Here is a 283,109-nt window from a genome sequence, read left to right on the forward strand (position 1 = left end):
AGATGCCAAAGGGGAGGGATAGCTGGCCGTTTATCCTAACCTGAGCTTGCGGGTCTGAGTAAAGTGACATGATGCGGGTCGCCATTAGTGGACCTAGTCCAATTTGTGATAGAGTTGCCCTTAGAAAACCCCAATCAACACGGTCGAAGGCCTTCTCTGCATCCAATGACAGCAAGAAAAGAGGGGTCTTAGTCTTTTGAGCATGATGGATGACAGAGAAAGTCCTCAGGGTGTTATCCCTGGCCTCTCGGCCGCGGACAAAGCCGACCTGGTCGATATGTATCAGACCGGGCATAAGAGGAGCCAGCCTGTTTGAAATCAACTTGGCAAAAAGTTTTGTGTCCGTGTTGAGGAGGGAGATCGGTCTGTAACTCTGGCACAGCAATGGATCTTTCCCCTCTTTGGGGATCACCGTTATAAAAGCCTGTAAAAAGGAGTGGGGGGGGGTGAGGTCTCAGAGATAGCATTAAAGGCCGAGAGAAGTGGTTCGGTCAATTCTGTAAGGAGGAGCTTGTAGAACTTGGCCGAAAAGCCATCAGGGCCAGGGCTCTTACCTGCAGGCAGAGATTTCACAGCTACGCTAAGCTCCTCCAAAGAGAATTGCTGCTCAAGCATAGAGATACTATCAGGTGAAAGGGTCGGGAGGGCTGTAGCGTTGAGGTAAGAGGCCAGGGATGACGGGGCAGATGAAGGTGAGCGTGTCGAACATGGAGCCGGTAAGTGGTATAGTGCGGAGTAGTATTGTCGGAACGCATCGAGAATTTCTGGCGTGAGATGTGAAAGAGAGTTGTCAGGCTTACGAATAACAGGAACAAACAGGGATGACCTCTTCTCTCGTAGTGCTCTGGCCAGAAGTCTGCCCGATTTGTTCCCCCACTCATAGAAGGTTCTGCCAGTGAGCTGTTTATAGTAGCGATGTTTCTCATTCAACAGGGACAGCAGCTCCTGTCGAATGCGTAGGATATCACGCAGTGTATGCTCATGTTGGGATCTTTTGTGCTGCAATTCTAGGGTGCGGAGATCAGCGTGAAGGGAGGTCAGTTTCGCCGATTTTTCCCTCTTCAACCTCGCCCCATGCCGGATTAGAATGCCTCGGAGGACGCACTTCAGAGCCTCCCATTTAATCAGGGGGGAGGAGTCATCAGAGCAATGGTCAGATTGGAAGTTTGCAACCGCAACCTGGAGGTCCGTAAAGCACAGTGGATCTAGCAGGAGGGTTTCATTCAGCTTCCAGGTGGCATGGGGTTTGGGGAAGGAGGGAAGGGCGAAAGACATAAAGACCGGGGCATGGTCTGACAGGGTGGGGGTGCCGATGGAGGAGTGGGTGAGGGAGGGTAAGAGATGGTGAGGGCAGAAAATGTAATCTATCCTGCTATAGGATTTGCGGGGATGGGAGTAGAAGGTATAATCACGTCCGCCAGGATGTAAGGCGCGCCATGTATCACTTAGCTGCAACCCGTGGAGTTTGGCACGGAGGGCTCGCAGTTTTCGAAAAGATAGAGTGGAGTGACCGGTGGACGTATCGAGCAGCGGAGAGATGGGGAGATTAAAATCTCCACAAAGTATAATTTGTCCAGACGCAAAGGCGGTGAGTCTATTCAGAACACTAATGAGGAAGGGTACTTGGGCGTGGTTAGGTGCATATATGGACGCTACAGTAAAGGCCTGGCCCGAGATTTCACAATTGACAAACACATATCTAGCTGCAGGGTCAGAGATGGAGCTCAATATCTGGACAGGGAGGGACCTATGAAAAGCTAGGGAGACTCCCTTGGTCCTGGCCTCGGGGTTGGTGCTGTGTACCCAGGACGAGTAGTATCTTGTGGGTAAGGCTGGTATATGGCCGTTTTTAAAATGGGTTTCCTGGAGCGCCAGAATGTGGGCTCTGGACTTGTGAAAGGAGTATAGTACTTGGGATCTCTTCTCAGGTGTGTTAAACCCTTTTACATTGAGTGAAACTACGGTAATGTCAGCTGCCATGGGTAGAATAGAAATGCATGAGGAACTCACCAACGGCCCGGGGTCCAATCCGCACACACCACCAAACACAGCATCGAAGGCTACAAGTGCACCACCTACAAAGAAACAAGAGAAGTAGAGAGGGGAAGATTAGAAGTAGAAAACATAAAGGAAACAGCACTCGTAAGGGAACAAGTGCAGAGGGGCTAAGAAGAGGGGCCATAAGGGCCGTAGAAAGCACTAACAGAGCCAGTCTGAGTGCTCGACTAATGGGGTAGCGAGGTAGAAGCACCAGCAATCAACTAGGTCAGAAAATTCGTAGCGCTAGGGCCTAGGGCCAGTTGGTGCAGGAAGGGATTCCCCCCACCATAGGGCGGGGGAGAAGCGGAAAACCAACAAGGGCAAGGATGGACAAAATCGGTCAGGGACCATATGGGTCAATACAGTGTGGGAGGCAGAAAACTAATATCAACAAGTCAAACAATCAAGGAAACGAGGACAGAGGCAGCGGGGTGTGGGGTCTCCAGGGTATAGACAGTGTAGGAGAGGAGAGGGAAAGGGAAGGAAGACTAAGGGGGGAACTCTATGGGGAGGTCAAATCCCAGTCCTAGGGTTCAGCGAGAGCCCCGACCAGGAACAATAAGGCAGACAGAGGCTGTCCACAGGGAAACCGCCTAGCATGGTAAGCAGTAGGACAGCAAATAGAAACAAAATCAGCCAGACACCACAACAGCGGTCTTGGGTGGAGCAGATCAGGTCTTGTGGCCGTGTCTCCGTGGCATGTTGTCAGGGGCATCATCTCTGGGTCTCCTTGTAGAGTGGCGGATGTCCACCGAGCTGTTCCCAATCAGGCAAGTCCACTGGAGGCAGCTTGAAGGTAGCCAAGAATTCCGGAAGGTCTTCGGGTCTCCGCAGAGAGCCCACTGTGGTGCCATGTCTAGCCGTAAGGGAGAAAGGATATCCCCACCTGTATAGAATCTTGGTGTTCTGGAGTATTGTCAGGAGGGGTTTTAGTGTCGCCCTAAGGCGGAGGGTACGTAGAGAGAGGTCCGGGAAAATATGCAGTTCAGTCCCCTGGAACGTTAAGGCCTTTAGGGCACGTGCTTTACGCATGATGTCTTCCTTCAAAAGATAATGGTGGACCCTGCATATTACGTCCCTGGGTTTAGAGGGGTCAGGACTCTTAGCTTTGAGGGCTCTATGTGCCCTATCCAACTCCAGCGGGGTATCAGTGGGCCTGTGCAGAATGTCGTTAAAGATGGTCTGCAGGGTGCGCGCCAGGTCTTGCGGACCCACAGACTCTGGTAAGCCTTTAAGGCGAATATTATTGCGCCTGTTGCGATTGTCCATATCATCGACTTGGTCCACAATTTGGGATTGTTGGCGCAAGAGGGATGTTGTAGCGGTTCTCAGAGTGTGGACTTCTACAGAGATGGAGGCGCGGAAAGTCTCGAGCTCCGATACCCGGGTGGATAGTTGGGTCACCTCATGTTTGACCGGAGCCAAGTCCTGGCGCCACATCTTTTTCATGTCAGCTGCTAAGGATAGCATGTCCATTTTGGTGGGCAGCAGGGCCAGTAAGGCCTGTAGCTCAGGATGATTTTTGAGGGTATCAGCAGCTGCCTCTGGGCTTGGAAGCACTGGTGCAGGCAAGAGGCGCGGTGTAGGCGCCGCAGTCGGTCCATCAGAGAGTCTCTTATCAGGTTTGGGTGGTTGCGGCTGTGGGCCCCTATCCCTAGGGGACCGTCTCGAGTCATCAGAGGAGGAGTTGTCAGCGTGGAGTTTTTGCTGAGAGCGCTGTTTTGATGGTGTTTTAAACAACTTCTTCTTCGCAGGGGGGCTGTCTCCCCAGTAATCAGGCACATCGCCATTAGTGTGTAGGGACTCATTATCAGAGTGGGGTGAGTCAGAGTCCATATGGTGAGAGGGGACAGTCGCAGGAGATGCAGATACAAGGAGTGGAGAGTCACAGGCAGCTGAGGGAACCAGAGACTGGTCCAGTATTTCAGGCAGCACAGAGGGATGAGCAACAGGGTGAGGGCGGTGAGGAGGAGGGAGTGCTCCAGCAGCAGCCGAGGGGTTGACAGTTGGGTGTGGGAGTATTGCAGGCAGAGTAGGGGTTAACTGCAGGAGAGCTTGGGCATTGGTGGCAGCAGTTGGCACAGGTGCTCCATGCAGGGAGGGGACAGGTTCCTGAGAGGGAGAGGATGCCGCCATCTTTAGTAGGGAGAGCTCCGATGCGTGTGCGGGCACCGTGTGGAGATCGAGACCTAGGTCAGGGGGCCGAGCACTTACTTCGCTCCTCTTCTGCTTGGGGCCGGTCAACGGAGCCTCCGATGAGTCACTGGGGAGCAGTGAGGATCCCGCTGCCGTGGCGCAGCGCTCTCTCTCAGGCAGAGGCGCCCGCGGGACTGACAGATGTGAGGCTGTGTGAGGAGACGTAGGCCTCGTTCGGGTCTCCGGCTCCTCCGCTGCAGACCGCGACTTGAAGAAGGAGGAAATGAGAGGAGCAGGGACCGGCACTTGCGGGTGAGGTGTCCTCTTGTGTTTGCGCCTTTGTCTGCCTCCCATTGGCAGTATTATAGCCCTTTTTTTCGTCGGCCCTGGCGGGAGCTCACGCTAGTTGCTGCCGGTCGCCAGCGCGTCAGGCCACGCCCTGTGTTTTTTTTTTTTATTGTAAAAGGGGGGTGATTCAAACTTTTAATAGGGAAGGGGTTAAATTATCTTTATACCCTTTTTTTCACTTTTTTTTTTTGCAGTGTTATAGCTCCCATAAGGACCTATAACACTGCACACGCTGATCTATTACATTGATCACTGGTTTCTCATAGGAATCCAGTGATCGATGATTCTGCCGCTTGACTGCTCATGCCTGGATCTCAGGCACTGAGCAGTCATTCGGCGATCGGACAGCGAGGAGGCAGGTAGGGACCCTCTTGCTGTCCTGTAAGCTGTTCGGGATGCCACGATTTCGCCGCAGCTATCCCGAACAGCTCACTGAGCTAACCGGCATACTTTCACTTTCACTTTAGACGCGGCATTCAACTTTGAACACCGCGTCTAAAGGGTTAAAAGCACGCGGGACCGCGATCAATGCCGCGCGCTATTAGCCACGGGTCCCGGCCGTTGTTAGAGGCCTGGCCCCACCTGCTATGACGCGGGGCCACGACGCGGGGCCATGAGCGGACACATAACGTTCCAGTACGTCATGTGTCCTTAAGGAGTTAAGGACCCTTCTTTGGGTCTTTCTTATTTGGGGGTGAAACTTACTCCTTCCCTTGCTGCCCTGTATAGCCGTAATTACCCTCCTCTCTAGACATCCATTAGGAATGATTTGTCTAAGTGGAATTTTCCTAATCTCTCCTGGTTAGGCCATGTTAATGTAGTCAAATTGTTGATCTTGCCCTGCCTTCTTTATTTATTCTGCTCCCTCCCAATTCCCTTTATTAAGAAGGATATATTAGCCTTCCAAAAGGATGTGTTTGCTTATATTTGGACATATAAATGGCCCCGTATAGCACGATCGCTGATGCATTATTACAGGAAGCTAGGTGGCCTGTCGGTTCCCAGTCCGTAGAAGCACCAGTTGAAGCATGAAACAATTGTAGCAGGTGTTTTTGTTTCCCCCGCTGTATTTCCATCTCAGCACCAGCCCATAGAAGCGCCAGTTGAGGTGTGAAACGATTGTAGCAGTTGTTTTTGTTTCCCCCACTGTATTTCCATCTCAGCCACCCGGCTTTCAAGTCCTTCTTTGTACAGTATTTATGGATTGGATGCTAATAAAGAATAACTACTAGAAGTACTGGTGAGCGCATAGTTTCTTCTCTATTGTATAGCCTCTCATTGCTCTCAATGGTATTCTGTTGCACCATGCGCTCCGGGGACAGTCACAGGTGTGGTGTTGACTGGGGCAATAATACCTGCAAACCATAAAGCAGGGGTCCTAAGGCGAGCTCAAGGAGGACAGAAACCTCATGTTGAGCAGACTGTCCCTGACTTAGCTGAAAGAATTAACATTTTCATTCTTTCGGCAGAATGTGCTCGGAAATGCATTGGTGTTTTCAAGCACATTCCGAGCGCCTACAACAGATGGATTCTCCACCCATAATGTCTCCAGGCAGATATTCCGTAGTGTGAATAAGCCCTTATGCTGCCATTAACCATCAAGCTTGAAAACTGCACTGCACAATTTCGGGGAAAGACCAACTTGTAGCCATGATTGTCAGCCCCATTACATGATTGTTGAGTCTGATGTACTACGGAGACTGCCTGGGACCAAAGGTCTCTAAGACTGTCTTTGTGGTATGCCACTATACTGATGTACTGTAATTAAAGGATAGCTCCCACCGTCCTATTATTTTTTTTTTGCTAGCAGTTTCCCCCCCCCCCCCTGCTACGGCACTAGCCCGTTCACTCCTCAATCCCCAACCCCCCGCCCCCGCATACCCCGTTCCCTCATTACACTTGCAGTTACTGCAGAGTCCGGCAGCGGGCGTGCAGGGACGGCGGCGGCAACGAGGCGGTGGTGGCGATGTGCGGGAGGAGTGGCCTCCCAGCCAGTGGCCGGGGAGCTAATGTACTCACTCCACAGGCAGGGAGCGAGTGCAGCCTAACTGAAAAAGGACTGATTGCCACTCCAAAATCAGTCCTTTTTCAGTGGCCGGTTTTTAAATGTAAATTAAACCTTTTTAATGAAAAAAAAATAATAAAAGTATATAAGAGATATGTTGTAGTACATAAGTACTACAACATATCGAAAAATAAAGTTGGTGACAGTGCCCATTTAAAGAAAAAATGAGTCCCTATAGCATTAAAGGTTTTGCCCCACTGAAAGATCACACAAAACTATTTTTTTTTGTATTGGAATAACTAAATTGCAATGAAATTATATGCATTTTTCAGTAGTTTACTGCAAAAAAAAAAAAAAAAAAGGCTATGTGTGAAAAAGACCTAAACTTTGGGGGATCTCACTAAGCTTCTGACAATAATGACAGAGAATTTCGGGGATAGAACAACAGAGTTGTTTTGTATTTTTTTTTTTTATATATATATATATATATATATATATATATATATGAAGGGTTTATCCAGGAATAGAAAAACAGAGACAATTTCTTTACATGCACAGTGTACTCAGACATCGCGGCTTCATCGCGATGAAGCCCCCTGTGTGGATGCTCCAAGCAGCAGATGGCCGCCGCGAGCAGGCCAGGGGGTGGGGTTTGTTTTTGGCAGCAACAGGAGGCACAAAATGTGTCGGGTCACTGGCGGATCCGCAGCGTAAAATACGTTGCGGATCCCTTACGTGTGACCCTACCCTTAAACAACTGAACTAAAGAGTTGAAGAATTAGAGTCTAGAGTCTTAAGTAGAACTCCAGCATTTCTTTTTGTTGCCTAAGTACTAAAGCATTTTAAACTATTATTAAAGAATAATGTAGTGGATCTTGTGTCTGGTACTTTAGTGTTTAAAAAAAGAGTTTGCAATGCATATTATACATTTCTGTATCCCTGCTGCTGCAAAGCAACACACACACCTGGTATACATTATTAAGAATATTACAAGTTACCTCAGAGTTTAGTGACCACAATAAATGCACTTGGCCTGTGTCTGGTACTTTAGTGGTTAAAAAAAGAGTTTGCAATGCATATTATACATTTCTGTATCCCTGCTGCTGCAAAGCAACACACACACCTGGAATACATTATTAAGAATATTACAAGTTACCTCAGAGTTTAGTGACCACAATAAATGCACTTGGCCTGTGGCCTGATACTTATATGGTTATAGAATTCTTTGGTGACTTTAAGTATAGTTAGTGACTTACAGTAGAGCAAACATTATCTCATATATTATTGTATTTCTTTAGGAGTTTATTTTTCCACTATAGGGCTATAGTTGTTTTCTGCCTTATATTGTAAGTAGCATTAAGTTTATTACAAGCGTTCATGTTGTTCTGATTAAGAGGGAAGGAAGGCAGTAACCATATGCCTTATGTGTATGTGAGCATTTAGGTCTAAACCAGGGAGTCAAGTCTAAGGGATTATGGGTACGTTATTTTTAAGGTGCAACTATCAAAATCCATTGTTAGGGTATAAGAAGATGTAATATACTGTATTTTTACTTAATCTTCCCATGATTTGTTAACTAATATGCTGACCATTTGGTGATTGGTAACAGTCAGAGAGAGCAGCCAAGTCGCAGTGGCACACCTCCACCTCCTATTTTAAAGTAGATTTTCCATTAGGAATCCAATGAAGAGAGCATAGAATAGGTGTAATATGGCAATATGGTTGATTAGTTAATAGTCTGGCTGCTGCTGAGTAGCTCTGAATTCCCAAGTTCTACGCCAGTTTGATTTGCATTTCTTAAGATCAGTGAGGTTATGCTTTGTCCTCTGTTGGCACAGACAGGTAGTGCAGGGGACACTGATGACAACCATAATTACCTGATCCTGTTCCGTCCTCCAGTATTCCTGCTATCTTCTGTTCTGGGGCTGACTTGTAGCATGGGCGGAGCTTCCTGATGTTCCCATCACCGGTGAAACCAGGAAGCTCTGCCCATGCTGCAAGTCAGCTCCAGAACAGAGGAAGGTAACGAAAGAACCGGAGCACAGAAGGGGATCAGGTAAGTATGGTTGTCATCAGTGTCACCTGCTCTACCTGTCTGTACCGACAGGGTAGTGCAAGTGAACCTGATGACAGTTTTCCTGGGGCAGATATGTGCTTCTCTAATGGGTCCCCCACCTATCACTGGCATTCCCTATTTAAGGCCTCTTCAGCCACACACATGTGCCTGAGAAATATTGTAGTTATCCATAGCGAAGGTGTGTGTTTTCCTTATATGATATCCTGCATCCAACCTTTGCCTTTTTTCCTTACATTGGATATGCCTGAACCTTTTGTACCTTGCTGATTCTCCTGTGTATGACCAGGATTGACAAAATTACTATTGTGCCTGTATCCTACCAGCTATTCATCATATTTTTAGTGGAGGCTTCTAAGATGCTACATCAGTGTGATTCAGGTATGTGTTCACATTGGTTTATATGATAGTCTTTGGTGTGGCTGTAAAAATATGTAAGGGAAGGAGATTGCCGAACTGACATCAGGTGTTCTGGCAGACGTTCATCATTCCCCTTCCCTATATAGAGGATCTTTGTGTAATCACAAATCAGTATGAGTAAGGCCACTATAGAGGCTGAAATGCGTCACTTTTGCTAGTCCGCACATCTTCCTGTTGAGATGTGGAAATAAACTTTGAGTTTAATATTGCACGAGATACCTGGCTGGACATCATTCCTTTATCTGCGCTACATTTGGTCAGGTCCACAACAGTCTGGGACGGGTTGTCTGTGAGTCGGGTGAGCTGATCTAATCTATCTTTAACTAGCCTAGGATGGTAACCGGGGGCAGCTTAGGCGTCGGGCCACGGACCGTTACACGCCCCTAGGCGCTTCGTCAGGATGCTGAGAAATCACACAGTCTTGCCTCTATGGATCATACAGTATGTCATTGACTATATCGTCCTTTAATCCCTTAAAGGGGTACTCTGGGGGAAAACTTTTTTTTATTTTAATCAACTGGTGCCAGAAAGTTAAGCAGATTTGTAAATTACTTCTATTAAAACATCTTAATCCTTCTAGTACTTATTAGCTGCTGAATAATACAGAGGAAATAATTTTCTTTTTGAAACACAGAGCTCTCTGCTGACATCATGACTACAGTGCTCTCTACTGACATCCCTGTCCATTTTAGGAACTGTCCAGAGCAGCATATGTTTGCTATAGGGATTTTCTTCTACTCTGGACAGTTCTTAAAATGGACAGAGATGTCAGCAGAGAGCACTGTGGTCATGATGTTGGCAGAGAGCTCTGTGTTCCAAAAAGAAAAAAATTCCTCTGTAGTATTCAGCAGCTAATAAGTACTAGAAGGGTTAAGATTGTTGAATAGAAGTAATTTACAAATCTAAAAAAGACTGTATGTGCAGCTCACAACCTGGGATATTCGAGGTTAAAGTGGATAAAAATCGGTCCCCACCGATCAAATAATAATCTGTCATTAGGGCCCAATGACAGTATACAACTATTAATGCTCTGATCGTTTTAAATATTTTTTATTGTTAATTCTGCCTTTTATGAAATATTTGCATTTTTTCAAAACCATCTGTCTCATTTCTTATTCATTGTGTACCCAGTAGGGTGATATTCTTGAGGTGTGGTTAAATTTGTATACTTAATTTACAAATCTGTTTAACTTTCTGGCACCAGTTGATTTAAAAAAAAAAAGTTTTCCACCGGAGTACCCCTTTAACCCCTTAAGGACCGGGGTTTTTTCCGTTTTTGCATTTTCGTTTTTTGCTCCTTGCCTTTAAAAAATCATAACTCTTTCAATTTTGCACCTAAAAATCCATATGATGGCTTATTTTTTGCGCCACCAATTCTACTTTGTAATGACGTCAGTCATTGTGCCCAAAAATCTACGGTGAAACGGAAAAAAAAATCATTGTGAGACAAAATTGAAAAAAAAAACACCGTTTTGTAACTTTTGGGGGCTTCCGTTTCTCCTTAGTAAATTTTTTGGTAAAAATGACACCTGATATTTATTCTGTAGGTCCATACGGTTAAAATGATACCCTATTTATATAGGTTTGATTTTGTGGTACTTCTGGAAAAAATCATAACTTCATGCAGGAAAATTAATACGTTTAAAATTGTCATTTCTGACCCATATAACTTTTTTATTTTCCCGTATATGGGGCGGTATGAGGGCTGATTTTTTTGCGCCGTGATCTGAAGTTTTTTAACAGTACCATTTTTGGATTGATAGGACTTATTCATCGTTACTCATTATTCATTTTTTCATGATATAAAATGTGACCAAAAATGCACTATTTTGGACTTTGGATTTTTTTTGCGCGCAAGCCATTGACGGTGCGGTTTAATTAATGATATATTTTTATAATTCGGACATTTCCGCACGTGGCGATACCATATATGTTTATTTTTATTTTTATTTACACTGTGTTTTTTTTTATGGGAAAAGGGGGGTGATTCAAACTTTTAATAGGGAAGGGGTTAGATTATCTTTATTCACTTTTTTTTGCAGTGTTATAGCTCCCATAGGGACCTATAACACTGCACACACTGATCTTTCACATTGATCACTGGTTTCCCATAAGAAACCAGTGATCGATGATTCTGCCGCTTAACTGCTCATGCCTGGATCTCAGGCACTGAGCAGTCATTCGGCGATCGGACAGCGAGGAGGCAGGTAGGGACCCCCCTGCTGTCCTGTAAGCTGTTTGGGATGCCGCGATTTCGCCGTGGCTATCCCAAACAGCCCACTGAGCTAACCGGCATGGTTTCAGTTTCACTTTAGACGCGGCGTTCAACTTTGAACGCCGCGTCTAAAGGGTTAATAGCACAAGGCACAGTGATCAATGCCGCGCGCTATTAGCCACGGGTCCCGGCCGTGGCCCCGCGTTATAGATCGGGAGCGGACACATGACGTTCCAGTACGTCATGTGTCCTTAAGGGGTTAAGGACATGTGCCGTAAATGTATGGATAGCGCTGATTGCTATAAATAGTCTCCTATGGGGGGGGGGGGACTAAAAAAGTGTAAATTAAACGTAAAAAAAATAAAGTTTTTAAAAAAGTTAAAAAAAAATTGAAAAAGCCCCTCCCCCAATAAAGTTTTAAATCACCCCTTTTCCCCATTATAATACAAAAAGAGTTAATAAAAGCGATAAATCATAAACATATTTAGTATCGTTGCGTGTGTAAATGTCCGAACTATAAAAATATAATATTAATGATCCTCAACGGTGAACAGCGTAAACGTAAAAAAAAAGTCATAAAAGTCTGCTTTTTTGTCACATCAAACTGCTAAAGAATTTAATAAAAAGCAATTAAAAAGTCCCACATATGCAAACTACAGATCATGGTGTAAAAAATGAGCCCTAACACATCCCTGAATACGGAAAAACAAGAAAGTTAGGGCAATTTTAAACGTACTGATTTGGTAAAAAAAAAAAGTTTGAGATATTTTGAAAGCAGTACAATAATAGAAATGTATGTGAACATGGGTATCATTTTAATTGTATTGACCCAGAGAATAAAGAAAACATGTAATTTTTGCCATAAAGTGTCCAGAGTGAAAACGAAAACCCCAAATTTGCTAAATATTGATTTTTGTTTAAATTTCCCTACACAATTTTTTTTGGGGGGTTTGCCATACATTTTAGGGCAAAATGAGTGATGTTATTACAAAGTACAATTGGTCACGCAAAAAATAAGCCCTCATATGGGTTTGGGAATGGACATATAAAAGAGTTATGGATTTTAGAAGGTGAGGAGAAAAAATTGAAAACGCAAAAATAAAATTGGCTGTGTCCTTAACCCCTTAAGGACCGGAGGTTTTTCCGTTTTTGCATTTTCGTTTTTTGCTCCTTGCCTTTAAAAAATCATAACTCTTTCAAATTTACACCTAAAAATCCATATGATGGCTTATTTTTTGCGCCACCAATTCTACTTTGTAATGACGTCAGTCATTTTGCCCAAAAATCTATGGTGAAGCGGGAAAAAAAATCATTGTGCGACAAAATTGAAAAAAAAAACGCTGTTTTGTAACTTTTGGGGGCTTCCGTTTCTACGTAGTACATTTTTCGGTAAAAATGACACCTGATATGTATTCTGTAGGTCCATACGATTAAAATGATACCCTACTTATATAGGTTTGATTTTGTCGGACTTCTGGAAAAAATCATAACTACATGCAGGAAAATTAATACGTTTAAAATTGTCATCTTCTGACCCCTATAACTTTTTTATTTTTCCGTGTATGGGGCGGTATGAGGGCTCATTTTTTGCGCCGTGATCTGAAGTTTTTAACGGTACCATTTTTGCATTGATAGGACTTATTGATCACTTTTTATTCATTTTTAAATGATATAAAAAGTGACCAAAAATGCACTATTTTGGACTTTGGAATTTTTTTGCGCGCACGCCATTGACCGAGCGGTTTAATTAATGATATATTTTTATAATTCGGACATTTCCGCACGCGGTGATACCACATATGTTTATTTTTATTTTTATTTACACTGTGTTTTTTTTTTTATTGGAAAAGGGGGGTGATTCAAACTTTTAATAGGGGAGGAGTTAAATGATCTTTATTCACTTTTTTTTTTCACTTTTTTTTTGCAGTGTTATAGGTCCCATAGGGACCTATAACACTGCACACACTGATCTTCTATGTTGATCACTGGTTTCTCATAAGAAACCAGTGATCAACGATTCTGCCGGATGACTGCTCATGCCTGGATCTCAGGCACTGAGCAGTCATTCGGCGATCGGACAGCGAGGAGGCAGGAAGGGGCCCTCCCGCTGTCCTGTCAGCTGTTCGGGATGCCGCGATTAGCCGCGGCTATCCCGAACAGCTCGACTGAGCTAGCCGGGAACTTTCACTTTCACTTTTAGCCGCGCGGCTCAGCTTTGAGCGCGCGGCTAAAGGGTTAATAGCGCGCGGCGCCGCGATCGGCGCTGCGCGCTATTAGAGGCGGGTCCCGGCTTCACTATGACGCCGGGCCCGCCATGATATGACGCGGGGTTACTGTGTAACCCCGCGTTATATCGGAAGAGCAGGACCAAGGACGTACCGGTACGTCCTTGGTCCTTAAGGGGTTAAGGTTAAAATGTGCTGTGTCCTTAAGGGGGTTCATAATGATAAATTTTTCTACCAGCTTTCTGCTAACCTGGTTTTGCCACCATTCTTGATCAGCAGTAATTTTGGACCCTTAGTCATGTACCCATGACGACCAATGACCCATGACGACCAATCCAATTTCCAGGAAACTGTTCATCTAGGAATGCTCGGACCTGACACCTGACAAGATGGTGTACCACCACATTATGGGTGTCAGGTCCGAGCATTCCTAGATGAACAGTTTCCTGGAAAGTGGATTGGTCATCATGGGCCAGTTGACTGGCCCCCAAGGTCTCCCGATCTGACCCCCTTAGACTTTTATCTTTGGGGTCATCTGGAGGCAATCGTCTATGCTGTGAAGATACGAGATGTGCAGAAGCTGAAACTACGGATACTGGAAGCCTGTGCTAGCATTTCCCCTGCGGTGTTGCTATCAGTGTGTGAAGAGTGGGAGAAGAGGGTTGCATTGACAACCCAACACAATGGGCAGCACATTGAACACATTTTATAAGTGGTCAGAAACTTGTAAATAACTCATGATAGAATAGAGTTACGTTAAAACCAAGCACATCATTGTTTTTCTTGTGAAATTCCCTATAAGTTTGATGTGTCACATGACCCTCTTCCTATTGAAAAAGCAAAAGAGGGATTCAAAATGTCCGACTTCAAAATGGCCGCCATGATCACCACCCATCTTGAAAAGTGTCCCCCCTCCCATATACTAAAGAGGCACAAACAGGAAATTAATATCACCAACCATTCCCATTTTATTAAGGTGTATCCATATAAATGGCCCACCCTGTATATTAAAAACAGCTATTTCTGGCCTACAGAGAGCCTCAATAGGGGTGTAGAACACTTTGCTTTGTTCTAACACGCATATGGAGTGTGCTGGGGTAGTGAAATAATACTGTTATTCATTTTGACATGCAGATAACAGGCATCGTTATTATAATCACTGCCGCAGAGTGACACAATGACTGAGCCTGGAGGTGGTATCAGTATGAGGAAACCATATAGTGGCTGAATGACACAGCGTGGAGGTGTGGCAGCATGAGGAGACCATATAGTGGCTAAATGACACAGCCTGGAGGTGTTGGCAGCATGAGGAGACCATATAGTGGCTGAATGACACAGCTTGGATGTGGCTGAAGCATGAGGAGACCATATAGTGGCTGAATGACACAGCGTGGAGGTGTTGTCAGCATGAGTGTAACGGAACTGGATTTGGATCCTCTACCTGTGTGGCTGATGACTCGGACCGTATCAGGGAGCGGAGTCTAAGGTGCCGCAAGGCAGGATGGACTTGCTGGAGCAGGCGACACCCAGATCGTTACCCCCGACACGGCTTGACCACACAGGTAACTGTGCAAGGTGAAGTACCAAAGGAGGAGGCTGTAGAGTAGTCAATGTAGCAGAAGGTTAAGGCAGGCGGCAAAGGTTCATAGTCAAAAAATGTAGCATGAAGGTCTGGATACACGGCTTTGGCAAAACAGGCAATAGGGGACGTTTTCTCTCACGCAATAGACACTGAAGATCTGGCATATAATGAGCTGTCAGGTGCTTTTACTAATTATGGGCATACTGGCCTTTTAAATTTCAAAGCTCAGGAGCTGAGAGAGTGAGAGGTGCTTGGGGCCGGAGCGCAGTGTGTAACAATGAGGAGACCATTTGTGGCTGAATGACACAGCGTGGAGGTGGAGGTGTTGGCAGCATGAGGAGACCATATAGTGACTGAATGACACAGCTTGGATGTGGCTGAAGTATGAGGAGACCAGTTACTGGCTGAATGACACAGCGGGGAGCTGTTGGCAGCATGATGAGACCATATAGTTGCTAAATAATACATCGTGGAAGTGTTGGCACCATGAGGAGACCATGTAATTGCTGAATAACACAGCCTGGAGCTGGCAGCAGCAATAGTAGACACTAGGACTTCACAATCCCTGAAATTAAAACATGAATTTTGAAATTTAAATTGAAGTTTTATGGTAGCTAGTGCTACCATAAAATTTTTTAGGCCCAGGCCCAGCTGCATCATTAAACCATATATTGGCTGAATGACACAGCCTGGAGGTGGCTGAATCATGAGGAGACCCTATAGTGGCTAAATGGCACAGCCTAGAGGTGGCTGAAGCATGAGGAGACTATATAGTGGCAGAATGGCACAGCTTGGAGGTGGCTGAAGCATGAGGAGACCATATAGTGGCTGAATGGCACAGCCTGGAGGTGGCTGAAGCATGAATAGACAATATAGTGGCTGAATTGCACAGCCTGGAGGTGGCTGAAGCATGAGGAGACCATATAGTGGCTGAATGACAAAGTCTGGAGGTGGCTGAAGCATGAGGAGACCATATTGATTGTGAATGGTAAAGCCTGGAGTTGGCATGAGGAGACCATTGAAATGTAAGATGTTTACATTTATATTTAAGATTTTGAATTTGAAATTGAGGATTTTGAAATTGAAGTTTTAACTCCCAAGTTTTAGTGTCCCAGGCCCGGTGTGTGGGTACAAAGGACCAAATCTAACAAGGAGTCACATGTCACATGGCAGCACAATGACAGAGCCTGGATGTGGCATCAGTGTGAGGAGACCATATAGTGGCTGAATGACTGCCTGGAGTTTGTGGCAGCACGGGGAGACCAACCAATCCTTAAAATCAGTCCTCTGCATTTGCAGTGCCAAATTCCTATAATACAAACCAGCCTTACTCTGATTTCAATGGACAGATTCAAGCAGATGATCGGATCACTGCGGCAGCGCTGCGGGCGATCCGATCATCTATTTTAACATGCACGTTGCTGCAGATGCCGTGATCTGTACTGATCAGGGCATCTGAGGGGTTAATGGCAGACATCGCGGATGTTGGCCATTACCAGCGGGTCCCCGGCTGTGTATGACGCGAGCACCGCTCCTATGCTCGCGGTCAAACACAGGACATAAATATATGTCCTGGTGCACGGAGTACCGCCAAACCAGGACATACATTTATGTCCATGGTCGTTAAGGGGTTAAAGTGTCTATAACTTTTTTATATTTTTGTTTGTTAGGAGTCACAATATATGATTGTGTTGTTTTGTAATTGTTATTTATATTTGAAAGATTTTGTGATTTAAATAATTATGTGTTTGCTGTCTTGTATTAGAAAACTGAATTGACACTTTTCAGCTCTTAAGTGAAAAATGAAGTCAGCACCCTTATCATCTGTTGAGCAGCGATTAAAAAGTGAAATAGTTAGTTTAAGAAAACATGCCCTTTGAAAAAGTTTGGGGGGGGGGGTTGGTGTTCCCCAATAAAGGGGAAAAAAATATGTATTTTTGCACACCAGCAGTACACAACAGTGCTGCAGCACACAGTCGTGTAATAAGCCCAAAATTGCACAGACTATTAGGAATGGACTGCTGGGTATGTATTATACCGTCTACAGACTAGTATAACCCGCAGACCACTTGTTGTGGAACAAAGAGGGCAGAAAAATGCGCTACAGTACGCTTAAAAAACATATTGGAGTAAAACTCGAGCCGGTGATTACTTTTGCCTGGACTTTCACAGTATCTAGACTCTTGGCAGATTAACAGGAACAAAATAGTACACTACTTAGATGTATGTATGTGGTATGCACTTATGAGGGCAGAAAAATGCGCTACAGTACGCTTAAAAAAACGTATTTTAGTAAAACACCAGCCGGTGATTACTTTTGCCTTGGCTTTCACAGTATCTAGGCCATTGACAGATTAACAAGTACAAAATAGTACACTACTTAGATGTATGTATGGGGTCCAGGTGCAAATTCAGCTACCGATATGGGTGAGTGATTACATACCTTGATATTTAGCTACAGGGACAGGATAGGTGATAGTGACCTTTACATGGAGATAGTAAGTTGCAACTTGGTGCTTCTCATGATGCCTAGTCTCTGAGTCATACTGATTATTTATGTGATCTCTGTATATGGATGATTCTCATTGAGTGGTACACAATATTGTAGCTGTCGTTGCATTTCTGGCATATTTATGTCTGTAATCCTGGCTTACATCATTATTTTATTGAGATACTGTTTTTTAAGTGTAATTCAATAAAAGATACTTTTTAATTATCTAAGTGGTAGTCAACTTGTTTTTTTTCTATAGTGTATAAGAGTTTGGTAATACCGAGTTGTTGATATATCTAATATATGTATATATATATATATATATATATATATATATATATATATATATATAAATATATATAATGAAAGTCCAATATTATTGCCGCATAAGTATGCATAAACATAGAGGCAATGGCAGAGATTGCTGGTTGGAGCTATATAGTATAATTATATGTATGTATGTGGTATGCACTTATGAGGGCAGAAAAATGCGCTACTGTACACTTAAAAAACGTAATTTAGTAAAACAACAGCCGGTGATTACTTTTGCCTGGACTTTCACAGTATCTAGGCCCTTGACAGATTAACAGGTACAAAATAGTACAGTACTTAGATGTATGTATGTGGTATGCACTTATGAGGGCAGAAAAATGCCGTACAGTACGCAAAAAAAAAAAAATTGCCCACAACAGCTAATACTATTAGGAATGGACTGCTGGGTATGGATTATTCCGTCTACAGACTAAAATAACCAGCAGACTAGTTGTTGTGGAACAAAGACACAGATTTGCCCTAAAAAATAATTTCTCCCTCCTCTGAAAACCTTTCTGCAGCTGAAGCAACATACAGCTATCTGCCCCTCTCTGTAATGCAATGCTGTTCACAGTGACTGAGGGGTTAATCGCTGCAGTAAGAATTCATTTCTGTGCAAAAACGCTGTACTCTGTGTCCTACAGAAGGCAACTAGGAGGTGAAATGATGCTATAAAAAGTTTTTCTGTGTAACACACACAGTGATGTCCGTCCTAGCTCAGTAGTGTAATGAATGATATGACGAGCCCGAAAATGGCTGCCGAATATATAGGGCTGTGACATCACAGGGGTGACTGGCTGCTGATAAGCTGCCTCCTGCATGTGATTCAGGGTGATCCCGCCTACCTGCCTTCCCACCTTCCCAGCGTTCCCTGCCCCATGTACTGACATGTGGATCCGCCATTTTAAATGCCCCAGAGCCTGGACCGCAGTAAATTAAGTTTAATGAAGCGATTCGTTGCAAATCGAATTTTTCCTGAAATTCGTAACGATTTCAGGTTCGTCAGCTTTGATTCGCTCATCCCTAATTATCAAAACAGCAGTTTTTTCTTTTCTGGAACAACAAGTCAGGGTGTGGACTGATGGATTCGGGTCCCTGGAGAAATGATTTATTTCAGACTAATCCAGAACTGACCTTACTTTTTAACATTTATAAATAGTTTAATTCAGTTTTTCTACACTGTAAATCTATACACATATCATTTTAGTTGCTACCCTTAATTTATCGCAGGGCAGGCGGAGGAAAAGTTTCACCTTTTGTTTTATTTATTAAAATGATACTAATAACATTGAATACAAATTTATGATTTATAATATCCATCTTGCTGATCGTCCTGACTACCAGAATAAGTCTCTGTTTTGGGAGAGATCTCTGAAAAGGAAACTTACTCACCAGTATTCATTCCAGCTGACTACTTTAGATAATCCAACTTCCCCTTATCTAGGATAGCCCATGCAGTAGGGTAGTCTTTTAGGCCAGGTTCATACTATGGAATTTCTGATCGGAATTCTGCTTCTGAATTTAGGTCAGAAATGCCATTGTTTGTGGATAAAATGCGAGGGAATGGGTTATTCTTTAACCCATTTAAACTGCAGAATTTTCTGGGTTGAAATTCCGTCTGAAAATTCTGATCTAAAAATATCTGTCAAAACATGAACCTGCTCGATGTTCTGGCAGAATCCGCGCCACAGACATTGCCATCTATCACAATGGCAATGTTTGTGCGGTCCTATAGCCGACTGATGGCTGCACCCGAATATTTCAATGTGTGAACCCGGCCTAAATGTTTCCTAGTTAAAAAAACATCCTGGGACTGTGCCTACACAGTGGACAAAGAATGACATCTCCAATTTCCCAATTTATCCCAAGAGACCTGAAAGCACCTAGACCTGGATGAGTGTAAGTAGATAACTTTGGGTATAATTCCTTTCATTTCCAAAGGGAGTATTTAGGTGATTGTCACCTAAATTACAAAAGTAATCACGTGGATTGCTTGGCTTTCTTAGATTCCAGAGCAGCATAGAATTTTATAGTGTTATTTGTGTACCCAAGCTGTATTTGTGGGGCAAAATCTTTTTTAAAATATGCAATTGTGCAATTTTTCCTGAATGCATAGTAAAACTTACATGTTACTTTTATTCCATCGGTCAGTATGATCAATGCACAACAATATCAACTTGTATAGTTGTTTTTTATTTTGTTTTAATACTTTTAAAATATATATTAAAAAAATAGTAAAAAAAAAAAACATAAAGCGTTACTATCATTATACAAAACTTTTGACATGTCACAGGGATGTGTAAAAAGTTTTGACCAGTAAGGGCAGGGATCTAAGCGCAGAGACCCTCTCCAAAAGCTAGATATATCCGGGTGAAGCCCATGGTAGCAACTCCGGGACCTACTGGGGATTTTTTGATTTTGAACATTTCACTCCCTGGCTCGTAACTCAGTCCACCTGACGACAGGTGACGGCTCTGCTTCTGTCGCTTGCCTCACCTGGCTACATCTAGCAATTGGAAGGGGTCTCAGCACTGAGACTCCAACCGATCAGAACTTTTGAAATGTCCTTATGACATGTTGTCAGGATGCCGCCTGTCCCTGTGATGGACAAGGAAAGCTGGTCAATCAAGACCAGCCCTCTCAGAGCCAGTACTAACGTTCCATATTTCCATAGTTCTTAATAGTGTGTTTGCCCACAGATGCCCATGATTGGTCTTTCTCAGCCATCACTAGCATTTCTGTACTCAACTTTCCCTAGATCCAGACCATTTGCTTTGTTTTCTGACTTTGTCTACTGATTTGGACGTGATGTCAATCTCCTAGTTTGAACTCTAGTTGCTTCATGTGTTTTTGTCTGAATTTCTGATACAGTATGGTGCTGCTGATCCTTAGGCTCTTCTACAAGTATAGTACATTATGAGTTGTAAAAGGGGTTGCTTATATTGTTCCTGTCCTTTGCAAAGAAATGTCTTTTCTGGGCCTTCCTCACGCCAACAGTCCAGTTTTTCTATTGTTAGCAGCACATCCCCAGTTTACAGTCTATTGTTAGATACATGAATATAAGATGCTGTCAAGAATTTCTTCCTAATTATTCTCTATCCCTAGAATAAGGGGCAGCAAATTGAGTAGTAAAAGGGATTAGACTCAACAGAAAAATCTATTATTTATTTATTTTTCTGACAGTACACTTCAGTGAGGCTTCTGCATTCTGCAGCACCCTCAAAACATGAATCATTTTTCTATGGATTGTAAAATTTATTATTGGCATATTCATTATTGAAAGTTGTTCTATGTTCATATGGATAATCTCTTCCACAGTTCAGTGAACTGGTAACTTGTAGAGTTAAAAATAATAAATACTATATTTTATATTTCTATATATATTATTTTTAAAGGAAATTTTCACTTTCTTTTTACTGCAGCTTAAAAGACACTTACCATATTTTTCACTCCATAAGACGCACTTTTTCTCCCCCAAAAGTGGGAAGGAAATGTCTGTGCATCTTATGGAGCGAATGTGTGTGTGCCGAAGTGCAGGGCCGAAGTGCAGGGAAGGCTGCAGAGGGGAGGCTGCTAAACTTATCTGCTCCTGGGTCTGTATAGCGAAGTGCTTTGCTGCCCCATTCTCTGATTCACGCCACTGCCGCTGCCCCGTTCTGCCATCCCCTTTACTGCTGCTGACCCATTCTCCTGTCCGCATAATGGAGTCTTATGGAGGAGCATGTGACACACACGTCACTCCACCTCCACCCCTGCGCCCAGCGTAACGCTACGGAGGAAGCAGAGTGACGTGTGTGTCACATGCTCCTCCATAGATTCCATTATGCGGATGGCAGAACAGGGCAGTGGTAGTGATAAGTACCGGTAAGCAACTACAAGGGGGATCCTGCTGGCCACAAGGGGGGTCCTGCTGGCCACAAGGGGGGTCCTGCTGGCTACAAGGGGGGTCCTGCTGTCCACAAGGGGGTTCTGCTGGCTACAAGGGGGGTCCTGCTGGCCACAAGGGGGGTTTGGTTCTGAATTTTTTTTATCTTGTTCTCCTCCTCTTATGGTCAGGTGCGTCTTATGGAGCGAAAAATATGGTATATAGCCAAGGAGAAGTGTCAGCATAACAGGTAACAAATAACAGTGCCTAGAGTTCTAGGCTAACCAAAGTTACTTAACCAATTAAAAAAAATAATGTTCTTTGACCAACCAGATAGATCCATGGTTAGCATGGTTACCTTGAGCTGTAGGCTTGATCAAACCAGGGCAATATCTTCCTGTAGTTTATTGTGCATATTCTTACTGTTATATATTTCCTTCTGGTAATTCAGTTTTTTCCCCAGACCTCAAGCACATTCCAATAGGTCAATTGACTTTTTACAAATTAACCCTGTTGTATGGGATATGTATAGGGAGATAATAGCGTGAGGCCCAGTATACATTGAGCACTGTATTATAGACTGGATCTATCTAAATAATCAGAAAACAATATTTTTGGTCTTATCACAGAAATATCTTAATTGGTCTATTTGAGCATATAGTGGATTGGGTGCATCTGGGCAAGCTTGACATACTGTGGCAAATTGTGCTTCATGTCTCTCATGGTAACAATATAACAATGGCTTGGAGCCACAATTACACATTATTTTCCTCCTTATTGTGTAGTTCTACCCTCGCTGAATAGCAATGTTACAAATTATGCATTTTTGTCCTTTCAAGTAAGAAATGTAAATGATTGTGTTTTTCAGCACACATTTTCATTGTGATTATGTAAATAATTTGGTGATTTTATGTGATATATAGATAGCATGCTGTTTGTATATACCATGTCCCACTGATTTCTTTGACTATAAAATAAATCCCAAACATTATCGCTTGAAAATATTTATAATAAAACTGAATATACTGTAACTATTATTTGCTCTGTTTAGTTCAGATGAATCATGGGCAGCAGTTTCCAGAATTATTATTTTTTTTTTTTTTTTACCTTTTTAGTCAAATAATGCCTACTCTATGAATTCTGGGTCAACTGGGTCAGTGCAGTCTATGGATATGATGCGTACCTTACCACTACAAAGGAAATCATGTATCATTGTGACCCAGAGAGGAACAGCTCCTGTTCCTGTATGTGACATATTCCGGCAATATGCTTGACAATGATAATATGCATAATATACTAAATTATATGTAGTAATAGGCAAATATGCTTTTATTTTTATTGTAACTTACTTTCATAAAGACAATAAAGTTTTTGTTTTTTTTAAATAAGAAAAATTAAGTAATACATAATACATTACAAATATAATGTTCCTAAATATTTTTATATTGTTCGGTTGATTAAAAATAGCTGTTACATTAGTACAGACATAATCCATCCTAGTACGCAGCAGGAAGGGTTGCATCATAACTCACAACACAAGACGTATGTACAGTAAGGGTGCATTCACACCACGTTTTGCAATACAGTTCCCTATGTCTACCGTGTCTATGTACCTGTGGAATATTGTGCAATAATAGCTATGTTTTATGGGAGCCACGCTGGACATCATTCTTTGCTCTTTGATCTACTAATCGGTGCAGTCCACATTGGTCCATGCGCTGCAGGACAGGGAGGCATGCTGAATATTCACACACTGCTCTAAGTTCCCGTCTACGTTTTCAATTTGAAAGCCATATGCAACCGTATTGAAAACCATATGCATTGACTCTCCATTGAAAACCGTATGCCAAAAAATGCATCTGGTTGCATCCATTTTGCGTTTTGTATGGTTTTATCTGTTTTTTCTCGTACCCAAAACCGTAGCCTATCACAGTTTTTTGTCCGGGTGAAAAACCGCATTGAAACCGTATACATTTTTTTTTTTTAACATGAGAGTCAATGGGAACCATAGAGAACTGTATGTGCGTACGGTACCATCTGGTTTGCACCATACATTTTTGATTTTGTACAGTTTTTTTTTTTCTTGGAACTTCTATCAAACAAGTGAAAGTTTATTCATAATGGAGTGAAAAGTTAAAAACGTATACATTTTTTTCTTAAAACACGGATGCAACCGGACATCATTTTTCAAACTGTATATGGTTTTTAACTGTATACGGGTTAAAATTTGTACACACGTTTTGATACAGTTTAGTATGGTTTTGAGGAATCTGTTTTTCATCAAAAACCTGATACGGGAACTGTATTGCCAAAATGTGGTGTGAATGCACCCTAAGCCATCTACCCAACTCTGCCTGTCACTGATCAGCACAATACACTTTATTATATTGGGCTAAATGTAGATTGCTTGAAGCTTCCTACATTTTCCCAGTTTTGTATTCTAAGTTATATTGTTAAAATATCCCCTGAACTGTGTCTGTGTGCCTCATGTATGCAGAAATGGAGCACTGCAAAGACATAAGGTGCCAGATATCATGGGGAATGTAGTTTTCTGACACCACACGTAGAATTGCTGATACTTGTATGCACACTGTGAAAAACTAGAGAAAAAATATGTACAGCATATAGAACAGGTGTATTCTTGGTAAATAAGCCCAGGTTAATGGCGTGGATCCTCTTCAGGAGCAAAACAGACCTGGCTGGGACGATATCAAAGAGATGATAGGAAGACTCAGGGTTTATTCACATGGCAGAATTTCCGCTTGCAGTATTCCACCTCAAATTAAAGCCCATAGACTTCTATGGGATTCCGTACTTCCATTCACACTTCTGAATTTCTGCTTGCAGAATTCCGCTGTCACCCATGTTCCCCACCCAGTCTACCCCTGTCACCCATGTTCACCCTCCCTGACCACCCCCCAGTCTACCCCCTATCACCCATGTCCACCCCCCTATTCACCCCTCTGTGAATTTGTCACCCCTGTCACCCCTCTTTTATCCCCTTTGTCATCCTTGTCCACCCCCCTGTCCCCCTGTTCACCCCCTGTCTCCCATGTCCACCCCCCCTGTCTCCCGTGTCCACCCTCCTGTCATCCATGTCCACCCCTCTGTCACCCCTGTTCATCCCTGTCACCCATGTTCACCCCCCGTCTACCCCTATAACCACCCCCCCAGTCTACCCCTCTGTTACCCATGTCCATCCCCATTCAGCCCTCTGTCCCTTTGTCACCCCTGTCACCCCTCTATTATCCCCTTTGCCATCCATATCCACCCCCTGTCATGCCTGTTCACCCCCCCTGTCTCCCATGTCCACCCCCCCTGCCTCCCGTGTCCACCCTCCTGTCATCCATGTCCACCCCTCTGTCACCCCTGTCCATCCCCGTCACCCATGTTCACCCCCCGTCTACCCCTATAACTACCCCCCAGTCTACCCCTCTGTTACCCATGTCCATCCCCTATTCAGCCCTCTGTCCCTTTGTCACCCCTGTCCACCCATCTCTGTCACTCCTGTCCACCCCTCTTTTACCCCCTGTCAACCCTGTTCACCCCCCTCCCCCCCGTCTACCATGTTCACCCCCCCGTCAACCATGTCCACCTTGGCCTCCCCCAGTCTACCCTCTGTTACCCATGTCCATCCCCATTCAGCCCTCTGTCCCTTTGTCACCCCTGTCACCCCTCTATTATCCCCTTTGTCATTCATGTCCACCCCCTGTCATGCCTGTTCACCACCCTGTCTCCCATGTCCACCCCCCTGTCTCCCGTGTCCATCCTCCTGTCATCCATGTCCACCCCTCTCTCACCCCTGTCCATCTCCTTATTACCCATTTTCACCCCCCTGTCCACCCCTCTGACCATCCCCAATCTACACCTGTCACCCATGTCCACCCCCCTATTCACCCCTCTGTTCCTTTGTCCCCCCCAGTCCACCCCTCTCTTCTGTCCATATGTCATCCAAGTACACCCTCTACATCCCTCTGTCACCCATGTACATGCCTCTGTCACCCATGTACACCCCTCTACACCCCTCTGTTACCAATGTACACTCCTCTACATCCCTCTTCCACCCATGTACACTCCTCTATACTCCTCTGTCAACCATGTACACCCCTCTGTCATCCATGTACACCCCTCTGTCACCCATGTACACTCTTCTACACCCATGTTACCCATGTGCACACCTCTAGACCCCTCTGCCACCCATGGACACTCCTCTACACCCCTCTGTCACCCATGTACACTCCTTTACACCCCTATGCCACCCATGTACACTCTTCTACACCCATCTGTCACCCCTCTACACCCCTCTGTCACCCATGTACACCTCTCTACACCCCTCTGTTACCCATGTACACTCCTCTACACTCCTCTGTCACCCATACACACTCCTCTACACCCCTCTGCCACCCATGTACACTCCTCTACACTCCTCTGTCACCCATGTACACTCCTCTACACCCCAACACCCCTCTGTCACCCATGTATACCCCTCTACACCACAACATCCCTCTGTCACCCATGTACACCCCTCTATCACCCCCTACACCCCTCTGTCACCCATGTACACCCCCTCTACATCCCTCTGTTACCCATGTACACTCCTCTTTCACCCATGTACACTCCTCTACACCCCAACATCCCTCTGTCACCCATGTAAACCCTTCTACACCCCAACACCCCTCTGTCACCCATGTACACCCCTCTATCACCCCCTACACCCCTCTGTCACCCATGTACCCCCCTCTACATCCCTCTGTTACCCATGTACACTCCTCTACACCCGAACACCCCTCTGACACCCATGTACACCCCTCTATCACCCCCTACACCCCTTTGTCACCCATGTACACCCCTCTAAATCCTTCTGTTACTCATGTACACCCCTCTATAAACCCCTACGCTCCCCTGTCACCCATGTACTCTTCTACACCCCTCTATCACCCATGTACACCCATCTATCCCCCATGTACAATCCTCTACACCCCTCTGTCACCCATATACACCCCTCTACATCCCTCTGTTACCCATGTACACCCTTCTATCACCCCCTACGCTCCCCTGTCACCCATGTACTCTTCTACACCCCTCTGTCACCCATGTACACCACTCTGTCACCCATATACACTCCTCTACACACTTGTCATGCATCTATACCCCTCTGTCACCCCCTACGGCCCCCTGTCACCAATGTACACTCTACTACACCCCTCTGTCACCCATGTACACCCCTCTGCCACCCATATTCACTCCTCTACACACCTGTCCCCCCTGTACACCTTTCTACACCCCTCTGTTACTCCTTTACACCTATACACCCCTGTATTCCTCTTCACTTGTAAAAGGGGAATCTGGAGGCTGATTCTGGAAAAGTGTGGAGCCTAATAGGTTTGTTTTGTTGGTTTAATGGTGAAGAATTGTGGCTGGAAGAAATCATCATGATGGCCCAGACCAGATGGAGAAGAAAAGGGAACGATACTGATTAGAGTAGACGTCATTTATGAGTGACCACCCCCGAGTCTACAGCTTTGTCACCCATGTCCACCCCCCTATTCACCCTCTGTCCCTTTATCACCCCACTCTACCCCTCTCTGTCACTCCTGTCCACCCCTCTGATCCCCTGTCTCCCATGTTCACCCTCCTGAAATAAAAAAAGCACAGACGGATGCGCTCCGTAGTGTAACACCAAAGGTGAGTTGGTAACGCTAAGTGTGAATTGCGCTTACCACATGAAGTTGTACTCCAACCAAGTACAACAATGGAACAGGGCGTATCATCAAAGGGTCTCTGCAGCTTCGTCCTGCTGAAATAGAATCACGATAAAAACAAGCAATCTCCAGGTAGCAGAGCGGGATCAATGGAAGCGCTGAGACCAGATTAAAAGGATTTATTTCCCATAATGCAACGCGTTTCACGGTCACCCGCTTCCTCAGGCATGTTGGGTTTAGCAGATTACAAGGTATATATAGGGAAAAGGGGTTAACCCCTTCAAGGAGGAAAATTAAATTAACCCCTTGAGGGGTCAAGACCTTTAAGCCCTTCACAACAAGATAGAAGCACATAATAACATCACAACAAAGTACCCAATAAAACAAATACAATACAATTAAAAACAAATATTAAATTTTAACAAAACAAATTAAAAATATTATAGTACTATATATAAAATTTAAAAAAATTATTATAATTTTTTTTTCTCCTTTCCTCAATTTTTCCCATTTTTTTCTCCTTTATTTATTTCTTTTTTTTCCTCTTTCCTCTTTTTTCTCTTCGATGTTTTAATGGGCATTTTCCAGTGTCTCATTAAGACCATCTGGAAATAAAGTAACCAAAGAAAAAATCCAGAAGGATTCCCTATTATTTAATCGCTGTATACGATTATGACTAAAAACTGGAATAGTTTCTAGTATAGTCAGCTTTAAAACATCAATGCATCTATCATGTTTAAGAAGTAAGTGGCGTGAGACACTATGTAGAACAAAACCATTTTTAATGTTAAATCTATGTTTGTTCATACGTGACCGCACCGTCTGTACGGTGCGGCCAACGTATTGAAGCCCACACGAGCAAGTAAGTAGGTAGATAGCAAACGAACTATCACAGGAATAATGATTTTTTATTTGGAAACTTTTTTTAGATACTGTGGAGTTAAATGAAACAGAGGGAGTGCCAATCATAGCACAACAAAGGCACCTTGGTCGCCCACAAGGAAAAGTGCCCGGGGCTTTGGAGCCAACAGAATGGTTTTGTTGAAGAAATTCAGATTTGAACCTACTAGGAGCCACCAAATTTCTCAGGTTCGGGGACTGACGAAACGTAATACCTGGTTGGGATGGCAAACATTTTTTTAAAATAGAGTCATCCAATAGGATAGACCAATTTTTTCTTAATATTTGGCGAATATCACCTGCTCCACAATTATAATCTGTAATAAAATTATATTTATAGGACTCCTTAGGTGCTGTCTGAATAAATTCTTTTTTTCTTTTTCTCACAAGTGTTTCCTGTGATATATCCTTCACCCTATTGAATGCATCGGTTAGGATGGAGGGGGGATAGCCTTTGGATAGAAAACGTTCACGAAGAATGCCTGACTGTTTTAAAAAATCTTGTTTATTGGTGCAGTTTTTGCGTATACGCAAATACTGCCCATAGGGCACGTTTTTATTCCACTTGGGATAATGAGAACTACTGTATTCCAAAAGACTATTAACGTCTACCTTTTTGAAAAAGGTTTCTGTTATAATCTTATTATTGATATCTTTTTTAATCAACAAATCTAAGAATTCTATCTCATTATTAGAAAAATGTAGGGTAAAAGAAAAACCCCAATCATTAGAATTTAGATGAGAAACAAACTGTTCAGCCAAGATGATAGAACCTGACCAAATAAAGAACAAATCATCTATAAAACGTTTGTAAAAAATAATATGAGAACTGAAATGAGTGGGCTGCTTAATGTACAGGGACTCGAATCGCCCCATAACCAAGTTAGCATAACTTGGGGCGAAACGAGTCCCCATAGCGCAGCCCCGTGTCTGTCTGTAAATCGTGTTATTAAACTGAAATGCGTTGTGATCCAAAATGAAATGCATGGCTTCAATTAAAAAGGAGATCTGTAAAGGATCCAATGTAGGATCATTAGACAAAGTATCATAAATAGCTTTCAAACCAACCGATGTGGAAATATTCGAATATAATGAACAAACATCAAGTGTGATGAATAAAAAATGTGAAGGTAAACTTAAATTGTGAATTTCTCTAATCAGTTGGGTGGAGTCCTTAAGATATGATGGTAACTGTAACACAAAAGGCTGTAAAAAACAGTCAATAAAGTGCGATAGATTACTAGTGAAGGACCCAACCCCCGAAATAATAGGACGACCAGGAGGGTGAGTGAGGGACTTGTGAAGTTTGGGAAGGTCATAAAAAATCGGTAGAGAACAATGTCTAACAGAAAGGAATTCCTTTTCCTTTTTATTCAAAAAAGACGTCCCCTACGGTGGATTTTGCTGTCCCTACTAATTGTCCCGTGAGACATGTTGAGGTTAATCCAGTTACCTCATTTTATCCCCTACAACATAGGGGCTCCCATGTGGAAACTTTTTATTCTCTAGTTTCTAAAGAATTATGCACTTTACATGAAACTGTCAGATTGACTGGATATCATAGGGGGGGATAGCCATCTTAAATAAGGTTGATTATGTTCATGAAGCTTTATCTATACTATCTGATACAAATTATTATGAAATCATGAAGCAGGGTCCTTCATCCAAATATGAGCTACAATATAATACATTGATTAAGAAAGCTATCGATATGTCTTTTTTGAATAAAAAGGAAAAGGAATTCCTTTCTGTTAGACATTGTTCTCTACTGATTTTTTATTACCTTCCCAAACTACACAAGTCCCTCACTCACCCTCCTGGTCGTCCTATTATTTCGGGGGTTGGGTCCCTCACTAGTAATCTATCGCACTTTATTGACTGTTTTTTTTACAGCCTTTTGTGTTACAGTTACCATCATATCTTAAGGACTCCACCCAATTGATTAGAGAAATTCACAATTTAAGTTTACCTTCACATTTTTTATTCATCACACTTGATGTTTGTTCATTATATTCGAATATTTCCACATCGGTTGGTTTGAAAGCTATTTATGATACTTTGTCTAATGATCCTACATTGGATCCTTTACAGATCTCCTATTTTAATTGAAGCCATGCATTTCATTTTGGATCACAACGCATTTCAGTTTAATAACACGATTTACAGACAGACACGGGGCTGCGCTATGGGGACTCGTTTCGCCCCAAGTTATGCTAACTTGGTTATGGGGCGATTCGAGTCCCTGTACATTAAGCAGCCCACTCATTTCAGTTCTCATATTATTTTTTACAGACATTTTATAGATGATTTGTTCTTTATTTGGTCAGGTTCTATCATCTTGGCTGAACAGTTTGTTTCTCATCTAAATTCTAATGATTGGGGTTTTTCTTTTACCCTACATTTTTCTAATAATGAGATAGAATTCTTAGATTTGTTGATTAAAAAAGATATCAATAATAAGATTATAACAGAAACCTTTTTCAAAAAGGTAGACGTTAATAGTCTTTTGGAATACAGTAGCTCTCATTATCCCAAGTGGATTAAAAACGTGCCCTATGGGCAGTATTTGCGTATACGCTAAAACTGCCCCAATAAACAAGATTTTTTAAAACAGTTAGGCATTCTTCGTGAACGCTTTCTATCCAAAGGCTATCCCCCCTCCATCCTAACCGATGCATTCAATAGGGTGAAGGATATATCACAGGAAACACTTGTGAGAAAAAGAAAAAAAGAATTTATTCAGACAGCACCTAAGGAGTCCTATAAATATAATTTTATTACAGATTATAATTGTGGAGCAGGTGATATTCGCCGAATATTAAGAAAAAATTGGTCTATCCTATTGGATGACTCTATTTTAAAAAAATGTTTGCCATCCCAACCAGGTATTACGTTTCGTCGGTCCCCGAACCTGAGAAATTTGGTGGCTCCTAGTAGGTTCAAATCTGAATCTCTTCAACAAAACCATTCTGTTGGCTCCAAAGCCCCGGGCACTTTTCCTTGTGGGCGACCGAGGTGCCTTTGTTGTGCTATGATTGGCACTCCCTCTGTTTCATTTAACTCCACAGTATCTAAAAAAAAGTTTCCAAATAAAAAATCATTATTCCTGTGATAGTTCGTTTGCTATCTATCTACTTACTTGCTCGTGTGGGCTTCAATACGTTGGCCGCACCGTACAGACGGTGCGGTCACGTATGAACAAACATAGATCTAACATTAAAAATGGTTTTGTTCTACATAGTGTCTCACGCCACTTACTTCTTAAACATGATAGATGCATTGATGTTTTAAAGCTGACTATACTAGAAACTATTTCAGTTTTTAGTCATAATCGTATACAGCGATTAAATAATAGGGAATCCTTCTGGATTTTTTCTTTGGTTACTTTATTTCCAGATGGTCTTAATGAGACACTGGAAAATGCCCGTTAAAACATCGAAGAGAAAAAAGAGGAAAGAGGAAAAAAATAAAAAAAATAAAAAATAAAGGAGAAAAAAATGGGAAAAATGGAGGAAAGGAGGAAAAAATAATAATAATAATAATAATTTTTATATATATATATATATATATATATAGTACTATAATATTTTTAATATTTTTTTGTTAAAATTTAATATTTGTTTTTAATTGTATTGTATTTGTTTTATTGGGTACTTTGTTGTGATGTTATTATGTGCTTCTATCTTGTTGTGAAGGGCTTAAAGGGCTTGACCCCTCAAGGGGTTAGTTTAAATTTCCTCCTTGAAGGGGTTAACCCCTTTTCCCTATATATATACCTTGTAATCTGCTAAACCCAACATGCCTGAGGAAGCGAGTGGCCGTGAAACGCGTTGCATTATGGGAAATAAATCCTTTGAACTTCTTATCTGGTCTCAGTGCTTCCATTGATCCCGCTCTGCTACCTGGAGATTGCTTGTTTTTATCATGTTCACCCTCCTGTCATCCATATCCACCATGGCCACCCCCTATCCAGCCCTCTGTCACCCCTGTCCATCCCCCTGTCACCCATGTTCACTAACATCCTTGTCACCCATGTCCACCCTCTATTCACCCCTCTGTCCCTTTTCACCTCTGTCCACCCCTCTGTTACCACCTGGTCACTCCTTTCCACCCCTCTGTCACTCCCTACGCTCCCCTTTCATCCATGTACTTTTTTACACCCCTCTGTCACCCATGTACACCCATCTATCACCCATGTACACTCATCTACACCCCTCTGTCACCCATGTACACCACTCTGTCACCCATGTACACTCCTCTACACACCTGTCATCCATCTACACCCCTCTGTCACCCCTTACGGCCCCCTTTCACCAATGTACACTCTTCTACACCCCTCTGTCACCCATGTACACCCCTCTGTCACCCATATACACTCCTCTACAAACACCTGTAACCCATGTACACCTTTCTACACTCCTCTGTTACTCCTTTACACCTATACACCCCTGTATTCCTCTTCACTTGTAAAAGGGGAATCTGGAGGCTGATGTTGGAAACGTGTGGAGCCCAATAGGTTTGTTTTGCAGGTTTAACGGTGAAAAATTGTGGCTGGAAGAAATCATCATGATGGCCCAAACCAGATGGAGAAGAAAAGGGAAAGATGCTGATTAGAGTAGACGTCATTTGTGAGTGACCACCCCCCAGTCTACAGCTTAGTCACCCCTGTCCACCCCCCTATTCACCCCTCTGTCCCTTTGTCACATCAGTCCACCCCTCTCTGTCACTCCTGTCCACCCCTCTGACCCCCTGTCTCCCATGTTCACCCTGTTGTCATCCATATCCCCCTGTCCATCCCCCTGTCACCCATGTTCACCCACATCTTTGTCACCCATGTCCACCCTCTACTCATCCCTCTGTCCCTTTGTCACCCCTGTCCACCCCTCTGTTACCACCTGGTCACTCCTATCCACTCCTCTGTCACCCCCTACACCCCCTGTCACCCATGTACACTTTTCTACACCCATCTGTCACCCAGGTACACCCCTCTTCACCCATCTGTCACTCCCTACACCCCTCTGTCACCCCCTACACCCCCTGTCAACCATGTACACACTTCTACATCCCTCTGTTACCCATGTACACTCCTCTGTCACCCATGTACACTCTTCTACACCCCAACACCCCTCTGTCATTCATGTACACCCCTCTGCTACCCCCTACGCCTGTGTCACCCATGTACACTCTTCTACACCCCTCTGTCACCCATGTACACACCTGTCACCCATGTACACCTTTCTACACCCCTCTGTTACCCCCTTACACCTATACACCCCTGTATTCCTCTTCACTTGTAAAAGGGGAATCTGATGGCTGATGCTGGAATAGTGCAGAGCCTAATAGGTTTGTTTTGCAGGTTTAACTGTGAAGACTCGTGGCTGGAAGAAATCGTCATGATGGCCCGCACAAGATGGAGAAGAAAAGGGAATTATGCTGATTAGAGAAGACGTCATTTGTGAGTTGGTGTATAAAGCAGCACTGTAATCTACATACACAGATAAATAGATATTGTGCATTGCGATTTTTTTTCTTTTTTTTTGGTAGGGGTGCCCCATGAAAAAAAAAATTTCTGAGGGGTGCCCCGAGCCGAAAAAGGTTGGGAAACACTGCTCTATACAGATACCTTTTCTACTGACTGTGTGAGACCTCAGGAGCTTGTAGTTAAAACAGCTTCCACTCTTCTGGAAAAGCTTTCTACAAGATTTTGGAGGCGTTTGTTGGATCTTTTGCCCATTCATCCAGAAGAAAGTTTTTGAGATCAGATACTGATGTTGGATGAAAGTGTCTGGCTCACAATGTTTGTTCTCCATGTAGTTCACTCCAGAGGCATTTGATAGGGTTAAGGGCAGGGCTTTATGTGGGCTAGTCAAGTTCCTCCACACCAAACTCACCCAACCATGTATTTATGGATTTTGCTTTGTTCCCTGCGGCACAGTCATAGTTGCAAGCATACAATTGTCTACAGTATCTTGATATGTTAAAGTATTAACATTTCCCTTCAATTTAACTAAGGAACCTAGGCCAAGATATAAAAAGCAATCCTATAGCATGTCCCCCCCCCCCCCCCCCCTCCACTTTACAGTTTTTACAGAATGCAGTCAGGTAATAGTCTTCTGCAGCTGATTAACCATGAAAATCCCATGCACATGGTTTTGGTCCTGATTTAAATGCCAGATGAGGTTTGGATCTTTGTAGATCTTTTCATTTTTTATTTTTTTTCTCTGTTCCACCTCTAGGGGGAGGAGGAGTAGATTGGGCACAGGTGTATAAATCTTAGCTTGGGACTCTTATTGAGAGCTTGCTCTTTCTGAGTGTTGCTGTGTAAGAGGGGGCGTGAAAGAGGAGTTTCAAAAACTGGAGTTTGAAAGCAGGAGGTTGAGATCGCTGTGAGTTTAAATTTTTGAACCCACAAGGTCTACAAAAAATTTTAAGTGTAATTTTGACTGTCTGTTTTTTCCTATACATTTGTGAAATCCCCTTAACTAGATGGCATCCATGTTGGAAAATGCAGTCCAATGTACATCCTGTTCAATGTATGCAATCCTTGAACAACAGTTTGAGGGTGCATATTGTTGTGCGAGATGTGTGCTAGTTGTCCGTTTGGAAGCCCAGATCCTGCATCTAGAGGGGCGACTGGCAACAATGAGAAGCATTAACAACATGGAGAGGAGTCTCCTGCTCACTGAGCAGGCACTCTCGGGAATAGAGGTGGGGGAGGACAGTGGGACGGAGTTGCAGGACAGTCAGGCAGTTAGCTGGGTTACAGTTAGAAAGAGGGGTAGGGGAAAAAGTGTCAGGGAAGCTAGTCCTGAACTGGCACACCCCAACAAGTAGTAAATAGTATTTGGTGTAATCTACAGACCCCCTGATATCACTGAAGAGATATAAGTTCGGCTTCATAAACAAATAGAGAGGGCCGCCCGGGCAGGTACAGTGGTAATAATGGGAGATTTTAACTATCCAGATATAGATTGGGGTCCGGGGTTGGCTAAAACTACAAAGGGGCGACAATTCCTAAATTTATTGCAGGATAATTTTATGGGCCAGTTTGTGGAGGACCCAACAAGAAGTGATGCCTTGTTGGATCTGATCATTTCCAACAACGCAGAGCTGGTTGGTAATGTAACTGTGCGGGAAAACCTTGGTAATAGCGACCACAATATAGTTACTTTTGACTTAAAATGTAGAAAACAAAGACAGGCGGGGAAGGCAAAAACATATAACTTTAAAAAGGTAAATTTCCCTGGGCTGAGGGCTGCACTACAGGACATAGACTGGGGGGAGGTGTTGTCAAATACTGATACAGAAGGTAAATGGGACATCTTTAAATCAACTCTAAATAACTATACAGCTAAATATATACCAAAGGGGAACAAATATAAACGATTAAAACTAAATCCTACATGGCTGACACATGATGTTAAAAGAGCAATAAACAACAAAAAAAATAGCCTTCAAAAAATACAAATCTGATGGGTCAGCTATAACATTTAAACAGTACAAGGAGCTTAATAAAATCTGTAAAAATGTAATAAAAACAGCAAAAACTCAAAATGAGAGACAGGTGGCCAAAGAAAGCAAAACTAATCCTAAATATTTTTTTAATGCAAAAAAAACCAAGGACAGAGCATGTAGGACCCCTTAATAATGATAATGGGGAGGTTGTCCCAGGCGATCAAGAGAAGGCAGAGCTACTGAATGGGTTCTTTAGTTCTGTATACACTATGGAAGAAGGAGCTGACATTGGCCAGGTCAGTGCTGGTAACACATCATGTAATTTACTGAACTGGCTTAATGTAGAGATGGTACAAGGTAAGTTAAGTGATATAAATGTAAGCAAATCCCCAGGACCGGATGGACTACACCCAAGAGTTCTTAGAGAGGTAAGTTCAGTAATATCTGTTCATGATATTTAGAGATTCTCTGGTGTCTGGTATTGTGCCAAGGGACTGGCGCAAGGCGAATGTGGTGCCAATCTTCAAAAAGGGCTCTAGGTCTTCACCAGGAAACTATAGACCGGTAAGTTTAACGTGCATTGTGGGTAAATTGTTTGAAGGACTTATAAGGGATTACATACAGGAATACATAGGGGATAATTGTATTATAAGTGATAGCCAGCATGGGTTTACTAAGGATAGAAGTTGTCAAACCAATCTAATTTGCTTTTATGAAGAGGTGAGTAGAAGCCTTGACAGAGGAATGGCTGTGGATATAGTGTTTCTGGATTTTGCTAAAGCATTTGATACTGTCCCTCATAGACGTCTGACAGGTAAGTTAAGGTCTTTGGGTTTGGAAATTTTAGTTTGTAACTGGATTGAACACTGGCTCATGGATCGTACCCAGAGAGTGGTGGTCAATGATTCATACTCTGATTGGTCCCCGGTTATTAGTGGTGTACCCCAAGGTTCAGTACTGGGACCGCTGTTGTTTAATTTATTTATCAATGATATAGAGGATGGTATTAACAGCTCTGTTTCTATCTTTGCAGATGACACCAAGCTTTGTAGCACGGTACAGTCTATAGAGGATGTGCATAAGTTACAAGATGACTTGGATAGACTAAGTGTCTGGGCATCCACTTGGCAAATGAGGTTCAATGTGGATAAATGTAAAGTTATGCATCTGGGTACTAATAACCTGCATGCATCGTATGTCTTAGGGGGGATTAAACTGGTAGAGTCACTGGTAGAGAAGGATCTGGGTGTACTTGTAGATCACAGACTACAGAATAGCATGCAATGTCAGGCTGCTGCTTCCAAAGCCGGCAGGATATTGTCATGTATCAAAAGAGGCATGGACTCAAGGGACAGGGACATAATACTCCCCCTTTATAAAGCATTGGTACGGCCTTACCTGGAATATGCTGTTCAGTTTTGGGCACCTGTCCATAAAAGGGACACTGCGGAGTTGGAAAGGGTGCAGAGACGCGCGACTAAACTAATATGGGGCATGGAACATCTTAGCTATGAGGAGCGATTAAAGGAGTTACAATTGTTTAGTCTTGAGAAGAGACGTTTAAGGGGGGATATGATAAACGTATATAAGTATATTAATGGCCCATACAAAAAATATGGAGAAAAACTGTTCCAGGTTAAACCCCCCCAAAGGACGAGGGGGCACTCCCTCCGTCTGGAGAAGAAAAAGTTTAGTCTCAAGGGGCGACACGCCTTCTTTACCGTGAGGACTGTGAATTTATGGAACGGTCTACCTCAGGAACTGGTCACAGCAGGAACAATTAACAGCTTTAAAACAGGATTAGATACATTCCTGGAACAAAATAAGATTAATGCTTATGAAGAAATATAAAATCTCATCCCTTCCCCAATATCGCGCCACACCCCTACCCCTTAATTCCCTGGTTGAACTTGATGGACATAAGTCTTTTTTCGACCGTACTAACTATAGTTATTTAAAAGAGCACTTTGTCATTTTGTAGCCAAAAAGTACACTCATATCGGTTTACTTAAACTTGCATTTAACTCTACAGTAATTTCAGGGGCTGTATTTTTGGCTACAATCAAGCTTTGACTTTCGATCACAGCTACTTCTGTCTGGAGATGTTTTGCTGGACTTTGCATACTGAGATGTGATCAAGAAAACAGTAGACCTCAGCACACCCATCAACAAGAAGACACTGTCCAGCTTGCACAAACAATCATTCCCCTTAGGAACTCTGTCAGATCTAACATATCATGCCCCTAAAACAAACAGATTTTTAGAACAGCACAAGTTATAAAGTTTAACAATAGCAATATAAGCTACGTGACAGAGAAAAAAGGGACCTTACCAGTTCAACTTGCCTAGGTATCTTGCATCATAGTGCACAACAAATGTACATAGTGATATAACAGCACAGGTAAATCACAACATGATAGCATAGGAGCAATACAACATGTCTGCTAACAAACTGTTCACTGGCTTCCATCAGAATAAGTAGAGCTAGTTATTTACAAATGCAACTTTTTCTATATATTATTACTATATTCCAGCAACAAAATTATGCTTAGAGTTGAATGTACATTTTGTGAAATTACTTTTACACTTTATATTCCCATTTGCTGTTTACACTGTAAATTTTTTCATCATTACCCTTTAGTAGCCTTCCTCACCATATAAACTACACTTTTACATTTATGCAACACCACATAAAATCGTCTTCCAATACTTAAAGATCACAGTTGTGCTTTCAGCACTTAGACCAATTAGTGCACATATCCCACACACTACAAACAGCCTTTAATGGACTCTAGGGCTTATTTTATTTGTACTGATGACTATTTTACTATTTACCACTATGAATTATTTACCATTCAAACAGCTGGAGTACGCTATATTTCCCCCTAGATTGAGCCGCATTGGTGAATTATTATTTTTATGTGTTACAGATTTATTTTTGCTAAATATGGGTTAGCTGATATTGACAAATACAGTACATGATTAAAATAATATTATCAATATTACTTTGAGAAAGAGATTTGTAGTATGCATGTCCTCCCAAATAATTATATTCCACGGCACTTTACAAAACTGAAGGTAAATTTACAAACAAAATCAGACACTGCAGAGTAACAAGTTATTTAACTAAATAAAAACTAAGACCCTGTTTGCCGGCGATTACAATCTAAGCAGAACTAGGGGAGGCACAAAAGGTTTTGGCATTACAAAATATGTGACATTTTTTAATTAAAATTTGGGTAATTTAAGGGTGCGTTCCCACCTGGCATATACGCAGCGCATTTCAAGCTGCGCAAAATTTGCGGCAGCAGCGGGAAATATGCTGCATATACCTTGCTCACTATACACACAGGGCGTTCTGGCAGCAGCCCTATGTGTGCAGTGAGTTTTCGAGGCATGGCCGTGTGCCGGTGTGACTGTGACGTGCGGCTCCGCTTCCAAAACTCACTACACGAATAGGGTTGCCGCCGGAAAGCCCTGTGTGTATAGTGAGCAAGGAATACGCAAGGGATTTCCTGCTGCTGACGCAAATTTAAGGTGCAAAGGTATTCACTTCATATCAAGCAGCAATGTTTCAGATCACACATGTTATCTAAAAAAGCTTAAAGAGATAGTCCATTATTTTTTTTTTTTTTTTGACTGTGCTACAGGGGCTGGAAAGTTATTGTAGTTCATAATATAGTGTCTGTACTTGTGTTTCATGGTGGTTTCACAATTCTTATGTGATCTATGCCACAATGTTTATTTTTAACATCATACAAAATGACTTTTCCCAGGTTGCAGTGCAGCCCGAGACATTAGATCACTAGTCAGGTGATGTCAGGGAGCCTGTCTGTTTCAATGGGTGGAGCGACCGCTGGGTGGGAAGGAGATCATTCTGCAGTGAATTGTAATTTTGCAACAGCTGGAGGCACCCTGGTTAGAAAACACTGGTCTGTTGTTCACAGCAAAACATAGAGGCAGCACACCTGTGCTTTAATGGGTGAGGTGACTGATGTGTGGAATGGAGAAAAGTGACCTCACACTTACAAAAAAGGTATTATGGGACTTGTAGTTTGGGGTAGAGGGTTTTCCAACAGGAAATAGCCATTTCACAAAAAAATTGCCACAGCATTATGGTAATCTCACAACATATCCATTTAGCCCCAAGACAAGAACAGATCCTTATTATGCATGTGTATTATTGTCTGGTAGGTAAATACTAAAATCACCTTATGGTGAATAACCCCTTTAATCCTTCTAATAATTTTGCTTTACTGTCATGGACGGCTATACAGTGGTTCCTCAACATACGATGGTAATTTGTTCCAAACGACCCATCGTTTGTCGAATCCATCGTATGTTGAGGGATCCGTGCAATGTAAAGTATAGGAAGTTATACTCACCTGTCCCCGCCGCTCCGGACCGCATCCTCACCGCTCCCTATGCTGTCCCAGGGGCTCCCGATGTTGTCTCGCTGCTCCAGCCTCTTCTTCGGGATCCTCCGGCTTCTTCCGCATCTTCTGCAGGGTCCGGGCCTTGCTTTCTGGTGACGTTATTACGCTGCTGCACCGGCACAGCGTGCGTAGTGACGTAATAACGACGCCAGAAAGCGAGGCCCGGACCCTGGAGAAGAGGCGCCGGAGGATCCCGAAGTGGACCTGGAGCTGCGGGAATAGGTAAGCGAACCTGTCCGGGATGCTTAAACTGCTATCCTACAGCAGCTTAAGCATTTTGCGCTGTCGGATAGCAGTTAATGCGATGGCCCCGACATATAAAAGCATGGTATGTCGATTTTCATCATATGTTGGGGCCATCGCATGTCGGGGGGGTTACTGTATAGCCAGATCGGGAATTCAAGAGTATGGGTGTGCAATAAGTCAATATAACCCAAACTCCAGCATAAATCTCTCTATGTTCACTGCCAGCACTAAGACTTATATACAGGCATATTAGGTTACCTTTCACAACAGTAAACTAACAATATCTCTACCCCAGATATCTATAGCAATAACAGTAGCAATGTGGTTTCTGTTCTGTCACTACCACAGTGCTCTCTACTGACACCGCTGTCCATGTCAGGAACTGTCTAGAGCAGGAAAAAATCCCCATAGCAAACATATGCTGCTCTGCACAGTTCCTAAAATGGACAGAGGTGTCAGCAGAAAGCACTGTGGTCAGACTGGAAAGAAATCCAAAAAGAAAAGAATTTCCTCTGTAGTATACAGCTGCTAATAAGTACTGGAAGGATTAAGAATTTTTAATAGAATTAATTTACAAATCTGTTTAACTTCCTGGCACCAGTTGATTTAAATAAAAAGTTTTCCACCGGAATACCCCTTTGACAACAAACCAAAACGCAAGTACACAAAATTAGACAGAAATAAAAGGAAAAATCTGGAAATATCATACCCTGGCACATGGTGCTCTCAGCAATGTTATTATGCTGGTTACAAGTAAAAAAAAAAAAAGACCTACCTCACTACCCTCACAATCCCTTATATCTGTCTACAAACCCGCCTATTCCCTGCTACCTGAGTAGGAGGGCAGACTTTGGGGAGAGCTGATAATGACACTTTGTGGGGTGGGTAGAACAGTTGAAATTATGCCTGAGGGCAGAGAATTCTCTTCATAATCTATCAGAAAGACAAAATGGGCCTAGTCCCACCTGGTGTCTAATGGAGCAGCCCATCCTGACACAGGTAAATAGCAGTATGGAACATGTACAATAGTACTGCACTCCACTGGTTTAGGTTTTTTACCCATCTTGATAAGCTGGAAGAGACATGTCTATTACCCTATATGTTGAATGTGGTTCACAGTAATAGTGACCCGAACAATAGTACATATGAACTGCAACTTAAAGGGGTACTCCCGTGGAAAACCCTTTTTATTTTTTAATCAACTGGTGCGAGAAAGTTAAACAGATTTGTAAATTACTTCTATTAAAAAATCTTAATCCTTCCAGTACTTTTTAGGGGCTGTATACTACAGAGGAAATGGTTTTCTTTTTGGATTTTTCTGATGTCACGACCACAGTGCTCTCTGCGGACCTCTGCTGTCCATTTTTGGAACTGTCCAGAGCAGGAGAAAATCCCCATAGCAAACATATTCTGCTCTGGACAGTTCCTAAAATGGACAGCAGAGGTCTGCAGAGAGCACTGTGGTCGTGACATCAGAGAAATCCAAAAAGAAAAGCATTTCCTCTGTAGTATACAGCCCCTAAAATGTATTGGAAGGATTAAGATTTTTTAATAGAAGTAATTTACAAATCTGTTTAACTTTCTGGCACCAGTTGATTTAAAAAAAAGAAAGTTTTCCATGGGAGAACCCCTTTAAGGCCACAAACTTATTAGAACATGTTTTATCTTTGATGTTTAGTATCCTGATGTCTTTTAACAAAAGAGGAGTTCTGCATGTTGTTGGTTATTATTATTGATAAGAAGAGTAAATACACTGAAGGTCAAGCAAATTGTAAAGCAAAAGAAAAGATTCATATTTCATGACAATGTGTTATGGTTTAGCTACTGGCATCAAATACTTTATAGGGTGACAAACTATTTTTGTTACATCACTGGTAAGAAAGGGACTTACCAGAACACCATGATGTGTAATATTTTTAAATGTTTACTTAAAGTTATTTGCTCGACTTTTCTCTTTGGATCCTGTATGTAGTGAGTATGTAGTGAGGGCCCTTGATTTACAGGACCTAAAGAGAAAAAATTCAACACCATCTGAACTTTATATTCAGTGAACAGCACAGAAAGGACATCAAACCAATACTTAGCAATTTTAAAGCAGATCTTCGGGATAGAAAAATGTATCCCCTATCCCGAGTATAGGGCATAAGTGTCAGATCATGGGGGGTCCGACCATTGGGAACCCCTGCGATCTTCCATACAGCTCCCCGGTTTTCCTTCTGCATGGTGCCTGTTGACCACTACATGAAGCTGTGACCAACACACCCTGTCCATGCTTCTCTATGGGAGAGCTGAAGCTCTGCATTCATTATCTCTGGCTCTCCCATAGAGCTGCATGGAGGGGGCATGTCAGCCACAGCTTCATGCAGTAGACGGCATGCTCCATAGAGGAGAAGAGCAGGGGTGTAGTATGGGGGATCGCAGAGGGGCCGACCACTGGGACCTCCGGCGATCTCCCATACTGCGCCCTGCTCTCCTCCTGACTGGAGCATGTCGGCCACTGCATGAAGCTGTAGCCATCGTGCCCCCCCCTCCATGCAGCTCTATGGATATCTTGTGTTTTATATCTATCCTAATCATGGTATAAACAGTGATATTGCAGAAAACATACAAGGCTTGTATTTTGCTAAGGTGGGAAGAATTATTTTTGACAAATTGTTCTAATCCTAAAAAAGTTTATGTTTATAAACCAACCATTCAGATATTCATACTGTTTTCCTGGGTCTGTCAGGGGTCATAATCTATGCATGTAAATCCAACCAATCAAAGAATGTCATACAAGGCTACCACAGCGTCTGGTCAGGATACGTGTCCTTATGTTATTGAGAGATTTATTTCCTTACAACAAAGACCTCACTATGATTTGCAAATGTAAAAGAGAATGTTTGGAAAGTTGTACATGTGAAAAATGAGAGACAGGAGAGAGGGTACAGAAAGAGGACAGACTTCAAGTAAGATAATAGCAGATGACTCCAGCTATTTAGGTCTCAGGCATAAAACATGATGTTTAAAAAGTCCAGACAAACAAAGTAGACATTTGAAATCACACAGAATTCATAATCGCGATAGAACACTTGAGTGGTGATGCCTGAAACCACAGAAAACATATACAATGCTGTGAGAAAGGATTGCTTTCTTCCACATATTTATTATGCAGAGTGGTTTAAGGTCTTTGAACAAAAAGGTTTGCTTTCTTTCTTTAAGTAATGACACTCTTGTCCATAGACTAACAATGTAGAGAAAAGAAGATCTGTACACTCACCCTCCAGATTTAAAAGATGAAAAACTTTATTCCATGTGCTCAGCAGCAAATGTCCAACATCACAGGGAGCAGAGAATGCATGCAGGCAGGAGCGTCTCACCAGGCAGCATTAGTCGTGGATCCTGGCTACCTGTAGCAACCGGGACCCACTGGGTTTAAATCGTTCTCCACTCATGAGAATGGTTTAAAGGTGTACAGGTACGCCCTTGGTCCTTAAGTCCCAGGACGCGAGGGCGTACCTGTATGCCCTTGGTCTTGGTGGGGTTAAAAAGTTGCTTCATATTTCATTCTGGAAATAAACAAAAAAGAACAATAAACATAGTGCAAAGATCTCAATAGTCTTTAAAAAAAAAATAATCAGTCGCACTATAAAAAGTTAGACCTAACCTTAAAGGGAAACTCTGGTGGGAATTTTTTTTTTTTCAAATCAACTGGTGCAATAAAGTTACACAGATTTGTAAATCACTTCTATTTTAAAATCTTAACCCTTCTAGTACTTATCAGCTGCTGTAAACTACAGATATACTACAGAGAAATTTGTGAAGTTCTTTCCAGCCTGACAACAGTGCTCTCTGCTGACACCTCTGTCCGTGTCAGGAACTGTCCAGAGCAGGAGAGGTTTTCTATGGGGATATTATTCTACTCTGGACAGTTCCTGACACAGACATAGGTGTCAGTAGAGCACTGTTGTCAGACAGAAAAGAAATTAACAAATGTCTCTGTTTTATACAGCAGCTAATAAGTACTGAAAGGATCAAGATTTTTTAATAGAAGTAATTTACAAATCTGTTTAACTTTCAGTGATATCTGTAATTCACTTGTATAGTCTGTCAGTCTGTCAGACCATGCCAGTGGATGGCAGCAGAGCAGTGTGGAGCAGGTGAGTAGAGCTCTGGTTGCGATCCTAAATCATTGAACCTGCACAAGTGCTGTGGGTGGTCCAATGAGTATCACAAAGGCTCCTAATGCTTAATTTGCCATTATCCATGAGGTCCCAGCTTGTTTTAATCAACAAAAGGGATACACAGTGATTATGGAACATCATGATGTACGAGTCTGCCGCTGTGTGCTTAGTAACCTACAGTGTCCTAAAGGTTAAAGGGGTGGTTGTTAATAAAGTTGACAATAAAGTTAGCTGTTAAAAAAAAAGTCACACAGAGAAGATAAAAATAAGAATGTAAGATCTTTTTCACCATAGACACTGACAGACACAATGCTGAGATGCAGCTTTAAATAGGAGATAATCCAAAACTGTATAAAACTGTCTTTGTTGCCCATAGCAATACAGCTTTCCATCTGTATTCCACGCTTGGAAAATGAAAGCTGAGCTGCAATTGGTTGCTATGGGCAATGAATACAGTTTTTCTTTTAGGGCTGAGGAAAAGTTAACCAGTGGCCCATAGCAACTAATCAGATCGCTTCTTTTATTTTTCAGAGACCTTTTCAAAAATGAAAGAAGCAATCTGATTGGTTGCTATGGGCAACTGGTCAACTTTGCCTCTGCACAAGTTTTGATAAATCTTTATCAAGATTTATCAAAACCTGTGCAGAGGCAAAGTTGCCCAGTTGCCCATAGCAACCAATCAGATTGCTTCTTTCATTTTTCAGATGCCTTGTTAAGGATGTAAGAAGCGAGCTGATTGGTTGCTATGGGTAACTGGGCAACTGCACAGGTTTTGATAAATCTCTCCCATGATCTATTTATACCCAGGACTGTATCTATAACAAGGGGGCATCCTCTATGTCTAGATGAAAGAAGGTTTCTGCACCAGCACAGACGGGGGTTCTTTACTGTAAGAGCAGTGAGACTGTGGAACTGTCTGCCTGAGGAGGTGGTCATGGTGATCTCTGTAAAATAATTTAAAAGGGGTCTGGATGCATTTTTTGGAGGAAAATAACATTACAGGTTATGGATTCTAGACCTATATAAACTCAGTAGGGACTCATAAGGGTTATAGGTTGAACTTTAAAAACAGCTTCAAAAACTGCCTCTCTTCCTTATGGTTTTTGAGGCCTTTTTGCACTGTTTTTGAAGTGTTTTTGGAGCTGTGTATGCCACAGTTTTTGGTGTTTTTTTTTTTTTGCTGCACAGCCAGGCTGCAAAGGTTTTGATATATCTCCGCATCCCTTAAGGGGTGCGTTAACACTGTGGAATCTCTGCTTGTGGAATTCAGCGAGCGGAGATTCCGTCGGGCGGCCGCCGCCGAAAATACTTTGGCACTAAGGCCACGGGGCACTGAATTGTCACCATTGATGGCTGTGCAGTGCTTGAGGAATCCGCGCAAAGAATTAACATGTTCTTTCTTTGTGCAGAACAATTTTAGCGGCGGAATTGTCAGCTGCTAAAATTATGCAGTGTGAATGGGTCTCGAAGAGACCCATTCACACTAATGTTAAGTTCACACTGCGGAATTATGCTCACGGAATTCAGCCCGCGGAATTCCGCTGTAATTCCGTAGTGTGAACGCACGGTTAGACAGTTTTTTTATTCTGCTCCTCAATTATTTATAGTACTGTTTGTCTGTTATGTACCTGATATTACCTGAATAGCAGGTCACATGACGTGTTGTGGATCACATGACTGATGTCATGTTTAGTCTATTCACCTAGTCTATGGGATCCATAGATAATTTTTTCTGTACAGGGGCCTGCTGCATTGGACTAAGGTATGTGAACAGTATTTTAACTTAACTTTAATGGCTATGGATAACCCTTTTTATATTTGTCATTAAAGGACCTAATTCTAGCTTACCATTTTTTTGTGGAGCTAGAATAAGCATCTCCCTGTATCATGGAGCTAAGATGTCACCTGACCGCTCTAACTACCAGAAATGAAGAAACCATCAATCATAGTGGCTTAGCCCCTTACATGCTGCTATCAAATTGTGATCTTGTAACGAGTTTGTGTGGATCTCTCACCCCATTGGTAACCTGGCAACACATTTTTTGGGTGTTGATGGATTTCCATGGCAGCCAGGGGCCTAATCAAGATCCCCAGGTCTATTATTTGTACCTCCGGCATGGCTGAGTACTTTAATAGAAGTTATGCTGGCAGGCATAATACACCACACTACAGTAGTGGTGCAACGCATAATATCAGCATTCAGGAGAGCACTTGCCAAAGTCCCTTTGTCGGACTAATAAAAAATAAAAAAAGGAAATTACAGAAAATATAATAAAAAAAATAAAAAAATTGTCAGTGCCCATACATTACACCTAGAGATGAGCGAACTTACAGTAAATTCGATTCGTCACGAACTTCTCGGCTCGGCAGTTGATGACTTTTCCTGCATAAATTAGTTCAGCTTTCAGGTGCTCCGGTGGGCTGGAAAAGGTGGATACAGTCCTAGGAGAGAGTCTCCTAGGACTGTATCCACCTTTTCCAGCCCACGGGAGCACCTGAAAGCTGAACTAATTTGTGCAGGAAAAGGCATCAACTGCCGAGCCGAGAAGTTCGTGACAAATCGAATTTACTGTAAGTTCGCTCATCTCTAATTACACCTAATGTGTCGTAATGGTACCCACCCAGTAGACCCTGGGACTCTCCAAGTCTATAGTGCCCAGTATACCTAGTCACCTAGTCATTTCATAATATGTGCATGAAAACATGCAGTTATGTGCTATCTAAGAGCATATCTCAGATAACCAAAGAGAACAAGCTACAAGAGCACCTTTGGCTAGTAGGAGGAAAGCAAATTACAGCAAACTTATAGTATTGAGTCTAGTGTATTCATGAGGAGCGCAGACCTCCAAGTCTCCCAGACCCCCAGTGCAGTAATTGATAAGTACATACACTGCAGTCTGTCAATCATCAACCTCAGGAGTTAGGTGGTCAGGCTATGAGAATGTATTAGATCCCAGCTAGCAATACATGGTGATGCTACATGGCAGAGTGGTCTTGCTAACCTGATGATTCTCTCTGAGCCCAACAATCATTTTTTCAAGTGAGTTGTCCCCATGGTGTCAGGTGCAGGAATAAGAAATCTGGACACTTGTATAACTTGCAAACAACTTGGCTTGGAATTTTGTTGAATGTTCTGTGCAAATCAAAGCAACATACAGTCTCTTTAGCACAGAGTAGTATGGTACAAGTTTAGAGTAGGTGAGTGAACGGTAACTCACGGTAGAGTTGCTTTAATAGCAGATATACCGACTGGGAAGTCTCTAATTTTCTTCTCACACTTTTAAGTGGTGTTTACTAGTGGTACTGCAGTTCCAGACAGGATAAAGGAACAATTAAAGGATCTATCCAGGAAAAAACTTTTTTTTTTATATATCAACTGGCTCCAGAAAGTTAAACAGATTTGTAAATTACTTCTATTAAAAAATATTCATCCTTTCAGTACTTATGAGCTTCTGAAGTTGAGTTGTTCTTTTCTGTCTAAGTGCTCTCTGATGAGACGTGTCTCGGGAACCGCCCAGTTTAGACGCAAATCCCCATAGCAAACCTATTCTACTCTGTGCAGTTCCCGAGACAAGCAGAGATGTCAGCAGAGAGCACTGTTGCCAGACAGAAAACAACAACTCAACTTCAGCAGCTGATGATTATTGAAAGGATTAAGATTTTTTAATAGAAGTAATTTACAAATCTGTTTAACTTTCTCGAGCCAGTTGATATATAAACAAAAGTTTTTCCTGGAATACCCCTTCAAATAAGGCCAGGTAAACATATGTCCGGTGTCCGCCATAGTTTCCCTCCGTCATGCACCGGAGGGAAACTGATGTTAGACCAGTTCACAATAATACAGCATCTCAATTTTGATGCTGGATGGTTGGACACGCCGGATGGCACCGGACAGTGGAACACAGTATGCTGCGTTTCCCTATCCGGCATCCTGAAACAATGGACACTGGATGCCATACAACTGATGCCAACTGATGCATGTTGTCATTAGTTTTGGCATCAGTCGCGTTGAGATCTAGGCTGAATTCACCTATGTCGGACATAGGTGAACACAGCCTTAGATTCCCTCTACTGTAAAGGGCATACAAAGGTTGGCTTTCCGCTTACTAAAACTTTAGTCCCATGCCCAGTGTATGCCCTGCAGAAACTTCTGTCATGTGTTGAGCTACACAGCACTACCTTCAACTGTAGGTCCACAAAAAATTAGTGTACACAAATGGGCTCTTGTTCAGCATTTCTTCTCTGACTAGTAAAAACACTTTCTTGAAACTGAAACTTGAAATGCAATGCCCTCACAGCGTGGACTGTCAGTCCAGCCGTAACTCTGTCCCGCGTCAGGCGAAACAGCGTCCCGCCTCCTCCCACAGACCAATGTCCGTCAGTCACCAGCCACAACTCCCTCCTCCCTCCTCTGTCATCCAAAACTCCTGCTGTATAGAAGAGCCGAATCAGTGTTGGCTCTCTGCTATATGGGTTCTGCTGTACATGCTATTCAGTGTTGGCTCTGCTATACAGACTCTGTAGAACATGTAGTGTCTGTAGTACACGTGCAAGTTTCACAGTTTTGTGAGATTGCCCGTCGTACCAGTGGTCAGACCCTTTGTAATCATACACCTATCCCTTATCCTATGGATACAGGATAAGTATTTAAGTACTGTATTTTCCCTTTAACTGATTTTTGAGCCCAGCCCTTTGTGGAGAGAAGGTTGGACTAGGGATTCCTCCTTTAGCCTTTTTTGGAAGTTTTTGCACAGAAGCTGACTGGAGAACATATCATGTGACTAATTGTGATACCAGTTGTGATACCTCAGTGTATGCTACAATTGCAATGTTATACACAGACAGTTATGAAATTAACTCATGATACCCCGCACACAGATTTAGGCACTTAGAAGAGGATTTTCTCATCCACAAAACAACTTCCTATATTTTTTAACTAAGACAAAGGAATGGGACACTGCATTATTTCAGGCAAGGGAAGTGCTCTGTTCATACAGTCATAGCCGTAAATGTTGGCACCCCTGAAATTTTTCAAGAAAATGAAGTATTTCTTACAGAAAAATATTGCAGTACCACATGTTTTGCTATACACATGTTTATTCCCTTTGTGTGTATTGGAACTAAACCAAAAAAGGGAGGAAAAAAAGCAAACTGGAAAAAATGTCACACCAAACTCCAAAAATGGGCTGGACAAAATTATTGGCACCTTTAACTTAATATTTGGTAACACACCCTTTGGAAAAAATAACTGAAATCAATCGCTTCCTATAACCATCAATAGGCTTCTTACACCTCTTAGCCGGAATGTTGGACCACTCTTCCTTTGCAAACTGCTCCAGGTCTCTATTATTGGAAGGCGCCTTTACCCAACAGCAATTTTAATATCTCTCCACAGGTTTTCAATGGGATTTAGATCTGGACTCATTGCTGGCCACTTCAGAACTCCAGCACTATGTTGCCATCCATTTCTGGGTGCTTTTTGATGTATGTTTATGGTCATTGTCCTGCTGGAAGACCCAAGATCCCGGATGCAAACCCAGCTTTCTGACACTGGGCTGTACAGTGTGACCCAAAATCTGTTGGTAATCCTCAGATTTCATGATGCCTTGCACACATTCACGGCACCCAGTGCCAGAGGCCGCAGAACAACCCCAAAACATCATTGAACCTCCACCATATTTCACTGTAGGTACTGTGTTCTTTTCTTTGTAGGCCTCATTCCATTTTTTGTAAACAGTAGAATGATGTGCTTTACCAAAAACTCTATCTTGGTCTCATCTGTCCACAAGATGTTTTCCCAGAAGGATTTTGGCTTACTCAAGTTCATTTTGGCAAAATGTAGTCTTGCTTCAATATGTCTCTGTGTCAGCAGTGGGGTCCTCCTGGGTCTCCTGCCGTAGTGTTTCATTTCTGTTACGCCGAGCGCTCCGGGTCCCTGCTCCTCCCCGGAGCGCTTGCGGCGTTTTCCTCTCTGCAGCGTTTTCCTCTCTGCAGCTGCACTGACACTGCCGGCGGGGATGCGATTCGCATAGCGGGACGCGCCCGCTCGCGAATCGCATCCCAAGCTACTCACCTGTCCCCGGCTGTCACATCCTGGCGTGCGCGGCTTCGCTCTCTAGGGCGCGCGCACGCCAGCTCTCTAACATTTAAAGGGCCAGTGCACCACTGATTGGTGCCTGGCCCAATCACTGTAATTAGCTTCCACCTGCTCCTTGCTCATATAACCTTACTTCCCCTTCCCAGCATTGCCAGATCTTGTTGCCATTGTGCCTAGAGAAAGCGTTTCCTGTGTTTGCCATACCAGTGTTTCCAGACCTTCTGCTATCACCATTGACTACGAACCTTGCCGCCTGCCCTGACCTTCTGCTACGTCTGACCTCGCCTCTGTCTAGTACTTCTGTCCCACGCCTTCTCAGCAGTAAGTGAGGTTGAGCCGTTGCCGGTGGATACGACCTGGTTGCTACCGCCGCAGCAAGTCCATCCCGCTTTGCGGCAGGCTCTGGTGAATACCAGTAGCAACCTAGAACCGGTCCACCGGTACGGTCCACACCAATCCCTCGCTGACACAGAGGATCCACATCCAGCCTGCCGAATCCTAACAGTAGATCCGGCCATGGATCCCGCTGAGGTCCCGCTGCCAGTTGCCGCTGACCTTACCATGGTGGTCGCCCAGCAGTCTCAACAGATAGCGCAACTAGGACAACAGTTCGCCCAACAAGGACAGCAGCTGTCGCAGTTGACCGCCATGCTACAGCAACTTCTGCCGCAGCTACAGCAGCAACCATCTCCTCCGCCAGCTCCTGCACCTCCTCCGCAGCGAGTGGCCGCTCCTAACTTCCGCTTGTCCCTGCTGGACAAATATGATGGGGACTCTAAACTCTGCCGTGGTTTCCTGTCTCAATGTTCCCTACATTTGGAGATGTTGTCGGACCAATTTCCCACAGAACGGTCAAAGGTGGCTTTCGTGGTTAGTCTCCTGTCTGGGAAGGCCTTATCATGGGCCACACCACTCTGGGACCGCAACAATCCTGTCACTGCCACTGTTCAGTCCTTCTTCGCTGAGGTTCGTAGTGTCTTCGAGGAACCAGCCTGAGCCTCTTCTGCCGAAACAGCCTTGCTGAACCTGGTCCAAGGAAATTCTTCTGTAGGCGAATACGCCATCCGATTTCGTACTCTCGCTTCCGAATTATCTTGGAATAACGAGGCTCTCTGCGCGACCTTTAAAAAAGGCCTATCCAGTAACATCAAGGATGTGCTGGCTGCACGAGAAATTCCTGCCAACCTGCATGAACTTATCCATTTGGCCACCCGCATTGACATGCGTTTTTCTGAAAGACACCAGGAGCTCCGCCAGGAAAAAGACCTTGATCTCTGGGCACCTCTCTCTCAGTATCCTTTGCAATCTACCCCTGTGCCTCCCGCCGAGGAGGCTATGCAAGTGGATCGGTCTCGCCTGACCCATGAAGAGAGGACTCGCCGCAGAGATAAAAATTTATGTCTGTACTGCGCTAGTACCGAACATTTCCTAGTGGATTGCCCTATTCATCCTCCACGTCTGGGAAACGCATGCACGCACCCAGCTCACGTTGGAGTGGCGTCTCTTGGTATGAAGTCTGCTTCTCCACGTCTCACTGTGCCCTTGCGGATTTCTCCTTCTGCCAATTCCTCCTTCTCAGCTGTGGCCTTCTTGGACTCTGGTTCTGCGGGAAATTTTATTTTGGCCTCTTTTGTTAATAGGTTCAGCATCCCAGTGACCCGTCTCGTCAAGCCGCTCTACATTTCTTCGGTCAACGGAGTAAAATTGGACTGCACTGTGCGTTACCGCACAGAACCCCTGCTTATGAAAATTGGACTGCATCACGAAAAAATTAAATTTTTTGTTCTGCCCAACTGCACCTCTGAAGTCCTCCTCGATCTACCATGGCTCCAACGTCATTCTCCTACCCTTGACTGGACCACCGGGGAGATCAAGAATTGGGGTCCTGCTTGTCACAAACGATGCCTCACATCTGCTCCCACTTATCCAACTCCTGAGGTTCCACCCATACCGGTCCCTCCCAAGGCTTACCAGGAGATTCTCGGCAAAAAGCAAGTTGAGATTTTGCCTCCTCATAGCCCCCTTCCTGGTAACACTCTGCCCCGTGACAAGCTTCACCCTCTGCCCCCCCTCCCCATTCCCAATTCTTCTGGATTGCCTGCCGCTGATAAAGCTACCCAGGACTTCTCTTTCTTCCGGAAGGAAACTCAAGAGGCGCTCCCAATGGCCTCGTGTCCCATGAAGGGACAAGCAGACAAAAAGAGGGGGAGACCTAAGGGGGGGTACTGTTACGCCGAGCGCTCCGGGTCCCTGCTCCTCCCCAGAGCGCTCGCGGCGTTTTCCCCTCTGCAGCGCCCCGGTCAGACCCGCTGACCGGGAGCGCTGCACTGACACTGCCGGCGGGGATGCGATTCGCATAGCGGGACGCGCCCGCTCGCGAATCGCATCCCAAGCTACTCACATGTCCCGGTCCCCGGCTGTCACGTCCTGGCGTGCGGCTCCGCTCTCTAGGGCGCGCGCGCACCAGCTCTCTAAGATTTAAAGGGCCAGTGCACCACTGATTGGTGCCTGGCCCAATCACTGTAATCAGCTTCCACCTGCTCCTTGCTCATATAACCTCACTTCCCCTTCCCAGCATTGCCGGATCTTGTTGCCCTTGTGCCTAGAGAAAGCGTTTCCTGTGTTTGCCATACCAGTGTTTCCAGACCTTCTGCTATCACCATTGACTAAGAACCTTGCCGCCTGCCCTGACTTTCTGCTCCATTTGAACTCGCCTCTGTCTAGTCGTTCTGTCCCACGCCTTCTCAGCAGTCAGTGAGGTTGAGCCGTTGCCGGTGGATACGATCTGGTTGCTACCGCCGCAGCAAGACCACCCCGCTTTGCGGCGGGCTCTGGTGAATACCAGTAGCAACCTAGAACCGGTCCACTGGTACGGTCAACGCCAATCCCTCGCTGACACAGAGGATCCACATCCAGCCTGCCGAATCCTAACAATTTCATTTAGATGCTCCCTGAGCCTGCAGGACAGCTTGAATATCTTTGGAACTTGTTCGGGGCTGCTTATCCACCATCCGGACTATCCTACATTGACACCTTTTATCAATTTTTCTCTTCCGTCCATGCCCAGGGAGATTAGCTACAGTGCAATGGGTTGCAAACTTCTTGATAATGTTGCACACTGTGGACAAAGGCAAATCTAGATCTCTGGAGATGGACTTGTAACCTTGAGATTGTTGATATTTTCCCACAATTTTGGTTCTCAAGTCCTCAGACAGTTTTCTTCTCCTCTTTCTGTTGTCCATGCTTAGTGTGGCACACACAGACAAACAATGCGAAGACTTAGTGAACTTCTCTCCTTTTTATCTGCTTTCAGGTGTGGTTTTTATGTTACCCACACCTGTTACTTGCCCCAGGGGAGTTTAAAGGAGCATCACATGCTTGAAACAATCTTATTTTTCCACAATATTGAAAAATAATTTTGTCCAGACCATTTTTGGAGTTTGGTGACATTATGTCCAATTTGCTTTTTTTCCTCCCTTTTTTAGTTTAGTTCCAATACTCACAAAGGGAATAAACATGTGTATAGCAAAACATGTGTTACTGCTATCCTTTTCTGTGAGAAATACTTCATTTTCCTGAAAATTGTAGGGTGCCAACATTTACGGCCATGACTTTCATGTTCAACTTACTGACATACATCAACTGGATATCCAGACATTTTCCTTAAACAGATAGTTCACTTTATATTTTAATAAGTGCAACAGGATTTTCCATTGCTGGGATCACCAATAAAACTGCTGTGAACTATAGGGAAACAGCAAGGGTTCAATTTGGCTACTGCACCTTCACAGGGTAGACGAAGCATTATTGGCCTTTTCAGGTCTGGCTAACAAATGAGGATTCTGAATGAAGAAGATGCTTTTAATAAAATATATGAACATGGACTTTCTAAAACAGAAAACTACTGGGGTCAGATGATCCCTGTTAAATGATTTTCGTCCAACAAAATCTTATTAGAGCTCAACAGAGATATGGTCACGTATTTTCCATAACTCCATAGAGGTGAACTCTGCTCACTAGTTCACTTCTGCCATTTTCTCCGTAGAGTTCATTGGAGGGCTGACAGCATAATTTTAATAACTTCCACAAACTTCTCTAAAGAGGGCCATGTAGAAGAACAACCTAAACTAAATCCAAACCTCACGCCTAGAAGACACTCCAGGTGGGGGTGCCAAACCCTACAAAAAGCACCCTCCCTAAAACTTCACTTTTATTTAGTATACATGTAAAAATGTTAATGGGGTATACAACAAGGTTTAAAAACCCAGTGGATCTTGTCAAACATATATATATATATATATATATATATATATATATATATATATATTGTTCTGTTATATGTTAACAGGTTAATTTTTATCGTGAGCCTGCAGTGCTACAGGACCTGTACTGAAGACACTCCGCTATAATATTAAAACCATAGACAGGGGAGGCAGTGTGTCTATGGTTTTAATATTGCAGCGGAGTGTCTTCAGTACAGGTCCTGTAGCACTGCAGGCTTAGGATAAAAATTAACCTGTTAACAAATAATAGAACAATACACACATATATATATATATATATATATATATATATATATATATATATATATATGTTTGACAAGATCCGCTGGGTTTTTAAACCTTGTTGTATACCCCATTAACATTTTTACATGTATACTAAATAAAAGTGAAGTTTTAGGGAGGGTGCTTTTTGTAGGGTTTTGCACCCCCACCTGGAGTGTCTTCTAGGTGTGGGGTTTAGATTTCGTTTTGGTTGTTATTACCCTAGCACTACTCCTGGGGCAATTTTTTTTATTAAATGTAGAAGAACAGTCACCTCTTCACTGAACGCCATATCAATTTTTGCAACCACAAATGTCGGTTCTCCCAAAAGGTCAAGATGCCAGAGGTTTTAGGAATGTTGCATGTTTTGGGAATGATGATATATCCTGTAAATATCCAAGGCATCATCCAAAGTACATTTCAGTACCATTGGTGTAGATTTTGATGCAGATTTCCTGTGGAAATGCTTAGGGTACGCTCACATATTCATAAACTGCTGCAGAAAACCTGATTAGGGCATGGGTAGGAAAATCAGCAGTAGAAAATCAGCAGCAAAATACGTAGCACAATATGCACATGTGAATGTATGGGAGTATTTTCTACTTTACATGCGCCACATCCTTGTACAGTGATGCCCCACAGCAGATACATTACATTTACTACAGTATTATTCTACACTACTCAGCTAGAGGTATGTAGGTTCTTCCAGCAAATATACTAATAAAAAAAACTGTATTTCTGTTGTGATTTGTAATACAAGTTACACAGAAAATAGAGTTGTACATTACTGTTCATTTGGCATCTGGATAGGGATTTACCAACCAACGTACACCAAGCAGTAAATAACACACAAAAAATACACTATGCACAATGCAGTCAGCATGTTGGACACTGACCAAACAATATCAAATTCCCTCTATGGATCATAGCATCATTCCACCAAGGTTCCACCCCTTTCAAAAGAGACAGTAACAGACAGGGAGCTCAGTTTACAGAATCCATGAAGCGGGACATTATCAAAGAAAAATATACTGCAGTAATTTCTCTTAGCTCAAGTCTGACACATAAAATATGCACATGTATTTTGCTGCCTATTTGCTACCAATGGACTTTTCATTAAGTCAATTGGTAGCAAAATCAGCTGCAGAGACTACGCAGCAAAATACTGCATGTGTGTCCCTACCCTTAGGGTACGTTCACATGTGCGTATTTTCTGCAGCAAATACCCTAATTGCAGATTTGGTGCAGATGTTACCCTCCCCATTGATGCCAATCGGGAAAGGCACCACAAATCTGCAATATAAATGAACATGCTGCAGATTTTAAAATCTGCATCGCAGGTCCATTTTAGTCAGGAAAATGATGGCTGTGTATAGATTATACTGTTAATACAACCAGCTGCAGATGCTCATTTCCACATGGAATATCCCCAGCAAATCCCTCTAGTGGGCATTTAGCCTAAATGTTATGTTTCCAATATTTCAGATTTGACATCACCCTCTTATACAACAGTGCAACTTTAAAGGGGTACTCCTGTGGAAAACATTTTTTTTTTTTTAATCAACTGGTGCCAGAAAGTTAAACAGATTTGTAAATGACTTCTATTAAGAAATCTTTATCCTTCCAGTACTTATTAGCAGCTGTATGCTACAGAGGAAATTATTTTCTTTTTGAATTTCTTTTTTGTCTTGTCCATAGTGTTCTCCGCTCAGAACCTGATGCCCATATCAGGAACTGTCCAGAGCAGGAGAAAATCCTCATAGCAAACCTATGCTGCTCTGGACAGTTCCTGACATGGACAGAGGTGTCAGCAGAGAGCACTGTGGACAAGACACAAAAAAAAGAAATTCAAAAAGCAAAGAATTTCCTCTGTAGCATACAGCTGCTAATAAGTACTGGAAGGATAAAGATTTTTATAGAAGTAATTTACAAATCTGCTTAACTTTCTGGCACCAGTTCATTAAATGGGCACTCTCATTTAAACTAATTTTTGCTATTGCACTCCTTATGGTAAATAAAAAAGATTTCTAATATACTTTGGTTTGAAAAAAATTAAGTTTTCTATGTTTTATTTGTGCTTAAAAAAGCTCAAGAGCACATTTTCCCCCAACTCATACACAGACTTTGGACCGAAGCAGAAAACACAGGAAGTGCAGCCGAGAGTGCTGAGGGGGGGGTCCAACCAACAGCATATGGCAGTTAAGTGTGAGAGGAGCTATGATTGGATGAGGCTGGTCCCCTAACCCCCCCCCCCCCCCCTCAGCACTCAAGTCTGTGTATAATATGGGGGAAATGTGCTCTTGAGCTTTTTTAAGCCCAAATTAAACATAGAAAACTTCATTTTTTTAAAATATAGTGTATTACAAATATTTTTTATTTACCATACGGAGTGCAATAGCAAAATTAATTTTAATGAGAGTTACCCTTTAAAGAAAAAAAATAAAGGTTCCCACCGGAGTACCCCTTTAATTCAAGCAGCAGAAACTTTCATACACAAATTTGAGATTGACTACGGAAATGAAATAACGCATATGCACAAAGAAAACTTATATTCCACCAAAGAAATATCCAGAAAGTTAAAATAAAAATATAGAAAAATAAAGTTTTTTTTAAGATTATGCAAGAAAACAACTGATCCCTTGATAGGTGTCATCTTGTATAAATGAAAGGCGGAGTATAGTTATTGATTGTAGGAGGCTTATTCTTACTATTTTCTCTCCCTATAAAGTGCTGTGAGTACCATTAAGCTCAGGACAAGTTCAGCAGACGCATAAGTTCAGGAAGTCTGGAGGAGGGGCAGTTAAGAGCAGCTATAGGCTTCTTTGTTGTAGAAGAGGAAAAATCATCTGCACAGATACACTTCACATATCCTCCAAGCAACTTTCCCGTTCTCTCTGAAAACTTCACTGGAGAGGGAGAAAAAAGAAGAAGAATCTCATAGGATTTACCAAGGGACGCGCTGTAAAATCATGGAACTCACAGTCTTCCTCAGTGCAGTTGTGCCCAGATTCCTATTCATGCTTCACTCTGTAGTTGGAGTTTGGAGAGTTACAGTGCTAAAGAATGACAAGATATACTGGCTGCTGGCCCTTGTCAACATTTTATTGTGCATTGAGATGGTGCTGACCCTGAAGCTGAAGAAAGGACGAGGGCTGAAATGGTAAGAGATTCTCTATACATTCTATTTACATTATGTATCAACTTTACAAACTCTTTCCTGTCTTTTGTATCATGTTGTCATGACACCTATGTGCATTTGCATCCCTATCAGTGTAAGTTCAGTTATAGAGTTTATTGTATATTACATCTCAACTTCAAGGAAATGAATGAAATAAATAATCATGTCAGTAATGACCTCTTTTGTTAACTTGTAATAACTGTACAAGGTTATTATGTATCAAGGTACAGTATAATGTATGTGCTGGCATAAACATGAAATAGAGTAAGGAGCTACATGCAATTCTACGCTTATCAGCTATAGGATAGCTGAGTTTGTTATTTGACACATCCTTTCATGTCCCTTTATGTGCTGGACTGGAAGTAAACCTATTGCATTATTGTATTATGATGTACAGTAATGTATCCCTTCAACTTGACAAATCCAGATCTGCTGCCTCAGCGGTGTGAAATGTAATATAGTCAGTCATTTCATAGTGTACAACCATATTAATAATGCAAATTCTATACTAGGTAGTGTTTATATATATTTTTTTTCTGGGTTCACATTAGGGCAATAAGTATGCATGTTTACACCTTCATTATGGACGCAAGTCCTTATCTGACACCGGTCATCCCACACAGACAACACAGTTTCTTAGTTGGGACAGGACTTGTGGACATGATATGGAGTCACAAATGTGCCATTATTACTCTAATTTGAACCCAGCTTCAGTTGCGTTTTATCCTCATGGTTTGAATGAAACATTCCGGCCTATGCCCCATTGGTTCTTTGCATTTAGAGGCAGTGGAAACTTTTTCCAAGTTTGATGTGTTTGGACAAGTACATAAACAATTACACTGCAAGCTTACTAATGGGTTAGCAGGTTAAATGCAGTGTAAATAAATAATGTTTAGTTTAAAGGTCTGACACAGTAACAATGAAGCATACAGTAGTTTGTAAGCCTGAAAAAAGACATCCATCCAGTTCAGCCACCTATTATCATCCAGTGTTGATCCAGAAAAAGGCAAAAACCCTATGAGATAGAAGCAAATTTTCGTTACCTTAGGGAAAAAATCCTTCTTGACTCCAAATCTGACATCAGAATAAATCCTCGGATCAACAACCTCTCTCCAGAATTTAGAATCTATAACTTGCAATATTTTTATTACCCTCCAGAAATATATCCTGGTCCATTTTAAACTCTAAAACTCTTGTAGTGAGTTCACCATGACCACATCCTCTGGTACAGTGTTCCATACTCTCACTGCTCTTACAGTAAAGAATCCCTTTTTGTGTAGGTGTAGAAAACGTTTTACCTGTCGGTGTAGAGGATTTCCTCCTGTTATTGTTAGAGTCTTGGGTATAAATTGATTTTAGGAGAATATAACAGACAGCAAAATAGTTTTTAATCAACAGTTTGATATTTTATAATGGATACAATTCTTCCTAGGGTAGTTTTATTCTATATTTAGGACCATACTCCCTGTACTAACTTTCATATGGCTAGTTCACATTTGTGTCAAAGCTCTGTTCAGGAGCTCCATTGCAGAGTCTGATGGCAGACGTTCCGATGGATCCCATTGACTTTTAATGGAGTCTGGTTTACGCCTGGTGTCCGTTTATATGTCGGATCTGAGCTGAGAGAAATTACTGCAGTATATATTTCTTCGATAATGTCCCGCTATTTTCACAGATTCTGTAAACTGAGCTCCCTGTCTGTTATTGTCTCATTTTGAAAGGGGGAAACCTTGGCCGAATGATGCTGTGATCCATATGAGAAATTTGCTATTGTTTGGTGAGTGTACGTTGGTTGGTAAATCCCTATCCACATGCCAAATGAACAGTAATCTACAACTCTTTTTTTTTGTGTGACTTGTATAACAAATCACAACAGAAATACAGTTTCTTATTAGTATATTTGCTGGGAAACCCTACATACCTCTAGCCGAGTAATGTAGAATAACAGTAAATGAGATGTAGCTGCTGTGTAACAAACTGTGAGGCATCACTGTAAAAGGATGTGGCATATGTAAAGTAGGAAGTACTCCCAGCCCCCCCCCCTCCCCCATAGTGCAGATTTATCATCGGTGACCCTTTCTGATGTCTTTAGTTTCATTCAGTTGGGATTGTAGGTCCCCTGGCCATGGCTAGTGGTTTGTTGGCATCACCATCATACAGCACCTAGCACTGAACAGTGCCATTCTAGCAGCCCCTACCTTTGCCCCTGTCCTTATTCAACAGATTTGATGTTATTTATTAGATTTACAGTATGATCAACAATTGTCAGCTTAATGTTTTAGTTTTTATTTAAAAATTTCAGAGACATATTTTATATACTTCTTAAACTGTGAGTACCTGTTCTAAGGCCTTACTGGAGCTTATTCAACACAAGTGGCTCAAAGGGACGTCTGTCTAATAGAATATCATCCCCTCGGTGAAGTCAGACTCTGGAGTAGATAAATAGGTGGAGCTAGCTTGGCTCACTACAGTGCATTCATATTCTTTGGAAAGAACTGAATGTCATTGCTTGCGACAAATCGCAGCTCGAGTCATAGATTTATAAAACAGCATATTCAGCATTTGCACAAACCACATGTAAATTGTCATCATCTTAGCAATGAGTAATTTACTTTATGCTCAGCTCCAGAACTGTGCTTTTTACAACTATTAAAAATAACAATGCTTCTATTCATGCAATAGGCCTTTCTGACAATATATTATATTGGCTGTATAAAAAACAGCTGCACTGGCACATCGCCACCATATTAAATTTTTAGATAATAACTTACTTTACATTTTTGGACAATGGAACCAGTATGTATAAATAAATAAAATGAAAAATTATAAGAAGTTGTCTAATGTGAAGGGCAGCATGCTATATTAAGGATTATACAATGGCATAGCTATACAGGGTCCATGGATCACAATTGTAGTACATGTATACTCATCTCTGCATGTACATATATACTCATCTATGTTGCCATCACCCCCTCCTGCACTTGTTTCCTGTGTGAGCTGTGGGAGGGGCTTCCTTGAAAGAGCGAAGCAGGTCCCATGGTTAGAGAAGCAGAGAATATAGATGAGGGAGGTGTGTGTGTGCCTCAGCCAATCACACACTGCACACTGAAGCATTCTCTGAGCAGAAGGGAATGTGACATTGCAGAGTGACATGTTGGGCCCAAAATGGGCACAGAACCCAGCAAACTGGTGTCTGACAGTCATCATGTCTGCTAAGAACTACTGGGTTTCTTGCCTGAAAAAAAAGCTGAGAAACAAAGTATGTGCTTAGTAAAGATTATACTTGTCCATTGCAAACGTATATAACTTTAACATATGCAGCTATATAACGGTAACTTCATTTGGTCGGAGTTCTACTTTGAAAGGGCTGTCCCACCATTAACATTTATTCATTATACACAGGATATATGCTGGGAATCTTGCAATTTATAGAACAGGGATTTCGGCCCCCCAGTCCTATAGACAATGAATGGAGTGGAAGTGCACAGACAATACTAATGATCCATTCTGATAGGTGACTTGGATTGTTCTTCAGATCGCAAGGGTCATTGTGGTCAAAACCCTTGTGATGTGATTCTACACTTATCCCCTATTCTAAGTAGATACTAAGTAGTAGATCGTTGATGGCCCCTTTAAAGGGGTACTCCCGTGAAAACTTTTTTATTTTTTTTAAATCAACTGGTGCTAGAAAGTTAAACAGATTTGTAAATGAAGCATATGTTTTCTATGGGGATTTTCTCCTGCTCTGGACAGTTCCAAAAATGGACAGAGCTGTCAGCAGAAAGCACTGTGGTCGGGACATCTGAGAAATCCAAAAAGAAAAGCATTTCTTCTGTAGTATATAGCCCATAATAAGTACTGGAAGGATTAAGATTTTTTAATAGAAGTAATTTACAAATCTAAAACAAAATACTGAGGAAAGGGTTACATTACATAACCCTGAAATGCGTCTAGTACTGTATTCATAACCACTGGCACAAACGCTACTTATGAACTGTGTCCACTATTGACGGCCAGTTACCTTCTGTGGACTGTTCAACTACAGTGTATCCAGTCCAGCATTTGTCCGGTCCAGCTATCACAAGTCCAACTCTGGTGCAGAGTTTCCAGCTCCAACATCTGCTAACGTCACACGCCGGTAACACGAGGTGAGCTCCTCGTATTCAGCATACGGTCTCCGGTTCCATCCAGCCAGCATTGAAGCCCAGCGGTGAGGATTCTTTCATCTCCAGCGCCTGCCAGCGCCAACGGTCTCCCATCATCTTGTTTACATCAGCGTCTGCCAGCGCCATCAGTCCGAGGTGACCACCACCGCTTTATAATTAGGACTCTGCTTGGCTATTTCTCCAATACCATCTGGGACCGCCGCACAGAGGACTTGGTGCTTTAAACCATCCAGGCACTGTTACAACATTATCTGTTTCCAGTGTGAACTGCCCGAGTCGTTACAAATAGGACCGGTAACATCATTTTCAAATTGCTACCAATTGTCTAGTAATATAAAAAGGACACATCTATCTTTGAACATTCTAATGTGGGAACTAGCCTATTAGGCTCTTCCTACTGCTCGTTCTGTGCAATAAGTATCTGCTTGTTTTACTAATAGGCATTTGCTCGTTGTACACAATAAGCCATACATTTATGCCAGCGGTACAATTTTATTCTTAATATTCTATGTATACTTAGTATTAATTGATTGCCTGCATTTTTTTATGTGTTCTCCACACACGGGCCCTGTGAGGAGTAACCTTTTACATTGTGACATTTTAATAAATAATTGCATTATTATTGAAGCACGATCCAGCTATTCATTTTATATTCATTAATTTCTATATAGTTTATATTCACCTATAGCTTATTTTACATCTCTAAATTTATATATAGTTTATTTATACTCACCTAGAAGGGCCGGGCAAAATATTTTGTTTTTGGTTCCCTCTTTCTGCAACTGAGGTATAGTTGCATGCCCTAGTTTGACCTCGGTGTGTATTAATAATTGTGAGCTGCACACACATTTTTTTCTTTTTTATCTAAATTACAAATCTGTTTAACTTTCTGGCACCAGTTGATTTAACCCCTTAAGGACGCAGGACGTAAATGCACGTCCTGGTGCGGTGGTACTTAACGCACCAGGACGTACATTTACGTCCTAAGCATAACCGCGGGCATCGGAGCGATGCCCGTGTCATGCGCAGCTGATCCCGGCTGCTGATCGCAGCCAGGGACCCGCCGGCAATGGCCGACGCCCGCGATCTCACGGGCGTCCGCCATTAACCCCTCAGGTGCTGGGATCAATACAGATCCCGGCATCTGCGGCAGTGCGCGATTTGAATGAATGATCGGATCGGCCGCAGCACTGCTGCGGGGATCCGAGCATTCATAACGCCGCACGGAGGTCCCCTCTCCTACCTCCGTGCGGCTCCCGGCGTCTCCTGCTCTGGTCTGTGATCGAGCAGACCAGAGCAGAAGATGACCGAAAACACTGATCTGTTCTATGTCCTATACATAGAACAGATCAGTATTAGCAATCATGGTATTGCTATGAATAGTCCCCTATTGGGACTATTCAAGTGTAAAAAAAAATGTAAAAAAATGTAAAAGTAAAAAAAAAAGTGAAAAATCCCCTCCCCCAATAAAAAGTAAAACGTCCGTTTTTTCCTATTTTACCCCCAAAAAGCGTAAATTTTTTTTTATAGACATATTTGGTATCACCGCGTGCGTAAATGTCCGAACTATTAAAATAAAATGTTAATGATCCCGTACGGTTAACGGCGTCAATGAAAAAAAATAAAAAAAAGTCCAAAATTCCTACTTTTTTAATACATTTTATTTAAAAAAAATTATAAAAAATGTATTAAAAGTTTTTTATATGCAAATGTGGTATAAAAAAAAAGTACAGATCATGGCGCAAAAAATGAGCCCCCATACCGCCGCTTATACGGAAAAATAAAAAAGTTATAGGTCATCAAAATAAAGGGATTATAAACGTACTAATTTGGTTAAAAAGTTTGTGATTTTTTTTAAGCGCAACAATAATATAAAAGTATGTAATAATGGGTATCATTTTAATCGTATTGACCCTCAGAATAAAGAACACACGTCATTTTTACCATAAATTGTACGGCGTGAAAACGAAACCTTCCAAAATTAGCAAAATTGCGTTTTTTGTTTTAATTTCCCCACAAAAATAGTGTTTTTTAGTTGCGCCATACATTTTATGATATAATGAGTTATGTCATTACAAAGGACAACTGGTCGCGCAAAAAACAAGCCCTCATACTAGTCTGTGGATGAAAATATAAAAGAGTTATGATTTTTAGAAGGCGAGGAGGAAAAAATGAAAACGTAAAAATTAAATTGTCTGAGTCCTTAAGGCCAAAATGGGCTGAGTCCTTAAGGGGTTAAAAAAAAAAATTCCACGGGAGTACCCCTTTAATGGAGAGATAGCCACACAGTTTGTAAATATTACTGCTTATGTCATGAAAAAAGGAACACTGAGTTGCTCATATTGTGGCATAATGTCAATGAATGTATGAAAACATAGGCTAAACTGTAACATGCAACCTGCTCTGGTGACCCTCACCCAAGGCCAGACAGGCTTTAACTGGCAATTCTGGAAAAATGCCAGATGTGCTAGTGCTACCAATAGGCCTCTCTCCTACCCGGCAGCCACCTCCACAGGTTCCAGCACACACTGTCACCCAGTGACCCCTTGATGTGAGCTATGCTATATCCTCCTGTATTGCATACACACTGGCTGCAGCTGGGACCACCTAGAGCTATCAGTGTGGGTACAGATCCCTGTATAAAGCAGTTTGTTGTGATGCAGAACTGGAACTTTCCAATAGAATACCACCATAAAATGAGTAAAATGCAATGCTCTGCAGGGCTGATCAGAGTGCTGGAGGCTAAAGCTAGGTTAGACTTGCTTGTAACTTGTTTTTGCTGTATGTATTGCCTTGCATACAGAAGTGCTGGGACTCAGTTCACACTGCTGCAGTTCAAACTAATGGCTAATGACCTGAACTTGAAGTCAGTTTCTGAGTCAATGGCTTTCATGTTTCAATGATGTCACTGCTGATCTCTAGTGAATAAATAGGCAGCATTCTAAGTGATTTCACCGCTTTCTAATCAATTGATAGGCTCTATTTTAGTGATGTCACTGCTCTCTAGTGAATGGATAGGCTGCATTATCAGTGATCTCACTGCTCTCTAGGGAATGGATAGGCTGCATTATCAGTGATGTCACTGCTCTCTAGTGAATGGATAGGCTGCATTTTCAGTGATGTCACTGCTCTCTAGTGAATGGATAGGCTGCATTATCAGTGATGTCACTGCTCTCTAACAAATGGATAGACTGTATACTCATTTATGTCACTGCTGCCTTCTAGTGAATATTCAGGCTGTTTTCTGTGATGTCACTGCTGTCCTCAAAGGAATGGATAGCTGGTATTCTTTGATGTCACTACTGTCCTCTAGTGAATGGATAGGCTGTATTCAGTGATGTCACTCCTTATCTTTAGTGATTGTATAGGCTGTATTCATTGATGTCACAGCTGTCCTCTAGTGAATAGACAGGCTTTATTCAGTGATGTCACCGCTGATCTCTAGTGAATGGATAGGCTGTCTTTAGTGATGCCACTGCTGTCCTCTAGTGAATATAAATAGGCTGTATTCAGTGATGTCACCACTGTCCTCTAATGAATGGATAGGATGTACTCTCAGTGATGTCACTGCTGTCCTCTGATGAATGGATAGGCTGTATTCAGTGATGCCATCTCTGCCCTCTAGTGAATGGATACGCTGTATTCAGTGATGTCATCTCTGCCCTCTAGTGAATGGATAGGCTGCACAAACATATTTCCTATTACCAAGTAGTCTATGTGATTTCAAATGCAAGAACCAAAGTTTAGTCCAAGTCTGGCCCTGTCCTCACCCTATAGACACATGTCGGCCCACATAGCTCCAGCAGAATCTGCCTGCAATTTCAATGTACTATAGTCATCTTCAAGTGCACACTGCCAATGCACCATTCTGGACTCCTATGTACAGTCCATCTTTAAAGTGTCTAAGTAAATAGCTTAATGCATAGAAAGAACACGATGTAAATGCATCAATAATTTCACAACACCTTTTAAGTATATGAGTCAAACCCAGACTCCTTAACACAGGCTGCATTATATGGCATTTAGTCATGCTATTGTGCAGTCAGGATAAATATAACATCCCACATAATAATCCCTGTATTATCCACATTACTCTCCTACCGTAAACAGCATCAAGTTTACTTCCGATACATAATTTCTTCAGCTTTATACAAAGAAAAAAGGATTTATTTTGTTTCATTCTACAAGTCACATTAAATTACCAAAGAAGGATAACGTGTGCTAACACCTTGATCTGTTCTTCCCATTTCCACATTTGGTGAGACCTGCTGGCTTGAGGATGCTTGTAAAGTTGGCTCATTGCTTTTTGTTATGTCAGTGGGAAAAGATATTATCTACTATTACACTTATGACCATGTATAAAAAAATATATGGTGTCAGTGACCACCCACATATCCCACTTTATACAGTCATGGCCGTAAATGTTGGCACCAATGAAAATTTTCAAGAAAATGAAGTATTTCTTACAGAAAAGCATTGCAGTAACACGTTTTGCTATACACATGTTTATTCCCTTTGTGTGTATTGGAACTAAACCAAAAAAGTGAGGAAAAAAGCAAATTGGACATAATACCACACCAAACTCCAAAAATAGGCTGGACAAAATTATTGGCACCCTTTCAATATTGTGATAAAATAAGTTTGTTTCAAGCATGTGATGTTCCTTTAAACTCACTTGGGGCAAGTAACAGGTGTGGGCAATATAAAAACCACACCTGGAAGCAGATAAAAATGAGAGAAGTTAATTTAGTCTTTGCATTGTTTGTCTGTGTGTGCCACACTAAGCATGGACAATAATGGACATAAGTTTTTCCGTTTTTGAATTTTTTCGTTTTTTGCTCCTTGCCTTTAAAAAATCATAACTCTTTCAATTTTGCACCTAAAAATCCATATGATGGCTTATTTTTTGCGCCACCAATTCTACTTTGTAATGATGTCAGTCATTTTGCCCAAAAATCTACGGTGAAACGGGAAAAAAAAATCATTGTGCGTCAAAATTGAAAAAAAAAACGTTGTTTTGTAATTTTGGGGGCTTCCGTTTCTACGTAGTACATTTTTCGGTAAAAATGACACCTGATATTTATTCTGTAGGTCCATACGATTAAAATGATACCCTTCTTATATAGGTTTGATTTTGTCGGACTTCTGGAAAAAATCATAACTACATGCCGGAAAATTAATACGTTTAAAATTGTCATCTTCTGACTCCTATAACTTTTTTATTTTTCCGTGTATGGGGCGGTATGAGGGCTCATTTTTTGCGCCGTGATCTGAAATTTTTAACGGTACAATTTTTGGATTGATAGGACTTATTGATCGCTTTTTATTCATTTTTAAATTATATAAAAAGTGACCAAAAATGCACTATTTTGGACTTTGGAATTTTTTTGCGCACACGCCATTGACCGAGCGGTTTAATTAATGATATATTTTTATAATTCGGACATTTCCACACGCGGTGATACCATATATGTTTATTTTTATTTTTATTTACACTGTGTTTTTTTTTATTGGAAAAGGGGGGTGATTCAAACTTTTAATAGGGGAGGAGTTAAATGATCTTTATTCACTTTATTCACTCCCATAGGGACCTATAACACTGCACACACTGATCTTCATCATTGATCACTGGTTTCTCATAAGAAACCAGTGATCAACGATTCTGCCGCATGACTGCTCATGCCTGGATCTCAGGCACTGAGCAGTCATTCGGTGATCGGACAGCGAGGAGGCAGGAAGGGGCCCTCCCGCTGTCCTGTCAGCTGTTCGGGATGCCGCGATTAGCCGCGGCTATCCCGAACAGCCTGACTGAGCTAGCCGGGAACTTTCACTTTTAGTCGCGCGCTATTAGAGGCGGGTCCCAGCTTCACTATGACGCCGAACCCGCCGTGATATGACGCGGGGTTACTGTGTAACCCCGCGTTATATCAGAAGAGCAGGACCAAGGACGTACCGGTACGTCCTTGGTCCTTAAGGGGTTAAAGTGTACCTGTCGCTAACAAAAACTTTTGATATAATGTAGAGTATACCATTATATGTATATTTGTAATATACATTGATTAAAAAATATGTATATTTTGGGTGAAAAAAATTTCCCTGCAGCTATTGCCTGTGTATTTCTATGAGGAGTCCAAATACAGGAAGTGAGGGCAGGAGAAGCAGGGCTCTGTGCAGGCTCCTGGATTGTCATGCATCCTGCTATGTGAGCCAGGGGCGTTTCATAGAGCCTCAGAGTGCAGATCCACCCACACTTCCTGTATTTGGACTCATCATAGAGAAACATAAACAATAGCTGTAGGGACAAAAATATACACATTTTTTAACCAATGTATATTACAAATATACATATAATGGTATTATCTACATTATATTAAAAGTTTTTGTTGACGACAGGTACACTTTAAATTTAGTCATGGGACTCAATTTGGAGAACAGGCTATGAGTTATAGCAACAGGTAGCTACAGACAACTTACACTTAACCCCTTAAGGACCTAGGGTGTATGGATACGCCCTGGCTTCCGGGTACTTAAGGACCCAGGAAGTATCCATACGCCCATGGAAATTTCGGTCCCCGCCACGCGCTGGGCGGGGACCGGACAGGAGTGACTGCTGATATTGATCAGCAGGCATCCCGCGCAAATGCCCATGTCGGCGATCGGCGCAAATCGCAAGTGAATTCACACTTGCGATTTGCACCTATTCTGGGTCATACGGGTCTATGGTGACCTGGTGACCCGGAATATAAGGGGGATCGCGGTTGTCCATGAGGCCTACGATCCCCCTGAAGGAATAGGAGTGAGGTGGCAGGGGTGCCACCCCTCCTATCCCTATTATTGGTAGTCAAAAGCGACGACCAATAGCAGATCGGGGGCGGGGGGGTTAACTTTTGTTTTCCCCATCCTACCAACCCACAATAGGCGGGGCAGAACGGGGAAACCGAAGAGGACTGACAGCAGAAGATCCACTTACCCATTCGGAGGCAGCGGATGACGGTGATCGGCGGGCGTCGATGTCATGCGGCAGAAGAGGACGGCTCCCTGGATCCTACGGAAGGCGGGAAGTTGCCTAGCAACATCTGGAGGGCTACAGTCTGAGACCACTATACAGTGGTCTCTAACCTGTAGCCCTCCAGATGTTGCAAAACTACAACTCCCAGCATGGCCAGACAGCTGTTTGGGCATGCTGGAATATGTAGTTTTGCAACAGCTGGAGGGATACAGTTTGAGACCACTATACAGTGGTCTCTAAACTGTATCCCTCCAGATCTTGCAAAACTACAACTCCAGCTGTTTGCTGTCTGGGCATGCTGGGATTTGTAGTTTTGCAACATCTGGAGGGCCACAGTTTGGAGATCAATGTGCTGTGGTCTATAAACTGTAGTTTTGCAACAGCTGGAGGCATGCTGGTTGGAAAATACTGACTCAGGTAACGGAATCTAACTGAAGGCTTTCCAACCAGTGTGCCTCCAGCTGTTGCAAAAGTACAACTCCGAGCATGCTTTGTCTGTCAGTACATGCTGGGAGTTGTAGTTTTGAAACAGCTGGAGGTTTGCCCCCCCATGTGAATGTACAGGGTACATTCACACGGGCAAGTTTACAGCAAGTTTTTCCTGCTTCAAGTTTGGGCTGCGGCAAATCTTTTGCCGCAGAGCAAACTCCTAGTGGGAAACTCACCATAACCTGCCAGTGTTAATGTACCCTAAAAACACTACACTACACTTACACAAAATAAAGGGTAAAACACTACATAAACACCCCCTTACACTGTCCCCCCCCCCCCCCCTCTTTAAAAATGAAAAACGCATTGTATGGCAGTGTTTCCAAAACGGAGCCTCCAGCTGTTGCAAAACAGCAACTCCCAGCATTTCTGGACAGCCACTGACTGTCTAGGCATGCTGGGAGTTTAGCAACAGCTGGAGACACCTTGTTTGGGAATCACTGGCGTAGAATACCCCTATGTCCACCCCTATGCAATCTCTAATTTAGTCCTCAAATGCGCATGGCGCTCTCTAACTTCGGAGCCCTGTCGTATTTTAAGGAAACAATTTAGGGCCACATATGGGGTATTTCCGTACTCGGGAGAAATTGCACTACAAATTTTGGGGGGATTTTTCTCCTTTTACCCCTTATGAAAGGGAAAATTTGGGGGCTACACCAGCCTGTTAGTGTAAAAAAAATAAAACATTTTACATTAACATGCTGGTGTTGCCCCATACTTTTTATTTTCACAAGCGGTAAAAGGAAAAAAAGACCCCCAAAATTTGTAACGCAATTTCTCCTGGGTACAGAAATACCCCATATGAGGGTGTAAAATGCTCTGCGGGCCCACAACAAGGCTCAGGAGTGAGAGTGCACCATGTACAGTTGAGGCCTAAATTGATGATTTGCACAGGGGTGGCTGATTTTACAGCGGTTCTGACATAAACGCAAAAAAATAAATACCCACATGTGACCCCATTTTGGAAACTACACCTCTCACGGAACGTGACAAGGGGTATAGTGAGCCTTAACACCCCACAGGTGTTTGACGAATTTTCATTAAAGTTGGATGGGAAAAAAAAAAATTTCACTAAAATGCTGGTGTTATCCAAAATTTTTCATTTTTACAAGGGAAAATAGTAAGAAAATACCCCATATGTGGATGTAAAGTGCTCTCCGGGCGAACTACAATGCTCAGAAGAGAAGGAGCGCCATTGAGATTTTGAAGAGAAAATTTGTCAGGAATTGAAGTCCACGTGTGTTTACAAAGCCCCCATAGTGCCAGAACAATGGACCCCCGCACATGTGACCCCATTTTGGAAACTACACCCCTCATGTAATGTAATAAGGGGTACAGTGAGCATTTATGCCCCACAGGTGTCTGACAGATTTTTGGAACAGTGGTCCGTGAAAATGAAAAATGTAATTTTTCATTTGCACAGCCCACTGTTCCAAAGATCTGTCAAACGCCAGTGGGGTGTAAATACTCACTGCACCCCTTATTAAATTCTGTGAGGGGTGTTGTTTCCACAATGGGGTCCCATGTGGGGGGTCCACTGTTCTGGCACCACGGGGGGCTTTGTAAACGCACATGGCCCCTGACTACCATTCCAAACGAATTCTCTTTCCAAAAGCTCAATGGAGCTCCTCCTCTTCTGAGCATTGTAGTTCGCCAGCAGAGTACTTGACGTCCACACATGGGGTATTTCCATACACAGAAGAAATGGGGTTACAAATTTTGGGGGTCATTCTCTCCTATTACCCCTTGTAAAAATATACAGTTTAGGGAAAAAACTGCATTTTAGAAAAAATTTACACATCAAACTCGTCAAACACCTGTGGGTAGTTAAGGCTCACTGTACCCCTTGGTACAGTTTCCAAAATAGTATGCCATGTCGGTATTTTTTGCGGTTCTGGCACCACAGGGGCTTCCTAAATGCGACGTGCCTCCCAAAAACAATTTCACCAAATTTGCTTTCAAAAAGCCAAATGTGACTCCTCTTCTGAGCATTGTAGTTCACCCGCAGAGCATTTTACGGCCTAATAAGGGGTATTTCCATACTCAGAAGAGAAGGGGTTACAAATTTTGGCGGGCATTTTCTCCCAGTACCCTTTGTAAAAATTGTAAATTTGGGGAAAAAACTGCACTTTAGTGTATTTTTTTTTTCATTTACACATCCAATTTTAACGAAAAGTTGTCAAACATCTTTGCGGTGTTAAGGCTCACTGGACCCCTTGTTACATGCCTTGAGGGATGTAGTTTCCAAAATGTTATGCCATGCAGGGTTTTCTGCTGTTCTTGCACCATAGGGGCTTTCTAAAGGTGACATGCCCCCCAAACACCATTTCAGCAAAATTCACTCTCCAAAATCCCATTGTTGCTCCTTCGCTTCTGAGCCCTCTACTGCGCCTGTCGAACACTTGACATACACATATGAGGTATTTCCTTACTTGAGAGAAATTGCGTAACAAATTTTGGGGGGCTTTTTCTCCTATTACCACTTGTAAAAATTCCAAGACTGGGTCTACAAGAACATGCGAGTGTAAAAAATGAAGATTTTGAATTTTCTCCTTCACTTTGCTGCTATTCCTGTGAAACACCTAAAGGGTTAACACACTTTCTGATTGTCATTTTGAATACTTTGAGGGTTGCAGTTTTTATAATTGGGTCATTTGTGGGGTATTTCTAATATGAAAACCCTTCAAATCCACTTCAAAACTGAACTGGTCCCTGAAAAATTCAAATTTTGAAAATTTGGTGAAAAATTGGAAAATTGCTGCTGAACTTTGAAGCCCTCTGATGTCTTCCAAAAGTAAAAACATGTCAACTTTATGATGCAAACATAAAGTAGACATATTGTATATGTGAATCAATATATAATTTATTTGAAATATCCATTTTCCCTATAAGCAGAGAGCTTATTTTCAATTTTTTCATCAAATTTTGGAATTTTTCACCAAGAAATGATGCAAGTATCGATAACATTTTACCACTAACTTAAAGTAGAATATGTCACGAAAAAACTATCTCGGAATCAGAATGAAAAGTAGAAGCATCCCAGAGTTATTAATGCTTAAAATGACAGTGGTCAGATGTTCAAAAAATGGCCGGGTCCTTAAGGTATAAATGGGCTGGGTCCTTATGGGGTTAAAGGGGTACTCCAGAGGAAAACTTTTTTTTTTTTTTTTATCAACTGGTGCCAGAAAGTTAAACAGATTTGTAAATTACTTCTATTAAAAAATCTTAATCCTTCTAGTACTTATTAGCTGCTGAATACTACAGAGGAAATTATTTTCTTTTTGGAACACAGAGCTCTCTACTGACATCATGACCACAGTGCTCTCTGCTGACATCTCTGTCCATTTTAAGAACTCTCCAGAGTAGAAGAAAATCCCCATTGCAAACATGTGCTGCCCTGGACACTTCCCAAAATGGACAGAGATGTCAGCAGAGAGCACTGTGGTCATGATGTCAGCAGAGACCTCTGTGTTCCAAAAAGAAAATAATTTCCTCTGTAGTATTCAGCAGCTAATAAGTACTAGAAGGATTAAGATTTTTTAATATAAATCATTTACAAATATGTTTAACTTTCTGCCACCAGTTGATTTTTAAAAAAAAGTTTTCCACCGGAGTACCCCTTTAAGCTGGTGTATCAAAGAATGTTTAAAAAACAAGACACTTGCCTAGCCAACATGTTTCACTCCAACAGGAGCATCAACAGGGCTTAGGAGCAAATGTCATTGTTTTTATTAGGAGATTTCTTACAAGGGGTGTTTGTGGTTTTGATGACTTGTTTGTTTGTCTGTTTTATTTTGATCATTCGCCACACCCCTATATGGGGATACATTGGTTTGGATGCTTAATCTGCTACTAACTCTAACATTTGCTTGCATGAAACTGTGCTTTTCTGTACAAGAAACAGACCACAGTACAGGAGTAGATAGCGATCTGTGTCTAATTGTAGCCATTAATACTGAGAAAAGAAAGGTAAAGACAAACGATAAGCACTTAGATATGCAGCTCAGCGTATCATTATCTAATGTATCTTTTCTAGCAGCTTATGAAAATTGCATAGAAAATACCACATGCCCATACCGTAATAGAAATTAAGTTAAAATTTTACATTGAGACTTTTAATTACAATTATTGAATACAAAGTCTAGAGGGGATTTGAAAAGAGGAGAGTTGTCATTCTTTCCTTTTTGCATGTCCTTCATTGATCATGCATCTGTTTCTTTCTTTGTATTCAGTAATTGCAATTAAAAACCTGAACCTGTGAACATAACTAGAGATGAGCTAATCGAATTGGACGAATCCGAATTCATTCCGAATTTCATGAAAAATTTGATTCTGACCAAATCCAAATCTCCACTCGATTCAAAATAACAAATTTCTTCATTCACTCCATTTTGTTATTACTCTAAGGCTAAGATTCCACTGAGTTTTTGCAGTAAAAGAATTTACCGAAATTTTTATTTTCTATAACAAAATTTTAATACATTTTAAACAGTGACCAATATATGTTGGCGGCGGGGATGTAAAAATTAGCTGACATTAATAAAAATGTAGAAAGGGGCCATTTAAAGGGGTACTCCGGTGAAAACCTTTTTTTCTTTTAAATCAACTGGTGCCAGAAAGTTAAACATATTTGTAAATTACTTCTATTAAAAAATCTTAATTCTTCCTGTACTTATTAGCTGCTGAATACTACAGAGGAAATTCTTTTCTTTTTGGAATTCTCTCTGATGACATCACGAGCACAGTGCTCTTTGCTGACGTCATTATAATAATAATAATAATAACAACTCTTTATTTATTGTTGTCCTTAGTGGAATTTGAACCCAAGGCCCCAGCACTGCAAGGAAGCAGTGCTAACCACTGAGCCACCATGCTGCCCTTAGCATACATCTCCTATGCACAGTTGCTAAAATGGACAGAGATGTCAGCAGAGAGCACTGTGCTCGTGATGTCATCAGTGTTCCAAAAAGAAAGGAATTTCCTCTGTAGCATTCAGCAGCTAATAAGTACCGGAAGGATTAAGATTTTTTAATAGAAGTAATTTACGAATATGTTTAACTGTCTGGCACCAGTTGATTTAAAAGAAAAAAGGTTTTCACCGGAGTACCCCTTTAAATGTAAAAATTATATATTTCTTTAGAATTCATTTTGTTAAACTTTTTATTAGTAATGCATTTTAATAATGTGTTAAATAAAGTGTGTGTGTGTGTTTTCACTTTTTTTTTCTTTTTTTTTAAACATTTTTAAGGTAGTACTACTACTCCCAGCATGGAACAGACTGTTCCATGATCAGAGTAGTAGTACCTGTACTAATAGACAGATCGCCCCGGGGTCTGACACCCCTTGCGATCCTCCTATATAATGTATAGATGCGGCGGCCGGCCTCTCTTCTGTGCGATCCTGCACTATGTTCTGCGATCACAGAATGATTCTCCTGTCTTAGGCTGGGTCCACACTACGTTTTCTCCCATACGGGAGCGCATACGGCAGGAGGGAGCTAAAACCTCGCGCTCCCGTATGTGACCGTATGCGCTCCCGTATGTCATTCACTTCAATGAGCCGACCGGAGTGAAACGTTCGGTCCGGTCGGCTCATTTTTGCGCCGTATGCGCTTTTACAACCGGACCTAAAACCGTGGTCAACCACGGTTTTAGGTCCGGTTGTAAAAGCGCATACGGCGCAAAAATTAGCCGACCGGACCAACGTTTCACTCCGGTCGGCTCATTGAAGTGAATGGCATACGGGAGCGCATACGGTCACATACGGGAGCGCGAGGTTTTAGCTCCCTCCTGCCGTATGCGCTCCCGTATGGGACAAAACGTAGTGTGGACCCAGCCTTACTGGAGTGCACAGCAGTGATGCAATGTGCACAGGAGAATGGACACTATTTATTCTTTTTCAGTAGAAAACTCACCACCCACATATAGGAATAAGGGGGCTATGCGCTGGGACCTGTGTGTCAATCACACAGCGATCCCAGCGTAGACATACAGGAGATATCCGACTGTTGCTGACTTTAATAAAAAGCTTTTTTTAGCCTGATTAAAGCTGCTAGAAAGCAGCAAAAGGTATGCTTGAACTGTAATTTCTAACAGCTTTGTCATCCTGGGGCTAGTTTATGGGGGTTAAAATCTGTGACAGTTGCATTTTAACTGCAGGTACTACTGCTCCCAACATGGAGCACACTCAGCTCCATGCTGTGAGCTGTAGTACCTGCATTAATAAACAGATCGCAACAGGTGTCATAAATGACACTGGCTGCAATCTGTCTATTAATGCAGGTACTACAGCTCCCAGCATGGAGCTGAGTGTGCTCCCTGTTGGGAGCAGTAGTATCTGCAGTAAAAGAAAGATCACAGCGGGTGTCACTCCTGACACCCACTGCGATCGTCCTGTATAATGTATAGATGCGGGGCATGGCCGCTCTTCTCTGGTCCCCTGAACTGATATATATATATATATATATATATATATATATATGTGTGTGTGTGTGTGTGTGTGTTTGTACAGTGGGGATCAAAAGTTTGGGAACCCCAGGTAAAAAAAATATTTTGTGTGCATAAAGAAGCCGAGGAAAGATGGAAAAATCTCCAAAAGGCATCAAATTACAGATTAGACATTCTTATAATATGTCAACAAAAGTTAGATTTTATTTCATTTACACTTTCAAAATAACAGGCACCCTGCAGAATTTATAGCATGCACTGCCCCCTTTGCAAAGCTGAGACCTGCCAGTGTCATGGATTGCTCTCAATCATCATCTGGGAAGACCAGGGGATGTCAATCTCAAAGGTTTTAAATGCCCAGACTCATCTGACCTTGCCCCAACAATCAGCACCATGAGTTCTTCTAGGCAGTTTTATAGAAATCTGAAACTGGAAATAGTTGACGCTCACAAAGCTGGAGAAGGCTATAAGAAGATAGCAAAACGTTTTCAGATGTCAATATCCTCTGTTCGGAATGTAATTAAGAAATGGCAGTCATCAGGAAAAGTGGAAGTTAAAGCAAGATCTGGAAGACCAAGAAAATATCAGACAGAACAGCTCACAGGATTGTGAGAAAAACAATTTAAAACCCACGTTTGACTGCACAATCCCTCCAGAAAGATCTGGCAGACACTGGAGTTGTGCTACACTATTGCACTATAAAGAGATACTTGTACAAATATGGTCTTCATGGAAGAGTCATCAGAAGAAAACTTCTTCTACGTCCTCGCCACAAAAATCAGCGTTTGAACTTTGCCAAGGAACATTTAGACAAGCCTGATGCATTTTGGAAACAAGTTTTATGGACCGATGAGGTTAAAATTGAACTTTTTGGCCGGAACGAGCAAAGGTACGTTTGGAGAAAAAGGGGAACAGAATTTAATGAAAAGAACCTCTGTCCAACTGTTAAGCATGGGGGTGGATCAGTAATGCTTTGGGGTTGTATGGCAGCCAGTGGCACAGGGAACATCTCACGAGTAGAAGGAAAAATGGATTCAATAAAATGTCAGCAAATTTTGGATGCTAACTTGATGCCATCTGTGAAAAAGCTGAAGTTAAAGAGAGGATGGCTTCTACAAATGGATAATGATCCTAAACACACCTCGAAATCCACAGGGGGATTACATCAAGAGGTGTAAACTGAAGGTTTTGCCATGGCCTTCACAATCTCCTGACTTCAACATAATTGAAAATCTATCGATAGACCTTAAAAGAGCAGTGCGTGACAGACAGCCCAGAAATCTAAAAGAACTGGAAGACTTTTGTAAGTAAGAATAGGCAAAGATACCTCAAACAAGAATTGAAAGACTCATGGCTGGCTACAAAAAGCGTTTAAAAGCTGTGATACTTGCCAAAGGGGGCAGTACAAGACATTAGCTCTGCAGGGTGCCCAAACTTTTGCAGACGCCATTTTTTTGTTTTCTGTTATTTTGAAAGTGTAAATGATGGAAATAAAATCTAACTTTTGTTGACATATTATAAGAATGTCTACTCTGTAATTTGATGCCTTTTGGATATTTTTCCATCTTTCCTTGGCTTTTTTATGCACATTAGTACATTTTTTACCTGGGGTGCCCAAACTTTTGATCCCCACTGTGTATATATATATATATATATATATATATATATATATATATATTCATATTTTCCGCAGAGAGTTGTGATTGGCTGGAACCATCTGGCTGAATCTGTGATGTGAAGAACTTCACATCGCAGAACATATAGCATGATCGCGCAGAAGAGCGGTTGGCCGCCCGCATCTATACATAATATATAGGAGGATCATACATATAGGATCATACATATAGGAGGATCGCAATGGGGGTCAGACCCCGGGGCGATCTGTCTATTAGTACAGGTACTACTACTCCCATCATGGAACAGTCTGTTCCATGCTGGGAGTTGTAGTACTACCTAAAAAAATAAAAAAATGGAAATTTTAAAAATACACAAACAGAACTTTATTATATCGATTCACCGTGAATTTATTCGGATTGAATCACATTTTTTCAAAAAATTTGGCGAATCAGCCAAATCGAATTTTTCTAAAATGTGCTCATTTCTAAACATAACCTTTAAGTGTATATGAATTGTGCTTTGTTTTCCTTTTAAATGCAGTAGAACAATTGAAAGATTGTTAATGTAAACTGTAAAGGTGTCTACATGGGCACATGAGGATTCTACAAGTGGTCTACGCTGCGCAGCACATCCTTATTCCTATACTTAGGCAGCATACTGCTGTGGCAACTGATTGGCTGAACCAACAGACGCAAAGCTGCTGCGCAGTAGGAACCAACACCATGAGAGCTACAGTAGCCAGGGAGCAGTAAGGGTAAGTATAGTCTGATATTCAAATTATCAGCATCCTGACTACCATTATTGTCACGATGCCGGCTGGCAGGAGGTGGATCCTCTGTGCCAGAGAGGGATTGGCGTGGACCGTGCTAGTGGACCGGTTCTAAGTCACTACTGGTATTCACCAGAGCCCGCCGCAAAGCGGGATGGTCTTGCTGCGGCGGTAGTGACCAGGTCGTATCCACTAGCAACGGCTCAACCTCTCTGGCTGCTGAAGATAGGCGCGGTACAAGGGAGTAGACAGAAGCAAGGTCGGACGTAGCAGAAGGTCGGGGCAGGCAGCAAGGATCGTAGTCAGGGGCAACGGCAGGAGGTCTGGAACACAGGCTAGGAACACACAAGGAAACGCTTTCACTGGCACAATGGCAACAAGATCCGGCGAGGGAGTGCAGGGGAAGTGAGGTATACATAGGGAGTGCACAGGTGAACACACTAATTAGAACCACTTGCGCCAATCAGTGGCGCAGTGGCCCTTTAAATCGCAGAGACCCGGCGCGCGCGCGCCCTAGGGAGCGGGGCCGCGCGCGCCGGGACAGGACCGACGGAGAGCGAGTCAGGTACGGGAGCCGGGGTGCGCATCGCGAGCGGGCGCCACCCGCATCGCGAATCGCATCCCGGCTGGAGGCGGAATCGCAGCGCACCGGGTCAGTGGATCTGACCGGAGCGCTGCAGTAGCGAGAGTGTAGCGAGCGCTCCGGGGAGGAGCGGGGACCCGGAGCGCTCGGCGTAACAGTACCCCTCCCCTTGGGTCTCCCCCTCTTCTTAGAGCCTGAGAACCTGAGGAGCAGACTTTTGTCTAGGATATTGTCCTCAGGTTCCCAGGATCTCTCTTCAGGACCACAGCCCTCCCAATCGACCAAAAAAAAGGTTTTCCCTCTGACCTTCTTAGAGGCCAGTATCTCCTTTACTGAGAAGATGTCCGAGGAGCCGGAAACAGGAGTGGGAGAAACAAGTTTGGGAGAGAAACGGTTGATGATGAGTGGTTTAAGAAGAGAAACGTGAAAGGCATTAGGAATACGAAGAGAAGGAGGAAGAAGAAGTTTGTAAGAGACAGGATTAATCTGGCACAAAATTTGGAAAGGACCAAGATAGCGTGGTCCCAATTTGTAGCTAGGAACACGGAAGCGGACATATTTAGCGGAGAGCCATACCTTGTCTCCTGGAGAAAAAATGGGGGGAGCTCTTCTTTTCTTATCAGCAAACTTCTTCATGCGTGATGAAGCCTGTAAGAGAGAATTTTGGGTCTCTTTCCATATGGTGGAAAGATCACGAGTTATTTCATCCACAGCGGGCAAACCAGAGGGCAAGGGAGTAGGGAGGGGGGGAAGAGGGTGACGGCCGTACACCACGAAAAATGGGGATTTGGAAGAAGATTCAGAAACTCTGAAGTTATACGAGAATTTGGCCCATGGTAGAAGATCTGCCCAGTCATCCTGGCGGGAGGAAACAAAATGCCGTAAATAATCACCCAGGACCTGGTTAATTCTTTCTACTTGCCCATTGGATTGAGGATGATAAGCAGAAGAAAAGTTTAATTTAATCTTGAGTTGTTTACAGAGAGCCCTCCAGAATTTTGACACGAATTGGACGCCTCTATCCGAGACGATCTGCGTGGGCAACCCGTGAAGACGAAAAATGTGTATAAAAAATAGTTTTGCCAACTGAGGCGCAGAAGGAAGACCAGGAAGAGGGATGAAATGTGCCATCTTGGAGAATCGATCAACGACCACCCAAACAACAGTGTTGCCATGGGATGGGGGTAAGTCTGTAATAAAGTCCATACCAATCAGAGACCAAGGCTGTTCGGGGACAGGCAGAGGATGAAGGAGACCATTATTGTCACGATGCCGGCTGGCAGGAGGTGGATCCTCTGTGCCAGAGAGGGATTGGCGTGGACCGTGCTAGTGGACCGGTTCTAAGTCACTACTGGTATTCACCAGAGCCCGCCGCAAAGCGGGATGGTCTTGCTGCGGCGGTAGTGACCAGGTCGTATCCACTAGCAACGGCTCAACCTCTCTGGCTGCTGAAGATAGGCGCGGTACAAGGGAGTAGACAGAAGCAAGGTCGGACGTAGCAGAAGGTCGGGGCAGGCAGCAAGGATCGTAGTCAGGGGCAACGGCAGGAGGTCTGGAACACAGGCTAGGAACACACAAGGAAACGCTTTCACTGGCACAATGGCAACAAGATCCGGCGAGGGAGTGCAGGGGAAGTGAGGTATACATAGGGAGTGCACAGGTGAACACACTAATTAGAACCACTTGCGCCAATCAGTGGCGCAGTGGCCCTTTAAATCGCAGAGACCCGGCGCGCGCGCGCCCTAGGGAGCGGGGCCGCGCGCGCCGGGACAGGACCGACGGAGAGCGAGTCAGGTACGGGAGCCGGGGTGCGCATCGCGAGCGGGCGCCACCCGCATCGCGAATCGCATCCCGGCTGGAGGCGGAATCGCAGCGCACCGGGTCAGTGGATCTGACCGGAGCGCTGCAGTAGCGAGAGTGTAGCGAGCGCTCCGGGGAGGAGCGGGGACCCGGAGCGCTCGGCGTAACAGTACCCCCCCCTTGGGTCTCCCCCTCTTCTTAGAGCCTGAGAACCTGAGGAGCAGACTTTTGTCTAGGATATTGTCCTCAGGTTCCCAGGATCTCTCTTCAGGACCACAGCCCTCCCAATCGACCAAAAAAAAGGTTTTCCCTCTGACCTTCTTAGAGGCCAGTATCTCCTTTACTGAGAAGATGTCCGAGGAGCCGGAAACAGGAGTGGGAGAAACAAGTTTGGGAGAGAAACGGTTGATGATGAGTGGTTTAAGAAGAGAAACGTGAAAGGCATTAGGAATACGAAGAGAAGGAGGAAGAAGAAGTTTGTAAGAGACAGGATTAATCTGGCACAAAATTTTGAAAGGACCAAGATAGCGTGGTCCCAATTTGTAGCTAGGAACACGGAAGCGGACATATTTAGCGGAGAGCCATACCTTGTCTCCTGGAGAAAAAATGGGGGGAGCTCTTCTTTTCTTATCAGCAAACTTCTTTATGCGTGATGAAGCCTGTAAGAGAGAATTTTGGGTCTCTTTCCATATGGTGGAAAGATCACGAGTTATTTCATCCACAGCGGGCAAACCAGAGGGCAAGGGAGTAGGGAGGGGGGGAAGAGGGTGACGGCCGTACACCACGAAAAATGGGGATTTGGAAGAAGATTCAGAAACTCTGAAGTTATACGAGAATTCGGCCCATGGTAGAAGATCTGCCCAGTCATCCTGGCGGGAGGAAACAAAATGCCGTAAATAATCACCCAGGACCTGGTTAATTCTTTCTACTTGCCCATTGGATTGAGGATGATAAGCAGAAGAAAAGTTTAATTTAATCTTGAGTTGTTTACAGAGAGCCCTCCAGAATTTTGACACGAATTGGACGCCTCTATCCGAGACGATCTGCGTGGGCAACCCGTGAAGACGAAAAATGTGTACAAAAAATTGTTTTGCCAACTGAGGCGCAGAAGGAAGACCAGGAAGAGGGATGAAATGTGCCATCTTGGAGAATCGATCAACGACCACCCAAACAACAGTGTTGCCACGGGATGGGGGTAAGTCTGTAATAAAGTCCATACCAATCAGAGACCAAGGCTGTTCGGGGACAGGCAGAGGATGAAGGAGACCAGCGGGCTTCTGGCGAGGAGTCTTATCCCGGGCACAGACAGTGCAGGCCCGCACAAAATCAACAACATCCGTCTCCAGAGTCGGCCACCAATAGAAACGAGAGATGAGTTGCACGGATTTCTTGATGCCCGCATGGCCTGCGAGATGGGAGGAGTGACCCCATTTGAGGATTCCGAGGCGTTGGCGTGGAGTGACGAAGGTCTTCCCTGGAGGAGTTTGCCTGATGGAGGCTGGAGAAGTGGAGATCAGGCAGTCAGGAGGAATGATGTGTTGCGGAGAGAGCTCTACTTCCGAGGCATCCGAGGAACGAGAGAGAGCATCGGCCCTAATGTTCTTATCGGCAGGCCGAAAGTGAATTTCAAAATTAAATCGGGCAAAGAACAGAGACCACCTGGCCTGGCGAGGATTCAGCCGTTGGGCAGACTGGAGATAGGAGAGATTCTTGTGATCGGTGTAAATAATAACTGGAAATCTTGATCACTCCAGCAGATGCCTCCATTCCTCAAGTGCTAATTTAATGGCTAGTAGCTCTCGATCCCCGATGGAGTAGTTCCTCTCCGCCGGAGAGAAGGTCCTAGAAAAAAAAAACACAAGTAACAGCATGCCCGGAAGAATTTTTTTGTAGAAGGACCGCTCCCGCTCCTACTGAGGAGGCATCTACCTCCAATAGGAAGGGTTTAGATGGGTCAGGTCTGGAGAGCACGGGAGCAGAAGAAAAGGCAGACTTGAGCTGTTTAAAGGCGTCTTCCGCTTGAGGAGGCCATGACTTAGGATTGGCATTCTTTTTGGTTAAAGCCACGATAGGAGCCACAATGGTGGAAAAATGTGGAATAAATTGTCTGTAATAATTGGCGAACCCCAAAAAACGTTGGATAGCACGGAGTCCGGAGGGGCGTGGCCAATCTAAGACGGCAGAGAGTTTGTCTGGATCCATTTGTAGTCCCTGGCCAGAGACCAAGTATCCTAGGAAAGGAAGAGATTGACATTCAAATAGACATTTCTCCATCTTGGCATAAAGTTGATTGTCACGAAGTCTCTGAAGAACCATGCGGACATGCTGGCGGTGTTCTTCTAGGTTGGCAGAAAAAATCAGGATATCGTCCAGATACACAACAACACAGGAATATAAGAGATCACGAAAAATTTCATTAACAAAGTCTTGGAAGACGGCAGGGGCGTTGCACAGGCCAAAGGGCATGACCAGATACTCAAAGTGTCCATCTCTAGTGTTAAATGCCGTTTTCCATTCATCCCCCTCTCTGATGCGGATGAGATTATAAGCACCTCTTAAGTCCAGTTTGGTAAAGATGTGGGCACCTTGGAGGCGATCAAAGAGTTCAGAGATAAGAGGTAGAGGGTAGCGGTTCTTTACCGTGATTTTATTAAGACCGCGGTAGTCAATGCAAGGACGTAGGGAGCCATCTTTTTTGGACACAAAGAAAAATCCGGCTCCGGCAGGAGGATTTGCGGATAAAGCCCTTTTTTAAATTTTCCTGGATGTACTCAGACATAGCAAGAGTCTCTGGGGCGGAGAGAGGATAAATTCTGCCCCGGGGTGGAGTAGTGCCCGGGAGGAGGTCAATAGGACAGTCATAAGGCCTGTGAGGAGGTAGAGTCTCAGCTTGTTTTTTGCAAAATACATCCGCAAAGTCCATATAGGCCTTAGGGAGACCGGTTACAGGGGAAACCACAGGGTCACGGCAAGGAGTACTGGGAACCGGTTTAAGGCAGTCCTTGAAACAAGAGGTACCCCAACTCTTGATCTCCCCTGTGGACCAATCCAGGGTTGGGGAATGGTGTTGAAGCCAGGGTAGTCCAAGGAGAATTTCAGAAGTACAATTGGGGAGGACCAAAAACTCAATTTTTTCGTGATGAGGTCCGATGCACATTAGGAGGGGCTCCGTGCGGAAACATATGGTACAGTCCAATCTTTCATTGTTAACACAATTGATGTAGAGGGGTCTGGCGAGACTGGTCACCGGGATGTTGAACCTGTTGATGAGAGAGGCCAAAATAAAATTTCCTGCAGATCCGGAATCCAAGAAGGCCATAGTAGAGAAGGAGAAGGTAGAGGCAGATATCCGCACAGGCACAGTAAGACGTGGAGAAGCAGAGTTGACATCAAGGACTGTCTCACCTTTGTGCGGAGTCAGCGTACGTCTTTCCAGGCGGGGAGGACGGATAGGACAATCCTTCAGGAAGTGTTCGGTACCGGCACAGTACAGGCAGAGATTCTCCATGCGGCGTCGTGTCCTCTCTTGAGGGTTCAGGCGAGACCGGTCGACCTGCATAGCCTCCACGGCGGGAGGCACAGGAACGGATTGCAGGGGACCAGAGGAGAGAGGAGCCGGGGAGAAAAAACGCCTCGTGCGAACAAAGTCCATATCCTGGCGGAGCTCCTGACGCCTTTCGGAAAAACGCCTGTCAATGCGAGTGGCTAGATGAATGAGTTCATGTAGGTTAGCACGGATTTCTCGTGCAGCCAGAACATCTTTAATGTTGCTGGATAGGCCTTTTTTAAAGGTCGCGCAGAGGGCCTCATTATTCCAGGATAGTTCTGAAGCAAGAGTACGGAATTGTACGGCGTACTCGCCAACGGAAGAATTACCCTGGACCAGGTTCAACAGGGCAGTCTCAGCAGAAGAGGCTCGGGCAGGTTCCTCAAAGACACTTCGAATTTCCGAGAAGAAGGAGTGTACAGAGGCAGTGACGGGGTCATTGCGGTCCCAGAGCGGTGTGGCCCATGACAGAGCTTTTCCAGACAGAAGGCTGACTACGAAAGCCACCTTAGACCTTTCAGTAGGAAACTGGTCCGACATCATCTCCAAGTGCAGGGAACATTGAGAAAGAAAGCCACGGCAAAATTTAGAGTCCCCATCAAATTTATCCGGCAAGGATAGTCGTAGGCCTGAAGTGGCCACTCGCTGCGGAGGAGGTGCAGGAGCTGGCGGAGGAGATGATTGCTGAAGCTGTGGTAGTAGCTGCTGTAGCATCACGGTCAGTTGAGACAGCTGGTGGCCTTGTTGCGCTATCTGTTGTGACTGCTGGGCGACCACCGTGGTGAGGTCGGCGACAACTGGCAGAGGAACTTCAGCGGGATCCATGGCCGGATCTACTGTCACGATGCCGGCTGGCAGGAGGTGGATCCTCTGTGCCAGAGAGGGATTGGCGTGGACCGTGCTAGTGGACCGGTTCTAAGTCACTACTGGTATTCACCAGAGTCCGCCGCAAAGCGGGATGGTCTTGCTGCGGCGGTAGTGACCAGGTCGTATCCACTAGCAACGGCTCAACCTCTCTGGCTGCTGAAGATAGGCGCGGTACAAGGGAGTAGACAGAAGCAAGGTCGGACGTAGCAGAAGGTTGGGGCAGGCAGCAAGGATCGTAGTCAGGGGCAACGGCAGGAGGTCTGGAACACAGGCTAGGAACACACAAGGAAACGCTTTCACTGGCACAATGGCAACAAGATCCGGCGAGGAAGTGCAGGGGAAGTGAGGTATACATAGGGAGTGCACAGGTGAACACACTAATTAGAACCACTTGCGCCAATCAGCGGCGCAGTGGCCCTTTAAATCGCAGAGACCCGGCGCGCGCGCGCCCTAGGGAGCGGGGCCGCGCGCGCCGGGACAGGACCGACGGAGAGCGAGTCAGGTACGGGAGCCGGGGTGCGCATCGCGAGCGGGCGCCACCCGCATCGCGAATCGCATCCCGGCTGGAGGCGGAATCGCAGCGCACCGGGTCAGTGGATCTGACCGGAGCGCTGCAGTAGCGAGAGTGTAGCGAGCGCTCCGGGGAGGAGCGGGGACCCGGAGCGCTCGGCGTAACAATTATATAGAATACTACTTCAAAGGGGCATTGTCTTTTCAGCAAGTTATTACCTATCAGCAAGATAGGGAATAACTTGCAGATTGGTGGGGGTTGGACCCCAGGGACCTTTGGTGATTCTCAGAATGCAGTATAATTGTATCCAAGAGGGTACAGAGTTGCCCTATTCTTTTTCTTTTGCTAACCCAATTAAATGTTTTAAATGATAATAATTGTAGCAGTGACCATACACGGTGGCCCACTTTGTTCACTCAGGGCCACAATTTTACTGCATTTGGGGGATTGGAGAGGGTAAGGCAAGTAAGGCAAATATTGCCATAGGAGCGCTACCCTCCACTATATCAAGGTATCTAACACTCAATACAGTTTATTATCTTAAATATTTTTAATTGGTTTTGCCAAATCACTATCTGTGGTCCCTAGATGAAAAAAAAAAAAAAGGATTACGTTGCTTTTGCTTCAGACAAGAAGTGACTATGAAGATTTCACCAGCTGTATATCTTTATTTCAAGAAAATGATATTAATGCAATTTTATGTAACATCAGAGGTGAAAGTTACTTGATACATATTAAACAAATCACAAGAAGTGTGGTGGCTTCCAAGATTTTGGAGGCAGTGACCCTTGTGAAATGCGGTTTGGCTCAGCAGTGGAAGGCAGGGGGGTTTGTGGGAATAAATGAAAAACAGAAGTAACTGTGACTTGCCTGAAGGGTGGAAGAAAAAAAAACAATAAAAAGAAGTAGCATGCTTTATGTGATATCACTGTGCTGAAGAGAAGAAGGAATCTAGGGAGAGGAATATACCACTGGATATGAGCTGGACTCTCACTTTCTGTAAGAGGGATAGCAGCCATTCACCAAATGACATGCTTCATATTGCCCAGCTCTTGTCCTGCCCCTGAAATGAGCAAAATTGAGAAATAGCTGTGCACCATGGAAGGGGTTCTCATGGGCTCAATAACAGCAGCGAGAGTCAAAATCACCTTGTCTCCACTCCTGGATGGAAGCTTCAGCATCATGCACTGAACTCTTCTGCCAGTGAGCAGCGCGTACAGGCACCGGGCAGGAAGCATCCATGTCACTGGAGCAATAATGCTTGGAAGTAAAAATCAAGTTTTCAGGCGCTGATCAGATGCAGTAGATAAGTAAAATGCTGATTTATTAGCACAACTGGAGCAATGATGGACACTTGAATGATGGAGGCAATAGCATGGGAGTGGGGGCTGAATAATGGAGGAAACAGGAGAGGCTGAGGGGCTGAATAATGGAGGCAAGGGGGGTGTTTCAATGATGGAGGCCATAACCGAGGACCGAGCGTTTTTCTGTTTTTGCATTTTTGTTTTTTCCTCCTTGCCTTTTAAAAATCATAACCCTTTCAATGTTGCATTTAAAAATCCAAATGATGGATTATTTCTTGAGCCACCAATTCTACTTTGTAATGACATTAGTCATTTTACCCTAAAATCTACGGTGAAACAAAAGAAAAAATCATTGTGTGCCAAAATTGAAGAAAAAACACCATTTTGTAACTTGTGGGGACGTCCGCTTCTACGCAGTACATTTTTCAGTAAAAAATGACACCTTCTCTTTATTCTGTAGGTCCATATGATTAAAATTATATCTTCTGACCCCTATTACTTTTTTATTTTTTCATGTACGAGGCGGTTTGAGGGCTAATTTTTTTTTAGTTTTTATTGGTACAATTTTTGTATTGATATTGCCATTTATAAAAAAATTTCATGATATAAAAAGTGACCAAAAATGTTTTTGCTCATATGCTCATATGACCGTGCGGTTTAATTAATTATATATTTTTATAGTTTGGACATTTACACACGTGGCGATACCACATATGTTTATTTTTATTATGGTTACATATTTTTTTAAATGGAATTTGGGAAAAGGGGGGGGGGGGTGATTTAAACTTTTAATAGGGAAGGGGTTAATGGGTGTTTTTTTTTAAACTTTTCATTCAACTTTATTTTTACACTTTTAGTCCCCTTAGGGGACTTTTAGGAGGAATCATTAGATTCCTTATACAGATCAATGTGGTTTCATAGAATCACATTGATCTGTGTGCTCTGCGCTCAATTGATAAAGCCTGGTCCTGCCAGGCCTTATCATTCACAGCGCAGCAGGCAGCACAGGAGGAGAGGTAAGCCCTCCAGCTACCTCAGCAGTAGATGACCACCCCGCGATCGCGTTGCGCGGGGGGGGGGCAATCCACCCCACTGGGCCACCAGGGATGGTTTAAATGTCCATATAGATGCCGCTGTCAACTGAAGGGTTAATAGCCGGCCGTGGGAATCGCCTCATGCCGGCTATTAACGCCAGCCCCCAGCTACAGGGATCAGCTGGGGCCGGACGGTATTATGTGGGCTCGAGTCGGGAGCCCACGCCGTACAACGGTTGCCATCTCAGGAGGAGCCGGCTCATCCTTAGATGGCAATCGGTTAATGTAATGTCCTTTAAACTAGTGAAAATGAGGCTTAGTAGTGTGTGTGGCCTCCACGTGCCCATATGACCTCCCTACAATGCCTGGGCATGCTCCTGATGAGGTGACGTATGGTCCCCTGAGGCATGTCCTTCCAGACCTGGGCTAATGCATCCGCCAACTCCTTGACAGTCTGTGGTGCAACATGGCATTGGTGGATGGAGCGAGACATGATGTCCCAGATGTGCTCAATCGGATTCAGGTCTAGTGAACGGGCGGGCCAATCCATTGCATCAATGCCTTCCTCTTGCAGGAACAGTCTGTGGTGCAACATTGCATTGGTGGATGGAGCGAGACATGATGTCCCAGATGTGCTCAATCGGATTGAGGTCTAGGGAACGGGCGGGTCAGTCCATTGCATCAATGCCTTCCTCTTGCAGGATCTGCTGACAGACTCCAGCCACATGAGGTCTAGCATTGTCTTGCATTAGGAGGAACCCAGGGCCAACCGCACCAGCATATGGTCTCACAAGGAGTCTGAGGTTCTCATCTCGGACCTAAGGGCACTCAGGCTTGTGGTGTCCCGGTACAGAACATGGTTCTGTACAGTCCTAAAGTCCCCTCAGGTAGAGTCCCTAAAGTCCACAGGGCTCTCCTGCAGGGTTCCCCCCTAAGTCATTATATGGTATTGTCTTGTATATTATGTATGTACATGTATTATAAGTATTGTACAGTGAATGTAAGTCATATATGAAGGTTAATAGGATATTTACCCTGTATAGGACCTTCCTAAGGTCATGTGATCTGTCATGTGATATGTGATCACCTGATATACCCAGAGTTCCAGAGGCACAGGTAACCACAGGCAACAAGCTACCAATGGGCTTTAGTCCAACCCCCTGATATATAAGGGGCTGTAGTCTCTCTTTCTCTCTCTTGGTTCTGGCAAGCAAAGCAAGCACAAGTCCTGTACAAGTCAATTCCAGAATAGGTAGGCCAAAGCCAAAAAGTCTGCAGCCACATCCGGTCTGTGAGTACAAGTCAAGTCTCTACTGTCCCTACCAAAGTCATATCAGTAGTACAGTGGCCTGCATCATTATTATTGCAACTACATGTCCAAACAAGCCTGAGAGGTTCCCTGTGTACCGGTCACCTCTGAGGAAGTTGGCTATCTGTAAAGACTTTAGTAAAGTTCCAGTTGCATCAAAAACCTGCTTTGGACTCTCATTTACTATATGTTGTTTTGGGTTGGTTGTTGGGGGTACCCTACACCATACAACTTCATTGGCGTCACAAACACTAATGGTTAACAACATCTTGCCCCAGGGGTTGATACCATCTGGCCCCGCTTTCTACAGCACTACACCGCGTGGTCCCGCCATACCATCGGTGGCTCACCACAGGTCACCTCTGGCAAGCACCTGGAGGGCTGTGCGGCCCCCCAAAGAAATGCCACCCCACACCATTACTGACCCACCACCAAACCGGTCATGCTGGAAGATATTGCAGGCAGAAGAATGTTCTCCACGGCATCTCCAGACTCTTTCACATCTGTCACATGTGCTCAGTGTAAACCTGCTTTCATCTGTGAAGAGCGAAGGAGGCGCCAGTGGCGAATTTGCCAATCTTGGTGTTCTCTGGCAAATACCAAACGTCCTGCACGGTTTTGGGCTGTAAGCACAACCCCCACCTGTGGACGTCAGGCCCTCATACCACCCTCATGGAGTCTGCTTCTGACCATTTGAGTGGACACATGCACATCTGTGGCCTGCTGGAGATCATTTTACAGAGCTCTGGTAGTGCTTCTCCTGCTCCTCCTTGCACAAAGGCGGAGGTGGTGGTCCTGCTGCTGGGATGTTGCTCTCCTATGGCCTCCTTCACATCTCCTGATGTACTGGCCAGTCTCCTGGTAGCGCCTCCATGCTCTGGACACTACGCTGACAGACACAGCAAATCTTCTTGCCACAGCTCGCATTGATGTGCCATTCTGGATGAGCTGCACTACCTGAGCCAGTTGTGTGGCTTGTAGACTCCATCTCATGCTACCACTAGAGTGAAAGCACAGACAGCATTCAAAAGTAACCAAAACATCAGCCAGGAAGCATAGGAACTGAAGCAAAGTGGTCTGTGGTCACCACCTGCAGAACCACTCCTTTATTGTGGGTATCTTGCTAATTGGCTATAATTCACACCTGTTGTCTGTTCCATTTGAACAACAGCATGTGAAATTGATTGTCAATCAGTGTTGCTTCCTGAGTGGACAGTGTGATTTCACAGAAGTGTTATTGACTTGGAGTTACATTGAGTTGCTTAAGTGTTCCCTTTATTTATTTGAGCAGTGTAAAAAAGCTATATAAATTGGGCATCGTACTGATCCACAGAATAAAAATAAAAATGTTTACCATATAGTGAATGCCGTTAAAAAATAATAAAATAAAACAGAAATTTTACAATTTTTTACAATATTTTGGAGTTTTTCTTAAAAAATGCTGCATGAATCATCAATGCTTTACCACTAATATAAAGTCCAATATGTCACACAAAAATTATCTCAGAATCGCATCGCTGAGTAAAAGCATGTCAGAGATATTACTGACTGTGTTATTCCACAACAGCCTTCCCGTCTGCCAGCCAGCCAGAACAACCAGTTTGCCATAGCAGCCAGCTTCAGCAATTTAGGTGAGTGGAGACTGGACCCAAGTTAGATTGGGTATCACAGACAGAGATCCCAAGTTGGCATAAAAAGGAGGAGGATAGTTCAGTGTTTTTAAGCGCTTGGTGTAGTTAAGGTGATTGGCATTGCCATCCCTCAAAGTACACCATAGTCTCAAGCGCACTGCACCCCCTATTCCTTTCTATGACAAATATTAATATATAGAGATGAGCGAATCGAAGCTGACGAACCTGAATTCATTGCGAATTTCATGAAATATTCGATTTGCAATGAATGCGAATATTGCCGCGATTCTATTGCTCAAATCACTTAATTAAACTCCATTTACTGCGGTCCAGGCTCCAGGGCATCTAAAATGGCAGATCCACATGTCAGTACATGGGGCAAGGGACGCTTGGAAGGCGGGAAGGTGGGATGACCCTGAAACACATGCAGGATGCAGCCTATCAGCAGCCAGTCACCCCTGTGATGTCACAGCCCTATATATTCAGCAGCCATTTTGCGGTTCATCATATCACTCATTACACTGCATACAGATAGGACGGACAGCGCTGTGTGTGTGTGTGTGTGTGTTACACAGAAAAGCTCATTCCAGCAGCGTTTCACATTCTAGTCACATCAGCGTGCTGTTGGACAGAGAGCAGTGTTTTTTTTCACTGAAAAGGATTTTTACTGCAACCATTAACCTCCCAGTCACTTTCATCAGCATTGTATTACAGAGAGAGGCAGATAACTGTGTGTTGCCTCATACATTTCAACAAGCTGACTTAACTTCATAAACCTTAGCATAGGAGGCAGGAACATTTTCAGCGCAATTCATGTGTACCTGTTAATCTGTCAAGGGCATGGATACTGTGAAAATCCAGGCAAAAGTACACACCTGCTGCTGTTCTAGACAAATACTGTATTAAGCATAGTGAAGCGTATTGTACTCCCCTCATATATGCACTAAGTATGTCAGGCAGAGAAGGGCCAGGATGTGCACAGAGGAGTGGCAGAGGCCTAAATTCATCAGGCAGAGGTCGCAGCAGACTAGGGGCAAGTGGCAGCATGAGTCGCAGCAAGAGGCCTGAGCTCCCGATATCAGCTAGTGGTCGTGTCTCGACCAGCAACCCATCTGCCGTCATCGATTGGTTAACACGGTCATCCACTTCATCACAAGTGACATCTGATACCCCCAGTCAACAGTCGGTGGGTTCTTCAGACAAAACCCTCAGTTGGCATGGCAGTCCCTGTCCTCCCATTGCCTCTGTCCTATTCTGTTCCCTCCCCTACAGAAGTATCTTATGCTATGGGTTCAGCTCCACTATTCACTGAAGACGATCTAATAGAGGACAGTCAGCAGCTACTGCCCAGCTAACAAGTAGAGGAGACATCCACCACTTCCTCCGCTAGGCGGGCAAGTAGTGATGAGAGTGACGTGGGAGACGGTGTTGCCAGGGTTAAGGGTCCTGAAGCAGACACTGTTGAGGAACCTGAGGAGAACATCAGTGACGTGCAGACACTTGTTGATGATGATCGCAATTTTGAGCCGGGTGCAGAAGGGGCTTCATCATCATCATTAGTAGTGTTGCTCGCGAATATTCGCAATTCGAATGTTATTTGCGAATATAGCATATTCGCGAATTCGCGAATATTCGCGAATATAGCACTATATATTCGTAATTCCGAATACTGTTTTTTTTTTTTTTTTTTTTTCACAGTACACATCACAGTGATCATCCCTCTCTGCTTCCAGCTTGTGTGGTGTAAAGAAGGCTCTAATACTACTGTGTGATACTGGTGTGCGAAGTTTCGCATATGCGAAAATTTGCATATGCTAATTTTCGCATTTGCGAATTTTCGCTTGTGCTAATTTTAGTATATGCTAATTTCTGCATATGTAAATTTTCGCATACGCGAATTTTCGCATACGCGAAAATAAAACGAGAATATTACGGATATACGAATATTCGCAAATATATTACGAATATTCGTCCGTATATTCGCGAATATTCGTGAATTCGAATATAGCCTATGCCGCTCAACACTAATCATTAGGAAAAGAGAGTTGCAGGTCCTGGAAATTCTGGAGCCAAACGTGCCCGGGGGAGACCACCTGCTTTGCGACAGTCTACCTTCCCAGGAGATAGTGGAACAGGGGTTCCTGGAGATGGCGGCAGTAGCAGTCAATTAGTGCGGACTGTTGGTGAGAAAATCAGCTACTCAGCCGTGTGGCAGTTTTTCATCAAGCATCCAGAGGAGGTTCACATAGCCATATGCAAGATATGTCGGCAGAAGGTGAAGCGTGGCCAGGGTCCAAATGTTTGCACCACGGCCCTGCGTCAACATATGCTTCGCCACCATAAAGCGGCCTGGGAGAACCATGGCTCCGATGTGGTGGTTCAGCCTGCAGCATGCACGCCGCTCCCTCTTTCAGCCAGCCAAGGCTCCACCATCTCAGCCGAAGGGAGCTGTGTGTCATACCCTCCTTCTGTCGCTCCAGATGCTCCTGCTCCTCCTACTTTTATTCAGCCATTCCACAAACAATCCACGGCGAAGCCATGTACAAGAGACAAAAGTATGCGCCCACACATCAAATGGCTCAGAAGCTGAATGAGCTCCTGTCCAAGTTGCTGGTGCTGCAGTCCTCCCTTTTTAAGTTGTGGACTTTGCACCTTTCAGAGAACTGATGGCTTGTACCGAGCCGAGGTGGAGAGTGCCAAGCCGTCATTTGCTTGCGAAGAAGGCAGTGCCAGCCCTGAACAATTAAGTGGAAGAGTAGGTAGTCCAGTCCTTGAGCCTGTCCATGTGTACCAAAGTGCACGGCAGCGCCGACTTCTGGAGCTGTAACTATGGTCAAGGACAATACATGTCCTTTATGGCTCACTGGGCGAATGTGGTTCCTGCACAGCCACAACACCAACTTGGAGAAGTCACGTTGCTTCCTCCTCCACGCTCTCAGGCCATTGGTCCTGTGACAGTGTGTGACTCCGCCTCCTCATCCTCTACCGTGTCCTGAGCCTCCACTGCCCGGACAAGTCTCAATGGCCGTTCACCATGTGTGCAGGGCATGCTGGTGTCACACTGTTCTTCATATGGTTTGCCTTGGTGAAATGAGTGACACAGGGGAGGAACTGCAAAAAGTCATTCTTAATGAAATCGGAGCATGGTTTACTCCACGAAAACTGGAAATGGGAACCATGGTTAATGGAAAAGGGAAGAACATCTTGCATGCGCTGTGACTGGGAAGGCTGAGCCATGTTCCCTGCATGGCACACGTGTTCAATCTGGATGTGAAGCAGTTCCTGAAGTGCCCCCCCCCCCCCATTTGCAAGACATCCTAACAATGGGAAGGAAACTTTGCATGCACTTCAGCCACTCGTACACCGCAAAGCACACCTTCCTTGAGCTGCAGCATCAGAACGTTATCCCCCAACAGTCTGATTTGTGACGTTGCCACCCTCCCTATTTTGGACTCAATGTACGAACAGAGAAAAGCCATCACCAATTTCTTAATGATCCAAGCGGATAGGGGTACTCCCCTGTGTAACTTCAATGTCAACCACTGGCAGCTTAAACGTGACACCGGCTGTTTGCTCAGGCCCTTTGAGGAAGCCACATTATTAGTAAGTCGCCAAGATTACGGGATGAATGACATCATTCCACTGCTTCATTTCTTACAACACGTGTTGGAAACGATTGCTGGTCAGGGCACTGGAGATGTTGCGCCTACATCTCATGGCCACATGAGCCCTGTGGGGGCTGAACTGAAGGAGGAGGAGGACGGGTAGGGGCACAGTGGAGCACAGTTTAGGTTTAACCAAAAGGGGAGGTTTTTCTAGTAATCTGACAGGAGAAGAGGAGCAGGAGCAGCCAGAGGAGCTAAAGGGTTATGAGGAAGGTGAGACAGAGGACCCAGACACACCATGGCAGTATGCAGTGGAGATGGAGGCAGGGAGTCCCTCCGAGTCACTTGTACAAATGGCACGATGCATGCTCACTTGCTTGCTTAGTGACAGCCAAATTGTCACCATTCGGCAGCAGGATGACTTCTAGGTCTCCACCTTATTGGACCCTCGCTACAGCCACAAAATAGGGGCCTTTTTTACACCCACTGAGAGGGAGGACAAAGTGACCTAATACAGAGGCATCCTATGTAGTCAGTTGGTGTGCAGCCATGTCTGTTTTTTCTACCAGGATTCACATTGTGTATTCTATCCCCTCCTTTTTTTTGTTTTTTCCACTTGGCCTTCACTCCTCCCCACCCCCTCAGCCCAACCCTATATAAGTGGCAGGTAGCTACACCTGGGCCCTTTCATTTTCTAGCAGTCTCCCAGTCTGACTGGGAGCACATGGTAAGTGTGCTATTACACCTTATTCACACGTGTGTTGTGCTGTGCGGCGTCCGTTGCTGCCGCGGCGCCGTGTCTGTGGTGGTTGCTCCCGGAGACTGGTTTGGGTGGCACTGGGGCCGATCTGCCAGTGGGTCGTTCCTCCTGTGGGCACTGGTGTCGCGGCGGTGGTGGGCGCCCCCCAGTGCTACACCATTTTATGCTAGGGACATTAGGGACCCACTCTTAATAGGTGGCCTTGACGTGGCGAGTTGATCAAAATGTATACTAACAACCTGTTAGTTTTTGAAATTATGCTGAGAAGCAATTACCGTATTTTTCGCGGGGGAAGTTGGTGCATCTTATACGACGAAAACACAAATACACACCTATCGCGGCGGTCCCTTCGGCCATCAATGGTCGAGACCCGCGGCTAATACCGATCGCGGTGGTGCCCTGTATTAACCCTTCAGACGTGGCGATCAAAGCTGACCGCCGCGTCTGAAGGGAAAGTGACACTAACCCGGCTGCTCAGTCGGGCTGTTCGGGACCGCCGCGGTGAAATCGAGGCTTCCCGAACAGCTTACAGGACACCGGGACGGACCTTACCTGCCTCCTCGGTGTCTGCTTTGTGCCGGGATCCCCTGCATGGCCGGCGCTCTCCTTCGACGTCATCATGTCGTCCCTCACGCCATCCTGTCATCCAATAGGAGCGGCGTGCTTAGTGACGTGATGACGGTGACGCAGAGCGTGGATCCCGGGGAAGAAGACGTCCGGAGCGTCGGGGACACCTCGGGGACGCGGCGACAGCGATGGAGCGACATCCAGGGCAGCGGTGACTGGTCCGGAGCGGCGGGGACACGTGAGTACTACAGTCTTCAACCTGCAGACCTCCAGATGTTGCAAAACTACAACTGCCAGCATGCCCGGACAGCCGAACGGCTGTCCGGGTATGCTGGAAGTTGTAGTTTTGCAACATCTGGAGGTCCGCAGGTTGAAGATCACTGTTGAGTTCAGAATTTTTTTTTTCTAAATTTTGCACCTTTAAAATTGGGTGCGTATTATATGCCGGTGCGTCCTATAGGGCGAAAAATACGGTAGATCATAATACAAAATTGTGGATGTGCGGCCATGTCTGTTTTTCAACCAGGATTCACTATGTAGTCAGTTGGCTGATGCCTATCGGTGCCCTCATCCATCCTCTCGCAGGTCTGAGTCGGGGGGCCCCTGCACTCACCTTCCACTGCCATGGCTGCTGGGGAGGGGTGGGGTGGCAGGAGCAGTACCAGCTCCATCAGCAGCAGCCTGAGTCTACAGTCTGATGAGTAGCTTTCTTCATCCACATAGTGAAGCAACTAATCAGCAGCAGGTACACCTGGAGCAGGACCTGAACCAGCATACCTTAACATGCCCATGCCAACACAACTTGAAGATCTGCTGGACTTCTGGGCAGCCAAACTTGATTTGTGGCTGCAACTAGCAGAGTTTGCCCTGGAAAAGCTGTCCTGCCTGGCCAGTAGTGTGCTATCAGAGCGGGTGTTTAGTGCGGCGGGGGCCATTGTCACCCCAAGGAGAACTCGTCTTTCCATGAAAAATGTGGAGAGACTTACCTTTGTGAAGATGAATCAGGCATGGATCAGCCAGGATTTCCAAAAACCAATGCCTGTTACATGAGAGTAGATTGACCATGGTGCCACACCAACACTTCACAAATATGGATAGTGCCAAACAGATTTTAGGCGCTGCTCACTAGTTACAAACAATCCTACATACATGTTTATGGTAGTACTAGGTACCATAAATCTTCAGCAGAAATTTCAAAATTCATCTTTTATTCTTAGAGATTGTCTCCTCATCTGCCGCCAACTCCAGGCTGTGCCATTCAGACACTATATGGTCTCCTCACGCTTCAGCCAACTCCAGGCTGTGCCATCCAGCCACTATATAGTCTCCTCATGTTTTAGCCAACTCAAGGCTGCTCCATTCAGCCACTATATAGTCTCTTCTCATGCTTCAGCCAACTCCAGGCTGTGCCATTCAGACACTATATGGTCTCCTCATGCTTTAGCCACCTCCAGGCTATGCCATTCAGACACTATATGGTTTCCTCATGCTTTAGCCACCTCCAGGCTATGCCATTCAGAAACTGTATGGTCTCCTCATGCTTCAGCCCAATCCAGGCTGTGCCATTCAGGCACTATATAGTCTCCCTATGCTGCCACAAACTCCAGGCAGTCATTCAGCCACTATATGGTCAACTCATACTGATGCCACCTCCAGGCTGTCTCATTCAGCCACTATATGGTCTCATCATACTGATGCCACCTCCAGGCTCTGTCATTGTGCTGCCATGTGACGTGTGACTCCTTGTTAGATTTGGTCCTTTGTACCCACACGCTGGGGCCCGGGACACTAAAACTTCGGAGTTAAAATTTCTATTTAAAAGTCTTCAATTTCAATTTAAAAATCTTCAATTTCAATTAAAAAATCTTACATTTCTATTAAAAAATCTTACATTTCAATATTCTCCTCATGCTTCTGCCAACTTCGGGCTGTGCCATTCAGCCAATATATGGTTTACTGATGCTTCTAGGCCTGGGCCTAAAAAAATGTTATGGTAGCCAAAGCTTCCCTAAATCTTCAATTTAAATTTCAAAATTAATCTTTTAATCTTAGGGATTGTGAAGTGTCTACTCATGCTGCTGCCAGCTCCAGGCTCTGTCATTGTGCTGCCGTGTGACATGTGAGTCCTTGTTAGGTTTGTTTTTTTGTACCCACACGCCGGGGCCCGGGACACTAAAACTAGGGAGTTAAAATTTGAATTCCAAAATCCTCAATTTCAAGTTAAAAATCTTGCATTTCTATTTAAAAATCTTAAATTTCAATGGTCTCCTCATGCTTCTGACAACTCCAGGCTGTGCCATTCAGACACTATATGGTCTCATACTTCAGCCTTCTCCAGGCTGTGTCATTCAGCCAATATATGGTTTACTGATGTTGCTGGGCCTGGGCCTAAAAAATTGTTATGGTAGCACTAGCTACCCTAAATCTTCAATTTCAATTTCAAATTTCATCTTTTAATCTTAGGTATTGTGAAGCCCTAGTGTTTACTTATGCTGCTGCCAACTCCAGGCTATGCCATTCAGACAATATATGGTCTCCTCATGCTTCAGCCAACTCCAGGCTGTGTCATTCAGCCACTATATGGTTTACTGATTTTTTACGGTAGCACTAGCTACCCTAAATCTTCAATTTAAATTTCAAAGTTAATCTTTTAATCTTAGGCGGCCAACACCTCCACGCTGTGTCATTCAGCCACTATATGGTCTCCTCATGCTACCAACACCTCCTCGCTCTGTGTCATTGAGCCACTATATGGTCTCCTCATACTTCAGCCACATCCAAGCTTTGTCATTCAGCCACTATATGTTCTCCTCATGCTTCAGCCTCATCCAAGCTGTGTCATTCAGCCACTACATGGTCTCCTCATGCTGCCAACACCTCCACGCTGTGTGATTTAGCCATTGTATGGTTTCCTCCTGCTGCCAACACCTCCATACTGTGTCATTTAGCCACTCTATGGTCTCCTCATTCTGATGCCACCTCCAGGCTCTGTCATTGTGCTGCTCTGCGGTAGTGATTCTAAAAGTGATGCCTGTAATCTGCATGTCATTCTGACTAACAGTATTATTTCACTACCCCCAGCACACTCCATATGTGTGTTAGAACAAAGCAAAGTGTTCTACACGCCTATTGTTGCTCTTTGTAGTCCAGAAATAGACATTTTTTAATATAGTTTTGCCTCATATAAATTCTGTTCTTTTTTCTAAAGTTCGCTAATCTCTAGATATGTGGCGCACACATGTTAAAAGTTTTGATCTCTTCGGGTCTCACTAGTTATAAGCCAGGAAAGTTTGCAGCAGCTTATTTCTCTCTTCCCGGCTATCAATCAAATCTGACCTTGTCACTAGTTTCTGCAGCGAAAAGGTCGGATCTGGCCGGGGAGTCAAACGTATAACTAGCAATCTCAAGAGTTAAACCAGGTGTGATAAAAACTTGGGAGCAGAATATAGATACAGCGATCGGCACTACCTTATTCGGCCTAGCAATAGTACATAGGAAAATGAGGGCAGGTATATGCAGTCCTCTAGCGTGGTTCAATGCAAAGCGGTGCACCAGTCACCGATCTTCGGTGCTCTAACCCCTTCCCGGACAGCTTAAATCAATGAACAAGTAGAGCAATGGAAAAGAAGAAATAAGGGGAGCACTCATGAAGACCCGGTCTCAGTTGCGGTGCAAGGTATTCTTTATTCAGGTGCGGGTAAAACCAAGCTGGACGCCAGGAACGCCGGTGTTACAGGTAAGCTTTCACATTACTGACTGGGCGCTTCTTCAGACCACGCCTCTTCCGACACCTGACCCAGGTATATACACCTCTATGGTCACGTGACGGAAGGGGGTGTTAACATAGATAGTTAAAAACAAAACCGGTACACAGACATGCTAAAAAAAATACAAAATATTAAATGAACATGCTCATATCTAGCCTGTCATTTAGGCCAAGGCTACCTTGGGCATCGGTCCTTAAAATCCAATGTCCTTCTTTTTGAAGGACCAGCCTCTTGATGTCAGCTCCAGCTGCAGGATAGACTCTTTCAATGCCAAAGAATTTCATGGCCGTGATGTCACTATTGTGGTAATCACGCATATGTGCAATCAGATCCTTTGCCTGATAAAAACTTGTCTGGCAACATATCAAAACTTTTTAAATGAAAGTTAGGCTAGGATCACACTGAAGAATTTCTGTGCGGAATTTCCGCAAGAGATCCTGCGGGCAGCACTAGGACCAAGCGGACTGCATTGTTGCCCCCATAGACAGCAATGTCTTTCTGGGTGGATCTTTTGGGAGATCTGCTCAGAAATGCATTGCCATTTCTGGAAACAAATATTCAGAGAAATTTTCTAAATTGACTCTTTCTGAATTTTCATACACCGCTCTTTTAGAAAAGAACCAAGCAGTAGGAAATAGAAATGTGGCAAACCACACAGATTAGCAGTTCCGGCTGACCATTTTAGCAATCGGTGAGGGTCTCAGCACCCAGATGCCCCCTGATCAAAATTTCTGATCAAAAGTTTTTTTTTTTTTTAAAGAGGCAGGTTCCTCTAAATTATTCACTGATACTGTATTTATAGCTAACATGCACATATTCAGTGGTGTTGTCTTGACCTGATAGATATGATTTTGTTGCTTTTATACTGTTCTGTATTGTTACGCCTAGCGCTCCGGGTCCCCGCTCCTCCCCGGAGCGCTCACGGCGTCTTTCTCCCTGCAGCTCCCCGGTCAGTCCCGCTGACCGGGAGCGCTGCACTGTCACGGCCGTTGGGGATGCGATTCGCACAGCGGGACGCGCCCGCTCGCGAATCGCATCCCAGGTCACTTACCCGTTCCCGTCCCCTGCTGTCATGTGCTGGCGCGCGCGGCTCCGCTCTCTAGGGCGCGCGCGCGCCAGCTCCCTGAGACTTAAAGGGCCAGTGCACCAATGATTGGTGCCTGGCCCAATTAGCTTTATTGGCTTCCACCTGGTCCCTGACTATATCTGACCTCCTCCCATGCACTCCCTTGCCGGATCTTGTTGCCCTTGTGCCTAGTGAAAGCGTTTTGTGTGTCTAAAGCCTGTGTACCAGAACTTCTGCTATCCACCCTGACTACGAACCTTGCCGCCTGCCCCCGACCTTCTGCTACGTCCGACCTTGCTTCTGTCTACTCCCTTGTACCTCGCCTATCATCAGCAGCCAGAGAGGTGAGCCGTTGCTAGTGGATACGACCTGGTCACTACCGCCGCAGCAAGACCATCCCGCTTTGCGGCGGGCTCTGGTGAAAACCAGTAGTGACTTAGAACCGGTCCACTAGCGCGGTCCTCGCCAATCCCTCTCTGGCACAGAGGATCCACTACCTGCCAGCCGGCATCGTGACAGTAGATCCGGCCATGGATCCCGCTGAGGTCCCTCTGCCTTATATCTCTGATATCACCACGGTGGTCGCCCAGCAATCCCGACAGATCGCCCATCTAACCCACCAGCTGTCGGAAATGTCCACCATTGTGCACCAACTTCAGTCGCAACTTCAGCAGCAATCATCTCCTCCGCCAGCTCCTGCACCCCTTCCGCAGCGAGTGGCCACTCCTAGCCTCCGCCTGTCCTTGCCGGACAAATTTAATGGGGACTCTAAGTTTTGCCGTGGCTTTCTTTCGCAATGTTCCCTGCACATGGAGATGATGTCGGACCAGTTTCCTACTGAAAGGTCTAAGGTGGCTTTCGTAGTCAGCCTTCTGTCTGGAAAAGCCCTGTCATGGGCCACACCGCTCTGGGACCGCAATGACCCCGTCACTGCCTCTGTACACTCCTTCTTCTCGGAAATTCGAAGTGTCTTTGAGGAACCTGCCTGAGCCTCTTCTGCTGAGACTGCCCTGCTGAACCTGGTCCAGGGTAATTCTTCCGTTGGCGAGTACGCCATACAATTCCGTACCCTTGCTTCTGAACTATCCTGGAATAATGAGGCCCTCTGCGCGACCTTTAAAAAAGGCCTATCCAGCAACATTAAAGATGTTCTGGCCGCACGAGAAACTCCTGCTAACCTGCATGAACTCATTCATCTAGCCACTCGCATTGACATGCGTTTTTCTGAGAGACATCAAGAGCTCCGCCAGGAAAAAGACTTAGATCTCTGGACACCTCTCCCACAGTCTCCACTGCAATCTGCGCCTAGGCCTCCCGCCGAGGAAGCCATGCAAGTGGATCGGTCTCGCCTGACCCTGGAAGAGAGGAATCGCCGTAAGGAAGAGAATCTTTGTCTGTACTGTGCCAGTACCGAACATTTTTTGGTGGATTGCCCTATCCGTCCTCCACGTCTGGGAAACGCACGCTCGCACCCAGCTCTCGTGGGTGTGGCCTCTCTTGATGCTAAGTCGGTTTCTCCACGTCTCACGGTGCCTGTACGGATTTCTACTTCAGCCAGCTCTTCCCTCTCAGCCGTGGCCTGCCTGGACTCTGGTGCCTCTGGGAATTTTATTCGGGAGTCCTTGGTGAATAAATTCCGCATTCCGGTGACCCGTCTTGTCAAGCCACTCCACATTTCCGCGGTCAACGGAGCCAGGTTGGATTGCACCGTGCGTTACCGCACGGAGCCCCTCCTAATGTGCATCGGACCTCATCACGAGAAAATTGAATTTTTGGTCCTTCCCAATTGCACTTCCGAAATTCTCCTTGGACTACCCTGGCTTCTACACCATTCCCCAACCCTGGACTGGTCCACTGGGGAGATCAAGAGTTGGGGTCCCTCTTGTTCCAAGGACTGCCTTAAACCGGTTCCCAGTACTCCCTGCCGTGACCCTGTGGTTCCTCCTGTATCCGGTCCCCCTAAGGTCGTTAGGGACTCTGCCTGCCACAGAAAATGCCTCTCCCCCCCTCCCAGTCCACTCAGGCAAGCCTCGGTGCCTCCTCTTGGCCCTCGTCCTGGTGTCACACTGCCCCGTGCCAGGCCTCGCCCTCTGCCCTCCCTCCCCATTCCCACTCCTGCTGTACTGCCTGCCATTGAGGAAACCATCCATTCCTTCCCGGTGTCCTCATCCCAGGAGGCTACTATAATTTCATACTAAAGTAAAACGTCATAAATGTTCTTCTTGATGTCAAATAAGACTGGCTTATAGTACAAAAATACTTCACGTACAGCATGCCACTGGACATGTTGGTTTATCAGTGGGAAGCAGATTTTCTACACAGTATATTACTGCAGAGTACATAGGCACATAGCCAACAAAGCAAATTGTCCGATTCACATATAATATTGTATAATATTACTACTAATCACATCCAGGGAGACACTTGACTGGGGAAATTAAAGCAATACATGTTGTACAGTCACTTAGAATAATTAAAAAAAAAAAACTCAGAAAAGTCAATCTGTGATTTAGTTGTAAGAATCAAACTGAAATACAGGATATTACATATTTATTTAAAGATTGAACCACATTGGGGAGCGGGTTGTAATTTGATGGCTCCCTGAGCAGACTTGCTCTCCTCAGCTCCCATGAACCTTGACCTAATATCCTGTAATTCCTTTTCCATTGTGTCTGAACCGTATAGATTTTTCCACATATTGTTGACCTAGCAGTGTAGGATAAGAAAAATATTCCTCCAGACTTGGCGCTTCTCCCAATATAAACTTTTATTGTATTAAAGATCCATACATCCATACATTTATTGTATTAAAAATCCATACATACTTTGGTGTGTACACCACTGTATGTATGGATCTTTTAATACAATAAATGTAACATTTTTATTGGGAGAAGCGCCAAGTCTGGAGGAATATTTTTCTTATCCTACACTGCTGTTTACTTGCCGAAATCCAAAGGAAATCGGGTACCCCAGGGCTGCTGATCCACTCATTATATAACACATGCCATATCCGATGTTCTGCTCTGAGCATAATCTTAATTGGTGAGCATAACTGTATTTCACCTTATTTTGCATTTACACCATTGGGTATAAAGCACTAGGATTGTGCTCCTGTCTTTTTCTTTTGCTTTTAGTTGGATATTGTTGACCTGGGAACCTTGCCAACTGTGTCAAGAGCTGAGTTCAGTTTTTCATGCCGGTCTCATGGGGTGAATGTCTGGTCGCAGTCATAATGCTCCCTGGGGCATCACAAAAGTGTGCCCTTGACTGACCAAGCGAAATCATTGTTACATTCGCTGTTTGCAGACAGCAGTATCTGGAACTATCTGCTGATCCAGAACTGGCAGCTCTGGCAAAAGAATACACTGAGTGCTCTGATGCTGATCTAGGGCTTATAGGCAGAAGATCCTGCAAGGCAAACCCCCAGTCATTATTGGAATCAGGGCAGTAGGAGGAGCAACAGGGAACCACAAGATGGAGCTGATATCATTGGCCTACAGACCTTCCAGTAAGAGAGGGTGAGTCCAGCAACATTAGTAAAAGCATGTATTTGCCAGAATAGAATTATATTGATAATCTATATAGCTTTAAATGCTAACATATTTTACCACCAACTGTTGGTGCCTATAATAACCATTTATTTCTTGGTGTTTGCTTGAAAACTAACAGATATCTGGCACTGGAAACACTGTTTAGATATGTAGTTTTCCTGCTATCCAGCTGCTCATTAACCATTTTCGACAATGGACCAAGTATTTTTTACTTACTTGTTGGGATCTATTCACACGGCAGAATTTCCTCTTGCGGAATTCCGCCTCAAATTAAAGCCCATAGACTTCTATGGTATCCTGCACTCCCATTTACACTTCTTTACACTTGCAGAAGCGTAAATTCAGAAGTGTATATGGGAGTGCGGAATCCCATATACCTGTAAGTCTATGAGCTTTAAATTGAGGCAGAATTCCGCAAGTGGAAATTCTGTAATATGAATAGACTCTCAGTGTAGTGTTTCTAGTTGCAAAACATGAAAAAGTAGGCTAAGAACTGTTCGCAGGTCTTATTGGGGTTAGTGGCAGTGCCAGGCAAGGTCAGGAAAATGCAGGTGCTACCTGGAATGGGAGTGCCCACTGCTACTTTTTCCTCTTACTGTGGGCAATGTAAGACATTGATGTTTTCCTTCTTCCTGTGTAGATTCTCCTACAGCCTCCTACAGTCTGGATCTACACTAGTGTTATATGGATGAATTGTTGTATCTGTATTATGGCCACAAATCCTAGTCTGAAGTTGTCCAGCTGAGCAGGGATGTAGCTATAGAGGTAGAAGAGGTAGCTTCGCACCATGGCCCTGGTGCCTACTGGGTGCCCCAAAGCACATCTGCCCCATAAGAGACCAGTATTATAATTGGAATATGGGGCCCTGTTGCAGATTTTTCATCGGGGCCCAAAAGCTACAAGCTATGCCTCTGCAGCTGGGGCTTGCGGTGTGAACCCAGCCATAAAACTCTCAGACTGTAAATTGTTATTTAATTATTTCATTAGATACTTCTTATACCAGATCTCTTTAGTTCTCTCAGAACTACTGCACGAGAGGCAAAACACAGCACTATTAAGGAGGATTTTTTATATTTAATTAACATCTATATTATTCTTCTTAACAGTCATAACATACTAGTATATTCAATAAATCTCCTAAGGCCAGTATATTATTTCTTAGTAATTAGACCAGTAATTTATTTTTCTTTTCAGTAAAGTTTGTAAAAAGTAATGGAGAAAAAACAATAACAATACACACGTTTTAAGACATTTTATTAAATAAACATCCCAACACAGTAAATAACATACAAATTTTATATAAGTGTAAGTTAAAGTTAAAATAATAAATTATAAAGATAAATTAAATGTGTAGCAAAATGGTGTAGTAAGAGGGCGCCAAATATAAAAAGTACATTATTTGTCACTAAAAAGTCGGACCACATACAACTCTGTCAATATAAAAATATCTACACACACACACACACAAACACACACATATATATATATATATATATATATATATATATATATATATATATAATATGGCAAGGTAAACCCAATTTAATCCTTCTGGCTATCTATAGAAGTGATGCACCCACATTTTTTAGTCTAAGGATTAACCCCTTAAGGACTCAGCCCATTTTGGCCTTAAGGACTCAGACAATTATATTTTTACGTTTTCATTTTTTCCTCCTCGCCTTCTAAAAATCATAACTCTTTTATATTTTCATCCACAGACTAGTATGAGGGCTTGTTTTTTGCACTACCAGTTGTACTTTGTAATGACATAACTCATTATATCATAAAATGTATGGCGCAACCAAAAAACACTATTTTTGTGGGGAAATTAAAAAGAAAAACGCAATTTTGCTAATTTTGAAAGGTTTTGTTTTCACTCCGTACAATTTATGGTAAAAATGACGTGCGTTCTTTATTCTGAGGGTCAATATGATTAAAATGATACCCATTATTACATACTTTTCTATTATTGTTGTGCTTAAAAAAAATCACAAACTTTTTATCCAAATTAGTACGTTTATAATCCCTTTATTTTGATGACCTCTAACTTTTTAATTTTTCTGTATAAGCGGCGGTGTGAGGGCTCATTTTTTGCGCCATGATCTGTACTTTTTTTGATACCACATTTGCATATAAAAAACTTTTAATACATTTTTTACAATTTATTTTAAATAAAATGTATAAAAAAAGTAGCAATTTTGGACTTCTTTTTTTTTTTCCGTTCACGCCGTTCACCATACGGGATCATTAACATTTTATTTTAATAGTTTGGACATTTACGCACGCGGCAATACCAAATATGTCTATAAAATTTATTTTGTACGCTTTTTGGGGGTAAAATAGGAAAAAACGGACGTTTTACTTTTTTATTGGGGGAGGGGATTTTCCCCCTTTTTTTTTACTTTTACATTTTTTTTTACACTTGAATAGTCCCCATAGGGGACTATTCATAGCAATACCATGATTGCTAATACTGATCTGTTCTATGTATAGAACATAGAACAGATCAGTGTTATCGGCGATCTTCTGCTCTGGGCTGCTCGATCTCAGACCAGAGCAGGAAACCCCGGGAGCCGGAAGGAGGAAGGTGAGGGGACCTCCGTGCGGCATTCTGAATGAGCGGATCCCCGCAGCAGCGCTGCGGGCAATCCGATCATTCATTCAAATCGCGCACTGCCGCAGGTGCCGGGATCTGTATTGATCCCGGCACCTGAGGGGTTAATGGCGGACGCCCGCGAGATCAGCAGCCGGGATCAGCCGCACATGACACGGGCATCGCTTCGCTGCGTTAAGTACCACCGCACCCGGACCTACACATTTACGTCCTGCGTCCTTAAGGGGTTAAAATACAAATTTATGTTAAATAAATAAATGAATGTATGTAATGAAACTGAAGCAAAAACATCACTGATACTTTTATTATTATTTTATTTTTATTCTTTTGCTTTACAGTATTGTACTGTATTAATATATATATATATATATATATATATATATATATATATATATATATATATAAAGGAAGATCAGGGCAGCACTCCAATAACGTGAAAAAAGGTAAAATTTATTCCATCAAAACAATGTGCAAAACAGCAGCGACGTTTCGATCCTCTCCAGGATCTTTTTCAAGCTTGATTTTCTATCTTGTATGTACAAGGATGTAGTTAGGTCTACATTTTCCAAAACCCTCAATTCCCTCTAAAATCTTGTCTGATATATTAAAAGGGAACCTGTTTTTACTTTTATTCCTCTTGAACCAGGAGTCATCTGGGCAGCCATTGGTGGCTTCTGTCTGTCTCGCTGCTGGCCTTGACTGATAAATCTCTCTCTCCAAACCCAAACAGGGAGAGATCTATCAATCAAGGTTGGTGGGATGACGAGACACCGCTGAGGACCTGCTTTATTGCTAGTTGTTCTGGCAGCATAAAAATGATTACAGGTTCCTTTAATATTGCAGCAATATGCTATTCCATTATGACTACTACAGCTCTGACCTCCGGGATCCTTGATGATCTCAAGAGGGGTTCCTTCTGCTTTTTACCTTCATTTTATAATCCCAATTGTTTTGAGATTTAGCAAGAATGTCAGCAGTCACACACACATTACACACCTGGTGGTTTATTTTCTCTCTTTCTATCATTATTAATGGCTGTAAAGCTATTGGGGGAATGTTAGTCTAAATAGGTGGTTGCTGCTGAGTGTTAACCATACACCAACAATATCAATATGTCTGCTTATTCCAGCGTACTGGTAGTCCATGAGGGCAATGGTAAGTTACCACTCTGTCAATTTTTTCGGTGTTGTGATACATTGTTGTCCATTTGAGTGACATTTCTATTGTCTCTATTGGCTATCCTTGAATGGTTTATCCATATCATGTTGTAGTTTGTCCCCTGATGAATCCGTACAGTACCAGAACGGGGAAAAGCGTTGGAACAGTTTATATGTTATAGGAACAATAACATTGTATGACAACTATAATTATATTTCATCTGGGCATCTGACCACATTTTGTATATATTCTTTTAATGTCACTTTTTTTTTTATTCAGCTGTGTGCAGTGCCACAAGGGCTTCAGTGCTTGGTGTATATATATGGCTGATATTGTTTCTGTCCTGTCTTATATTTGGTTGGTTGTTTTCTCCCTCACTTTATTAGCAGGTAAGGGAACGGCACAGTGGTTGAGGCCACCCTGTTAAGGAGGTGGGTCCCTCAAAAGGCAAGGACTGTTCTTGAGGGTGAGCTAGAGTTAGAGAGCACCATACCCCTTTCATTAGAGTTTCTTTGCATATTTATACAGTATCTTATTAATGGGACTTTACTATTTTTATCAATACTGCACCTCTCTTGTGTCCCCCTGTACTATATTTCACCATCTATGCTATAGGTTTAGCCATCTCAACTGATTTTATGCCCTTGTGCCCTCGTGAAATGCCCACAGCTGGAGGTTGTGGTATTGTTAACTTGTGATAGGTGCTTTTTAATTTTTTTCATATGTGATATGTATGAGCACTTGCTCATTTCATTAACATTAGTTTACTATTAAAAGTTAAGTTTTAGCCTGTATATGCTAAGACCAGAGATCCTGTTTTGTCGGTGATCCCTGTTTATATAATTACCTCTGTGCCTTCATCCAGCATTTGGACAACGCAATATTCATATATGTTCTTGTCTGTGATTGCCTGTATGGTTTAGGCTTTAAAAGTGTAAAACACACTGTTAAAAAGAAAACAAAAAAGAAACAGCCACATAAATGAGATGACTGCTGAGGGCTCGGCCCCTGTGGCTCTCGGCTATCATAAGTCTCCTTCCTCCCATATCAGGAACACTTACATTAATTTTACCACAGGGTTCCCTGAACTGATTCCTGTGCTCCAAACACCAGCAACATGGTCTTCACAGATGCTATGTTGACCAGTCACATAGTGCCTACCACCAACCTGTAACCAAAAAATAAACAATTACATCTGCATTTCACAAGTAATAAAATAAAAATAGTATGTATTGTCCTCCATAGATCCACTATTAATCAAACTATAAATTTACCCCTGGGGACATGGCATCATTTAATATTTCTGTTTCCTAAATATCACTAGATGTGTATAATGGTTCTTGCTATCTAGGGCAGGGTTTACTAGGACAGATATCATCTGGGATAAAATACATAATTTTCAAGGCAGTGGCTACTTATAGGTGAGCCTGGAAAGTGTTAAATTATTAGGAAACAGAAATAGAAAATATCTTAAGCCTCCCTGCAGCCTGCACAGATAGATGCCAATAAGTCTGTCCTTAGCTTATATAGTAGGCACTGGGGAGAAAATTACTTTACTGAGTTTATATGCCCTTGATAAATGTATCTTTGTCTTTTCTTTTTTAATAATTGAGGAAAAAACATATTGACCATTGTGTTATGTTAATCTTTAAATTACAGGTAATTTATGTGACAACAGTATAGATGTAGTTCTTTCCCATGCACCACAGAGAAGAAGATATGTGGATGATAATCTCAGTTGGTACAGATAAATACTCCTAATTGATTTATACAGAGCTGTAGTTATAGCTGAAAGTTTAGATATTCAAGGACAAGCAGCTAGCTTAAAGTTGGATGTCTTACACAGTGACGCATACAATGTATAAGACACAGGGAGCTGCATTTTAATGACCAATATCACATTTCAGCTCTGCACATGGTTTCTGTAGGAACTGGAAGCTTCTGTTAAAGTGCTGGTAATGGTGTAACAGTGAGCTGTAGTAATATACACATTTTATATCTTCTTTTTACTATGATGTGGATCAAAACCAGGATAAAGCTAACACCACAGCAAACACTGGATGCATTTGTAGAGCTATGTGCTATGTTATTACATGCCATGTGAATGTACCCTAATAGATGCTATATTTACATTGGCACCTGTAATGAGCTGTCAAAATCCATTGGGAATCCACACTCACTGTCTTGTTTAATGTGCACTTCAAGGGATTTCACATACTCTATTAGGTAATTCTGAGAGTCCTCTGGTTCTGAATTCTTATATCTTGACCAAAATAAAGAGTAGTTGTAAACTTTGGAGGACCTGTCCTGTATAGCACAGGCAGTTTATTGATTTGAATGGGCACTGTGTAATGTGTAATTTCCTCTGTGGTGACGCTGAGGGGTAATTGAACACAGTCTACCAAATTTCTGCATGAATTACAGCTGCATGCTTGGGACAATTATTCATTGCCCATAATAGTAAACCCTCTGTTAACGTTAAGCAATAGCAATAGGAAAAATGTACACGCAAAAATGTATGGAAATTCCACTGTCCATACACAGTGGATGCGAGCTTGAGAAGTATGGAGCAAGTAAGACCCTTTTCACTTAATACCCCCCCCCCCCATCAATAGCAATCATGGCATTGCTTGACAGGTGCCGTGCCTGCCAGACCGCTGATCAACACCCTACAATGCAATTCCAGGGTGTCAAATTATTATCATGGCAGCTTGGAGGCCTTCTGAAAGCCTCAGTGCTTACCATGGTTGGTCTGCTTATACCACCTGTCTTACTCAGGCTGTACTTGTATGTCAACAATTTAACTGATCAGTGCACTGTATTGATTTTTGAGAAATTATTTGGTGCTGGAGAGCCACTTCTCGGCTCTGAATCTAATAGGATGTAGTCTTGGCCACTTCACAATGATATCTGAAGATCACAATAAAACTCTTTACACAGACACCAGTGCTAATGTGTTGAGATTAGAATTCAAGCATATGTGTAAAAAGCAACTGGTGTAAACCACTGTGCTGGACCAATTTAGCTTTGGGCCATGCTTGGGAGAGGAATCAAACTAGTATCAACTAGGTCTTCTCACTTTATCTCACTCAAAAATGTGGAAGATGGACCTCTGCTGCTAGTGGGTACCAGGTCACCCCACAAGAGCATTCCTGTTGTGGATTGTGGCTGGCCCAGTGGAATAGATAACAGTGCATGGTATCAGGGTATCAGGGTCAGGGAAGTACATGTAGTCAGCAGTCCAGGTCAAGCACAGGAGAATCAGCACTGTACACAAATGATAGGCAGATATATAGTAAGTATCAGGTAAGATGGTCAAGGTCCAAGGTCAAGAATTCAGGTTGACAGTAAGAGAGACCTACAGGACGGTCAACACAACCCAGAATATTTCTCTAAATTCTATGAGATTATGTTAAGGCATTACTGTACCGCTTCATATAAAGACTAATATGCAAAAGAATCATTCATTAGTAAAAGGAACAGTTTTGTAAGTGAAGCCTGCCAAGATTTCCCAGCTGCCTCTTTCAGAACTGGGAAAAGTAGTTTAACATCAGCAATGTCAAATTATGATTTTTCTATTGTACTGAACAAATTTGTATTCCATTCTGTACTTATTGGAATACAGTCAATGTTCTTAATCACAGGTTCATAGATTTTCTATTATAATACTTTGTATTTAGTGTAAAATAGTCAATACAGACCTGTGCTACATTAGCCACAAAAGACTTAATCACCAAGTTTGACATTCTGTAATTATGAGTTGGATACATTTGCAAAGTCATGTTTGAAATTAATATGATAGCAGATATTATTAAACATTACACAGGAACATTTTATATGTATGTAAATTCCATTGCCATTCAGGAACAGGGCTAGATACTGTATTTGTGGTTAAATACGGATGGAGTCCAATGATTGGATGTGGTTACTTGATTTTATCTGTCTATGGGACAGTCTTTTTGAAACCTGGCATTTTGAGTAACATTCTGATAAATAAGAATTAAAGCAAAATATTCCAGACTATATAAGAGCCAAATAATACTCTTGAACTTGATTTTGGGTTTATATCTGATCAGGGCAACATTTGTAGGGGTACATACTGTAAACACCAATATATTTCAAGGGATTTTCTCCAGGTACTTCAGTTCACTCTGATACTCCAAAATCATGTTGGTCACACTGGGGCTAATAGTATGCTCTGATTTAATATTTGGATAGGAGATAAGATGTCTTTGGCCGGAATACCCCTTTCAATGTCTGGCAAATAATGCAGCACACCCTGTCAGAACACTAAAGTGTATAATTTCTGATTTATCAATAGATTTTTCTAGCTGAGCCAATGCCAACTCCTCGCTAGAAGGGAAGTGCGCAAAATGTTTGCTACTTTAGGGAAATTAAATAAAATTGAATAAAACCAGGCACATCACACAAATCAAGCCTATCTCAGACAACAAAATAACTATTGGTGTAAAGGTATCAAAACACGCCATGGTGCAATGAGCTTAAATGGCACTCTCATTAAAGGGGTACTCCGGCGCTAAGACATCTTATCCCCTATCCAAAGGATAGGGGATAAGATGCCTGATCGCGGGGGTCCCGCCGCTGTGGACCCCCGTAATCATCCACGCCGCACCCCGTTAGAATCAGCCCCCGGAGCGTGCTCGCTCCGGGTCTGATTACTGGCGATCACGGGGACGGAGCACAGTGACGTCACGGCTCCGCCCCGTGTGACATCACATTCCGCCCCCTCAATGCAAGCCTAGGCTTGCATTGAGGGGGTGGAGCATGACATCACAGTGGGCGGAGCGTGACATCACACGGGGCGGAGCCGTGATGTCACTATGCTTCGTCCCCATGATCGACAGTAATCAGACCCAGAGCGAGCACGCTCCGGGGGCTGATTCTAACGGGGTGCTGCATAGAAGATCACGGGGGTCCCCAGTGGCGGGACCCCCGCGATCAGGCATCTTATCCCCTATCCTTTGGATAGGGGATAAGATGTCTTAGCGCCGGAGTACCCCTTTAAAAAAATTTTTGCTATTGCACTCCTTATGGTAAATAAAAATTATTTCTAATATACTTTGTTTAAAAAAAATGAAGTTTTCTATGTTTTATTTGTACTTAACCCCTTAACGACGAAGGACGTAAATGTACGTCCTGGTGATGTGGTACTTAACGCACCAGGACGTACATTTACGTCCTAAGCATAACCGCGGGCATCGGAGCGATGCCCGGATCATGCGCGGCAGGTCCCGGCTCTTGATCGCAGCCAGGGACCCGCTGGTAATGGCGGACATCCGCGATCCCGCGGATGTCCGCCATTAACCCCTCAGATGCCGTGATCAATACAGATCATGGCATCTTCAGCATTGCAGTCACTTAAATAGATGAACGCATCGCCCGCAGCGCTGCCGCGGCGATTGGATCATCCAGCACGGCAGACGGAGGTCCCCTCACCTGCCTCCGCTGTCTTCTGGGAGTCTTCTGCTCTGATCTGCCTTCCCGCAGACCAGAGCAGAAGATGACCGATAACCCTGATCAGTGCTGTATCCTATACATAGCACTGAACAGGATTAGCAATCGAGTGATTGCTATAAATAGTCCCCTATGGGGACTATTACAGTGTAAAAATAAAAGTAAAAAAATAAAGTAAAAAAATTTGAAAAAAACCCTCCCCCAATAAAAACGTAAATTGTCCCATTTTCCCTATTTCACCCCCAAAAAGTGTAAATTTTTTTTATATACATATTTGGTATCCCCGCGTGCGTAAATATCTGAACTATTAAAATAAAATGTTAATGATACCATATGGTGAATGGCGTGAACGTAAAAAAAAAAAAAAAAGTCCAAAATAGCTGCTATTTTATAACATTTTATTCTCCAAAAAATTCATAAAAAATTTATTGAAAGTATTATATAAGCAAATATGGTATCAATAAAAAGTAAAGATCACGGCACAAAAAATGAGCCCTCATACCACCACTTATATGGAAAAATAAAAAAGTTATGGGTCTTCAAAATAGGGGGATTTTAAACGTGCTAATTTGGTTAAAAAATTTGTGATTTTTTTTTAAGCGCAACAGTAATAGAAAAGTATGTTATCATGGGTATCATTTTAATCATATTGACCCAAAGAATAAATAACACATGTAATTTTTACCGTAAATTGTATGGCGTGAAAACGTTTTCTTTTTAATTTCCCCTCACAAATAGTATTTTTTGTGTTGCACCATACATTTTATGGTAAATTGAGTGATGGCATTACAACGGACAACTGGTCCCACAAAAAACAAGCCCTCATACTAGTCTGTGGATGAAGATACAAAAGTTATGATTTTTTGAAGGCGAGGAGGAATAATCGAAAACGTAAAAATAAAATTGATATCCGTGAAGAGATATGAAAATATCGGCACTCACCAGTGTGGCTGCAGGGTCTTCTTTATTGAGACATACTCACATGCGGGGTACAGAAGAGAGGGGAGTGGGGCGACAAGTGGTGGCGACCGAGCTCTAGTTTCGCACACTTGGTGTTCTTCGTCCGGCCATCTTGGCCGTCATTGCCGGACGATGGCCGGACGAAGCACACCAAGTGTGCGAAACTAGAGCTCGGTCGCCACCACTTGTCCCCCCACTCCCCTCTCTTCTGTACCCCGCATGTGAGTATGTCTCAATAAAGAAGACCCTGCAGCCACACTGGTGAGTGCCGATATTTTCATTTCTCTTCACGGATATCATGAACTTTGCTTATTATAGTATCTGAGCACCACCAGAGGCATTACAGCTACACCAACTCCCACCTGCCATTCCTAATCCAGCACACTCACGCAGTGCCGCACTACCTCCTTTGTGAAGTAAAAATAAAATTGTCTGTGTCCTTAAGGCCCAAATGGGCTGCGTCCTTAGCGGTTAAAAAGCTCAAGAGCACATTTTCTCCTATCTCATACAAAGACTTTGGACCGAAGCCCAAACACAGGAAGTGCAGCCTGGAGTGCTGAGGGGGGTCCAACCAACAGCATATGGCGGTTAAGTGTGAGAGGAGCTATGATTGGATGAGGCTGGATACACACCCCTCAGCACTCCAGGCTGCACTTTCTGTGTTTTGGCTTCGGTCCAAAGTCTGTGTATAAGATGGGAGAAAATGTGCTCTTGAACTTTTTTAAGCACAAGTAAAACATAGAAAACTTCATTTTTTTTTAAAACAAAGTATATTAGAAATATTTTTTATTTACCATAAGGAGTGCAATAGCAAAAATTAGTTTTAATGAGAGTTACCCTTTAAGACAAAAGCCCTGAAGTGTATTTCTATTATAGACTACCATAGACTACTACATATGAACAGGTGTGTCATAAAATGGAAGGGGTATCTACATTAATCTCCTCTCTTCACCTCCTATACTTGTCCCTGCTTGATTGACAGTCAGCTGGAAACCAAGCTCTGTTTCTATATCTAGTACCTGAGCACAGTTTGTATGCAAAGCACAGGAACAAGATTTTGAAACAGGGCTTGGCACTGAAAGCTAAGCCCTGACAGGGACAATGATGGGAATTAGAGTGAGGAGGTGTTTAAGCCCTTAGAACTTCAGGGGTTTGGAAATGCCTCTTTGACACAGATTGCCTTTCACCACAGTGTTTTATAAACATGCCTTTCTTACTTTATTCTTATGTGTATCTATTTAGTATAAAATAATAAGACAACAATTACTGCAACCTATTTATTACAGTCATTTCATATTTTTTTTCTACAGGGTCTCACCTCCAATATTTTGCTATTTATTAAGCATAGTTCCATCTCTCTGGCTTCTGGAAATAAACATTGGGCTTCAGGTAAGCAAGGTGTAAAGTGCTGTGGAATATGTTGGCACTGTGTACACTATATGGACCATCATAAATAATTTTTTTCATTCCATTACAAACTATTAGTGTCAATATTGGGTTGGCTGACCTTTTGTGGCTTTTACAGCCTCCGCTCTTCTGGGAAAGATTTGGAGTGTGTCTATGGGAATTTGGGCTCATTTAGCAGACAGGGAGATTTGTCAGTCTTGGGAATGGAATTCTACTTTATTTATCCTTTATTAGATGAGAACTCTTGAGTAAGTGGCGTTCTTTAGGCCTCCACAACAAAATAAGTGACAGCAATATCTTTGCAATACTGTCTGGTTTTGCCCATAACAACCAATCACAGCTAAGCTTTCATATTTTAACAAGCTCTGGTCAAATGAAAGATGAGCCATTATTAATCACTATGGGAAAAACTAGACAGTTTGGGTTTCACACAGATTGATATACCTGGGCCACTATGTTCTCAGTTATTGTGGACATCTTCACAACTTGTGAACAAGCATATTTTTCTCCTATATTTGTGGCTAATCTCTAGGCTGCTAATGCTGCTTACTAGTGTTGCTCGCGAATATTCGCAATGCGAATTTTATTCGTGAATATCGCATATTCGCGAATTTGCAAATATTCGAGAATATAGCACTATATATTCGTAATTACGAATATTCTTTTTTATTTATTTATTTATTTTTCACAGTACACATCACAGTGATCATCCATTTCTGCTTCCAGCTTGTGTGGTGTAATGAAGGCTCTAATACTACTGTGTGAGACTGGCGTGCGCATTTTCGCATATGTGAAAATTTCCATATGAGAATTTTTGCATATGCGAATCTTTGCATATGCTAATTTCTATATGCAAATTTCCGTATATGCAAATGTTCACATATGCAAATTTTCACATATGCAAAAATAAAACGTGAATATTACGAATATGCAAATTTAGCGAATATATGACGAATATTCGTCCATATATTCGCGAAATATCGCGAATTCGAATATGGCCTATGCCGCTCAACACTACTGTTTACTGTTGAATCTTTTTCCTGTTCATTTTAAGTTAAGACCTGTGAGTGAAACACCAATCTGAACAAATTCCCCCTTGTGCAGGACATACCTGTATATCCCTGGCGGCCTGGTATTTGGCGCACCAGGACATACATGTATGACCTGAGTCTCATCGAACATACCATTGAAGATTGAAAATTACCCTGATCAGTGTTATCGATATGCATAGCTCTGAACAGTATTAGAAATGAAAAGATTCCCCTGGGGGTACTTAAATGGGCACTGTCAGATCCCAAAACTTTTTGTATGTTGTTACTTATGAAAATTAAAGGGGTACTCCGCTGGAAAAAAATTTTTTAAATCAACTGATGCCAGAAAGACAAACAGATTTGTAAATTTATTCTCTTTAAAAATCTTAATCTTTCCAGTACTTATCAGCTGCTGTATGCTGCAGAGGAAGTTCTTTTCTTTTTGAATTTCTTTTCTGTCTGACCACAGTGCTCTCTGCTGACACCTCTGTGCATGTCAGGAACTGTCCAGAGCAGGAAATGCTTGCTATGGGGATTTGCTCCTACTCTGGACAGTTCCTGACATGGGCAGAGGTGTCAGCAGAGAGCACTGTGGTCAGACAGAAAGGAAATTCAAAAAGAAAAGAACTTCCTGTGGAGCATATAGCAGCTGATAAGTACTGGAAATATTAAGATTTTTACATAGAAGTAATTTACAAATCTGTTTAACTTTCTGGCATCAATTGATTTAAAAAAAAATAATGTTTTCCAGCGGAGTACCCCTTTAACCCCCTCCTGCAAATGGACATATATATACATCCATTGGCGATAACAGCGCCGCAGGTTTTCGGGCAGTGATCAGCGGTGGGGCCATCGATCGCATATCGCCGGGCACCCACAGCAACTATCAGGAGTGGAACTGTGCTCTGATCCTGACAGTTAACCCCTTCAGTGCTGCGGTCAATGTTACTGCAGCACCGATCGCCGGGGACAGAGGGAGGGAGCTCCCTCTGTTCTCCAATGAGACCCCGCAATGCGATCGCAGGGTCTCATTGGTAACCATGGCAACCATGGAAGCCGATCAGGCTCTGCCCGAGCCAAAGCCTGATCTGCTATGCGTGTCAGTGAAACACTGACAGCTGTCAGTGTTACACTGTCAGGCATAATACACTACAGTACAGTTCTGTACTGCAATGTATTATAAGTGTCAAGTCCCCTAGTGGGACAGTAAAAAAAAGTAAAATAAAGTTAAAAAAAATTATATACACACTAAATTAATAATAAATAAAAACTAAACAATAAATATAAATAATAAATAAACATATACAATCTCCCTTTCCCTCCCCCAAAAATTATATACACATATTTGGTATCATCGCATCTGTAACAACCCAAGCAATGAGGCTATGACATTATTTAACCCACAGGATGAATGCTGTAAAAAAGAATTTAAAACCTTGCCAAATTCATGGCTTTAAATCAATGCCGCCTCTGTAAAACCAAAATAAAAAGTGATCAAAAGGTCCCATGTACCCAAAAATGGTACCACTAAAAACATCAACTCCTCACATTATAAAAAATAGAAATGCACTAACAAGATTTTTTTTTTTATCAAAAATTTGTTTTTATAGTGTAAAAGTAATAAACCATCAAGTAAAGTACATACAGTAAATGAGGTTTCGCCATAATCATACCGACCTGCAGAATAAAATTACCATGTCATTGATACTGCATGATGAACATCGTAAAAAAAAAAAGAATTATCTTGCCAAAATTACAGCTTTTTGGTAATCCCACCTCACAAAAAATGTAATAAAAATTTATCAAAATCTCAGACATACTCCAAAATGGTACTATTAAAAACCGCTACTTATCCCGCAAAAAATAAGCCTACCCACATCCCTCCTCCATTGGTAAAAAAAAAAAAATTAAAAAAGTTACAGCTCTCAGAATATGGTGACAAATGTAAAAAAAACTTTTTTTCAACCCCCCAAAAATTTTTGTAATGTCAATGGGATAAACCATAAAAAACTTATATAAATTAGGTATCACCATAATGGTACCAAACAGCAGACCAAATATAACATGTAATTTATTCTGCATGAAAAATGTCAGAAAAAAAAAAAAAAAAACAATGGCAAAAACGATTTTTTTTTTTTGTACCACCTCATAAAATATGGAATAAAAAGTGATCAGAGTGTCACATATACCTCAAAGTGGTACCCAAGTCCCCTGCATCTTGATGTTTACAAAATATCCTACATTAAAGGAAGACCCCAAATTGATACAGTGCTCCGGCATTTCTGAGGCCTGTGTGTAAGTCATGTTGCACACAAGGGCCACATATGGGATATTTATAATAGAGAAAAAAAATAGAGCAAAATGGTATATTTGCAAAAAAAAATAAAAAATTTGGAATTCCACTTCCACTTTGCGCTAATTTCTGTGAAACACCTAAAGGGTTAATAAACTTCCCAAATGTCATTTTTATTATGTTGAGGGGTGAAGTTTTTATAATGGGTGATTTATAGGGGGTTCTTTCATACAGCCCCCTCAAATCCGCTTCAGAACTGAACTGGTCCCTAAAAAGATCTGATTTTGAAATTTTCTCTACAATTTTGAAAATTGTTGCCAAACTTATTTTTACTTTTAACAAATTATGCCAACAAAAAGTAGACATATTGTGAATGTGAATAACTGATTTATGTTGTATGACTATTTTTCTTAAAAGTAGAGAACCTGGAGTTTCCTGAAATTTTGGCGTTTTTCACTCAAAAATGCTGAGATTATTGCCCAAAATTTACCACTTACATTAAGTACAATGGGGATCAAAAGTTTGGGCACCCCAGGTAAAAAATTTTATTAATGTGCATAAAGAAGCCAAGGAAAGATGGAAAAATCTCCAAAAGGCATCAAATTACAGATTAGACATTCTTATAATATGTCAACAAAAGTTTGATTTTATTTCCATCATTTACACTTTCAAAATAACAGAAAACAAAAAAATGGCATCTGCAAACGTTTGGGCACCCTGCAGAGTTAATATTTTGTACTGCCCCCTTTGGAAAGTATCACAGCTTGTAAACGCTTTTTGTAGCCAGCCAAGAGTCTTTCAATTCTTGATTGAGGTATCTTTGCCCATTCTTCCTTACAAAAGTCTTCCAGTTCTTTGAGATTTCTGGGCTGTCACGCACTGCTGTTTTAAGGCCTATCCATAGATTTTCAATTATGTCGAGGTCAGGAGATTGTGAAGGCCATGGCAAAACCTTCAGTTTACGCCTCTTGATATAATCCCCCGTGGATTTCAAGGTGTGTTTAGGATCATTATCCATTTGTGGAAGCCATCCTCTCTTTAACTTCAGCTTTTTCACAGATGGCATCAAGTTAGCATCCAAAATTTGCTGAAATTTTATTGAATCAATTTTTCCTTCTACTTGTGAGATATTCCCTGTGCCACTGGCTGCAATACAACCCCAAAGCATGATTGATCCACCCTCATGCTTAACAGTTGGACAGAGTTTCTTTTCATTAAATTCTGTTCCCCTTCTTCTCCAAACGTACCTTTGCTCATTCCGGCCAAAAAGTTCAATTTTAACTTAATTTCAATCGGTCCACAGAACTTGTTACCAAAATGCATCAGGCTTGTCTAAATATTCATTTGCAAAGTTCAAACGCTGATTTTTTGTGGTGAGGACATAGAATTGGTTTTCTTCTGATGACTCTTCCATGAAGACCATATTTGTACAAGTATCTCTTTATAGTGGAATAGTATACCACAACTCCAGTGTCTTCCAGATCTTTCTAGAGGGATTGTGCAGTCAAATGTGGGTTTTGAATAGTTTTTCTCTCAATCCTGCGAGCTGTTCTGTCTGATATTTTTCTTGGTCTTCCAGATCTTGCTTTAACTTCCACTGTTCCTGATGACTGCCATTTCTTAATTACATTAGATATTGACATCTGAAAACGTTTTGCTATGTTCTTATAGCCTTCTCCAGCTTTGTGAGCGTCAACTATTTTCACTTTCAGATTTCTAGACAACTGCTTAGAAGAACCCAGGGTGCTGATTGTTGGGGCAAGGTCAGATGAGTCTGGGCATTTAAAACCTTTGAGATTGACATCACCTGGTCTTCCCAGTTGATGATTGAGAACAATCCATGACACTGGCAGGTCTCAGCTTTGCAAAGGGGGCAGTGCATGCTATAAATTCTGCAGGGTGCCCAAACTTTTGCAGATGCCATTTTTTTGTTTTCTGTTATTTTGAAAGTGTAAATGATGGAAATAAAATCTAACTTTTGTTGACATATTATATGAATGTCTAATCTGTAATTGGATGCCTTTTGGAGAATTTTCCATCTTTCCTTGGCTTCTTTATGCACATTAATACAAATTTTTACCTGGGGTGCCCAAACTTTTGATCCCCACTGTACAATTTGTCATGAAAAAACAATCTCAGAATCACTTTGATAAGTTAAAATGTCCCAAAGTTATAACAACATGAAGTGGGACAGGTCAGATTTGAAAAATGGACCTTGGTCATTAAGGCCAAAATTGGCCTGGTCATGAAGGGGTTACAGACCTTATGTAATATGCTTGTTTAAAAATTGTTGAATATTTAATAAAGAAAACGGCTCCCAAAAAATTCCACCACTAATGGTCCCCATATCTACTGGAACACTGACCAGTCCTGCAGTAGCATCAGGCTTGTCCATGAGTTATGGACAAAAGATGACTCATGGACAAGGCTGCATGAGCAGACACACCAATCACCTCCCACCACCGTAAGAGAGGGACTTGCCCCCTTCCCCTGAGAGGATTTCTAACACTGTGAGATAATGAAAAAAGGTATTTTATATAATAAATATAGGTGATTAACATGAGATGTACGTAGTCAGGATTTGGTACTGGGTAACATATTATTTTTTATGTGGGATCTGACAAGTACACTTTAAATTTGTAAAAAAAAAAAAAAAGTTTAAAAAAGGAAATGTAAATAAGCCCTTTCCCCAATAAACATTTAAATCTCCCCCTTTTCCTATTTTACAAATAAAGAATTTAGAAAAAAAAATGTAATAAATCATCATATTTAGTATGGCCACATGCATTAAAGGGGTATGACAGGCCAAAACTTTTTTTTATATATCAACTGGCTTCGGAAAGTTAAACAGATTTATAAATTCCTTCTATTAAAAAATCTCAATCCTTCCAATAGTTATTAGCTTCTGAAGTTGAGTTGTTGTTTTCTGTCTAACTGCTCAATGATGATGTCATGTCCCGGGAGCAGTGCAGTTCCTATGGGGATATTCTCCGATCATGAACAGCTCCCGGGACGTGACATCATCATTGAGCAGTTAGACAGAAAACTTCAGAAGCTAATAACTATTGGAAGGATTAAGATTTTTTAATAGAAGTAATTTACAAATCTGTTTAACTTTCCTGAGCCAGTTGATATATATAAAAAAAAGTTTTTGCCTGGAATACCCCTTTAATGTTAAAAATATTAAAATATAATGTTAATGATGCCATACAACAAAAACCTAAAAAAAAATACCAAAGTCCAAATTTGCTTATGTTTGGTCACATCACATCCCAGAAAAAAGGAAATAAAAAGTCACATGTATGTAGTACCAATAAAAACTACAGATCACTGTGCAAAAAATTTGCCCTCATACAGTTGTGTATTAGTGATGTCGTGAACATAAAATTTTCGGTTCGCGAACGGCAAACGCGAACTTCCGCAAATGTTCGCGAACCGGGCGAACCGCCATTGACTTCAATGGGCAGGCGAATTTTAAAACCCACAGGGACTCTTTCTGGCCACAATAGCGATTTAAAAGTTGTTTCAAGGGGACTAATACCTGGACTGTGGAGTGCCGGAGTGGGATCCATGGCAAAACTCCCATGGAAAATTACATAGTTGATGCAGAGCCTGGTTTTAATCTATAAAGGGCATAAATCACCTATTATTCCTAAATTCTTTAGAATAACATGCTTTAGCTCCCTTTAGGCAGCACATAGAGCCCCCCTTTAGGCATCACATAGTTAGATCCCCCCTTTAGGCAGCACATAGATTCCCCCATATTAGGCAGCACATAGTTAGAGCCCCCCTTTAGGCAGCACTGGTTTTATTTCACAGCCAAAAAAGGTATTATTTGAACAACTTTCACACCAAATGTGATTTGCACTAGTGTGACAATGAGCAAAAAAGGTTGCCAGCGGAGTTACCCTTTTAAGCAGAGGTCCCCAACCAGGGTGCCTCCAGCAGTTGCAAGACACACTGACTGAACTTATAGCCCTTTTAATACTGTAGTTAGTTGCTTGAAGGAACTTAAGTTTTACACTGGAGTACCCCTTTCAACCAGCAGTTCCCTCCCAACCAGGGTGCCTCCAGCTGTTTCAAGACACACGGACTGATATTTGAGCCCTAAAAAGGGCTTTTTTTGGGCGCTGTCCTTAAAGCAGATGTTAGACTAGTGCTTTAGGAGTAAAGTGGACCCTGAATACACCACCTAGCAGCAACCTAGCTATCGCTTTCCCTATACAGCAGGAGCAGCTTCTCTGTCCCTCCACTTTCTAAGCCTGCAGCATGCCGAATGAAGGTAAAATGGCATCCGTGCAGGAGATAGGAGGGTCTGGAAGGGAGGGACTGCTGCTGATTGGCTGTAATGGGTCTGCTGACTCTGACTCACAGGGTCAAAGTTTACTGCAATGTTAAAGTATAGGGGGCGAAGTGGCCTGACATATAAGGAGAAGGACGCAGGGCGACTGGGCTCCTTGTCTGTGGCACTAATTCGGGGGGTAAAGCACCGCATTTATGGGCACCAGGAGCTCAGGCAGACAGAGGAAGTCCAGGGGAACCTCTCACCCACCCTCGGTGCCCATATCTAACTTCTTCAGCCCGCTGCAGGGACTTGCTGAGGAGCCGCCAAAGATGACCGGCCAATCTAAGATGGCGGCGTCCCAGGAAACAGCGCGGGCACACGACCCGCCTTCTAGACCCTCGCAGTGCCGCGACCCGGGCCAGGGAACCGGCGAACAGAAGTTCCACCTACCGGCTTTACTGAATCTGCCGACGAAGGCCGGGAGATCTTCGGTGGACCCGCTTCCACCTGAGGCCCCCGCTGACGACCAGCAGACGGGATGACCACGTGATTCTGCAGCCCCTTCTGCTTCCGTCTCCACTCTGCAGGGGCTCCTGGCGGCAGTACCATGCGGAGAGCAGCCGGGAGGCTTCCACCGTTTGCCGCTCTCCCCTCCTGCTCCACAGATGGCAAGCATGGTCAGGGAGACCTGTCTTCTGGAGGTTAGTGCCATGGGAACCCCCGCTAAGCTGCGGTCACAGGGACTGCGGGAAGATGCTGAACAGTCTCCCTTAGGCAGCAGGGCTCCCTCTCTGTCCCAGAGCGTTCCCTCCATCTTCTGGAGTCCTGCCAGCTCCCCTGACCTGCACCTATCCTTCTCAGACAGGGAGCTGGCTGTGGAGGGGACAATGGACTCTCCTGCTCCTGTGCCTCCTGCGTCAGTCTCCAGAGGGACCCCCAGGATGGAAGCCCCTACCATGGGTGGCCCCAACCCCCACAGCTTTGGACCCTCACCTGTGCCTCCTGCTGGTCTGATGGAGGTGCAGGCGGTGCACCCTGCACCCCCCCTACTGCTGGTTCCTTCTGAGAGGGCTGCTGCTGAGGACCCCCTCTCCTCCTCTCGCCCCCCACCAGCGCAGGCAGTGGCCCTGCTTAGAGGCCATCCAGAGTTACAGGCCCTCCTTGCCCGGATTCCTACTAAGGCGGATGTGTCTGCACTAGCTCAAGACCTGAAATCTACCTGGTGCAGGGAACTGCAACCGGTCGAACAAGAAGTGACGGATCTCAGAGAAAGGGTGGGGGTACTGGAGGACTTTCGGGCCACTGTATTGGACACCATTAAGGATATGCAGACTTCTCTATCTACTCATACCCTGACTCACCAGGCTCTGGCGGATCACTTAGACGACGTAGAAAACAGAAGTCGGCGAAATAACGTTCGTCTGTGTGGACTACCTGAGGCCACGTGCACCCAAGATTTGCTCCCGACAGTCACGGGTATCTTTAACATGTTATTGGGTCGCCCTCCTGAGACGCCCATTGAGATAGACCGTGTGCATCGGGCTCTGGGGGCTCCCAGCCAGGACCCGGCACGCCCTAGAGACGTTATCTGTTGTATACACCGTTACACTTTGAAGGAGCAGATCATGCACAAGGTGAGACAGCGGGGCAACATAGACTTTGATGGTGCAACTATTCATCTTTACCCGGATCCAATCGAGGCGCACTCTACGTCAACGTGCTTTGCTTAAACCTCTGCTGAGTCTGCTGCAGGACCGCCATATCCCCTATAGATGGGGGTTTCCGTTTGCCCTCTATGTCAACACAGGGGGCTCCACAGCTGCGCTTAGAGTTCCAGCGGATTTACCGGGATTCCTAGAGACTCTGGACTTGTCTCCTCTTACCCTCCTGGACTGGGCAGCCTTCCTACAAAATCCGTTTGCTGCATCACTCGGGACTGGGGCCCCGCCCAGGGTGGCTTCTAGACGGCCTCATCCAGATTGGCAACTGCCACATTGGCAAAGGAGACCGTGCCGTCGTTCGGAGGGCCCTTTCACGGACCGCTGATGAGGACGTTTCCTTCTAGCACCCCGGACTGTGCGATATGACCGCCATTGGCTCTAGCCTCTCAGTTTGCTCCCTGCCTTGCTTGCCCGTAGTTGCCATTCATTTCCACTGTTACATGCCCACCCCTGTAGCATAGTTTTTCTATTGTTTCCGCAGCCATGGACGGTAGCCCATCATTCACCACGATATTAGCTGCCTTTATCTGTGAAATTCCATATCCCCCTTCTTGCTTACATTTTACCCCCCATAGGAAGGGTGTGTGTGACGCACACCCACTTTGCAGACGGACACTCTGCGAGTAGTATACCCTTGCAAGTTTACATTGCTTTTTGATTTGTGCCTTATTTAGTTGTTGTTGATTGATTTTTCTTTGTCCTTCCCCCCCCGTCTCCTTCCTTCTTTCTCCTATTCCATACTTACCTTTTTTCTTTTCCTTTAGGACTCTCTACTGACCTGCGACTCCTCCTCTGCATTGCGCACAACCTCCTTGATTGGCCTTCGTCGCCTCCCCCCCTCGGTGACCGGTGAGTATGTCAGACACATGTTTGGTCACTCTAAATGTACAGGGTTTCAACATTCCGTAAAAAAGGGCTAAGATCCTATATCACATGCAAAAACAGAGGGTAAGAATCCAGGAGACCCATTTTAAAGTGGGCCACATTCCAAACCACCTCAGCCGCTACTACACCTCCTGGTTCCATGGTGCCAATCCAGAGACCCGCACGAGGGGTGTCTCGATTGGCTTTCACCGTTCACTCCCTTTCACTGTCCTCAACACCCTTGCTGACCCCGAAGCCAGGTACCTATTTGTTCGTGGCAAGATTCTGGATCAAGTGGTGACGGTGGCGACGATTTATGCCCCTAACTCAGCCCCCATCACGTTTCTCACGAGGACACTGGAAAAGCTTGCCTCCTTCACGTGGGGCATGTTGTTATTGAGCGGAGACTTTAACGTCCCTGTTGGAAATGTCTGCACATCGCTCCTCAATCTCGTATTGCCAGCTTGGTAAGCTCAGGCGACTGCTTCACTCTCTGCAATTATGGGATTTGTGGCGTCTCCAGCACCCTGCAGACAGGGACTACACATATTTCTCCTATATTTCTCCTATAAGTCATATAACAGAATAGACTGTGTGTTTATCCCTCACTTCTACCTCCCACATCTTTCATCCACGCACAATGGAAACATACACCTTTCTGACCATGCCCCGGTATTTTGTTCCTTTTCCGTCCCCTCTCTTAGTCGCCTCAATTTCAGTGGCGCTTGAATGAGACACTGCTCTTAGATACCCTATGTTTAACCGATCTTAAATGCACCATTGCCCAATTCCAAAGGGACCATACCTCAGACACAACCCCTCTGGCAACCCAATGGGAAGCTCTTGAGTGTGTCGTGAGGGGGGTGCTGATTCAGCATGGTTCTCGTCTCAAAAAAGAGAAGGCGGCTAAACTAAGCCGTCTTTTTAAGATGTTGACAGAACTGGAGGCACTGAACAAACAGTCCTTTCAGGAGACCACTTTTCGTGATCTGTTGAAAGTCCGTCACGAGATCAGCGCCCTCCTAAATGACGCCTACAAGAGATACAAACAAAGCTGCTCCCGGTCCTTCTAAGAATGGGGCAACAAGCCGGGGAAATACTTGGCTAGAGCGCTCAGGGAAAAAAGAGCTGCACTGTATGTCCCCTCTATTTGCACTCAGGGAGGGGAGAAGAGCTTTCTCCCTTCCGATATTCTACAGGCATTTGAGGCTTACTATTCGGCATTGTATAACCTCCCCCGGCCACCCGTTGACTCCTCACCCATGGACCCCTATCCTTCATTACACGATTACATAAGACACACAGCGCTCCACAGACTGCCTAGTGAGGTCATTGCTGATCTGGAGGGACCGTTTACCGAGGAGGAGATAGGTGGAGTTATTACTGACTTACCGTCGGGCAAGAGTCCGGGCCCAGACGGGTACACTGGGAAGTTTTACAAAATGCTTAAAAGTGAGTTGACCCCCATTCTTAGCCGTACATTTAATAGTATAGAGTCGGGGCAGGGATTCCACTCTACTTCTCTTGATGCACACATTGTGGTCATTCCGAAGGAAGGACGGGACCCGAACCTATGCTCGAGTTACCGCCCAATTTCTTTACTCAATGTGGACGTTAAACTGTTCGCGAAGCTTCTTGCCAATAGGTTGTCGGTGGTCCTTGGACCCCTGATCCACCCCGATCAATCCAGCTTCGTTCGTTCCCGCGAATCCCGGGACAACACGGTCCGAGCTTTCTCGGTGATCCATTGAGCTCAAAGCCGGAATCAACCATTAATGTTACTATCACTAGATGCCGAAAAGGCTTTCGATCGGGTGGACTGGGGGTTCATGGAAGCGTCACTAGTTCAGATAGGTTTGGGCCCGTCGTTGGGGCGCATTACTGCACTGTATAGAGACCCCAGGGCACGGGTGCGTGTTAATGGTTCCCTTTCAGCCCCTTTCCTGATACGTAATGGCACGCGGCAGGGGTGCCCGCTCTCCCCTATACTATATGTAATATGTATGGAGCATCTCTTGAATGCATTGCGTAATTAGCCAGACGTTAAAGGGTACCTCTCATCAAAAAAAACTTTTGATATATTATAGATTAATGTATGCAGAAAAACTTTACAATTGCATGTTATTAAAAAATATGCTTCTTTCTATTTAATTTTCCACTTTGAAGAAATGACCACTAGGGGTCTCCCTACCAGTCCTGGCAGCAAGCATTTCAGACTCATTCTGGAGTCCTAAACACTACGAGCTTCCTGTCTGCTTTGTTCACAAAGGAGAACACTCAGAGCTATCAGCCTGCTTTGTTCACAGCCTGTTTGGCTGTGAACAAAGCAGGCTGGCAGCTCTGAGTGTTTAGGACTCCAGCATGAGTCAGAAATGCTTGCTGACGGGACTGATCGGGAAAAATACAATAGAAAGAAGCATATTTTTCATTAACATGCTATTGGGAAGTTATTCAACATTCATTAATCTAAAACATATCGAAAGTTTATTTGATGAGAGGTACCCTTTAAGGGCCTAAGAGTGGGGGAGAGTGACCACCTCTGCTCGGCATTTGCACATGACATACTCCTATTTGTGTCCTCTCCACTCACCTCCCTCCCGACCATGACTCACATATTGCAAACCTATTCTAGGTTTAGTAATCATAAAATGAATATGTCTAAGAGCTTAGCCCTTAATATCTCTCTCCCCGACACAGAAGTACCCTGCGACAGACGCAGCCGTTCCGCTGGTCCCCTAGATCCATTAAATATTTTGGGGTACAGGTCCCAGCTGACCCACATGACAGTTTTGCTTTGAACTTCTTACCTCTCCTCTCGACTTTGGATAGTGACCTTAAGAAATGGACTAGGGGAACATTCTCATGGTTGGGTAGGGTTAACATTATAAAAATGCATGTCCTCCCGCACTTGCTCTACCTTTTTCAGACGATCCCTATAGCTCTACCTTTAGACTACTTTAAGAAATTGGACAAGTTGATCCGCTCTTTCGTTTGGGCGGGGTGGCCGTCGAGGGTCCCCAGGCAGACGCTCACAAGAAGGAAGCAGGCTGGAGGTTTTTAGCGGTCCCGAACTGCAAACTTTACTATATGGCTGTGTCCCTCACGCGCTTACTGGATTTCTTTCGTGGACGTTGGGTGGAGGTGGAACTCAGGGAGGCGACTTTTGACATTACGTCTATCCCATGGCTGACTACAACCTCATTGCCCCAACGTGAGACTCGATCCCTGCCTTGGGTTTCTAGAGAACTAATCTCCGGATTTAAACGATATCTTTCCTCCTCGACTGTTTTTTCTGCCGATGGCCCTATGACGCCGGTTCTGGGGAACCCCCGTTTTCCCCCCGGAGTTTCACGTACATCGTTCCTGGGGATCTCAGACCCACCGTCTCTGCCCGTGAGGGTCTTTCTGACAGGCACATTGCTGCGCCCCCTAGCTGACATTCTCCCTGCACATCTACATACACCTCTGAAAAATATGCAGTATCTCCAACTCAAGCATTTCGTTGACATCTGCATCTGAACAGGCCGTTACTCCCTTTTGAGAAACTTTGTGCTTCTGCTTCCCCGGTGCCCAAGGCGGTCTCTAATATCTACGGCCTCCTCCTTGAGGAAGTGTCTAGTCAACCTCCAGCATTTGTTGGGGCCTAGGAGGCGGAACTGCAAGGGATGTTCGCTGCTTCGGATTGGACGGCGGCGTTTTCTCTTTGCCACAAGCTCTCCGTATCGTGTCGAGCCCAGGAAACTAACTACAAATTGCTTACACGTTGGTATAGGGTCCCGACCACATTGCACAATGGCCCAGATTTATCAAACTGCATGAGAGAAAAATTGGAGTGATTTTCCCACAGCAACCAATCACAGCTCAGCTAACGATCTGAGGTAAAGTGCAACCTGAACTGTGATTGGTTGCTGTGGGGAAATCACTCCACTTTTTCTCTCACACAGTTTGATAAATCTGGCCCAATATGTTCCCCTTGGTACCTGACCTATGCTGGCGTTGCGGTCTGGGGAGAGGCACAATGACACACATATGGTGGTCTTGTCCTGCGCTATCACAGTTCTGGGCGGCGGTGGTGTCGCGCATTGAGACTGTCTCTGGTGTTGCCTACCCCAATGACCCAAAAGTGTTGTTACTCACTATGCTCCCTGTGTCCCGTAAATCTCCGTCTAAGGTTCTTGCTCACTTTATGCTCATGGCGGCTCACACCGTGATCCCCAGGAAATGGAAATCTAGGGACCCCCCGACCTTGTCGAATTGGTATGGGGAAATCTTGTTTCTATGTAGAATGGAGGAACTTATGGCGGACAGGTTTGCCTCTATCTGGCAGCCTTGCCTGGCCTTTTTGGAGACGCGCCTTTACAGGGAACAGTAACAACTATGATATTAAAACTTAAGTTCAGTTGGCCACCCCTCCTGGTATGTGGCTGGAGGTGACCGCGGGGGGAGGCGCACGGAGGATGGCCCGACGGGCAGCGGAGTTCTTGAGGAGCGCAGGTTAGTACTCCTTTGTACACTACATCTTCGCTTTCCCTCTTCTCTACCCCCTTTTGCCTTACCCTCTACTCTTCCCGCCTTAGTCCCCCCTCTTTTTCCCTCTTCCCTCCTTCATGTCTACTCTTCTGCCCCTCATATCCCAAATGTTTTCCTTGTTATGGTGAGCCTTATGCAATTACGACATCTTCTATTTACTGTGTACTACTGGGAGGCAATCCGCTCCTGTACTATATGCTTATGTGTCATTTTACTTTGATACGCTGCTTTCAGTTTTGGTCCTATCTCACGTATGCTGTTTACCTAGCTTGTTTACTGCTAGATGTTGATGATTGTACTAGGCTGCTGACTATTCCTATGTTGTTTGTTTTACGATTTGGTTTAATAAAATGTTTGAATGATAAAAAAAAAGTATAGGGGGCGAATCGAACTTCACATTTGTTCGCCCGGCGATGCGAAAGCGAACATGCTAAGTTCGCCAGGAACTGTTTGCTGGCGAACAATTCGCAACATCTCTATTGTGTATATGTAAAAATGTAAGTAAATTTTGATCATACTTATTTTCTTACAAAAGTTTTGACCTACTTACTGTAAAGGGCACTGCATATAAACAGCCCTCAAATATTGCAAAATTGCAGTTTTCTTTGTTTTGGTTGCCAAATCATGAATGAGGGAAAAGGCCATTTCTGCTGTATCTTTTATCGTCATGTGCCACATTTGTAGCATGTGTCAAATCTGCAACAAAATTTTCGAACAAAAGTGCCACATTAATTATAAAATTCTTATATCTACATTTTTACCATGCAGATTGGATTGGTCACCCCAATTAGTATTGTTATATTTATTTATAAATATTGAACATATTCCTCCCCAATATCGGGAGATATTTTGTATTTCTTGTACCATTGCTAGGAATACCCTAACTAGTCACTGGAAATCAACTATAATACCCACAATATATACAGTTATCTCCAAATTAAACACAACCTACTCATTTGAAAAAGTGTTTGTCAGAGGTGGAGGTTATTTACAAAAATTCACCAAGAGATGGGAACCTTGGTCCTTTTCCCCTCACTGTGTTGACATTTAAACATAATGTGAAGAAATATTCTTCTTTATTTATACAACTTAGCACACAACTTAAAGGCTATTTAGAAACATTATTGCAGACCATTAATTAGGATTGTTAAATTCCACCTAAAAATTGGTAGTCGGGCACACACTTCTTTTATTTAATGTCTTAGATACCTACAATATTAGATATGAGCACCTCAGAATTATTATGCATAATTATCGCAGCATGAATGTTAATCCCTAAGGGGATTTGTTTATATTTTATGGTTTTTAGGTTTATGATTCATTTTATTTTCTTCCTAATATCTCAGTAGAGAGTTTTTTTTTAATACAAACAAGATATTGGGGTTTATTTACTAAGAGTGTTGTGTAGGTTTCTCTGTTGGTTTTGATTTCCGACTAGTATTTTCCCAAGGTATTTACTAAGGTTTCCCTACATTTTGCACTTTTCCCTACATTTTTTTTTTTTAACAACTGTTCTGATCTGTGGGGTTTTCCTTAGTTCAAATCCACCACATTTTCTGTGGAAACCATAGTAAATATGTTGGGATTTTTCAAAACTTTCGGGGCCACGTCCCTTTTCTCGGGACCACGCTCGCTTTAGCCCGTGACCCCGCCCCCTTTTCTGGTTTTTCTTTCAAAAATGAGGGTTTTGTTTTTTTTGGTCACAAATTGTGTCGCAAGGGATGTGCGACACAATTTGGGCACAAAACCCGACAAAAAAGAGTCGGGATCACGTTTGTAAATAAACCCCTTTGGCCTTCATTTACTACTGCAAACCCGACATGTTTTGTTGGGTTGTGCGCCAGAATTTGTGCCAGAATTTAAAAAAAAAAAAACCCGACTAACTCTCCATTTTACTAAGAAAACCCCAAAAGGGGCGTGGCTTTCAGTAAAAGGGGGAGTGGTCACCAAAATGAGCATGTTCCTGACATTTTCACAAAAACCCAACATATTTACTAAGGTTTCCACTGAAAATGTGGTGGATTTCAGCTGAGGAAAACCTCACAGATCAGGGCAGGTGTAAAAAAAAACAAAATGTAGAGAAAGTGGAAAATGTAGGGAAACCTTAGTAAATACCGTGGAAAAAAAATTGAAGGGGATTAAAACCCACAAAGAAACCTACACAACACTCCTAGTAAATCAGGGCCATTGTCTTTCTATAAATAACTATTTCTCATTTCATATTTGTATTGTTGCTATCAGTAATGGACAGCTGTGTCTGTCACAGTATTGTTTGTATTATTTTTAATATTATTGTCTTTAAAATAATAAGAAACTATTGAAAGTAAAAGTGCTACATTAGTAAATAACATAGGAAAACATGATACACATTAAAGAAACTCCACAAAATCAAAATTTTACCCTGTTAGTAAATGAGGACCAGTGTAGTTTAGTAAATGAGGACCACTGCGTTTAGAATAGCTATTAGTTGATGCAGAATCTTGCGTCAGAATGTTGCTCATTTTTCATTTTGAATTCCCTTGTGCTAAGACTATGTCCACTTGGCATGGTGTTCTAGCTCAGGTGGCTTCTTCATGAGACAACCACATTAAAATTTACATTAAAGGGGTACTCCGCCCCTAGACATCTTATCCCCTATCCAAAGGATAGGGGATGAGATGTAAAATCGCCGCGGTCCCACTGCTGGGGAGCCCCGGGATCCCTGCTGCGGCACCGCGTTATCATTACAGCACAGAGCGAGTTCGCTCTGTGCGTAATGACGGGTGATACAGGGGACGGAGCAGCGTGACATCATGGCTCCGCCTCTCGTGACATCACGGCCCGTTCCCTTAATGCAAGTCTATGGCAGGGGGCGTGACGACCGCCACGCCCCCTCCCATAGACTTGTATTGAAAGGGGCGGGCCGTGACGTCACGAGGGGCGGAGTCGTGACGTAATGATGCTCCAGCCCCTGTATTGCCCGTCATTACGCACAGAGCGAACTCGATCCCGGGGCTCCCCTGCAGCGGGACCGCAGCGTTCTGACATCTTATCCCCTATCCTTTGGATAGGGGATAAGATGTCTAGGGGCGGGGTACCCCTTTAAGAGCTGATTATTTTGTATAGATTAGGCTTTGTTCACATTGTGGGAAGCTTGGTCGCTGAGTCTGTCTAAATTATGGGACTTTAGTGAAGGAAAAAAAATACTACAAGCAGTCATTTCTTTCTCCGCTAAGACAACTGACACCTGACGGAAACCCAGCGGATCCCATTCAAAGTCAATGGGACCAAGCAGTGTCCACTGTGCTCAGACCTGTGCAGGGTTTGTTTGGCGCGAAAAAATTAAAATGGACATTGAACGGGAGCATAACGCTAATGTGAACTTAGCCTTATGTGAAGCATGCACACATTTTACTAAAAAGCTACTATAACTGATTGAATTGAAAATCCTTTACCAGAGTACAATGCAATGATATAGTGATAAATTGTCTAAACCAATGAATTGTCTAAGGATAGTCATGGCTGTTGTATTAAAGTGTCAACATCAAATAATTTATGGTTTTAATGTGTTTAAAATTTATTTGGTCCTAATATGATACATTTTTGTCTACATATCGTTTTAGTCATGCGATAATAAAACCACTGTGAATATCACATTAAACCACAACCATACCGACCTTATACAAACGGTAAGTTACTTATTGTTTTCTTTATTCACAAGCATGTATGGTACTGCCATTGATTTGTGTGAATTATTTAATTGGATGATGAATCTGGATATAAGGCTATGCAGTTTCCTTATATCCTATGCAGTAGGCTACCACATAAAACCCCCCATGAAGTATACTTTTTTTTGTAACATTGGAGCAAACATATGCCGCTCATATGTGCATGTACATAGCATCTGGCGTGTGTGTGTGTGTATATATATATATATATATATATATATATATATATATATATATATAGTGAACGGAAAGGCATTTGTGGCATGTGTCCAGTGTGTGAGTGGCACTTGTGTACAGACTAGTCTAGGTGCATCTGCGTTTTTTTTTTTAACATTTATATTGTATATTTTGTATATATTAATAATATTTTATACATTAAATATCTGTTAATATTTTGGATTTTGTTGAATTGAAGGGGGGTTTGCCATGCAAACTTCTTGCCCAAGGGCCCTTTGCCAGCTATGTTCCATATTGGTTGTATGCTGTGTTTGTTGGAGTCATTAAAGTGTTTAATCTGGTATTAATCAGAGGCATGCTGGGCTTGTGACCTTCATGAGGATTCATTTCATATAGAGGTACACAGGACATGTGCTCATCCGCCAAACTAGACACCAACACAAACCACAGGATATGGAGCAGCGGAATAAGCTACCAAAGATGTGTGGGACAAACTATCTAAGAAATACCACAAAATTGATCTAAGATGAATGAAATGGAAAGTTGGACCATATCTAATGAACATTGGCTGAGTCCCGGGTGATTTATGTAGATAAATATTATTAAAAATAGCCGATTTGACCAAATTAGTCAATGTCATTGGCAGGAAAATGTGCATCCACCTACCTTCTGTGCCCTTTATGTCAGTTTTTGGGAAGTATAGCAGTAATTAGTTAGATGTGGGGCAATCCTATCAGTTAAAACTGCCTTTCATTTAAAACTTTCCTGCCAAAACATAACATAAAGCAAAGTACAATATATATATATATATATATATATATATATATATATATATATATGTATATATTTCATTATGTTAATTTAAAGGGGTACTCTGCCCCTAGACATCTTATCCCCTATCCAAAGGATAGGGGATAAGATGTCAGATCGCTGGGGTCCCGCTGCTGCAGCACCCCGCTATCATTACTGCGCAGAGCGAGTTCGCTCTGCACGTAATGACGGGCAATACAGGGGCCGGAGCATCGTTACGTCACGGCTCCGCCCCTCGTGACGTCACAGCCCGCCCCGTCAATGCAAGTCTATGGGAGGGGGCGTGGCGGTCATCACGCCCCATGCCCTAGACATGCATTAAGGGGACAGGCCGTGATGTCACTAGGGGCGGAGCCATGGCGTCACGCTGCTCCGGCCCCTGTATCGCCCGTCATTACGCACAGAGCGAACTCGCTCTGTGCAGTAATGATGGCGGGGTGCCGCAGCGGCAATCCCCAGTGTCCCCAGCAGCGGGACCGCGGTGTTCTAACATCTTATCCCCTATCCTTTGGATAGGGGATAAGATGTCTAGGTGGCGGAATACCCCTTTAACTAATATCTATATGAAATGCTTTTAAAGTAAATTTAAAGCACCAAGGAAACATAGTCTGTCTAACTGTATATTTCGTAAATGTCTTAAAAGTGTGGGTCCCATCCCTCGAACCGTCACTATCTTCCTACTGCTGCCCCTTTAATAGCGAGTTGTCCAGGCTTCAGTTACAGAAAGAATTAAAGAAGATGTCCAGTGAAAAATCTCCCGCATGGGGCCCTGACTCGCCCCGGCTTAGCTGTGCTAATGTACGTTTCATACTCAGCACGTCAGCTGGTCGAAACGTGCCCCCTCCATTCATCTCTATAGGAGGGGCGGGGACCAATGAACGTTGTGTCTCTGCCTCTCCTATAGAGATGAATGGAAGGGGCATGTTTCGACCAGCTGATGTGCTGGGTGTGAAACGTCATTTCCTAGAGCAGAGCTGGGGCCCCATACGGGAGATCATGGGGGTTCCCACCAGTCAGACCCCCACGATCGGACACTTATACCCTATTTTTCGGATAGGGGATACATTTTGTTTCACTGGACATCTTTTTTAAGCATCCTCTAGATGTGCCGTGAATGCTTTAGATGCTACCATACCTTTAAAAACATCTACCTGAGTGATTTGGGACTTTACAGATATTATAGGATACATTCATGACATGATGAGATTATTATTTGTGTGCTTTATATGGCCAATGCAACCATGTAATGTTCAGTTTTGGCTAATATTTGGTTCTTGAAATCCCACCAAGAAATGTGTTTTCTTAGTGTGAGAGAAAATTAGAAGCTTTATGTCAATGGCAGAATGATCTACAATGTGGGAGCCAGAACATAAATAGTCATTTTGCATTGTAATGTTTGGATAAATTTGTCATGACTGATCTGTCTGCACTACAATATTCCAAGCTAATGCAAGTGTCTTATTTTGATGCAGAGCATTCAATTTGTTGAGTCACTAAATGAAATTTGTCAGTCGGCCTGGACACTAGCCCTACACCAAACATTTCTACTGCTTCTTATTATTGGAAAATGGCTTCTTCCAATTGGAGATGGAGTAACACGTGATCAGCTTTCTCAGCTTCTCCTCATGTTTGTTGGAACTGCAGCAGACATTTTAGAATTTACTAGCGAGACTTTGGAAGAAGCCGCCATAAGGTAAATTACATTTCAGATATTTAGCCATTTAGGGCAATCTTGACTGTTACCATAACCCCCTGGGCTTCAACGAGATGAGCAATAAGAACCACATTCATTCTCACTCTCCCTTTATTTGGCACTGTCCCTTTAATTGTAAAGTACACTTTGGTCTCTGTGTCTGGACTTTTTGTATTTATCTGGTGACCCATCATCCATCTAGGCCGTTGACTTTTTGCCACGTGTCTGTTTCTTGTTGCGGATCCTGTTTGCCTTTTTCCTCTGCTGCCAGTAAGTGCTGGAAGCAGAGAGACCGAGGCTATAGCTGTGGTAAGAAGCATTAAGAAAAAGATGATAGTAGGCCAGCAAAGTTAAAGGGGTACCCTGCCCCTAGACATCTTATCCCCTATCCAAAGTATAGAGGATAAGATGTCTGATCGCAGGGGTCCTGCCACTGGGGACCCCCGCGATTCCGGCTGCGGCACCCCAGATATCTGGTGCATGGAGCGAACTTCACTCTGTGCCGGATGACTGGCGATGCGGGGTGGAGGTTCGTAATGTCGCTGTAAGGCCCTGCTCGTGATGTCATGGCCCGGCCCCTTCAATGCAAATCTATGGGACCGGGCATGACGGCTGTCATGCCCTCTCCCATATACTTGCATTGAGGGGTGTGGCCATGATGTCACGAGCAGAACGTGACCTTGATGTCAGAAGCCTCTGGCACTGCACCCGATGCTCTAAACGAACACCGGGTTGCAGCAGGGAGATTGCGGGAGTCCCCAGTGGTGGGACCCCTGTGAACAGACATTTTATCCCCTATCCTTTGGATAGGTGGTAAGATGTCCAGGGGAGGAGTACTCCTTTAAGGGCAGAAGCTTTGTTTGAACCAGCTGTCCACTGCTACTCTGTATTATGGACAGTATATGGGATGTTGTTTGTTCACAGTGCTTTTTGTAAACATAGAATACAGCAAAAAAAAAAAAAATCATAAATTATAAATATACTACAATAAGTTTCTACACAAAAAAATGGTCCCACAATTTATGTGCCCACACAATGTATTTTGTTCTTACACCAAGGGTGAGATAAACAGTACAATTTGTGTTTGCAGAATCAATTTTTTGGTCAGAAAGATATATGTTGTAGCATAGGATTACTCGCATAGGATTTTATTTTTTGACACGAAATTTAATTTTGTGACATAACCGCCCAGATTTACCAATCTGCCTGAAACCCAAACTGTCTGATGTCTCCCAAAGCAACTAATCACAGCTCAGATTTTATATCTTAAAGTGTCATAAGATAATGCTTTTGACATGTCACAGTGGCTATGCCATAAATGCATGAGAGTGTTTGGGAATTGTCAGGCCCAAGGCCTGATTATTAAAATCCTATATGTGTATTATAATTGTAACTGTGTAATGTCTTATCCAAGACATGGGTGAGAGGTCATTCAGACTGTGTTTTGTGTATTGCATTTTATTGGGGGTCTGGCTGTTTGTTTACATCTCCTTTGAAGTCAAAGGCTTTTTTGAAGTCATGCACTCTGGTCCCATCATATAATCAAACAGATAAGGGGCCAGGACGAGAGAAGATTCCCTAGTGGGGATCAGAGGGGAGGGGGGAATGGAGTCTCCCTCCCAAGAAAGCAGATATGATATTTAAAACAATGCTAGACTCAAAAGTTGGTTGTTCCAGGCTGTGCACCAAGCTGATAAGACCATCCTAAGAACAGCACTCTCACTCACTCATGGACTGCTATATCATCATGCTGTAAGAACTTCATCTTTTGTTTTCTGAACTTGCCTTGCTAAACTCTTCTATATATTTTTGTAACTGTATGTCATTTGTTCCTGTATTTTTATGCATAGCACTGTGATACCTTTTATCAGATTAAATGTTTAATTAATCAGCTCTGGTCTTTGATCTCTAAATATAGGCGCTCACCTTTCTGAAGGCGGCTCTGGTAAAACACGTTTATCTAAGGGTTAATTTGGTGACTTGCTGGGACTAGTAGTGGATACCCAGTGTTACGCCGAGCGCTCCGGGTCCCCGCTCCTCCCCGGAGCGCTCGCTTCACTCTCTCCGCTGCAGCGCTCCGGTCACGTCCTCTGACCCGGGGCGCTGCGATCCCGCTGCCAGCCGGGATGCGATTCGCGATGCGGGTAGCGCCCGCTCGCGATGCGCACCCCGGCTCCCCTACCTGACTCGCTCCCCGTCTGTTCTGTCCCGGCGCGCGCGGCCCCGCTCCCTAGGGCGCGCGCGCGCCGGGTCTCTGCGATTTAAAGGGCCACTGCGCCGCTGATTGGCGCAGTGGTTCCAATTAGGGTAATCACCTGTGCACTTCCCTATATTACCTCACTTCCCTTGCACTCCCTTGCCGGATCTTGTTGCCTTAGTGCCAGTGAAAGCGTTCCTTGTGTGTTCCTTGCCTGTGTTTCCAGACCTTCTGCCGTTGCCCCTGACTACGATCCTTGCTGCCTGCCCCGACCTTCTGCTACGTCCGACCTTGCTTCTGCCTACTCCCTTGTACCGCGCCTATCTTCAGCAGCCAGAGAGGTGAGCCGTTGCTAGTGGATACGACCTGGTCACTACCGCCGCAGCAAGACCATCCCGCTTTGCGGCGGGCTCTGGTGAAAACCAGTAGTGGCTTAGAACCGGTCCACTAGCACGGTCCACGCCAATCCCTCTCTGGCACAGAGGATCCACTACCTGCCAGCCGGCATCGTGACAGTAGATCCGGCCATGGATCCCGCTGAAGTTCCTCTGCCAGTTGTCGCTGACCTCACCACGGTGGTCGCCCAGCAGTCACAACAGATAGCGCAACAAGGCCAACAGCTGTCTCAACTGACCGTTATGCTACAACAGTTACTACCACAGCTTCAGCAGTCATCTCCTCCGCCAGCTCCTGCACCTCCTCCGCAGCGAGTGGCCGCTCCTGGGATACGCTTATCCTTGCCGGATAAATTTGATGGGGACTCTAAGTTTTGCCGTGGCTTTCTTTCCCAATGTTCCCTGCATCTGGAGATGATGTCGGACCTGTTTCCCACTGAAAGGTCTAAGGTGGCTTTCGTAGTCAGTCTTCTGTCCGGAAAAGCCCTGTCATGGGCCACACCGCTCTGGGACCGCAATGACCCCGTCACTGCCTCTGTACACTCCTTCTTCTCGGAAATCCGAAGTGTCTTTGAGGAACCTGCCCGAGCCTCTTCTGCTGAGACTGCCCTGTTGAACCTGGTCCAGGGTAATTCTTCCGTTGGCGAGTATGCCGTACAATTCCGTACACTTGCTTCAGAATTGTCCTGGAATAATGAGGCCCTCTGCGCGACCTTCAAAAAAGGCCTATCCAGCAACATTAAAGATGTTCTGGCCGCACGAGAAATCCCTGCTAATCTACATGAACTCATTCACCTAGCCACTCGCATTGACATGCGTTTTTCTGAAAGGCGCCAGGAACTCCGCCAAGATATGGACTCTGTTCGCACGAGGCGTTTCGTCTCCTCGGCTCCTCTCTCCTCTGGTCCCCTGCAATCTGTTCCTGTGCCTCCCGCCGTGGAGGCTATGCAGGTCGACCGGTCTCGCCTGACACCTCAAGAGAGGACACGACGCCGTATGGAGAACCTCTGCCTGTACTGTGCTAGTACCGAACACTTCCTGAGGGATTGTCCTATCCGTCCTCCCCGCCTGGAAAGACGTACGCTGACTCCGCACAAAGGTGAGACAGTCCTTGATGTCTACTCTGCTTCTCCACGTCTTACTGTGCCTGTGCGGATGTCTGCCTCTGCCTTCTCCTTCCCTGCTGTGGCCTTCTTGGACTCTGGATCTGCAGGAAATTTTATTTTGGCCTCTCTCGTCAACAGGTTCAACATCCCGGTGACCAGTCTCGCCAGACCCCTCTACATCAATTGTGTAAATAATGAAAGATTGAACTGTACCATACGTTTCCGCACGGAGCCCCTTCTTATGAGCATCGGATCTCATCATGAGAGGATTGAACTTTTGGTCCTCCCCAATTGCACCTCGGAAATTCTCCTTGGACTTCCCTGGCTTCAACTTCATTCCCCTACCCTGGATTGGTCCACTGGGGAGATCAAGAGTTGGGGGTCCTCTTGTTCCAAGAACTGTCTAAAACCGGTTCCCAGTAACCCTTGCCGTAACTCTGTGGTTCCTCCAGTAACCGGTCTCCCTAAGGCCTATATGGACTTCGCGGATGTTTTCTGCAAAAAACAAGCTGAGACACTACCTCCTCACAGGCCTTATGATTGCCCTATCGACCTCCTCCCGGGCACTACTCCACCCCGGGGCAGAATTTATCCTCTCTCTGCCCCAGAGACTCTTGCCATGTCCGAATACGTCCAGGAGAATCTAAAGAAGGGCTTTATCCGTAAATCCTCCTCTCCTGCCGGAGCCGGATTTTTCTTTGTGTCCAAAAAAGATGGCTCCCTACGTCCTTGCATTGACTACCGCGGTCTTAATAAAATCACGGTTAAGAACCGCTACCCCTTACCCCTCATCTCTGAACTCTTTGATCGCCTCCAAGGTGCCCACATCTTCACTAAATTGGACTTAAGAGGCGCCTATAACCTCATCCGCATCAGAGAGGGGGACGAGTGGAAAACGGCATTTAACACCAGAGATGGACACTTTGAGTATCTGGTCATGCCCTTTGGACTGTGCAACGCCCCTGCCGTCTTCCAAGACTTTGTCAATGAAATTTTTCGTGATCTGTTATACTCCTGTGTTGTTGTATATCTGGACGATATCCTAATTTTTTCTGCCAATCTAGAAGAACACCGCCAGCATGTCCGTATGGTTCTTCAGAGACTTCGTGACAACCAACTCTATGCCAAAATTGAGAAATGTCTGTTTGAATGCCAATCTCTTCCTTTTCTAGGATATTTGGTCTCTGGCCAGGGACTACAGATGGATCCAGACAAACTCTCTGCCGTCTTAGATTGGCCACGCCCCTCCGGACTCCGTGCTATCCAACGCTTTTTGGGGTTCGCCAATTATTACAGGCAATTTATTCCACATTTTTCTACCATTGTGGCTCCTATCGTGGCTTTAACCAAAAAAAGTGCTGATCCCAAGTCCTGGCCTCCTCAAGCAGAAGACGCCTTTAAACGACTCAAGTCTGCCTTTTCTTCGGCTCCCGTCCTCTCCAGACCTGACCCTTCCAAACCCTTCCTATTGGAGGTTGATGCCTCCTCAGTGGGAGCTGGAGCTGTTCTTCTACAAAAAAATTCTTCCGGGCATGCTGTCACTTGTGGTTTTTTCTCTAGGACCTTCTCTCCAGCGGAGAGGAACTACTCCATCGGGGATCGAGAGCTTCTGGCCATTAAATTAGCACTTGAGGAATGGAGGCATCTGCTGGAGGGATCAAGTTCTCCTGTTATTATCTACACCGACCACAAGAACCTCTCCTACCTTCAGTCTGCCCAACGGCTGAATCCTCGCCAGGCCCGGTGGTCTCTGTTCTTTGCCCGATTTAATTTTGAGATTCACTTTCGTCCTGCCGATAAGAACATTAGGGCCGATGCTCTCTCTCGTTCCTCGGATGCCTCAGAAGTTGATCTCCCTCCGCAACACATCATTCCACCTGACTGCCTGATCTCCACTTCTCCTGCCTCCATCAGGCAGACTCCTCCAGGGAAGACCTTTGTTTCTCCACGCCAACGCCTCGGAATCCTCAAATGGGGTCACTCCTCCCATCTCGCAGGTCATGCGGGCATCAAGAAATCTGTGCAACTCATCTCCCGCTTCTATTGGTGGCCGACTCTGGAGACGGATGTTGGGGACTTTGTGCGAGCCTGCACTATCTGTGCCCGGGATAAGACTCCTCGCCAGAAGCCCGCTGGTTTTCTTCATCCTCTGCCTGTCCCCGAACAGCCTTGGTCTCTGATTGGTATGGATTTTATTACTGATTTACCCCCTTCCCGTGGCAACACTGTTATTTGGGTGGTCGTTGATCGATTCTCCAAAATGGCACATTTCATCCCTCTTCCTGGTCTTCCTTCTGCGCCTCAGTTGGCTAAACAATTTTTTGTACACATTTTTCGTCTTCACGGGTTGCCTACGCAGATTGTCTCGGATAGAGGTGTCCAATTCGTGTCTAAATTCTGGAGGGCTCTCTGTAAACAACTCAAGATTAAATTAAATTTTTCCTCTGCATATCATCCCCAGTCCAATGGACAAGTAGAAAGAATTAACCAGATCTTGGGTGATTATTTGCGACATTTTGTTTCCTCCCGCCAGGATGACTGGGCAGATCTCCTTCCATGGGCCGAATTCTCGTATAACTTCAGGGTCTCTGAATCTTCCTCCAAATCCCCATTTTTCGTGGTGTACGGCCGTCACCCTCTTCCCCCCCTCCCTACCCCCTTGCCCTCTGGTCTGCCCGCTGTGGATGAAATTTCTCGTGACCTTTCCATTATATGGAGAGAGACCCAAAATTCTCTCTTACAGGCTTCTTCACGCATGAAGAGGTTCGCGGATAAGAAAAGAAGAGCTCCCCCCGTTTTTTCCCCTGGAGACAAGGTATGGCTCTCCGCTAAATATGTCCGCTTCCGTGTCCCTAGCTACAAGTTGGGACCACGCTATCTTGGTCCTTTCAAAATTTTGTGTCAAATTAATCCTGTCTCTTATAAACTTCTTCTTCCTCCTTCTCTTCGTATCCCTAATGCCTTTCACGTCTCTCTTCTCAAACCACTCATCCTCAACCGTTTTTCTCCCAAATCTGTTCCTCCCACTCCTGTTTCCGGCTCCTCGGACGTCTTCTCGGTCAAGGAAATTTTGGCTGCCAAAAAGGTCAGAGGGAAAAATTTTTTTTTAGTAGACTGGGAGGGTTGTGGTCCTGAAGAGAGATCCTGGGAACCTGAGGACAACATCCTTGACAAAAGTCTGCTCCTCAGGTTCTCAGGCTCCAAGAAGAGGGGGAGACCCAAGGGGGGGGGTACTGTTACGCCGAGCGCTCCGGGTCCCCGCTCCTCCCCGGAGCGCTCGCTTCACTCTCTCCGCTGCAGCGCTCCGGTCACGTCCTCTGACCCGGGGCGCTGCGATCCCGCTGCCAGCCGGGATGCGATTCGCGATGCGGGTAGCGCCCGCTCGCGATGCGCACCCCGGCTCCCCTACCTGACTCGCTCCCCGTCTGTTCTGTCCCGGCGCGCGCGGCCCCGCTCCCTAGGGCGCGCGCGCGCCGGGTCTCTGCGATTTAAAGGGCTACTGCGCCGCTGATTGGCGCAGTGGTTCCAATTAGGGTAATCACCTGTGCACTTCCCTATATTACCTCACTTCCCTTGCACTCCCTTGCCGGATCTTGTTGCCTTAGTGCCAGTGAAAGCGTTCCTTGTGTGTTCCTTGCCTGTGTTTCCAGACCTTCTGCCGTTGCCCCTGACTACGATCCTTGCTGCCTGCCCCGACCTTCTGCTACGTCCGACCTTGCTTCTGCCTACTCCCTTGTACCGCGCCTATCTTCAGCAGCCAGAGAGGTGAGCCGTTGCTAGTGGATACGACCTGGTCACTACCGCCGCAGCAAGACCATCCCGCTTTGCGGCGGGCTCTGGTGAAAACCAGTAGTGGCTTAGAACCGGTCCACTAGCACGGTCCACGCCAATCCCTCTCTGGCACAGAGGATCCACTACCTGCCAGCCGGCATCGTGACACCCAGAGGTCTGGTGGCTTTAACCCTTGCACCATCACACTCTCTCTAATGTCTTGGCTGGACCGATAGGGAGTGATCGTGACAACTGGTGGCAGCGTTGGGATATATTTAGAGATTTTTAGTGCTTGCTGGATTTTACCTGTAAGGAAATCTTAGCACTAAAAAAGAAATTGCATACATCTTCTTGTGTGTAAATTCCAAAGACAGAGCTCAGTGCCTGTTTAAAAGACAAACAAAAAGAGTGCAAGACAGTGCTGTCCTCCCCATCTCCTGTTTTACCTCCTCTGTCTCATCTCGGAAATATGGAGGCATATCGCAAGCAGTCCAAGCCTGCACTGGAGCTAATGTGCCAAGAAAAGGACAAGGAGCTGAGTGACATGAGGCAAAGTCCTGCAGCTGGAACTGCCATCCAAGGACTGATATCTCCTGGGGAATGCAGCAACATTACTTCCCATCAGGATAGTACTCCACATGAGGCCTTGGACTCTTATGTGCGGACTGCCTTACAACACCTTGGGAATGTGGATGCCAATATGAAACTCCAACTGCTTCTCCAGTACCAAACTGCTGAGAGAGAGGCACAAGCCACAAAAAGAGAGGCCCAGTGAAGGCATGAACTGGAGGTTCTCAGGATGAGAGGGGATGCTTCATCCGCATGGAGTGATGTGCTGGATCAAGGAGACCACAAACCCTGCTTGGAACATTTCCCCATGTTGGAGAAAGATGGTGATCTGGATGTGTTCCTGAGGGGATTTGAAAAGGTTTGCTGGCAGTTCCATCTACCTAAGGAACAGTGGGGATGATATCTAACCCCACAGTTGCGAGGGAAAGCTCTGGATGTGTTTGCTTCTCTTTCCTCTGAGAGTGACCAGGAATATGAGGCAGTAAAATCTGCCCTGTTCAAAAGTTTTAATCTGACTCCAGAGACTTATTGGAAAAAGTTTCGGACTTTGCAACAAAGTGCCACAGAAAGCTGCACTCAACATGCAGGTCAGCTAAGGACTGCATTCAGGCTATGAACTGGGGGCCTACAAGTCACTACCTATGAGGCCCTGGAGGACTTGATGGTCCTGGATCAGTTTCTCCAAACACAGAGCTTTGAAGCCAGAGAGTGGATTTTGGACTGCTAGCCCTAGACAGCCATGGAAGCAGCAGAACTAGGAGATGACTTTGCCAACAACCGGGCGCCAGCAGCAAAGCGTGGATCTGCACAAGCTGGAGCAAGTACCTGGAGGGGAGCCACACAACCACAAAGCACCACCAGGTCAGCCGGGAAATTCTTGCCATCATTCCCAAAAGCAACAGGAGCCACATTGGGTCAGGGGAACACCCGCCGATGTTACAGATGCAACAATATTGGGCACCTGAGTGCCACCTGCCCCAATAAAAAGAATTCTCCACCAGTAGCTGGAGGACACACAGCCATTCTTCTGGTGTCCGGAGCGGTGGAGAAAAGAGCAGATAACCTGCAGAGTGTAACTGTGGGCAACCGGGTGACAGTGGGGTTACGAGATTCTGGAGCCTCATTTACCTTGGTGCGGCCTGAAGTGGTGGATACAGAGGACATCATCCCTGGAAGAACCATGGCTTTAAAAGGAATTGGAGGTGTGCGGCCTGCTGTGCCCATGGCTCGTGTGTACCTGGATTGGGGTAGAGGCCAAAGGTTGCGGGAGGTGGGGGTCTCTGAGGACATCCCTGTTAATGTTCTGCTGGGGAATGATTTGGGTTGGATGCTCTGTCATCATGCTCCGGAGAACACTACCTGCACACCGGATGGGCTAGGAGAGAGCCCTGTTCATTCTGAGGTACTGTGCGAGATTTTGGGAGACACTGCGAAATGTGGTAACTGGGAGGGGGTGCAGGGGATTGATAAATGTTTACCTGTGACTGAACTAGTAATGTTTTCCAAAAGTGACTTGGGGTGTATTGTAAAATGTGGTGACAATGCATTGCAATGCCAAAACCAAGTGGAGATGGGCTAGGGGGAGGGGTTGGTGTGCCCCTGTGACATTTAAGGATGAGGGACCAGCAGTGAGTGATATGTCCCTATCATGTGAGCTTAAGGAGGAGGAGGGAATGAGTGATAGCCCTGTGTATGATGCCTGTAACATTGTTATGTCTGGAACTGAGGGAGAGGAAGGTGGAGATGCTAGTTCACCTGGGGGAAATGTGCTCCCTGATACCACGAGATGGGGGAGGGAAATGAGCATTTCTGGGAAGCTCTCCGCAGTGACCCTTCCCTTGAAGGGCTGAGACAACGTGCTGAACATACAGGTGTTGACACAGATGGGCATCGGGTATATTGGGAAAATTATATCTTGTACTGGGAGTCCCTTTCCAAAGGCATGCTAGGGGCCCAGGAGAGAGAAAGGCAGTTAGTGGTTCCTAGGCAGTACAGGAAAGAGCTGCTGAGGTTGGCCCATGAGACCCCCCTGGCAGGACATTTGGGAGTGGCCTATGCGGTCATAGAGAAGGAATGTCTAGCTGTGGTCTGGGCTTTGCAAAAATTACAGCCATACCTGTATGGCAGGGATTTTAATCTCATAACTGATCACAACCCTCTACATTGGTTGGACAGAGTGTCCGGTAACAATGGCACCTTGAAACAAATGCTAAAAACATTTGTAGAATCGGAGGACAGAGACTGGGGAAAGTATTTACCCCATCTGTTATTTGCTTACATGGAGGTACCCCAAGAATCTACAGGTTTCTCGCCCTTTGAATTATTATATGGTCACAAAGTGTGGGGACCCCGAGATTTAGTTAGGGAAGAATGGGAAGGGGGGCTACATGCCCCTGAGACTTCTGTGGTGGAGTATGTTCTGAGATTCAGGGACACGATGCAGACATTGACTGGTCTGGTACATGACAACCTCACAGCAGCACAGTCCAGGCAGAAGAACTGGTATGATCACAATGCAAGGGACCGGGTCTAGGAAGTGGGACAGAAGGGAATGGTTCTGAACCCCATCAGACAGAATAAGTTGCAGGCTGCCTGGGAGGGTCCCTTCCCCATTCTGCAGCACCTAGAACCCACCACATATGTAGTTGCCCTTGATGAGAAAGGACAGAGGCAGAGACAGTACCACATTAATATGGCATACTATGACCCAGAGAAGGTGGTACTCAGTGTATGTAGTGCACCAGAGGAAGGGCTGGGTAGTGATCCCCTACTAGACCTAGTGGAGGAAGCAAAGAGCCAGGGATCCCTTCAGGATGTGGAGATCAATCCACAGCTCTCAGATGAAAGGAGGAGGCAGCTTAATCAGGTACTAGGCCCTTTCAGTGCCATCTTTGCCTGGGAATGCAGGGCCTGTGGTGTCAAGAAAAGAAATAGACGGTTAATGGAGACAGATCTATCAGCCTGGCGGGCAAGATCTCTCTGTCCCCATCTTAAATGGGAGGTGTCAGGCCCAAGGCCTGATTATTAAAATCCTATATGTGTATTATAATTGTAACTGTGTAATGTCTTATCCAAGACATGTGTGAGAGGTCATTCAGAATGTGTTTTGTGTATTGCATTTTATTGGGGGGGTCTGGCTGTTTGTTTACATCTCCTTTGAAGTCAAAGGCTTTTTTGAAGTCATGCACTCTGGTCCCATCATATAATCAAACAGATAAGGGGCCAGGAAGAGAGAAGAGAAGGTGGGGATCAGAGGGGAGGGGGGAATGGAGTCTCCCTCCCAAGAAAGCAGATATGATATTTAAAACAATGCTAGACTCAAAAGTTGGTTGTTCAAGGCTGTGCCCCAAGCTGACAAGACCATTCTAAGAACAGCACTCTCACTCACTCATGGACTGCTATATCATCATGCTGTAAGAACTTCATCTTTTGTTTTTTGAACTTGCCTTGCTAAACTCTTTTATATATTTTTGTAACTGTATGTCATTTGTTCCTGTATTTTTATGCATAGCACTATAATACCTTTTATCGGATTAAATGTTTAATTAATCAGCTCTGGTCTTTGATCTCTAAATATAGGAGCTCACCTTTCTGAAGGCGGCTCTGGTAAAACACGTTTATCTAAGGGTTAATTTGGTGACTTGCTGGGACTAGTAGTGGATACCCAGAGGTGTGGCGGCTTTAACCCTGGCACCATCACACTCTCTCTAATGTCTTGGCTGGACCGATAGGGTGTGACCGTGACAGGAATACTCCCTTTAAATATAAAAAAACAAAATTCAAACAGAAATAAAAAAAATCACTGTAAACCATTTCTGTAGTCTGAGTGCAGGGTTCCCTTCCTAGGGGAGGAGCGGTGGGATGGGTTAGAACAGTCATAAGTGATGAGAGAAAAGGAAACATGAATGAAAACATCAAGTGTGTGTATACAAATGCCAGAAACATCAATAATAAGACTGAGGAATTGAAACTATTAATGTTGGAAGAACACTATGACATAGGGGAGATAAGTCAGACATGGCTGGATGCAAGCTATGGCTAGGGTTACAGTCTATTCAGAAATCACCGTAAAAGTAAGGGGGGGGGGGTGCTTTGCTTATATGTAAAATCCTGTCCTAGACCCATTTTGTGCGATGATGTTTGTGAGGAAGTGGATCATGTAAAGTCAGAGAATGGGGGTAGAGAAAGAGTAAAAAATTACTGATAGGGTTTATAAGTCATCAAGTATACTGGGGCAGCAAAGAAGGGCGATGTGATTAATATGGCTTTAACTACCCTACTTACTACTATTAATTACTATTTAACTGCTGAATAAGGGAATCTCTCGAGGGGCCGCTAAAATGATGAACTTTAGGAAGGCAAAATTTGATCAACTCTTCTTTGTCCTGAAGAACAAGAATACTGACACTAAATGGGAGACTTTTAAAAATATCTGAATTCTCACTGTAAGATGTATATACCTTATGGAAATAAAAGGGTTAGGAATAGAAGAAAACCAATATGGATGAATAAAAATGTTAACGGGGCAATAGATGACAAAAATAAAGCATTTAAACTACTAAAACAGGATGGCATTGAAGAAGCATTAAAAAGATGTAGGGCGACATTTATCAAAGCATTTAGTAGTTTTTTTTTGCTTAAAATTGTCGCAAAAAAGTCGCATGTGCGACTTCTCTATTTTTTGTGCGACTTTTTGATTGTGCAGTGCCCTAAGCAAAAAAAAAATAAACTTGCTTACCAAAGCAAAAAGTGATTTTTGACTTGCAGTGGTCAGAGATTTATCAAGTGCGAAAATCGCAAAAAAGTCGCATCGTATGAAAAAAAATACTAAATTTACTTCAGCTCAGATATGGAGCAAAAAAAGCCACTACCAAAAAAAAAAAAATTCATACGTGAAAGAAATTTATCAACAGGCTGAAACCAGTTGATAAATAAGTCGCACATAAGCAAAACAATTGTAGGAAAAAAAGAACTAAAACAAGGAATACATAAGCAAACATTGATTAATGTCCCCCATTGAGAAAAAAGTAGAATATGTAAAAAAAACTGTTAAAGCCGCAAAAGTAGAGACAGAGAGACTTATTGCCAAAGAGAGTAAAACTAACCCCAAAATGTTCTTTAAAGGGGTACTCCGGCACTAAGACATCTTATCCCCTATCCAAAGGATAGGGGATAAGATGCCTGATCGCGGGGCTACCGCCACTGGGGACCCCTGTGATCTTCCACGCCGCACTCCGTTAGAATCAGCCCCCGGAGCGGTCTGATTACTGGCGATCACGGGGACAGAGCATAGTGACATCACGGCTCCACCCCCGTGTGACGTCACGCTCTGCCCCCTCAATGCAAGCCTATGGAGGGGGCGTGACAGCTATCACGCCCCCTCCCATAGGCTTGCATTGAGGGGGCGGAGCGTGACATCACACGGGGGCAGAGCCGTGACATCACTATGCTCCGTCCCCGTGATCGCCACTGTATTCATAGAGGAAAATGAAATGCCAGAAATACAGAGAGATAAGGTAAACTCCCCAGTACAGGTCACCTGTCTAACCCAGGAAGAAGTACAGTGCCGCCTACTAAAAATCTAAATAGACAAATCACCAGGTCCAGATGGCATTCACCACCGTGTTCTTAAGGAATTAAGTAATGTACTAGACAGACTCCTGTTTTTAAAGGGTATCTTTCATCAAAAAAAAATTTTGATATATCATAGATTAATGTATGCAGAATAACTTTCCAATAGCATGTTATTAAAAAATATGCTTCTTTCTATTTAATTTTCCACTTTGAAAAAATAACCACTAGGGGTCTCCCTACCAGTTCTTTTTTTTTTTTATAGATTTCAGACTCATGCAGGAGTCCTAAATCTCAGACTGCATCCGGGACACAGACAAGCGCAACATTTCTCCCTGGCAGTGAGCAGTGGTGAGTTTGTCTGTGTTCCGGATACAGTCTGAGATTTAGGACTCCTGCATGAGTCTGAAATCTATAAAAAAGGACTTGTAGGGAGACCCCTAGTGGTCATTTTTTCAAAGTGGAAAATTAAATAGAAAGAAGCATATTTTTTAATAACATGCTATTGGAAAGTTATTCTGCATACATTAATCTATAATATATCAAAAGTTTTTTTTTTGATGAAAGGTACCCTTTAATATTCAAGGACTCTATAGTAACAGGGTCTGTTCCCCAGGACTGGCACATAGAAAATAGCGTGCCAATATTTAAAAAGGGGTCAAAAAGCAACCTTGGGAATTATAGGCCTGTTAGCTTAACCTCCGTTGTATGTAAATTGTTTGAGGGTTTTCTAAGAGATGCTATTTTGGAATATCTTGATAAAAATAAATGTATGACTCCATATCAGAATGGCTTTATGAGGGATCGGTCCTGTCAAACTAACCTGATCAGCTTTTATGAGGAGATGAGCTCCAGACTGGACCAGGGAGAATCGCTGGATGTTGTATATCTTGATTTTTCCAAAGCATTTGATACGGTGCCACATAAAAGGTTGGTGCATAAGATGAGAAGGATGGGGCTGGGGGACAATGTGTGTAAGTGGGTAAGTAACTGGCTCAACGATAGGAAACAGAGGGTGATTATTAATGGCACTTATTCTGATTGGGTGACTTTTACTAGTGGGGTACCACAGGGGTCAGTCTTGGGTCCTATTCTATTTAATATACTGTATTCATTAACCCCTTAAGGACACAGCTCATTTTCACCTTAAGGATGCAGCCTTTTTTTTTGCAAATCTGACCACTGTCACTTTAAGCATTAATAACTCTGGGATGCTTTTACCTTTCATTCTGATTCCAAGATTGTTTTTTCGTGACATATTCTACTTTAGAACACAAAAAAGTCCCCAAAAATAACCGACCCAATGCTAAGCATAACAAAAAACAAAAGAACAATTGAGTTTATGCGGATCAAATTTTATTGACAATGAAATTACAGACAATACAAAAAGGATCATAAGAACAATTAAAAACAAGATAGGGAGCAATCCAGAAGTGGTAGTCCAGTGGACAAGAACTAACAGGCGGTGACTAAGATCATGAATGAGTATTACAATAGAGATCAAAACTGATCATAATGGTAAAACACCAGGGAGACAAGTACAAATAAGGTGCATCAATGAACTCATGCAAAGAACAAATACATGAGCATGGTATAATAAAGTGCAAGCATCATAGGCATTAAATAACCCCACTTTTCCTCTGAGTTACCAAAGGTAAGTATATCAATAAAGTGCAATAAGTAAAAGAGGAAACAAGTGCATAATAATAAATGACACAACCTATACTGCATATAAAAAGCTACATATAGGAAAAGACATGTATAAGCATGGTAGCAAGTACATAATACAACCTGGCGTATAGCGCTTAGCTTATCGCTTCAACTGGGGTGTGGCCAATGAACAGACCTGCCTCCTATTTAACCCCTTAAGGACGCAGGGTTTTTCAGTTTTTGCACTTTCGTTTTTTTCCTCCTTATCTTTTAAAAATCATAACCCTTTCAATTTTCCACCTAAAAATCCATATTATGGTTTATTTTTGGCGTCACCAATTCTACTTTGCAGTGACATTAGTCATTTTACCCGAAAATTCACGGCAAAATGGGAAAAAAAATCATTGTGCGACAAAATCAAAGAAAAAATTCCATTTAGTAAATTTTGGGGGCTTCCGTTTCTACGCAGTGTATATTTCTGTAAAAATGACACCTTATAATTATTCTGTAGGTCCATACGGTTAAAATGATACTCTACTTATATAGGTTGAATATTGTCGCACTTCGGAAAAAAATCATACCTACATGCAGGAAAATTTATATGTTTAAAAATGTCCTCTTTTGACCCCTATAACTTATTTATTTTTACAGGGCGGTATGAGGACAAATTTTTTGCGACGTGATCCGAAGTTTTTAACGGTACAATTTTTGCATTGATAGGACTTATTGATCGCTTTTTATTAATTTTTTTCATGATATAAAAAGTGACCAAAAATGCACTTTTTTGGACTTTGGAGTTTTTTTTAAGTGTACGCCATTGACCGTGCGGTTTAATTAATGATATATTTTTATAATTCGGACATTTACGCACGCGGCGATACCACATATGTTTATTTTTATTTTCACTGTTTTATTTTTTTTATGGGAAAAGGGGGTGATTCAAACTTTTATTTGTGAAGGGGTTAAATTACCTTTATTAACACTTTTTTGTACTTTTTTTTTTGCAGTGTTATAGCTCCCATAGGGACCTATAACACTGCACACACTGATCTCTCATGCTGATCACTGGCGTGTGTTAACACGCTTGTGATCAGTGTTATCGGCGCTTGACTGCTTCTGCCTGGATCTCAGGCACGGAGCAGTCATTCATCGATTGGACACCGAGGAGGCAAGTAAGGGCCCTCCGGGTGTCCTGTAAGCTGTTCGGGATGCTGCGATTTCACCGCGGCGGTCCCGAACAACCCGACTGAGCAGCCGGGTTACTTTCACTTTCATTTCAGATGCGGCGGTCAGCTTTGATCGCCGCGTCTGAAGGGTTAATACAGGGCATCACCGCGATCGGTGATGTCCTGTATTAGCCGCGGGTTCCGGCCGTTGATAGCCGCCGGGACCGACCCAATATGACGCGGGGACACCGCGTGACCCCGCGGCATATCGCGGGGGGCCAGCGGAGGACGTACATATATGTCCTTCGTCGTTAAGGGGTTAACCAGCAATAGAGGCAATCACATTAGGCCCCCTGCATCAGCTGGTAGCGGACCATTAAGGCATGGATGGTGACGTCTTATGTCGGCGCCCATAGAGCAAAGGCGCCTACTAATTACCTCTTATAGGACTAACTAAACACTCTGTTATGTGCGAGTCAATACCTGGTCGCGGGCGTGATGACGCGCCTTCCTGTGTGTGATGCAGGAAGTCCATAATGCTATGCGTGCTGTCACGCGTCGCCATAATGACGAAGCGCCGGCAAATGCGCCCGCCCAGCGAATCACAAAACAGCACGCCTGGTGGGTGACCAAGGCACCAAACAGGTCTGGTGGGTGACCAAGGCACTATACACCAGGTTGTATTATGTACTTGCTACCATGCTTATACATATCTTTTCCTAAATGTAGCTTTTTATATGTATATACAGTATAGGTTGTGTCATTTATTATTATGCACTTCTTTACTTATTGCACTTTATTATTTATTTATTATTACACTTCGTGTCTCGACCAGCAACCCATCTGCCATCATCGATCGGTTAACATGGTCATCCACTTCATCACAAGTGACATCTGATACCCCCAGTCAACAGTCGGTGGGTTCCTCAGGCAAAATCCTAAGTTGGCATGGCCTGGGAGCAGTCCCTGTCCTCCAATTGCCTCTGTCCTGTGCTGTTCCCTCCCGACAGAAGTATCTTATGCTTTGGGTTCAGCTCAACTATTCAGTGAGGATGATCTAATAGAGGACAGTCAGCAGCTACAGCCCAGCGAACAAATGGAGGAGACATCTGCCGATTCCTCCGCTAGATGGGCAAGTAGTGATGAGGAGAGTGACATGGGAGACGTTGTTGCCAGGTTTCAGGGTCCTGAAGCAGACACTGTTAAGGAACCTGAGGAGGACATCAGTGAGGTGCAGACACTTGTTGATGATGATGAAGCCGATCGCAATTGGGAGCCGGGTGCAGAAGGGGCTTCATCATCATCAAGAGAAGAGAATTGCAGGTTACCCGTGAGGCAGCAGCTGAGCTAGCACGGTGGTAGCATGGTTGGCAGTCAGCATGGTGGCAGAAGTGGAAATTCTGAAGCCAAACATGCCCGGGTGAGACCACCTGCTTCGCTGCAGCCTACCTGGAGACAGCGGCAGTAGCAGTCAAGTAGAGCGGACTGTTGATGGGAAAATCAGCTACTCGGCGGTGTGGCAGTTTTCATCAAGCATCCGAATGAGGTTCACACAGCCAAATGCAAGATTTGTCGGCAGAAGGTGAAGCGTGGCCAGGGTGCCAATGCCAATATGCTTCGCCACCATAAAGCGGCCTGGGGATAACCGTAGCTCCGATGTAGTGGTCCAGCCTGTTGCATCACCTCAGCCAGCCAAGGCTCCACCACCTCAGCCAAAGGGAACTGTGTGTCATACCCTCCTTCTGTCACTCCAGATGCCCCTGCTTTTCCTACTCTTAGTCAGCCATTCCGCCAACAATCAATCGGCGAAGCCATGTCCAAGAGACAACAGTATGCGCCCACTCATCCAATGGCGCAGAAGCTGAATGAGCTCCTGTCCAAGTTGCTGGTGCTGCAGTCCCTCCCTTTTCAAGTGGGGGACTCTGCACCTTTCAGATGGCTTGTGCCGAGCCTAGGTAAGGAGTGCTAAGCTGTCACTTCTTTGCGAAGAAGGCAGTACCAGCCCTGCACAATTTTGTGAAAGAGAAGGTAGTCCAGTCCTTGAGTTTGTCGGTGTGTACCAAAGTTGACGGCAGCACCGACATCTGGAGCTGTAACTATGGTCAGGGATAATACATGTCCTTTACGGCTCACTGGGTGAATGTGGTTCCTGCACAGCCACAACACCAACTTGGGCAGGTCACGCCGCTTCCACCTCCATGCTCTCAGGCCGTTGGTCCTGTGACAGTATGCGACTCCGGCTCCTCATCCTCCACCGTTTCCTCAGCCTACACTGCCCAGACAAATCTCAGTGGCCCTTCAGCATACCATGTGTGCAGGGCACAGCGGTGTCACGCTGTTCTTCACATGGTTTGCCTTGGCGAAAATAGTCACACATGGGAGGAACTGCTAAAAGTCATTCGTAAAAAAATTGGAGCATGGCTTACTCCACGAAAATTGGAAATGGGAACCATGGTGACTGACAATGGGAAGAACATCTTGCATGCGCTGCGACTGGGAAGGCTGAGCCATGCGCCCTGCATGGCACATGTGTTCAATCTGGTTGTGAAGCAGTTCCTGAAGTGTTCCCCCATTTGCAAGACATCCTAACAATGGGAAGGAAACTTTGCATGCACTTCAGCCACTCGTACACCACAAAGCACACCCTCCTTGAGCTGCAGTGTCAGAACGCTATCCCCCAACAGTCTGATTTGTGACATTGCCACACTTTGGAATTCCACCCTCCATATGTTGGACCGTCTGTACGAACAGAGAAAAGCCATCATGATTTCTTGATGATCCAAGTGGATAGGGGTACTCCCCTGTGTAACTTCAATGTGAACCAGTGGCAGCTAATACGTGACACCTGCCGTTTGCTCTGGCCCTTTGAGGAAGCCACATTATTAGTAAGTTGTCAGGATTATTTACCATTTTTAAGTTCCTCAGTTCCAGTAGGCTTTAAGCTGTTCATTCTTTGTTGTGGTTCTTCAGTTGCAGAATTAAGTTGTATCCTGTTTTCCTGTTCCTCCGATGAGCTAATGTCACTGGAACACACAATACTCATATTGTCATCTAATGAAGGATCCTTTTCTTCAGAGAACGTATCTATCATTTTATTATTTTGAATGTCAGGTGGTATTCTGACATTTTCTGATAATAAAGGAATTTTGGAATCTTGGAGACAGGTAAAAATAAGTATTTTTAAACGTACTGCAGCACATTTTTCTGCCCTCATAAGTGCATACCACATACCTACATCTAAGTAGTGTACTATTTAGTACCTGTCAATCTGTCAAGGGTCTATATACTGTGAAAGGACAGCCAATAGTACACACCTACTGCTGTTCTAGACAAGTACTGTTTTAAGCGTAGGGAAGCGTAATGAACTCCCCTCATATACGCAATAAGTATGTCAGGCAGAGTAGTGAAACTTACATTTCAAAATCCTTAATTTAAATTTCAAAATCTTAAATTTAATCTTAAATTTCAATGGTCTCCTCATGCTTCTGCCAACTCCAGGCTGTGCCATTCTGACACTATATGGTCTCCTGATGCTTCAGCCAACTCCAGGTTATCATTCAGCCAATATATGGTTTACTGATGCTGCTGGGTCTGGGACTAAAATTTTTATGGTAGCACTAGCTTCCCTAAATCTTCAATTTAAATGTCAAAATTTGTCTTTTAATCTTAGGTATTGTGAATCCCTAGTGTCTCCTCATGCTGCTGCCAACTCCAGGCTGTGCTATTCAGACACTATATGGTCTCCTGATGCTTCAACCAACTCCAGGCTGTGTAATTCAGCCAGTATATGGTTTACTGATGCTGCTGGGCCTGGGTCTGGGCCTAAATTTTTTTTTATGGTAGCACTAGCTACCCTATTACTTCAATTTAAATTAAAAATTAGTTTTTTAATCTTAGTTATTGTGAAGCCCTAGTGTCTACTCTTGTTGCTGCCAACTCCAGGCTGTGCCACTCAAACACTATAGGGTCTCCTGATGCTTCAGCCAACTCCAGACTGTGTCATTCAGCCAATGGATTATTTACTGATGCTGCTGGGCCTGGGTCTGGGCCAAAAATTTTTTTATGGTAGCACTAGCTAACCTAAATCTTCTATTTAAATTTCAAAATTCATCTTTTAATCTTAGGGATTGTGAAGCCCTAGCGTCTTCTCATGCTGCTGCCAACTCCAGGCTGTGCCATTCAGATACCATATGGTCTCCTGTTGCTCCAGCCAACTCCAGGCTGTGTCATTCAGCCAATATATGGCTTACTGATTCTGCTGGGCCTGGGTCTGGGCCAAAAAATTTTTTATGGTAGCACTAGCTACCCTAAATCTTCAATTTTAATTTCAAAATTCGTCTTTTAATCTTAGGTATTGTGAAGCCCTAGCGTCTCCTCATGTTGCTCCAGCCAACTCCAGGCTGTGTCATTTAGCCAACTTATGGTTTACTGATGCTGCTGGGCCTTGGTCTGGGCCTAAATTTTTTTTAATGGTGGCACAAGCTACCAAAAGTCTTCAATTTAAATTTCAAAATCCGTCTCTTAATCTTAAACTGTGTCATTCAGCCACTATATGGTCTCCTCATACTGATGCCACCTCCAGGCTCTGTCATTGTACCGCTCTGCGGCAGTGACTCTAAAAGTGATACCTTTAATCTGCATGTAATTCTAAATAACAGTATTATTTCACTACCCAAGCACACTGCATATGCGTGTTAGAACAAAGTGTTCTACACCCCTATTGAGGCTCTCTGTAATCCAGAAATAGATGTTTTTAATATAGCTTCGCCGCAAATAAATTTTGAAAAATTTGACAAAATAGGCCTACCGAATTTTTCAAAAGTTCGCTCATCTCTACCAAATATGTTTGTTAATTTTTTTTATGCTTTTTGGGGTAAAATTGTAAAAAGAGGCAATTATATGCATAGGTCTGATCAGTATTACCAGTGATCTACTTCACTGGGAGAGCAGAGGAGGCAGGTGAGGGGACCTCCATCAACCATCTTGGTTAATCAGATCCCCACGGTCGTGCTGCAGGTGATTCAAACTGCTATTTAAGGGACTGATTTCCTGATGTCCGCCATTACTGGTGGATCCTGTGCATACTGTGCATGAATTGAGCACAGCTCCTGTGCTCGCTTTATGTATAGGATGTAAATGTCCTAGTGCATTAAGTACCAGGACACCAGTACGTACATTTACGTCCTATGTCATTAAGGGGTAAAACACACAAATCACTGGGTCCAGATGGCATCCATCCCAGAATGGGCAGAACGAGGAAACCGACGGGGACCGGCACCGAAGTCCACTTACCCAGCTTTTTGCTCTTTGGGCATGCTTGGATTTGCAGTTTTGCAACAGCTGGAGGGCTACAGTTTCTAGATCTCTGTACAGTGGTCTCTAAACTGTGGCCCTCTATATATTGCAAAACTACAACTCCTAGCATGCTTACACAGCAGTTTGTTGTCTGGGCATGCTGGGATTTGAAGTTCTGCAACATCTGGAGGACCACAGTTTGGAGATCACTGTGCAGTGGTCTATAAACTGTAGCCCTCCAGATGTTGCAAAACTGCAAATCCCAGCATGCCCAAACAGTAAACCGCTGACTCGGCATGCTGTGAGTGGTAATTGCGTACCTCCAGGTGTTGCATAACTACATCACCCAGTATGCCCTTCGGCGATCAGTACATGCTGGGAGTTGTAGTTTTGCAACAGCTGGGGGCAGACTGGTTCAATACTGAGTTAGGTAACAGAACCTAGCTGAAGGTTTTCCAACCAATATTTCTCCAGCTGTTGCAAAACTACAACTCCCAGCATGCACGGTCTGTCCGTACATGCTGGGTGTTGTAGTTTTGAAACAGCTGGAGGTTCCCCCCCCCCCCCCATGTGAATGTACAGGGTACATTCACAAGGGCAGGTTTACAGTAAGTTTCCTGCTTGAAGTTTGAGCTGTGGCAAATTTTTCGCTGCAGCGCAAACTCCTAGCGGGAAACTCACCGTAAACCCCCGCCAGTGCGAATGTACCCTAAAAACACTACATTACACTACACTAACACATAATAAAGGGTAAAACACTACACGTGAACCCATTTTGGATACTACACCCCTCACGGAATGTTACAAGGGGTATAGTGAGCCTTAACAACCCACAGGTGTTTGAAGAATTTACATTAAAGTTGGATGGGAAAAAATAAAATTGTTTTCACTTAAATGCAGGTGTTACCCTAAATTTTTCATTTTCAAAAGGGAAAATAGGAAAAAAGCCCCCCCAAATTTTTTACCCCATTTATTCTGAGTAAGAACATACCCCATATGTGGATGTAAAGTGCTCTGCGGGCGAACTACAATGCTCAGAAGAGAGAGCACCATTGGGCTTTTGAAGAGAAAATTTGTCCAGAATTGAAGGCCACATGTGTTTACAAAGCCCCCATAGTGCCAGAACAATGGACCCCCCCACCAACACATGTTAACCCATTTTGGAAACTGCACCCCTCACAGAATGTAATAAGGGGTACAGTGAGCATTTACGCCCCACAGGTGTCTGACAGATTTTTCCCACAGTGGTCCGTGAAAATGAAAAATGTAATTTTTAATTTGCACAGCCCACTGTTCCAAAGATCTGTCAAATGCCAGTGGAGTGGAAATACTTACTGCACCCCTTATTACATTCTGTGAGGGGTGTAGTTTCCAAAAAGGGGTCACATGTGGGGGATCCACTATTCTGGCACCACGGGGGGAGGGGGGGGGCTTTGTTAACGCACATGGCCCCTTACTTCCATTCCAAACAAATTCTCTCTTCAAATGCTCAATGGAGCTCCTCCTCATCTGAGCATTGTAGTGCACCAGCAGACTGAGCATTGTAGTGCGCCAGCAGAGCACTTAACGTCCATACATGGGGTATTTCCATACTCAGAAGAAATGGGGTTACAAATTTTGGGGTCGTTTTCTCCTATTACCCCTTGTAAAAATGTAAAATTTGGGGGAAAATCAGCATTTTAGTAAAAAACATTAGTTTTTTTCATTTACACATCCAACTTTAACAAAAAGTTGTCAAACACCTGTACCCCTTGTTACTTTCCTTGAGGGGTGTAGTTTCCAAAATTGTATGTAATGTGGGTGTTTTTTTTTTGCTGTTCTGGCACCATAGGGGCTTCCTAAATGCGACATGCCTCTCAAAAACCATTTCAGCTAAATTTGCTTTCCAAAATCCAACAGTGACTCCTTCTCTTCTGAGCATTGTAGTGCGCCAGCAAAGCACCTGACGTTCACACATGGGGTATTTCCATACTCAGAATAGATGGCGTTACAAATTTTGGGGGGCATTTTTTCCTATTACCCTTTGTAAAAATTAAAAATTTTTGGGAAAACTTGCATTTTAGTGAAAAAAATAATCATTTACACATCCAACTTTAACGAAAAGTCGTCAAACACCTGTGGTGTGTTATGGCTCACTGTACTCCTTGTTACGTTGCTTGAGGGGTGTAGTTTCCAAAATAGTATGCCTTGTGGGATTTTTTTGCTGTTCTGGCACCATAGGGGCTTCTTAAATGTGACATGCCCCCCAAAAACCATTTCAGAAAAACTCACTCTCCAAAATCCCATTGTCGCTCCTTCCCTTCTGAGCCCTCTAGTGCACCCACAGAGTACTTTAAATACATGTATGAGGTATTTCCTTACTCAAAAGAAATTTTAGGAAGATTTCTCTCCTTTTACCCCTTGTAAAAATTCAAAAACTGGGTCTACATGGAACATGCCAGTGTAAAAAATGAAGATTTAGAATTTTCTCCTTCAATTTGCTGCTATTCCTGTGAAACACCTAAAGGGTTAAAAAACATTTTGAATGTCATTTTGAATACTTTGAGGGGTGCAGTTTTTATAATGGGGTCATTTATTGGGTATTTCTAATAAGAAGGCCCTTTAAACAACTGAACTGGTCCCTGAAAAATTTTGATTTTGAAAATTTTGTGGAAAATTGCTGCTATACTTTGAACCCCTCTGTTGTCTTCCAAAAGTAAAAACATGTCAACATTATGATGCCTACATAAATTAGACGTATGGTATATGTGAATCAATGTATAACTTATTTGGGATGTCCATTTTTCTTATGTGCAAAAAATGTCCGGGTCCTACAGTGTAAACTGGCTGGGTCCTTAAGGGGTTAAATATTCAAAGATTCTATAACATCAGGGATTGTTTCAGTCATACCAGTATTATTATTTTTTTGTGACGTTACAGTTGGTTGTAGACACAACAAGAGGTAGATACATAAAGCAAAGAAGTTCTTTTTATATTTTATGGGGCACTTTTCAAGACTGGGCCAGTCTAAAAAAAAATACCCCACCAGTGCACAGGCTTGCTTGATTTATGTAGAGGCAGAAAAGTCCACATAAATCCAGCAAGTCCATTTACTCATGCTAAAATCTCTGAGCTAGAGAAGATTACAGAAGCATTTAACACTAGTTTGCATCATAAACTTCCATAAATGTGGTGAATGGGATGACTATACCCCCTTCTCATGAAACCATGCCTTTATTTGTGGCCACGGCGCTCAACGAATGCTAGCAAAAATGACAAATATTCACATAACATCTGAAGTTTGCACAAAATCTATGTTAATATTTTTGTTTTTGCTAGTTTATAAAAAATAAAAAGATACAGTAAATACCCCTTTGTCTGTTTTAGGATTTAACTCCATTGTATGAATCTGGCTAAAGAGCACAGTGTAATAGGTCTATACCGATTGAAGAGAACACTTGGTCAGCCTTCTACTAAGCTAGTGTTGAAAGAATAGTTACTTGTAACATAGTTTCTGGAAATGTAAGTAAATTTGGAGAGATTAGGAGAGATTTATCAAAACCTGTGCAGAGGAAAAAAATTCCAGTTACCCCCTAGCAACCAATTAGATTGCGTCTTATATTTCTCTGATGCCTTTTTAATAATTAAAGAAGCAATCTTATGGCCATGGACAACTGGGAAACTTTTCCTCTGCACAGGTTTTGTTAAAGGGGTTATCCAGGAATAGAAAAACAGAGCTACTTTATTTCAAAAACAGCTCCATGTCTGTCCCCAGGATGTGTGTGGTATCACAACTTGGCTCCATTCATTTCAATGGAACTGAGCTACAGAACCACACCCAACCTGGAGCGGTTTTGAAAGAAATTAGCTCTGTTTTCTATTCCTGGATAACCCCTTTAAATTCCCCCCATTGTTTCAGTGAGACTAACATAGATTATATGAGTTTAATTTTTTTTTCCTATTTATTGCTAGGCAGCAAGGCCATTTAACAATAAAATTACTAATCTGTTCTGGCAGTTTGTCTTTATCTTCTGTTCTGTTCTTTGAAGTAGATATTAAAAGCATAATAGCCTGGGGAGAAGTCAAATCCATAACATTCACATAGAGCAGACCAAAAGCTCAACACAGTTTGTATTTCACAACAACAAATCATTATAAAGAATAAGGGATATAAGGAAAGTGATCCAAATATACTCATCCAATACCTGATAAAATCCAACTCAAAAAGATAGAGAACCTGTCATATTTATTTTATCACCTGTGCCAAGGAAAATGATGGGCAAACGATTTCTATGTGAAAGGTTTGTTGACCACTGGTGTTTGATGTGAAACAAACAGCCTGTTTCTTATTATGTGCTAAAGGCTTTATGAACAAGTGTATTTTGTTTTTCAGACAGAATCAATACAGAACCTTAAGACTGAGAAAACTTGATAATTTAAAATTTGGCAAAGTGCCTGCACCCTGCATTTCAGATAAAAGTCCTGAAAGCATTTTCTAACACTAGTTGTAAAATCATTGCCATATTGTAGTTTGGCATGATAGCTTTACTTGCTAGAAGACCAACTAGATGATATCATGATATCTAAAAATATATGACAACTAGGGCTAAAGGCATATTGGCAGGAGAGCGTTAGAGGTGGGTGGGGGGCAGGGGTGGGTTGAATTTGGTTAAAGAGGATGTGTTACCTTATTTGTTTAATTAATTAATTAATACTGTATACTATTGTTTTACTTTCTTGATGTACATTTATGTTATTCTATTTATTTGTAGAAGGCAATAGAATATAGAAAACCTGTTATTTTTTACTGTGCAGTAAACAACAGTGGAAGAAAAGAGCAAAAAAAAGTTACATAATTGCTGTTTTCGATTAAAAAAATCTGCTTTATTTTCTTTAGTTTTCATTCATTACTTGCCGGAAGTTAAGTTAGGATTTTCTGCTGTTTTCATGTAGTCAAAATGTCTCACCTGCTACATTCTGAATAAAACTAAATTATATAAATATATATATATATATATATATATATATATATATATTTATTTATTTATTTATTTTTTTCATTTTGCAGAAGTAACATTACATTAGTCTATGTTATTCTTGGTGTATGGACATGGAGTATGTTGCAGTTTCCACTTGACCTGGCTGGTATGTATTAATCTCTGTTCGCATTTGTGCTATGGGGTTGCATTTATTAAGAGTTCTTATATTTTTGACAGCAAAACAGTACAGTTTATAGTGCAATTCTTGGCAACAAAAACACCAAAAAAGATGATAACCCCATTTAAGTCCGTAAATTATTTCAGGAACCATTTTGATTTGTCTGAAAATGAATCCATCACAGGATTTCCATACATAACTATTGTCAAACAAATTATATTATAGAAACTTATTACAAAACTCCGAATGGGCACTATACTTTTACAGGAATTTTTGTCCTCCATTCAGTTTTTAGGTACAAATTCCATTTCATTCTGATCCAACTTTGATCTGATTATAAAAGAATTAAAAAAAGAAAATAGATTTTTTTAAGCAAATCACAATGTACAGAAGCAGGGGTTCTTCTTTTCCCCTTTATTGTATATTGAGTGGCGAGGCAAACCCATGAGTAAGTAGTAATTGGTGTGACTTGATGATAATGGTAAAGCAATTTAAGACTAGTATCCAGTATGAAGGATTTTATACAGAAGGCCAGGCTAAATTATATTGCCAGGATAAGAAATATTTTACAAGAGAAGTGGTTTTCCCGCATATTAACATCTGGAGAACTTGTATACATTTTTTATTAACTTGCATTTGTAATATATATATATATATATATATATATATATATATATATATATATATATATATATATATAAAATTTTTGTCTTAATATGGACGAGTCTGGCTGATAAGTGGTCCTCCAGATCCCAATAACTCAAGGGCAGGTTTTATGGAAATATGCAATCTAACTCAGAAGTTTAAAATATAAAAAAAGAAAAGAATGTTGTAAAATGTAATGTCTAGATTTTAATGTGTAAAAGTTTCCTATATTTTATAATAAAGAAAAGTTGAAAAGAGAAAAATAAAATAATAATGCAGTAAGTCATTCCCAGTGACAGTGTATGGCTCAATGTACAGTAGCGAGGACTCCTGTACAAATCATACAGCTGATTCAAGCTATTCATCCAGAAATGCCCTTTAGGGGTTTCCTAATTATGTCTCTGTATTTCTCGGTATCTATAGCGATAGGGAGGTAAATTTATATGAATTTATGCAGCTAGTAATAATGGATGCTGTGCTGTATGCAGTGTGAACTTATGTTAGCTTATATAGTTTTAGAAAAAGTAGATCAGTGTTAGGTCTACTGCCATTGTGAGCCTTATAGCAGTCACATGCTTCTTTGGTCACTTCTACCAAATGTCAAAATGTCAAGAAATTTGGTGACCATAAAGCATTTTCTGTGTCACCACCCGCAGTAATTTGTATTACTGGTTAGAACATTGTAAAACTACAAGGCAATCTCACAATTATATAGTAGTCTTTCAATTAATTGTCAACATTTTGTGTAAAGGATGTACAATAAGACATTTAAAATTCATACGTTTCCAGTCAGAATGCATTTGAGTGTAACAGTTTGGTGGCAGAACCAATTGTAGAATCCAGTGTCTCATAACTTTTTATTTGTTGTGACTGTTATGTTTGTTTTCTAGTGCAAAATATTGGATGTCAGGAAGGATCATCGACCAAGAGGAACCTTTGTCTACTAATCTGTAGATACAGTGCAGATCTTTGGAACATTGGAATAAGTCTACTAATTCAGGATGGCCCATTCCTTATAAGTCGAATAATTCTTATGGCTTTCTTCAAAATAACTAACCAGATGTTGGTATTTTTCGCTGCGAAAAACTGTTTAGTTGTGTTACTACAACTGTATCGACTTGTGGTAATACTGATAGACTTTCATGCGTCTTTAGAAAACCGGAAAGCAAAAGGCAAAATGGTAGAAGGATGTTGTCCCTGTGAGTCTACAGATGACCCTGAAGTACCCGCAACAAGTTTTACTTCTGAAGCAAAAAGTTTGGAAACCAGTGCAGCCATTACCCTTGATGACTCTCTATCAGAAGGTCTATGAATGCTTACAATAAATGAATGTGTTCTTCTGTTGTGTACCTTTTGAGTTCCTAGAAGGTTCTAGTAATCTCAGTGGAAATATGGAGCATGTTTGTACATTCCCACATGTACTCTATCCAGAAGTGACATTTAAGGGATCATTGAAGTATGTGGAGAGACGATTCATGTTAAAGTGCTCCTATCATTTAAAAAAAAAAAATTGACATGACACAGACTTGTCAAAAGTTTTGGTTGGTAAGGGTCTTATTACTGAGACCCCCACTGATTATTAGAACGAGCAGGGAAAGCACACGTTAGCACACTTCTCTCCCCGTGTCTCAGTGATCTTTCTCCTGCTGAAGAGCCCCATAGACTTAGAATGGTCCTATGTCCTGTGATGCAGCTGATAGATTGCTACAAGCTGGGGAGTGAAGTCCACTACCTCATGCCTCTCCCTGCTTGTTCTTATGATCGATGGGGGTCTCAACACTAAGACCTGGACCGATGAAAACTTTTTAAATGCCTCTGTGACATGTCAAAAGTTTTTTTTTAAATGCCAAGTACAGTTTAAACATAAGTTAAATCAAACCATCTTACGGTTTTATTAAGACATTCTTGTTTGTATCATAAAACAAGGGGAAACCTGGAGTACAATATGGCTGTGAATTTTAAAAATAAAAACATAAGAATTAAATTAGCATGTTTGTGGTTTTTTTTTTGTCTCTGAGATCAATGCATACAGTCTCCATTTGTGTTTTGTACATCAGTGTCCAAAAATTGTTAATCATTTTCCATGTATTATTTCATGGGGTATTCCCAGCTTAAGAATGTATGCTCTATCCACAGGCCAGGGGATCTCAAGATCTGTGGGGGTCCTACTGTTTGGATAGGTGACTATTTCTTGAGATGGGAATACGCCTTTAAATGGCTTGTCTATTAAAATTTATTATTTTTCTATTGTCCCCAGGCTGCCTAATATAATAACAAACACTTTAACTGGCTTTCCTCAGTTTCCTCATGGCTCCGGTATTGGGATCGCTCTGTCTGCAGCCTGTGACTCTGCTTTCCTCTACAGCCGGATGATCTGACAGTGCTGCTCGCCAATCACTAGCTGATGCGGGACAACGCTGCGACTAGTGATTCGCGGAGTGGCACTATGACATCACGTCTACAGCTATAGCCAGCTCCAAAAAGAAGACTGTTTGCAGAGACTGGTGACAGACAATGGGTGTTTGACCTCTTAAGGACGCAGGGTGTACCATGCGCTATTAACCCTTTAGACGTGGGATCAAAGTTGATCGCCACATCTAAAGTTGCAAAAATTGCATCCCGGCATTGCTGTTGGGCTGATCGGGAACACAACAGTTAAACCACAGTGTCCCAATCAGCTAGGACGCAGCAGGAGTGTCCCTTACCGGCCTTCGGTGCGTCCGATCGGCAATTGACTTCTCCATGCCTGAGATCCAGGCAGGAGAAGTCAAGCCCCAATAACACGGATCATCCGCATGTAGTTCTATGCTGATGATCAGTGTTAGGAATAAATCTAATGCATGTTATAGCCCCTAGAGGGGGCTATAACATAGCAAAAAAGTGGGAAAAAAGTTACTAATGAGGAATCAACCCCTTCCTTAATAAAAGTAAAAATCACCCCCCTTTTCCCATAAAAAAAAAAAAAAAAACCTGTGTAAATAAAAATAAACATATGTGGTATGGCCGCATGCGGAAATGTCCGAACTATAAAAAATATATTGTTAATTAAACAGCACAGTCAATGGCGTACATGCAAAAATAAATCCAAAATCCAAAATAGCGTATTTTTGGTCACTTTATGTAGCACAAAAAATTCATAAAAAGCAATCAAAAAGTCCAGTCACAACATAAATAGTACTGATGAGTACAAAAAAATGAGCCCTCATACCGGCCCATACGCGGAAAAATAAAAAAGTTTTAGTGGTCAGAAGATGACAATTTTAAACGTATTAATTTTCGCGCATGTAGTTATGATTTTTTTCTAGAGGTAAGAAAAAAATCAAACCTATATAAGTAAGGCATCATTTTAACTGAGAAAAAGAAGTGGAGGGGGTCCAGCTCCTGGGTGGAGGTATCCAGTAAAACTTAAACTTTAATGGAAACTAATTAAAACATGGAAATTCGCCACAAGGTGGCAAGTGACATATCACTTAAAAACAAAAGGGGGGTGAAACGCCGACGCGTTTCGAGCAGTTGTTCTTAGTCATGGCATTGGTACCTTGTCACACGGGGGTTTAAATACCCACTGGCATATGGTCGGGTCCCACCGTGGAAAAAACTCCCCGCCTCCGTCGAACAGGATGTGACGTGGCATATGGAAGGTAGCCAGAGAGAAAGGAGGGTGCGGCCAGGTAAGATCTAATTGAGTTAAAAAAGATGGCTGATTAACCCATGAGTGACCTGTTTGTCATATGAGTGTAAGTATGATGACGTTTAATGCATGCAAACAGTGCAGTATTATTGTATAATGGCCTCTCATGGAGCATACCTGGGTGGCTGGACTGTCATGACATAGTCAGCATTGGAAAAACCCCGAGCACACTAAGAAAAAATATAGTCGTAAATAAAACGCATATTGTGAACCCCAACCTATATGTACAAAAACCGCATATAAGTATAATGATATACATGGGAATTTACCCCATAGCAAAATATGACAGTAAATGCTGGGAAAGTAATAAGAAACATATTTTTAGATTAGGCGTGTTAACCCCTTAAGGACATAGGGCGTATCCATACACCCCCGTTTCCAAGTCCTTAAGGACCGAGGGCGTATGGATACGCCCTGAGCATTTCCGGCCCCCACCGCTAGCCGGAGGGGAGCCGGGGCCGGATGCCTGCTGAAATCGTTCAGCAGGCATCCCGGCATATCGCCCAAGGGGGTCATTATGTCCCCCCATGTCGGCGATTGCCGCAGATCGCTGGACAATTCAGTCCAGCGATCTGCGGCGGATTCCGGGTCAATCGGGTCTCCAGTGACCCGATGACCCGGAATTACTGGCTGATCGGGGCCGTCAGAGACGGCCCCGAACAGCCAGAGCCTGCAGGAGTGAGGTGGCACTGGTGCCACCTCACGATCGCCCTGATTCGATGGCCGGATTACCGACCGACCAATTAGGGCGCCTGCTGCAGGTGTCACTCCCGCAACCCGCTCCGCCCCTCTTCCGGAGGACGTGAGCGGGTGCGGGAAGACGACCCCGGGTGCTGGGGACCCCGATCCCCGGCATCCCTGTTGGGATCGGGGCCCCAGGAGGGACGGTGGCAGCGGCGAGGGACAGTCCTGCAGTGTGGATCGTTGGAGGTGAGTGACAGCCTCCTGCTGTTGCTTAGCAACAGCTCCCAGCATGCAACAAGGGCATGCTGGGAGCTGTAGTTATGCAACAGCAGGAGGCAGACACCACAACTCCCAGCATGCCCTTATGGGCATGCTGGGACTTGTAGTTTTGCAACTACTATGGAAAAGTGTACCTTTCTATGGAAAAGTGTACCTTCAGCTGTTGTGTAACTACAACTCCCAGCTTGCACAATCAGCTAAAGTGCATGCTGGGAGTTGTAGTGGTGCATCTGGTGGTTGCATAACTACAACTCCCAGCATGCCCGTTGGCTGTCGGTGACTGCTGAGAGTTGTAGTTTTGCAACAGCTGAAGGCACACTGAGTTAAGTAGTAAACCAGTGTGTCTCCAGCTGTTGCATAACTACAATCCCCAGCATCCCCAGCCAATGTAGTATGCCTCCGGCTGTTGCATAGCTACAAGACCCAGCATGCCCTTCCGCTGTCCGTACATGCTGGGGGTTGTAGCTTTTGCAACAGCTGAAGGCACACTGGTTGCAAAACACTGAGTTTGTTACCAAACTCGGTGTTTCACAACCTGTGTGTCTCCAGCTGTTGCAAAACTACAACTCCCAGCATGCACTGATAGACCGTACATGCTGGGAGTTGTAGTTTTGCAAAAGCTGGATGTTTCCCCCCCCCCCCCCCAATGTGAACGTACAGGGTACACTCACATGGGCGGAGGATTACAGTAAGTATCCGGCTGCAAGTTTGAGCTGCAGCAAATTTTCTGCCGCTGCTCAAACTGCCAGCGAGAAACTACTGTGAACCCCCCGCCCGTGCGACTGTACCCTAAAAACACTACACTACACTACCACAAAATAAAATAAAAAGTAAAAAACACTACATATACACATACCCCTACACAGCCCCCCTCCCCAATAAAAATGAAAAACGTCTGGTACGTCACTGTTTCCAAAACGGAGCCTCCAGCGGTTGCAAAACTACAACTCCCAGCATGCACTGATAGACCGTCCATGCTGGGAGTTGTAGTTTTGCAACAGCTGGATGTTCCCCCCCCAATGTGAACGTACAGGGTACACTCACATGGGAGGAGGATTACAGTAAGTATCCGGCTGCAAGTTTGAGCTGCAGCAAATTTTCTGCCGCTGCTCAAACTGCCAGCGAGAAACTACTGTGAACCCCCGCCGTGCGACTGTACCCTAAAAGCACTACACTACCCTACCACAAAATAAAATAAAAAGTAAAAAACACTACATATACACATACCCCTACACAGCCCCCCTCCCCTCCCCAATAAAAATGAAAAACGTCTGGTACGCCACTGTTTCCAGAATGGAGCCTCCAGCTGTTGCAAAACAACTACTCCCAGTATTGCCAGATAGCCACTGACTGTCCAGGCATGCTGGGAGTTTTACAACAGCTGGAGGCACCCTGTTTGGGAATCACTGGCGTAGAATTCCCCTATGTCCACCCCTATGCAATCCCTAATTTAGGCCTCAAATGCGCATGGCGCTCTCACTTTGGAGCCCTGTCGTATTTCAAGGCAACAGTTTAGGGACACATATGGGGTATCGCCGTACTCTGGAGAAATTGTGCTTCAAATTTTGGGCGATATTTTCTGCTTCTAACCTTTTTAAAAATGTAAAATTTTTTGGAAAACAAGCATTTTAGGTAAAAAAATTTTTTTTTTTTTACATATACAAAAGTCATGAAACACCTGTGGGGTATAAAGGTTCACTTAACCCCTTGTTACGTTCCCCGAGGGGTCTAGTTTCCAAAATGGTATGCCATGTGTTTTTTTTTTGCTGTCCTGGCACCATAGGGGCTTCCTAAATGCGGCATGCCCCCATAGCAAAATTTGCTTTCAAAAAGCCAAATGTGACTCCTTCTCTTCTGAGACCTGTAGTGCGCCAGCAGAGCACTTTTCACCCCCATATGGGGTGTTTTCTGAATCGGGAGAAATTGGGCTTCAAATTTTGGGGGGTATTTTCTGCTATTACCCTTTTTAAAAATGTAAAATTTTTGGGAAACCAAGCATTTTAGGTAAAAAAAAATACTTTTTTTACATATGCAAAAGTCGTGAAACACCTGTGGGGTATTAAGGTTCACATTACCCCTTGTTACGTTCCCTGAGGGGTCTAGTTTCCAAAATGGTATGCCATGTGTGTATTTTTGCTGTCCTGGCACCATAGGGGCTTCCTAAATGCGGCATGCCCCCAGAGCAAAATTTGCTTTCAAAAAGCCAAATGTGACTCCTTCTCCTCTGAGACCTGTAGTGCGCCATCAGAGCAATTTTCACCCCCATATGGGGTGTTTTCTGAATCGGGAGAAATTGGGCTTCAAATTTTGGGGGGTATTTTCTGCTATTACACTTTTTAAAAATGTAAAATTTTTGGGAAACCAAGCATTTTAGGTAAAAAAATTTTTTTTTTTTTACATATGCAAAAGTCGTGAAACACCTGTGGGGTATTAAGGTTCACTTTACCCCTTGTTACGTTCCCTGAGGGGTCTTGTTTCCAAAATGGTATGCCATGTGTGTATTTTTGCTGTCCTGGCACCATAGGGGCTTCCTAAATGCGGCATGCCCCCAGAGCAAAATTTGCTTTCAAAAAGCCAAATGTGACTCCTTCTCTTCTGAGACCTGTAGTGCGCCAGCAGAGCAATTTCCACCCCCATATGGGGTGTTTTCTGAATCGGGAGAAATTGGGCTTCAAATTTTGTGGGGTATTTTCTGCTATTACACTTTTTAAAAATGTAAAATTTTTGGGAAACCAAGCATTTTAGGTAAAAAAAATATATATTTTTTTACATATGCAAAAGTCGTGAAACACCTGTGGGGTATTAAGGTTCACTTTACCCCTTGTTACGTTCCCTGAGGGGTCTAGTTTCCAAAATGGTATGCCATGTGTGTTTTTTTTGCTGTCCTGGCACCATAGGGGCTTCCTAAAGGTGACATGCCCCCCAAAAACCATTTGTCGCTCCTTCCCTTCTGAGCCCTCTACTGCACCCGCCGAACAATTAACATAGACATATGAGGTATGTGCTTACTCGAGAGAAATTGGGTTTCAAATACAAGTAAGAATTTTCTCCTTTTTACCCCTTGCAAAAATTCAAAAATTGGATCTACAAGAACATGCGAGTGTAAAAAATGAAGATTTTGAATTTTTTCCTTCACTTTGCTGCTATTCCTGTGAAACACCTAAAGGGTTAATACACTTACTGAATGTCATTTTGAATACTTTGGGGTGTAGTTTTTATAATGGGGTCTTTTATGGGGTATTTCTAATATGAAGACCCTTCAAATCCACTTCAAACCTGAACTGGTCCATGAAAAATAGCGAGTTTGAAAATTTTGTGAAAAATTTCAAAATTGCTGCTGAACTTTGAAGCCCTCTGGTGTCTTCCAAAAGTAAAAACTCATAAATTTTATGATGCAAACATAAAGTAGACATATTGTATATGTGAACCCCAAAAATTATTTTGAATATCCATTTTCCTTACAAGCAGAGAGCTTCAAAGTTAGAAAAATGCAAAATTTTCATTTTTTTCATCAAATTTGGGGATTTTTCACCAAGAAAGGATGCAAGTTACCATAAAATTTTACCACTAAGTTAAAGTAGAATATGTCACGAAAAAAACAATCTCGGAATCAGACTGATAACTAAAAGCATTCCAGAGTTATAAATGTTTAAAGTGACAGTGGTCAGAATTGCAAAAAACGCTCCGGTCCTTAAGGTGAAAAAGGGCTCGGTCCTTAAGGGGTTAAATACTACATGTCTACTGCATAACCACTATGGACCATATAGCTGTCCAAACACAAAAAAAAAAATTATAAATAAAAAATGAAACATTTTATAAAGGTATGAATAAACAATAAAAACAAAATAAATAAATATAAGCATAGACGCACAGAACGCACAATGTGCACGAGACCACTGATAGAAGGAATATATATGAGCATATACTGCATTTTAACTGTATGGACCTACAGAATTAAAATAAGGTGTAATTTTTCTGAAAAATGACTAATTTTACTGCAAAATAGAATTGGTGGCTCAAAAAATAAGCCATAATATGGAATTTTAGGTGCAAAATTGAAAGGGTTATGATTTTTAAAAAGGCAAGGAGGAAAAAACGAAAGTGCAAAAACGGAAAAACCCTGCAGGGGTTAATAAAGGTATCTCCATGTTTTTTACAAGTATATGAAAGGATCACAAATAAATACTCTTGAATAATTTTACCCTCAAGAATGAATCCCAGGGGCCACAGATACACAGACAAAAGTACTGAAAGCACTTATCAGTACTATGATTAATAAAAGCCCTTACACAGCACCATGTAAAGAAAAACAAAAGTGTTATAGGGGTCAGAATTGGGACATTTTTTTTATATTATTATTATTATTATATCATTATTATGTCAAAAAGGTTTTTATAAGTAGTACAGTAATAGAAAAGCATGTAAACATGGGTATAATGTTAATCATTGACCCACAGAATAAATATTACATGTCAGTTTTACTGTTAAGTGCACTATGTAAAGACGAAACCCCCCTTAAAAGATGCAAGTTGTGTCTTTTTTTGCTTTGTAGTACATTTTATGATTAAATAATTTTCTACTTTGTCGTACAATTTATTGTAAAATAGGTATCATTGCAAAGTACAATTGGTTCCGCAAAAATCAAGCCCTAATATAGGCCCATGGATGGAAAAATAAAATAGTTATGTCTCTTAACTGCCTGGGTCATCAAGGCCAAAACTGGTTGGGGCCTTAAAGTATTAAAGACATGTCTATTATTCTATGGTTTACATACAAAACATTGTTCTGCAGCCCAAATGCCTGATTCAACTATCATTATGCATAGAAATCTGAAAAAATTTGAAGTCATCTCCTATTGTTTTTCTTCTGGGGCCACATTATTTTCTAATCTTATTTGAATCCCCTTGGGAGAAGCTCTTTTCCTCATTCACATATTTGCACTTCCTGAGCACTTTCAGAATAACCTCCTGTACTGGAAGTGAAAAGCAAGATATTTCCTCACGAGAATATACAAGATGTAAACATCTAAAGCAGAATAATAAAGTAACACACATAGCCCCTACAGCCATGTTTCACTACAGTGAGCTTTTATTTTACAATAGACAAATATTGTCAAACTTTGCCGCTGAATATTCAACATAGGAGGTAGAAAAAATTGGCAACAAATTTAGATGTTAACATCAGCCAAAAAATTATTGTCTTCCATTGTTCTTAATGGAGCTCTTAATTTCAGACTTTGTTTCTTTATAAAACTGTTTTACAAAAGAGAAGAAAATCAGCAATAGAAACTACAAGAATAAGCTAATTTACTGAAATTATCCATTTAATTAATGCACTTTAACAATCTCACATTACATTTGAATTGTTTAGGTCATTACACAGCCTGAGCATGTTCTTTGTGATTAACAATGTTCTATTGTGTGTTTATTCTGGTCTGTGGAGTTGAGAATTACCATACCATTTGTATTGCTAAAATTGATCTGCTGGCAGTAATTCAAATGAAGATTAACCCCAATGAGATTGATTCTTCTATTCATACTGTAAGGGTCCTTTTATATGGGCAGTCCCATGCCCAGTACGAGCACCTATCTAGCATATATACGCTCATGTACACAGCTTAATGATTGTGCATTCAGGCCTCATTAATTATTGCTGGATCACTTGTGCGGCCCTTAAAATGCATGACTTAGCCACACATCCCCTGTTTACACACATCTCCTGTTGCGTATTTGCTGCTGCATATTTTTCTACCGATTGAAGTCATTAGGTAGAAAAATCAGCTGCAATAAATATGTTGCAAAATATGGCAAGTGTAGGGATGCCCAATCCCAGTGATCAGCTGAGAATGAGCAATTGTTTGTTTTTAAGATGATCCCTTTTATAAGGGGCAATGTTCTGCTTATAATTTTCCCATCTAAAAGCCCCTTAAAGGGGTACTCCCGTGGAAAACCTTTTTTTTAAATCAATTGGTGCCAGGAAGTTAAACAGATTTGTAAATCACTTCTATTAAAAAATCTTAATCCATCCAGTACTTTTTAGGGGCTGTAGACTAAAGAGAAATGCATTTCCTGTGATGTCCTGACCACAGTGTTCTCTGCTGACCTCTGCTGTCCATTTTAGGAACTGTCCAGAGAAGCATATATTTGCTATGGGGATTTTCTCCTTCAATGGACAGTTCCTAAAATGGACAGCAGAGGTCAGCAGAGAGCACTGTGGTCAGGACATCACAGGAAATGCATTTCTTTTTTGGATTTCTCTTTAGTATACAGCCCCTAAAAAGTACTGGAAGGATTGAGATTTTTTTATAGAAGTAATTTACAAATCTGAACAACGTCAGCAGAAGGGCGTTAACACACAGGTAAGTGACTTAAAATGTAGAAAATGTTAGAAAAACTTTAAAACCAACAACCCTTTGCAAGATCAATAGTACCTATAGACTGGCAAGTACTTCTTATAGGAACACGCTAAAATCTAGCTTATCGTTAAGCCCGAGATTACCCTGGGCGTCTGTGCGCAGGATAAGCTCCGCCTCTGCACATAGCAGTAACTTTTTCCTGTCAATTCCTTCCTTTGGCACTATTCTCTTTATCCCAAAGAATTTTAAAGCAGCCGGCAATTTCCTAGAAACCCTGAATGATACACAATGGCAACCCAGCTATATGCTGGGAGCCATTGATATTGAAAGTTTGTATACAAACATTGACCAAAATATAGCAATTCAGTGTGTGAGGGAATTGTTGGTGTCCTCCAATAAAAGTCTTTTATTAAGTTCATTTGTGAAGCCTTAAATCTCATCCTTACTAACAATGTATTTCAATTTAACAACACATGGTACACACAAAAGAGTGGTGTTGCCATGGGTACACCTGTAGCATGTACCCTGGCAAACATATATGTAGCCTTTTTGTAGAAAAGATGGATTTTTTCCGAAGTTAACCCTTTCAGAAAGCTCATTGTTAACTATGTGAGATTCGTGGATGACGTCCTGATAACCTGGAGGAGTACCGGAGCGGAGTTTGCAAATTTCATCACATGGCTGAACACCATTAATAACATGTGTCTTAATTTCACAAGTAACATCAGTAAAGAAAAAATAGAGTTTCTAGATGTCCTTGCAAAAATAAGCAAAAATAAATTGTGCACAGAGGGGTACCGAAAACCTACGGCGGGTAATTCCCTCCTACATTATAGGAGTTATCACCCAAGCCATGTTAAGTCTGCTATCCCTTATGGACAATTTCTCCGTTTGCAAAGAATTAATGATACACAGAGTAGCTTCAAAAAACAAGCCAGGGAACTCACCTAGCGTTTATCAGAAAGAGGATATCCATCCTCGGTCCTGCAGATAGCGTACGATAGGGCTAATAGACAAAATAGGAATTCCCTCTTACAAAACAGTGGTTTACATAACTCTAAAAAAAGTAAACAAAAAATAATAATCAGAGATTTTGCTTTACGTTCATGCACAGCCTGATGGCTGAGAAAAAAAAAGCAAAGTATCCATAAACATTGGTATCTAATCCAAAGTGATCCAATCCTATCTGAACAGTTCGATAATAAACCCCTCATCTCCTACAAAAGGGTTACTAACCTAGGTGACATCTTAACTAACAGTAAATACTCGGGTAAAGAAAATACAGGCTGGCTAAGTGGCCCTGCTAGATTTTAGCATGTTCCTATAAGAAGTACTTGCCAATCTATAGGTACTATTGATCTTGCAAAGGGTTGTTGGTTTTAAAGTTTTTCTAACATTTTCTACATTTTAAGTCACTTACCTCTGTGTTAACGCCCTTCTGCTGATGTAGTTGTAGGTGTGTATTTAACCTGCGATACGACACCAGAAGGCCGAGTCTGACGAAGCGGGTTGCGTTCCCGTGAAACAGCTGTAACTACACCTCATGTTCCCTGGCGTTCCTGACGACTGCCTTTCCCCTGTGTTCTACATTTTATGCTTCACGGAATAAAGTTATCCATGCACGATGATCGGGTGAGTGCGGTTTTTCTACATTGTTCTGATTCTACAAGCGATTTGTGCTTTCCTGACCAGCACCCCGACATAGCAAACACTTTAGAGTCTCCATTCATGCCTGGATCAGCGGATACCATACTACCAAGTATATTGCTTTCACCTGCATAGCAGTGCCGGACTTGTACTTTCTCTATTTTTATAATTTACAAATCTGTTTAACTTTCTGGCACCAGTTGATTTAAAAAAAAAAAATAATAATTTCCACAGGAGTACCCCTTTAGGTGTTCTGAAAAAAAAGGATCAAAAATGTTAAAAAGAATATCCAACTAGGTCAATACTTTTTGCCAGAAGTGTTCATCCACAACAGGTTGATCTTAGAGTAAAAATATTTACTGTTTCATGGGAATGTGGACTGCTCTCTAGGTAATGTTTTTTTTCCCCTATTCCTGGACACATAGTGAAAGATACAGCAATAGGGGAGCTAACCATGAAGAATTGTTTAGAAGTGGTATCCTTTACTTGAGAATGTAGCATGACAATGGATAGATTGCACCAGAGAGGATATCCGTAATGTAGACTGGACAGAGCTTGATGTATCGAACAACAAAAAAATAAAGGAAGATTTTTTTTTTGATTTTTTTTATCCGGGATGCAATTGGGTCATATTTTTGACACCTATCAGCATAGTATTTAGACCAATCAAGCACAATAATTTAAAAATCATTCCACTGGTTACTTGTAGTAGACAAGTTTTATTCTCCAAATGTATTTGTGCATAGAGACAATGAGGGACATTTATCAAGGTATTTAGAGCCTTTTTTTTTAGGTACAAAAGTTGCACAAAAAGTTGCACATGCGCATAAGCACTTTTTTGTGCGACTTTTGTGAGTAAGCAAAAAGTTACAAACAGCCTAAGGGTAGGTTAACACTACGTTTTGAAGATACGGTCTCTGTATCTGGCTGGGGGGTGTAAAAACCAGGCGCTCTTATATCCCAGTCAGATTCAGCCCATTTCTCATTCATTTGAATGAGCCGACTGGAGTCATATAGTGACTCTGGTCGGCTCATTTTTGCCCCGTATTCGATTTTGTGACCGGACCGAAAACCGCTGCATACCACGGTTTTAGGTCTGGTCACAAAACAGGATACGGAGCAAAATTGAGCCAACCGGAGTCACTATCTGACTCCGGTTGGCTCATTCAAATGAGATACGGGCCGGGTCTGGCAGGGATACGGGAGCACCCGGTTTTCACTCCCTCCCAGCCAGATCTGGTGACTGTATCTCCAAAACGTAGTGTGAACCCACCCTTACCTAAGCAAATTTCAGTTTTCACTTTGCAGTGGTCAGGTGTTTATTATTATGTCCAAAAGTCACATGTAGGAAAAAAAAATTCGCCAACCCCTTACAAAAAGTCGCAAGTCTACTCCAGGTCTGACCTGGAGTACAAAACTCCCGTACGTGAGCAAATTTAAAAAGTCCAAATTTATCAACCGCCGTGATAATATGTAGCAAAATAATAAGCAAAATGAAAGCAAAAAAAAAAAAAAATTGCCTTCAAACTTGCTTACCAAAGCAAACAATGATAAATGTCCCCCCAATCATTTTTCTTAGGACATTATTGACTATTGACAATGCGTTTCTTTATGGTGCTCCTGTCATTTGAAAAATTGAGTGACATGTTGCAGAGACATATGAAACATGTCTTCTGAAACAAGCCTTGCTGTGAGCTTTTTCTCATAGCAGAATAGACCTGTGTCCTGCAGCAAGATGGGGATCACAATAAGAGGAGAAAAGTGCAAAGGTTGTGCTTCTCCCTGCTCTATCTAACAAAACATCCAGTCCCCAATAGCCAGAACATCCAGTCCCCAATCGATCAAAACTTTTTACATGTCTCTGTGACATGTAAAAAATTTAAGTCGGTCAGGGTCTCAGTCCTGAGACCCCACCAATCAGGAAATCAAGCTGAGGGAAGCATGCCGAAGGTGCTACCTTGCTCACAGGCCCGTCGCTACAGGAAAGGCAAAACCGAGCAATTGCTTGGGGCACCGAGCTGGCTGGGGGCCCCCGAGCACAGCCAGTGCTTGCCTGTCCTGTAACGATTAACAATTCTGCTCTTGGAGTTTGTGCTCCGGGCCCCCGGCACCCAAACAAGAGGGCCCCCGAATGCCTGATATGTTTTTAAAATAAACTAATTTGCAGCTTTGGAGTTCTTCTCACCTCCCCACAATCATGCTCCCCCCACCCCCGCTGCACTTGGTATGTTCCCTCAGCCCGGACTCTTCTCTCAGCCTTCAGCCGTCTGAGCAGGAGGAGGGGGAGGGGTGAGGAGAGAGCACAGAGCTGTGAGGAGACCGCAGAGGCTGTACACCATGGGGCCTGACTACAGTAGGTGTCCCTGCATGTATTTGTGCATAAGCATGTGTGTGTGTGGATATATATATGTGTGTACATATGTGTATGTCTATGTACTGTGCCTGTGTGTGTGTGTTACTACTGTGGATGACTATATGTAAAGTGCATGTGTGTATCTATACCAGTGTTTCCCAACCAGGGTGCCTCCAGTTGTTGCAAAACTACAACTCCCAGCATGCCCAGACAGCCAAAGGCTGTCTGGGCATGCTGGGAGTTGTAGTTTTGCAACCTCTGTAGGCATCCTGGTTGGGAAACACTGATCTATTCTATCTGTGTGTGTATTATGCATGTATAGTATGCAATGTGTACAGTGTTTGTGTGTGTATGATGCATGTACAGTATGTAATGTGTACAGTAAAAACAAAAGGAAAAATAGCCAGCACAACAACCTAATACACAGGTGCCCGCTGCTGTGGCAAATACAAAATGTACAAAGAAGAAAGTTGCAACAGCACTCTTGGTCAAAAAATGGAGGCTTTTAGCGCACTTTTTGATCAAAATGTGCGCTGAGCCTCAATTTTTTGACCAAGAGTGCTGTTGCAACTCAGTTCTTTGTACATAATGTGTACAGTGTGTGTGTGTATGATGCATGTACAGTATGTAATGTGTACAGTATGTGTGTGTGTATGATGCATGTACAGTATGTAATGTGTACAGTGTGTGTGTGTGTGTATGATGCATGTACAGTTTGTAATGTGTACAGTACGTGTGTGTATGATGCATGTACAGTATGTAATGTGTACAGTGTGTGTATGATGCATGTACAGTATGTAATGTGTACAGTGTGTGTGTGTGATGCATGTACAGTATGTAATGTGTACAGTGTGTGTATGATGCATGTACAGTATGTAATGTGTACAGTGTTTGTGTGTATGAGGCATGTACAGTATGTAATGTGTACAGTGTGTGTGTATGATGCATGTACAGTATGTAATGTGTACAGTGTGTGTGTATGATGCATGTACAGTATGTAATGTGTACAGTGTGTGTATGATGCATGTACAGTATGTAATGTGTACACTATGTGTGTGTATGATGCATGTACAGTATGTAATGTGTACAGTATGTGTGTGTATGATGCATGTACAGTATGTAATGTGTACAGTGTGTTGTGTGTATGCAGCATGCATGTACAGTATGTAATGTGTACAGTGTGTTGTGTGTGTATGAAGCATGCATGTACAGTATGTAATGTGTACAGTGCGTTGTGTGTGCATGAAGCATGCATGTACAGTATGTAATGTGTACAGTATCTGTGTGTGTATGAAGCATGCATGTACAGTATGTAATGTATACAGTGTGTTGTGTGTGTATATATTGCATGCAGTGGTAGATCCAGGGGGGGGGGAAACGGGGCTATTGCACCATCCCCTGCGTGCGCCCATTGGAAAGCAACGCGGAGGAGCGGAGCAGCGTACAGGACATGCGCTGGCCAGCATGGTAAGTGACCAGCGGCACATCAGCTTCAGTGCTCCGAACACTGAAGTAGAGCAGTAAACAGGCATACAGCCTCCAGCCATACACTGTATGGCTGTAGGCTGTATGTCTGTGGGGAACATACTACACCTAATGTGGGGGACTATACTGCCAACCTAATGTGGAGAACTATACTGCACTTAATGTGGGGTAAACTATACTGCCAACCTAATGTGGAGAACTATACTGCACCTAATGTGGGGTAAACTATACTGTCAACCTAATGTGGAGAACTATACTGCACCTAATGTGGGTGACTATATTAATGTGGAGAACTATACTGCACCTAATGTGGGGAACTATACTGCACCTAATGTGGAGAACTATACTGCACCTAATGTGGGGGACTATACTAATGTGGAGAACTATACTGCACCTAATGTGGGGAACTATACTGCCAACCTAATGTGGAGAACTATACTGCACCTAATGTGGAGAACTATACTGCACCTAATGTGGAGAACTATACTGCACCTAATGTGGGGGACTATACTAATGTGGAGAACTATACTGCACCTAATGTTGGAAACTATACTGCACCTAATGTGGGGGGAACTATACTGCACCTAATGTGGGGAGAACTATACTGCACCTAATGTGGGGGACTAAACTGCACCAAATGTGGGGAGAACTATACTGCACCAAATGTGGGGGAACTGTACTGCACCTAATGTGGGGAGAACTATACTGCACCTAATGTGGGGGACTATACTGCACCTAATGTGGGGGAACTATACTGCACCTAATGTGGGGGAACTATACTGCACCTAATGTGGGGAGAACTATACTGCACCTAATGTGGGGGAACTATACTGCACCTAATGTGGAGAACTATACTGCACCTAATGTGGGGGAACTACAGCCTAATGTGGGGGAACTATACTGCACCTAATCTGGAGAGCTATACTGCACCTAATGTGGGGAACTATACTGCACCTAATGTGGGGATCTATACTGCACCTAATGTGGGGAACTAACTGCCTAATGTGGTGGAACTATACTGCACCTAATGTGGGGAACTTACTGCCTAATGTGGTGGAACTATACTGCACCTAATGTGGGGGAACACTGCTAGCCTAACGTGGGGAGAACTCTGCTGCACCTAATGTGGGGGGAACTCTGCTGCACCTAATGTGGGGGGAACTCTGCAGCACCTAATGTGGGTGGAACTCTGCCGCACCTAACGTGGGGGGAACTGTGCCACACCTAACGTTGGGGGGAACTCTGCCGCACCTAACGTGGGGGGAACTGTGCCGCACCTAATATGGGGGGAACTGTGCCGCACCTAATGTGGGGGGGGGGGACTGTGCCGCACCTAACGTGGGGGAACTGTGCCACACCTAACGTTGGGGGGAACTCTGCCGCACCTAACGTGGGGGGAACTGTGCCGCACCTAATATGGGGGGAATTGTGCCGCACCTAATGTGGGGGGGGGACTGTGCCGCACCTAACGTGGGGGAACTGTGCTGCACCTAATGTGGGGGCCTCGTATAGACGTTCGCTCATGTTGCGCTCCCAGCATTCAAGGGCCGGCGTTACTACGTCCTGACACCGGCCCTAGAGCGTGACGTGCGTGAACATCAAGGGGGGGGGCCTCCGTGTCCATTTTGCTTGGGGCCCCCAAATTCCTTCAAACAGTCCTGCCTGCTCACAAGTGATCACCATTCAGCTTTGGTGGATGGTCATATTGAAAAAAAATGTTGTTATTGTTTTTTTTTTATCACAGGTTCACTTTGAAGTCTGGGCCTAAAAAAATCAGTTTATGCTTTTGCAGATGTTTCTAAGATGTTTCATTCTACCATTACAAAGGTTTGTTTTAATATCAAGTCCTTTATTCATTTTATATATGATGAAATTTTCTGTGTGCTGCCTGCAATATGTTGGTTTCACCACATGTACATTAAAAACTAGAATTTTTTAATATTGTCAATAAGAAGTCATTACTATTATGTATAATTATCATTATCATTATTACTATTTTATTGTAAACAAGGTATTATCTCATAACATTCATTTTCCAGCTGGTCACTGCAGCAGTCACAATATCATATTTCATGTTTTATTCTGCTGACTTGTTAGCTTTGCTGCATAGACTGAGGCATGGTTAGAGACAGCACTTAGGCCCCCTTCACATATGTCTGGGATCAGGGACGTTTCCGTCCATCACTGTAGAAAAAGCGCTGGAGGGAAACAATTTATAAAACTGATCCCATCCATTTAAATGGGACAGTTCACATTCATCCAGCATCTCAATTTGGACACCAGATGGTTGGATACGCCGCATGGCAGCAAGATGCTTCCCCCTTTTGGCATTCAGAAATATTAGACGCTGGATGCTAAACAACTAATGACAAGTGATGCACTTTTGTCCGCAGTTCTACTGAGTTTTAGACTGGGTTCCCTGAGACAGACAAATACAACCCAGCCTTAAACTGTAATGATCTAATCTTTCTCTGCCAGTTGACTCTTATTCATTGCCACTGCCATTAAAGTGATTTTCATCGCACAACATTGCTTTTAGTCACCTGGTTGTGTAGGAAACTGCGGCTGGCTCTATTCACTTGAAAATAGCGTTGCTGCATTTCCTTGTTCAATCAGGTGGATAGGGCACACTGTGCATGAGGTGAAACACTGAAGGGGACAAATGCAGTGCTATGGCTCCTTTTTTCTCATGATTGCTGAAAATACCAGATGTCAGGCCACCACGGATCATAACGTAATGGAATATAGTGTTGGAATACGTATACGCATTTAAGATTGCCAACTCTGCTGTTCTGTCTATATTATGCAGACAATTCAAGAAAGAAGTGTTAGTTTCCAATATACATGTATATATGAAGTATGAAAAAGCAGAGGCACATACCCAGATGCCTCCAATGTAACATTTATTTATTCAGCATATCCATATACTAAATCAGTATACTGGTGTCCGTCACGTGGATCCTGCTTTTGTATATGGATAAGCTAAAGGAATACATTAAAGGCATCTGAGTGAGTGCCACTGCTTTTTCATACTTCATATATTCATGGATCTTGTAGTCTTGGCTATTAGTTATGTACCATCCATACCTATGTTGTGCAGTGCTTCTGGATGCCCTGTGCCGATGTAATGCCATATTTTGTGTTTTGCCATTGAGCATGTTTGTGGTCACCTGACATGAGCACTCTCACCTCTACAGCCCCAGCCCTCCCAGGAACCAATGGTAGGGGGCAGGTGTGCGCGTGTCAGCCAATGAAACTGTCTTAGTCCAGCACTGGAAAGTGCTGAGTCATGTAACACATTCTATGGCAAAACACAAAATATGGCACTACACTGGCTCACCTGTTTCTAATTGTGACTGTTTATTTTTATTATTGCCATTCCTAGGAAGCTTTTCTCTTTTATGGGGGGGGGGGGGGGAGGGGAGGATCAGCAGAGTATTTGACTCTGCGGATGCGCTACGGGCAGTCACAGAGTTCCGGCAGAGCGAGCTACAGTACATGCTGCTGCTGCCGTAGCTCTGTGTATCCGCTCATGACTGCCAGCGAATACGCTTCAGATGTCAGATTCACCCCCCTGTGTTCCCACCCTTAAAATACAATAAATATATAGCCTCAATATAAATAAACACATTATTTCTTGTCTACTAATATCTAATCATTGATAATAACATTAATTAAATATGAGCTGTTCACTCTAATTTTGGTCTTTCAACATTGTGTAATATATACATCTGATCATAATTAAAAGGGCATTGCGTATCTACACGCGGTTGTTTGTGCATCTGTATTATTATCTGAATAAAGGCCATTTCCACAGAGTGGGCCCATGTAAAAGGGCCAGCCCATTTGCTGGCTGAACTTTTCCTTAGTTCAGCCTTTTATGACATTGTTATTGGCCGCACACGACTCTGTGTAAACATGTGATGTGTGGCCGATAATATTGATTTTAAAGGGCTGCCTAAACAATTTAGGGACTCTTAGTGTGGCCCACCTATACGTCTAATGGGACCGTGTGAAAGCTCTGTAAATAAGCTCTGATCACTCAGATTGGCGATTGTCTGATGAAAGTTGACCCATCTAAAAGGGGCCCTAATGTTTTTCATAACTAGATAAAAGATAACCATACAAAAAAGCTGAACACTTTGCCATTTTCCTACCATTATGCCAGTTTCCTGGTGTTTCATTTGATCCATTAACATGCCATGCAAGGCCTTTTCATAACAGCCAGGTAAGATGAGTACTAACAACTGTACTAACACAGTCAAGATGTCCAAGTTCTAAATGGTGGACTGTATTCTGAGACCACCAAAATGAAACTACTCACCAGTATCAGAAGGAACTTGTCATAGTAAGCTTGGGAAAAGGAAGTATCTGAGACAAATATAGAAACACTACAGCCATCTACATGAACTGAAAATGTGAGTCATACACCATATATTGCAGATGAATGACCAGGGCAGGCAGGCCATGCGTGCAACTTGTGCAATTGCACCACACACAAAAATCAGTAGGCTCAACCTATAATTAAGCTCTCAATGGGTGCTACCAGTGTTTAAATTACACAAGGACGACATTTAGCTCTAAAAAGCATAAACACATAATGGGGTGCACACCAAAATCATACACTATAGACTCTTTATTTGTGCAAACAATATATAAAAATACACAGCGTTAAATTTGTAAAAACATTTAAAAACAAGGAGGGCCAGATAGCCCATATACTCCTGTAGCCACAGAGGGGATCCACAACCCACTGGGAAATCCCCTCAGGGACACCCTATTGCTCTTCCAGTAAGCAATATATGAGCCCCTATACTCAATAACACATAAATACTAACAATATTGCACAAATACTATAGCAGCTATCTAGATGTCCAAAAAGGAGTAAATAAAGTGCATAGCCAAGAGAGAAATATTAAGAATACATTACAGAATCAAAAATGGAGCAGGTGTGCCCCCAGAAAGGTCCCCATGCATTCCATCACTCCTCAGTGACTTACTCAGGGGCACATGTGCACTTGTGCAGCTGCACAGCCCCCCATCACTACCTCAGGTAAGGGGCCCCTCAAATCAATCAAAGCCAATCAAAAATCTGATTACTAATGTACATTCGATGGTATGGATAAGACAAAGATATCAAATTTCTTGACTTACAGTTATTAGTGGCTCAATAAAACAATAATCATCATCAGTGGATGACAGGACAGAGGTGGAAGGGAGAGGATAGGGCAGCTACTTTGCGTGGGGTCACACAAAGTATCTGTTATGGGTTCTATTTCTACTCTATGTCACATGTGTTCTCGAACTCACTTACTATTATTGATATTTTCACAAGTATACATTGATATACAAAACAATAAATATTGCACTTCCTATGGATATGGAATAAGTAAATTTTTTGCTGGAGTTCTCCTCTAAGTCAGGGCTGAGCTGCAATATCCAATACAGTCTGTGGATAATGGCACTTCTTTTAAGAAACAAATGAGCTTAGTTCAGATAAATCAATATAAAAATATTTTCTCCCTCACTGCAGAAGACCAACGTAGAAGAAGATTCTCTGCTCTTAGAGCAGTGAGTGTCATAAATGTACCTGGCCTCACTCCCAAAGCATGTCCACTCCCTGCAGTGCATTGACGGGAATGTCCCAGGGTCTCTATAATGACCAGCCCTCCTGCATTGCCCATTTTTCCCATCACTAGCATTTGTATCCCTGTGCTTAATCCATGTCTTTTGACTTACCTGTCCTGACCTTTTGCCTGTATTTGACTGTTCTATTACCTCCTAAATGTTATACCTTCTATGTTTGATCCATTGTTTATATTTACTCTGCTTTTGTTTTTCATTCTGTGACTTGTAGTCCTACTGGTTTGGCCCTTGCTAGCCTTGACATTTCCTCTGATTCTGACTGTGTACTGTGCTACACTCTTGGTATTTACCTGCTGGCTTGCTTTGGATTAACCTCTTGTCCACTGACTGTTGCCGATCCAAACTGTCTGAGTTTTCTGACACACCCGCACTTGCCTTCAAAGTAGGTAGGGACAGTGGTTGTGACAAGCGCTAGTCTGCAGTGTTCCCTAAATCGATCATGACAGAGTCTATAAAACTCTATAAAGCTGACAGATGGGTCACCCACACTTAACACAATTCACAGGGTTATAGTGCAAGTAAATTGGATTAAAATCATGATTTATTCACCTGAATCCGCAGACGTACAATGTATTAGCCTCCATTGCTAATAGAATAATCACCGGCTTTGCGAAATAGAGGCGAGAACTGGCATATCCAACATCCCTACCTCCGTCCCCTCTACTCCCATATGCCCATCCACCTCACACTCACATGATCCAAGGGGATCTCATGAATATACATGATGTTTGCGGCATATGGGAGCAGAGGGAAAGGAGGTAGGGATGCTGGATATGCCAGGTTCCACCTCGATTTCTCTGAGCCAGTGATTAACATATTAAAAATGGAAGCTAAATCATTGTATATCTCCGGATCTGGGTGAGTAATTCATGATTTTAATCCGGCTGACCTGCTCAATACCCCTGTGTATTGGATTTGGTTGGTGCAGGTAAAACAGCTGTTAGTTTCCCTTTAAATAGGGGCCTGAATACATTTCTATACAGGATATAGTTACTAGATTCTGCATATGGGTCATTGATCTAAGGATTTATGAAGGTATTTTTATATTTCTCTGGCCAAGTTAAACTGAATAGACATATGTATTTTTGCAGCCTTACAAACTATGTTACAATGTATTGTTATATGAAATAGTTTCCAGATTTTTTATGCTAGATTTCACCCGTTGATCTTTCTTGGAACATGGATGAAGATTAGTGTTTTCTTTTACTATGTTATACAATTTTGGGAAAAAGAGAAGAGCCACATGAAGTAAATAATATAAAACAAAAAGCTCAGTGCCATTGGTCTAAATTCCCTTTACAGCACTGTTGCTGTGTTTGATTTCATGTTCTAATATACAATTTTAACTAAGGCAATTAAACCTACAAATTGCTGTTTTACATTTAAATAAAGCAATAAAGTATTGCTTATGCAAATGACTTTGGTTCATAAAAAACAACATTTTATAACCAAGTACAGCTGAAGTTAATCTATACAGAGTCCAAGATGTTGTAAGGAAAAGAGAATAGACAAAAAAAGTTTGGAAAACAAATCACTTCTCATATGCACATCAGATGGTGGACTGGATTACCATTGGAAGAAGAACTGGTGCCAATTGGGGGACAGATAAAAGCATGATGACACAATACTAGGGGCTGCTACATGTGTTACCCAAAAAACACAGGTAAATACATACAATGGAAATACAATAGAAACAGTGGCAAGACTGCCATGGTGTATTGTTGGCAGAGAGGGCTGATAATAAAGTCACTCAGTACTTCTTTGCCAGTGAAAGGGAACTTGACACCAAATAATAATAATCACCTCATAAACATGTTTAAACAGAAAAATATGAGAACACAAAGACAAAACAGAAAGGTTTATTTTGCTCACAAGTTAACCGCTTATGCAAGGACCACCCAAACCCTATCAAATGATCCTGCCTGACCTTAGAACCCCATGTTCTCATGCTATAAAATATGAGTGCGTTGTTGAATTAATTGAGCTAAACATTCTCTGCTCTGCTCTCATTACTCATGAAAGAGAAAGCCTGTGGTGAACTTCTTACCTCCTTCAAGTTTCACAGTTGTCTTTTTGCAACTGCCCAGCGAATTTTACAGTATAGACTGTGTGTATATGTTAGGAGCATTGCCCTACATACAGTGGGACAAAAAAATATTTAGTCAGCCACTAATTGTGCAAGTTCTCCCACTTAAAAAGATGAGAGAGACCTGTAATTTTCATCATAGGTATCAACTATGAGAGACATAATGAGAAAAAAAAAAATCATAAAATCCCATTGTCTAATTAACAATTTATTTCCAAATTATGGTGGAAAATAAGTATTTGGTCACCTACAAACAAGCAAGATTTCTGGCTCTCACAGACCTGTAACTTCTTCTTTAAGAGTCTCCTCTGTCCTCCACTTGTTTCCTGTATTAATGGAACATGTTTGAACATGTTATCAGTATAAAAGACACCTGTCCACAACCTCAAACAGTCACACTCCAAACTCCACTATGGCCAAGACCAAAGAGCTGTCGAAGGACACCAGAAACAAAATTGTAGACCTGCACCAGGCTGGGAAGACTGAATCTGCAATAGGCAAGTAGCTTGGTGTGAAGAAATTAACCGTGGGAGCAATTATTAGAAAATGGAGGACATACAAGATCACTGATCATCTCCCACTGCGGCTCCAGACAAGATCTCACCCCTTGGTGTCAAAATGATCACAAGAGCAGTGAGCAAAAATCCCAGAACCACACGGAGAGATCTAGTGAATGACCTGCAGAGAGCTGGGACCAAAGTAACAAAGGCTACCATCAGTAACACACTACGCCACAGGGACTCAAATCCTGCAGAACCAAACGTGTCCCCCTACTTAAGCCAGTACATGTACGGGCCCATCTAAAGTTTGCTAGAGAGCATTTGGATGATCAAAAAAATATTGGGAGAATGTCATATGGTCAGATGAAACAAAAGTAGAACTTTTTGGTAAAAACGCAACTCGTCATGTTTGGAGGAGAAAGAATGCTGAGTTGCATCCAAAGAACACTATACCTACTGTGAAGCATGGGGGTGGAAACATCATGCTTTGGGGCAGTTTTTCTGCTAAAGGACAAGGAAGACTGATCAGTGTAAAGGAAAGAATGAATGGGGCCATGTATCATGAGATTTTGAGTGAAAAACCTCCTTCCATCAGCAAGGACATTGAAGATGAAACGTGACTGTGTCTTTCAGCATGACAATTAGTGTTGAGCGGCATAGGCCATATTCGAATTCGCGAATATTCGCGAATATCTGGACGAATATTCGTCATATATTCGCGAATATTCGCATATTCGTTACATTCTCGTTTTATTTTCGTATATGCGAAAATTCGCATATACGAAAATTGGCATGTGTAAATTAGCATATACAAAATTCGCATATGTGAAAATTCACATATGCGCATATTAGCATATGCTAATTTTCGCACGGCAGTCTCACACAGTAGTATTAGAGCCTTTTTTACACCACACAAGCTGGAAGCAGAGAGGGGTGATCACTGTGATGTGTACTGTGAAGAAAAAAAAAAAAAAAAAAAAAAACGAATATTCGTAATTACGAATATATAGCGCTATATTCGCGAAATTCGCGAATTCGCGAATATGCGATATTCGCGAATAATATTCGAATTGCGAATATTCGCGAGCAACACTAATGACAATGATCCTAAACACACCGCCTGGGCAATGAAGGAGTGGCTTTGTAAGAAGCATTTCAAGGTCCTGGAGTGGCCTAGCCAGTCTCCAGATCTCAACCCCATAGAAAACCTTTGGAGGGAGTTGAAAGTCCATGTTGCCCAGCGACAGCCCCAGAACATCAGGGCTCTAGAGGAGATCTGCATGGAGAAATGGGCCAAAATTCCAGCAACAGTGTGTGGAAACTTACAGAAAATGTTTGACCTCTGTCATTGCCAACAAAAGGTATATAACAACGTATTCAGATGAACTTTTGTTATTGATTCTACCATAATTTGCAAAGAAATTCTTTAAAAATCAGACAATATGATTATATGTATTTTTTTTCTCATTATGTCTCTCATAATTGAGGTATACCTATGATGAAAATTACAGGCCTCTCTAATCTTTTTAAGTGGGAGAACTTGCACAACTGGTGGCTGACAAACACTTTTTTGCCCCACTGTATACTGTGGCTGTAGATAACCTTAGCTGAGTGAGAGAGCTTCAGACCAAGATAATAGCACTGGTCAAGACTCCTGTGTGCATATATAAATTTGGTATGACCATTTCACTAGATATGTGCTGAGAGTGAAACATAAAATAAAGAGGAAGAAGTGTTCCCATTTTTACATTGAAGTCAGTAACAAAACAGCTGGATGACCTGTTCATCTCCCCTCTACAATCTATCATCTACTATTTGGCCACCACTAATCTAAATTATTTATCCCTCCAAAAAGGACATGCAAGGTTTGTCTGACTTGAATGTGTGGGAACCTAAATAAATCAGATACTGCACAGCACCCTACTCTAGGTCTGTTTTCATTTAGTAGCCTGACGGAAAGGTACATGGTGGTTTAGTAGTGTTTCAACCCTTCCAATTACATACACGTCATGATGACCTGGCTTTCTAGCTAAAGCTTTTTCTACTTAAAAATAAATAAAAATTCCCTTTCCCCATTTTTATTAACTGTGACTCAGCTCAGTCTCTGCCAGATGTTATCACTTATTGCTGTCTAATGGGTTTTAAACATTACACACATTTAGAAAGAAAAGACAAGTCATGGTTCAGTTATCATGTAGCCAGCAAACAAAATAACAAAAAAGTTTGTGTCACTGTCACTTTAAAAAACTTTTGAAAACTTCAAAACTTTGGTCTGTAGGGGTCAGGGTGTTTAAGAAACTAATAAGTGGCAAGAACCCTAAAACAACTACAGTAACTACACATCCCTACAAAAAGGCAACATTCTTCTGATATGAACCTGTTAACTGAATGTCAAAAGGGCACAGTTTTGGTACACATCTGCTCAGTGGTAGACCTTTTCAGAGTACAAAAATGTGTATGCCTGATGTAAGCTTAAATGTATTCAGAACCTAACTTAACCTAAAACAATGATATACTGAGGATACACTTGGGATGCAAGCTAATACTTAAAGTTATCATCCCTAGATTAAAACTGGTTGGACCCACTGTGATCAGCGGGTCACCACCTATTCTGTGGATAGGGGATAATTTATAATCTTGGGATAACGCTTTCAAACTGGTCGTGCACATTAGACAAAAGTTGTCCAAACCTGCCATTGAGCTGAGCTAAGTGTGCATGTTTCTTCCAATGGGAAAGAATATCTGGCACTGGTATCAAACATAGCCAATCCATCTATACCCCTATATATGCTCTTGGCAGGGGTTGCTGGGAGGGCCTCCTTATAAATAAATTGCAGACCTATACTTATAATGCAATCAGGTCAAATGACATAACCATTAATGTGAAAGAAAAATCTTAAAAGGTCAGTTTACTAAGCCCTGAGCACTGTCATTTCAGAGATAGATATCAAAAACTTTGATCTGTTGGGGTGTGAGTGTTTAGACTCTGACCGATCACTAGAACATGCAAGGAGTAGTGCAAGCTTAGCTCATTCTCTTGTCATTCACTCTGTGTCACGTGACTGAGGCGGTCGAATGATGTAAGTCTTTGGGCCTGTCTTGGCCGCATAGATATGCTGCTGGTTCTAGTAATCAATCAAGGTCTGAACAATTGGACTCTGTTTGGATTGACAATTGGATTGACTGATCAAAACTTCAGACATGTTCTTTAAACCTGTATCACCAGTACCCCAAATGCTTGTTTTGTGTGACAAGTGTTGGGGTACTGGTGATACTGGTTTGTTTAGGTGCATGGCAGGTATTCCCTCTTTCTATGTACAATAAGATGAGCTAGTTTGTTATCCACTTCTGTATGCTGTTATACTTACCTCGGTCTTCTGCTTTGAGCTTATGCTCTTTACTGATTTGTGTATATTTGTGGCTATGAACTTATGCTTATATACTGTCTATATTTGCTGGTAATGTATATTTTTATACCCTATGCCGACCTAATCAATCTGGTCACCTTATCTTCTGTACTGTACATCAATGTGCATATATTCCTCTTGACTTTTCTGTGTTTTTAAATGTAATGTGTAATGTTTCCTTTATAAAGCTTTTGATATTTTGAGTATTGGGGTGGTGCTGATACCTTCTTGTTAGGTGTATATAATATTTGTGGTCCAGCTCGCGTCATCTACACATGGCCATATGAGATTTGAATAGTCATTTATAACAAGTATCAACCACTTAATGCAGAGATTTTTTTACTTAGAACACATCAGCATGTCCATTTCTGCTGCATTTTGTTCATGCATCCATTGCAGATTTTCTCAGTTGATATAGGAGTGACTATAGGAGCACTCTGGTATCTCCGGTGATTCCTTAAGAAAGGAATGAATGAAATGCAGCTTCAGGAAGCGTGGAGAGCCAAAGGCCCTGTTCTGAAGAACACGATGGCCAATTGGAATCCCCGCTATCAGACATTTATCCCCTATCCTATGGATAGGGGATCTGTTTTTTTTGGGCTGGACAACCTATTTAAAAATTGAGAAATTATGAAAAAAAGGACAAATATTTTGCACATGAGCCAGTCCCATTGTATATTTCAAAACCATCTATTAAACATTACTATACCCAACAATTTGGGTTGAACATGCCAACTTTCAAATGTGTATGGGATGCTCTCTCCTAAATTACCTGTCCCTTTGTTTCTATGGGAGATAACCCTCTACGAGAAGTTTCTGGCATCCACTCATTTACTTCTCCTATTAAAAAACATATGCAAGCTTAAGCAAGTTGAACTTGCATATTATAGTGAGTCGAGAGGAATACCTATTAGCAGAACACTATCTTAAAGAGTTTGGCAGCTGTTCACCCACACTAAACCCAGTATACTGGGTTATAGTGTGGGTGAAGAGCTTTAAAATGTGTAAAAGTGTCACTCACTGTTTTGGTGGCTTCTGTGCTTTGATCTGTGCTTTTATTCCTATTGTGCACCAGTGTCACGATTCGGCTGGCTGGATGTGGATCCTCTGTGTCAGCGAGGGATTGGCGTGGACCGTGTCGGTGGACCGGTTCTAAGATGCTACTGGTATTCACCAGAGCCCGCCGCAAAGCGGGATGGTCTTGCTGCGGCGGTAGCAACCAGGTCGTATCCACCGGCAACGGCTCAACCTCGCTGACCGCTGAGAAGGCGTGGGACAGAAGGACTAGGCAGAGTCAAGGTCAGATGTAGCAGAAGGTCGGGGCAGGCGGCAAGGTTCGTAGTCAATGTGGATAGCAGAAGATCTGGAAACACAGGCTTTGGACAACACTAAACGCTTTCACTGGCACAAGGCAACAAGATCCAGCAAGGGAGTGCAGGGGAAGTGAGGTATTATAGCCAGGGAGCAGGTGGAAGCAAATTAGGCTAATTGGGCCAGGCACCAATCATTGGTGCACTGGCCCTTTAAATCTTAGAGAGCTGGCGCGCGCGCGCCCTAAGGAGCGGAGCCGCGCGCGCCACGACATGAAAGCCGGGGGCCGGGACAGGTAAGTGACTTGGGATGCGATTCGCGAGCGGGCGCGGGTCTGACCGGGGCGCTGCAGAGAGAGGAACGCCGCGAGCGCTCCGGGGAGGAGCAGGGACCCGGAGCGCTCGGCGTAACAACCAGCACACATTGGAGGCAGGGTGCCAGCTCACACAGCTCCCCAGTCTCATTAATACTCACTCTCCGGCGTGCATCCTTCCGTGAGGTAGGTGTCGGGCATCACATGAGCATTCTGCTATGCACTACACTCAGGCTCTGACGTCACAAAAGAAGACGTGCCAGGGAGTGAAGATTGATGAGACAGGGGAGCTGTGTGAGTAGGCTCCCCACCTCCAATGCGTGCTGGAGTGCCATAGGAATAAAAGCACAGATCACAGCCCAGGGGCCACTAAAATCAGTGAGTAACATTTCATTTTAAAGCTCTTTACCCACACTACAACCCAGTATACTGGGTTGAGTGCGGGTGAACAGCTATCAGATTCTCTTTAATCGTATGGCCAGCTTAACCAAGCTCCTTATAAATAGGATGCCGCTTGTGTGGCAGGTAAACTAAAAAAAAGCAGTATTTTTTTTATTCTCTTAGGGCAGGCTTCTGTATCTTCAACACTTTGTATATTGGACTCTCTTAGAAAATTCAAGTGTGATTTGCAAGGGTATTAAGAGGTTGGGGAGCGATGCTGTGGACTGACCATAATTTACTTTCTAAATTGCTGGTTGTCAAGTTTTATTCAATTGCCAATAATACAATTTGGCTATTATGTTTGCAGTTAAAACGACACTGTATGAAAGAAAGTCCTGCCATAAAGTGTAAAGCAGGGCAGTGATGTAATACAGTTAAGGTTACAGCATTATGATTTTTAATTAATGTTTAGCACCGAGAAAAGCTGCCTGCTGTAAGGACTTAGCACCTACATTGCTAGGCATGGCGAAAAAGTTTGCATTGTAAAAACTACTCCAAAAATGTATCTGCCAAGTATATAAAACAGCTGCAAGGTCTCTGCTTGCAAACTTGGAGGGTGTTGGAAAAAATACCATGCACGTTCACACTAATACGTGATGTACAGAGAAATGTATATGAAATGTGTCTTTGGGGACTGTCAGATCGTAACCCTAATAATCGGCATAATTCCAACCAATGAATGCAGCAGCCATAAATCACACACACTTGTGTTTGGCCAAGACACTGAAATTTTTGTCTAAATACATCCATATGCTTTATGTAAAATCATTCCTTAAAGTTATATTTTCCATTAAATGACACTAAAGTGTTTTTTGTTGTTGTTTTTTCAAAAACATATAAAATATTTTGTAAATCTAATACTATTTTTCTAAGTATAATTTTATTTCATTGGTATCATGTAAATAGTAATAAAGATTACAATAATCAATATAATGTAAAGGCTAAGTCCGTAACTTTTTTTTTTATTGTATAGATGGATAGTTCTGTATAGAACAGATGGATGGCAATAGCACTGCAGGATCAGACTACACAGGTTTTTGTTTGTTGTCTGCTACCATGGAAACATATGCTTTAAAAATTCCACAACACTCAGTATTAATCCTGAATATTTGTTCAAAGCTTTTATTATAAAACCATTACATCATCAAAATAAAGCACTCTCTTAGTTACATTCAAGGTCAGTTTATTGATAGGTTAGCACCTAGAGCAGTTTTCACAAACTGTGAAAGAGAGTTTCAGTCCTCCCAAATCTTTACAACCAGTCAATGGTCTCTGGCTAAGGGCATGTTCACACGGCAAAAGGACATTCCATTGATTTCAATGGGATTCTGCTGCACTGGCTGCACTGTTCACATGATGGAATTTCTGAAATCCATATTCCAGCGTCCGCAGAAAGAATAGACTTCGCCCGGAATTTTGCCTGGAAATGCATTGCCGTCTATAAAGATGGCACATATCCGAGCAGTCCTAGCGCCCATTGGATCAGGCAAATGTGCGGAATATCTGGCCCTGTTTTCCAGGTGGACATTCCGCACATTTTATGCCGTGTAAACATGGCCTAATAGAGTGAATTTTACAACAATATTAAACACTATTATAACACAAAATACAAATTGCAGTACAAAGATAATGTTCAATTCTGGATGTTATTGTCATAACTCGTAACAGAATGGGTGTAACTGTTCATGAAGGTGATGCTATATTCCCCAATTGCCTAATACAGTGTTTCCCAACCTTTTTCGACTCGGGGAACCCCTCGGGGAAAAAAATATTTGCGGGGAGCCCCCACCGAAGTTGACGAGCAAAAAAATTCTGTGAGCATGTAGATTATAGTACTGCTTTATACAGCAACTCACAAGTGACGTCTTCTAAAATCTGTGTTGTTCCCATCTCTTCTCCATCTGGTGCGGGTCGTCATTTCTTCCAGCCACAAGTCTTCACCGATTCCCCTTTTACAAGTGAGGAGGAATACAGGGCATATAGGTGTAAAGGGGTAACAGAGGGGTGCAGAAAGGTGTACATGGGAGACAGTTGTGTAGAGGAGGGTACATGTGTTACAGAGGGATGTTCATGGGTAACAGAAGGGTGTTGAGGGTGTAGAGGAGTGTAAATGGGTGACAGAGGGGTGTAGTGTGTCACAGAGGGGTGTAGTGTTTGACAGATGGTTGCAGAAGAGTGTACATGGGTGACAGGGGGGGGCATGGGGGATGACAGAGGGGTGTACATGGGTGACAAGATAATCCGGGGGGGCGTCGGGAAGATAATCCGGATGGGGGGGCGTCGGGAAGAAAATCCTGCGGTCAGCGAGAACATAGTCCGGGGGGGCGGCGGGAAGATAATCAGGGGGCCGGCGCACCAACCCTTGCATTTCTCCCCTTACCGGCCTGCACGCCTGTGACTCACTCACGGCGCCAAAGGGGGGAGCGGAACGCTGTGTGGGCAGTAAATAAAAAAAACTTGCTTGTCCTTGCAATGTAAACTTTTTTTTATTGCTTCCCTTTTTGATACTTACCACTTTTTGATCACTTTTTATTCAATTTTGTAGAAGGCTGGATAAACAAATACAGCATTTCGAGCACTGAATGTGTTTATTTTTTAAGCACAAATTAAGAAGTTTAGTGTAATAGCCAATATTTGTAAACCGCCCAAGCGGCGGGACCCCTGCGGTCAGGCATCTTGTCCTCTATGCTTTGGATAGGAGATAAGATGTCTTAGCGCCGGAGTACCCCTTTAATCCTTTCAATAATTATCAGCTGCTGAAGTTGAGTTGTTGTTTTCTGTCTGGCAACAGTGCTCTCTGCTGACATTTCTGCTTGTCTCGGGAACTGCACAGAGTAGAAGAGGGATTTGCTTCTAAACTGGGCGGTTCCCGAGACACGTGTCATTAGAGAGCACTTAGATAGAAAAGAACAACTCAACTTCAGCAGCTCATAAGTACTGAAAGGATTAAGATTTTTTAATAGAAGTAATTTACAAATCTGTTTAACTTTCTGGAGCCAGTTGATATATAAAAAAAAACGTTTTTTCCTGGATAATCCCTTTAAGTCCTTGATATAAATGTATGTCATTGGGCAGAAAAGATAAGGCTGGATTCACATATGTCTGGCATAGGTGAACTCAGCCTAGATCTCGATGCAACTGATGCCACAACTGATGACAAGTCGTGGTCAGTTGTGTGGCATCCGACGTCCATTGTTTCTGCACGGCAGATAGGGGAACGCAGTCCAGTGCTGTCTGGCGTTTCCAACCATCCAGCATCAAAATTGAGACAGAAAATTGCACTAGACTTGTCAGTAAAAGCAGAAAAAGGAAATGACCACTGTGGTACTCAGCAGAAGTGGCCAAAATCATAAAAAACAAACAAACTAGCATTTAGTAATTATAAAACTAAATTAGAGGGGCAAAGGTTTCTGCAGTAATATCAGGAAGTATTACTTTACTGAGAGAGTAGTGGAGGCATGGAATAGTCTTCCTGCAGAAGTGGTCTCTGCAAATACAGTGAAGGAGTTTAAGCATGCATGGGATAAGCATAAGGCTATCCTTCATATAAGATAGGGCCAAGGACTATTCATAGGATTCAGATTATTGGGCAGACTAGATGGGCCAAATGGTTCTTATCTGCTGACACATTCTATGTTTCTAGCATCAGTTTCCCTCTGGTGCACGCCAGAGGGAAACTGTGCCAGACAACTGATATATGTGAACCCAGCCTAAGACATACATATGTATCCATCGTTACATTTCATATAGTTTACTTAAGGACTCTAATGTCTCATAAAACCCATTTGACACAATATCAGGACATACAATCAAAAGACTCAAAAGGCTTAAAGGGGTATTCCAGTAAAAAAACATTTTTTTTTTCATATGAACTGGCTCCAGGAAGTTAAACAGATTTGTAGATTAAAAAAGGAAAAGAGTCTCAGCTCACCTGGGGCGTGCACGGCTACCTCCAACCAAAGTAGAAAAAAGTAGAAAAAGGCCAGCACGGCTGAATGAAATCTTCAAAGCTTTATTCACGAATCCTCGTTAAAAACCTTCATGGTGGCAGAAAGACACGGACATATACAAAAATAGAAATATTGCACATGGAAAAACAGTCCCAAACAAGGCTGACGCGTTTCAGGTTGCTATACCCTTACTCATAGCTTGCCAATACTCAAATGAGCTTGCCAATACTCAAATGAGAATGCCTTATATACTGCAAGGCCATCCCTTCCATTAGGAAGGGGAGGGACATCTTATGTCAGTGTGCAATCCAACACAAGTAAAACCAGGAAAATACATGTATCATTAAAAAACTCACATATAAAATCCAATAGGACTATATAACAGCTATGGGAAACAAAACAAGTGGTGGACTTTTTAGTAATGTAGTATTAAGTCCGTCTTGTTATTCAGGCCATGCGGATATGTACAATTCAACAAGTAAATCCACATAATCTCTCTATTATGAAGAATACGTATAAGATCACCTCCTCTTTTACTTCTTTTGATTTTTTCAATGCCATAAAAACGCAAGGACGATATGTCTGAATTATGTTTAAGAAAAAAGTGTTTTGAGACATTAGACATGCTAGGTATCAAAGGACCTGCAGCATGCCTGATATGCTCCTGCATTCTCTTTTTTAAGGTGCGTTTAGTGCTACCTACATAATCCATTTTGCAAATAGTGCAGGTGACTCTATATATTATGAAGGTACTATCACAGTTAATAAACTCGCGAATCATATGGATTTTACCATCTATTGTGCCTTCTATTTTATTGCCCTTTGTTGCATAGGGGCACACCACACACCTTGCGTTACCGCACTTATGGAAACCTTTAATTTTCAGCCAGGTTGACTGCTCCTCCTCTACACAAACCATACTAGGAACAAGCAGGCTCGATAGAGTTGGAGCACGTCGGGTGGAAAACCGGATCCCTGGTTTGATGATTTTCCCTACTACTGGATCTGCTGCCAGTAGAGGTAGATGTTTGTTCACAATTCTTTTGATTTCATTGAATTCCATACTATAAGTGGTGACAAAAGTCACCTGATCATGAGTACTGGAATGTTTCCTACCTGTTAACAGGTTGTTGCGGTCCATATGATCTACCCGAGCCCGGGCTTTGTTCAGGAGCCAAGGGGGATATCCACGCGCTGTCAAGCGGGTGCAGACCCTTTCGGCTTCCCTCTGATACACTTGTGATGAGGAACTGTTCCGTTTCATACGGATCAATTCCCCAACTGGTATGGCAGAAATGGTATGCTTAGCATGGCAAGAATCAGCTCTTAAGATAGTATTGCCCGTAATATCTTTGCGGTAAGGTTCTATTTCTACTTTTCTTGTTATGGAGTTACCCCGTAACAATAGATCCAAGAAGGGAACCTCCTGTTTGCTGTATGTGTACGTAAATTTTAGATTACAATGATTATCATTCATATATTGTATGAATGCAAATGCCTCCTTTGGATCGGATTTCCAAACCATAATCACGTCGTCCACATACCTCCCGTACCATGAGAGGCATGTGGAAAACCGATTCTGATCACAAAAAATGAAGTGCTCCTCCCACCAAAAAACATAAAGGTTGGCTAACGCAGGTGAAGATTTGGCCCCCATTGAGGCACCTGTGCGCTGTAAATAAAAATCCTTGCCAAACAAAAAGTAATTGTGCTTCAAAACATAATCCACCACCTCTATAATAAATTGCTTTAAATCAAAGGAATAATCTGAAAAACGATCCAAGATTTCCAAAATGGCAACCAGAGCCAAATTTTGGGGGATGCATGAATAGAGCGACTCAATGTCGCAGGTAATCCACGACAGAGAGTCGCTCCATGTGAATCCATCCATAATACCTAAAAGATGTTTCGTGTCTTTGATATAGCTTGGACAGAGGTTTACAATGGGTTGGAGAACAGAGTCCAACCACTCACACACATGTTCGTTTAGAGAACCGATCCCCGCTACGATGGGACGCATCGGCGGCGGGAATCGGTTCTTGTGCAATTTTGGTAGTGAGTGGAAGATCGGCAAAATTGGCGTCGGCACAAACATATAGTCCACTTCCTTCTGTGTTAAAATGGATCTTGACCTTCCCTCCTCCAGGAGTACTTTCAAATCCTTTTTAAATGTATCGGTGGGATCCCCACGAAGTTTGAGGTAAGTGTCTTCATCTGACAAAAGATTTTTATTTAATTCCACGTAAAGTCCAGTATTGAGGCATTCGTGAATAAAGCTTTGAAGATTTCATTCAGCCGTGCTGGCCTTTTTCTACTTTTTTCTACTTTGGTTGGAGGTAGCCGTGCACGCCCCAGGTGAGCTGAGACTCTTTTCCTTTTTTGATTATTATTCACTTGTGCACACCTCAGCACCTCGTGCTCCCTGGGTGAATTTTTTGACTAAATATGTCGTCTCAAGAGGCAGTATTGGACAATATCGCACTATCTACACAAGCTCTTAGGAATGTGGATGATTGTACTGAACGTATTCATGCCGCAAAAGACTTATTTAATAGTGATAGTGTCAAGATGGACATTGATTTAAATTGTTTAATGCACTTTTTGGAAAAACTACAGACTAAAGAGACAAAACTTTGGTGGGATATTACTACGCTTAAAACATATATTGAAAAACAACTAGTGCCACGCGGTCTAAGATTGAAAAAGATACCTACCTCTATCTTCAATGAGAATTTTCAAACCAGATGGAACCTAATTTTAACAGACAGTTCCCTAAAGTTGATCGATCTCATTGTGGAGTTTGAAGAAATGGAATTAATAGAAGTAAAAACCAATATAAAAACAACCCAAGAGAAATTACAACCGTATGCTAATACCACTCAATTTGAAGAGTTTGACAAACGATTAAAAGAAAAAAGAAAAACATTGGAGGACATTATCAAACAAACTAAAAAAGTCAAATTCCAACGTGATGTGCATGATTTTCAAACAAATAATCAATATAATTGGGGACATTGGGAAAACGTTTTTAAAACTCCGAGATCGATCCTAAAAAAACACAATAAACGTGGCAAAAGAAATCAGACCTCCCAACGCGTTACTTTTGGTTCATCGGATTATGAAACGTCCGATGCATCGGAAATATCAGACACCACTGACACCAGTGGAGATTCAGAAACGCAAAATGTGAACAACAAAAATAAAAACCGCAAGGATAAGAAACAGTCAAAAAACGGGGTAGGCGTGGTGGCAGAAAGCATAGGACGAAGAGCGTCAGAACGCAACAAAACGAAATGGAAAAACAACTAATAAATGACTATCAAGTCATTAACATTTCATCATACATCATATCGGCAGATGAAATCTCTGTGCTTTCAAAAGGGCTAGGCTTTTCTCCCACGCACCACTTTGATGTATACAAAACTATTTTGGATGTAAATAAATTTGTGAGACAGCTAACGGTGAAAAAACATTTTTTCAAAGGCGAAATAGAAGATAGTATTTTTCAAGATAATGAACCTTCAAATATTGTGGAACAGCTACCTATACAAAGTAATACAGAGTTACCAGTTATGCGGACCCTTTCTGATCAAATGGCATATAGGGATCTATGCACGTTAGCAAGTAGTGGTCTTACAATACAAGAAGAAACCTGCAGTGCAAAGAATTTTTTCACAAAAAACAGTGATTTTTATCCAGTACAAACTAGGCCTCCTATTTTTGATCGGTTCCAGGATTTAATTATGAAGGATTTAATAACGTTACAAGCAAAAGCATCAGCTGAAGTAAAACACAACAATCTTTCCAAGAAACAAACTAACGCAATCAAAAAATTAAAAGAAAACAAGGACTTAACTATTCGATCCGCCGACAAAGGCGGGTCAATTGTATGCCTCAATACTGGACTTTACGTGAAATTAAATAAAAATCTTTTGTCAGATGAAGACACTTACCTCAAACTTCGTGGGGATCCCACCGATACATTTAAAAAGGATTTGAAAGTACTCCTGGAGGAGGGAAGGTCAAGATCCATTTTAACACAGAAGGAAGTGGACTATATGTTTGTGCCGACGCCAATTTTGCCGATCTTCCACTCACTACCAAAATTGCACAAGAACCGATTCCCGCCGCCGATGCGTCCCATCGTAGCGGGGATCGGTTCTCTAAACGAACATGTGTGTGAGTGGTTGGACTCTGTTCTCCAACCCATTGTAAACCTCTGTCCAAGCTATATCAAAGACACGAAACATCTTTTAGGTATTATGGATGGATTCACATGGAGCGACTCTCTGTCGTGGATTACCTGCGACATTGAGTCGCTCTATTCATGCATCCCCCAAAATTTGGCTCTGGTTGCCATTTTGGAAATCTTGGATCGTTTTTCAGATTATTCCTTTGATTTACAGCAATTTATTATAGAGGTGGTGGATTATGTTTTGAAGCACAATTACTTTTTGTTTGGCAAGGATTTTTATTTACAGCGCACAGGTGCCTCAATGGGGGCCAAATCTTCACCTGCGTTAGCCAACCTTTATGTTTTTTGGTGGGAGGAGCACTTCATTTTTTGTGATCAGAATCGGTTTTCCACATGCCTCTCATGGTACGGGAGGTATGTGGACGACGTGATTATGGTTTGGAAATCCGATCCAAAGGAGGCATTTGCATTCATACAATATATGAATGATAATCATTGTAATCTAAAATTTACGTACACATACAGCAAACAGGAGGTTCCCTTCTTGGATCTATTGTTACGGGGTAACTCCATAACAAGAAAAGTAGAAATAGAACCTTACCGCAAAGATATTACGGGCAATACTATCTTAAGAGCTGATTCTTGCCATGCTAAGCATACCATTTCTGCCATACCAGTTGGGGAATTGATCCGTATGAAACGGAACAGTTCCTCATCACAAGTGTATCAGAGGGAAGCCGAAAGGGTCTGCACCCGCTTGACAGCGCGTGGATATCCCCCTTGGCTCCTGAACAAAGCCCGGGCTCGGGTAGATCATATGGACCGCAACAACCTGTTAACAGGTAGGAAACATTCCAGTACTCATGATCAGGTGACTTTTGTCACCACTTATAGTCTGGAATTCAATGAAATCAAAAGAATTGTGAACAAACATCTACCTCTACTGGCAGCAGATCCAGTAGTAGGGAAAATCATCAAACCAGGGATCCGGTTTTCCACCCGACGTGCTCCAACTCTATCGAGCCTGCTTGTTCCTAGTATGGTTTGTGTTACGCCTAGCGCTCCGGGTCCCCGCTCCTCCCCGGAGCGCTCACGGCGTCTTTCTCCCTGCAGCGCCCCGGTCAGTCCTGCTGACCGGGAGCGCTGCACTGTCTTGGCCGTTGGGGATGCGATTCGCACAGCGGGACGCGCCCGCTCGCGAGTCGCATCCCAGGTCACTTACCCGTCCCGGTCCCCTGCTGTCATGTGCTGGCGCGCGCGGCTCCGCTCTCTAGGGCGCGCGCGCGCCAGCTCTCTGAGATTTAAAGGGCCAGTGCACCAATGATTGGTGCCTGGCCCAATTAGCTTAATTGGTTCCCACCTGTTCCCTGGCTATATCTAGTCTCCTCCCTTGCACTCCCTTGCCGGATCTTGTTGCCTTGTGCCAGTGAAAGCGTTTAGTGTGTCCAAAGCCTGTGTACCAGAACTTCTGCTACCCATCCTGACTACGAACCTTGCCGCCTGCCCCCGACCTTCTGCTACGTCTGACCTTGCTTCTGCCTACTCCCTTGTACCGCGCCCATCTTCAGCAGCCAGAGAGGTGAGCCGTTGCTAGTGGATACGACCTGGTCACTACCGCCGCAGCAAGACCATCCCGCTTTGCGGCGGGCTCTGGTGAAAACCAGTAGTGGCTTAGAACCGGTCCACTAGCACGGTCCACGCCAATCCCTCTCTGGCACAGAGGATCCACTACCTGGAAGCCGAATCGTGACAGTAGATCCGGCCATGGATCCCGCTGAGGTGCCGCTGCCAAGTCTCGCTGATCTTCCCACGGTGGTCGCTCAGCAATCGCAGCAGATTGCCCAACAAGGACAGCAGCTGTCGCAGTTGACCGCCATGTTACAGCAACTTCTGCCTCTGCTACAGCAGCAACCATCTCCTCCGCCAGCTCCTGCACCTCCTCCACAGCGAGTGGCCGCTCCTAGCCTCCGCTTGTCCCTGCCGGACAAATTTGATGGGGACTCCAGACTCTGCCGTGGATTTTTGTCTCAGTGTTCCCTGCATATGGAGATGATGTCGGACTTGTTTCCTTCAGAACGGTCTAAGGTGGCGTTCGTAGTAAGCCTTCTTTCAGGAAAGGCCTTGTCTTGGGCCACACCGCTCTGGGACCGCAATGATCCTGCCACAGCCACAGTCCAGGCCTTCTTCACTGAACTCCGGAGTGTCTTCGAGGAGCCAGCCCGAGCTTCTTCTGCCGAGACTGCCCTGTTGAACCTGGTCCAGGGTAATTCTTCCGTTGGCGAGTATGCCGTACAATTCCGTACTCTTGCTTCAGAATTATCCTGGAATAACGAGGCTCTCTGCGCGACCTTTAAAAAAGGCCTATCCAGTCGCATCAAGGATGTGCTGGCCGCACGAGAGATTCCTGCCAATCTGCAAGAACTCATTCATCTAGCTACCCGCATTGACATGCGTTTTTCTGAGCGACACCAAGAGCTCCGCCAGGAAAAAGACTCAGATCTCTGGGCACCTCTCCCACAGTATCCGTTGCAATCTACGCCTGGGCCTCCCGCCGAGGAGGCCATGCAAGTGGATAAGTCTCGCCTGACCCAGGAAGAGAGGAATCGCCGCAGGGAAGAAAATCTCTGTCTTTACTGTGCCAGTACCGAGCATTTCTTGGTGGATTGCCCTATCCGTCCTCCACGCCTGGGAAACGCACGCACGCACCCAGCTCACGTGGGTGTGGCGTCTCTTGGTTCCAAATCTGCTCATCCACGTCTCACGGTACCCGTGCGGATTTCTTCTTCAGCCAACTCCTCCCTCTCAGCCGTGGCCTGCTTGGACTCCGGTGCCTCTGGAAATTTTATTTTGGAGTCATTTGTTAATAAATTCAGCATCCCGGTGACCCGTCTCGTCAAGCCGCTCTACATATCCGCGGTCAACGGAGCCAGATTGGACTGCACCGTGCGTTACCGCACAGAGCCCCTCCTCATGTCTATTGGACCCCACCTTGAGAGGATTGAATTCTTCATTCTCCCCAACTGTACCTCTGAGGTCCTCCTCGGTCTGCCTTGGCTCCGGCTTCATTCCCCCACCATTGATTGGACCACCGGGGAGATCAGGAACTGGGACTCTGCCTGCCACAGGAAGTGCCTCTCCCCCCCTCCCAGTCCCGTCAGGCAAGCCTCTGTGCCTCCCCATGGTCCCCGTCCTGGTGTCACACTGCTCCGTACCAGGCCTCGCCCTCTGCCCTCCCTCCCCATTCCCACTCCTGCTGTACTGCCTGCCGTTGAGGAAACCTTCCATTCTTTCCAGGTGTCCTCATCCCAGGGGAGGCAGTTACCGGACAAAGAGAAGGGGAGACCTAAGGGGGGGGGTACTGTTACGCCTAGCGCTCCGGGTCCCCGCTCCTCCCCGGAGCGCTCACGGCGTCTTTCTCCCTGCAGCGCCCCGGTCAGTCCTGCTGACCGGGAGCGCTGCACTGTCTTGGCCGTTGGGGATGCGATTCGCACAGCGGGACGCGCCCGCTCGCGAGTCGCATCCCAGGTCACTTACCCGTCCCGGTCCCCTGCTGTCATGTGCTGGCGCGCGCGGCTCCGCTCTCTAGGGCGCGCGCGCGCCAGCTCTCTGAGATTTAAAGGGCCAGTGCACCAATGATTGGTGCCTGGCCCAATTAGCTTAATTGGTTCCCACCTGTTCCCTGGCTATATCTAGTCTCCTCCCTTGCACTCCCTTGCCGGATCTTGTTGCCTTGTGCCAGTGAAAGCGTTTAGTGTGTCCAAAGCCTGTGTACCAGAACTTCTGCTACCCATCCTGACTACGAACCTTGCCGCCTGCCCCCGACCTTCTGCTACGTCTGACCTTGCTTCTGCCTACTCCCTTGTACCGCGCCCATCTTCAGCAGCCAGAGAGGTGAGCCGTTGCTAGTGGATACGACCTGGTCACTACCGCCGCAGCAAGACCATCCCGCTTTGCGGCGGGCTCTGGTGAAAACCAGTAGTGGCTTAGAACCGGTCCACTAGCACGGTCCACGCCAATCCCTCTCTGGCACAGAGGATCCACTACCTGGAAGCCGAATCGTGACAGTTTGTGTAGAGGAGGAGCAGTCAACCTGGCTGAAAATTAAAGGTTTCCATAAGTGCGGTAACGCAAGGTGTGTGGTGTGCCCCTATGCAACAAAGGGCAATAAAATAGAAGGCACAATAGATGGTAAAATCCATATGATTCGCGAGTTTATTAACTGTGATAGTACCTTCATAATATATAGAGTCACCTGCACTATTTGCAAAATGGATTATGTAGGTAGCACTAAACGCACCTTTAAAAAGAGAATGCAGGAGCATATCAGGCATGCTGCAGGTCCTTTGATACCTAGCATGTCTAATGTCTCAAAACACTTTTTTCTTAAACATAATTCAGACATATCGTCCTTGCGTTTTTATGGCATTGAAAAAATCAAAAGAAGTAAAAGAGGAGGTGATCTTATACGTATTCTTCATAATAGAGAGATTATGTGGATTTACTTGTTGAATTGTACATATCCGCATGGCCTGAATAACAAGACGGACTTAATACTACATTACTAAAAAGTCCACCACTTGTTTTGTTTCCCATAGCTGTTATATAGTCCTATTGGATTTTATATGTGAGTTTTTTAATGATACATGTATTTTCCTGGTTTTACTTGTGTTGGATTGCACACTGACATAAGATGTCCCTCCCCTTCCTAATGGAAGGGATGGCCTTGCAGTATATAAGGCATTCTCATTTGAGTATTGGCAAGCTATGAGTAAGGGTATAGCAACCTGAAACGCGTCAGCCTTGTTTGGGACTGTTTTTCCATGTGCAATATTTCTATTTTTGTATATGTCCGTGTCTTTCTGCCACCATGAAGGTTTTTAACGAGGATTCGTGAATAAAGCTTTGAAGATTTCATTCAGCCGTGCTGGCCTTTTTCTACTTTTTTCTAGATTTGTAGATTACTTCTATTAATCTTAATCCTTCCAGTACTTATCAGCTGCTATACTCTAGTTGTTCTTTTCTGTCTAACAATAGTGCTCTCTGCTGACACCTCTGTTTGTGTCAGGAACTGTCCAGAGTAGGAGCACACCCCCATAGCAAACCTCTCCTGCTCTGGACAGTTCCTGAGACAGACAAATGTGTCAGCCGAGAGCACTGTTGTCAGACGAGAAAGAACGACTCAACTTTAGCAGCTGATAAGTACTGGAAGGATTAATATTTTTAAATAGAAGTAATTTACAAATCTGTTTAACTTTTTGGAGCCAGTTGATATGAAAAAAAAAAAAAAAGCTTTTCCTGGAATATCCTTTGTTCATCTTGACAAAACATGAACCTTTCTAATATACTTCATCAGAAAATTGTATTTCCTTTTGATAGAAATCGTGCCATTTAAAAAGCCCACTAGGGTTCCCTATACTATCCAAAACATAATCCTGCATGGCTGCTGCATCATCTTTGGCAAGCTGAAACTCAGGCAGGGACAAAGTCCAGTAAATAAGAGTGGGATTTACACGCCTCTGTGCTCACTCCTGTCCTATCAAACTGCGGCATGAAGAACAGAGAAGAGGGGGTTACAGAGCAGCCTGCAGTGATTGAATGAAGAGACCCAGCACTAAGGGAGGAAGCAGAGTCATGGAGAGTGAAGGACATGCCCACTTCAATGCACAGAATGACAAACCAAGCGAGCAACAGATAGGAGGATTGTACATGATCAGTAGGGATGAGCGAATCGAATCTGACGAATCCGAATTTGTTACGAATTTCAGTAAAAGTCTGATTCGCAACGAATGCGAATATCACCACGATTCGATTACGCAAATCTCTTCATTAAACGCCATTTAGTGCGGTCCAGGCTCCAGGGCATCTAAAATGGTGGATCCACATGTGAGGACATAGGGCAAGGAATCCTGGGAAGGCAGGAACAAGGGTCGGCAGGATGACCCTAAATCACATGCAGCATGCAGCCTATCAGCAGCCAGCCACCCCTGTGATGTCAAAGCCCTATATAATCGGCAGCCATCTTACGGCCAGTAACTTCAACCTTACAGAGAGGACAGACAGCAGTGTGTGTTTCACCGAAAAGCATATTTACAGCAATGATTCACCTCCCAGTCACATCAACTTTCTATTGCAGAGAGAGAGAGAGAGGGACAGAGAGCAGTGTGTGTTGCACAGAAAAGCTTTTTTACAGCAGCGATTCAAGCCCAAATCCAGCCTAAAAGCAATGATAGGGAAGGAAGTGAGATTGAGAGAGAAAGTACAATTTTGGGTGTAGTACACAGCAACTGTGTGCTGCAGCACTGGTGTGTACAACAACTGAAAAGCTAATAGTAGCCAGCCAGTTAGGGTGAGCAGAGCACTAAAAGCCATATTGTCCTCTATTAAAGGGGTACTCCGGTGGAAAACATTATTTAAAAAAAAATCAACTGGTGCCAGAAAGTTAAGCAGATTTGTAAAATCTTTCTATTAAAACATCTTAATCCTTCTAGTACTTATTAGCTGCTGAATACTACAGAGGAAATTATTTTCTTTTTGGAACACAGTGCTCTCTGCTGACATCACGAGCACAGTGCTCTCTACTGACATCTCTGTCCATTTTAGGAAATGTCCAGAAGAGCATATGTTTGCTATTGGGATTTTCTCCTACTCTGGACAGTTCTTAAAGTGGACAGAGATGTCAGCAGATAGCACTGTGCTCGTGATGTCAGCAGAGAGCTCTGTGTTCCAAAAAGAAAATAATTTCCTCTGTAGAATACAGCAGCTAATAAGTTCTGGAAGGAATACGATTTTTAAATATAAGTAATTTGCAAATCTGTTTAACTTTCTGGCACCAGTTGATTTAAAAAAAAAAAAAAAAGGTTTCCACTGGAGTACCCCTTTAACCCCTTAACCCCTTAAGGACGCAGGACGTAAATGTACGTCCTGGTGAGGTGGTACTTAACGCACCAGGACGTACATTTACGTCCTAAGCATAACCGCGGGCACCTATGGGGACTATTCAAGTGTAAAAAAAAAATGTAAAAAAATGTAAAAGTAAAAAAAAAGTAAAAAATCCCCTCCTCCAATAAAAAAGTAAAACGTCCGTTTTTTCCTATTTTACCCCCAAAAAGCGTAAAAAACATTTTTTATAGACATATTTGGTATCGCCGCGTGCGTAAATGTCCAAACTATTAAAATAAAATGTTAATGATCCCGTACGGTGAACGACGTGAACGGAAAAAAAAAAAAGTCCAAAATTCCTACTTTTTTAATACATTTTATTAAAAGAAAAATTATAAAAAATGTATTAAAAGTTTTTTATATGCAAATGTGGTATCACAAAAAAGTACAGATCATGGCGCAAAAAATTAGCCCCCATACTGCCACTTATACGGAAAAATAAAAAAGTTAGAGGTCATCAAAATAAAGGGATTATAAACGTACTAATTTGGTTTAAAAGTTTGTGATTTTTTTTAAGCGCAACAATAATATAAAAGTATATAATAATGGGTATAATTTTAATCATATTGACCCTCAGAATAAAGAACACATGTCATTTTTACCATAAATTGTACGGCGTGAAAACAAAACCTTCCAAAATTAGCAAAATTGCGTTTTTCGTTTTAATTTCCCCACAAAAATAGTGTTTTTTGGTTGCGCCATACATTTTATGATATAATGAGTGATGTCATTACAAAGGACAACTGGTCGCGCAAAAAACAAGCCCTCATACTAGTCTGTGGATGAAAATATATAAGAGTTATGATTTTTAGAAGGCGAGGAGGAAAAAATGAAAACGTAAAAATTAAATTGTCTGAGTCCTTAACCCCTTAAGGACACATGACGTTCTCATACGTCTCCATTTCCGAGTCCTTAAGGACACATGACGTATGAGAACGTCATGTGTTTTACCGGCCCCCCGCAACCATCTGGAGAGGAGCCGGTCCCCGATGCCTGCTGAAATCGTTCAGCAGGCATCGGGGCATATCGCCCAGGGGGGTCATTATGACCCCCCATGTCGGCGATGGCCGCAGATCGCTGGACAATTCAGTCCAGCGATCTGCGGCGGATTCCGGGTCAATCGGGTCTCCAGTGACCCGGTGACCCGAAATTACAGGCTGTTCGGGGCCGTCTCCGACGGCCCCGAACAGCCAGAGCCAGCAGGGGTGAGGTGGCACTGGTGCCACCTCACGATCGCCCTGATTTGTCGGCCGGATTACCGGCCGACCAATCAGGGCGCCTGCTGCGGGTGTCACTCCCGCAACCCGCTCCGCCCCTCTTCCGGAGGACGTGAGCGGGTGCGGGACGTGCACCCCGGGTGCTGGGGACCCCGATCCCCGGCGCCCCTGTTGGGATCGGGGCCCCAGGAGCAGCGGCGGCGGCGGAGACGACGAGGGACTGACCTGGTGCAGCGAGGATCGTTGGAGGTGAGTGACAGCCTCCTGCTGTTGCTTAGCAACAGCTCCCAGCATGCAACAAGGGCATGCTGGGAGCTGTAGTTATGCAACAGCAGGAGGCAGACCACCACAACTCCCAGCATGGGCATGCTGGGACTTGTAGTTTTGCAACAGCTGGAGGCACATTCTTTCTATGGAAAAGTGTACCTTCAGCTGTTGTGTAACTACAACTCCCAGCTTGCACAATCAGCTAAAGTGCATGCTGGGAGTTGTAGTGGTGCATCTGGTGGTTGCATAACTACAACTCCCAGCATGCCCGTTGGCTGTCGGTGACTGCTGAGAGTTGTAGTTTTGCAACAGCTGAAGGCACACTGAGTTAAGTAGCAAACCAGTGTGTCTCCAGCTGTTGCATAACTACAACACCCAGCATGCCCTTCCGCTGTCCGTACATGCTGGGGGTTGTAGCTTTTGCAACAGCTGAAGGCACACTGGTTGCAAAACACTGAGTTTGTTACCAAACTCTGTGTTTCACAACCAGTGTGCCTCCAGCTGTTGCAAAACTACAACTCCCAGCATGCACTGATAGACCGTACATGCTGGGAGTTGTAGTTTTGCAACAGCTGGATGTTCCCCCCCCCCAATGTGAACGTACAGGGTACACTCACATGGGCGGAGGATTACAGTAAGTATCCGGCTGCAAGTTTGAGGTGCGGCAAAATTTCTGCCGCAGCTCAAACTGCCAGCGAGAAACTACTGTGAACCCCCCGCCCATGCGACTGTACCCTAAAAACACTACACTACACTAACACACAATAAAATAAAAAGTAAAAAACACTACATATACACATACCCCTACACAGCCCCCCTCCCCTCCCCAATAAAAATGAAAAACGTCTGGTACGCCACTGTTTCCAAAACGGAGCCTCCAGCGGTTGCAAAACTACAACTCCCAGCATGCACTGATAGACCGTACATGCTGGGAGTTGTAGTTTTGCACTGATTCCCCCCCCCCCCCCCAATGTGAACGTACAGGGTACACTCACATGGGCGGAGGATTACAGTAAGTATCCGGCTGCAAGTTTGAGCTGCGTCAAATTTTCTGCCGTAGCTCAAACTGCCAGCGAGAAACTACTGTGAACCCCCCGCCCGTGCGACTGTACCCTAAAAACACTACACTAACACAAAATAAAATAAAAAGTAAAAAACACTACATATACACATACCCCTATACAACCCCCCTCCCCAATAAAAATGAAAAACGTCTGGTACGCCACTGTTTCCAAAACGGAGCCTCCAGCTGTTGCAAAACAACTACTCCCAGTATTGCCAGATAGCCGTTGACTGTCCAGGCATGCTGGGAGTTTTACAACAGCTGGAGGCACCCTGTTTGGGAATCACTGGCGTAGAATACCCCTATGTCCACCCCTATGCAAGTCCCTAATTTAGGCCTCAAATGCGCATGGCGCTCTCACTTTGGAGCCCTGTCGTATTTCAAGGCAACAGTTTAGGGCCACATATAGGGTATCGCCGTACTCGGGAGAAATTGGGCTTCAAATTTTGGGGGGTATTTTCTGCTATTACCCTTTTAAAAAATGTAACATTTTTGGGAAAACAAGCATTTTAGGTAAAAAAAATATATATTTTTTTTACATATGCAAAAGTCGTGAATCACCTGTAGGGTATTAAGGTTCAAATTACCCCTTGTTACGTTCCCCGAGGGGTCTAGTTTCCAAAATAGTATGCCATGTGTTTTTTTTTTTGCTGTCCTGGCACCATAGGGGCTTCCTAAATGCGGCATGCCCCCAGAGCAAAATTCGCTTTCAAAAAGCCAAATGTGACTCCTTCTCTTCTGAGACCTGTAGTGCGCCAGCAGAGCACTTTTCACACCCATATGGGGTGTTTTCTGAATCGGGAGAAATTGGGCTTCAAATTTTGGGGGGTATTTTCTGCTATTACCCTTTTTAAAATTGTAAAAATTTTGGGAAACCAAGCATTTTAGGTAAAAAAAATATATATTTTTTTACATATGCAAAAGTCGTGAAACACCTGTAGGGTATTAAGGTTCACATTACCCCTTGTTACGTTCCCCGAGGGGTCTAGTTTCCAAAATGGTATGCCATGTGTTTTTTTTTTGCTGTTCTGGCACCATAGGGGCTTCCTAAATGCGGCATGCCCCCAGAGCAAAATTTGCTTTCAAAAAGCCAAATGTTACTCCTTCTCTTCTGAGACCTGTAGTGCGCCAGCAGAGCACTTTTCACCCCCATATGGGGTGTTTTCTGAATCGGGAGAAATTGGGCTTCAAATTTTGGGGGGTATTTTCTGCTATTACCCTTTTTAAAAATGTAAACATTTTGGGAAAACAAGCATTTTAGGTAAAAAAAAATATTTTTTTTTACATATGCAAAAGTCGTGAAACACCTGTAGGGCATTAAGGTTCACGTTACCCCTTGTTACGTTCCCCGAGGGGTCTAGTTTCCAAAATGGTATGCCATGTGTTTTTTTTTTGCTGTTCTGGCACCATAGGGGCTTCCTAAATGCGGCATGCCCCCAGAGCAAAATTTGCTTTCAAAAAGCCAAATAAGACTCCTTCTCTTCTGAGACCTGTAGTGCGCCAGCAGAGCACTTTTCACCCCCATGCGAGGTGTTTTCTGTATCGGGAGAAATTGGGCTTCAAATTTTGGGGGGTATTTTCTGCTATTACCCTTTTTAAAAATGTAAAATTTTTGGGAAACCAAGCATTTTAGGTAAAAAAAAATATATTTTTTTTACATATGCAAAAGTCGTGAATCACCTGTGGTGTATTAAGGTTCACTTTACCCCTTGTTACGTTCCCTGAGGGGTCTAGTTTCCAAAATGGTATGCCATGTGTTTTTTTTTTGCTGTCCTGGCACCATAGGGGCTTCCTAAATGCGGCATGCCCCCCAAAAACCATTTGTCGCTCCTTCCCTTCTGAGCCCTCTACTGCGCCCACCGAACAATTAACATAGACATATGAGGTATGTGCTTACTCGAGAGAAATTGGGTTTCAAATACAAGTAAAAATTTTCTCCTTTTTATCCCTTGCAAAAATTCAAAAATTGGGTCTACAAGAACATGCGAGTGTAAAAAATGAAGATTTTGAATTTTCTCCTTCACTTTGCTGCTATTCCTGTGAAACACCTAAAGGGTTAATACACTTACTGAATGTTTTTTTGAATACTTTAGGGGGTGTAGTTTTTATAATGGGGTCTTTTATGGGGTATTTCTAATATGAAGACCCTTCAAATCCACTTCAAAACTGAACTGGTCCCTGAAAAATAGTGAGTTTGAAAATTTTGTGAAAAATTTCAAAATTGCTACTGAACTTTGAAGCCCTCTGGTGTCTTCCAAAAGTAAAAACTCATAAATTTTATGATGCAAACATAAAGTAGACATATTGTATATGTGAACCCAAAAAAAATATATTTTGAATATCCATTTTCCTTACAAGCAGAGAGCTTCAAAGTTAGAAAAATGCAAAATTTTCATTTTTTTCATCAAATTTTGGGATTTTTCACCAAGAAAGGATGCAAGTTACCATAAAATTTTACCACTAAGTTAAAGTAGAATATGTCACGAAAAAACAATCTCGGAATCAGAATGATAACTAAAAGCATTCCAGAGTTATTAATGTTTAAAGTGACAGTGGTCAGAATTGCAAAAAACGCTCCGGTCCTTAAGGTATAAAATGGCCTGGTCCTTAAGGGGTTAAGGCCAAAATGGGCTGAGTCCTTAAGGGGTTAAAGGGGTACTCTTGTGAAAACCTTTTTTCTTTTAAATAAACTGGTGGCAGAAAGTTAAACATATTTGTAAATTACTTCTATTAAAAAATCTTAATCCTTTCTGTACTTATTAGCTGCTGAATACTACAGAAGAAATTCTATTCTTTTTGGAATGCTCTCTGATGACATCGCGACCCCATTTATCTCTGCTGACGTTATTATAATAATAATAATAACGGGAAACGCTAAAGCATGGAGGTACTCTATCTACCACACAAAAATCTGACCAAGAATTTAACCGCCTAGGACCTTCCTCAGTGATCATCGAGGAAGGTCCTAGGCAGACTGAAACGCGTCTGATCCATACACAGATAATATTAGCACCATCAGCGAAGCACCCTTCAACTCACCCTACTGCACCGGGACCCAGACCGGCATCACAGCTGTATTTCCACCTCACGCACCGCTCCTCCACATAGGCACCAGACCTGGGAGCGGGCATTCCCACTTAAGACCTACATCTGGACTCCGGACCGTGCTCCCTTGCACCCGGACCCTGCGCCGCTGGGCTCGACATTACCACTGAGGACTGCCATGTCCTCTGACTCCAGCACCGCTGCAACCAGACTCTGCATCGTTGCGCCCGACACCATCTTTGAGGACTGCCATATCCTCCGACTCCACTACTGCCCGGCTCCAGGACCGCTGGAACCTGACCCTGCACCGCTGTACCCGACTCCAACACTGAGGACCGCCACATCCTCCATCTAAGGGTAAGCGGTACTGTGTACCAGCCGGACTTCATCTCATGACAGCCGCCGTGCTGTGATTTGTCATTGACAGCTGCCGTGCTGCCTATATTCACCATATCATACAGCCGCCGTGCTGTTGTGACCCAGAGGGCCGGTGGATTCAGCTAAACCTATTGACTATACTTGTCTATTGAACTGAGTTGCTCTTTGCACGAACAGTGGGCTCCAAATAGGGGGCCTCCAGCGCCTGCAAGTGCACTGCAGGCGCTCTTACCACACTCTACTGGTACTAATTATTATCTGGACACATATCACACTTGCCGCATATGTTTTATTAATTCTAACTTAGGCAACTTACTGTATCTGATTAGTGTAATTGCCTTAGTGAGTGCAAGGATCCTGCACTCCCATTTTATGTAATTTTATACTGTAGCTCAATAAAATTATTATTTTTCATATCTTGGACATAGACATTGATTTATTTGATACAGAGTCACACCACATTTTTCACCTACATAGTTTCACACCTCTACATAGTCACATTCTAACTAACCCACAATACATTTTTGACCACCATCCTCTAAACCACAAGCAGATTAACTATATTGTCACTCTCCTTCATTCACACATTTATATACATACACATTGACATACTTATAAATACATACACCCACCCAATACAGCCCAACACACTCGTAGCATATCCAGCCCAGAGAAGAAGCCAAACCACTGATTGTCTATTTATAATAATAAAAACACTTTATTTATTGTTGTCCTTAGTGGTATTTGAACCCAAGTCCCCAGCACTGCAAGGCAGCAGTGCTAACTACTGAGCCACCATGCTGCCCTTAGCATGCATCTGCTATGCATCTGCTATGCATCTGCTATGCATCTGCTATGCATGGTTGCTAAAATGTACAGAGATGTCAGCAAAGAGCACTGTGTTCGTGATGTCCTCAGTGTTCCAAAAAGAAAGGAATTTCCTCTGTAGCATTCAGAAGATAATAAGTACTGGAAGGATTAAGATTTTTTAATAGAAGTAATTTACAAATATGTTTAACTTTCTGCCACCAGTTGATTTAAAAGAAAAAAAGGTTTTCACCCGAGTACCCCTTTAACCCCTTAAGGACGCAGGACGTAAATGTACGTCCTGGTGAGGTGGTACTTAACGCACCAGGACGTACATTTACGTCCTAAGCATAACCGCGGGCATCGGAGCGATGCCCGTGTCATGCGCGGCTGATCCCGGCTGCTGATCGCAGCCAGGGACCCGCCGGCAATGGCCGACGCCCGCGATCTCGCGGGCGTCCGCCATTAACCCCTCAGGTGCCGGGATCAATACAGATCCCGGCATCTGCGGCAGTTCGCGATTAAAATGAACGATCGGATCGCCCGCAGCGCTGCTGCGGGGATCCGATCATTCATAACGCCGCACGGAGGTCCCCTCACCTTCCTCCGTGCGGCTCCCGGCGTCTCCTGCTCTGGTCTGTGATCGAGCAGACCAGAGCAGGAGATGACCGATAACACTGATCTGTTCTATGTCGTATACATAGAACAGATCAGTATTAGCAATCATGGTATTGCTATGAATAGTCCCCTATGGGGACTATTCAAGTGTAAAAAAAAATGTTAAAAAATGTAAAAGTAAAAGTAAAAAAAAGTGAAAAATCCCCTCCCCCAATAAAAAAGTAAAACGTCCGTTTTTTCCTATTTTACCCCCAAAAAGTGTAAAAAACATTTTTTATAGACATATTTGGTATCGCCGCGTGCGTAAATGTCCGAACTATTAAAATAAAATGTTAATGATCCCGTACGGTGAACGGCGTGAACGAAAAAAAATTTAAAAAGTCCAAAATTCCTACTTTTTTAATACATTTTATTAAAAAAAAAATTATAAAAAATGTATTAAAAGTTTTTTATATGCAAATGTGGTATCAAAAAAAAGTACAGATCATGGCGCAAAAAATGAGCCCCCATACCGCCGCTTATACGGAAAAATAAAAAAGTTATAGGTCATCAAAATAAAGGGATTATAAACGTACTAATTTGGTTAAAAAGTTTGTGATTTTTTTTAAGCGCAACAATAATATAAAAGTATATAATAATGGGTATCATTTTAATCGTATTGACCCTCAGAATAAAGAACACACGTCATTTTTACCAGAAATTGTACGGCGTGAAAACAAAACCTTCCAAAATTAGCAAAATTGCGTTTTTCGTTTTAATTTCCCCACAAAAATAGTGTTTTTTGGTTGCGCCATACATTTTATGATATAATGAGTGATGTCATTACAAAGGACAACTGGTCGCGCAAAAAACAAGCCCTCATACTAGTTTGTGGATGGAAATATAAAAGAGTTATGATTTTTAGAAGGCGAGGAGGAAAAAATGAAAACGTAAAAATTTAATTGTCTGAGTCCTTAAGGCCAAAATGGGCTGAGTCCTTAAGGGGTTAAGGACTCAGCCCATTTTATTTTTCAATTTTCGTTCTTTCCTCCTCGCCTTCAAAAAATCATAACTCTTTTATATTTTCATCCACAGACTAGTATTAGGGCTTGTTTTTTGCGTGACCAGTTGTCCGTTGTAATGCCATCACTCACTTTACCATAAAATGTATGGCGCAACCAAAAAAATACTATTTGTGTGGGGAAATTAAAAACAAAACCGCAATTTAGCAAATTTTTGAAGGTTTTGTTTTCACGCCATACAATTTACGGTAAAAATTACATGTGTTCTTTATTCTTTGGGTCAATATGATTAAACTGATACCCATGATTACATACTTTTCTATTACTGTTGTGCTTAAAAAAAAAAAAAGAAAAAATGTTTAACCAAATTAGTACGTTTATAATCCCCCTATTTTGAAGACATTTTTCCGTATAAGCGGCAGTATGAGGGCTAATTTTTTGCGCCTAGATCTGTTCTTTTTATTCATACCGTATTTTCTTATATAAATCTTTAATACTTTTTTTATTAAAAAAATTTTTGGAATAAAATGTTATAAAAAAGCAGCTATTTTGGACTTTTTTTTTAGGTTCACACCGTTCACCGCACGGTATCATTAACATTTTATTTTAATAGTTGGGATATTTACGCATGCGTCGATACCAAATATGTATATACATTTTTTTTTACACTTTTTGGGGGTGAAATAGGGAAAATGGGACAATTTATGTTTTTATTGGGGGAGGGGGTTGTTCCAAACTTTTTTTTCTTTTATTTTTTCCTTTTATGTTTAGACTTTAATAGCGCCCATAGGGGACTATTTATAGCAATCATTTGAATGCTAATACTGTTCAGTGCTATGCATAGGACATAGCACTGATCAGTATTATTGGCCAGCTTCTGCTCTGGTCTGCTCGATCGCAGACCAGAGCAGAAGACCCCGAGAGACAGCCGTAGCAAGGTGAGGGGACCTCCGGCCACCATGCTGGATGATCAGATCGCCGTGGCAGCGAATGCACCCTAAAAACACTACACTGCACTTACACATAATAAAGGGTAAATCACTACATATACACCCCCTTACTCTGTCCCCCCCCCCAATAAAAATGAAAAACATATTGTACGGCAGTGTTTCCAAAACAGAGCCTCCAGCTGTTGCAAAACAACAACTCCCAGCATTTCTGGACAGCCACTGACTGTCCAGGCATGCTGGGAGTTTAGCCACAGCTGGAGGCACCCTGTTTGGAAATCACTGGCGTAGAATACCCCTATGTCCACCCCTATGCAATCCCTAACGTAGTCCTCAAATGCGCATGGCGCTCTCTCACTTCGGAGCCCTGTTGTATTTCAAGGAAACAGTTTAGGGCCACATATGGGGTATTTTGGGAGAAATTGCACTACAAATTTTGGGGGGCTTTTTCTCCTTTTGCCCCTTATGAAAAGGTAAAGTTGGGGGCTACACCAGCCTGTTAGTGTAAAAAAATAAAAGATTTTACATTTACATGCTGGAGTTGCCCCATATTTTTTATTTTCACAAGCGGTAAAAGCAAAAAAAGACCCCAAAAATTTGTAACGCAATTTCTCCTGAGTACGGCAACACCCCATATGTGGGCATAAAATGCTCTGCGGACACACAACAAGGCTCAGGAGTGAGAGCGCACCATGTACATTTGAGGCCTAAATTGGGGATTTGCACAGGGGGTGGCTGATATTACAGCGGTTCTGACATAAACGGAAAAAATATACATACCCACATGTGACCCCATTTTGGAAACTACACCCCTCACGGAACGTGACAAGGGATATAGTGAGCCTTAACACCCCTCAGGTGTTTGACAAATTTTCATTAAATTTGGATGTGAAAATGAAAAAAAAAATGTTTTCACTAAAATGCTGGTGTTACTCTAAATTTTTCATTTTCACAAGGGAAAATAGGAATAAAGCCCCCCAAAATTTGTAACCTCACTTCTTCTAAGAAAATACCCCATATGTGGATGTAAAGTGCTGTGCGGGTGAACTACAATACTTAGAAGAGAAGGAGCACCATTGGGATTTTGAAGAGAAAATTTGTTCGGAATTGAAGGCCATGTGTGTTTACAAAGCCCCATAGTGCTAGAACAATGGACCCCCCCCCCCGTGTGACCCCATTTTGGAAACTACACCCTTCACGTAATGTAATAAGGGGTACAGTGAGCATTTACGCCCCACAGGTTTCTGACAGATTTTTGGAAAAGTGGTCTGTGAAAATGAAAAATTTAATTTTTCATTTGCACAACCCACTGTTCCAAAGATCTGTCAAACACCAGGAGGGTCTAAATACTCACTGCACCCCTTATTAAATTCTGTGAGGGGTGTAGTTTCCAAAATGGGGTCACATGTGGGGGGGTCCACTGTTCTTGCACCACGGGGGCTTTGTAAATGCATATGGCCCATGACTTCCATTCCAAACAAATTCACTTTCCAAAAGCTCAATGGCGCTCCTCCTCTTCTGAGCATTGTAGTGCGCCAGCAGAGCACTTGCCGTCCACACGTGGGGTATTTCCATACTGAGAAGAAATGAAGTTACAAATTTTGGGGGTCATTTTCTCCTACTACCCCTTGTAAAAATGTAAAATTTGGGGGGGAAAACAGCATTTTAGTGAAAATTTTTCATTTATACATCCAACTTTAACAAAAATTTGTCAAACATCTGTGAGGGGTTAAGGCTCACTGTACCCCTTGTTATGTTCCTTAAGGGGTGTAGTTTCCAAAATAGTATGCCATATGTTTTTTTTTCCTGTTCTGGCACCACAGGGGCTTCCTAAATGTGACATGCCCCCAAAAACCATTTCAGCAAAATTTGCTTTCCAAAAGCCAAATGTGACTCCTTCTCTTCTGAGCATTGTAGTTCACCTGCAGAGCATTTTACGTCCTAATATGGGGTATTTCCATATTCAGAAAAGATGGGGATGAAAATTTTGGGGGGCATTTTCTCCCATTACCCTTTGAAAAAATTGTAAATTTGGGGAAAAAAATGCACTTTAGTGAAAAAATTTTTTTTTTCATTTACACATCCGACTTTAATGAAAAGTCGTCAAACACCTGTGGGGTGTTAAGGCTCGCTGGACCCCTTGTTGTTCTGGCACCATAGGGGCTTCCTAAATTTGATATGTCCCCCAAAAACCATTTCATCAAAATTCACTCTCCAAAATCCCATTGTTGCTCCTTCGTTCTGAGCCCTCTATTGCGCCCTCTGAACACTTGACACACACATATGAGGTATTTCCTTACTCAAGAGAAATTGGGTTACAAATTTTGGGGGGCTTTCTCCTATTACCACTTCAAAAACTGGGTCTACAAGAACATACGAGTGTAAAAAATGAAAATTTTGAATTTTCTCCTTTACTTTGCTGCTATTCCTGTGAAACACTTACTGAATGTCATTTTGGATACTTTGAGGGGTGAAGTTTTTATAATGGGGCCATTTGTGGGGTATGTCTAATATGAAGGCCCTTCAAATCCACTTCAAAACTTAACTGGTCCCTGAAAAATTCCGATTTTGAAAATTTTGTGAAAAATTGGAAATTTGCTGCTGAACTTTGAAGCCCTCTGATGTCTTCCAAAAGTAAAAACATGTCAACTTTATGATGCAAACATAAAGTAGACATATTGTATATGTGAATCAATATATAATTTATTTGGAATATCCATTTTCCTTATTAGCAGAGAGCTTCAAAGTAAAAAAAAAAAAAAAAAAGCAAAATTTCCAATTTTTTCATCAAATTTTTGCATTTTTCACCAAGAAATGATGCAAATATCGGCAAAAATTTACCACTCACATAAAGTAGAATATGTCATGAAAAAACAATCTCGAAATCAGAATGAAAAGTAAAAGCATCCCAGAGTTATTAATGTTTAAAGTGACTGTGGTCAGATGTTCAAAAAGTGGCCGGGTCCTTAAGGTATAAATGGGCTGGGTCCTTAAGGGGTTAAGTGTAACCTGTGCATACATCTAAGTGGTGGACCATTTTGTTCCTGTTAAAGTCTTAAGGGCCTAGATACTGTGAAAGGCCAGGGAAAAGTACACACCTGCTGGTGTTGTAGACAAATAATGTTTTAAGCTTACTGGAGCAATGCCCTCCCCTCATAAGTGCATACCACATAAGTACACATAGGTGATGTACCATTATGTTCTTGTTAAAGTATTAAGGGCCCAGATGCTGTGAAAGGCCAGGCAAAAGTACACACTTGCTGGTGTTGTAGAAAAATGCTTTTTTAAGCATAGGGGAGCGTATTGTACTCACTCAGTATGTGAGGCAGAGAAGTGCCAGAACGTGCATAGAGGAGTGGCAGAGGCCTAAATTCATCAGGCAGAGGTCGCAGCATAAAGTCGCAGCATAGCAGAAGTGGCTTCCTTGGAGAAATGAGTCACACAGGGGAGGAACTGCTAAAAGTAATTCATCAAGAAAACGAATCATGGCTTACTCTACGAAAACTGGAAATGGAAACCATGGTGACTGACAATGGGAAGAACATCTTGTCAGCTTGGCGACATGCACCCTGCATGGCACAAATGTTCAATCTGGTTGTCATGTTCCTGAAGTGTTCCCCCATCTGCAAGACATCCTTACAATGGAGAGGAAACTTTGCATGCACTTCAGCCACTCGTACACTGCAAAACACACCCTCCTTGAGCTGCAGCATCAGAACAGCATCCCCCAGCAGCAGGTAGACCTGAAGCAGGATCTGAACCAGCAGGTGGTGGCATACCTTGACTTGACCATGCCAACCCACCTTGAAGATCCACTGGACTTCTGGGCAGCCAAACTTGATTTTTGGCCGCAACTAGCAGAGTTTGCCCTGGAAAAGCAGTTCTGCCAGGCCAAGAGTGTGTAATCAGAGTGGGTGTTTAGTGAGGCAGGGGGCCATAGTAACCCCAAGGAGAATTCGTCTGTCCATGGAAAAAAGGGAAGAGACTGACCTTTGTGAAGATGAATCAGGCGTGGATCAGCCAGGATTTCCATCCACCAATGCCATGAGTATATTGACCATGGTGCCACACCAACACTTCACAAATATGGATAGTGCTAAACATATTTAAGGCACTGCTCCCCAGTTACAGACATTACTCCGCATCAGATCACAAGTAAGTATTGAGGATATGCATTACATAAAACTTACCGTATTTATCGGCGTATAACACGCACTTTTTAGGCTAAAATTTTTAGCCTAAAGTCTGTGTGCGTGTTATACGCCGATACACCCCCAGGAAAGGCAGGGGGAGAGAGGCCGTCGCTGCCCGCTTCTCTCCCCCTGCCTTTCCTGGGGGTCTAGAGCGCTGCTGTCGGCCCTTTTCACCCCCTGGTTATCGGCGCCGCTGCCCGTTCTGTCTCCCTGACTATCGGTGCCGGCGCCGATAGCCAGGGGGAGAGAAGCGGCGCCGACAGCCAGGGGGAGAGAAGGGGCAGCGGCACCCATTGCCGGCGCCGCTGCCCCGTTGCCTCCCCCCATCCCCGGTGGCATAATTACCTGAGTCCGGTCTGCGCTGCTCCAGGCCTCCGTCGTGCGTCCCCGGCGTCGTTGCTATGCGCTGAACGGCGCGGCGCATGACGTCAGAGCGCCGCGCCGTGCATAGCAACGACGCTGGGGACGCACGACGGAGGCCTGGAGCAGCGCGGACCGGACTCAGGTAATTATGCCACCGGGGATGGGGGGAGGCAACAGGGCAGCGGCGCCGGCAATGGGTGCCGCTGCCCCTTCTCTTCCCCTGGCTGTCGGCGCCGCTTCTCTCCCCCTGGCTATCGGCGCCGGCACCGATAGTCAGGGAGACAGAACGGGCAGCGGCGCCGATAACCAGGGGGTGAAAAGGGCCTACAGCAGCGCTCTAGACCCCCAGGAAAGGCAGGGGGAGAGAAGCGGGCAGCGACGGCCTCTCTCCCCCTGCCTTTCCTGGGGGTATATCGGGGTATACACGCACACACACGCACCCTCATTTTTTCATGGATATTTGGGTAAAAAACTTTTTTTACCCAAATATCCTTGGTAAAATGAGGGTGCGTGTTATAGGCCGGTGCGTGGTATACCCCGATAAATACGGTAACTTTTAATAATATTCTTAGAATAAAATATATGGATCGAAGATTTTTTTGAAATCATACAAAAGGAATGGTGTGCAAAAAACACCATGTGCCACCTACACCACCGAGTATTGTTGTGATGCAAAGACCTCTAAAAGGTGGAAGGGAACAATGTATGGTCCATTGTAACCGGTGGGAGTAAAAACTTCCCCTGTAGGGCTCTACTCTAGCATTATTAATTATTATTATTAATTCCCTTCTTGGCAAGTGTTACTCGTGCTAAAAAGGGCAGCCCCACACAGGAAACTCTCCCTATTTCCCCCTACAAACACTGCCATTTCCCAGGGTTTTTAGGTGGAGAGAGTTTCCGGTGTGGGGTTGGCCTTTTTAGGGTGAATAACACTTGCCAAGAAGGCAATTAGTAGGTCAAAAGTAGGGCCTTACAGGGGAACTTTTTACCCCCACCTGCTACAATGGACAATACATTGTTCCCTTCCACCTTTTCGAGGAAAGTGTTACTCGTCTTAAAAAGGGTGGCTCCACACAGGAACTAATCCCTATTACCACCTAAAAACCCTGGGAAATTGTAGTGTTTGTAGGTGGAAATAGGGAAAGGTTCCTGTGTGGGGCCACCCTTTTTAAGTTGAATAACACTTGCCAAGAAGGGAATTAAAAATGCAAGAGTAGGGCCTTATAGGGGAAGTTTTTACCCTCACTGGTTTCAGTGAACCATACGTTGTTCTCTTCCACCTTTTAGAGGTCTTTGCTTCACATCAATACATGGTGGTGTAGGTGGCACATGGTGTTTTTGCACACCTTTCCTTTTGTTTGATTTAAAAAATAAATTTGGGTCCATATATTTTATCCCAATCATATTATTAAAAGTTAATTTTTACCTAATGCATATCCTCAATACTTACTTGTGCACACTTTTACAAAAGAGACCATTTTCTTCTGCCTACCTGCCTCAGCTACTATTCTGATCCTGCCACCTGACTGTTGCCACACATCTGATGCCAAGTTCTCCATTTTTTTACCCACCTTTGTCACCGGGTACTGGTATTGCCACCCACCACACCACTCGGTCACCGGCTCACTTTCAGGACTCTTGATGCTGCTGCCACCTTCAGGCTGTCACATTCTGCCACCATATATTCTCCTTGCGCTGATGTCACCTCCAGGCGGTCTCATTCTGCCACCATATGTTCTCCTCATGCTGATGCCACCTCCAGACTGTCTCATTCTGCCTCCATATGTTCTCCTCATGCTGCTGCCACCTCCTGGCTGTGTCATTCAGCAACTATATGTTCTCCTCATGCTTCCGCCAACTCCAGTCTGTGTCATTAAGCCACTATACGGTCTCCTCATGCTTCTGCCACTTCCAGGCTGTGTCATTCAGCCACTATATTCTGCCGCCAATTCCAGGCTGTGTCATTTAGCCACTATGTGGTCTCCTTATGCTGCTGCCAGCTCCACGCTGTGTCATTCAGCCACTATATGGGCTCCTCATACTGATGCCACCTCCAGGCTCTTTCATTGTGCTACTCTGTAACAGTTATTATAATAGTAACACCTGTGATGTTCAGTATTATTTCACTAACCCAGCACACACTCTATGCATTTTACAGCAAGGCAAAGTGTTCTACACCCCTATTGAGGCTCTCTGTAGGCCAGAAATAGCAGTTTTTAATAGTGATTCGCCGCAAATAAATTCAGACTGAAACACATTTTTGGGGAAAATTTGGCGAATTGGCCGAATTGAATTTTTAAATTCGCTCATCTCTAATGATCAGGATTAAATACTGAGTAACATATAACCTTTTTTGGGGGGAGGGTACGCTTTAATTTACATATAATCACTGGGTGTCAACATCTAGACAAACATGGCACATATATCTCAGGATGTATAATTTGTGTCACAATATCATGTTGCAATCTCACACCAAACATGTTAAAAGTTTTGATGGTAAGGGTCTTGGTGCAGAGACTGCTGAACATTAGATACAGCAGGTAGAAGTGCACAGCTGTGTGCTTCACTCCCTGGATTACCACTTCATCCAACTTGTTGTAGGTGAAGCGCTCCACAGAATTACAATGGAGCCCATCTCTCGAACAAGTCATCTCAAGCAGAAAGCTGGGGAATACAGCCACATATTTCTTCTAAATCTAGAAAATAGTCTTAGTTAGCACCAAGATCACGAAAGATCAAAACTTTTGTCATGTCTTTGTGATGTTTCAAAAGTTTTTAAAGTAATAGTGATGCCTTAAAGGAGTACTCTAGTGCAGAGTATTCCTGCTCCATCCTGCCCGGGCTGCAAAATAAATGAAAATGAACCATCACTCACCTCTCTGGGTTCCCGCGGAGCGCCACTATAGCTGATCGGTCCTCCGGTCCATCTCCTTCATACTTCCGGGTGTAACGAAGCGTCACATGGTGCTCAGCCTATCACCGGCTGAGGCAGAACATTGCGGCGGCCGGCCATAGGCTGAGCGCCATGTGACGCTTCGTTACACACGGAAGTATGAAGAAGATGGACCGGAGGACCGATCAGCTGTAGTGTGCTCCACGGGAACCCAGGGAGCTGAGTGATGGTTCATTTTCCTTTATTTTGCAGCCCGGGCAGGACGGAGCAGGAAAACGCTGCACTAGAGTACTCCTTTAAGATAGTTGACAACCATTTTCATAATTAAACTGGTCTAAATCATGGTTGGTCTTCTTAAAGGGGTAATCTTGTTTAAGGGGTACTCCACCCCTAGACATCTTATACCCTATCCAAAGGATAAGATGTCTGACTGCGGGGGTCCCTCCGCTGGGAACCTCCATGATCTCCCTGCTGCAGCCGGTGATTGTTTAGAATGCCACTCTGCGGCCCCGGAGGCTCCTGACATTATGCCCCCCCCCCGTGATGCCCCACCCTGCCCCCTCAATGCAAGCCCATAGACTTGCATTGAGAGGGTGGGGACATGACATCACGAGCCTTCGGCAATGCATTGCCGGTCATCTGGCATGGAGCGAAGTTCACTCTGTGCATCGGGTGACTGGGGTGGTTACAGGATAAGATGTCTAGGGATGGAGTACCCCATTAAGGTTTTGTCTTTTTTAATTTGTAGAATTGTATATGCTTTTTATAGATGATCTATGCCCTATTTAATTGGCTGACTTTGCAGCATGTGAATAGACAGTGGTTAAATGAAAGGATAAAGTTGTTTTCCTCTATTATTTCGTACCACTACTTTCATCTAATAATTATTTCCTTTTTTATATAAAGTTGTTTCAAGTTTCTCTCAAAAGACAAAAAGGAATAAACATTCAAATTTATGACAAAGTAATAATAACATCCATACAAACAGTGTAATGAAATCTGTATATTGTTTACATTTTCCACATGTGCTCAAATTCAAATTTTATTACCGCTTGGACCCTGGACAAGAAATTATATTTTAAACTCTACAAATTCAAGTAAGCAGACACAAAGATCTTCAGCAAGCCACCCTGCAAGTCATAAAAGTGACTAACACTCACTGTATGTACAGTATACTGAGGCAGAATGAGAGAAAATGAGACTCACATACCGTAATTAAAATGATTACAGTATAATGAACTGTTACCTGCCACAATTGTGTGTGTGGCCATTAATGGTTCCTGCATTGTATTATCCTGTGTAGTGATAATGATTCCCAGTTCTCCTTTTTTATTTGAGTTTATAGAGATTTTTAGCATCTGGGCCATTTTAGCATTAGTATGGATGCCAAGGGGTTTTCGCACAAAGCAAAGTTGGTAAAATCAGGTGGGTACCACATATGAGTGCAGTTCTGCAGTTTTTTTTTAATTAAAAATAACTTTTATCACTGTACTATTTCCCTTCCCCATGGATCTGATCCTTCCCCGGATCCCTCTGTTTACTGTGGCCAGAAAGTTGCCATGCCACGCTTTTCAACAATCTCAGTTGCTGACATGCAGAAAGAATATCAGACCACATAAGAGGGCCACAACCAAGGGAAACAGGTTATCAAAACAAAGAAGGTATATGAGGAATTAGTAAATATATATCTATTAGACAATACATGTTTGTACATTAACAAATATGTTCAATTTCACATAATAAGTCATTTGACTTATTTATCTTAATGGAAAACCCATTTAAGTTTTTTAGAATATGACTTAAAGGGGTACTCCAGGAAAAAACTTTTTTTTTAATATATCAACTGGCTCCAGAAAGTTAAACAGATTTGTAAATTACTTCTATTAAAAAATCTTAATCCTTTCAGTACTTATGACCTTTTGAAGGTAAGGTTGTTTTTTTCTGTCTAAGTCCTCTCTGATGACACCTGTCTCGGGAAATGCCCAGTTTAGAAGAAAATCCCCATAGCAAACCTCTTCTAAACTGGGCGTTTCCCGAGACAGGTGTCATCAAAGAGGACTTAGACAGAAAAGAACAACCTTAACTTCAGAAGGTCATAAGTACTGAAAGGATTAAGATTTTTTAATAGAAGTAATTTACAAATCTGTTTAACTTTCTGGAGCCAGTTGATATATATCTATATATAACATTTTTTTTTTTTTCGTGGAATACCCCTTTAACTATTGTTTATACTATTGTTCTTCTAATATTTTTTGCATAATTTGTATAACATTTTAACCCCTTAAGGACTGAGCCCTTTTTCACCTTAAGGACTCGGTCATTTTTTGCAAATCTGACCACTGTCACTTTAAACATTAACCCCTTCACGACGAGCGACGTACATGTACGGCGCCGCGAAGTGTCACTTGGCGCGCGGCGACGTACATGTACGTCGCGGGGTTCCGGGAGCGCCGCGTCGCCGGGAGCGGTGATCGGACCGGGATGACTGCTGTTATCTAACAGCAGGCATCCCGGCACATCGCCGAGGGGGGTCCTGAGACCCCCCCATGACCGCGATGCGCGCAAATCGCAGGTCAATTCAGACCTGCGATCTGCGCGATTCCGGGTCATACGGGTCCCGGAAAATAAGAGGGATCGTAGGTGTCCGAGACACCCTCGATCCCCCTAAAGGGATAGGAGTTTGGTGGCAGGGTTGCCACCCCTGCTATCCCTGCTATTGGTCGGCCGAGCGACCGACCGATAGCAGACCGGGGGAGGGGGGGTTAAAGTTCGGTTCCCCCGCTTTGCCCACCTATCGGTGTCCGGGCAAAACGGGGGAACCGTCCAGGGAGGGTCGGCGCCGAAGGTCCCTACCTGGATCCCGGATCGCGATGCGGGGATCCCCACGTGCGGCGGCGGCGGCTTCCGGGTCCTGCTAGGTGAGTTGTTGCCTAGCAACATCCGGAGGGCCACAGTTTACAGTGGTCTCTAAACCGTGGCCCTCCAGATGTTGCAAAACTACAACTCCCAGCATGCCCAGACAGCTGTTTGCTGTGTGGGCATGCTGGGACTTGTAGTTTTGCAATATTTAGAGGGGTTCAGGTTGTAGATCACTAAGTGGTCTCAAACTGTAGCCCTCCAGATGTTGCAAAACTACAACTCTCAGCATGCACAGACAGCAGTTTGCTGTCTGGGCATGCTGAGAGTTGTAGTTTTGCAACATCTGGAGGGCCACAGTTTTGAGACCACTGGACAGTGATTTACAACTTGAACCCCTCTAAATCTTGCAAAACTACAACTCCCAGCATTCAGGAACAGCATAAGGCTGTCTTGGCATGCTGGGAGTTGTACTTGCGTGCCTCCAGCCATTGCATAACTACATCTCCCAGCATGCCCTTCCGCAATCAGTACATGCTGGGAGTTGCAGTTTTGCAACAGCTGGAGGCACACTGGTTGGGTTGGAAAATACTGAGTTAGGTCATAGAACCTAACTCAAGGTTTTCCAGCCAGTGTGCCTCCAGCTGTTGCAAAACTACAACTCCCAGCATGCATGGTCTGTCAGTGCATGCTGGGAGTTGTAGTTTTGACCCCCCTCCCGTGTGAATGTACAGGCTACATTCACACTGGCGGCAGATTACAGAGAGTTCCCCGCTGCAAATTTGAGCTGCGGCAAATTTTCCGCCGCAGCTCAAACTCCTAGCGGGAGACTCAGTGTAATCCGCCGTCAGTGTGAATGTAACCTAAAAACACTACACTACACTAACACAAAATAAAGAGTAAAACACTACATATACACACGTACACTGCCCCCCCCACCCCCCACCCCCCTTCTCCAATAAAAATGAAAAACGTATTGTATGGCAGTGTTTCTAAGATGGTGCCTCCAGCTGTTGCAAAACAAAAACTCCCAGCATTTCTGGACAGCAATTGACTGTCCAAGCATCCTGGGAGTTTAGCAACAGCTGGAGGCACCCTGTTTGGGAATCACTGGCATAGAATACCCCTATGTCCACCCCTATGCAAGTCCCTAATTCAGGCCTCAAATGCGCATGGCGCTCTCACTTTGGAGCCCTGTCGTATTTCAAGGCAACAGAATAGGGTCACATATGGGGTATCGTCGTACTCGGAAGAAATTGCCTAACAAATTTTGGGGGGCTTTTTCTCCTTTTACCCCTTATGAAAAGGAACAGTTGGGGTCTACACCAGCATGTTAGTGTAAAAAAATAAAAAATTTTACACTAACATGCTGGTGTTGCCCTATACTTTTCATTTTCACAAGAGGTAAAAGGGAAAAACGCCCCCCAAAATTTGTAACACAATTTCTCCCGAGTACGGAGATACCCCATATGTGGGCGCAAAGTGCTCTGGGGGTGCACAACAAGGCCCAGAAGGGAGAGTGCGCCATGTACATTTGAGGTGATTTGCACAGAGGTGGCTGATTGTTACAGCGGTTCTGACAAACGCAAAAAAAAAAAACACACCCACATGTGACCCCATTTTGAAAACTACACCCCTCACGGATTGTAATAAGGGGTGCAGTGAGAATTTACACCCCACAGGTGTCTGACGGATCTTTGGAACAGTGGTCCGTGAAAATGAAAAATTTTGCACAGCCCACTGTTCCAAAGATCTGTCAGACACCTGTGGGGGGGTAAATGCTCACTGTACCCCTCATTACATTCTGTGAGGGGTCTAGTTTCCAAAATGGTATGCCATGTGGGGGTTACTTTGCTGTTCTGGCACCATAGGGGCTTCCTAAATGCGACATGCCCCCCGAGCAAAATTTGCTCTCAAAAAGCCAAATATGACGCCTTCCCTTCTGAGCATTGTAGTTCGCCCGTAGTGCACTTCAGGTCCACTTATGGGGTACCTCCATACTCAGAAGAGATGGGGTTACAAATTTTGGGGGTCTTTTCTGCTATTAACCCTTGCAAAAATGGAAATTTGGGGGGAAACCCACATTTTAGTGAATTTTTTTTTTTTTTTTTTTACATATGCAAAAGTCGTGAAACACCTGTGGGGTATTAAGGCTCACTTTATCCCTTGTTACGTTCCTCAAGGGGTCTAGTTTCCAAAATGGTATGTCATGTGTTTTTTTTTGCTGTTCTGGCACCATAGGGGCTTCCTAAATGCGACATGCCCCCGAGCAAAATTTGCTCTCAAAAAGCCAAATATGACTCCTTCTCTTCTGAGCATTGTAGTTCGTCCGCAGTGCACTTCAAGTCCACTTATGGGGTACCGCCATACTCAGAAGAGATGGGGTTACAAATTTTGGGGGGTCTTTTCTGGTATTAACCATTTAAAAAATGTGAAATTTGGGGGAAAACTAACATTTTAGTGAAATTTATTATTTTTTTTTTTTACATATGCAAAAGTCGTGAAACACCTGTGGGGTATTAAGGCTCACTTTATTCCTTGTTATGTTCCTCAAGGGGTCTAGTTTCCAAAATGGTATGCCATGTGTATTTTTTTTGCTGTTCTGGTACCATAGGGGCTTCCTAAAGGTGACATGCCCCCCAAAAACCATTTCAGAAAAACGAACTCTCTAAAATCCCCTTGTCGCTCCTTCGCTTCTGAGCCCTCTACTGCACCCGCCGAACACTTTACATAGACATATGAGGTATGTGCTTACTCGAGAGAAATTGGGCTACAAATAGAAGTATACATTTTCTCCTTTTACCCCTTGTAAAAATTCAAAAATTGGGTCTACAAGAACATGCGAGTGTAAAAAATGAAGATTTTGAATTTTCTCCTTCACTTTGCTGCTTTTCCTGTGAAACACCTAAAGGGTTAAAACATTTACTGAAAGTCATTTTGAATACTTTGGGGGGTGCAGTTTTTATAATGGGGTCATTTGTGGGGTATTTCTAATATGAAGACCCTTCAAATCCACTTCAAACCTGAACTGGTCCCTGAAAAATTGAGAGTTTGAAAATGTTGTGAAAAATTGGAAAATTGCTGCTGAACTTTGAAGCCCTCTGGTGTCTTCCAAAAGTAAAAACTCGTCAATTTTATGATGCAAACATAAAGTAGACATATTGTATATGTGAATCCCCCCAAAATTTTTTGGTAATATCCATTTTCCTTACAAGCAGAGAGCTTCAAAGTTAGAAAAATGCTAAATTTTTAATTTTTTCATCAAATTTTGGGATTTTTCACCAAGAAAGGATGCAAGTTACCACAAAAATTTACCACTATGTTAAAGTAGAATATGTCACGAAAAAACAATCTCAGAATCAGAATGATAACTAAAAGCATTCCAGAGTTATTAATGTTTAAAGTGACAGTGGTCAGATGTGCAAAAAAGGGCTTCGTCCTAGAGGTGAAAATGGGCTCCGTCCTTAAGGGGTTAATAACTCTGGAATGCTTTTAGTTATCATTCTGATTCCGAGATTGTTTTTTCGTGACATATTCTACTTTAACATAGTGGTAAAATGTTGTGGTAACTTGCATCCTTTCTTGGTGAAAAATCCCAAAATGTTATGAAAAATTTGAAAATGTTGCATTTTTCTAACTTTGAAGCTCTCTGCTTGTAAGGAAGATGGATATTCCAAATAAAAAAATATTTTATTCACATTTCCAATATGTCTACTTTATGTTTGCATCATAAAATTGACAAGTTTTTACTTTTGGAAGACACCAGAGGGTTTCAAAGTTCAGCAGCAATTTTCCAATTTTTCACAAAATTTAGAAACTCGCTTTTTTTCAGGGACCAGTTCAGGTTTGAAGTGGATTTGAAGGGTCTTCATATTAGAAATACCCCATAAATTACCCCATTATAAAAACTGCACCCCCAAAGTATTCAAAATGACATTCAGTCAGTGGCCCTCATTTACTTAGAAAATCGGGTTGTAAGTCTATCTTGCCTTCTTACCCGACTGCTTTTTTCCCCTGGTACTTATTATTATGTCGCATCCTGTTTGTCGCACTGGGTTTTGTTGGTTTTGGTTTCCAACTCCTCTGAGCTGTCGGGAAAAAATCCACAACAATTCAACAAATTCGGGTTGGAAACCTTTATAAATACATGGGAAAGCTCAGAAATGTCGGGTTACGCCCCTTTTTCGGGTTTGGGAGAATCCACATCGGGTCCGTCGGGAAAAATTTTTGCATTGTGTCGCAGACTGGCGCACGATGTCTGCGACATGGCGCAGACAAAGATGCGACAAAAAAACCCTACAAAAGAGGTCGGGTTTAGAATAGTAAATGAGGGCCAGTGTTTTAACCCTTTAGGGGTTTCACAGGAATAGCAGCAAAGTAAAGGAGAAAATTCACAATCTTCATTTTTTACACTCGCATGTTCTTGTAGACCCAATTTTTGAATTTTTGCAAGGGGTTACTTGTATTTGAAACCCAATTTCTCTTGAGTAAGCACATACCTCATATGTCTATGTTAATTGTTCGGCGGGCGCAGTAGAGGGCTCAGAAGGGAAGGAGCGACAAATGGTTTTTGGGGGGCATGTCACCTTTAGGAAGCCCCTATGGTGCCAAAACAGCAAAAAAAAAACACATGGCATACCATTTTGGAAACTAGATCCCTCGGGGAACATAACAAGGGGTAAAGTAAACCTTTATACCCCACAGGTGATTCACGACTTTTGCATATGTAAAAGAAAAAAAAATATTTTAACTAAAATGCTTGGTTTCCCAAAAGTTTTACATTTTTAAAAAGGGTAATAGCAGAAAATACCACCAAAATTTGAAGCCCAATTTCTCCCGATTCAGAAAACACCCCATATGGGGGTGAAAAGTGCTCTGCTGGCGCACTACAGGTCTCAGAAGAGAAGGAGTCATATTTGCCTTTTTGAAAGCAAATTTTGCTCTGGGGGCATGCCGCATTTAGGAAGCCCCTATGGTGCCAGAACAGCAAAAAAAAAAACACATGGCATACCATTTTGGAAACTAGACCCCTCGGGGAACGTAACAAGGGGTTAAGTGAACCTTAATACCCCACAGGCGTTTCACGACTTTTGCATATGTAAAAAAAAAAAATTTTTTTTTTACCTAAAATGTTTCTTTTCTTTAACATTTTTTAAAAGGTTAAAAGCACAAAATACCCCCCAAAATTTGTTAGGCAATTTCTCCCGAGTACGGCGATACCCCATATGTGACCCTAAACTGTTGCCTTGAAATACGACAGGGCTCCAAAGTGAGAGCGCCATGCGCATTTGAGGCCTAAATTAGGGATTGCATAGGGGTGGACATAGGGGTATTCTATGCCAGTGATTCCCAAACAGGGTGCCTCCAGCTGTTGTAAAACTCCCAGCATGCCTGGACAGTCAGTGGCTGTCTGGTAATACTGGGAGTAGTTGTTTTGCAACAGCTGGAGGCTCCGTTTTGGAAACCGTGGCGTACCAAGCATTTTTCCTTTTTATTGGGGAGGGGAGGGGGGCTGTGTAGGGGTATGTGTATATGTAGTGTTTTTTACTTTTTATTTTATTTTGTGTTAGTATAGTGTAGTGTTTTTAGGGTACAGTCGCACGGGCGGGGGTTCACAGTAGTTTCTCGCTGGCAGTTTGAGCTGTGGCAGAAAATTTGCCGCAGCTCAAACTTGCAGCCCGATACTTACTGTAAACCTCCGCCCATGTGAGTGTACCCTGTACATTCACATGGGGGGGGGGAACATCCAGCTGTTGCAAAACCACAACTCCCAGCATGCGCTGACAGACTGTACATGCTGAGAGTTTTAGTTTTGCAACAGCTGTAGGCACACTGGTTGTGTATCACTTAGTTTGTGACCTTACTCAGTGTTTCAAAACCAGTGTGCCTCCAGCTGTTGCAAAACTACAACTCCCAGCATGTACGGTGCATGGTGTAAGGTGCCTGCTGGGAATTGTAGTTTGCAACAGCTGGAGGCACACCGGTCGTGAAACACTGAGTTAGGTAAAAAAAACTCTGAGTTTTGCAACCAGTGTGCCTTCAGCTGTTGCAAAACTACAACCCTCAGCAGTCACCGACAGCCAATGGGCATGCTGGGAGTTGTAGTTATGCAACCAGCAGATGCACCACTACAACTCCCAGCATGCACTTTAGCTGTTTGTGCAAGCTGGGAGTTGTAGTTATACAACAGCTGAAGGTACACTTTTCCATAGAAAAAATGTGCCTCCAGCTGTTGCAAAACCATAAGTCCCAGCATGCCCATAAGGAATGCTGGGAGTTGTGGTGGTCTGCCTCCTGCTGCTGCATAACTACAGCTCCCAGCATGCCCTTTTTGCATGCTGGGAGCTGTTGCTAAGCAACAGCAGTAGGCTGTCACTCACCTCCTGCTGCTGCTCCGTCGCAGGTCAGTCCCTCGCCGCGGCCGTCGCTCCTGGGGCCCGATCCCAACAGGGATGCCGGGGATCGGGGTCCCCAGCACCCGGGGTCTTCTGCCCACACCCGCTCACGTCCTCCGGAAGAGGGGCGGAGCGGGTGCGGGAGTGACACCCGCAGCAGGCGCCCTGATTGGTCGGCCGGTAATCCGGCCGACGAATCAGGGGGATCGTGAGGTGGCACCAGTGCCACCTCACCCCTGCTGGCTCTGGCTGTTCGGGGCCGTCAGAGACAGCCCCGATCAGCCAGTAATTCCGGGTCACCGGGTCACTGGAGACTCGATTGACCCGGATTCGCCGCAGATCGCTGGACTGAATTGTCCAGCGATCTGCGGCCATCGCCGACATGGGGGGGCATAATGACCCCCCCTGGGCGATATGCTGGGATGCCTGTTGAACGATTTCAGCAGGCATCCGGCTCCGGTCCCCAACCGGCTAGCGGTGGGGACCGGAATTCCCACTGGCGTATGGATACGCCCTGCGCCTTTAAGGATTCGGAATTCGGGGGCGTATCCATACGCCCTGCGTCCTTAAGAGGTTAAGTAAGCTAAATGTGTATATGGATACTATAAATTCTTATTTTACAAATATTTTAAGACATGGTTGGCGGTTCCTCTCTGAATTGTGGCCATACGGTTGCAGTGCTACAGTCCACACACTTTCCCACAATCCCTTTTGCTTGAATTCACAGTAAAGACTCGCTGCCAATACTTCCAAAACAGTCCAGGAGATTGCAATTCAACTGAGCATAACAGACCATCTTTATAACTAAGGGCAATAGGTTGTCAACATTAAGCAGTAACATAGAGGATTAATGAGTATATACAGTGGGGCAAAAAAGTATTTAGTCAGCCACTAATTGTGCAAGTTCTGCCACTTAAAAAGATGAGAGAGGCCTGTAATTTCCATAGGTATACCTCAACTATGAGAGACATAATGAGAGGGGAAAAAAAACATGAAATCACATTGTCTGATTTTTTTATTTGATTTGTAAATTATGGTGGAAAATAAGTATTTGGTCAAAAACAAAAGTTCATCTCTATACTTTGTTATATACCATTTGTTGGCAATGACAGGGGTCAAACGTTTTCTGTAAGTCTTCACAAGGTTTTCACACACTGTTGTTGGTATTTTGGCCCATTCCTTCATGCAGATATCCGCTAGAGCAGTGATGTGGGCTTTTGCTAGGCAACAGAGACTTTCAACTAGTGGCTAGGCCACTTCAGGACCTTGAAATGCTTCTAACGAAACCACTCATTCATTGCCCGGGTGGTGTATTTGGGATCAAAGGCCCAGCCCCGTTTTCTCTTCAATGCCCTTGCTGATGGAAGGAGGTTTTGACTCAGAATCTCACGATACATGGCCCCATTCATTCGTTCCTTTAAACGGATCAGTCTTCCTGGTCCCTTAGCAGAAAAACAGCCCCAAAGCATGATGTTTCCACCCCCATGCTTCACAGTAGGTATGGTGGTCTTTGGATGCAACTCAGCATTATTTCTCCTCCAAACACAACTAGTTGAGTTTTTACCAAAAAGTTCTACATTGGTTTCATCTGACCATATGACATTCTCCCAATACTCTTCTGGATCATCCAAATGCTCTCTAGCAAACTTCCGACAGACCTAGACATGTACTGGCTTAAGCAGGGGGACACGTCTGGCACTGCATGATTTGAGTCCCTGGTGGCCTAGTGTGTTACTGATGGTAGCCTTTGTTACCTTGGTCCAGCTCTCTGCAGGTCATTCACTAGGTCCCCCCGTGTTGTTCTGGGATTTTTTCTCACTGTTCTTGTGATCATTTTGACACCACAGAGCGAGATCGTGCGTGGAGCCCCAGATCAAGGGAAATTATCAGTGGTCTTGTATGTCTTCCATTTTCTAATAATTGCTCCCACAGTTGATTTAGTCACACCAAGCTGCTTGCCTATTGTAAATTCAGTCTTCCCAGCCTGTTGCAGGTCTACAATTTTGTTTCTGATGTCCTTCGACAGCTCTTTGGTCTTGGCCATAGTGGAGTTTGGAGTGTTACTGTTTGAGGTTGTGGAAAGGTGTCTTTTATAGTGAAAACAAGTTCAAACAGGTGCCATTAATACAAGTAACAAGTGGAGGACAGAGGAGACTCTTAACGCACCGTGGCGTACATTTACGCTCCGTCATGACCGCGAACACCGGAGCGGTGCTCGCGCCATGTCAAGCAGGTCCCGACTGCTATCAGCAGCCAGGGACCCGCCGGTAATGGCAGACACCCGCGATCACGCGGATGTCCGCCATTAACCCCTCAGACGCCGTGATCAATACAGATCACAGCATCTGCCGCAGTGGGGTACTTTGAATGGATGATCGGATCGCCCGCAGCGCTGCGGCGGCGATCCGATCATCCAGCATGGTGGCCGAAGGTCCCCTCACCTTGCTCTGGCCGTCTCCCGGGGTCTTCTGCTCTGGTCTGAGATCGAGCAGAAGACTACCAATAATACTGATCAGTGCTGTGTCCTATGCATAGCACTGAACAGTATTAGCAATCAAACGATTGCTATAGATAGTCCCCTATGGGGACTATTAAAGTGTAAAAATGAAAGTAAAAAAAAAGTTTAAAAAAAGTGAAGAATCCTCTCCCTCAATAAAAATGTAAAATGTCCTTTTTTCCCATTTTTACCCCCATAAAAAATTAGTGTAAAAAATTAGAATTAATACACATATTTGGTATCGCCGCGTGCGTAAATGTCCAAACTATTAAAATATAATGTTACTGATCCTGTACAGTGAACAGCGTGAACGTAAAAAAAAAATGCGCAACAATTTCAGCTTTTTTGTCACATTTTATTTAAAAAAAATATTTAAAAAAATATATATATAAAAAAGTTTTATATACACAAATGTGGTATCAATAAAAAGTACAAATCATGGTGCAAAAAATGATCCCTCATACTGCCGCTTATACGGAAAAATTAAAAAGTTTTTGGTCATCAAAATGGAAGGATTTTAAACATATCAATTTGGTTAAAAAATTTGCAATTTTTTTAAGTGCAACAATAAAAGAAAAGTATATACCATATTTTTCGTCATATAAGACGCTCCAGCATATAAGACACACCTAATTTTATAGGATAAAAATCTAGAAAATAAAGATTCTGAAACAAATACAATGTAAAGTATAGGACAGTGATTTTCAACCTGTGGACCTTCAGATGTTGCAAAACTACAACTCCTAGCATGCCCGGACAGCTGTTGGCTGAACGTCTCTGCTGCCTGGTATTCTCGCTCTCCGTCGCCGCCATGACGCCGCTACGCATGCCGCTACGCACGCCGCTACGCACGCCGCTACGCACGCCGCTACGCACGCCTCTACTATTGGATGATGTGACGTGCACGACGACGTAATGACGACGAAGTCGCCATGCAGGGGATCCCGGCACGGAGCAGACACAGAGGAGACAGGTAAGGCCCCTCCTGGTGTCCTGTAAGCTGTTCGGGACACCGCGATTTCTCTGAACAGCTGGGTCAGTGGTAGCTTTGCTTCAGATGTGGCGGTCAGCTTTGATCGCCGCGTCTGCAGGGTTAATACAGGGCATCACTGCGATCGGTGATGTCCTGTATTAGCCGCGGGTCCCGGCCATTGATGGCCCAGGGACCGCCGCGATAGGTGTGTAATCGTCTTATAAGATGCACTAACTCCCCCCCCCCCCACAGTTTTGGGGAAGAAAGAGTGCATCTTATACGGTGAAAAATACGGTAATCATGAGTATCACTTTAATCGTATTGACCCACAGAGTAAAGAACACATGTAATTTTTACCGTAAATTGTACGGCGTGAAAACGAAACCTTCCTAATTTTGCAAAATTGCGGTTTTCTTTTTAATTTCCCGACACAAATAATATTTTTTTATTTGCGCCATACATTTTATGGTAAAATGAGTGATGTCATTATGCAGGACAACTGGTCGCGCAAGAAACAAGCCCTCATTCTAGTCTGTGGATGAAAATATAAAAGAGTTAGGATTTTTAGAAGACGAGGAGGAAAAAACGAAAATGCAAAAATAAAATTGGCCTGGTCCTTAAGGTCAAAATGGGCTGTGTCCTTAAGGGGTAAAAGAAGAAGTTACAGGTCTGTGAGAGCCAGAAATCTTGCTTGTTTGTAGGTGACCAAATACTTATTTTCCGCCATAATTTGCAAATCAATTCTTGAAAAGTCAGACAATGTGATTTTATGGATTTTTTTTTCTCATTATGTCCCTCATAGTTGAGGTAAACATATGATGACAATTACAGGCCTCTCTCATCTTTTTAAGTGGGAGAACTTGTACAATTGGTGGCTGACTAAATACTTTTTTGCCCCACTGAATATGTATATAGATATATATATATTTTTCTCAGAAATACTTCAGAATTATATATATATATATATATATATATATATATATATATATATATGCAACAAATCAGTGTAGACCCATTTATCGTAATAAAAGGAAATAGGAAAAAAACTTTATTATTCATCAGATGACTTTTTATCATTTGACAACAGTGTTCTTGGTAACTCTTCTGTATAATTTTTTTATTTCACTTTAGCAAGCAAAATGTTCAAATGGATATTTAAATTATTATTCTATAAATATCAGAAATATGGTTGGACTGTGAAACCTAGTGCGCTGGATGTCAAACTCATAGGTTAAAACTATACATCACAAGAAAACTGCCAGACAGATTTTTCTGCATGTCATGAACAAGTTTCTAAATATGTCAGAAGCGCTTACCTTTTTCTCATTGGTGGTACCCCCTTATCAATAGTATGGTAAATATTAGCTTCAAAAGTGGTACTAAAAGTCAGACAAGACCTCCAGATAAAAAAAGTTTGACAGTAAAATTCCTTATATAAGTTCTATTAAAACTATTGTCATGACTACTGTTTCCAATGGAGCAATGATAACTAGGATAAATGTTTTTTGAAGGCATACCAATGTACCCTTTCTAGCTCTATTGACTTGTTTAGGGGTCCATAAGGTTTCTATCAGGGTTCTAGTATTCATGCCATCAAATATAGAGGAATGCATGACAAAAAGAGAGAAACAACCATTTTGTAACATTGTGAATGTAATAATTAGACAATTGGCCACACATGCATTTTAATAGAAGAAAAAATTTATAGAATTCACTTTATGTTAAATTTGCGTAATTCTGTTAATTTTGAAGCCTAAAAGTTCACAAAATGACTCAAATTTCCTAGAAATGTATTCTTGTACCGTAAATGCTACGCACAATTTAAATTTGAAGCATGGATAGGACTAAAGGAACCACCTCACCAAACTGAGAAAGGAAAGAATTGAAAAACATTTGGCAATACAGTTTGTAAACAATTATTAAGACATTTGTTTTTTATCACCATTTACTTTATGCCATCCAGTATTGTTATTTATAGCAAGAAAAGTTGCCTCTAAGGCCCCTAAACTGGAGCCTGTGTAACTTTAATATTTACATCTTGAATAATCTAAATGTCATATGAACCCAAAAATGATACCAACAAAACTACAAGGTTTTCCACAAAAAAACAAGCCCCCCACTCAGCTCTGGAAAATAAATAATGAAAAGTTATGGGTCCAGGAATGTGGCAACACAATTGTTTTAAAATTAAAAAGTGTTTCTATTGTGCCAGTCTAGTAAAACTTAGGATCCACTATTGCACTTTAAAAGCATTTAAAATGGTAAAACATGACTGCTTTCCTCGAGAAACAGCACCCCTACTGTTCATAGATTGAATCATTAAAATACATGGTTATTAAGAGTGTAGACTATTTGCTTTGTTTGCAATTTTTTTGATTACTAGGAAATGTTGCCCCTGTTTTGTTGCACCTGCGTCACAAACTCACTCTTCAAACTCAGTGTGCCCATGATGTACATATATACATCAAAGATAGCAGAATGCATGAGAAATAAGAAAGAAACAACCATTTTGTAACATTGTCAATGTAATAATTAGACAATCGGCTACACATGTATTTTAATAAAAGGAAAAATGTATAGAATTCACTGTATGAAAAATTAAATTCGGCCAATTTTTCCAAAAAATGTGTTTCAGTACGAATTTATTTGCGGCGAATCACTATTAAAACAGCTATTTCTGGCCTACAGAGAGCCTCAATAGGGGTGTAGAACCTTATAGTGGCTGAATGACACAGCGTGGATGTAGTGGCAGCATGAAGAGACCATATAGTGGCTGAATTACCCATCGTGGAGGTGACGGAAGCATTAGGAGAACATATAGTATTACATAGTTAGTATGGTTGAAAAAAGACATACGTCCATCAAGTCCAACCAGGAAATTGAAGTGAAGGGTGTAAGGGGATAAGGGAAAGGGATGTAGTTTTATAATTCTGCATAAGCATTAATGTTATTTTGTTCCAGGAATGTATCTAACCCTGTTTTAAAGCTGTTAATTGTTCCTGCTGTGACGAGTTCCTGAGGTAGACCGTTCCATAAATTCACAGTCCTCACAGTAAAGAAGGCGTGTCGCCCCTTTAGACTAAACCTTTTCTTCTCCAGACGGAGGGAGTGCCCTCTCGTCCTTTGGGGGGGTTTAACCTGGAACAGTTTTTCTCCATATTTTTTATATGGGCCATTTATATACTTATATACGTTTATCATATCCCCCCTTAAACGTCTCTTCTCAAGACTAAACAATTGTAACTCCTTTAATCGCTCCTCATAGCTAAGATGTTCCATGCCCCATATTAGTTTAGTCGCGCGTCTCTGCACCCTTTCCAACTCCGCAGTGTCCCTTTTATGAACAGGCGACCAAAACTGAACAGCATATTCCAGGTGAGGCAGTACCAATGCTTTATAAAGGGGGAGTATTATGTCCCTGTCCCTTGAGTCCATGCCTCTTTTTATACATGACAATATCCTGCCGGCTTTGGAAGCAGCAGCCTGACATTGCATGCTATTCTGTAGTCTGTGATCTACAAGTACACCCAGATCCTTCTCTACCAGTGACAAAGCCAGTTTAATCCCCCCTAAGACATACGATGCATGCAGGTTATTAGTACCCAGATGCAAAACTTTACATTTATCCACATTGAACCTCATTTGCCAAGTGGATGCCCAGACACTTAGTCTATCCAAGTCAAATTGTAACTTATGCACATCCTGTATAGACTGTACCGTGCTACAAAGCTTGGTGTCATCTGCAAAGATAGAAACAGAGCTGTTAATGCCATCCTCTATATAATTAATAAATAAATTAAACAACAGCGGGCCCAGTACTGAACCTTGGGGTACACCACTAATAACCAGGGACCAATCAGAGTACGAATCATTGACCACCACTCTCTGGGTATGATCCATGAGCCAGTGTTCAATCCAGTTACAAACTAAAGTTTCCAAGCCCAAAGACCTTAACTTACCTGTCAGACGTCTGTGAGGGACAGTATCAAACGCTTTGGCAAAATCCAGAAACACTATATCCACAGCCATTCCTCTGTCAAGGCTTCTACTCACATCTTCATAAAAGCAAATTAGATTGGTTTGACAACTTCTATCCTTAGTAAACCCATGCTGACTATCACTTATAATACTATTATCCCCTATGTATTCCTGTAGGTAATCCCTTATAAGTCCTTCAAACAATTTACCCACAATGCACGTTAGACTTACCGGTCTATAATTGCCTGGCGAAGACCTAGAGCCCTTCTTGAAGATTGGTACCACATTAGCCTTGCACCAGTCCCTTGGCACAATACCAGACACCAGAGAATCTCTAAATATCATGAACAAGGGTACAGATATTACTGAACTTACCTCTCTAAGAACTCTTGGGGGTAGTCCATCCGGCCCTGGAGATTTGCTTACATTTACTTTACTTAACTTACCTTGTACCATCTCTACATTAAGCCAGTTCAGTACATTACATGATGTGTTACCAGCACTGACCTGGCCAATGTCAGCTCCTTTTTCCATAGTGTATACAGAACTAAAGAACCCATTCAGTAGCTCCGCCTTCTCTTGATCGCCTGTGACAACCTCCCCATTTTCATTATTAAGGGGTTCTACATGCTCTGTCCTTTGTTTTTTTGTATTTATATATCTAACAAAATATTTAGGATTAGTTTTGCTTTCTTTGGCCACCTGTCTCTCATTTAGAATTTTTGCTGTTTTTATTACATTTTTACATTTTTAAGCTCCTTGTACTGTTTAAATGTTATAGCTGACCCATCAGATTTGAATTTTTTGAAGGCTATTCTTTTGTTGTTTATTGCTCTTTTAACATCATTTGTCAGCCATATAGTGGCTGAATGACACAGCCTGGAGTTGGCAGCAGCATGAGGAGACCACATAGTGGCTGAATGACACAGCCTGGAGTTGGCGGAAGCATATCATGGCTGAATGACACACCCTGGAGTTTGCCGCAGCAAAAGGAGAACATATAGTGGCTGAATGACACAGCCTGGAGGTGGCAGAAGCATGAGGAGACCACATCGTGGCTGAATGACACAGCCTGGAGTTGGCGGCAGCATATAGTGGCTGAATGACACACCCTGGAGTTTGTGGCAGCATGAGGAGACCATATAGTGGCTGAATGACCCAGCCTGGAGGTGGCGGAAGCATGAGGAGACCATATAGTGGTTGAATGACAAAGCGCGGAGGTGGCAGCAGCATGAGGAGAACATAAAGTGGCTGAATGACACAGCCTGGAGTTGGCAGCAGCATGAGGATAACACATAGTGGCTGAATGACACAGCCTGGAGGTGGCCGAAGCATGAGGAGACCATATAGTGGCTAAATGACACAGTGTGGAGTTGGCAGCAGCATGAGGAGAACACATAGTGGCTGAATGGCACAGCTTGGAAGTGGCGGAAGAATGAGGAGAACATATAGTGGCTGAATAATACAGCATGGAGGTGGAAGCAGCATGAGGAGAACATATAGTGGCTGAATGAGACTGCGTGGAGGTGGAAGCAGCATGAGGAGAACATAGAGTGGCTGAATGAAACAGCCTGGAGTTGGCTACAGCATGAGGAGACAATTTAGTGGCTGAATGACACAGCCTGGAGTTGGCGGAAGCATGAGAAGACCATATAGTGCCTGAATGACACAGCCTAGAGTTGGCGGCAGAATGAGGAGAACATATAGTGGCTGAATGACACAGCCTGGAGGTTGCGGAAGCATGAGGAGAACACACAGTGGCTGAATGACACAGCGTGGAGGTGGCGGCAGCATGAGGAGACCGTATAGTGTCTGAATGACACAGCGTGGAGGTGGCAGCAGCATCAGGAGAACATACAGTGGCTGAATGACACAGCCTGGAGTTGGCGGCAGCATGAGGAGACATATAGTGGCTGAATGACCCAGCGTGGCGGTGGCGGCAGCATGAGGAGACCATATAGTGCCTGAATGACACAACATGGACGTGGCAGCAACATGAGGAGAACATACTGTGGCTGAATGACACAGCCTGGAGTTGGTGGCAGAATGAGGAGAACACATAGTGGCTTAATGACAGCCTGGAGTTGACGGCAGCATAAGGAGAAGATATAGTGGCTGAATGACACAGCCTGGAGGTGACGGAAGCATGAGGATACCATATAGTGACTGAATGACACCGCTTGGAGGTGGCCGCAGCATGAGGAGACCACATAGTGGCTGAATGACACAGCGTGGAGTTGGCGGCAGCATATAGTGGCTGAATTACACACCCTGGAGTTTGTGGCAGCATTAGGAGACCATAAAGTTGCTGAATGACGCAGTGTAGAGGTGGCGGCAGCATGAGGAGACCATATAGTGGCTGAATGATACAGCGTGGAGTTGGCTGAAGCATGAGGAGACCATTTAGGGGCTGAATGACACAGCCTGGAGTTGGCGGCAGCATGAGGAGAACATTTAGTGGCTGAATGACACAGCCTGGAGTTGGCGGCAGCATGAGGACACATATAGTGGCTGAATGACCAAGCGTGGCGGCGGCGGCAGCATGAGGAGACCATATAGTGCCTGAATGACACAACATGGAGGTGGCAGCAGCATGAGGAGAACATACAGTGGCTGAATGACACAGCCTGGAGTTGGTGGCAGAATGAGGAGAATATATAGTGGCTGAATGACACAGCCTGGAGGTGGCGGAAGCATGAGGATACCATATAGTGCCTGAATGACACAGCTTGGAGGTGGTGGCAGCCTAAGGAGACCATATAGTGCCTGAATGACACAACGTGGAGGTGGCAGCAGCATGAGGAGGACATACAGTGGCTGAATGACACAGCCTGGAGTTGGTGGCAGAATGAGGAGAACATATAGTGGCTTAATGACAGCCTGGAGTTGACGGTAGCATAAGGAGAACATATAGTGGCTGAATGACACAGCCTGGAGGTGACGGAAGCATGAGGATACCATATAGTGCCTGAATGACACAGTTTGGAGGTGGCAGCAGCATGAGGAGACCATTTAGTGGCTGAATGACACAGCGTGGAGTTGGCGGCAGCATGAGGAGAACATTTAGTGGCTGAATGACACAGCCTGGAGTTGGCGGCAGCATGAGGACACATATAGTGGGTGAATGACCAAGCATGGCGGTGGCGGCAGCATGAGGAGACCATATAGTGCCTGAATGGCACAACATGGAGGTGGCAGCAGCATGAGGAGAACATACAGTGGCTGAATGACACAGCCTGGAGTTGGTGGCAGAATGAGGAGAACATTTAGTGGCGGAATGACACAGCCTGGAGGTTGTGGAAACATGAGGAGAACATACAGTGGCTGAATGACACAGCGTTGAGGTGGCAGCAGCTTAAGGAGACCATATAGTGGCTGAATGACACAGCCTGGAGTTGGCAGCAGCATATAGTGGATGAATGACACACCCTCGAGTTTGTGTCAGCATGAGGAAACCATTAAGTTGCTGAATAACACAGTGTAGAGGTGGCGGCAGCATGAGGAGACCATATAGTGGCTGAATGATACAGCGTGGAGGTGGCAGCAGCATGAGGATCACATAAAGTGGCTGAATGACACAGCCTAGAGTTGGCAGCAGCATGGGGAGACCATATAGTGGCTGAATGACACAGCCTGGAGTTGGCGGCAGTATGAGGAGAACACATATATGTGTTCACACTAATGCTTATGAAGAAATATAAAATCCCATCCCTTCACCAATATCGCGCCACACCCCTACCCCTTAATTCCCTGGTTGAACTTGATGGACATATGTCTTTTTTCGACCGTACTAACTATGTAACATAGTGGCTGAATGACACAGCCTGGAGGTGGCGAAAGCATGAGGAGACCACATAGTGGCTGAATGGCACAGCCTGGAGTTGGCATCAGCATGAGAAGAACACATAGTGGCTGAATGACACAGCTTGGAAGTGGTGGAAGCATGAGGAGAACATATAGTGGCTGAATGACACAGCCTGGAGGTGGCGGAAGCATGAGGAGACCATATAGTAGCTGAATGACACAGCGTGGAGGTGGCGGCAACATGAGGAGACCATATAGTGGCGGAATGCCACAGCATGGAGTTGGCAGCAGCATGAGGAGAACACATAGTGGCTGAATGACACAGCTTGGAAGTGGTGGAAGCATGAGGAGACCATATAGTGGCTGAATGACACAGCGTGGAGGTGGCGGCAACATGAGGAGAACATATAGTGGCTGAATGACACAGCCTGGAGGTGGTGGCAGCATGAGGAGACCCTATAGTGGCTGAATCAGACTGCGTGGAGGTGGACTCAGCATGAGGAGAACATATAGTGGCTGAATGTAACAGCCTGGAGTTGGCTGCAGCATGAGGAGACCATTTAGTGGCTGAATGACATAGCCTGGAGTTGGCGGCTGCATGAGGAGAACATATAGTGGCTAAAAGACACAGCTTGGAGATGGCGGAAGCATGAGGAGACCATATAGTGCCTGAATGACACAGCCTGGAGTTGGCAGCAGCATGAGGACACCATATAGTGACTTAATGACACAGCCTGGAGTTGGCGGCAGCATGAGGAGAACATTTAGTGGCGTAATGACACAGCCTGGAGGTTGTGGAAGCATGAGGAGAACATACAGTGGCTGAATGACACAGTGTGGAGGTGGCAGCAGCTTAAGGAGACCATATAGTGGCTGAATGACACAGCCTGGAGTTGGCAGCAGCATATAGTGGATGAATGACACACCCTCGAGTTTGTGTCAGCATGAGGAAACCATTAAGTTGCTGAATAACACAGTGTAGAGGTGGCGGCAGCATGAGGAGACCATATAGTGGCTGAATGATACAGCGTGGAGGTGGCAGCAGCATGAGGATCACATAAAGTGGCTGAATGACACAGCCTAGAGTTGGCAGCAGCATGGGGAGACCATATAGTGGCTGAATGACACAGCCTGGAGTTGGCGGCAGTATGAGGAGAACACATAGTGGCTGAATGGCACAGCCTGGAGGTGGCGGAAGCGTGAGGAGACCACATAATGGCTGAATGGCACAGCCTGGAGTTGGCATCAGCATGAGGAGAACACATAGTGGCTGAATGACACAGCTTGGAAGTGGTGGAAGCATGAGGAGAACATAAAGTGGCTGAATGACACAGCCTGGAGGTGGCGGAAGCATGAGGAGACCATATTGTAGCTGAATGACACAGCGTGGAGGTGGCAGCAACATGAGGAGACCATATAGTGGCTGAATAAAACAGCCTGGAGTTGGCTGCCGCATGAGGAGACCATTTAGAGGCTGAGTGACACAGCCAGGAGTTCGCCGCAGCATGAGGAGACCATATAGTGACAATGACACAGCCTGGAGTAGGCGGCAGCATGAGGAGAACATATAGTGGCTGAATGACACAGCCTGGAGGTTGCGAAAGCATGAGGAGACCATACAGTGGCTGAATGACACAGCCTGGAGGTGGCGGCAGCATGAGGAGAACATAAAGTGGCAAAATGACACAGCCCCGAGTTGGCAGCAGCATGAGGAGACCATATAGTGGCTGAATGGCACAGCCTGGAGTTGATGGCAGCATGAGGAGAACACATAGTGGCTGAATGACACAGCCTGGAGGTGGCGAAAGGATGAGGAGACCATGTAGTGGCTGAATGACACAGCCTGGAGTTGGCAGCAGCATGAGGAGAACACATAGTGGCTCAATGACACAGCTTGGAAGTGGCGGAAGCATGGGGAGAACATATAGTGGCTAAATGAGACAGCGTGGAGTTGGAGGCAGCATGAGGAGAACATATATTGGCTGAATGACACAGCCTGGAGGTGGCGGCAGCATGAAGAGACCCTATAGTGGCTGAATGAGACTGCGTGGAGGTGGAAGCAGCATGAGGAGAACATATAGTGGCTGAATGTAAAAAACCACAGAGAAACAGCGTGTATAGATAAACAATTAATAAAGCTTTATTGAGAAAAAATTCATAAAAACATGCATATTAAAAATGAACACCATGGTTCACCAAATATGGAAAACATAAAAGGAGACACAGACAGGACACTGAAGATATGGCGGTGGGCGCTCAATCAGCTGTGGTATTGTATTAGTATAACAATACATAAATACTAAAGTGCATAGCAAAGATATGAATAATTAAGGTGCTGCTATGTTGCAAGTGATACAACAAATAAACAACATAAAATCAAGACAAAGTGCATTTCATAATTACCAAGTGGTACAAAGGAGCAAAACCACACCTCCAAAACCCGACGTTTTGCCACGGAGGCTTCCTCCGGGGTGTCACACAGCCTGGAGTTGGCGGCAGCATATAGTGCCTGAATGACACAGCCAGGAGTTCACCGCAGCATGAGGAGACCATATAGTGACAATGACACAGCCTGGAGTTGGCGGCAGCATGAGGAGAACATATAGTGGCTGAATGACACAGCCTGGAGGTTGCGGAAGCATGAGGAGACCATACAGTGGCTGAATGACACAACGTGGAGGTGGCGGCAGCATGAGGAGACCATATAGTGGCTGAATGACCCAGCGTGGAGGTGGCGGCAGCATGAGGAGACCATATAGTGCCTGAATGACACAGCGTGGAGGTGGCGGCAGCATGAGGAGAACATACAGTGGCTGAATGACACAGCCTGGAGTTGGTGGCAGAATGAGGAGAACATATAGTGGCTTAATGACAGCCTGGAGTTGACGGCAGCATAAGGAGAACATATAGTGGCTGAATGACACAGCTTGGAGTTGGCAGCAGCATGAGGAGAACATATGGTGGCTGAATGAGACAGCCTGGAGCTGGCATAAGCATGAGGAGAACATATGGTGGCTGAATGAGACAGCCTGGAGATGGCAGCAGAATCAGGAGTCCTGAAAGTGACCTGGTGACAGAATGGTGCGGTGGGTGACAATACCAGTACCCGGTGCCGAAGGTGGGTGAAAAAAGGAAAACTTGGCATCAGATGTGTGGCATCAGGCGGGTGGCAGGATCAGAATAATAGCTTAGGCAGGTAGGCAGAAGAAAACGGTCTCTTTTGTAAAAGTGTTATGGTGCACAAGTAAGTATTGATGTGATGCATAGACCTCTAAAAGGTGGAAGGGAACAACGCATGGTCCATTGTAACCGGTGGGGGTAAAAACTTCCCCCGTAAGGCCCTACTTTTGCCCTATTAATTACCTTTTTGGCAATTGTTACTCACCCTAAAAAAGGCAGCCTCACACAGGAAACTCTCTATTTCACCTAAAAACCCTGGGAAATGGCTGTGTTTGTAGGGGGAAATAGGGAGAGGTTCTTGTGTGGGGCTGCCTTTTTTTAGGGCGAGTAACACTTGCCAAGAAGGGATTTAATAATGCAAGAGTATGGCCTTACAGGGGAAGTTTTTACCACCACCAGTTACAATATACGTTGTTCTCTTCCACCTTTTAGAGGTCTTTGCATCACATCAATACTTGGTGGTGTAGGTGGCACATGGTGTTTTTTGCACACCTTTCCTTTTGTTTGATTTAAAAAAAAATTTTGGGTACATATATTTTATCCTAAGAATATTATTCAAAGTTAAGGTTTACATAATGCATATCCATAATACTTGCTTGTGGTCTGATGCGGAGGAATGTCTGTAACTGGGGAGCAGCGCCTTAAATATGTTTTGCACTATCCATATTTGAGAAATGTTGGTGTGGCACCATGGTCAATCTACTCTGATTCATCAGGCATTGGTGGGTGGAAATCCTGGCTGATCCATGCCTGATTCATCTTCACAAAGGTCAGTCTCTCCCCATTTTTCTTGGACAGACGAGTTCTCCTTGGGGTTACTATGGCCCCTGCCGCACTAAATACCCACCCTGATGGCACACTACTGGCTGGGCAGGACAGCTTTTCTAGGGCAAACTCTCCTAGTTGCAGCCACAAATCAAGTTTGGCTGCCCAGAAGCCCAATGGATCTTCAAGGTGTGTTGGCAGGGTCATGTCAAGGTATGCCGCCACCTGCTGGTTCAGGTCCTGCTCCAGGTCTACCTGCTGCTGATGAGTTGCTTCACTATGCGGGTGAAGAAAGCTACTCATCAGTGACTGTAGACTCAGGCTGCTGCTGATGGAGCTGGTACTGTTCCTGCCACGCCATCCTTCCCCAGCAGCCATTGCAGTGGAAGGTGAGCGCAGAGGGCCCCCCCGAGTCAGACCTGCGAGTGGATGGATGATGGCGCCGATAGGCATCAGCAAACTGACTACGTAGTAGGTTCGTTTGTCCTCCCTCTCAGGGGGTGTAAAAAAAGGCCCCCATTTTGTGGCGGTAGCAAGGGTTCAATAAGGTGGAGAGACAGAAGTCATCCTGCTGCTGCATGGTCACTATGCAAGCAAGTGAGCATGGATCGTCTCATTTGTGCAAGTTACTCAGAGGGACTCCCTGCCTCCATCTCCACTGTATACTGCCATGGTGTATCTGGGTCCTCTGGGTTGCCTTCCTCACAACCCTCTAGCTCCTCTAGCTGCTCCTGCTCCTCCTCACCTGTCAGATGACTAGAAAGAACGCACATCTTGTGGAACCTAAACTGTCCTCCACTGTGCCACACCCCCTCCTCCAGTTCAGCCCCCACTGGGCTCATGTGGCCATGAGATGTAGATGCCACGTCTCCAGTGCCCTGACTAGCCATCGTTTCCAACACATGTTGTAGTAGATGAAGCAGTGGAATGACGTTGTTCATACCGTAATCCTGGCGACTGACTAATAATGTGGCTTCCTCAAAGGGCCTGAGCAAACAGCAGGTGTCACATATGAGCTTCCACTGGTTGACATTGAAGTTACACAGGGGAGTCCCCCTATCCGCTTGGATCAAGAACTCGGTGATGGCTTTTCTCTGTTCGTATAGTCGGTCCAACATATGGAGGGTGGCATTCCAATTTGTAGAAACGTTGCCAATCAGACTATGTTGGGGGATGCTGTTTTGAGGCTGCAGCTCAAGGAGGGTGTGCTTCGCAGTGTACGAGTGGCTGAAGTAACATAGTAACATAGTAACATAGTTCATAAGGCTGAAAAAAGACCAAAGTCCATCAAGTTCAACCTATATCCCTAATGAGTCCCTACTGAGTTGATCCAGAGGAAGGCAAAAAACCCTCATACTAGAGGTAAAAATTCCTTCCCGACTCCAATATGGCAGTCAGAATAAATCCCTGGATCAACGTTCTATCCCTATAAATCTAAAATCCATAACCTGTAATGTTACTACTCTCCAAAAATGCATCTAGACCCCTTTTGAACTCTTTCACAGAGTTCCCCATGACCACCTCCTCAGGCAGAGAATTCCACAATCTCACTGCTCTCACAGTAAAGAACCCCCGTCTGTGGTGGTGTAGTTAGGATGCTAGTATGTCTTACAGATGGGGGGAACACTTCAGGAACCGTTTGACAACCAGATTGAAAACGTGTGCCATGCAGGGCACATGGCTCAGGCTTCCTTGTCGCAGCGCAGACAAGATGTTCTTCCCAGAGGCGGACATATCACCTGTTCAGCTGGTTCGGCTTCACAGGGGCCCAGCGTGTTAGGGGGCCCACCTAGTGGCCCAGGTCACAGCCTGGGCCCCTGCAGGGCCCCCTGCCAGTACTTCATACTATATGCTGCAGCAACAGGTCCCGTACCTGCCGCTGACAGCAGTAATTTACCTTTAAACCGGCCGGGCGAGACGGACAGGCCAGGGGCTGATGGGAACAGACGTGCCACGCGCAGGCACGCACGTCTGTTCCAAGCCCCTGACGTCATGTGTCATGGCCTCTGACCCCGGCAGAAGCGACAGGAGCAGCAAACCCTCCCGCCTCACATGGCCGCAAAGCCGAGCAGATGAGGTGAGGAGAGCGACGATCGGGTGCAGGGCGGTGGGGGGGGGGATTGTAATGATGATGAAGAGGACAGGAGGGGTGTTGAAGAGGTTGGTGGTGTAATGATAAGGAGGATTGGGGGTCTGGGAGAGCATAGTGTTGATATGGAGGACCAGAAGGGGGGTCAGGGGTGTAGTGATTAGGGGGTTTAATGTTGATGAGAAGGACCGGGGGGGGGGAGGTGTCAGCTGTGTAATAATGATGAGGTGCTTAAGGTATATGGGGTGATGAGTAGACTGAGGATGGAGTGCGTGGGGTGTATGGGGGTGATGAGGAGACTGAGGATGGGTTGTGTGGGGTGTATGGGGTGATGAGGAAACTGAGGATGGAGTGCATGGGGTGATGAGAAGACTAAGGATGGAGTGCATGGGTGGTATGGGGTAATGAGGAGACTGAGGATGGAGTGCATGGGGTGTATGGGGTGATGAGGAGACTGAGGATGGAGTGCCTGGGGTGATGAGGAGACTGAGGATGGAGTGCATGGGGTGTATGGGGGTGATGAGGAGACTGAGGATGGAGTGCGTGGGGTGTATGGGGTGATGAGGAGACTGAGGATGGGTTGCATGGGGTGTATGGGGGTGATGAGGAGACTGAGGATGGAGTGCATGGGGTGATGAGGAGACTGAGGATGGAGTGCATGGGGTGTATGGGGTGATGAGGAGACTGACGATGGGGTGCGTGGGGTGTATGGGGGTGATGAGAAGACTGAGGATGGAGTGCATGGGGTGATGAGGAGACTGAGGATGGAGTGCATGGGGTGTATGGGGTGATGAGGAGACTGAGGATGGGATGCATGGGGTGATGAGGAGACTGAAGATGGGGTGTGTGGGGTGTATGGGGTGATGAGGAGACTGAGGATGGAGTGCATGGGGTGTATGGGGGGATGAGGAGACCGAGGATGGGTTGTGGGGGGTATATGGGGTGATGAGGAGACGGAAGATGGGGTGCGTGGGGTGTATGGGGGGTGATGAGACTGAGGATGGAGTGCGTGGAGTGTATGAGGTGATGAGGAGACTGAGGATGGGGTATATGGGGGTGATGAGGAGAATGAGGATGGAGTGCATGGTGTGATGAGGACACCGAGGATGGAGTGTGTGGGGTGTATGGGGTGATGAGAAGACCGAGGATGGGTTGTGTGGGGTGTATGGGGTGATGAGACTGAGGATGGGGTGCGTGGGGTGTATGGGGGTGATGAGGAGACTGAGGATGGGTTGTGTGGGGTGTATGGGGTGATGAGACTGAGGATGGGGTGCGTGGGGTGTATGGGGTGATGAGGAGACTGAGGATGGGTTGCGTGGGGTGCATGGGGTGATGAGGAGACTGAGGATGGAGCGCGTGGGGTGTATGGGGTGATTAAGTCGTTGGTACAGTATTTGGCAGTATTATATTCATGGAGTACAGTGGTTGGCAGTATTATATTCAGGGGTACAGTATTTGGCAGTATTATATTCAGGGGTACATTGGTTGGCAGTATTATATTCAGTGGTATAGTATTTGGCAGTATTATATTCATGGAGTACAGTGGTTGGCAGTATTATATTCATGGAGTACAGTGGTTGGCAGTATTATATTCAGGGGTACAGTGGTTGGCAGTATTATATTCATGGAGTACAGTGGTTGGCAGTATTATATTCAGGGGTACAGTATTTGGAAGTAGTATATTCAGGGGTACATTGGTTGGCAGTATTATATTCATTGGTATAGTATTTGGCAGTATTATATTCATGGAGTACAGTGGTTGGCAGTATTATATTTAGGGTATATTGGTTGGCAGTATTATATTCATGGAGTGCAGTGGTTGGCAGTATTATATTCAGGGGTACAGAATTTGGCAGTATTATATTCAGGGGTACAGTGGTTGGCAGTATTATATTCAGGGGTACAGTGGTTGGCAGTATTCAGGGGGTACAGTGGTTGGCAGTATTATATTCAGGGGGTACAGTATTTGGCAAGGTTATAATGATTATTGTCATCATACAGAGGATGAGGATCTACTGACAAATTAAGGAACCAATGATGTCCAGGTGTCAGACTCTGCAGTGAAGATGGTGTCTGGACCAGATGAAGAAGAAAAGTAAGGACAACAGAGAAGACGTCACTCAGGTCAGTGATATCATTGTGTATTTTCCTAACTGTCCCATCAGAGCTGTAGTCACTGATATCATTGTGTAGTCTCCTGACTGTCTCATCAGCTGCAGTCACTTCAGACATGATGGGAGTTGCAGCTTTCCAACATCTGGGGAGCCACTTGAACAAAGGTGATTGGTGGGGGTCCCATGAGTCAGACCCCCACCATAAAAATGGGCTGTTTATTTTAAAATGCCTGGGCCTATTTTTGGTCCCAGTCTGGCCCTGCCTGTAAGTCACTTCTATCACTAAGGAGCCAAGGAACCAGGGGGTGCCAAGGGGTGTCGTGCTAGGTCCAGGGGTGCAAGTGTAAAGGGGAGCACTGCCCTCTGCCTCCCAGCTAGATACGGGTCAGGCTGACCCGGGGGAGTACTCACCAGGCCTGGGCCGCACACTGAGAGGGACAGGGGCCACCCGGAGCCCACCTCAGGAGCCGTTCCATCCACCTGTGGTGGACTAGGCAAGTGGCGACACTACACGCGCGGGGTAAGTGGAGGCACTCCGGTGGGGTCTAGGTACATGAGGGGGCACAGTGCTGGGGGGGGGGGCACATTCTTTGGACAGGGGCCCTCTGCAGTCTGTGTATGCCCCTGGTTCTTCCTATTGTCGGTCCCCATGGTTATTATTTCCAGTTTTCGTGGAGTAAGTCATGATTCGATTTCTTCATGAATGACTTTTAGCTTTGAATGACTTGTGACTCCGTTCGCCAAGGCAAACCATGTGAAGAGCAGCGTGACACCACCGTGCCTTGCACATATGGTATGCTGGAGGGGCACTGAGACTTGTCTGTGCAGTGGAGGCTGAGGAAATGGCGGAGGATGAGTAGGCGGGGTCGCACACTGTCACAGGACCAATGGTATGAAAGCATGGAGGCGGAACCACATTTACCCAGTGGGCCATAAAGGGCAAGTATTGTCCATGACCGTAGTTACAGCTCCACACGTCGGCGCTGCCGTGCACTTTGGTATACATCGACCGGCTCTAGGACTGGCCCCCCTTCTGTTCCACAAAATTGTGCAGGGATGGTACTACCTTTTTCGGAAAGAAATTACGGCTTGGAACTCTCCACCTTGGCTTGGCACAAGCCATCAGTTCTCTTAAAGGTGAAAAGTCCACCACTTGGAAAGGGAGGGACTGCAGCACCAGCAACTTGGACAGGAGCACATTCAACTTCTGCGCCGTTGTAAGTGGGCGCATATGTTGTCTCTTGGACATAGCTTCGTCGATGGATTGCTAGCGGAATGATTGACTCAGAGTAGGAGGAGCACAAGCATCTGGAGCGACAGAAAATGTGTATGGCACACAGCTCGGCTGAGGTGGTGGAGTCATGGATGGCTGAAACAGGGAGCGGTGTGCCACTGGGTGATGCAGCAGGCCGCTTTATGGTGACGCTGGATATGTTGATGCAGGGCCGTGGTGCCAACACTGGAACCCTAGTCACGCTTCCCCTTCTGCCCACACATCTTGCATGTGGCCATGTTAACCTCCTCCGGATGCTATATGAACAACTGCCACACCGCCGAGTAGCTGATTCTTATACCAACAGTCCGCACTGATTGACTGCTACTGCCGCCGACTTCTGGAACCCCTGTTACACTACCTCTCGGGAAGGTAGGCTGCCGCAAAGCAGGTGGTCTACCCCGGGCATGTCTGGCTCCAGACTTTGCATTTCTGCCACCATGCTGACTGCCAACCATAGTACCACCTTGCTGGCTCAGCTGCTGCCTCACGGGCAACCTGCAACCCTCTTCTCCTGATGATGATGAAGCCCCTTCTGTTCTGCACCCGGCTCCCAAGTACAATCAGCTTCATCATCATCGAGTTGTGTCTGTACATCACTGATGTCCTCCTCAGGTTCCTCAACAGTGTCTGCTTCCTGTTAACCAATCGATAAGCGCAGATGGGTTGCTGGTCGAGACACGACCGCTAGCTGATACCGGGAGCTCAGGCCTCTCACTGCGACTCCTGCTGCCACTTGCCCCTAGTCTGCTTCGACCTCTGCCTGATGAATTTAGGCCTCTGCCACTCCTCTGTTCACGTCCTGGCACTTCTCTGCCTGACATACCTGGTGCGTATATGAGGGGAGTACAATAGGCTTCACTATGCTTAAAACAGTATTTGTGTGCAACACCAGCAGGTGTGTACTGTTTCCTTGCCTTTCACAGTATTTAGGCTCTTAAGACTTTAGCAGGAATAAAATAGTACATGTCACGATTCGGCTGGCTGGTGATTTCATTGGGTGATCATTAGGGATTGCTGGGCAATCACCGTGGAAATGTCGGCAAGACTTGACAGCGGCACCTCAGCGGAATCCATGGCCGGATCTACTGTCACGATTCGGCAGGCAGGAGGTGGATCCTCTGTGTCAGAGAGGGTTTGGCGTGGACCGTGTCGGTGGACCGGTTCTAAGTAGCTACTGGTTTTCACCAGAGCCCGCCGCAAAGCGGGATGGTCTTGCAGCGGCGGTAGCAACCAGGTCGTATCCACCGGCAACGGCTCAACCTCTCTGACTGCTGAGATAGGCATGGTACAAGGGATAAGGCAAGAGCAAGGCCGGATCTTGTTGCCCTTGTGCCAGAGAAAGCCTTTCCTTGAGTGTTCCTAGCCTGTGTTCCAGACCTCCCTGACTACGATCCTTGCTGCCTGCCCTGACCTTCTGCTACGTCCGACCTTGCTCTTGCCTTATCCCTTGTACCATGCCTATCTCAGCAGTCAGAGAGGTTGAGCCGTTGCCGGTGGATACGACCTGGTTGCTACCGCCGCTGCAAGACCATCCCGCTTTGCGGCGGGCTCTGGTGAAAACCAGTAGCTACTTAGAACCGGTCCACCGACACGGTCCACGCCAAACCCTCTCTGACACAGAGGATCCACCTCCTGCCTGCCGAATCGTGACAGTACATCACCTAGATGTATGTATGTGGTATGCACTTATGAGGATGGTACTTCTGAGGGGAGGACAATGTGCTCCAGTACGCTTAAAAAGGTATTTGTGTACAACACCAGCCGGTGTGTACTTTTGCCTGGCCTTTCCCAGTATCTAGGCCCTTAAGACTTTAACAGGAACAAAATAGTACACCACTTAGATGTATGTATGTGGTATGCACTTATGAGGGGAGGACAATGCGCTGCAGTACGCTTAAAGCAGTGTTTGTGTACAACACCAGCAGTACACACCAGTGCTGCAGCGCACAGTCGCTGTGTACTACACCCAAAATTGCACTCTTTATCTCTCAATCTCCCTATCAGTGCTTCTAGGCAGGATTTGGGCTTGAGGTGAATCGCTGCTGTTCTGTGCAACACACTGTGCAACACACTGCTCTCTGTCCCTCTCTGTGACTGGGAGGTGAATTGCTGCTGTAAAATAATTTTCTGTGTAACACACACTGCTGTCTGTCCCTCTCTATCTCTCTGCAATAAAAGGCTGAAGTGACTGGCCGCAAGATGGCTGCCGATTATATAGGGCTGTGACATCACAGGGGTGGCTGGCTGCTCATAGGCTGCATGCTGCATGTGATTCAGGGTCATCCCGCCTACCGTTGTTCTCGCCTTCCCAGGATTCCTTGCCCCATGTCCTCACATGTGGATCTGCCATTTTAGATGCTCTGGAGCCTGGACCGCACGAAATGGAGTTTAATGAAGCGATTCGTGCGAATTTTTCCTGAATTCGGATTCATCAGATTTGATTCGCTCATCCGTAAAAAAAATATTAATTATTAACCTAAACAATAACTTACAATTAAAATAGTTTTCCCATAAAATAAATACATTTTGGTGTAAAAAGCTTTGTACATTTTAAGGGTTGAGTGAAAAATATGAATCTATGCCATAGGGTCTGTCAGTTTTTCTTTTGGCACAGTTATGTTTCACAACGCATTTGGCACAAAAACCCAACATGGTGTGCACTATGGTGTGACCAATATATTGTACCTAAAATATGTGGGGTTTAGCAAACAGAAGGATCTGATGAAGCAGCATTGTGGTGTGAAACAGGCTGTCTCCTTATCTCTTCTCTTGTCAATGGCTTTTTTGCAATAAATGCACAGCGGTAAGTGATGCAGGAATTTTCTTTCCGGATATTTACTTCTTTATTTCAAAATAAATTGGAGAACACTTTTAAGTTTCTTCCAAAACGACATGTATTGCTTGTGAAGTATTAAATGTTAAAACTATCTTTCTATATTTCTATTATCTAAGTCTTATTAAACACTAGGAGAGGACTTTTAAGTTAAAACACCCTCAAACAATGTGTACAATGCTCAAAATGTTAAATTCCAGATATGGAATAAAATGTACATTCTCTTTTTTTGCAGGCAATGTATTCACATCACAGCCCTGTGGTAATGTCATAACTTGATAATCAAATATTTATTTTGCATTTCCTACATATAGAACATTTACTATTTATGAAGCCTCAGTAAAAAAGATCAAAGAAAATGTACAATGAGCATGGAATAATATTTACTGTATATTGGGAGATGGCTTCTAAAAACTGAATGTTTAGAGGTAATAGAGAAGTCTAGAAACAATTATACCATTTGCTGAGAGGGTATAGCGTACAGGGTTAGCCTTAGGGTTAAACATACTGTGCAGCTTCACCTCTTTAACCCCTTAACGACAATGGACGTAAATGTACGTCATGGTGACGTGGTACTTAACGCACCATGACGTACATTTACGCGCCAACATGATCGCGAGCACCAGAGCGGTGCTTGCGTCATGCCCGGCAGGTCCTAGCTGCTATCAGCAGCCAGGGACCCGCCAGTAATGGCGGACATCCGCGATCGTGTGGATGTCCACCATTAACCCCTCCGATGCCGTGATCAATACAGATCACAGCATCTGCGGCATTGCGGTACTTTCAATGGATGATCCAATCATCCAGCATGGCGGCCGGAGGTCCCCTCCCCTGGCTCCGGCCGTCTCCCGGGGTCTTCTGCTCTGGTCTGAGATCGAGCAGAACAGAGCAGAAGATCACAGATAATACTGAGCAGTGCTAAGCAGTGCCTATACATAGCACTGCACAGTATTAGCAATCAACTGATTGCAATGAATAGTCCACTATGGGGACATAAAAAGTGTAAAAAAAAAAAAAAGGTAAAAAAGGTAAAATAAAAAAGTTAAAAAATGTGAAAAATCCCCTCCCCCAATAAAAAAGTAAAACGTCCGTTTTTCCCATTTTACCCCCCAAAAAGCATAAAAAAATAATTAATACACATATTTGGTATGGCCTCGTGCATATAAGTCTGAACTTTTAAAATATATTGTTAATCATCCTGTACGGTGAACGGTGTTAACATAAAAAAATTTTTAAAAGTCCAAAATTGCAGCTTTTTTGTCACATTTTATTCCAAAAAAAATTTATAAAAAAATTATCAAAAGTAAAACCTAAGCAAAAGTGATACTGATAAAAACTACAGATGATGGCGCAAAAAATGAGCCCTCATATCGCCCCATATACGGAAAAATGAGAAAGTTATAGGTATTAAAAATAGGGCAATTTCTAACATACTAATTTTGTTAAAATGGTTTGAGATTTTTTTTAAGCGGTGCAATTATAGAAAAGAATATAATCATGGGTATCATTTTAATCATATTGACCCACAGAATAAAGAAAACATGTCACTTTTACCGGAAAGTGTACAGTGTGAAAACAAAACCTTCCAAAATTTGCTAAATTGCGGTTTTCTTTTCAATTTTCCCACATAAATAATATTTGTTTGGTTGCGCCGTACATTTGATGGTATAATAAGTGATGTTATTACAAAGTACAATTGGTGACGCAAAAAATAAGCCCTCATATGGGTCTGTGGATGGAAATATAAGAGAGTTATGATTTTTAGAAGGCGAGGAGGAAAAAACGAAAATGCAAAAATAAAATTGGTCTGGTCCTTAAAGGGGTAGTCCAGTGGTGAAAAACTTATCCCCTATCCTAAGGATAGGGGATAAGTTTGAGATCGCGGGAGGTCCGACCGCTGGGGCCCCCTGCGATCTCTCTGTACGGGGCCCCGGCTCTCCGCCGAGATAGCGGGTGTCGACCCCCGCACGAGGCGGCGGCCGACACGCCCCCTCAATACATCTCTATGGCAGAGCCGGAGATTGCCGAAGGCAGCGCTTCGGCTCTGCCATAGAGTTGTATTGAGGGGGCGTGTCGGCCGCCGCCTCGTGCGGAGGTCAACACGCCCCCTTCCAGCGGGCTGTCGGGGCTCCGTACAGGAGATCGCGGGGGGCCCCAGGGGTCGGACCCCCCGCGATCTGCAACTTATCCCCTATCCTTAGGATAGGGGATAAGTTGCTCACCACTGAATCACCACTGGACTACTCCTTTAAGGCCAATATGGGCCTGGTCATTAAGGGGTTAAAGTACAGTGGGCACCATTGCTGTCAATATGGAGGCTGCCAGGCACATCTCAAATAAACATAACCATTATAAACATGGCTGTGTATGGCTTTTATCCCTGAGTCTGTATATACCTCTCATTAGTTAATTAACCCCTCAGGCGCTTATCAGAAATATCAGAGTTTTAAAGGATTTGCAAATTAGGCTTAAGAGCCCACTGAGTGTTCCCCTCGGCTGCTAGAGTCCAGCACAGTTTTGGCCCTTTACCAGTTAGTCCCTCCCCTCTGTGCACTGGTCACCTCCTCTACATTGACTAACTGATAAAGGTGCTGAGCTGTGCTGGGCTCTAGAAGCCAAAGCAAATGTTCTGTTGTTCTGTACGCTCCAAAGCCTAATTTACTTATCACTTTAAACGCTGATATCTTTGCGCTGAATAGGTCAATTAAATAATGTAAGGTATGTACGGATTCAGGGTTTAAAGTTCTATGCAGCCATGCCCTTAAAGGGGTACTCAGTTTGAAATAAAGTTTTTTTTTTTAAAACAACTGGTGCCAGAAAGTTATACAGATTTGTAAATGACTTCTATAAAAAAATCTTAATCATTCCAGTACTTATCAGCTTCTGTATGCTCCAGAGGAAGCTGAGTTGTTCTTTTCAGTCTGACCACAGTTCTCTGCTGACACCTGCAGCTATTGCCTATGTTTCTCTTTGTAGAGATAAAATACAGGAAATGCCAGCTCCCGGCTTGTCAATCATCCTGCTGTGTGAGCTTGGGGCATGTCACAGAGCCTTACTGCACAGAACCCTTCTTAGGCTGAGTTCACATATATCAGGCATTCAGCATAGTTTCCCTCCAACGTGCATCAGGGGAAACTGATGCTAGAACTGATAATTTGAATTGTACAGTTCACAATCATCCAGCTTCCCAATTTTGAAGCCGGATGGTTGGATACGCGGCATCGGACAGGGGATGCCATACAAATGATGACAACTGATGCACATTGTCATCAGTTGCAGCATCAGTTGCGTCAAGATTTAGGATGCAGGGCATATGTGAACCCAGCCTTATCGCGCCCCCACTCCTGTATTTTGTCCCAGGCAATAGCTGCAGGGACAAGATAGCATTTTCACCCAAACAATACACATTTTTTAACCAATGTGTATTACAAAAATACATATGATATCTACATTATATAAAAAGTTTTTGCATTGTGAGCATCCATTCCTTGAAAGTGAGCATTTTGCCACTCTGCATGTTCGACATGAGCTTTTTAAATGGTTTTAAATGTGTATTTTATGTACTATATGTGATGTAATAATGATTTATATTTGTTTACTACAGTCGGGTGTGCACAAGTAATTGGTGTTCTTTATTTGTTCATAGTTCTCATACATTTGGTTGCATCCCATGGATACTTTCTGGTTAAGAATCTAGCTGTGTTTAATCCCTTAATGACGCAGGATGTATATTTACGTCCTGCACCGACTCCCGCGATATGAAGCGGGATCGCGCCGCGATCCCGCATCATATTGCGTCGGTCCCAGCGCTCATCAACGGCCGGGACCAGCGGCTAATACCACACATCGCCAATCGTGGTGATGTGCGGTATTAACCCTTTAGAAGCGGCGGTCAAAGCTGACCGCCGCTTCTAAAGTGAAGGTGAAAGTGACCCGGCTGCTCAGTCGGGCTGTTCGGGACCGCCGCGGTGTCACCGCGGCGTCCCGAACAGCTTGCAGGACACCGGGAGGGCAGGACACCTTACCTGCCTCCTCGGTGTCTGATCGGCGAATGACTGCTCCGTGCCTGAGATCCAGGCAGGCGCAGTCAAGTGCCGATAACAATGATCACAGGCGTGTTAATACTAGTGTTGCTCGCGAATATTCGCAATGCAAATTTTATTCGCGAATATCGCATATTCGCGAATTCGCGAATATTCGCGAATATAGCACTATATATTCGTAATTACGAATATTCGTTTTTTTATTTTTATTTTTTATTTTTTTTTTTCACAGTACACATCACAGTGATCATCCCTCTCTGCTTCCAGCTTGTGTGGTGTAAAGAAGGCTCTAATACTACTGTGTGAGACTGGTGTGCGAATTTTCGCATATACGAAAACTTGTATATGCTAATTTTCGCATATGCGAATTTTCGTTTATGTTAATTTTGTATGTGCTAATTTTCGCATATATAAATGTTCGCATACGCGAATTTTCACATATGCGAAAATAAAACGGGAATTTTTTGAATATGCGAATATTCGCGAATATATGACGAATATTCGTCCATATATTCGCGAATATTCGCGAATTCGAATATGGCCTATGCCGCTCAACACTAGTTAATACACGCCTGTGATCTGTGTAAAAGATCAGTGTGTGCAGTGTTATAGGTCCCTATGGGACCTATAACACTGCAAAAAAAAAAGTTTAAAAAAAGTGTTAATAAAGGTCATTTAACCCCTTCCCTAATAAAAGTTTGAATCACCCCCCTTTTCCCATAAAAAAAATAAAACAAAATATATCATTAATTAAACCGCACGGTCAATGGCGTACGCGCAAAAAAATTCCAAAGTCATTTTTGGTCACTTTTTATACCATTAAAAAATGAATAAAAAGTGATCAAAAAGTCCGATCAAAACCCAAATCATACCGATAAAAACTTCAGATCACGGTGCAAAAAATGAGTCCTCATACCGCCCTGTACGTGGAAAAATAAAAAAGTTATAGGGGTCAGAAGATGATATTTTTAAACGTATACATTTTCCTGCATGTAGTTATGATTTTTTCCAGATGCACGACAAAATCAAACCTATATAAGTAGGGTATCATTTTAACCGTATGGACCTAAAGAATAATGATAAGGTGTAATTTTTATCGAAAAATGCACTGCGTAGAAACGGAAGCCCCCAAAAGTTACAAAATGGCGTTTTTTCTTCGATTTTGTCGCACAATAATTTTTTTTCGCCGTGCATTTTTGGGTAAAATTACTAATGTCACTGCAAAGTAGAATTGGCGACGCAAAAAAGAAGCCATAATATGGATTTTTAGGTGGAAAATTGAAAGGGTTATGATTTTTAAAAGGTAAGGAGGAAAAACGAAAGTGCAAAAACTGAAAAACCCTGAGTCCTTAAGGGGTTAATTCCTCTTTATCACCCTACAGGGACAATTAGGTATTACACAATTCTTATTGAAATCAGTAGTATGTCTTTGGAATACATGGACATGCAGAGTCCTCTACCGATCAAGAGAAAGGGACAGTCTTTGTAGCTGATCTCTGTTCTGGCTAAGAGTTGCAGGTACTGTATACCAAATGCTCATTTATTATCTTAGAATTCCCTGGAAAGTGTTTAAATTTTTCTAGAATGTTTCTAAATAGTGTTGCTCGCGAATATTCGCAATTCGAATATTATTCGCGAATATCGCATATTCGCGAATTCGCGAATTTCGCGAATATAGCGCTATATATTCGTAATTACGAATATTTTTTTTTTTTTTTTTTTTTCTTCACAATACACATCACAGTGATCATCCCTCTCTGCTTCCAGCTTGTGTGGTGTAAAGAAGGTTCTAATACTACTGTGTGAGACTGGCGCGCGAAAATTCGCATATGCTAATTTCCGCATATGCGAATTTTCGTGTATGCTAATTTCGCATATGCTAATTTTCACATATGTTAATTTTCGCATACGCGAATTTCGCGTATGCGAAAATAAAACGAGAATATAACGAATATGCGAATATTCGCGAATATATGACGAATATTCGTCCATATATTCGCGAATATTCGCGAATTCGAATATGGCCTATGCCGCTCAACACTATTTCTAAACAGACAGAATTTAAGGGGTATTCCCCTGGAAAACATTTTTTTTTAAATCAACTGGTGCCAGAAAGTTAAACAGATTTGTAAATTACTTCTATTTTAAAATCTTAATTCTTCCATTACTTATCACCTTCTATATGCTCAACAGGAAGTTATTTTCTTTTTGAATTTCCTTTCTGTCTGACCACAGTGCTCTCTGCTGACACCTCTGTCCATGTCAGGAACTGTCCAGAGCAGGAGAGGTTTGCTATGGGGATTTGCTCCTACTCTACACAGTTCCTGACATGGACATAGGTGTCAGCAGAGAGCACTGTGGTCAGGCAGAAAGAAAATTCAAAAAGAAAAGAACTTCCCGTGGAACATACAGCTGATGATAAGTACTGAAAGGGTTAAGATTTTTAAATAGAGGTAATTTACAAATCTGTTGTTTAACTTTCTGGCAGCAGTTGATTTAAAAAAAAATGTTTTCCAGGGGAGTACCCCTTTAACAAACAGAAGCAGAATTAATTTGGATGCGTATTGGTGAACCCCATTTTTCAGTACATAAAGCATATAAATAAACATCTGTATAGATGTTCCCGTACTCTCTGTATGTTTTTTTTTTTTTATGATTGGTTGAATTAATTCATTTTGTGAAAACTCAAACATATATTTGAAAAATGTAAAAAAAAATCTACTCAACTATCAGCCTTCATATAGTGACATCTCTTACTATTTGTACTGAGCACCAAACTGCTGTACAAAATCTATTTATGTCAGCCCTTATCTTTTCAGATCTCAGTGCGGGTGACAACTACCCTTTAATATTTTCTTTTCTTTGTTGAAAACGAATGTCCGGGGACTAAAAATGTGTCAGTAATGTGTCCATAAAACAACATAATAAGAAAATCATTAAAGGGTAGTTCCCACCATCCCTTTTTTTTTTCCCCTCTCTGTCCATGCCTATTTCCCATCTATCCCTAACCTCCTCCCTGCCTAATTTTATTTATTTTTACTATATAAAAAATGCAGTTTTGTCTGTCTGGTAGCATGCTCACTACCAGGCAGACTTCCCCAGCAGGCACCTCGTCACTGATGCCTGCTGGGGGGGACTTCTGCCCTTAGTTCATCTACACAGGGTGCTTCCAGCTGTTTCCCCACTACAAGTCCCAGCTTGCCCTGACATCTATTGGCTGCCAGGGCATGCTGGGAGTTGTAGTGGGGAAAAACTAGAGGCACCCTGTGTTAAAAACAATATATGGCCGCGGCGCAACCCGAACCCCGCTACCCCTCCCCTGAACCCCGCTACCCCTCCCCTGAACCCCGCTATCCGAACCCCCCTAACCCCCCCCAGACATACCAGGACAGTGCAGCGACGGGCAGGACAGCAGCGACGGGATGCCGGGAGGCGGGGCCAGGGTGCAGGGGAGCCAATGCGCGCTTCTTCTGTTTTCAGAGCTCGCTCCCGCCTGTTTGATTGACAGGCGGGAGCGAGCACTGCAGTGAGTGAATTCCGACTCATTGCCAGGCTTCAATGAGTCGAAATTCACTAGTGACGTCACTGCCGAATGCATTCAGCCACTAGGAGGGCGAACCCTAGTGGCCGAATTTAAAAGTGATTTTAAACTGTTTTAAAATAACTTTTTTTTATTAAAGTATATTAGAGATATGTTGTAGTACTTAAGTACTACAACATATCAATTTTTTTATTTCATGACAGTGCCCATTTAAGAGCACTAGAAGAATAAAAGGTAAACAGCACAGCACATATTCCACACAGATATAATAAAAAAATAAAAAACTGAATGTGATGCATGAATATTTATGAAAAACAATTATTAGCCTGAGCTGAGCTCGACAGTTCATGCACAGATCATTGCCAGCAGAAAAGTAATCTCAAAGTATTCAAAGGGAAAACAGTTGGGGACTTACTTTATGATGTTTCAATAGGCTACATTACTTAAGACACAATTCTCTAATCTACAAAGAGAGCGTTTCGATTATTATAAAACTATCTCAAACAGACATATTTAAAAAACGAAAGCTTTCATACATCAATCAACTGATCCTCAAGATAGTCTTGGGATATTGAAAAGCTTGTGTGTCTGTATTAAAAATTGCGTGGGGCTACAGAGCTGGCATTCTGTGTCAACTTTTGATTAATTAGACGACCGTTTTTCTTTGCTTTATCAAAGATGTATTTTTATTGAAATCAATGGGGGATCCATTGTCACATTCATCTTCTGTATCCCTTGTTGATTCTCACTGAAAAAAAAAATATAATGTAAAAGAAAAGACACTAAAGTACCTTTCTATTTTAAAACCCACAGCTGTACTTTCTTTGAAAAATTGCTGCCTTATGATATCTTTAACTGTAGAGTCCTAGCTGACTAAAGGCCCTTTGAAATTATGCCTCGGGCATCAATAATTCTAAGTGAGTAGGCCACAGAGAGAACCGGGCACGGGTTAAGACATGATCAAATGCAAAATATTTGATGTTTTATTTCAGAGCACCAGCCTTTATTTCGTTATGGTGATAAACAATTGGCTGACATTTAAAAAGCGACATAGTGGGGTGTTAGCAAGGCTCCTGATAACATGGCTTTCTGAAACATGGGGATTGTTACTATTATCACAATTCTGTCTTAAATCAACCATTCTCAGCAGCTGCTGGAGTTAAATTTATCTTTCTTAACAGAACCATATATAAGGCAGATAGAGTTTAAGAAATAATGCCGGAAAGGTCATAATCCATTAAAAATAGCTTAAGGCAGTTTTATATTTTCTTTCAGTAGGTGGGCAGATTTTTATCGTTTTCTAAGATTTCCTTGTATCTATTTATGGGGTTTATATTATTACTAAACAATATATTTTGAGATTACTGAACAAAAGGTGAGGGCACTGTAGTGGTCAATGACCAGTGAGCAAAAAGCATGGTTACTAAGTGTGAACTGCTGTCAGTAGCGGTCTGTTGCTGGGGGAGGGCGGAGTCCTAGTGTCTGTGAGTCCGGAGGTGCTGAAGACCAAAGAAGCCCAAAGTCACACATCAAATACTAGCAAAGAACAGACAGGGTACCCGCACTCACCGCAGGGCTGCTGTGGCTCGACTCCTCTTGCAACGACAGACGACCCGGTATCAGACACGTGGTAGGGCGCTCAGAAGAGAGGCGACTGCCGGCGAAGTTTTGTGCTAGTTGCGCTTCTTCTGGCCTCAAAACCCACTTTGCCGCAGTCGCCTCGCTTCTGAGCGCCCTGCTACGTGTCTGATACCGGGTCGTCCGTTGTTGCTAGAAGAGTCGAGCCACAGCAGCCCTGCGGTTAGTGCGGGTACTCTGTCTGTTCTTTGCTAGTATTCAATATATTTTAAGCACAACCCAACTAATATGTTATAGTGATTACCGTATTTGCAGTCCTCTCTTCTATAGGTCCATAACTCTATATACACTCTACACAATTTGTTGTAATTTTGCCATTTATCCAAATGCTCACACAAAAAATACAATATATTCAAATGTCTTAGGCATATGTTCACCACAGTCAGAAACTTTTTCAGTTCACAGTCCGTCTTAACAGCACTGTTCTGCGCAGACTCTATTAAGGGAGGTAACATCCGCTGTTGAGGCCTTTCCCTTTCTCAAGCATGCTCTATAGAAGTACTGATCTTCTTTATATGCAGTCTTAGAGAAAACATTTATTGTGACAACAGATAATGCACCATACTATAAATAACACATACAATCAATAGTAGCTAAGATCATTACCATACTAACAGTGTATAGGGCCCTGTTTTATTATACTTTCATTATTATTACTGCCATGACTTTCAGCTTATGGGACACTATATACCTGTATATGCTCAGAAAAACATCTCACAGAAATACATTAATTCTGCAGTTCTCATTTAAACCACTAGAGCTTCACATTTCTAATTGAGAAATAAAAAAGTTTTTTCTTTGGAGCAACCTTAATCTAATGTCCTCTTTGCTATATCCATCTTAGATCAGATACATCATGCACTGATGTTTTTCTCACCATATTTCTTTATGTATTAGTTTACCTATTTGTGTAAGGATCCTGTTTATACCCTCTAATGTTAAAAGAGTATTCGAGCGACAAAAGCATAGCCCCTATCCTCAGGTGTCTGATCTCTTGAACCCCCTACAATCTCCAAAATAGGGACAGGACTCTCCAGCTGAATGGAGCAGCAGGACGAAAAGCACACCCTTCAGATGGGGGGGGGGGGCAACTTATTCTCTATCTTGTGGATGGGGGATAGGTTTTTTGTTTAGAATGGGCACTGTCACTTAAAAAACTTTTGACATATCCTAAAGACATGTCAAGAGTTTTGATCAGTTGGGGTTTGTGTGTTCAGACTCCCAGTGATCAGGAGAATGAGCCAGGAAAAGTCCATGACAAGCATGATGAGACAAACCTACAAGTCTATGGGTCTGTTACGGTTGCATGCACAGCAAACAGGGAGAGGAGTGCTCAGTCATGTGCACTTTTCCTGACTTATTCTAGCAATTGGTCGTGGTTTGAACACTCCGATCAAAACTTTTGACATGTCTCTAGGATTTTCTGGGTACAAGTACACTTTAAGCATGATTTTAATAGACCTTTTAATAGGCACTTTGTTTGTTATCACATGTAAATTCTCCTCAGATTGAAATGTTAAAGGTTTTGTCTGGGAAAATGATCTTATCTTTAACCCTGGGATCCCCCGCAATCTCCGGAACAGAATTCCAACTCTCAGGAAGCACTGTAGGCAGTACACACATTATTAATTTCAATGTGAATTCAGGTACAAGAAAGACATGGTCGCACATCTACAATCTTGTATAATGATCTAATTGCTTCTCAGCATAATTTCAAAAACTAACAGGTTGTTAGTATACGTTTTGATCAAAAAGTACAAAGCCCACTCGCCACGTCTAGGCCACCTATTTAGAGTGGGTCCCTAACGTCCCTAGCATAAAATGGGGTAGCACTCGGCGGCGACACCAGTGCCCACAGGGGGAACGACCCACTGGCAGAGCGGCCCCAATGCCACTCAAACCAGTCTATGGGTCGCACCTCCCCACAGACACGGCGCCATGGCAGCAACAGACGCCACACAGCACCACACCAGCGTGAACAGGGTGCTACAGCTCACTTACCATGCTCTCCCAGTCAGACTGGGAGGCTGCTAGGAAAGAAATGGCCCATGTGTAGCTAACTACTACTTATATAGGGTTGGGCTACACAAGGGCCATTTCTTTCCTAGCAGCCTCCCAGTCTGACTGGGAGAGCTTGGTAAGTGTGCTGTTACACCTTGTTCACACTGGTGTGGTGCTGTGCGGCGTCCGTTGCTGCCGTGGCGCCGTGTCTGTGGGGAGGTGCGACCCATAGACTGGTTTAAGTGGCATTGGGGCCGCTCTGCCAGTGGGTCGTTCCCCCCGTGGGCCCTGGTGTCGCGGCGGTGGTGGTCGCCGCCCAGTGCTACGCCATTTTATGCTAGGGACGTTAGGGACCCACTCTAAATAGGTGGCCTTGACGTGGCGATTGGGCTTGTACTTTTTGATCAAAAATGTATACTAACAACCTGTTAGTTTTTGATATTATGCTGAGAAGCAATCAGATCATTATACAAGATTGTAGATGTGCGACCATGTCTGTTTCTTCTACCTGAATTCACATTGTGTTTTCTATCCCCTCCTTTTTTTTTGTTTGAACATGTGTCTGCACTCTTCCCCACCCCCTCAGCCCAACCTTATATAAGTAGTAGGTAGCTACACAAGGGCCATTTCTTTCCTAGCAGCCTCCCAGTCTGACTGGGAGAGCTTGGTAAGTGTGCTGTTACATCTTGTTTACACTGGTGTGGTGCTGTGCGGCGTCCGTTGCTGCCGTGGCGACTTGTCTGTGGGGAGGTGCGACCCATAGACTGGTTTAAGTGGCATTGGGGCCGCTCTGCCAGTGGGTCGTTCCCCCAGTGGGCACTGGTGTCGCGGCAGTGGTGGTCGCCGCCCAGTGCTACGCCATTTTATGCTAGGGACGTTAGGGACCCACTCTAAATAGGTGGCCTTGACGTGGCGAGTGGGCTTGTACTTTTTGATCAAAAATTTATACTAACAACCTGTTGGTTTTTGATATTATGTTTTTGAAGCAATCAGATCATTATACAAGATTGTAGATGTGCAACCATGTCTGTTTCTTCTACCTGAATTCACATTATTAATTTCTATGGGAATGCTGGAGATGGCCAAGTGCTGTATTCAGGTCTCTTCGTCCCTTCCATATAAATGAATGGAGCGCATGCTGTCTACAGCACACACTCCTCACCAAGAGCCGAGGTCCTGTTCCGCAGATCGCAGGGGTTGAAATGGAATGACACACCGGGCATATCACAGCCATACGTAACTTATGGTGGTGTATACTTTTTTTTATGTGTAAATTGCTCATTTCTACAACTGTTTATGCTAGTTTAATTGGGCAGTCTTTGTCTCTGCCCTGAGTTCCCCTTTAACAATGTTTGTGGATGGGACAAAGGGATGAAGCTCCAAGCAAGGAGAATGAAACTTAAACCCTCAGTTATAAATATTAGTAACAGATGTATAATCACCCTTGACTACACATTAAAGCCTTTCTTGTTGTTACAGATGTGCTTTAAAAAATAGTTTAACTCCCATATATTCTATATATTAGGAGATTTTGGAAAGGTCTGGAGGGAACTGGGTAATATACTACGCAAAGCAATTGCTTCTTTGGTGTCAGGTCATGTAGCTTATTGAAAGCTGGTCATATAGCACAGAAAACACTGACGGCCACCCTGGAGAATAACCAGGATTGTTAGCATTTGTAAGTAGCTCACACTGAAAGAACACACAGTGATTTCTCTACTAATCTTTAATAAAATATCTAACTGACAAAATGTTTTTTTCCATAATAACTCCATTTTGAATATTACATAAAAAAAATTTATTTCAATTTTCTTCTAACAGTTTTGTTTTATTTTAAGTATCTGCTTACTTTATTTACATCTTATCTGTTCGTGATAATGTAGCTATATAATTGATTTTGCTCTTTCATTTTAGTCAATCTTTTAAAGTTATTTTTTTTATTTAGTTCAGTGTAAATGAGTTAATGTTGTAAATAGAATGTTAATCATAAGCTTTTTTCATTGCTCTGGCAACATTTACGAGGATGTGTGCACTCTGAGAAATAAATGGTAAAGATTATAATGTGTATCTGAATATGCTTTATTAAAAGAAATCCTACGTTTTTTTCTTTTTAGAAGGTGAAATATCTCATATTTAGAAGTATACTCTATATGTCACAGGCCCCATCAGCTCAGAAAGCTCCAATGGTTTTAATAACGTGAAGGTAAGTGTAGCCCTACCCTATCTAAATTGTTTCTACATGAAAACAAAAAATTCTTGTGATGGAACAATGGCTCAAAAATTTACTAAATTACGGTGTGTGAGCATAGCCTCGTACAATATATTCATGGGTTGACCTAGCCTACACTAAGCCCAAAAACAGCCAGAATACCCAAAAGGCATATCTTAGACAAAACTCTAAAAATACCAAGGAATTGGCTCTGATTTACTAACATAAGTCTAAATAAGTCCATGGCTAGATAGGGCTAGTCATCATAATTCTGGGCATACCTATTTTTTTCTTGTTTAAGTTAATAGTTTTTTCCATTGGTCAGCCTTTTTGTTATTATACAAATGTGGCTTAAGTATGTGCTCCATTTTATCATACCCCATACTGTATGTTGAATTGAGCTTATGTCCTACACTTATTAGATTTAAAGGGTCACTCTCATTAAAACTAATTTTTGCTATTGCACTCCTTATGGTAAATGAAAAATATTTCTAATAAACTTTGTTTAAAAAAACTGAAGTTTTCTATGTTTTATTTGTGCTTAAATAAGCTCAAGAGCACATTTTCCCCCAACTCATACACAGACTTTGGATCAAAGTCCAAACACAGGAAGTGCCGCCTGGAGTGCTGAGGGGGGGGGGGTGTCCAGCCTCATCCAATTATAGCTCCTCTCACACATAACTGCCATATGCTGTTGGCTGGACACCCCCACTCAGCACTCCAGGCGGCACTTCCTGTGTTTGGACTTTGGTCCAAAGTCTGTGTATGAGTTGGGGGAAAATGTGCTCTTGAGCTTTTTTAAGCACAAATAAAATATAGAAAACTTCAGTTTTTTTAAACAAAGTATATTAGAAATATTTTTCATTTACCATAAGGAGTGCAACAGCAAAAATTAGTTTTAATGAGAGTGCCCATTTAATACATTCCCATTCCATTGATACCTATACTGCAAGATTTGACATGGTTTCTACAGAGCATGCAGTAAGGACCCTTGGAAATCCATCTGTAATATCAATACAAATAAAAGAAACCACTGATAAAGGGTAAGCGCTAGCTAATTTGAAATGTTATTGTTACCCAAAGAAATGGGGTACATGCACTAAGAGCTCTGAAATATCCTACTAAAAATCTAATAAAAATATGAAAAAAAACATTGATTAAATATATAGAAAACTTAAAGGGGTATTCAAGGTTTCTTTTTATTTTTACTGTGCTACAGAGTCTGTAAAGTTAGTGTAGTTTATAATATAGTGTCTGTACCTGTGTTTCATGGATGGTCTCACAATTCTTATGTGATCTTTGCCCCAAATGTTTTTTTTACAGCATACAAAATGAGTGTCATCTCAGGTTTTCCCAGGTTGCAATGTGACCGGAGACATTACATCACTAGTCAGGTGTTCAGAGGGAGCCTGTCTATGCTTCAATGGGTGGAGCCACTGCTGCGTGGGGGAGGGGAGATCAAATTTCCACAATGCTGCAGGGAATTGTCCAAGGTGTGCTTCAATGGGTGGGGTGACTGATGTGTGACTTGCAATTAAAAACAAGCGATCCTGGGACTTATTGTGAACACAGCCATTTAGCCTAAAAGTCAAGGATGAATCCTTCCTAAGCATATCTATTACTGCCTGGCAGGTAAGTATTAAAGTCACCTTGTTGTGGATAATCCCTTTAATCCTGAATGTTAACATACCAAATACTCTTTAATGAATGTGTTAATAGAATTTCAATACAATTAATAAAATACATTTGCATTAATAATAATAATTTTGTCATATAACAAAATAGTTATTTTAAAAGCTTCATATAGGATTAAGCTGAAATAGGAATACAAATGTTAGTTCTATGACTTGAAAAATGTTCTGCTTTGGGACATTAAAAAAGAAACCTGTGTCAACCAAATTCTTTTAAGGGCTGAAAAGAGGAAACATCAGCTATATCTGAAAACTGGTTTCAGGCAATATATCTTCACACGATGATAAATTGTGGATGGCGTTCTTAGGATAACCAGTGCTGATAATCAATCAAATGAGCATTTACATTCATTGTTCTTGAACTCCCAGTATAAATTGTCATGCTGAGCCAGTAACACTCTAAATGAATCAAGACAATTACTGAGAAAAACAATCAATGCAAAAACTATCAGATATAGCCTAATGTACACATATGTGTTGGTTTTGGTAATCATTCATCTTCTCTTTTAGAAATTCTTATTATAATTTAGGTTTAAAGTCTATTTTATTCTATCAGATAAGAAAGATGAATGAGATTTTCATATTGCTTACCATTATAGTAGGTACTGGTTGCTTTGTTTACAAGCAGGGTCATTTTTACCATTGGGCATAGGGGCAGCCAGGGTCATTGACCAGATTCAGGGAGGAGGGGGGGCACACAAAGAGTGCACAATTTATTTTAACTGTAAGTGTGTCTGTATGTGTTAAAAGCAGGGGGCAGGTTAAAGGAGTAGTCCAGTGGTGAACAACTTATCCCCTATCCTAAGGATAGCGGATAAGTTGCAGATCGCGGGGGGTCCAACTGCTGGGGCCCCCCGCGATTTCCTGTACGGGGCCCCGACAGCCCGCGGGAAGAGGGTGTGTCGACCACCGCACGAAGCGGTGGATGACACACCCACTCAATACAACTCTATGTCAGAGCTGGAGCGCTGCCTTCGGCAATCTCCGGCTCTGCCATAGCAATGTATTGAAGGGGCGTGTCGGTCGCCACTTCGTGCGGTGGTTGACACACGCTATCTGGCCGGAGAGCCTGGCCCCCGTACAGAAAGATCGCAGGGGGCCCCAGCGGTCGAACCCCCCGTGATCTCAAACTTATCCCCTATCCTTAGGATAGAGGATACGTTTTTCACCACTGGACTACCCCTTTAATATGTCACGCTCACAGGCCTCTACAAGAGACGTTCTCAGCCGCTGGAGGCTAAGGCTGTGAACAAAATACCCTGGGTAAGAGCTAGCTAATTTAAAATATTATTGTCACCTAAAGAAGTGGGGCATGTGCAATAAGATCCTTGACATTTCCTACTGTAATAATAATACAAATCAAATGAAACCATTGAATAATATATAGATACATTTTTCTTTATTAAATTGTGGAAGAAATATTCTTTAATGAATGTGTGAATAGTATTTCAATACAGTAAGGCTATGCTCACATGGTTCGCACGGAATTCTGCATGAAAATTCTGCATGAATTTATAGCCTATACACTTCAATGGGATTCCGTTGTTCCATTCACATAGCAGAATTTATGCTGCAGAATTTACGCTGCAGGGATTTTTATTGAAGTGAATTGGCTATAAATTTATGCAGCATTTTTATGCAGAATTCTGTGCAGAAATTCTGGCTTGTGAACATAGCCGTAATAAATGACATTTGCATTGACAATACTTCTGCCATATACCAAAATAGTTCTCTTAAAAGCTTCATAGATGATTAACCTAAAATAGAAATACAAATGTTAGTTCCATAACTTGAAAAATGTTCTGGTTTAAGACATAAAAGAATTTAATTGACAAATTGGTAAATCATCTTGGTAACACTATACAGTGGTCCCTCAACATACGATGGTAATTCGTTCCAAATGACCCATCGTTTGTCGAATCCATCGTATGTTAAGGGATTCGTGCAATGTAAAAAGTGCATTTAATACTCACCTGTCCCCGCCGCTCTGGACCGCGTCCTCACCGCTCCCGATGCTGTCTAGGGGCTCCTGATGCTGTCCCGCTGCTCCGGCGTCTTCTTCGGGATCCTCGGGCTTCTTCCGCATCTTCTCTGGGGTCCGGGCCTCGCTTTCTGGTGACGTTATTACGCACGGCGTGCACAGCGATGTAATAACGACGGCGGAAAGCGAGGCCCGGACCCCGGAGAAGATGCAGAAGACACCGGAGGATCGCGAAGTGGACCCGGAACAGCGGGGATAGGTAAGTGAACCTGTCCGGGATGCTTAAACAGCTTAAGCATTTTGCGCTGTCGAATAGCAGTTAATGCGATGGCCCCGACATATAAAAGCATCGTATGTCGATGCTGACATCGACATGCGATGGCCTCTGAGAGGCCATCGTATGTCGATTTGATCATATGTCGGGGCCATCGCATGTCGGGGGGTTACTTACAGTGCTCCAGAGGTGAAGCTAGGATTTCTTTCATCAAGGGAAAACATTTAGATTGGAGCCCCCCCCCCCCCCCCTCAATAAAACATATCTTTTTTGATGTCTGCTACCATTAAATACAATATCACTCAATTAATAAAGAGAGACAAATGCACTGCTTGCAGGTGAGGCCGTATTGATTATATGGCTTAGAAAGGTTGTATGTATGAGCCTTGACTGGCTCATCAATGTAACTAGTAGATTAAGAATGTATGCCAATAGTAATGCAATATTGCAGTGATATTCTTTAAAATAAAATGTATTTTGCTGCAGTTTGAGCACAACTCTGACCTGTTTTACCTTTTTAAACCATGTCAACTTTAGGTCTAATATTCTGTTCTAAAATTTCTAAATATATTTCTATAGTTAGAGCTTAAATGGGCACTGTCAGATACAAAAACTTTTGATTTGTTGTAAAGCATACAAAACCATGCTTTCATTAGAACTTTTTCAGTATTTCACACTGAAAAAGCCAGTCAAACAACTGCGCCCCCTGCCTGCTTGGACACATAGGGGGAGAGTTAACAAAGCCTGTGCAGAGGAATAGTAGTGCAGTTGCCCCTAGCAACCAATCAGCTTGCTTCTTTCATTTTTCACAGGCCTCTTTTAAAATGAAAGAAGCAATCTGATTGGTTGCTATGGGCAACTGCACCACTCTCCCTCTACACAGGTTTTGATAAATCTCCCCCATAGTTTCTATGCATCATCACGTTTGTCATGGACACACTTCCTTGATTGAAAGATCCTCCCACTGTGAGCTTGCGTCCCGCTACTGTCAGTGAGGCCAAGTTGGGAGTTGTAGTTTTGCTAATGCTAGGAGAGATGTGAGCAGTAGTGTTGAGCGGCATAGGCCATATTCGAATTCGCGAATATTCACGAATATATGGACGAATATTCGTCATATTCGCGAATATTCGCATATTCATAATAGTCTCGTTTTATTTTCACATATGCGAATATTCGCGCATGCGGAAATTAACATATACAAAAATTTGTATATACAAAAATTAACGTATGCGAAAATTCGCATATGCGAAAATTAGCATATGCAAATTTTCGTATATGCGAAAATTCGCACACCAGTCTCACACTAGTATTAGAGCCTTCTTACACCACATAAGCTGGAAGCAGAGAGGGATGATCACTGTGATGTGTACTGTGAAAAAAAAAAAGTTATAAAAAAAAACAAAAAAACGAATATTCGTAATTAGGAATATATAGCGCTATATTCGCGAATATTCGCGAATTCGCGAATAAAATTCGAACTGCGAATATTCGCGAGCAACACTAGAGAGCAGACAGCATACTGAGGGAGGGGGCGGAGACCTGCAGTGAGGCCACGCCCCCTCCCTTTGAGAGGAATTCAGACTAGTGAGCTAAATTAAAAGTGTAATAAAAAAATAAAGGTGCTAGACACAAAAATTTTATGTACATGGTCAGGATTAGGTACTGAGTGATATATTTAAAAAAAAAAAATTTTTGTTGGATCTGAAAACTTTTGTTTTTTAAATGAACTGGTGCCAGAAAGTTAAACAGATTTGTAAATTACTTCTATTAAAAAATCTTAATCCTTTTAGAAATTTTTAGCAGCTGTATGCTACAGTGGAAATTCTTTACATTTTGAATTTCTTTTTTGTGTTGTCCACAGTGTTCTCTGCTGACACCTCTGTCCGTGTCAGGAACTGTCCACAGTAGCATAGGCTTGCTATAGGGATTTTCACCTGCTCTGGACAGTTCATGACAAAGACATAAGGTGTCAGCAGAGAGCACTGTGGACAACACACAAAAAATTGTTTAAAAAAATAAAGATTTTCCTTTGTAGCAAACAGCTGCTAAAAAGTACTGAAAGGATTAAGATTTTTTAATAGAAGTAATTTACAAATCTATTATTAAGCAGAAAGATTATTGGGGCTCAAGGTCAAGGATTTGAGGACACAGGTGTATATATAATAATTAATTGATTTATTCTAATATAATAAAAAGCTATACAGTGATAACAATAATACACAGGGCCCTTGTGTAATTATGGTGATAACTGTAAATGGTTAAGCAAACAATATGTATATAAAAATTAATAATAATAATAAGACCACCTACAATGTAAATAAAAATAAATAAGAAATAGTCTATAGCAGCAAATGGCAAAAAATCCAATATTCAGTTAACACTGCAATGAAAACATCCAAAAAGATTGTCCAACAGTCATTAATGTAATCACTGGCAACTGTGCTGCTGTCACCTATAGCAACAGTGAGAGATACCACTCACAGCATTCTGTGTGGTCTCATATAAGTTTTAAATGAAAGTTATCAGCCACTTTGTTTCAATATGGGTGACAAAAAATGAATGAATGGCACAAGAAGCAGCCGGCATGCATAGATAGTGAATCTTCAAACAGTTAATAGTTGCTACTAATTGTAGCCAGTTCCTGCAGCAAGTGATACTTGTGTAACATAAGATACTTTTATGCTCACCGCTCCGCTGGTTAAGACAAGGACAGGTTCACCACTCTGACATCGTTCTGTGTGAAGCAGGTATCAGGTTCTTTATGAGATGCTGCGATCTCCCCTGCAGTCTTTTTACTTTCACATTGTTCGGATCGTCGGTGCCTCTCTCAACGCCGCCTGGAGACTCGGCCGACTCCTAGGTTGGCGGCGTTTAGGTGGAGGTGGGTCCCAAATGTGGATGCTCCAACGCTTCCACTGAAGGTGCCGGTCCTGTCCTCGTGGCGATTGAGCGTGCGCACGGGACAGCGTGTCAACAGGAGATAAGGTGACAAAGTCTATACTTGATCAAATAATTCAAATAATTCTAGCTGGACGCATTTCAATACTTTCTCAGTATTTTCCTCAGCAGCAAATGAATATACTTTCCTCATTTGCTTCTGAGGAAAATACTGAGAAAGTATTGAAACGCGTCCAGCTAGAATTATTTGACCACCCAGACCATCATTTTATACATCCTGCCAAGTATAGACTTTGTCACCTTATCTCCTGTTGACACGCTGTCCCGTGCGCGCACTCAATCGCCACGAGGACAGGACCGGCACTTTCAGTGGAAGCGCTGGAGCATCCACATTTGGGACCTACCGCCACCTAAACGCCACCAACCTAGGAGTCGGCCGAGTCTCCAGGCGGCGTTGAGAGAGGCACCGACGATCCGAACAAAGTGAAAGTAAAAAGACTGCAGGGGAGATCGCAGCATCTCATAAAGAACCTGATACCTGCTTCACACAGATCAATTTCAGAGCGGTGAACCTGTCCCTGTCTTAACCAGCGGAGCGGTGAGCATAAAAGTATCTCATGTTACACAAGTATCGCTTGCTGCAGGAACTGGCTACAATTAGTAGCAACTATTAACTGTTTGAAGATCCACTATCTATGCATGTGGCTGCTTCTTGTGCCATTCATTAATTTTTTGTCACCCATATTGAAACAAAGTGGCTGATGACTGTCATTTAAAACTTATATGAGACCACACAGAACGCTGTGAGTGGTATCTCTCACTGTTGCTATAGGTGACAGCAGCACATTTGCCAGTGATTACATTAATGACTGTCTGATGTTTTCATTGCAGGATTAACTGAATATTGGATTTTTTGCCATTTGCTGCTATAGACTATTTCTTATTTATTTTTATTTACATTGTAGGTAGTCTTATTATTATTATTAATTTTTATATACATATTGTTTGCTTAACCATTTACAGTTATCACCATAATTACACAAGGGCCATGTGTATTATTGTTATCACTGTATAGCTTTTTATTATATTAGAATAAATCAATTAATTATTATATATACACCTGTGTCCTCAAATCTTTGACCTTGAGCCCCAATAATCTTTCTGCTTAATAATCTATTATTGGTACACCGTGGGTAGAGGTGTACAGTTTGGGCAGCCCAGGTCTATTTTGGTTGTAGTAAGAACAAGACCCACTCCACTTCTTTCTTTTAATTTACAAATCTGTTTAACTTTCTGGACCCAGTTCATTTAACCCCTTAAGGAGGCAGCCCATTTTCACTCCCGCAAATCTGACCACTGTCACTTTAAACATTAATAACTCTGGAATGCTTTTACTTATCATTCTGATTCTGAGATTGTTTTTTCCTGACGTATTCTACTTTAACATAGTGGTAAATTTTTGTGGTAACCTGCATCCTTTCTTGGTGAAAAATCCCCAAATTTGATGAAAAAATTTAAAATTTTGCATTTTTCTAACTTTGAAGCTCTCTGCTTGTAAGGAAAATGGATATTCCAAACAATTGTTTCTTTGTATTCACATATACAATATGATTGAATCATAAAATTGATGAGTTTTTACTTTTGGAAGACACCAGAGGGCTTAAAATTCAGCAGCAGTTTTCCAATTTTTCACAAAATTTTCAAACTCACTATTTTTAAGGGACCAGTTCAGGTTTGAAGTGGATTTGAAGGGTCTTCATATTAGAAATACCCCATAAATGACCCCATTATAAAAACTGCACCCCCTAAAGTATTCAAAATGACATTCAGTAAATGTTTTAACCCTTTAGGTGTTTCACAGGAAAAGCAGCAAAGTGAAGGAGAAAGTTCAAAATCTTCATTTTTTACACTCGCATGTTCTTGTAGACCCAAATTTTTTATTTTTACAAGGGGTTAAAGGAGAAAATGTATACTTGTATGTGTAACCTAATTTCTCTCGAGTAAGCACATACCTCATATGTCTATGTAAAGTGTTTGGCGGGTGCAGTAGAGGGCTCAGAAGCGAAGGAGCGACAAGAGGATTTTGGAGAGTACGTTTTTCTGAAATGGTTTTTGGGGGGCATGTCACATTTAGGAAGCCCCTATGGTGCCAGAACAGCAAAAAAAAACACATGGCATACCATTTTGGAAACTAGACCCCTTGAGGAACATAACAAGGAATAAAGTGAGCCTTGATACCCCACAGGTGTTTCACGAGTTTTGCATATGTAAAAAGAAAAAAAAATTCACTAAAATATTGGTTTCCCCAAAATTTCAATTTTTTTAAGGGTTAATAGCAGAAAAGACCCCCCCAAAATTAGTAACCCCATCTCTTCTGAGTATGGAGGTACCCCATAAGTGGACCTGAAGTGCACTGCGGACGAACTACAATGCTCAGAAGAGAAGGTGTCATATTTGGCTTTTTGAGAGCAAATTTTGCTCGGGGGGCATGTTGCATTTAGGAAGCCCCTATGGTGCCAGGACAGCAAAAAAAAAAAAAAGAAACATATGGCATACCATTTTGGAAACTAGACCCCTTGAGGAACGTAACAAGGGATAAAGTGAGCCTTAATACCCCACAGGTGTTTCGCGACTTTTGCATATGCAAAAAAACTTTTTTTTTTCACTAAAATGTGGGTTTCCCCCCAAATTTCAAATTTTTGCAAGGGTTAATAGCAGAAAAGACCCCCCAAAATTTGTAACCCTATCTCTTCTGAGTATGGAGGTACCCCATAAGTGGACCTGAAGTGCACTGCGGGCGAACTACAATGCTCAGAAGATAAGGCGTCATATTTGGCTTTTTGAGAGCAAATTTTGCTCGGGGGGCATGTCGCATTTAGGAAGCCCCTATGGTGCCAGGACAGCAAAAAAAAAACACATGGCATACCATATTGGAAACTA

The 283,109-nt window shown here is 43.4% G+C and overlaps 1 protein-coding gene across 2 annotated transcripts; it reads left to right on the forward strand.

The window, feature by feature from the left end:
- Positions 1-44,539: 44,539 nt before the first annotated feature.
- On the forward strand, positions 44,540-167,038 carry TMEM26 (transmembrane protein 26). 2 transcript variants are annotated; one of them, XM_056529872.1, is made up of 7 exons: positions 44,540-44,591; positions 57,985-58,416; positions 116,350-116,428; positions 134,773-134,838; positions 137,337-137,557; positions 164,326-164,402; positions 165,950-167,038. In XM_056529872.1, exons 2-7 carry the CDS (start codon positions 58,226-58,228, stop codon positions 166,369-166,371), a joined length of 1,056 nt encoding a protein of 351 aa, XP_056385847.1. In that variant the 5' UTR covers positions 44,540-44,591; positions 57,985-58,225; the 3' UTR covers positions 166,372-167,038. The 2 variants fall into 2 exon arrangements, with proteins under 2 accessions (XP_056385847.1, XP_056385846.1); XM_056529871.1 differs by lacking the exon at positions 44,540-44,591 and adding an exon at positions 45,351-45,504.
- The last annotated feature ends 116,071 nt before the right edge of the window (positions 167,039-283,109 follow it).

The sequence above is a fragment of the Hyla sarda genome, chromosome 7, assembly GCF_029499605.1.
Source record: "Hyla sarda isolate aHylSar1 chromosome 7, aHylSar1.hap1, whole genome shotgun sequence".
NCBI classification, from domain to species: domain Eukaryota; kingdom Metazoa; phylum Chordata; class Amphibia; order Anura; family Hylidae; genus Hyla; species Hyla sarda.

Excerpts from the sequence above, each read along its gene's own strand:
- TMEM26 (XM_056529872.1), top strand. The coding sequence starts at position 58,226 with ATGGAACTCACAGTCTTCCTCAGTGCAGTTGTGCCCAGATTCCTATTC. Across the intron at positions 134,839-137,336 it reads ATACCGACCTTATACAAACG|AGCATTCAATTTGTTGAGTC; the intron begins GTAAGTTACTTA and ends ATTTTGATGCAG. Across the intron at positions 164,403-165,949 it reads GTTTCCACTTGACCTGGCTG|TGCAAAATATTGGATGTCAG; the intron begins GTATGTATTAAT and ends TTTGTTTTCTAG.